At 43.3% G+C, this 288,358-nt stretch overlaps 1 protein-coding gene and 1 pseudogene across 4 annotated transcripts; one reads left to right on the top strand and one right to left on the bottom strand.

Moving 5' to 3' along the window:
• Positions 1-470: 470 nt before the first annotated feature.
• On the top strand, positions 471-222,019 carry LOC139355401 (transducin beta like 1 Y-linked). Of its 4 annotated transcripts, XR_011618579.1 has the most exons (17): positions 471-981; positions 141,979-142,053; positions 146,791-146,898; positions 161,528-161,673; positions 182,350-182,590; positions 188,385-188,517; positions 188,899-189,040; positions 189,708-189,771; positions 189,881-189,978; positions 193,080-193,140; positions 200,276-200,397; positions 205,349-205,423; positions 205,750-205,877; positions 206,516-206,681; positions 209,399-209,500; positions 210,754-211,376; positions 216,399-216,502. XR_011618579.1 is itself a non-coding variant. In XM_071089493.1 (16 exons), exons 3-16 carry the CDS (start codon positions 146,841-146,843, stop codon positions 216,546-216,548), a joined length of 1,686 nt encoding a protein of 561 aa, XP_070945594.1. In that variant the 5' UTR covers positions 471-981; positions 141,979-142,053; positions 146,791-146,840; the 3' UTR covers positions 216,549-222,019. The 4 variants fall into 4 exon arrangements, 3 of the variants coding, with proteins under 3 accessions (XP_070945594.1, XP_070945596.1, XP_070945595.1); XM_071089493.1 differs by lacking the exon at positions 210,754-211,376 and having other exon boundaries at positions 216,399-222,019; XM_071089495.1 differs by lacking the exon at positions 216,399-216,502 and having other exon boundaries at positions 210,754-212,443.
• Positions 75,260-76,580, bottom strand: LOC139360956 (protein FAM199X-like; annotated as a pseudogene).
• Positions 222,020-288,358: the final 66,339 nt, after the last annotated feature.

The following is a 288,358-nucleotide window of genomic DNA, read 5'->3' on the forward strand; positions in this document are numbered from 1 at the left end:
AAGGCCAGGCCATGTAAACATTGGCAACATAACGCACTTTGCAAATGCTCGAGGGCTGAAGCCTGAGGGTGACGGTGGAGGTGAGCCTCTTAGCCTCCTCTCTAATTCCCATACCCGAGCTCCTGGCTTTTACGCCAGTTTGTCCCTAAGCATTTCTGGTTCTTTGTGGGAGGTGTTTTGCAAAGAGGGGACTGTCCCTTTTTTCGAGGTGGGGAAATGACAACTGGGGCTGTCTTCTAAGACAACGATTTTGAGGGAGGTACACCCTCGGTCAGGTGCCAGGGGGCGGCCGGGCGGCTTCCTTTTTCAGCTGGGGGAGGGCAACAGTTTAGCAGTGGTCCAGGTTCCCCTCACCCACCCTCGGCATAGGGGAGGGGCAGGTTCGCAGTTCCCGATCCTCCTTGGAGGAGGGGCTGTTTCCCGATCTAAACCACTAGGGCGCCGGAGCTGGGGCGGGGGCTGGTGGGACGCGGGTATCCCACGGCCGGCCGTTGAGGAGTGGCCGGCCGTGGCTAGCGGGGGCCGTCGCGCTCACAGTCCTCCCGGCCAGCATTTGCGTGCTAGCCGCCCCTCCCAGCGGTGGTCACTGCCAGTGTCAGTCCCTCCCGCCGCCGTGCAGTGCCGCCCTATTTCGCTGCAGCCACCGCGCCGGCTCCAGCGCCCGCAGCTTGCGCTCTAGAGCGAGGAGCGGCCAACGTCCCCGCCCCGCTGCCGCCATCGTCACCGCAGTGCTCTCCGGTCGCCATTTGCTACCGAAACTTTCCAGCAACCGCGAAGTTCCCCGGACTCCGCGGCGGGGGGGCGGAGGCGGCCCAGGGGCGGCGCGCTGCTGCTCCGGGGCGCCGGGCTCTACCCGGCCGGTGCGACGGGCTCTTTTCGGCAGCCGCACTGCTGGGCCTCGAAAGCTGACCGCCTGAGGGAGATATATAGTGCGACCAGGTACCCGCCGCCGCCGCCACAAGTTGCCGTGCTAGCGACAAGGTGAGTGCTCTGCGTTCCGTGGACCGGGCGCAGGTCGCAAACTTCTGCGTACTGCCCTGACTCCTTGGGGTCCAGCAGGCGGCTTGGGCCGTCCAGAGGGTCCGCTTGCCCGAATTCCTGGAGACGCAGGTCCCCAACTGTTACGGCGGCGCTCGGACTGGGGTGCGGAGCGCTGCCTGGACTCAACAATACTCGGAGGTGGCCGCTCCCCCAAAGTGCTTGCGCGCCGTGTGGGGAGGGGATGGAGGTTGGCGGGAGAGACTCCTTTGTCTGGGGAAGGGGAGGGGGCTGGTAAGTTTACGAAAATGGAAGTACTCGGTTTTTTTCCCGGTGCCCCTTCGTCTGCCGCTCTTGGGGTTTGCTGGGCCCAGCGCTACCGCTGGTGGGCGGAAGGGGCAGGTGGTGGGATTTTTCTCGCCGTGGTGAAGGGGAGTCCCTTTCATCCACCGGACTCGGGCCGGCCTGCCCGGACCTGGGAGGAAGGCGCAGTTGCGCAGAGCTGGGCGACCGGCGGGCTGGGCGGCTAGGGCCCCACGGCGCCTGCTAGGTTTCTGAGCAGATTCCCCACCTCCAAAAAGGGGATAGGCAGACGCTCCCCCTTTGCAAAACACCTCCCACAAAGAGCCAGAAATGCTTAGGAACAGACTGGTGTAAAAGCCAGGAGCTTGGGTGTGGGAACTGGAGAGGAGGCTGGGAGGCTCACCTCCACCGCCACCCCCAGACAAAAACTGTCAAAGAGGTCGGGAGTTCCCCTCCTAGTCCGGCCCCACCGCTCTGTCGGGCCTGGGGGCACCCCCCGCCCCATCCCGCTCTGTCTGGCTCTGCAAAGCGCCCCCACGGGAGAGCGCAGACTTGTTAAACCTCGGCTCTGGCGAGTCGCCGTCTAGCAGATCCTGGGCCCGGTCTTGCTTCCCAGGGGGACCTTTCCTCACGGAGTGGGCGAGGCGTGTGCCTTCGGGAGTCAGTGATGTCCGGATATGTGACAACTCTGGGTCGTTGGAGTCCCGCCGGCGCTGGACTAGGGCTGGACTTCACGTGCGTCGTCTATGCGCGGTCATGCCAGAGGCTAGGGCTCACTCACTGCACGGCCTCATGTTCCTGCAGCCAGCTACGTGAGTCTAAAATTCCACACAGGTAGGGACCGATGTGATTATTTTCGAGTCGGTGGTGATCTGGAGTAAAACTTAGTGAGAAACAAAATCCCAGCCTGTTTTATTTGCAACTGTTTTGCATGGTCAAGAATGGCTTGACCTGCTTTCTGGGTGTTTTCCTCTGCTGACAGGCAAGAATCCCCGGTTCAGCCTGTAAGGCGAGGGGCAGGACTCCACACTAGGAGGCGGAGAGGAGGCCAGCCACCTCACTGCTAATGTCCCAGACGGTGGCCTCAGTATAGGAAGTGGTTTTTATGGAAAGTTTAGAAGTCCTTCCTAGAAAAGGGGCAGTTAGGAAAAATAAAATATGGAAAAATGTTGAGTATGACTCATTTATTTTAAAGAGTAGTCATGTCTCACATATGCCACAGATTTTTGTGGAACGCCGCCGAGCTGGGTAACTGACACAACAAAAGTTGTTCATCACTGGATCCGTTTATTAAAAGGGGCCCTTAAGGCGATTGCAGGCCGTAGTAGAACACACACCTGTAGGTCAAAAATGGAAATTTGTGGTGTAGTTCTGCCACCCTTGCTGCCTCACCACCTGCCCCAAGGCATTTGGCCCCTTTACTGGGCTCAGAGGAGTTCTCTCCTCTGCTGGCAGTTTTAAAGAGGAAACTGGACCAGGCGCGGTGGCGAAGGCCTGTAATCCCAGCACTTTGGCAGTGCTAGTGAGTGATCACTTGAGATCAGGTGTTCAAGACCAGAATGGCCAACATGCTGAAACTCCATCTCTACTGAAAATACAAGAATTAGCCGGGGTGATGGCAGATGCCTGTAATCCCAGCTACTCGGGAGGCCCAGAGGGGAGAGTCTCTTGAACCCAAGAGGCGGAGGTTGCAGTGAGCTGAGATCATGCCATTGCACTGTAGCCTGGGCTACAAAGTGAGACTCCACCTCCAAAAAAAAAAAAAAAAAAAAAAAAAAAAGAGGAACCTGTGTGCAAAAATAACTTTACTGTAGACACAGTTAGAAGTGAATGATGGCCGGTCGCGGTGGCTCAAGCCTGTAATCCCAGCACTTTGGGAGGCCGAGACGGGCGGATCATGAGGTCAGGAGATCGAGACCACCCTGGCTAACACAGTGAAACCCCGTCTCTACTAAAAATACAAAAACTTAGCCGGGCGAGGTGGCAGGCGCCTGTAGTCCCAGCTACTCGGGAGGCTGAGGCAGGAGAATGGGGTAAACCCGGGAGGCGGAGCTTGCAGTGAGCTGAGATCCGGCCACTGCACTCCAGCCTGGGTGACAGAGCGAGACTCCGTCTCAAAAAAAAAAAAAAAAAAAAAAAAAAGAAGTGAATGATTACAATTTTGCAGTACCATTGGTTCTGTACAACATAATCTTGAATTTTAGTAGATATTTTTTTGCCTTTTAAGGTAACAGTTCATTAAAAAATACATCAGCCTACTGCTAGGTGCTAGGTACTGTGCTGGGCCCAGGGCACACCATGAACAAAGCAAAGCCCTGTTTGGGGACTTTGGATTGGGGGTAGGCTAGGGTATGCCCTGGTCCCCAACTACAGAGTGTGTGCTACTAGGATCCTTCGTGGGAACAGTTTTTAGCTGTTAGTCTTCTTTCACCCAAGGCTGATCAGTCCAGTAATTATAACTGTCTCCCTTTACATTTCACATGTAGATACACAAATCTTCTAACTGCTCTGGAAAGTTTGGGCGTTTTAATGGACTGCATAGAGATATATTATGGTGTGGGACTTTGGAATGTATTTGGTTTCGAATCTGTTTTGTCTAGTGGAGGCTTGGTTTTCTCATCTGTGAGATGGCACCATGAGTCTCTCTCACAGAGCTTTTTAAGAGGCTGTGTACCACTCTCAGGAGCTGACAATGTGGTGATTAGAGCCCCTGAGTTAATCTCCACAATGGCAAGTTCCATTGACCTAGGTATGTTTGGCTAGAAAAGCTACCTTTGTCTCCATTTGTCCTTAAGTTGTGAAAGTGCCCACCATGTTTGCTTTACCCTTGAGCAGTTATGTAACTTTGAACTCCCACAACTTTTCTAAGCATATTTTTCATGTGTAAATTTAAAAAACAGAACTAGAATTCCTCAAAGTCCAGCTCTTAAGCTTGGTGTTTATTATGCCTTTCTGTCTAGTGTGGATCTTCCCACTGGGAAACAAAAATCTATAAATTATACACACACTCACAGGAGACTCTACATTATGATTATGGAAATACGTGTGTGTGTGTGTGTGTGTATATATGTAGATGTATCAACAGACTCCCAGAAAGTCAGTGAATCAGGTGGTTTCTTCTGTAGCTTTGTCATTGCATATAGTAGCCAGTTGCCACATGTGACTATTCAGACTTAATTGAAAGCAACAATTCTGTTTTATCAGTAGCACTAGCCGTACGTACTTCATGTACTCTGAGGCTGCATAAGGTTAGGTGGCCACCATACTGGAGAGTCATGCGCAGTCATATTGGATAGCAGGAAATTGCAGAAAGTTCTGTTGGAGTATGTTATTCTGTAGTTACTGCAGTGAAACCTTAATAAGGAAAACTGTTGGCCAGGTATGGTGGTTCATGCCCGTAATATTAGCACTTTGGGACGCCAAGCAGGGAAGAAGCCTTGAGGCCAGGAGTTTGAGACCTCATCTCTACTAAGAATATTTTAAAAATTAACAGGGCATTGTAGTGTGAGTCTATAATCCCAGCTGCTCAAGAGGCTGAAGTTGAAAGATTTCTTGATCCCAGGAGTTCTGGGCTGTGGTGAGCACACATCTGCACTCCATCCTGAATAACAGAGGAAGAATCTGTTTCAAAAACAAAATAAAACAAAACCCAAAACAGTAGTCATACCTAGGTGAGGTGGTTCATGCCTGTAATCCAGCATTTTGGGAGGCTGAGGTGGAAAGTTCAAGACCAGCCTGGCCAACATGGTGAAAACATGTTCTCTATTAAAAAAATACAAACATTAGCTGGGTGTGGTGGCGCATTCCAGCTACTTGGAAGGCTGAGGTGTGAGAACTGCTTGAACCCAGGAGGTGGAGAGGTTGCATTGAGCCGAGATGGTGCCAGTGTACTCCAGCTTGGGGCACAAGGTGAGACTCTGTCTCAAAAAACAAAACAAAACAAAACAAAAACCCCAAAACAACAACAACCAAAAAACAGCAGTCAAGAGAGTTGTGCTTTTTGTGGAGGAAGGTGTGAAGTCAATAAAATTTAACTCACAGGTGGGCTTGTCTTTTTAAAAAAATGACTCATTTCAGCCAGTGATTTGGCCAGGAAAACAATTTCAGCAAATGGGTTCTTAACGTGAAGCTGACGACCTCTAGTTTTAAACTGAGGCGGTTTGGTCCAATTTTGATTTAAAAAACAGAACTCCAAGCCTGAGTCCCTCACTGAGTGTAGAATTTTGGGCAATACATTTAGCTGCTCTGCGTCTCACTTTCCCCATCTTAAAAAATGACACTGCCAATCGCCATGTTGCCAACCTAAGCAGATTGTGGTAAATATTCCTCAGGATGGTGTGGGTGGAAGGCATAAGTAAAATCAAAGGTGCTTCTGTCAGTAACAGTCCTATGCTAGGGTACTGTAGTGCCATATCTGTTATTTTGAGATCCTCACATACTCTGGATACCTTAGGCTTTCCCTTCCCCTTCGTTAAGTTTAAGGCCTAAGTATTGAGGTTAAGTCTTTTGAGATGAAAGTCTTTTGTATTAAAAAGCTAATAAATGCTTCCAACAAGATGAGACTTTCCAGTAGTCCAGTATTTTAAAAACGTCGAATCACGACTGTTAGCTGTTTTCTGCACAGCAGTCTTGAGTCAGGATGTTATTTTTCTTACTTGGTAGATATGTCATTTGTCTGGTTCTTTGTATTTTTTATGGCAATGAATGAGAAATTTTATTTGTAAATGAGGATGGGGAGAAAGTGAATTCTATGTTTTTTAGAGAGGTGAATTCCCAGATTAACTCCCCTGCCATTTGTTCTTTTTTTGGTGTCTCTCTTGTCAGGACTCTGGTGTCACCTCCTGTCAGCCTTTGGTTGAAAGCACTTGGAAACCTGGGTGGCTGATGTTCTCCAGAGGCAGAAAAATGTTCCCGGCCAAGGGAGGTCATCTCCAGCAGATCCTGAGTGTCAGGAATTCAGATTCTCTGCTCCACTCCTGCTGGATAGGAGAACACTTCCACTAGAACCTGGACCTGGCCCCTTTCCAGTTTTCTGCTGGGAGTCCAGATTCTGGTGTTTTGCCCTGAATCTCCCCGCCTGGCTCATCATCACAGCTTCTCTGCGCAGTGAGGCAAGACCATCATTGTGCTGCTTTCCTGATGCCTTCCATTTGCCTTTTTCTCCACTTGGGAAAAACAAAAAATCCTGGTATGTTACATCCTGAGAAGTTGTTAATCTTTCACCGCTGCATACATTGAAAAAAATCAGTTCCAGCCAGGAAGCACCACTAAAAGGCATATGGTAAACTTTTTTCCAATTGGAAAGGAAAACTTTTTTCCCCCATAACTATTTTTTAGTGTGAAGGAAGTAATTGATGTCTTGAGCTAGAGATGGGACTCAAGTTTTTCCCCTTAGGTCTTGCCTGCTACACTCCTGGCCACCCTTTCTGTGGGACTTGACCAAAGGGATCACACTGGCCAGCCTGGCAAACCCACCAGAACCAAAAGAAAAGCTGGATGTGGGAAAGAGCTGAAGAACTCCACGTGTGTCTGAAGGGCAAAGAGAGCCTAGGTTGATAAAAGGAGGTTCAGATTTCCAGTGGAGAAATGCAGCCGTTAAAGAATGCGCCCCTTTGCAGTCATCACCATCAAATATTTATGGAGAATCCACTGCATGCCTGAATGTTGCAGTAGTGACTTGGAAGCTGTTACAGATGCAATTGGGAGCAAAGCAGATGGAACTGGAGGAAATTTAAAGTAAAGATGATGGAAGAAAGAGTATACTGAGTTTTCACAAGAAGATGGGTACTGTTTCCTTTTGCCTATGTCTGTTCTTGGCTGATGGAATGAGAGAGTTCAACTTGGGGCATGCTACACTATGTGTTCAGAAAAAAGGGAAGACTTAGAAATGAAAGTAGAGGCTGGGTGTGGTGACTTATGCCCATAATCTCAGCACTTTGAGAGGCTGATAAGGGCAAATCACTTGAGGCCAGGAGTTCGAGACCAGCCTTACCAACATAGAGAAGTCGTGTCTCTACTAAAAATACAAAAATTAATGGGTTGTGGTCGCGGATGCCTGTAATCTCAGCTGCTTGGCAGACTGAGACATGAGAATTGCTTGAGCCTACTGAGGAGAGGCAGAGATTGCAGTAAGCCGAGATCACACCAATGCACTCCAGCCTGGTGACAGTGAGACCCTATCTCCCTCACCCAAAAAAACTCACCCCACTTTGGGAGGGTGAGTAGTTGGGTAGATCATGTGAAGTCAGAAGTTTGAGACCAGTCTGGCCAACATGGTGAAATCCCACCTTTACTAAAAATACAAAAATTAGCTGGGCATGGTGACACATGCCCATAATCCTAGTTAGGAGGCTGAGGTAAAATCAATCACTTGGGAGGTGGAGGTTGCAGTGACCTGAGGTCATGGCATTGCACTCCAGCATGGGCAATGAGAGTGAAATGCTTTCTCAAAAATATATAAACGAATGAATGAATGAATAAATGAATAAATAAATGGAAGAAGAAAAATGAAGGTAGACAACATGCTTGCTTATTGGAATGATGTTTTCACACTGAGTTCTGGAATGTAGCAGCCAACCAGTGGCTCTTATTTGGCATGCTTTGGTCCTTTGCTTTTGAAGGGGGCATTTGCTAAAGTCTGGAGATATTTTTGGGCTCCCACAGCTGGAAAAGGTAGGGGGAGCTCCTGGTATCTTGTGGGTGCACCCCTGGGATGCTGCACAGTACCCTGTGTGCACAGGACAGCTCCACCGCAGAGAATGGTCTGGCCCTGAGTGCCAACAGTGCCAAGGAGAAACCCTGAATTGTATAGTCAACTTTAGCAACAGTCCCCAGCCTTGGGCCTCAGACCAGTACAGGTCTGTGTCCTCTTAGGAACCTGCAGGAGGTGAGTGGCAGGTGAGTGAGCATTGCCATTTGAGATTTACTTCCTGTCAGATCAACAGTAGCATTGGATTCTGATAGGAGTGAGAACCATGTTGTGAACTGCACATGCAGGGGATTTAGGCATTGTGCTCCTTATGAAAACCTAATTCCTGATGATCTGAGGTGGAACAGTTTCATCCTGAAATCATCCTCCATCCCCACCCCATGGAAAAGTGTCTTTCATGAAAGTGGTCCTTTGTGCTAAAAAGGCTGGGGAGCACTGAACTGTTTAATCCTGTTTTGGTCAAGGCCTGTTGGGGAGATGGGAAGGTGGATGCCAAGGAAAAATTAACTTCAATTTCTGTAGTTGTCAAGACACACAAATTTTAGGGCGATATATTAGGAAATAAATCACAGCTGCTGATCAGTACAGTAAGAGTTTCAGATGCTTACAGGAGAAAGGGAAGGAGGAGGTAGGAAGTGGGTTTTGCAGAATGATCACAAATGAGGTCAGAGGGTTTTGCAGTGGGCGGTGGGGCAGGAGTGGGGGTCATTGCTAGCTGTCCAAGCTCTGTTTCAGCACAGGTCTCCTGGAGCCCTACATTCAAGTACTCCCTTAGTGCATGTTTCTCAGCCCCTTCCTTTTGGTTGTATTGATGTCATCACAGATGTACTAGGTCTTACTTACAAGGAGGGTGAACTCCTTGGTACTTTGGAGTTGGTTACGAACAAGTGGCACAAGGTTTCTCTGCTCAGTGAATTGTGAGTGGTGTAGGATCACTAGAAATCTCAGAAGGAGTCGACTTAGTGTGCCGCCTTCATCTCATTCTCTTCCTACAAATGTTGAAGTGAGACAGGGTGGGGCAGCTGGGTATGGACCTGTATTATACTTTGTGAAGGCCCTCTTCCAGGTGTCTATAGGAAAAAGGGGTCTAAAGTGAGGTTCTGCTGTGGCATGTTTCATCCTGAGCCAGCCCCTGGTCCCCATGTCCAAGTGAGCTCCAGAGCTGCCCTGAGTCATGCCTGTTTTCAGGAATTCTGTGTTCCAGCTGGACCTGGGGGCTGGGGACAGCCATGTTGGAAACCTCATTTGCAGCCACAGTGCCATGCACTGTGTGCATCTTTGAGCACATCAGTGAGCTTCTGTAGCATTAGTATTCTCGTTGAGACAGAAGGTGTGTGGAGTGGGGGATGTGGGGAGAAAGATTTCCCAGGCTTCTTGTATTAAATGAGCTAGAACTGTATTTTCATGTATTTTGAATTTTTACTTATCCTTTCTTGAGATGGTCTCACTCTATTGCACAGGTTGAAGTGCAGTGGTGCGATCTCAGCTTAGTGCAGCCTTGGCCTCCTGGGCTCAAACAGGTCCCCCACCTCAGCCTCTGGAGCAGCTGGTACTACAGGTCTGTACCTCCATACTTGCGTTTTTTTATTTTTGTTTTTTAATTTTTGGTAGAGAAGGAGTTGTCTACATTGCCAGGGTGGTCTCAAAATCCTGGACTCAAGTGATCCATCCTCTTTGCTTGACCACCCAAAGTGCTAAGACTACAGGTGTGAGGAACGATACTCCGCTGAAGCAGATAGAATTATAATGCTTGGAGCCCAATATGCTTATATTTTCCTGTTTTCCGAAGTTTTGAATTGGGTCTGGAAAGGTATCTTTATCATTTAGGATGTCTAGTAACTTGCTTGCTTTTTTTTTTTTCTGTTATGTTATCTTTTCCCTCTTTTTTTTTTTTTTAAAGACAGAGTCTCGCTCTGTGGCTCAGGCTGGAGTGCAGTGGCACGCTGCAACCTCCACCTCCTGGATTCAAGCAGTTCTCCTGCCTCAGCCTCCTGTGTAGCTGGGATTACAGACATGTGCCACCACGCCTGGCTAATTTTTGTATTTTCAGTAGAGACGGGGTTTCACCATGTTGATCAGGCTGGTTTCTAACTCCTGACCTCGTGATCCACCTGCCTCTGCCTCCCAAAGTGCTGGGATTACAGGCGTGAGCTACCGTGGCTGACCTTCCCTCCCTCATAAATTTTAGGACTATATCTGTATACTGTTATTTTTTAAATTACTGTATGGTAAAATTGGCTCTTTGGTTGTATAGCTTTACGTGTTTTAACACATGCATCAGATAGGTGTCATAATCAGGAGAGAGAACACTCCCCTCAGCCCAGAGATGCCCATGGTGCTATCCTCCACAGCATGTTTCTCTGCAGTCTCTCCGGCCCCAGCCCCAAACATGGGGCATCTGCCCATAGGTCTTACAGAGACAACCTTATGGCCTGTTAAATACAGTAAGACATTCTTCTTCAAAGGGTTAACTTGTTTAACTTTCCTTGTCCTTTGTTACCTGCTTTCAAGGCCAGACTCCTTTACTCTTTATGTTCCCTTGCCCTGGGAAACAACCTTCCTCTGGTCTTTTGTTTATAGAATCTACATTCCATATCTGCTGCTCACTCTGTAAAGCAGCCCTCCCGTCAAAACACCGTTGCTGTAATTACTTGTTCTGCAAGTCTTAGGGATCCCATGTTCTGTAACACATGGTAGAATGCCTTAGGTGAATCTCTCCAGTCTTCAGTACCATCCTTGACTCCTCTTTCTGATGACACATGAACTTTATGCCTTTGCACACCTCAGGCAATATCAAAAGAAAGGAAAAGAACAGCTTAGGTTCTTAATGTGTGTAAGAAACCACAGTGAAAAAAGTCAGGTATGTTGTTGAGGCTGTTAAAGCTTTGCTTTTTTTCTGTACCAGTTCTTGCTTTCTCATTGGTTGACATGGAGGATCTTTTTTGATGTCCCCTTTAGAAAGTGTTATCCTCACCTTTTTGCACAGTCTTACCAAAATACATCTCACAAGCAAAATGTATCAGAAGCTTGTAGTCATGACTGTAGTTTCAAAAACAAGACGTATGTTCATGAAGAACCTTTGCTGTTTTCCCAGTGCGTTAATCATATGAATATAAAATAGACTACAAATATCAAGTTGTTTTTGCCTTTGTTTATTTTAGAAATAAAATGGATTGCTACCTCTGAGCTGTGAAGCTGCTAACCTGTATTTTACTTTGGGCCGTAATGTTGCTTTCTGTGATCTCATATGAAGTGACGTTTTCTAGAATAATCCTTGTTCTGGTATTTCGGTGTCTTTTGTCCTGCCTGAAATGGTGGTGTGAAGTCACAGAATATGTGCCTGTCTTCCCATGTAGAGTTAAAGGGCTGAAAGAGTGGCCTCAAGCCTCCCTCTCCCTCCCAGGTGTGAAAATTTGGATTTCAAGGTCTGGGAGGCCGTGTGTTTTTCAGACTGGTTAAGGACGATGATTTTATGTTAACTAAACATTGGGATAAACTTACAGTTGTTTATGTCCTTTGCTTAGAGGAGCAGTTTTACATGATTAAAATAAGCAGTATTTTGGTAAACATTGGTAAGTTAGTTATGCATTTTAGTTGAGGAATGCACAGCAAGTCAGAAGGCGCTTTGTGCTGCAGGGTGCCTCTGAGTGATTCTTGGGAGTGTGGCAATTTTCCAGTCCTAGGAGATCCTGTGAAAGAAGCACAAGCAATGCTTACAGCAAAACTCACACTGTTTTGCCGTGGACATTGCTGGACTGTAACAAAGGGGGATGCGGGAATAAAGACAAAGACAGAAGAGTATATTTGGAAGAAGGGGTCGGGGCTCCTGGCTTCTACTGAACAAGGGTACTGACTTTCTAGAGCCCTTCATATTTATTGAGTAAAGGAGATACAGAGAAGGGGGTGGTTGTGATCAGCTGCTTGACTTAGTGCAGGCCTGCATGACTACATTCTCTGAACAGTAGTCTCCAGATGTTCCAGTAGATAACTTCAGCGAGCCTGGTGCCAGGGAGTGACTGTCCTCAGCAAACCTTCTGGTGGCAGGTGCAGATACGAGTTTGCTCACATCCTGCATTCATGATAAACAGTTTGCTGTTTGATCATACAGCCTCCAGTAGAATGCTGAGTTCGTCACAACCCTCAGACTTTTGGCTTCCAACAGTGTTTATTCTTGACCTGGGTGTCTGCCTTAAATTCCTGTCATTTTTCCTATCATGGTGGCCGTAGCCAGAATGCTTTAAAGAAAGTATGAGAGTTTTTCTGCTTGTTTCCTTTGAGCCTGGAACTGAGATTATGACCCCAGATAGCCTGCACAGGGCTCTTTCCTTTCAGGAACACCTGCTTAGGCTAGAATACCAGAGGAGGGAGAAGGTGAGGCTCTCCCTGGCTTGGTAACTTTCCTAGCCAGCTCTTTAAGATGCTGAAACCTTCCTTCATGTCTGTTGGGAACTGTATCCCTAGCACCATCATGTTGGAGCAAGAAGGATACATGTTCCCTTTTGGGTAGCTTCACTGATTCCAATTAGGGATCTGCCTGTTGTTAGAGTCTGTGTGAATGTGCAGTATTCTTTTTTTGAGATGGAGTCTCACTCTGTCACTTGGAGGGCAATGGTGTGATCTCAGCTCACTGCAGCCTCCACCTTCTGGGTTCAAGCAATTCTCCTGTCTCAGCCTCCTGAGTAGCTGAGATTACAGGCATGTGCCACCATGCCTGGGTAATTTTTATATTTTTAGTAGAGGTGGGGTTTCACCATGCTGGCTAGTCTCGTCTCGAACATCTGACCTCAGGTGATCTGCCTGCCTTGGCCTCCTGGAGTACTAGATTACAGGTGTGAGTCACTATGCCCATCTGTGAACGTGCAGTATTGTTCAATGCTGCAAGCATTTTTGCTTGGCTGAATTGCCTGATAGATGGAAATTTGGAGAAGAAGAAGTTTACATATATATGTGGTGGCATTTTATTTCTTACATCCGTAATGACAAACCGTTTATTTATTTTTATTGTTTATTTATTTTTTTTTTGAGACAGAGTGTAGCTCTGTCGCCCAGGCTGGACCGCAGTGGCGTGATCTCGGATCTCAGCTCACTGTAAGTTTTCCTGTCCAGGTTCATGCCATTCTCCTGCCTCAGCCTCCTGAGTAGCTGGGACTACAGGCGCCCACCACAACATCTGGCTAATCTTTTGTGTTTTTAGTAGAGACAGGGCTTCACTGTGTTAGCCAGGATGGTCTCAATCTCTTGACCTCATGATTCACCCACCTCAGCCTCCCAGAGTACTGGGATTACAGGCATGAGCCACTGCGCTGGGCCTATAACAGACCATTTACTTATCTAGTTTTAGAGACAGGCCCTGTCACTCAGGCTGAAGTGCAGTGGGGTAATCACAGTTCATTGTGGCCTCAACTTCCAGGGCTCAGCTGATCCACTCCTTCAGCCTCCCAAGTAGCTGAGACCACATATGAATGCCACTATGCCCTGCTTTAAAAAAAAAAAAATTCTCAATTTTTGTAGAGAGAGGTCTTGCTGTATTGCCTAGGTTAGACTTGAACCCCTGAACTCAAACAGGCCTCCTGCTTTGGCCTCCTGAAGTGCTGACATTACAAGTGTGAGCTGCCACACTTGGCCAACAAATCCTTTAATATAGTGGTACCATCTAAACTCATTTTAAGAACTGAAGAAAAATTCAGCAGAACTGAGCTGTGATTTCCATTTCTGGTGCACTGTAGGTGATACTCAGTGTGAACCTGGACACTTATGCTCCTTTAGTTGTTCCTATATCTTGTCATCCATGGGAAGATGAGAAGTGAAGTTGGGTCAGGTGCAGTGGCTCATGCCTGTAATCCCAGCAATTTTTGGGAGGCTGAGGTGGGTGTATCACAAGGTCAGGAGATCAAGACCATCCTGGCTAACATGGTGAACCCTCGTCTCTACTAAAATTACAAAAGATTAGCTGGTTGTGGTGGCCAGCTACTCACAAGGCTGAGGCAGGAGAGTGGCGTGAACCCAGGAGGCGAGGCTTGCAGTGAGCCAAGGTCGTGCCACTGTGCTCCAGCCTTGGCGATAGAGATTCTGTCTCAAAAAAAAAAAAAGAAAAAAAAAAAGAAAAAAAAAAAGAAAAGAAAGTTAAGTGTAGATCTGTCACCAAAATCTGCCTTGCAAAAATTGGTAGTGCCAGTATGCAAACGTAATTCCCAGCTGCCATAAAAGTCCAGGTGACTTCACAGTTTTTGATTGTATTTTCTAAAAGCAGGTGAATAGGGAATTGAAGTCCCTGCCATTTAGTTCCTTTGGGGGTTGGAATAATTTTGGTTCCTTGCCTTCAGATCTTCTTTCAACAGAATCTTTTTTTTTTTTTTTTTGGAGACGGAGTCTTGTTCTGCCCCCAGGCTGGAGTGCAGTGGTGCAATCTCAGCTCACTGCAACCTCCGCCTCCCGGGTTCACGCCATTCTCCCGCCTCAGCCTCCTGAGTAGCTGGGACTACAGGCACCCACCACAGCGCCTGGCTAGTTTTTTTTGTATTTTTAGTAGAGATGGGTTTTCACTGTGGTCTCGATCACCTGACCTTGTGATCCGCGCGCCTCGGCCTCCCAAAGTGCTGGGATTACAGGTGTGATCTACCGCGCCCGGCCTTTCAACAGAATCTTATCATGCATTCTCATCCTATACAACTGTAGTGCTAGCTCCATGTGGATAAAAACTCAGGGATTCAAAATTATAAACTTGAAAATGGCAATTGCCAAGTTCTGTCAGTTGCACATCAGTCTGGGAGACATGATTTGGTTTAATTCCCATTTTGATTTTGGAAAAAAAGTCACATTCGGCTTGCTTTGTTTCACCAAAACACACTGGTGATTGTATGCCAATTTCAGCTACTTCCGGTGATGTTTATTAGGATACTTCAAAAATCCTAACTAGAAGAGGCAACCTTTGAGGTGCACCTAGCTCAGAAGCTGGTGAAAATGAGAATGATTAATCTCTTTTGTCCATTACATGACAGAAATTATCATAGACCATATGACAACAGGTAGAGAAACTTGTGGGTATTTTTGTTGTGGTTGTTGAGAAAATTGTCATTTGGTTGCTGCTACCTTACTGTTGTTACAGAGTGAATAAATGTAGAAATTATACACAGGACTCAGACCACATTATGGGTTGTGGAGGTGACTTAAGGTCTTTTGGCTGAGTTCATTTGCTGAGAATAGCTGAAGATTTGGTTTTCATCAGGCTAAATGCCAACCAACTTCAAGTAGTTCTAGGTTTCCATATCAGATTTTTAGTTTGTTTAACTTTTAGTTTAACTGAGAGGATTGACATATCAGTTTTTGTTTTTATGTATTCTTTTTGGGGTTTGCATCTATTTTCTTCTTTGTGAATAATGAATTTTCAGTATAACTTTGTTATATGAAATGATGCTGATACACTGGTGCAGTGCATTAAAAAGCCTACAGGGAACAATACTTGTGGATTTGTATGTATTGATGTCACAGGTTCCTTGGGGTGTTGCTTTGCCAGAGGGAAACCTTTGTGTCGGGTGGTGTTTTCTGCCTTAGTTTTGCTCAGGCCTGCTGGGTTCATTCCACCCACTTGGCCCGGCAGGCTGGTAGCACAAGCCAAGCATAGAGCACTACAGTGTCTTTGTGAATGTGGGGTGCTGGCTCCGTGTGAGGCTGTGGCTAGACCAGATGTACCACATGTGGCTTTTGTTGTGGGCACCTGCATCTGGATAAGGGGAATGTGGTGGCACCCAGAAGATTGGAGACATGAGGAACTGCAGAGAGCCAAAGAGGGTATCACAGCCCTGGCTTGGGGAGCCCATCTTGAAAGTCGACAACTTGTCTGTCCTCATTGCCTGCAACATGGTAAGCAGGGAGGGAGGGCTGTGTTTTAGCCCTGTTTGTGTTACAGCTCTTTCAGTCCCACCATTTGGTGCGTCCTGAGTTCTTGTTCTACATCCAGGAACATTGTGGTACACAGACAATTGGTAGGAGAGCAAGGTGGAGAGAAGCTTCACTGAACGACAGAACAGCTCTCAGTAGACCTAAAGTGGGAACTCCTTTCCACAGGCAGGTCATCCTGAAGTCTAGCTGAGTCTGGCTGAGTCTGGAGTTTTCATGGTATCAGAAGGGAGGAAATGTGTGCTCACTGATCCATGGGGTCCATGGGTGGGCCTAAAGAAAGCACCATAAGCTCTTGCTTCTGGCTACAGACTCCACACTGAACTAGCAGCCTGGTCCCCAGGCTTCAGGCCATCTCTGGCTTGAAGGTGAGGTTTCACTAGGGACCCACCCCTTCCTGCCTAGGAACGTGTCTGCCTCCCATGGCCATAAACATGCTGTCCATGGTGCCTAGGCTGTCCAAGCTGAGGGGTACCTGCAGGCATGCACTGAGATACTCTTGGCCTTCCAGCCTCCTTCTTGTGCTCATCAGTGCCCAAAGTCTGGAGGGGGCCAAGGTGGCAGGGACTAGGCATGTCAGTGTTGCCTCAAGCATGTACACACCCAGCTGGGTCACAACAGCACTCAGGCTTGGCCTCAACTTTGCTCTGAAATTGGAGCAGGTGCTGGGATTGGGGAGAGGCCAGGCGGCATGACCAGGCACTTCTGAGCCTGGAGGGGCAAGGCCTTCCTGGGACCCTGAGAGTACAGGTATGCCTGGGTACACAGCTGTGGCTGGGTGGTTGCAGCTGCGCCTAGAAGGGCAGGCCTCGCTGTTCGCAGCTCCTGATGACTCTACAGAGTGTGCGACCCCAGCCAGGCCTACTCTGAGTCAGTCAGCATTTTCCAAACCGCTGCTCCAGATGGGTTGCCGCTACTATCACCAACAGGATAACTCATAGCTGAGCATGATTAGTGCTCATCCTTTACTAAAGTGAAATATTCATGTCTACTTTTTTTTTTAAACCTGTTACTTCTCTTTATAGTAATACTTACGTGTTCACTGTAAAGAGAAAGTAGAATTTTTAACTATCTCAATTCATGCACCTGTCTCCACTCTCCAGAGACCAGTGCATTTAGGCCCTCATAAGACAGTTATAATAAAGTGTAAGTAAAGCAAATGCAGAGTATATTTGGGGATATATTTTGCATGCCCCCATAGCCTCACCCTTGTAAGAGACGAGATGGCACAATGTATTTTGCGTGTACACAGGTGACTTCATATTGGAAGCAGGTGAGTGAAAAACCACTGATTGCTTCAGCTGTGAACTAGAATCCTCTCATCTTTTGTTGTTGTCTGACAACACTTGTAATTATTCATTTGCTTATTTGCCGGCCAAATCACCATCCGTAGTATCTCAGAAGTGTACCTCAGATAATGACCCTAAGCAGGTTGACCTCTGAAGCCAGAGTTGACTTTATTTCCTAAGTGTTGACTTTATTTCCTGTGCTTGTTGTGAAGGGCAGCTGTCTAGGTAGAGTTTCTGGGTGTTTGAGGTGCAAGAGGTATTTAAGGGAATAAATAGTAAGGCCAAATGATAGCTCCAGGGACATGAAATCTCTGAATATGCTAACTTCTAGAGAGACTATGAAAACAAATTAGTTTGCTGGATTACATGCCTGTAATCCCAGTGAGAGGTGAAGCCAGTTAGGCTTCTGGGTTGGGTGGAGACTTGGAGAACTTTTCTGTCTAGCTAGAGGATTATAAACACACCAATCAGCAATCTGTAAAAATGCATCAATCAGTGCTCTGTGTCTAACTAAAGGATTGTAAATGCAGCAATCAGCACTCTCTAAAATGGACCAATGGGCACTTTGTAAAATGGACCAATCAGCAGGATGTGGATGGGGCCAAATAAGGGAATAAAAGCTGGCTACCAGAGCCAGCAGCAGCAACCCAATGGGTCCCTTTCCGTGCTGCCTAAGCTTTGTTCCTTCGCTATTCACAATAAATCTTGCTGCTGCTCACTTTTTGGGTCTGTACCACCTTTAAGAGCTGTAACCCTCACTGCATGAAGGTCTGTGGCTTCACTCAAGTCAGCAGGACCACGAACCCACTAGAAGGAAGAAACACTGGATACATCTGAACATCTGAAGGAACAAACTCTGGATGCTTCAAGAGGTGTAACACTCACCATGAAGGTCCGCGGCTTCATTCTTGAAGTCAGTGAGACCAAAAAGCCTCTGGAAGCAATAAATCCCTGACACACCAGCACTTAGAGGGGCCAAGGTGGACTGATCACCTGAGGTGGGGACTTTGAGACCAGCCTGACCAACATGGAGAAACCCCATCTCTACTAAAAATACAAGATAGCTGGGTGTGGTGTGGTGCATGTCTATAACCCCAGCTACTCCCACCCTGGGGAGGCTGAGGCAGGAGAATCACTTGAACCTGGGAGGCAGAGGTTGTCCTGAGCTAAGATCGCGTGATTGCACTCCAGGCTGGGCTACAGGAGCGAAAGTCATTTCAAAACAAACAAACAAACAAACCAAATAGTTTATAGCATTGGTGAAGTAGTAGCTGTATAATTTATATCAATGACGGCAGTAACTTCTCATTAGGAAAGTAGGCTTGTTAAAATGAGCAGCTTTCATCTTTCTGCAGAAATAAATCAATTTTAGCTGGAATAATTGTATGTGAAGCTTTATAATTGGAAACTTGAAGTCAGCAAAATTATTAACTTTAGTTACATTAGTGTACTGAAACTAAATGTAGAATAAGATTAGCTCATGGGAACATTTCATTTTTATCTCAATACCTACCCAGCAGTGAGTTTCTAGTTACATTTTGTAATTTTTTGAACATCCTGAACATGTATTACAAAATTAGAAACAGTAGTTGCAACAAGAGGTCGTATGTTTTAATTATTTATCAGTTCACCTTTTTTTTTTTTGTTTGAGACAGAGTCTTGATCGATGGCCCAGGCTGGAGCGCAGTGGCACGATCGCGGCTCACTGCAAGCTCCGCCTCCCGGGTTCACGCCATTCTCCTGCCTCAGCCTCCCGAGTAGCTGGGACCACAGGCGCCCGCCACCTCGCCCGGCTAATTGTTTGTATTTTTAGTAGCGACGGGGTTTCACCGTGTTAGCCAGGATGGTCTCCATCTCCTGACCTCGTGATCCGCCTACCTCTTATCCACGAAGTGCTGGGATTACAGGTGTGAGCCACCGCGCCCGGCTCCCAGTTCATCTTTAACTGCAATGAAAACAGAGTAAATTGTCCTTTTTGAATTTTATGTTCTTTATGTGTCTGGCACAACAGAGGACCAAGTCTGGGGATCATTAATCTGCTTTTTCTGCGTGGTGTTTGTTGTAAGGGAAGTTTGGGCTAGATTCATGGTTTGCTGTCTAAAAGTAAATGTTCAGCCTTCTCTAGTTTCCTGTTTTATTTACATTTCCATTCAATGTTCTGTATTTGGACAACAAATAAATTTGTCTCTATGGGTTTCTGTTGGCCCAGATGTTCATCCCATTGGAAATTCTTTCTCTCCATGCCACTGAGTTGGGCAGTGTTTGCTGTTATTTGGCTTTCTGTATTTCCTGGAGTTGTCTTAGATACATTGTATATTCAGGTTGGGCAGTCATTCCCTTTGCAAGCTCTGTGTTACTTGTTTCTTTTGGCTTTGCCATAAATGTTTGCCTTCTGCTTGCCCCGATGTCAGCTTGTGATGTTTCATTTAACTTAGAAGTATTCAGCCTGACCTAAAATTAAATGTTTTTTAAAATATTGTTAATAGAGATATAAGTGACATAGAAGTCACCTCTTTGAGGTGTATCATTCCGTGCGTTTTAGTAAATTTACTTGGTTGCGTAGACATCACCATAATCCAGTTTTAGAACTCCTGCCTTCCTGCCTTCCTGCCTTTCTGCCTTCCTGCCTTCCTGCCTTCCCTCCTTCCTTCCTTCCTTCCCTTCTTCTTTCCTTCCCTCCCTTCTCCCTTCCTTCCTCCCTCCCTCCCTGTTTTGAGACAGAGTTTTACTTTGTTCCCAGATTGGAGAGCAGTGATGTGATCTCGGCTCACGGCAACCTCCACCTCCTGGGTTCAAGCGATTCTCCTGTCTCAGCCTCCTGAGTAGCTGGGATTATGGTCGTGTGCCACCACACCTGGCTAATTTTTGTATATTTAGTCAAGGTGGGATTTCACCATGTTGGCCAGGCTGGTCTTGAACTTCTGATCTCTGGTGATCTGCCTGCCTCGGCCACCCAAAGTGCTGGGCTTACAGGCCTGAGCCACTGTGCAGGCCAGTTTCAGAACAGTTTCAATATACAATGAGAGCACTCCTGCACAGCTGTCACCCATTTCTGCTCCCACCTCCCAGCCACGGGCCACCACAAATCTTGTTCCTGTCTCTATAGACTCTCTTTTCTGAACCTTTTTTTTTTTCTTTCTTTCTCTTAGATGGAGTTTTGCTCTTGTCTTCCAGGCTGGAATGCATGGCGCGATTTCAGCTCACTGCAACCTCTGCCTCCTGGGTTCAAGGGATTCTCCTGCCTCAGCCTCCCAAGTAGTTGGGACTGCAGGCATGCCCCACTATGCTGGGCTAATTTTGTATTTTTAGTAGAGGTGGGGTTTCACCATATTGGCCAGGCTAGTCTTGAATTCCTGACCTCAGGTGATCCGCCCGCCTCGGCCTCCCAAAGTGCTGAGATTACAAGTGTGAACCACTGCACCTGGCCCTTTTCTGGATATTTTAGAGTCATGTTTCCATGAATGAGTATCTCTCTGTGCTTGGTTGAACTTCCCAGATGGTGAGACCTGACTTAGTCACTTTGCCCCCCGCTGCCCTCCCCAGGAAGGGTAGGTGGGGAAAGGGAAAAGAAGGCAACTTTAACAGAGTAATGGGCATTCCACCTCAGTTTCTTATCTGTAAAATCAGGATAATGATGGACTTGTTGCAGTCTCTAAATGTGAAATCCCATAGGAATTAATTAGCTGGAAATGTGGCATACTGGAAGAGCTCATTGTTTTTGTGTTAACAGTGGGAATTACTGCGTAAAGGAGGTGGGAAAAGGGCTACCTGTAGAAAGGTGTGGCCTAAGTCCCTGGAGAGCTGAGGGCACACACCCCTTATGCCTTCTCTGTCTTTCGTCTTGAAAGAACCTGCCTGTGAACCTCATGCTTGGAGGGAAGCTGGATGTTGGCCCAGGATATACCTTTGCTGTGTTGTCCTCAATCCAGGGCAAAAAGCTCCCAACATACAGGTTGATTTTTTTTTTTTTTTTTTTTTTTTTTTTTTGAGACGGAGTCTCGCTCTGCCGCCCAGGCTGGAGTGCAGTGGCCGGATCTCAGCTCACTGCAAGCTCCGCCTCCCGGGTTCACGCCATTCTCCTGCCTCAGCCTCCTGAGTAGCTAGGACTACAGGCGCCCGCCACCTCGCCCGGCTAGTTTTTTGTATTTTTTAGTAGAGACGGGGTTTCACCGTGTCAGCCAGGATTGTCTCCTGACCTCGTGATCCGCCCGCCTCGGCCTCCCAAAGTGCTGGGATTACAGGCTTGAGCCACCGTGCCCGGCCCAGGTTGATTATTACAAAGGAAGAAGGTGTGTTTTTGGAATGTAATGGGTAGAGGCCAGGGATAGCCTCCTGCAATACAGTGGATGGTCCCCTCCTCTGCCAACAAAGAGTTATCCAGCTCCAAAAGGTGAGCACTGGGGAGGTTAAGATATCTGACCTTAGAAGTTTTGCACCTGCTGATAGCTGTAAATGAGGTACTTACATCCTCCATGAAGATGTAATGAAGTAGAAGGAATAAAAATCCCATGGAACCTATGAAAGAAATGCAAGTGTCTTTTAGTTTGCATATATTCCATGGAAATAGGGATTTCCCTCTAAAGCAAAAATGATAAAGAAAACTTTGAAGCTGAGTTTTGAAGAGGAAAAAAAGACTTTCTAACCCTTTGGAAGTATTAATTTACCAGTGAAAAGTAAAATGCTGTGTAGGCAGAGAAACCATGACTGCTTGTTGGCTTCAGTCTGGTGATCATGTTCATCTGTGTTTGTTCCCTGAATAACGAGTGTCCACACATGCCCCTCTTCTCTACTTAACGCTCATTAGTGAGTGCCAACCTTCCTCCTTTCCTGCCTGGCTGGGCCTTTTCCTCCTTCTGCGCTGAAGCTTGCCTGCATCTGTTTTCCTCCCTCTAATTAGCTTTGATATGTGCCCCTAGGTATCTTTTTGCCTGCCCCAAGCTCATTTTCCCCTCCCACACCCCACTCCCAGGTAACAGGTAATTGTACTAATTTCAGAGAATCCAAGCATTGTGGAGTTCTTTTCCTCCTTGTCTAGCAGAATCACCACTTCTCAGTCTAGGGTGCAACATTACAGATCTTTCTCTACCACTTTCAACTGTCCTTACACAAATATGTAGTCTGCTTTTTTTATCTAAATGGGCAGTTATTAGTTTCACTCTGCTTTCCATATTTTTATATCTTGATAGAGGTATATTGAAGTACAGTAAGCTAGACATTAATGTACAGTTTAGTCCATCTTTTCTTTCTTTTTTTATATAGTCTTTGTAGAGATGGGGCTCACTCTGTTGTCCAGGTTGGTGTCAGACTCCTGGGCTCAAGCAGTGCTCCCACCTTGGCCTCCTAGAGTGCTGGAATTACTGGTGTAAGCCACCACACCTAGTCTTTTTTTTTTTTTTTTACCTTTTTATATCAAGAACTTGCTTTGTTACCAGACTGGAGCCCAGTGGCACAGTCCCAGCTCACTGCACCCTTGGCCTCAGCCTTGTGATCGAGTAATCCTACCACCTCAGCCTGTCAAGTAGCTGGGACTAAATGCATGCCACTACACTTGGCTAATTTTCAATTTTCTTTGGAAGAGATAGGGTTTTGCCAAATTGCCCAGGCTGCTGGTCTTGGACTCATGGACTTAAGGGAAAATCCTCCTGCCTCTAAGTGCCTCCCAAAGTGTTAGGATTATAGGTGTCACGTGTTTTTTCATACATACATAGACACAAATATTTGTGAAACCAGCACCACAATCAAAGAATATTTCCATCACTCTGCAAAGTTTACTTGTGCCTTTTTGTAATGTTGCTCCCTATCTCTATACCTCTTTCCCTAGACAGCCATTGGTGAGTGTTCTGTGACTATAGAATAGTTTGCATTTTCTACAACTTGGTATTACTGAAATTGTACTCATTATTTTGCCTGGCATCTTTCTCTCAGCATCATGATTTTGGGGCTGCATGTTGTTGCACGTGTCACCAACACATTCCTCTGTATTACTGGATAGGATTCCATCCTTTATGAATGCACCTTGGTTTGTTTATCATTGGATGTTTGGGTTGTTTCCTTGTTTTTTATTGTGACTATTGTGAATAATGCTGCTGTAAATGTTTATGTGGCTGTCCAGTGGTTCTTACCTTCATTATGCATCGGACCCACTTGCAGAACTTGTTAAAACAGAGAGTCCAGTGCAGTGCCATGGTTCATGTCTGGAATCCTGTCAGTTTGGGAGGCTGAAGGTATATTGCTCAAGACCAGCCTTCACAACATAGGGATACCTCAGCTCTTAAAACAACAACAACAACAACAACAAAAAACAACAAAAAAAGTGCTGAGTGTGGAGGTGTATGAGCCTGTAGTCCTAGCTATTTGGAGGCTAAGACAAGAGGTCCTTGAGCCCAGGAGGTTGAGACTACAGTGTGCCATGATTGTGCCACTGCAGTCTTACTACCAGGGTGACAGAGCGAGATTCTGTCTCAGAACAAAAAATAAATAAAACACCAACTAAAACACTGAATCCCAATTCCCAATCCCCAATCCCAGTTTGTGATTCAGTGAATGAGGGGCATGGCTACGACACTGCCTTTCTAAGGAGCTCCCAGTTGACACCCATGGTGATGGTCCAAGGACCACACAGACTTTGAGGGCTGATGTTGCAAAGGAAGTCTTTATAAATTATGGTAGTTTTTCCTTTGCTGGTTGTTCCAGATATTTCTCTCCTACACTGTTCCAAGAATAACTCAGGGTTGGTGGCTTGGGTGCTGATGTGTGTGACACACAAGCCATGACATTCCCCCAAATAGGAGTCAGCCATCATTGGGCCAAATTGTACCCTCTCTCTGCTGTGGATGCTGGAAATGGCATTCTGATGATATGGTCAGGTTGTATGGTCACACACACCCTTGCAGCATGAGCTTGTAGTTGTGGCTGGTACCAGGGGATCTGAGGTGCTGCTCTGCCCCCCCTAGAACTTTTGGGCCAAGTACAGCTACTTACTGAGCTTGCCTTTCACAGGCAAATAAAATCCATTTTCTTCTTCATCTCCTTGTCCTGTGAAAAAGAAGCAGTTCCAAGTCAGTGCACCAAAGGGGGCAATTTTGCCTTTCAGGCTTCTGATCTAACAAGGCTTGGAGCAGCTAGAATGTTAACCAGAAAATGTGTAATAATCAGTGTGTTTGTTCTCATTGTTTTGTTGTTCTTTTATTTTGGGGACAGATAATACTTTTGGTTCAGAGAGCAGCTTTAAATTAGTGTGGACCCTTTTTCACAAAAGCATTTCCTTGAATTTGGTGATAAAGCCCTGTTCTTCCACTTTGCCTTCTAGCTCATTCTGCAGTTACCTCTGGTCACTGCTTCTCATCTTTGCTGTTGACCTCAGTTCATTTATTTCAGGTTCTTCACTCATGAGATGTGGTGTGGAACGGATTCCTGGAGCATTTCAGGCGCTGTAAAGAGGCTTATCTTTTTAGGATGGTTAAATTTTAGATTTGCAGTGACTTGTAATCATTGGCTAATATCCTAGTTTTTTCTCCTTTTTACTGACAGTTTTACGGAGCATACACCCAACTCACTTCCCTAAAGTGTATAATTCAGGAATTTCCTAGTATATTTACAAAGTTGTGCAACAATCACTATCTAATTTTCCAACATTTTCATCACTCCCCAAAGAGACCCTATACCCGTTAAGACATTACAGCCACTTTCCCTTCTCCTCAGCTCTCTGGTAACCCTGAATCTACTTTCTGCCTTCGTGGATTTACTTCTTTGGATATTTCACAGATACCGTGACCTTTTGTTGTATAATGTATGAAATTCTACTTTTGTGTAGGACTTTCTGTCAAAACCCTGGATGAGCTGGGCACTGTGGCTTCTGCTTGTAATCCCAGCACTTTGGGAAGCCAAGTTGGGTTTATCACTTGAAGTCAGAAGTTTGAGACCAGGTTGGCAAACATGATGAAACTCTTGTTTCTACTAAAATAGAGAAGTTTCTACTAAAATAGAGAAATTAGCCGGGCGTGGTGGCAGATGCCTGTAATTTCAGTCTCAGAAGACTGAGGCAGGAGAATCACTTGAACATGGGTTGTGGAAGTTGCATTGAGCCAAGATCATACAGTTGTACTCCAGCCCAGGTGACAGAGCGAGACTCCATTTCATAAGGAAACAAACAAGGCTGGGTGTGGTGGCTCACGCTTGTAATCCCAGCACTTTGGGAGGCCGAGAGGGGCAGATCACGAGGTCAGGAGATCGAAGCCATCCTAGCTAACATGGTGAAACCCCATCTCCACTAAAAATACAAAAAATTAGCTGGGTATGGTGACGGGCACGTGTAGTCCCGGCTACTTGGGAGGCTGAGGCAGGAGAATGGCGTGAACCCGGGAGGCGGAGCTTGCAGTGAGCCGAGATCTGGCCACTGCACTCCAGCCTGGGCGACAGAGCGAGACTCCGTCTCAAAAAAAAAAAAAAAAAAAAAAAAAAAAGGCAAACCAACCAATTTTGGGTAATTAAGGAAGGTAGGAGAATATTCTGAGATAAGTCAGCTGGAGACACAGGCTCCCCTTCCTTCCAATTACATTAAAATGGAAAATCATTCACAAATGGAGTATTGCTCACAAAATTGTTTATAGTTCAGCTTCCGTTCTAGCATGAACTAATTTTCTCTGTTCCCGTTTTCTGTATCTCCTCCACATTTCTCCCACTTTCCTGTACCTAAAGGTCATTGTAGAAAACAGTTTTGGTCAGGTAAAACTGGCCCTTCAGGTCTCTCTTGTGCTGCATCTTTTGGATGGAATCAGAAGGTCCTTTGAGAGTTAGGAAGCTTGCATTTCCCAAGGGGCTTGTGTGACTTTCCCGCCAGAGCTGAGGTCATGGGATTCCAAGCAGCAAGAGTTAGGCTGTCTTCTGTGGTCTCCCCAAAGTCACAACCCTGAATGACCCACAAACAGAATCATAGGTTATTTTTTACAAAATTTATCAACCTTTTGTGTCTGTATGACCAAAATTATTGTTCCTAGGTTGGGTTGGAGAATGCAGAGGTTGATTTGCTCAAACCTTTCATGGGACATGACTTTCTGTGGCATCTATACCTTCAATGCAAGGCTCATTGATAGGCCGTTGTACTTTCCTGGTTGGCATTGTAATTGATCATGTTAGTTTCCGGTCACTACTGTGAGAAATGTCCACACACTCACTGGCTTAAACACCTATTTATTAAGGTTTGGAAGGCCAGAGGTCTGAAACGGGTCTTGCTCTGCTAAAATCGAGGTTTCATCAGGGCCATGACTTTTCTGGAAGTTCTAGGGGAGAATTGGCATCTTTGCCTTTTCCAGGTTCTGGAGACTGGCAATATCCCCTGGGCTTGTGGCCCCTTCTTTCATCTGCAGAGCAGCTGCATAGCACCTCTTCAACCGTTTTTCCGTAGGCAAATCTGACTCAGACTGTAGCTGGGAAGGCTGTCTACTTTTACGGACTCCGGTGATTACATTGGGCCCACCTGGAAGATCCATAATGTGGATCTACCTTAGTTCTTCCTGGTGGGTTCTTGGTCTCACTGACTTCAAGAATGCAGCCACGGACCCTTGCATGAGTGTTACAGTTCTTAAAGATGGTGTGTCTGGAGTTTGTTCCTTCAGCTGTTCAGCTGTGTCCAGAGTTTCTTCCTTCTGGTGGGTTTGTGGTCTTGCTGACTTGAGGAGTGAAGCCAGAGACCGTCAAAGTGAGTGTTACAACTCCTAAAGGTGGCGCATCTGGAATTGTTTGTACCTTCTGGTGGTACCTTCTGGTGGGTTCTTGGTCTCGCTGAGTTTAGGAGTGAAGCTGCAGACCTTCATGGTGAGTGTTACAGCTCATAAAGGTAGTGAAGACCCAGAGAGTGAGCAGCAGCAAGGTTTATTGGGGAGAGCGAAAGAACAAAGCTGCCACGGTGTGGAAGGGGACCCGATCACATTGCCACTGTGGCTTAGGTGGCCAGCTTTTATTCTCTTATTTGGCCCTGCCCACATCCTGCTGATTGGTCCGTTTACAGTGTGCTGATTAGTCTGCTTTACAGAGCGCTGACTAGTCTGTTTTTACACAGTGCTGATTGGTGCATTTACAAACCTTTAGCTAGACACAGAGTGCTGATTGGTGGATTTTTACAGAGTGCTGATTGGTGAGTTTACAAACCTTTAACTAGACCCAGAGTGCTCATTGGTGAGTTTACAATCCTCTAGCTGGACAGAAAAGTTCTCTTAAGTCCCCACCCAACCCAGAAGCCCAGCTGGCTTCACCTCTCAAAAATAACTCTCACATCTACAGATCCTTAATTTAATCACACCTGTGAAGTCCCTTTTAGACATATAAGGAAATACATTAACGGATCCCGGAGTTTTGGGCCTGGAGATCTTTGGGGGCCATAATTCTGCCTATTACATTGTCCCTCTTTAAGGAGAGACTTACTTTGCCTGCAAGATTTATAGGTTTATTTAATTTTTTTGTCCCCCCTTTTTTTTTCTTTTTTCTTGAGACAGTTTTGCTCTTGTTGCCCAGGCAGGAGTGCAGTGGTGCACGACCTCGGCTCACCATAACCTCTGCCTTCCTGCTTCAAGTGATTCTCGTGTCTCAGCCACCCCAGTAGCTGGGATTGCAGGCATGTGCCACCACACCTGTCTGATTTTTTGTATTTATAGTAGAAATGGGGTTTCTCCATATTGGTCAGGCTGATCTTCAACTCCCAACCTCAGGTGATCTGCCCACTTCGGCCTCCCAGTGTTTTTTTGTCTCTTTAATTCAGAGATCTGGCCAGGCGCGGTGGCTCACACCTGTAATTCTGGCACTTTGGGAGGCTGAGCGGGGCGGATCACCAGGTCAGGAGATTGAGACCATCCTGGCTAACATGGTGAAACCCCATCTATACTAAAAATACAAACAAAAAAAAGCCGGGTGTAGTGGCATGTGCCTGTAGTCCCAGCTACTCATGAGGGTGAGGCGGAAGAACAGCCTGAACCAGGAAGGTGGAGATTGCAGTAAGCCAAGATCGCACCACTGCCCTCCAGCTGGGTGACAGACTCCGTCTTGAAAAATGATAATAATAATTCAAAAATCCAGTACTGTTGAACCATTTGGTTTGTATGCCTGCTTACTCACTGAGTCTTCATTTGATTGATTGATTGATTGATTGAGACACACTTCGTTGATAGAGTCTCACTTTGTTTTCAAGGCTAGTCTTGAACTCTAGGGCTCAAGCAATCCTCCCTCCTTGGCCTCCCAAAGTGCTGGGATTACAGGCATGAGCCACCATGCCTGCCCTCTGAGTCTTGACTTGCCTCTGAGTGAGCCAGGGTTTGCTTTCCATTTTGGAAAGCTCCAAGATTGCTGAGCAGCTCAGAGACACACTTGTGTGTCTAGGTCCTCATTGCTTTCCAAGTACCTCTGGGTCTGGGCCCTGCCACCCTTGGTTTGGGACTTTACTGGGGACTCTGCCAGAGCCACTTTTCTGGACTTGGAGTCTCAGAGTCTGTGTCAGCTGTGGATAAGGAATGAGACCACCATGATGCACGCAGAGGTGGCATGTGGGGCCTGGCTCCCAGGACTTTTCCTTATGCATGTTTGCATTTCTGTGGCCTGAATCAAGAGCCTCTGGGGCTTGTGGCTTCACACAATGGTGGAAGAAGACTGGTGGAGTTAGAGACAGAAGACTCAACAATAATAATCAGCTTGTTAATCAGCATTTTGGTTCAAAAATAGTTTGGGGGAGTGTATTGGTTGGCTTTCTGCCATGCTAATGTTGCACAACAAATGGCCCCCAAATTTAGAGGCTTATATTATTTCTTTCTTGCTCCCTACTCAGTGTTAAGCTGTGTCTCTCGTGGGCTCATTTGGGAATAGGAAGGCCTACTCAGGTTCTGCGCTAGGTTTAAGGTTAAAATGGTTTACCTCCGCATTCTGGGATCAGGGGACCCTGGGGCATATTTTTGTCTGTGTTTCTCCTGTCAGGTATAGGAAGCCAAAATAAATCATGCAGGTACATGTAAAGCGTCTGTCCGCCAGGTGCAGTGACTCAGCCTGTAATCCTGGCACTTTGGGAGGCTGGGGCAGGCAGATCACAATGTTTGAAAGTGACTAACTCCGTTGCCTAGACTGGAGACGATCCTGGCTAACACGGTGAAACCCTGTCTTTACTAAAAATACACACACACACACACACACACACACACAAATTAGCTGGGCGTGGTGGTGGGTCCCTATAGCCCCCGCTACTTGGGAGGTGGAGCTTGCAGTGACCCGTGATTGTGCCACTGCACTCCAGCCTGGATAGAACAAGACTCTGTCTCAAAAAAAAAAAAAAAAAAAAAGAAACAAAAAAGGCTCTGTTTGTCACTACCCCTAACATCCCGTTTGACCAAAACAAGTCTCATGGTGAGGTCCAGTCTGCACTGGGTGGGGAGGGCTATTCTAGTCTAAAGGCACTGAAAAGTCACATGGCAAAGGGGGCAGACATAGACTTCCATTACAGGAGGATGGAATAGTTAGCATTGCACAGCCTCTGCCGTATTTGTGGGTGGAGGGGAACATGATCCCTGTGGCTATGGATACATCCTGTCATACCCTGGAAAGTCAGCTCTGTTAATAAGAATTCCCACATTCTCACTCTTGGACTACAGTTTGCAACTGGAATAAAATGCCAGCACAGACACCTCCCATCTGATTTTTGAACCCCTGCAGTACATTCAGTGTACACAGTCTTTTTCTCCTGGACTCAAGTGACCCTGTCACCCTAGTCTTCCAAGTATCTGGAACTACAGGCATGTACCACCATACTTGGTTACTTAAAAAAAATTTTTTTTACAGAGAGGAGGTCTCATATTCTCAAGGCTGGTCTCCAACTCCTGGGCTCAAGTAGTCCTCTTGCTTTGTCTATCCAAAGTGCTAGGATTACAGGTGTGAGCCACCTCACCTGGCTAGGTGCTTATTAAATATGTAGCTTTCTTGAATCCATCCTAGATTCCAGTTCTCACTTGAGGAGAGGGGATTTTATCCCTCAGGGGATATTCAGCCATGTATGTGAACATTGTTGCCTTTCACAACTGGGTGGTGGGCAGAGGGTGCTCCTGACATCTAGTGGATAGAGGGATTCTAAACATCTTAAGAGTGTGCAGGATAGCCCCCTTAAATTATCTGGCATAACAAATGTCACTTGTGCTGAGGCTGATAAACCCTGCATAAACAGACAATTTTCAGTTGATTTTAATGTACTTTGCAGTTTGAGAATCATGTCTTGCAAGACTGTATTACTTAACAAAGGGGAATTGTGATTCTTCCTTTTTTTTTTAATTTATTTATTATTATTATACTTTTAAGTTGTAGGGTACATGTGCATAACGTGCAGGTTTGTTACATATGTATACTTGTGCCATGTTGCTGTGCTGCACCCATCAACTCGTCATTTACATCAGGTATAATTGAGACAGTGTCTTGCTCTGTTGCCCAGGCTGGAGTGCAGTGGCGTAATCTCAGCTCACTGCAACCTCCACCACCTAGTTGGAGATGAGAGTTTCACTATGTTGATCAAAGCTGGTCTTTGAACTCCAGGCCTCAAGTGATTCCCCCCGCCTTGGCCTCCCAAAGTGCTAGGATTATAGGTGTGAGACACTGTGCCTGGGTTGTGGTGATTCTTTTCATATAAGTAGATTCAGACCTACCTAGAAAGAAAAGTTTAATATCTCACAGATAGCTGTGTAGAGAGGCAAATTAAAATCCAAGGGTCTTGGCTAGATCTGTTATTTTTGTAATTTAAAAATAGTTTCTGCCATGTATTGTATTGTTTTATTAATTATTTATTATTGCTTTTTATTAGTACCTTAATAAATGGAACCATTTATTAGGTGTGGAAAAATGTGTTTCATTAGGAGATTTTTTTTTTCTTTGCTGTCTATAAGAAACCTACCATATGAGGCTTTAAGTGGTTTTATTTTTTAATTAATTTTTATTTCAAATAGTTTTTAGGGTACAGGTGTTTTTGGCTACATAAATAAGTTCCTTATTGGTAATTTCTGAGATTTTAGTGCACCCATGCACTAAAGGCTGAAGGAAAAAAAAAGAAAAAAAGCCTCCATTGCCTAGTTTCCCTGTGAACTGTTCTAGTGTGGTAAGTTCTGCAATCTAGAGAAGCACGAATTCCCGCATTCTCACCCTTGGACTACAGTTTGCAACTGGAATAAAATGCCAGCGCAGACACCTCCCATCTGATTTTGCTACTATAAACATGCATGTGCAATTGTCTTTTTCATATAATGACTTCTTTTCTTTTGGGTAGATACCCAATAGTAGGATTATTAGATTGAATAGTAGTTCTACTTTTAGTTCTTTAAGGAAATCTCCATGCTGTTTTCCACAATGGATGTGCTAGTTTGCGATCCCCCCCAGCAGTGTAAAAGTGTTCCCTTTTCACCACATTCACACCAACATCTATTGTTTTTTGATTTTTAAATTATAGCCATTCTTGCAAGAGTAAGGTGGTGTCTTGTTGTGGTTTTAATTTATATGTCTCTGATAATTAGAGATATTGAACAGTTTCTCTTGTTTGTTGGCTGTGTGTGTGTGTATATAACATATATAAAACATACAACATATATAAAACATATAAAACAAAACAACATATATAAAACATAACATAAAATATATAACATATAAAACATAACATATATAAAACAACATATAAAACATATAACATATACAAAACATATATAACATATAAAACATATATATATAACATATATATATATATTTTTTAAGTAGAGATGGGGTTTTGCTATGTTGTCCAGACTGGTCTCTAACTTCTGAGCTCGGGTGTTCCACCCACCTCGGCCTCCTAAAGTGCTGGGGTTACAGGTTTGAGCTACCATGCCTGGCTTGTATATTTTCCTTTGAGAATTATCTATTCATGTTCTTTGTCCACTTTCTGATGGGATTATTTTTTTGTTTGTTTGTTTCTTGCTGATATGAGTACCTTGTAGAGTCTGAATGTTTACTTGTTTGTCAGATGCATAGTTTGAGAGTATTGTGTCTCACTCTATGGGTTGTTTGTTTACTATCCTGATTATTTCTTTTGCTGTGCAGAAGGTTTTTAATTAAGTCCCATTTATTTATTTCTGTTTTTGTTGTATTTGCTTTTGGGTTTCTGGTCATGAAGTCTTTGCCTAAGCCAATGTCTACAAAAATTTTTCTGATGTTATCGTCTAGAGTTTTTTATGGTTTTTGTATTTAAGTCTTTGATTCATCTTGAGTTGATTTTTGTACAAGGTGAGAGATGAATATCCAGTTTCATTTTTCTACATGTGGTTTGCCTGGTTTCTCACCCTATTCCCTATTGAATGGGGCGATGTTTCCCCACTTTGTGTTTTTGTATGCTTTGTCAAAGTTCAGTTGGCTGTAAGCATTTGGGCTTCACTTCTGGGTTCTCTATTCTGTTCCATTGGTCTACATGCCTTTTAAAAACACCAGTACTGGCTGGGTGCAGTGGCTCGCACCTGTAATCTCAGCACTTTGGGAGGCCGAGGTGCGTGGATCACAAGGTCAGGAGATCAAGACCATCCTGGCTAACACGGTGAAACCCTGTCTCTCCTAAAAATAGCAAAAATTAGCTGGGCATAGGGGCACATGCTTGTAGTCCCAGCTATTCAGGAGGCTGAGGCAGGAGAATCGCTTCAGCTATTCAGGAGGCAGAGGTTGCAGTGAGCCGAGATCGTGCTACTGCACTCTAGCCTGGGCAACAGAGCGAGACTCTTGTCTCAAAACATACAAACAAACAAACAAAAATAAAAACAAAAATACCGAAACCAGTACCATGCTGTTTTGGTTAACTGTAGTCTTGTAGTGTAATTTGAAGTTGATAATGTGGGCCTCCAGATATACTCTTTTTGCTTATTCTTGCTTTGGCTATGAGGGCTCTTTTTTGGTTCCATATAAATTTTAGGATTTGTTCTTCCTAGTTCTGTGAAGAATGATGGTGGCATTTTGATAGAAATTGCATGCATTGAAGCTTCAGATTGCTTTGGGAAGTATGTGCATTTTCAGAATATTGATTCCTTCTACTCATGAGCATGGGATGTATTGCCATTTTTTGTGTGTCATCCATGGTTTTTTTTTTTTTCTTTGAGATGGAGTCTCGCTCTGTCGTCCAGGCTGGAGTGCAGTAGCGTGATCTTGGCTCACTGCAACCCCTGCCTCCTGGGTTCAAGCAATTGTGCCTCAGCCTCCTTAGTAGCTGGGATCACAGGCACCCACCAGCATGGCCAGCTAATTTTGGTATTTTTAGTAGAGATGGGGTTTCCACCCTCTTGGTTAGGCTGGTGGTGAACTCCTGACCTCATGATCCATCCGCCTCTGCCTCCCTAAGTTCTGGGATTACAGGCGTTGAGCCACTGTGCCTGGCCTATGATTTCTTTCAGCAGTGTTTTGTAGAGATCTTTTACCTCCATGGTAAGTGTATTCCTAAATGAATAAATAAATGTGTGTGTGTGTGTATGTGTGTATATATTATATGTGTATATATAAAACGTGTCTTTCACTGTGGTTGTAAAAAGAATTGAGTTCTTGATTTGATTCTCACCTTGGTTTCTGTTGGTGTATAGCAGTGCTAATGATTTGTGTACATTGATCTTGTATCTTGAGATTTTACTGAATTTGTTTATTAGATCTAGGAGCCTTTTGGGTAAGTGTTTAGGGTTTTCTTTTTTTATTGTAGGTTTTTAAAATTATACTTTAAGTTCTGGGATACATGTGCAGAATGTGCAGGTTTGTTACATAGGTATACATGTGCCATGGTGGTTTGCTGCACCCATCAACCTGTATCTACATTAGGTATTTCTCCTAATGCTCTCCCTTCCTAAGCCCCTACACCCTGCAACAGGCTGGTGTTTTATATTCCCCTCCCTGTGTCCGTGTATTCTTATTGTTCAGCTCCTACTTATGAATGAGAATGTGCAGTATTAGGTTTTTTATTTGGTGTTAGTTTGCTGAGAATGATGGTTTCCAGCTTCATTCATGTCCCTGTAAAAGACATGAACTCATCTGTTTTTATGGCTGCTTAGTATTCCATGGCATATGTATGTCACATTTTCTTTATCCAGTCTTTGCTGTTGTGAATAGTGCCTCAATAAACATATGTGTGCATGTGTCTTTATAGCAGAATGATTTATAATCCTTTGGCTATATACCCAGTAATGAGATTGCTGGGTCTAATGGTATTTCTGGCTCTAGATTCCTGAGGAATTGCCACACTGTCTTCCACAATGGTTGAACTAATTTACACTCCCACCAACAGTGTAAAAGTGTTTCTATTGGCTGGGCGCGGTGGCTCACGCCTGTACTCCCAGCACTTTGGGAGGCTGAGGCAGGCGGATCACAAGGTCAGGAGATTGAGACCACGGTGAAACCCCGTCTCTACTAAAACTACAAAAAATTAGCCGGGCGCGGTGGCGGGCGCCTGTAGTCCCAGCTACTCAGGAGGCTGAGGCAGGAGAATGGCGTGAACCCGGGAGTTGGAGCTTGCAGTGAGCCGAGATCACGCCACTTCACTCCAGCCTGGGCGACAGAGCAAAAAAAAAAAAAAAAAGTCTCAAAAAAAAAAAAAAAAAGTGTTTCTATTTCTCCACATCCTCTGCAGCATCTGTTGTTTCCTGACATTTTAATGATTGCCATTGTAACTAATGTGAGATGGCATCTCATTGTGGTTTTGATTTGCATTTTTCTAATGACCGGTGACGATGAGCTTTTTTTCATGTTTATTGGCTGCATCAGTGTTTTCTTTTGAGAAGTGTCTGTTCATATCCTTTACCTCTTTTTGATGGGTTGTTTTTTTCTTGCAAATTTAAGTTCTTTGTAAAAAACCGGCACAAGACCAGGATGTCCTCTCTCACCACTGCTATTCAGTATTTAGGGTTTTCTAGTTATACGATCATATTATCAGTGAATAATGAAAATTTCACTCCTCTTTTCCAATTTGATTGCCCTTTGTTCCATTCTGTGCCTGATTTCTGTGGCTAGAACTTATACTACTACGTTGAATAGAAGTGATGAATGTGGGTATCTTTGTCTTGTTCCAGTTCTCAGGGGGAATGATTTCAGCTATTCCCCATTCAGTCTGATGTTGCCTGTGGGTTTGTCATACATGGCTTTTATTACCTTGAGATCAGTCTTTTCTCTGCCTATTTTGCTGAGGGTTTTTATTACAAAGGGATGCTGGATTTTATCAAATGCTTTTTCTGTGTCTCTTGAGAATATTTTTTGTTTTTAATTCTGTGTATGTGTTGTATCACATTCATTGACTGGCATATGTTAAATTATCACTGCATCCCTGGCATGATACCCACTTGATCATGATGTATTATCTTTCTATTGGATTTGGTTAGCTTGTATTTTGTTGAGGATTTTTGCATCTGTATTCCTCAGGGATTATGGTTTCATGTAATTTTCTCTTTTGTTATATCCTTTCCTGGGTTTGGTATAAGGCTGGTATTGGATTCATAGAATGATTTAGGGAGGATTCTTTCTCTCTCCTGGAATAGTTTCAGTAGGATTGGTACCAATTCCTCTTTGAATGTCTAATAGAACTCAACTGTGGATTCATTGGGTCTTGGACTTCTTCTTCTTTGCAGTTTTAAAATTACTGATTTATTCTTGCTGCTTGTTGGTGGTCTGTTTATGGTCTCTATTTTTTCTTGATTTAATCTCAGAGCATTGCATTTTTTCCCCAGGAATTTAGCCATCTTTTCTAGATTTTCTAGTTTGTGCACTTACTAGCAGGTTTCTATTACTAGTTTATTTTTTGCCTATCCTAGTGGTCTTTTGCCACCTGTTTCTTCTATGCTTTTTTCCCCCTTACCAGAAAGACTGTAAATTCTTAAAAATTTATGGGATTTATTTTATTTTATTTTTTGAGATGGAGTCTTACTCTGTCGCCAGACTGGAGGGCAGTGGTGGGATGTCGGCTCACTGCAACCTCTACCTCCTGGGTTCAAGCAGTTCCTTTGCTTCAGCTTCCTGAGTAGCTGGGATTACTGGTGTGTGTCACCACACCCAGCTGATTTTTTGTATCTTAGTAGAGATGGGGTTTCATGAAACGTGTTGGCCAGGATGGTCTCAATCTCCTGAACTCATAATCTGCCCGCCTCGGCCTCCCAAATTATTGGGATTACAAGTGTGAGCCACTGTGCCCAGCCTCTTTTTATTTTTTATTTTTTAAAGAGAGAGATGGTCGTACTCTGTCATCCAGGCTGGAGAGATGTGGCACAATCGCAGCTCATTGCAGCCTTAAATTTCTAGGCTAAAGCAGTCCTTTCCCTCAGCCTACTGAGTAGCTTGGGACTATAGGTGCTCATCACTACACTCTGCTGATTTAAAATGTTTATGTATTTTTTTGTAGAGATGGAGTCCCACTGTATTTCCCAGGCTGGTGTTGAACTCCTGGGCTCAAGTGATTCTTCCACTTAGGCCTCCCAAAATCCTGGGATGGCATGAACCACTGCACCTGGTCAGAAAATTTGTGATAGCAATGATCATTATTTACATTCTGTTTCTATTCTGCACAGTACTCAGCATACAGTAATGATCACTCAGTAGCTAATGGATCAATTGCAATGTGAACCATGTTCTGTGGTTAAGACTCGGTTATCAGTATCCACGGACCAGCCTTTTATACTTTGCTGTAAATCCTGTTTCCAGGCTTCTAGGGCTCAGTGGTTGGCATGTTGAATGCTCGGTTTCAGTTAGGAGAAGCAAGCGTTGTCATTGGCATGCCGACTCAGCCTCCTTACTTTTCCTAACCTCAAGCTGTTTTGTTTTGATGATTGAAATGTTCTAGGTGTAAGAAAGATCTGGCTGGGTGTAGTGCCTCACAGGCCTGTAATCCCAGCACTTTGGGAGGCTAAGGCAGGTGGATCACCTGAGGTCAGGAGCATGAGACCAACCTGGCCAACATGGTGAAACCCCATCTCTACTAAAACTACAAAAATTATCTGGGTGTGATAGCGCGTGTCTGTAATCCCAGCTACTTGGGAGGCTGAGACAGGAGAATCACTTAAATGTGGGAGGTGGAGTTTGCAATAAACTGAGAGTGTGCCACTGAGCTCCAGCCTAAGTGACAGAGCAAGATTCCATCTCAAAAGAAAAAGAAAAAAACAGGAATTGCTTGCTCATACGACAATAAAAGTACAATTCAGGGAGTTAAAGCTTTTCCATTCCCCACCTCCATTGTACACAGCAAACATGGACAAATTTCCTTTTAGAAAACACTAGGGAAGTCCACGTGTGTTGGCTCATGCCTGTAATCCCAGCACTTTCGGAGACTGAGGCAGGTGGATCACGAGGTCAAGAGATCAAGACCATCCTGTCCAACATGGTGAAACCTGTCTCTACTAAAAAGACAAAAATTAGCTGGGTGTGGTGACACATGCCTCTAATCCCTGGTACTTTGGTGACTATGGCAGGAGAATCATGTGAACCCAGAAGGTTGAAGTTCCAGTGAGCCATCATGCCACAGCACTCCAGTATCTGGGTGACAGAGCCAGACTCTGTCTCAAAAAAAAAAAAAAAAAAAAAAAAAAGCGTTGGGAAGCATTTCTGTAGGGATGTGTTGTGTCACATGGAATTTCCTATGCTCAGAGCAGCCAACTATTGCCTTTGGGGGCTACCAGCAAGTTAAATAAATAACTTCATGGCTGGGCGCGGTGGCTCAAGCCTGTAATCCCAGCACTTTGGGAGGCCGAGGCGGGTGGATCACGAGGTCAGGAGATCGAGACTATCCTGGCTAACATGGTGAAACCCCGTCTCTACTAAAAATACAAAAAACTAGCCGGGCGTGGTGGCGGGCGCCTGTAGTCCCAGCTACTCGGGAGGCTGAGGCAGGAGAATGGCGTGAACCCGGGAGGCGGAGCTTGCAGTGAGCTGAGATCCAGCCACTGCACTCCAGCCTGGGAGACACAGTGAGACTCCGTCTCAAAAAAAAAAAAAAAAAAAAAAAAGAAATAACTTTATGAAATAAAATTAAAATGAACAAATAAAATAGATTATAAAATAAGAAAATATAAAATAAAAGTTGTAAAATACCTTTTTGAGGGGAATTAGTGTTGATTCACTGAAGTGGTTCTCTTTATGTATATCTATGGCAGAGTAGTTGCTAGTGCAAAGCTCTTGTTTTTCCTGGTTGTCCAGGTGGAAAGGACACTTAGTGGTTTGTGGGATGGAGCGAGAGGAATAGGGTCCATCCTTCAGTTGCTCTTTTTACTGATTTATTAACTTGCCGCTCATGCCCTTGGTTGTTAAAACAGAAAGCCCACCCTGTGTCTGACAAGCAGGTGACCTAGAAATTCATGCGCAGTAAAAGAGAAGATGAAAGTAGAAGTACGTGAACTAAATGAAGAGGAGAACTTGGCCTTATTAAAAAAGAAAGCCATGTTGTGCTTTATGTTTTTGTTTTTGTTTTGAGACAGAATCTCGCTGTGTCGCCCAGGCTGGAGTGCAGTGGCGCGATCTCGCCTCACTGCAAGCTCCGCCTTCCGGGTTCACGCCTTTGTTCTGCCTCAGCCTCTGGAGTAACTGGGACTCTACAGGCGCCGCCACCACGCCTGGCTAATTTTTTGTATTTTTTGTAGAGACGGGCTTTCACTGTGTTAGCCAGGATGGTCTCCATCTCCTGACCTTGTGGTCTGCCCGCATCGGCCTGCCAGAGTGCTGAGATTACAGGTATGTCATTGTGCCTGGCCATGCTGTGGTTTTTTTTAACCACCACTTTTCCAAGTGCAGGACTAGCAGTTTCAGATACCATTATGCTACCAGTCTTGGTAATTTCTAATCATGTTTTGTCTAAAGAAAACTTATATTAAAACGAGCCAGCCTCTTTAAAGTCAAATTTTAGTAGTGAGAAAACCAATGTCAGTTTTTGGAAAGGGAACCCTCTTCTCAGCTCGTGTGAATGTTTTGTGGAGGCCTGCAGTGTTTGTGAGTTGTGCTTGAGCACTTGCGCTGCAAGCAACATAGGAAGAGATCAAACTGCTCTTTCTGTTCTGTATGTACCAAGACATTTTGTTGATTGATTGGTGGCATGGTGATACAAGGTGCATATCAGGTGCATGGAGTGGAATATTGTTGAGATTGGGAGTAGAGGGAGTGTGTATGATCGAGAGTGTGTGTGTGTGAGAGAGAGAGAGAGAGAAGGGGAGGATGGAATGGAAGGATGAAACCGTTTGGAATGTGCTAGAGGACATGCATTTGAGGATAAGCAACATGATTTTGGCACTGGCTGGTTTTCTGAGCGAGTGATAAATGTGTAGTGCATTTCCCTGTGGCTGGGAGTATGATGGAGAGAGACTCTGCTGGTCATTTCCCTCCACCTTCTTCTTATCAGGGCTATGTAACAGAGTCTCAATTCTGCTTGCCAGAATGCTTTCTAGAAACTCTTTATGCTCAATGGAGGTGATGTTTTCCTACTTGCTTTTCTGTGCTTTAAGGGGCTAGGAACTGGCATTATCACATAAGCAATCGCTAAGCCCCTTGGAAGATTGTCTCATTCATCAAGAGGGAAAGAGGATTCTGATTTTCCTGCCTGGTTTCCCCAGAAGTCTTAACTTCTTGCAGGGACCTGTTCTCACAGTCCACTTGTGCAGCATGTATAAAAGGGAATGAAGACTTCTGGGGATTAGTTGATTCACTTGTTGGGAAACTGGTGTTGTTTGAGCCGAATTTGAGTTCTGTAACTCATCCATGACTGCTTGGATTAAATCAAAGACCTGTGTATTTGTAGATTTTTGTTGTTATTGTCATTTGACATGCAGACTGGTATTGTATAACAGCCCTGTCTTTGGACAGAAATGTTGATCAAAGTTCTGATGCTGTACCTCATCATGCTGTGACACTGCTCCAGGAAAATACAGGAATTGTGTCTTTTTTTCTGTCACTGGAGGGCCTTGGCCAAAAACACTCTATACAGTTGTTTTAGCACCATTCTCTGATTCATCTTTGACACTGTTCACAGCCCCTAATCTGAATTTGTAGAATTATGGGGAATCACACTGCCACAGCCAGTGCTGAAAGCTGCATATGGTGCAGTCCAGTGGCTTCAAGTCTGTCTTTGGGATCTTCACTGGGCACCACAGGGGATTTGTATCATTATTATGTTGACTGGAACTTGGAGTGACTCAGCTGCCTTGGACAGGAACCAAGAAAGAAAAGAACCCAATTCCAGAAGAAAATTTGCTGGAACCTTCCAATATACTCTGTAATCGAGGGTTATCTTATAGGGCTGTCTGAGGGCCTTTCTTGGCTGTCTACTCATGTGCATCTGTGTGAAGGAAAAGTTAAATATTAACTTTGAACTCAATTGAACATGGGCACAAACAATGGTCACCAAATCCTGGAACAGGTCATAGTCATCCAGCGCTGTTTGGGAGAAATCTCTATTTCAATCTATCCCTATATGTTAGTTACTGAAAAACAACAGACAATCACAAAAACCAGTTGACCTTTTTGTGTTCTTTGAGCCCAGTAACGAAGGGCCTCATGCCAAACAACTCGCTACAAAAAGACCTAGGATCCTATTCCTGATCTGGTGATGAATCCTCCGTAGTCTGGTGAGTGTAACCTTCCCCTTAATAGACTGATGGCCCTTGAGCCCATCCCACACAGGAGGCCCCAACAGCTCCCCAACCGCTTCAGTTGCTATGACTCAGCATATCAGGAGCAGCTCTAGTATTTGTCTTCATGTTGTACTGGGAAATGGATGGAAAAAATGTATCCAGGGTCAGAAGCAAGACTCAGTTTCAAAACAGGTAAACTGTTCTTTCTTGTTTTACAACTCCTCTAAGACATGATCTGGAAATGTTTCCAAGCAAGCAAATGACCAAATATGAGACTCAAGACGGAAATTTCTCGTGTAATGTGAGTGATCTTCACAAACCAAATACTTTTAAACATACTTGCCTTCATGGAGAATTGTTCTAGCCCAGATTCTAAAAGGACCAAATATGTCAAGCAGGAACGAAACAAATCTTTTAAAAAGATACCAAAGCCTACGTAAGCAAATTCACAGAAGATTACCAATTTTCAATGAATATTCTCAAGTTAAATATTTTAAAAATTAAAAAAAAAATAATTTTGTGCCAAGCATGATGGCTCATGCTTGTAATTCCAGCAGTGTGGGCAGATCACTTGAGGTCCAATAGTTAGAGACCAGCCTAACCAACATGGTGAAACCCTGTCTGTACTAAAAATACAAAAATTAGCTGGGTATTGTGCCACACGCCTCTAATCCCAGCCACTCAGGAGGCTGAGACAAAGGCTGCCCTTCATTGCTGGCAGTTTCTCTTTGGCCCTGGCTTTTTCCATTCACAGCTGCCATTGGTGTTCATTTTAATCTAATTTCATCTTTATAAAAAGTCTATGGGGAGAGAGGTTTCTCTGTGATGGAGCGCTGCTGTCCTACAACTCTGTAACCCTTATTTAGTAGAGAAGAGGCAGGAACCGTTGAAGGCAGAGGAGCAGGAGAACAGGTGCATAAGGGAGAAGGGATAGTGATGGGTCATTCAGAGATGTGTATGGAGTATGAAGATGCAGCAAGACGGGTTTAGGTCTCTTTTTTTTTTTTTTTTTTTTTTTAGGTCTAACAGATATTACTAGGATAGCTACATCTTCATGTTGTACACGTGTATAGTTGATTCCCATTATTCACGGGAGCTATGTTCTATAAGTCACTGAGATTTTATAGAAATCGTTGTCCCTAGTGAGAGGCAAAGCCAGCTGGATTTCCTGGGTGGAGTGGGGACTTGAAGAACTTTTCTTACAAGAGGATTGTAAAATGCACCAATCTGTGCTCTGTAAAAATGCACCAATGGGTGCTGTGCAGCTAGCTAGAGGTTTGTAAAATGCACCAATCAGTACTCTGTAAAATGTATGAATCAGTGCTCTGTGGCTACCTAGAGGTTTATAAAATGGACCAATCAGCACCCTGTAAAATGGATCAATCTGCAGTCTGTAAAATGGATCAATTAGCAGGACTGGATGGGGACAAATAAGGGAATAAAAGCTGGCCACTGCCCACCCAGCAGCATAAACTGCTCGGCCCCCCTTCCACACTGTGGAAGCTTTGTTCTTTCACTCTTCACGATAAATCTTGTTGCTGCTCACTCTTTGGGTCCGGGCCACCTTTAAGAGCTGTAACGCTCCCTGTGAAGTCTGCAGCTTCATTCTTGAAGTCAGCAGATACCACAAACCCACCAGAAGGAACCAACTCCTGACACAGTAGGGGAAATACATGGTTTCTGCAAGCCTCTGGCCACAAATGTTGTTTCCAGGTAATCAGTACATAAGTTCGTTTTATCTATTTCCATTTAATTTGTGTGTTTCTGTTGGTTCCCTCACATTGCATTCACGGCCAGCAGCACTGTGACTCACACCTAGAGGAACCTCTAATGCATCTTTTATTTTTAAAAAAAGTCAAGTGAAACACATTTAGATACACACTTGTATTTACCTGCTCACTCTCCTAGGTGTGGCCTATGCCCTGCAACCAGGCACACACCCATCTATAGTTGGAGGAAGGTGGGTCTGTTTGTTGACTTGCACTGAAGGAGAATGGATACCAGGGAAGTGTGGACAACTCAGTACGTGTAACTTTGTAAAAACCAGGTGTGTTGTGGTGTCCTGTATGGTCTCTGTGATACAAGCAGGTGGCCACCCTGTTTCATGTAGACCCGTGTTTACTGGGGAGGCAGAGTCAGATTCAGGATTGTGGAAGTCTCAGGCTGAGTGGTGCTTGAGTTATAATAATGCCACTTTCTTGTGGTCTGTATTTTAAAGCATTGAATTTATTCTTTTTGATGCTCTTGTGAATGGTATTTTCAGATTGTCCATGGCTAGTGCATAGAACTGCTATTTTTCTCCTTTCAAATAGAGTTTATTTTTTAGAGCAATTTTAGGTTCACAGCAAAATGGAGCAGAAAGTACAGAATTCCTGTGCATCCGCTGCACATGCACATTGTCTCCCACTATCAGCATCCCCCATGAAAGCAGTGCAGTGTATTTGATACAATCCATAAGCCTACATGGACACATCAGCATCATCCAAAGTTCATGGTTTCACTAGGGTTGAGTCTTAATGTGATCTCTTTTATACATTCAACTCTTAACTTCTCTGTGCGCTGCCTTTCTTTGGCCTGTATGTTATGCTTAGACATAAGATATTTCCTTTATTTTACTATGAGAAAATTGGAGCTTGCCTAGTCAGGTCAAGTGATTTGTTGAAGGGTGAAGTGGTTTATTGACGGTTTCCCAGCCACAGTCTCCAGGAAGTACCAACCAGGATCATTTCTAAATTCAGGCCTCTGTCTAGATGGCTGCAGCTGACTTTCACTTTACTTTTTTAAAAACAGGAGATGGGATCTTGCTATTGTTGCTCAGTATACTCTTGACTTTTGGGCTTAAGCAATTCCCCTACCTTAGCCTCCGGAAATGCTGGCATTACAAGTGTGAGCCACTGTCCCTGACACATTTTTCCCTTTCCGGCTCTCCCCTCCTAGCCAATGCACTTTTAAAATTTGGTGAAAATTAATTTTTCTTTTTCTTTTATTCAAACGGCGATTTTATTTCTTTTCTCTGTATGGGTTGTTTCAATAACATGGACACCCACACATAGTTTTATCAGGAGTGGTCGTTTACTTATAATCAGTGTGTTATGAGAACAAAGGTAGGTCCTCATTTAAGCTGCCCCATCACTTATTTTATGATAAGGCCAAGAAGGAAGAGGACAGCATGCTGTATTTTCAGATGGCTGTTGAGTAAGTCAGAGTGGGGGTGAGCAGCATGCATTGAATTCTATCTGGAAAGAGGATTTTTAGGCCGACCTTTAAGCTTGCATTGAATGAATAAGGCTGGAAGCCTACAGGCCTTGGAGAAGAGAAGTCAGGAACCTACTCTCCTTGACAGCTGCTTAATGAAGGAAGTGACATATATGCAGTCCAGCAGCCTAAGCAAAGGTATGGCAGCTCTATGACTGAGCCCTGGAAGGCTGAACTGGGCCGGGGCTCCCAGCAGTTTGTTCAGGAACACTGAGAGAGCCACAGCTGGAGCTGATTTAGCCCTTGCTTCTTCATGGGTTCCTGATGAGTCTGTGGGGCTGCAGGCACCTGGCTGCCCCTTGTGCTCACTTGTCTTGTAGTGAGCCTGGGGGGAACCCCATCCCATGCCCTCTGACTCTCGTGCCCATAGAGAATGCAGAGGATGGACTTTTCCCTATTCACAGTTAGGGTTTGTGTGTTTTCTGTCAGCTTGGTTTCCTCTTTGGGTTGCACAGCACTGAGATCTGAGCCCAAGGCAGTTGGGAAATTGAAGATGAAATAGAGGTGACTTTGCTGTGCTCCTCATCTGTCAGGCAGCTTTGCCCAGGAACACAGCTTCCTTTTTTGGGGTCTTGGGCTTGGGTGGGGGTTCTGGAATGTCTGCCCTCCCACAGGTTCTACCTCCTTGGCTCCCTTGATGCAGAGAGCAGCCCATGCTTTGTTGAGCAGAGGTGCTCATGGGTGACAGGCTGCATCTGATTGGTGAACAGCCCTAGTCTCCAAAGTTAGCATGGTGCAGTAGAGCCTTCTTACATGTTCCTTCGTTCCTACTGCCATTTCTCATGGTTGGGTGTCCTGATGGTCTGTGTCTAGACTATGCCAGTGTGATCAATATCCTTCCCAGAACCCCTGAAAGAGGGTCATATATTGAGATGTTTGTCACCACTTCTGTCCATTGCAGAGTCACATACATGCCACTGACCAGCTCACCCTTGATGCTACCTGAGGACTTTACCTGCTAGTCATTACCAGGAGGGGAAGGATAATAAAAAGATGAAAGGAAGTATTGTCCTTGGTATATTCATCATTGTGCCAGTGGACAGCCACATAGGGACAGTTAGAGGAAAAAGGCAAAAGTGAATAAAAAACACTGATACCTGTGAGGCTAAGAGAGGAACAGAACTGTTACCATTGTTCAAGGTGGCCATCTAGTTAAAATCTTTGCATTGTGTTTCAGCCATGAGCTGGCCATTATCAGGTAAAGGGACAAACATTGGTCCCAGAAAGAGGACATGGTTATCCTGAGTCAGGTTCATCTCATTTGATATCAGAATTATTAACTGCTACTCTTGATCATACCTGTGATCCCAGTGCTTTGGGAGGCCAAGCTGGGAGCATTGCTTGAGCCTAAGAGTTTGAGACTAGCCTAGGAAGCATAGTGAGACCCCATCTCTACAAAAAATAAAAAAAATTACTTAGGCATTGTTGTTGAGTGCCTGTGATCCCAGCTCCTACGGAGACTGTATAGGAGGATCACATGAGCCCGGAAGGATGAGGCTATAGTGAGCCATGAAGGCGCTAGTGCACTCCAGCCTGGGTAATGGAGAAGACCCTGTGTCTTAAAATAAAAAGAGGTATGCTCCACCCTCTGGTGGGTGCCCCTCATGTGGCTCTTGTAGTAGTAGCGCTGTGGGAATTGAGTATCGTTCCAAGTGCAGTGAGGAAGCTGTGATGCTGAGTGTGGCAGAGCTCTGTGCCCAGGGCATGCACCACCCGTCCTAACATCTGGTGGGGAAGTTTGGGATGTCTATGCATTGCTTTTCAACCAGGAAGGTGATTATCGTTTCCCAGGGGACACTTGGCAATGCCTGGAAACAGTTTTGGTTGAGACACCTGGGATAAGGGGTGTACTGTCATCTTGTGGGTGGAGAGTAGGGATGTGCACAGGATGGCCTCACAACAACCGAGATGTTGCAGCCTCAAATGTCAGTAGTGCCAGTGTCCAGAAACTGTGAGTCAGTGGGAAGCCCTAGATGCCCAAACCACGTTTCCTTTTTTCCTCACCATGTGCAACAGTTTAGGTGGACAGTACAGGCTGTCTTTCAGGGGCTCATGAGAGGACTCCATAGCATAAGAGTCAAGTACAAGGACTTTGCAGTCAGACTGACCTGGGTTTCAGTCCCCACTCATCCTGGTGGTGTGACTGAGAGCAAGTTTTGAATTCTCAATGTCCTGCAGAGTGGGCGTAGTAACCCCTGTCTTGATTGATTGTAGGAGTTTGACAGGCAATACATGCAAAGCCGTCCATTCCTGTGTCACTCAGAGTGACTGTACAAAATATACCATTGTTGGCATTAGTCATCATAACATTAAGAGTTACTGTGAACATAGAGGAGCTCAGCACCTTGTGGCAGTGGGCTGTAGTGAGAAACTCACATAGCTTGATGATTGAGTTTTGGCCCCAGCAAGATGGCAAAGCTGTGCTTCTCTTGTTCCTTGGGCCATGGTGACCTGTAAGGACCTCTGGGGGCTGCTTACCTATGAGGACCCTTGGAGGATGCCTTCTCCACAGGAACTAATATCAAGGACCACTTTGATGTGGACTCTGGAGTCCCCATGCTGTTAAGGAAGGGAACTTGGGCTTTGCAATGTCCTGCGTTGAGCGTTGCCACTTGCGGGTTTATTATCTTCATCATGCTATTTTTCTTTTTTTTTTTCATAGTCTTGGTCTGTTGCCCAGGCTGGAGTGCAGTTGTGCAATCGGGGCTCACTGCAACCTCCGCCTCCTGGGTTCAAGTGATTCTCATGCTTCAGCCTCCAGAGTAGTTGGGATTACAGATGTGCCCACCATATCTGCCTGATTTTTGTATTTTTAGTAGAGATGGGGTTTCATCTTGTCAGCCAGGATGGTGCTGGGATTACAGGTATGCGTCACCACACCTGGCCCATTATGTTTTATATTTTTTAGCACAGCAAAAATGGGATGGTACTGACTTTATTATTGACATATTGTTATGCTGTGTCACATATGTGACCCTGCTGCTGTTTTTCTGATTCTTCCAGATTTCTATGGGGGTGGAAAGAAAGAGTATATATCAAATGCCTAGCAGAGCATCAGGCGTACTGTGAAAGATACAGCAAACTTTACTTCCCTCTTCTTGCCCTGTTGGAAATTCTTTCCTGTGAGTTCTTCCCTATGCCCTGGACCCATTCTCCTGTATCCTTGATTCTCCTCCCATAGCCTACAGCCTCCTGCAGTGGCTCCTTGGGTAATTTTGTTGCCTTATAGCTTTGCAGTGTCCAATATGGACTGACTTGAAATGAGGCCAGTCTAGATTGAGATGTCTTGAGAAGTATAAAATACACATTGGATTTGAAAAACTTAGTGCAAAAAGAGAGAATGCAAGATATCTTTATTGATAATGTAATGTGGTTTACATGTTGAAATAATCACTGAAACTTCTGCCTCCCAGGTTCAGGCAATTCTCCTGCCTCAGCCTCCTGAGCAGCTGTGACTACAGGTGTGTGCCGCATGCCCACCTAATTTTTGTATTTTTAGCAGAGACAGGGTTTCACCATATTGGCCAGGCTTGTCTCAAACTCCTGACCTCATGATCCATCCACCTCCGCCTCCCAAAGTGCTGGGATTACAGGCATGAGCCAGCATGTCTGGCCTAGGTGATGGTATTCAGATATTTGGTTACGTACTTTGGAATGCTGCTGAAGGCATTTTTTAGATGAAGCAAAAACTTAACATCAGTAGACATTTAGTAAAGCACATGACCTGTGTAATGTGGGTGGGACCTCATCCAATCAGTTGAAGGCCTTAAGAAAAAGACTGAGGTCCCCCAAAGAGGAGAGAATTCTATCAGTGGCCTGCCCTAGGATTAGAGACTGTAACATCTACACTTCCCTGGGTCTTTGGCCTGCCCTGTAAAGTCTGGACTTGCCAGCCTCCACAATTTTGTGAGCCAGTTCCTTAAAATCTGTCCGTCCATCCGTCCATCCATCCATCCATCCATCCACCCACCCACCCACCCACAAACCCACCCACCCACCCACACACCCACCCATCTGTCCATCCATGCACACGTGCACAAACCCTATTGGCACTGTTTCTCTGGACAGCCCTGACTAACATTGTTGCTTTCTTGCCACAGCAGCCAAGTTGAATACATACCTGTATATAGAGAAAAAGGCCAGGCATTGGATTTGATAAATGAAGTCCTTCCATGGAAATGAGGAGTGCTTAGTGCTTCTTGGAGTTAAACAGAGAAACCATAAAAGCTCAGAGGGCTCAGGATGGTGATATCATCGTCTTTCATTCTTTTGTCTTCTGCAAATTTGGCCCATTGGCAGGCAGATTTAATGACTCCAATCCAGATTGTGTTTTAGGGAATGGCTTGCCTGGCTTGTGGGTTGAAATGTTCTCTCCTCCAGTGTAGCTCCTCCAGTATCATCTCACCCGATGATGACAATAAGTGGAAGCCATGTGATGTGACCATCTGAGACGCAAGTTAATTAGGTTTTATCAGAAAAGGCAACCTTGGCTGGGTGTGATGGCCCATGCCTGTAATTCTAGCACTTTGGGAGGACGAGGCTGGTGGATCACCTGATCTCAGGAGTTCGTGACCAGCCTGGTCAACATGGCAAAACCCCATCTCTACTAAAAATAGAATAATTAGCTAGTCATGGTGGCATGTGCCTGCAGTCCCAGCTACTCGGGAGGCTGAGGTGGGAGAATTGCTTGAACCTGTGAGGCAGGGGTTGCATGAGCTGAGATGAGACCAGGCTAACATGCAGAGCTGAGATCCACTGCATGTTAGCCTGGGTTGCACAGTGAGACTGTGCACTCCCCCACCACCAAAAAAAAAACAAAAACAAAAAAGGCAACGTTAACCCTTGTGGGATGTGTTGTGGGTGAAGAGAAGACACTAGTATCCTGTGATTTTAAATAGGAGATTAAAAAATTCTGCCTGTGGAGGATGGGTTGTCATTTGTCAGCCAAATGTAGGTTAAATATGTTTTATTTCTGACCCTTTTGTACACATTTTAATCAGTTTTCAGCTTGCAGTTACAGTTGGTACTTCTCAGTTCTCAGTGAATGGTGTAGAGAAATTGTTTGCAATGTCATACTTTTTTTTTTTTTTTTTTTTTTTTTTGAGACAGAGTCTTGCTCTGTCGTGCAGTGGCGCGATCTCAGCTAACTGCAAGCTCCACCTCCTGGATTCACACCATTCTTCTGCCTCAGCCTCCCGAGTCGCTGGGACTACAGTTGCCTGCCACTGTCACGCGCATCCCTGTGAAGAGACCACCAAACAGTCTTTGTATGAGAAGTAAAGCTTTTTAATCACCTGGTTGCAGGTGGGCTGAGTCTGAAAAGAGAGTCAGCGAAGGGAGATAGGGGTGGGGCCATTTTGTAGGATTTGGGTAGTCAGTGGAAAATTACGGTCAAAGGGGTTGTTCTCTTGCAGGCAGGGGCAGGGGTCACAAGGTGCTCAGTAGGGGATCTTCTGAGCCAGGAGAAGGAATTTCCCAAGATAATGTCATCAGTTAAGGCGGGAACTGACCATTTTCACTTCTTTTGTGATTCTTTACTTACTTCGGGCCATCTGGATGTATACGTGCAGGTCACAGGTGATATGATGGCTTAGCTTGGGCTCAGAGGCCTGACATTCTTGTCTTCTTATATTAATAAGAAAAGCAAAATGAAATAGTGGTAAAGTGTTTGGGCTGTGAAAATTTTGGGGGGTGGTATGGAGAGATAATAGGTGACGTTTCTCAGGGCTGCTTCAAGTGGGATTGGGGTGACGTGGGAACCTAGAGTGGAAGAGATTAACCTGACAGTAGATTTTTTGGTAAGAGGTGATATTGTGGGGTTGTTAGAAGGAGCATTTCTCATATAGAATGATTGGTGATGGTCTGGATGTGGTTTTATATGAATTGAGACACTAAATGGAGGACACAAGGTCTGAGTAAGAGAAGGAGAAGAACAGGTATTAAAGGACTAAGAATTGGGAGGACGCAGAACATCCAATTAGAGAGCGCCCAATGGGATTCAACGTAATTACTTGCTTGGTTGGGTGAGTTTTGGGCTCTATCCTTGACAGAGTCCTTCTTTTTAGAGGCTTAGTTAGAGGCTGAGCTTGGTGAGGTGTGTTTTTAAAAGACTGTTAGTCCGTTCTACCTTTCCTGAAGATTGAGGATGGTAAGGGTTATGAAGATTTTACTGAATACCAAGAACCTAAGAAACTGCTTGGGTGATTTGACTAATAAAGGCCAATCTGTTATTGGACTGTATAGAGGTGGGAAGAACAAACCGAGGAATTATGTCTGACACAAGGGGAGAAACGACTGTGGTGGCCTTCTCAGACCCTGTGGGAAAGGCCTGTAGCCATCCAGTGAAAGTGTCTACCCAGACCAAAAGGTATTTTAGTTTCCTGACTCGGGAAATGTGAGTAAAGTCAACTTGCAAGTCCTGGGTGGGGGCAAATCCCCAAGCTTGATGTGTAGGGAAGGGAGGGGGCCTGAACAGTCCCTGAGGAGGTGTAGAATAGCAGATGGAACACTGAGAAGTTACTTCCTCGAGGATAGATTTCCATGATGGAAAGGAAATGAGAGATTCTAAGAGGTGGGCTAGCGGCTTGTAACCTGCATGGAAGAGGTTATGAAATGACGACAGAACAGAATGGGACTGTGAGGCTGGAAGGAGATATTTTCCTTGGTCTAAGAACCACTCCTTGTGTGGGAAGAGATTGACAGGTGGAAATTTTAATGGAGGAGTAGGTGGGAGTGACTGATGAGAAGGAGGAAAACTGGTGGTGAAGGACAGAAGTTGGAAGCTAGCTGCTGCTTTAGCTACCTTATCAGCATAAGTGTTGCCTTGAGTGATGGGATATGATGCCTGTTGATGGCCCTTGCAATGAGAGATGGGTTTTTTTTGTAGAGATAGGGTTTTATTATGTTTCCCAGGCTGGTCTTGAACACCTGGGCTCAAGTAATCTGCCCACCTTGGCCTCTCAAAGTGCTAGGACTAGGGGTACGAGCCACTGTGTCTGGTCTAGAATTGCTTTTATTGGGTGATTTTTTGCTGTCACTGTTATGGTGTGCATTTGACTCCAGCTTCCTTTGGAAGTAAAGTGGCTTTGAGAAGAGTTTTTATTAAAGAGGCATTAATGATGGAAGACCCTTGCAAAGTGAGGAAATCTCTTTCAGCCCATATAACAGCATGGTGGTGCAGGATATGGAAGTCATATTTAGAATCAGTATAAATATTGATGTGTAGTCCTTTTGCAAGAGTGACGGCTCAAGTTAAGGCAATGAGTTCAGCTTGCTGAGAGGTAGTGGAAGGGGCAGAGCGGTAGCCTCAATGATAGATGTGGAAGATACTATAGCATAGCCTGCCTTTGCTGATGAGTGGCAATTAGGCCTGGTGGAACTGCAGTCAATAAACCAAGTCTGATCAGGGTGAGGAACAGGAAAGAAGGAAATACGGGGAAATGGAGTGAATGTCAGGTGGATCAGAGAGATACAGTCATGGGGGTCAGGTGTGGTATCAGGAATAATGTGGGAGGCTGGATTGAAGTCCAGGCTAGGAAAAGTGGTAATTGTGGGAGACTCAACAAAGAGTGAATATAGCGGAAGGAGCTGGGGACCGGAAAGTATATGTGTCAGGTGTGAGGAAGGCAATAGATTTTATAAGTTATGAGAACTGTAGGGAGTCTGAAGTGAGCATAGTTTGTGATTTTCAGGGCCTCTAACATGATGGCCAGCCTAAAACAGTAAGATCAAGTTGTTTGGACAAAAAGGCTACAGGGCATGGTCCTGGTTCTTGTGTAAGAATTCCGACTGCACAGCCCTGCACTTGGGCTGTGTGTAATGGAAAGGATTGGGATGAGTCAGGGAGAGCTAGTGTGGGAGCTGTTTTTTAAGGAATGGAAAGGGGAGTGGGGAAAGGATTTAGATCTACGAGGTCAGATATGTTTATCTGAAACAGAATCATTTGGGTTGTGGAGGGAGGTATTGAGGATAGGAGAGTATGTGGGTTTGGCACCACAGGGTGGATAGGCAAAACAATTTGGTTGATAAGGTGCAGATCCTGAACTAACCTGCAAGGCTTGTGTGGTTTTTGGACAGGTAAAATGAGGGAATTGTAAGGAGAATTTGTAGGCTTTAAAAGGCCATGATGTAACAGGTGAGTGGTAACAGGCTTTAATCCTTTTAAAGCTTGTTGTGGGATGGGATATTGGTGTTGAGCAGGGTAAGGGTGATTAGGTTTTAACAGGATGGTAAGGGGTGCATGATAGGTCACCAAGGAGGGAGTAGTGGTGTCCTATACTTGTGGATTAAGATGGGGAGATACAAGGGGAGAATGTGAAGGAGGCTTTGAACTGGAGAAAAAGGTGGCAGTGAGGTGTGGCTGTAGCCTAGGAGTAGTCAGGGAAGCAGATAATTTAGTTAAAATGTCTTGACCTAATAAGGGAACTGGGCAGGTCGGGATAACTAAAAAGGAGTGCATAAAAGAGTATTGTGCAGGTTGACCCCAGAGTTGGGGAGTTACAAGAGGTTTGGAAGCCTGGCCGTCAATACCCGCAACAGTTATGGAGGCAAGGGAAACAGGCACTTGAAAAGAAGGTAATGTGGAATGGGTAGCCTCCGTATTGATTACGAAGGGGATGGACTTACTCTCTACTGTGAGAGTTATCCAAAGTGTCTGTGATGGTCCAGGAGGCTTCTGAGGCAATCTGGCAGCGTCAGTCTTCAGCTGCTAAGCCAAGAAGATCTGAAAGGGAGTCAGTCAGAGCCTTGGGCCAGTTAGACAGTCCAATTTCCAGTGGGGTTTCGTACAGGTGGGACATAGCTTAGGAGGAATCCTGGGCTGTGGGCATTCCTCCGCCCAGTGGCCAGATTTCTGGCACTTGAAGCAAGATCCTCAGGAAGGATATCCTGAAGGAATGCCTGACTGCTGTGGCTTAGGTGTTTTGAAGTTCTTGTGTGCTGGAGATGTGGCTGGGGTTTCTCTCACCGTGGAAACAAGGAATTGCAACTCAGAAATATGTTGCTCCTTGGCTGCCTGTACTCTATTATTGTACACCTTGAAGATGAGGTTAATTAGGCCCCATTGTGAGGTTTGAGGGCTGGAATCTAATTTTTGGAGCTTTATTTAATGTTGGGAGCAGATTGGGTTGTAAAATGCATATTGACAATAAGACGGCCTTCTGACCTTTCAGGATCTAGGGCTGTGAAGAGTCTCAGGGTTGTGCCAAACGAGCCATGAACTGGGTTGAGTTTTATATTTGATGAAAAAGAGCCTAAATGCTGACTGATCTGAGGGAAGTCTGATAGAGAAAAAGGCACATGTACCCTGACTATGCCTTTAGCTCCAGCCACTTCTCTAAGAGGAAATTGTTGGGCAGGTGAGGAAGAGCAAGTCATGGAACCAAACTGTAAGCCAAACCTGGTGTGAGGAGACAAGGTGATAGAAGGATTGTAGGGTGGAGGAGCGGAGGCTGAGGAAGAATTGGGACCTGGCTCAGCCTGACGAGGAGCAGCCTGTGGGGGAGAGGGAGAGGTCAGATGGGTCTGTAGAAAAGGAGGATTGGAAAGACTCAGCAACACTTGGGGTTGGGACTGAGGGGACAGGCGGGAGGGAAAGAAAGAGGATTTGGGATGAGTTGCCTTGGAAACAGAGACTAGGGAGGGACTGATGTGTAAAAGAATGCCGGGACATCAGGCACCCCAGACCGTTTGCCCATTTTATGACAAGAATTATCTAGATCTTGTAGAATGAAAAAATCGAAAGTGCCGTTTTCTGGCTATTTGGAATGGAACAATTGTTGAGTTTGTATTGGGGTTAACTGGCATTGCAGAAGAAAGGCGTTTAGGTTTTAGGTCAGATGTGAATTGAAGAGGTTTTAAGTTCTTGAGAACACAGGCTAAGGGAGAAGGAGGAATGGAGGGTGGAAGGTTGACTATAGTGAAGGAGACAAGCCCAGAGAAAAGAGAGGGTAGAGACATGGAGAGAAGGGGTGGGGGGTACTTGCCCCCCAGGAAAGTGGTGCTTGCCACTAAGGGTGAAGGATCAAGGCAGGTATCCCTGTGGTGATCAGACACCTCTGAAACATGGGTGAGTAATCAAGCAGGTGTCCCCGCAGTGATTAAACACCAAAGGAAGACTGTCTTCCCGAGTTTGTGACCAGTGCCGGAGTTTTGGGTTCACGGATAAAACGCATCTCCTGTGTCTGCCAGAAAAGGAAAGGAACTGAAATCAAGAGAAGGGAGAGACTGAAGGATGGTGCCAAGATGGAAAGGAGAAAGGTTGAGGGATAGTGAGAGAGGCTGGAGAAGAGAGTAAAAAGACACTGCTTACCTGATTTAAAATTGGTGAGATGTTCCTTGGGCTGGTCAGTCTGACGACCTGAGGTCGTATGTGGATCTTTCTCATGGAGCAAAGAGCAGGAGGATAGAGGATTCATCTCCCAAGGGGGGTCCCCCTATCCAAGTCACGGCACCAAATGTCACAAGCATCCGTGTAAAGAGACCACCAAACAGGCTTTGTGTGAGCAACGAGGCTGTTTATTTCACCTGGGTGCAGGCGGGCTGAGTCTAAAGAGAGTCAGCGAAGGGAGATAGGGGTGGGGCCGTTTTATAGGCTTTGGGTAGTAAAGGAAAATTACAGTCAAAGGTGATTGTTCTCTGGGCGGCAGGGGTGGGGGTCCCAAGGTGCTCAGTGGGGGAGCTTCTGAGTTAGGAGAAGGAATTTCACAAGGTAGTGTCATCAATTAAGGCAGGAACTGGCCATTTTCACTTCTTTTGTCATTGTCATTCTTCAGTTACTTCAGGCCGTCTGGATGTATATGTGCAGGCTTGGGCCTAGAGGCCTGACAGCCACCACTACTGGCTACTTTTGTGTGTGTGTGTGTGTGTTTTTTTTTTTTTTTTTTTAGTGGAGACAGGGTTTCACCGTGTTAGCTAGGATGGTCTCGATCTCCTGACTTCGTGATCCGCCTTCCTTGGCCTACCAGTGTGCTGGGATTACAGGCGTGAGCCACCGTGCCTGGCCTTTACTTTTGAAATGATGTTGTCGATTAAAGTTTTAGTCAGAGTTTGATAATGAAGACTTTGAAAGGCAATGGATGCTTTTGACATGAAATAGACACTGAGAAGAAAATGAGGTTTGGTTGTCCACTTCTTAACATTTATCTTTTTCATTGTTGTTGCCCAGGCTGGTGTGCAGTGTCACAATCTCAGCTCACTGCAGCCTCGACCTCTGGGACTCAAGTGATTCTCTTACCTCAGACTCCCAAGTAGGTAGACTACAGGTGTGTGTCATCATACCTGGCTTATTTTTTTATGGAGGTGGCGTCTTCCTATGTTGCCCAGGTTTGTCACAAACTCCTGGTCTCAAGTGATCCTCCCACATCAGCTTCCCAAAGTGTTGTGATTACAGGCATGTGCCACCGTGCCTGGCCTTAACATTTATGTTAATGACAGTGAAATTGTTGATGTGCGTCAAGAGTGTCCCTTTTTCTAAATGGAAGCAGAATGTTTCGGGTTGTCATGAATCCATCATGAATGTGAAGAGAAAGTTTGAAATGTCCGTTAGCTGTCTGTGGTAACACCTATATTTGTATATTCATGGCCAATGTAGCTTTCAAGTTTATGACACATGGCACCCCCTGAGTTCACTTACCTGGTTGCTAACATCTTTAGACATCACCATATTTGTTATGTGAGGGTTCCTTTTGCTAATTGCTCTTGTGGGCTCTCAGGCTTTCTCTGTTTACTTTGGTTAAGATTCTTAAAAGTCTTCTGAAATGCAGACACCTAGTGTCTCCTGTGAGTCTTTCAGGGAAAGACTGAGTTCCACGTCAGGTTGGAGTTTCTGTTCAAGTGACTGGACTGCTTCCTAGCCCCCTTTATTTGAAAAAATGCTATGGTCCTCACTTTTCTTCTGAGCCTACAACGGGCCGGTTCATGTGTTTCTAGGACTTTGTACAGCATTTTTGGTCTGCTTATTTTGAAAACTGAGCCCTGGGACTGTGCATTTGAATACAAATGAAAGCACCTAGAGAAGGTCCCCACACGGTCACACAGAGTTGAGGAGACAAACAAAGCGTGCTACATGTGCAGAAAGATTCCTCATTAATTCTTGTAATGACCTCTCTTTGCTTTTTATTTTCAATTTAAAAGGAATCAGTGCTTTCAGTTTTGTTAGACTGGACAAGGTAGCAAGTCATATTTAATGAATCCAGGTTGTTGCTTGAGTTTTCACTGAACTTAGGCTCCACTAACAAGTACAGTCAAGCAGAAATTCCCCTCACAGTGTGCTCTGATGGTGCATTAGGTATCAGTGCACCTGTGCACCCTACACTCTAGTGTGGGGTTGCCGAAGGTTTGGAGGGATCTGCTTCTCGACTGGGGCAAGTTAACCTCTTTCTGCCTTAGTAACCTTTTTGTATACCCTAAGAGAACGTACTTAACAGATCCTTGTGAGAATTCACTCAATTAGTTTAAAAAAACCTGATAAAACAATTAAAAAAAAAACAGATAAAACACTTTTTCTTCTTTAATCTTGTGTTTTATATTTATTAATCCCAATAGACCTCCCTTTGGTCTTCCTTCTTCTGATCTGTTTGGCCTGTTTGCCAGTTAGTCACCTTATTAGGAAAATCAAAATGTAAACTCGTAGTAGACAGGAACCCTGCATCATTAGCACAGGATGTGGCGTAATGATTTTTCTTTCCCACCTCTCACTGCAAAGGTGATGAAATTGGAAATGATGTAACATCCCAGACTTATGCAACTCTGAGTGTGGAGGAGAAGGTGGCAGCCCTTGACTTCAGCAGTGGAGCCACATTGTTGAATATCCCGGGTCAAGAATTCAGTACTGTTGCTTTTGGTCTGGGGATCAAGAGGCTTTTCTTGTGAGTGTGGCATGGAATGAAATTGCAGGAAGCCTGTGTGACTTCTAAAGACTGAACAGGCTTGTTTACTGCCTTGCACAGGGAGGTATAGTAAGACTGGGAATTTGTTAGTATCATTCATGCCAGGGAACCTGCCCAATATTTATAGAGGCTTTTGGACTAAATGAAAAAGGGTTTGGTCTGTCTGTGGAGACAAGAAGTATGTGAGTGGTTGCCCAGGACTGGGGGTTTAGGCAGGTAAGAGGTTGTGACTGCTAAAGGATACAGGGTTAATGGAAATTCTTGAAGTTAATTGTTCTGATAGTGGCTGTACAACTCTGCAGGTACTAAAAGCTGTTGTTGTACTCAAAATGTCATGGCATGTGGTTTATATTATGGCATGTGGTTTGTGGCATGGCTTGTGGTTCATATGTCAATAAATCTGTCCAAAAAGGGTTCAGGACCAGTGGTTTTGTACATGCCTTTAAAATACCTTCTGTGATCTAGCATGGTCACAACTGGTTCATGCAGATGGGCATAGTTTCAGTGTCACTGTGGAGATAGCAGTTTCAGATTGTTGGTTCCAGAAAATGTGTCCCTGTCTGTTATCTCCATGTTGGCACAGTTAGGAACCAAGGGTCCCTAACAAGCAGTGAAAGTGATTGATATCAAAGGAAGTGTGGCAGCATCATCTCTTTTGTGTTTTTCTCTCTTCTCTCCCCGGCTGACTTAGCCTCCTTCCTTCTTCAAAATAAAACTGAAGAAAGCAAGAAACAAGTGGCTGAGCTGAATGTGCTCCAGCCCTTTAGAAGTGGAGAGAACACATACTGGAGGGAAGAGAAGCAAAAATGCAGCCTTTCTCAAGGGCCAGCATGGATAGAGATAAGGAGAGAACCACAGGCACACTGGGCAAGTGTCAGCTCCTCAAGCATCCATCTCACTATTCAGGGTTGGGAAAATATCTGATACCCTAAGTCCTCTTTATCATCACTGATGAGACTGACATAGGTGATTTCCTTTTGGAGCATTTAGGGAGAATGCAAGAGAAATTGACAACACATGATGCAATTGGGTGACCAGTCTTTGTGTTGCCCTCTAATGACTCTTGCTTGGAAATGATTGGACTTCCATCATTTTAAGTCATTGGAATGACTGTCCCCTTCATAAAGCATGATATAGCAAATGAAAAGTATACTTGTGGTGAAAAATGTTTTTCAAAAAAAACTTATGACATTCAGGAGGTCATTTTATATTTCTTGAGACCCAGCAATTTTGCGTGAACTTTGTAGAATTGGCCTGGTGCTTAGTTCAAATAAGAAAAGGAATTACTGGAATTGCATATCAAGTTAAAAATTATCAGGGTTTGACAAAAAATTGGCCAGGTGTGGTGGCAGGCGCCTGTGGTCCCATTTACTTAGGAGGCTGATGCAGGAGAATGGCATGATCCTGAGAGGTGGAGCTTGCAGTAAACCGAGATAGTGCCACTGCACTCCAGCCTAGGCGACAGAGCAAGACTCCGTCTCATAAATAAATAAAATAAATAAATAAATACAAACAACCATCGGGGTTTGTTGCTTACACTTCTGTCTTGCTATTTTGCTACAGCATGAGGTAGAGATTGTAAATAAAGCATCTTTGTTATAAACTGAGTACTACTCAGGCACTGGGAGAGCAGAAAGAAGAGCAGAAGAAATGCATAGGAGGGAACCACTCAGGGTGGGTAATAACAGAGAAGAGATAGATAGGGCCCAAGACAAGGCCAAGAAAGGTGGAAGGAAGAGCTTGCAGAAGCCAGTTTCTTGTACTTTTCAGAGCTGAATCTTCCAATGAAGGGAAGGCCAATATCTTTGTGTGTTCTTTGAGGAGACCAAAGTAGCCTGCCCTGCCTTTGACCTCTGTTCTTTGAACATGGATTCCTTCCCATGTACCTGTGTGTTCTCAGTGCTGTGGTCAGATCGTGAAACAGACACCAAACCCTGACCTCTGAGGCACAGGTGGAAATGTAACCCAGCCGTAAGGAGAGATAAGGACAGAAATAATCAATATTCTAGCTGGGACCTATTTTGGGAATCTGCCTTCTGCAGGGCAATGCTCTAGGTGCATTCAAGCCAGCATAGCAAATCTGCATCACTAGAAAGACTCTTCTCATTTTACATCTTGGGAAACTGAGGACAGGGCACTGACAAGTAAGTGCTAAGTCCCACAATTCTGAACTGTGGATCAGCTCACAGTTGCATGGTGGCAGGTGGGCCAGTGTGATTTTCAAGTTGTGTGCTTTTTAGGGCACCCTGGTTCCTCAAATGCAGGAAAGCTTTCCCCAGTAATTCATAGCTCTGTTTAGTGAGGATTCTGCAGGACAGTGCCCTGGGAAGTGCAAGACCGTGGTCCCGTGTTTAGAAGCCTTGAGCTGAAGATGGTTTTACATGTTTAAAGAGTCAAAAAAGAGGCTGGGAGTGTGGCTGACTCCTGTAATCTCAGCACTCTGGGAGGCCGAAGTGGGAGGATTACTTGAGCACAAGTTGTTCAAGACCAGTCTGGGGAACACAGTAAGACCTCATGTCTACCAAAAGAGGAAAAAAAAAAAAAATTCGCAAAGTGTGGTGGTAGTGCATCTGTGGTCCCAGCTACTTGGGAGTCTGAGGTGGGAGGATTGCTTGAGCCCAGGTTAAGCAAACATGGCTGCATTGAGCCATGTTTGTGCCACTGCAGGTGAGTCTAGGAGAGAGAAAAAGACCTTGTCTCAAAAAGAGAAAAAGAAAAAGAGCAAAACTTTGTTGACATATGGAAATGATGTGACATTCAAATAAAGTTTTACTGGAGCTCAGCCATGCCCATTCATGGAAATACTGTCTGTGTTTGCTTTCTCACTATAGAAGGTGTTGCAACAGAGACAGTCTGTCTAGTGACGCCTAGATGCTTGCTGTCTTGTCCTCTGCAGAACTACATGTAGTCCTGAGTGCTTAAGGCATGTACTACCTCCATGGTGTGACTTGGACTTTCGCTTTTCCTGATCCCTTCTTTTCCACCCTATTCCCATCTTGCCTTGCTTGTGAAAGCCTGGCATTTCACAAACAGTCATTTGCCTGATGTGAGACCTTGTCCCAGTAAAGTGCCAACAGTCCTGGGAGAGGTAATACATTAAACTTTATCAGTTATTTATACCTTAGGATTGGAAGGGATTGTTGCTGGCTTGCCTTACAAGCTGCAACCAGAGGACAGAGCCCAAGTGCTGTTGCATGAAATGAAGGAGGTGTGGGTCACTTCTGTGCAGGGTGGGAGAAGAGAGGAGTCTCGGTCATCTGAAAGATGACCTTTGTTTATGGCATCCCGATGTTCTCCAGGCACCAAGAAGGTGGGATTGTTGATAACAGAGGCTGCGGCCGACCTGCTCTCTTGAGAATTGGTGTTGGTTTTGGAGAGCCCCTACCTTGAAGACCCTCCTTATGTAACCCTGTTATCATAAAACCAGAGTGGTGGCCACATGTGCATTCTGTCCATGCTGATGTGTAAGGCAGGGCTTCTAGGTAGATGTTGGACCTGGGATTTTACATGGACAGCCTTCTGCTTCCCTGGTTCTTAGCTACATTATAATGCCTTCTGAGCAATGCCAGCTTAACATACATGTGAAGGGTGCTGACCCATTTCGTGCCTTTTGCGTTCACTCTTTTAGGGGCCTGGTTTAGGGAGATAACGTGAAGGAGATGCCACATGATTTCTGTCTTGTCCCTGGTACACAGAACACATTTCCCTCAGTAAAAACATGATGGTTGAGACATGTAATGCCACAATGTACCTTTGCCACCATATGGTATACTACTGTATATATGTGTGTGTATATATCATATATATATACTAGTATAGCATATGGTGGCAAATGTACATAAATTATACACACACACACACACACACACACACGTTTATTTGTTTTAATTTTGTTAGAGAGTCTTCGTCTGGTGCCTAGGCTGGAGTACAATGGTGCTGATACCGCTCCAATGAGTGGAGGAATACCAGGACTCTTGTCTCGAGTAGAATTAGATAAAACAACCCAGACAGAGATGGGGTGATTTTTAAGGAGCGGGGAATTTATAGGCAAGAAAGAAGGAAGAAACTCCCTTATATAGAGACAGAGGGAAGGGGCTCCAAAGCTGAGAGAGGAGACCCCAAGTATCATGGATACCAGTCATTTTTATGAGTAGGCTGGAGGAGGCAGTGTTTGATTTGCATAGGGTTCAGCTGATTGGTTTGACCAGGCGTGTCATTCATGTAGCCTGCGAAAAAAGGTGGCCCTCCCACCCTAGTCTCTTAATATGCAAATGCAGGGCACCAGCCTGTTCTGCACACGCGGGGATATGTGGGGGTGGCTATGTTGCCAGGATCATGTGGGGAAGGGCAAGAAGAAGAGGGAGGAATCACAATGTTTGGGTGGCTTTCTAATGGTCTGCATTTGCATATCAAAGATTGCCAGTCTGATTTTACTAGAAACATTTCTGGAGCAGCTTTAAAAACAAAAACTTCCCAAGGACCCCTTTTCCTCTCTATGCCAAAAATAATTTATTAATAACTCTTACAAAAGTGCAGTCATAGCTCACTGCAGCCTCCAACTCTTGGGCTCAAGTGATCTTCCCACCAAATCCCAAAGCTCTGGGATTATAGGTGTGAGCCAGTGGGCCTGGCCTACTTGTATATTTTTTATGGCAAGTAAAGATTTCAATTACATTATGGGCTTTAAAAAGCCTTTCTAGGATGGCTGGGAATTTGACTATTTTTTATGGCATAGTTATTAGGAGAAAAACATTTTTGAGGAAGAAACAAAAGAAGAGTTGAGCTGTATCGCATTTGTAATTTAGAGAGTACTCTCATTTCAAAATTTCTTTCAACTTCTTTTTGTTTTGACTTGTGAAGTAGGCAGGCGGGTTTTTTTGCTTGTTTGTTTTTTACCGTGGCTTTGGTGTCTTTGGGAAGCTTTCCTTCCTTTGCCTTTCTGCATTTTCTTTCTTGACTTCTCCAAGCATTTGGCTGCAGGCATATACATCTTCTCTTGGGGGAGTGGCAAAGAGAGGTGTCTGGAGGAGCAGAGATAAAAATTAGCTAGAATTAAAAAACAGCAGTGAAAGCTGGGCGCAGTGGCTCACACCTGTAATCCCAGCACTTTGAGAGGCCGAAGCGGGCAGATCACCTGAGGTCAGGAGTTTGAGACCAGCCTAACCAACATGGAGAAACCCCTTCTCTACTAAAACTAGAAAAATTAGCCAGGTGTGGTGGCAGGCGCCTGTAGTCCCAGCTATTGGGGAGGCTGAGGCAGGAGAATTGCTTGAATTTGGGAGGCGGAGGTTTCAGTGAGCGAGATTGCGCCACTGCACTCCTGTCTGGGCAACAGGAGGGAAACTCCATCTCAAAAAAAAAAAAGCAGGAGTGATAGTCCAGGTGATTTTTCATGCTAACCTACTTTAAAAGCTGCCAGAACAATTGTGGAGTGAGAAGTCTCTCATTTCTCCTGTCCAACTCTGACAAGATCTAAAAATAACTTTGAGGAGATGGACATGTGGCTCTTTGATCTCCTTCGCCTGAAGTATTTCTTGGTAAGAGCAGAGCTTATGGGAAGGTACTCTTCAATGAGTGTTGCCATTGTGGGTTGGGCAGTTAGTGTTGTGAGAGGGGCTGATTATGGTAATCTTCCTTCACCATTGAAGGATTTGATCTTCCCTGGTTTCCATTACTTGCTGCTCTGAATACTTTTCTCTCCTTCACATGGTGGCTCATGCTGTAATCCTAGCACTTTGGGAGGCTGAGGCTGGCAGATCACCTGAGATCAGTAGTTCGAGACTAATCTGACCAAACATGGTGAAATCCCTTCTCTACTAAAAATAAAAAATTAGCCTGGCATGGTGGCGTGTGCCTATAATCTCAGCTACTCGGGAGGCAGAGGCAGGAGAATCGCTGGAACCCAGGAGGCGGAGGCTGTGGTGAGCCGAGATAGTGCCATTGCACTCCCTCCTTGGTGCAGAGCAAGACTCAATGTTAAATAAATAAATAAATAAATAATCCTGTCCGCCTGCCTGCCTTTTATGTAAACGTAAACTGGAATATGAGCATGGAAGACTCAAAGGAGGCAAATCATACTTGAAGTCAAGAATCTTGATGCTGGATTTAGCAGCTGTTTATAAAGCATCAGGGGACTGTATTGTACTTGGAAGACAGAAGGCAAAAGTGTAAAAAGGAAGCTCTGGACGTAGGAATTGAAATGAGGCTAAGAGCTGGTGAGATGGCCTGGGACTAGAGGCCAGGGAGATGGGAGGAGTACGAGTTCCTTGGCAGGGAACTCCTGAGAGATCCCGAAGAGTGAGCAGAGATTGACAAGAGAGGCGAGGGGAGACCTAGAGTTAACAGGGCTGCAGAGGTGTCCTTGGCACATAGAGGTCATGGTATTCATGTTGGCTTCTAAGGTAGGGGCATTGCATCTGTGGCTGGCTGAAGATGGAATAAATGGGATAGTGGCTAAAAAGATGAGGGTACCGTCGACACTCTTCTCCTTGGAGAGGTTCGTGCAGATAAGGGGAGAAGTAGAACAGCGCTTGACGGGAAAGCCGGTGTTGGGGAAGGATTTTTTATACTGGGGGAGACTGGTTGAATAAAACAGCTTTGAGAGGACCAGGGACAGTGGCTCACATCTGTAATCTCAGTGCTTTCGAAGGCTGAGGTTAGTAGGATTGCTTCAGTCCAGGAAGTTGAGGCTGCAGTGAGCTTTTATCTTGCCACTGCTCTCCACCCTGGACAACAGAGCGAGACACTGTCTCTTGGGCAGGGGAGGGAAAGAGATTCAAGAGATAAGATAAAGAATGGAGGGACAGGATGTATTTTTTGCAGGAGGGAGATTTTTGAGGGTTTAGCCTTGGAAAAGGAGCAGTAGAGACAGATGGGAAGGTCATAAATGTGAAAAATTTGGAAGCAAAAAGGAAGATGATTTCTCTTAAAAGTTTTGCTTAGAGATGACTAATGTGAAGGTCTTGGTGTTCTAAGGGAGAGAGGAAGACGGAGGTGGTGGGTCCAGTGGATGCAATTTCAGATTATATAGCTGGGGAGCAGAGAGTATGTGCTTGCCATTGGGGAGGCTGCTGGCCAAGACTGACCTTCCTCCTCTGATGACCCCTACCGAGAATTAGAACAGCCTCATTTAGTATACTTGATTCAAGGCCTTTTGTTTAAGAGCGTGTTTGTACTCATTACCGTCATTGCTTAGTATCTTTGGGGAATCAGTTCCAGGACCACCTCCAGATACCCAAATGCATGCACACTCAAATCCTGCAGTGTACCTTGCAAAACCTGCTGGTAGGAAAAGTCAGTACTCTGTATCTGGGGTTTTGCATCCCAAGGATACTGTATTTTCCTTCCGAATTTTGTTGTGAATGCAGAACCCAGCCATAGGGATGCCAATTGTATTTACTGAAAAAAAGTCATGTTGTTTGATTGCTGTTTGAACTACAGAAACCAAGCAACCAACCAAAGCCCCCAAAACCAAAGCTTTAAAAACCAATGTCTGGAGCATAAACCAAAACCAACTAAAAGGACTGCATGAAGATGGTCTAACTCAGAATGCCCAATAGAACTTTCTACCATATGGAACTAGTTTTTATCTGTATAGCCTCATTGCCACAGCTGGCTAAGGGCACATTGGGCCAAGTCACCCCCACTAGTCAGTGTCACCCACACTGGGCCATTCTAGGCCACGCCACTCACATTGTGTTGTGTCACCCACCCCATGCCATGCTGGGCCACATCACTCAAACTTTCCTTGCTGGGACCCCCTTTATCCTGATGCTGAAGACTCAAACACCAGTGGCTCAGCAGTCAGTGTGGGGGCAGAAACTTCAGTGAGGCCCCAACGTGTGCCCCTGTGGGGCAGTAAGTACAAACTCCTTCTTTTGAGCCTCAGACTCAAAGGGTCTGGAGCCTTTATTGGCCCCTTTGTTTTACACCAGTGTCTGTAACTTGTGTGTGCGCATGACTTTCTTTAGTTATTTAGGTCACTGAGTGAAGCCACAGAGGTCTCAGAATCACTTTCTAAAATTAAAAAAAAAAATAGAATCACAAGTAATGTTATTAACAGTACAGTTGTCAAAATATCAAAAAATTTGTTGAATAAGTATTTTTTATTGTTAAAATATATATAAAATGTATCATTTTAACCATTTTTATGTGTACAGTTCAGTAACTACATTCACAGTGTTGTGCAGCCAACCTTCAGAACTCTTTCTGTCTTGTAGTCCTGAAACTCCATACCTACTACCCACTAATTCCGCTACTTCCCCAGTCCCTGACACCCACCATCGACTTTGTGTTTCCATGTGCTTCACAACTGTGGGACCTCAGAGAATTGGAATCCTGCAGTATTTACATTTTTGTGACTGGCTTATTTCACTCAGTATGGAGTCCTCCAGGTTCATCCACATGGTAGCATGTGTCAGAATGTGTTTCGTTTTTAATGCTCAGTACTATTCCGTTGTATGGATAGGTCACTATTCCTCTGCGGATGGTTACCTAAGTTGCTTCCACCATTTGACTGTAATGAATAATGCTCCTGTGAACTTCTCTGCACAAATATTTCTTTGAGATTTTGTTTTAGTTACTTCTTTTTTCATTTTCTTTTTTCCCTGTCTTTTCCCCTTTCCTTTTTACCCTTTTCTTTTTACTTTCCCTTTTTTGTCCTTTTCTTTGCCCTTTACCATTTTCCCCTTCCCTCCTTTTTCCTCCGCTCTTGTTTTTTTCTTTTTCCTTTCCTTTCTGTTGCCTTGTCCTTTCCTTTCCTTTACTCTCCTCTCTCTTTTGCCCTTCCCTCTCCTCTCTTCTCCTTACCTCCCCTCCTTGCCTTTCTTCTCATCTGCTCCACTTTCCTCTCCTCTTCTCTTCCCTTTCCGCTTCCTTTCCCATTCTCCTTCCCTTTCCCCTTCCATCTTCCCTCCCCTCCACTCCTCTCTTTACTTTCTTGCCTCACCATTGCCCTTGCCCCTCCTCTCTATCCCTTTGACCCCCCACCCTTTTCCCTGCCCTCATCTGCATGCCCCGCTCTTATGTTTTCTTACCTTACCTTTCCTTTTTCCTTTTATAACAGAGGATCTCACTGTCCCAGACTGCCGTGCAGTAGCCTGATCATGTCTCACTGTAACCGTTGTCAATCTCCCAGGCTCAAGCTATCCTCCCACCTCACTCTCCCAATAGCTTGGACTACAGGCACAAACCATTCTGCCCAGCTAATTTTTGAATTTTTAGTAGATATGAGGTCTTAGTATGTTACCCAGGCAGGTCTTGAACTCTTGGGCTCAAGCGATCCTCTGACCTTGGAGCGAATCAGCAACAGGTGGTTTGGCTATTGGAGGCCAGCAGAATATTCCACAGGGATGATGGTTCCTTGGACCAAGCTGTGGCCCAGGAGCTTGAGATATGGCATCAATTACAGACATGATAGTGGGATTTATTGGGATTCTTGATTTTCTTCAATTGTGAGAAATTCCTGTTTCCGCTTACCTTCCATGGAAACCCAGAACACCATCGGTCCCCCTTAGGCGGTCTTAAGAGTATATCTGCTTTTGTTCTCTTTCCAAATCCCATTAGACTTGATGTCAGTCTCACTTTACTTGTTTTCAATATTTAAAGCATTATACCTAACAGCTGAATGGACTGTATGCCTTTAATCCTGCATTCCTAGGTATTTGGACAAATTTCTCCATAAGAGAAGTGAACACATAACTCTAACTTGTAATAGCAAATAACGCAGGAACACTGGGAGCCATATATTAAGATGTTAATAGACCTTCCCTGGAGTGTCCAAGTGGTCTGTAATTGTTTAATAAGGAGATGTTTTTGCTGCAACTTGTATCACAAAATTTTGCTTTTTAAAAAGAAATTATCCAAATGTCAATGGAAAAATTGCCTAGTCTCCTAAATGGTGATTTGCGTTTGACTCTGGACTGTTTAAGGCGGAGAAAATAACTCACTTGAGCCAAAATATAAATGTAAAAAAAGAAAATCTGGTACAGGTCTCAGTTTATTCAGAAAGTTTATTTTGTCAAGGTTGAGGACGACCCACGACACACAGCCTCAGGAAGTCCTAAAGACATGTGCCCAAGGTTGTTGGGGCACAGCTTGGGTGTTTTGTGTTTTGTTTTGTTTTTGAGCCAGAGTCTCGCTCTGTCGCCCAACTGGAGTGCAATGGCACAATCTTGGCTCACTTCAACCTTCCCCTCCTGGGTTCAAGCAATTCTGCCTCAGCCTCTCGAGTAGCTGGGATTACAGACGCCCATCACCACACCTGGCTAATTTTTGTATTTGTAGTAGAGACAGAGTTTCACCATGTTGGCCAGGCTGGTCTCGAACTCCTGACCTCAAATGATCCACCTGCCTCAGCCTCTCAAAGTGCTAGGATACAGGCGTGAGCCACCACCCCTGGCCACAGCTTGGTTTTATACATTTAGAGAGAGATACAAGACATCAATCAATATACGTAAGAAGTACATTGGTTTGGTCTAGAAAGGCTGGGATAACTTGAAGCAAAGTAGGAAGACTGGGACGAGGGACGGAGCTTCCAGGTCACAGATAGGTGAGATACAAATAGTTACATTAGTTTTAATTTCTAATTAGCCTTTCCAAGGGAGGCGAATGAGATATACATCTATCTCAGTGAGCTGAGGAGTTATTTTGAATAGAATGGGGCAGGTTTGCCCTAAGCAGTTCCCAGCTTGAGTTTTCCTTAGTGATTTTGGGGGCCCAAGATGTTTTCCTTTCACATTTTCACCCTTTTAAAAAATCTTTCAGAGAAAGCGTTTTACAAGAAAATGAGTCTCTGGGCTCAGGTTTCGTCTGATCTCTCATGGCTAAGAGGATTTATTCCTAGATGGGTAGGTCGGAAAGCTCGTTTTTAGCAGCTTGTGAAGTCTCATGTCCTGTGAAGAGAAACTAGACGGAGGAAGGGAGAAAAAACAACAACAAACAAAACAACAATCCTGGAAAATCACGATAGGTCATATTACTCTACAGTGCATGGATGAAAGTGGTTTATTTATGTAAATAGGTTGCTGTTATTTTCTTTTGAACTTTAAGTTGTCTGGCTTCAGTTCTCAGGGCTTTTTTTTGAAAACACAGCTTAGTTTTCAGTGACTACAAACTTCGAAGAAAGGAAAAAAGAAGGAAGAAAATTGAAAGTATTATTCTGAATACTTGCAACTAAGAAAAATTAGAATTGGTCCAAACTGTAGACAATAGTTAAAATTGAGGAAAAAATTAGGCAAGGCTAGAATTAACAACAGGTCTACTGTAGTTTTGAAACATAATTTTTCTCTCTCCAGTTTCCCATTTTTACTAAAGACATATCCTGGTGGGACTGGTTTGCTTTATTTATTTTTTCAACTAACTCACATTTATTAAAAATAGAAGATTACAGAAAAGCATAAGATTGACACCATTAAACAAGCTTAATTAACTTACCTTTGACTAATAAATGAAAGTATTTAATAACACTCAAGGAATTTTGAGAATAAAGTCTATTCCAACTTTAGAAATTAAATACGAAAGCAAAGCAGCAATTCTCCAAAGGAGAAAGCAACCACGGATCTCCCTCTAGTGGCAAAAGATAGTTACTGCTGAAAAGCTGAATTGCTCTTCTGTACATAAAACTGTTCAGACATTTCTTTTATAAAATTCTAACTTAAGATTAAGGAAAATAGCTCTATTTTTTGTCAACAAAAATTATACCTACTTCCCAATAATAGCATGGATTTTAAAAATTAGACATAATTTTCACTTACCATGAATGCTAGTCTCTCTAGAAATCTGATCTCTCTGGAAAAAAATATTTTGCCAATGACATTTGGGTATCTGGGACTTTCACCAAATAAAGTTATGAAGCCATAACCAAACTGTGAGCAAAAGAAAAGAGAGCAGTTCTTCTCTGTTGGTAAACATTCTGGGATAGAGCATGAAAGGAGCTGACTCAGAAGTATAAACTGAGTGGGGTTTGTAATAACTTGGTACATCAAAGGAAACAATATGGTATTATAAGAGTTCTTGGCCCGGCCCCATGGCTCATGCCTGTAATCCCAGAACTTTGGGAGGTCGAGGCGGGCGGGTCATGAAGTCAGGAGATCGAGACCATCCTGGCTAACACGGTGAAACCCCATCTCTACTTGAAAACAAACAAACAAAAAATTAGCTGGGCATGGTGGCGGGCACCTGTAGTCCCAGCTACTCGGGAGGCTGAGGCAGGAGAATGACACGAACCTGGGAGGCAGAGCTTGCAGTGAGCGGAGATCAAGTGAATGCACTTTAGCCTGGGCGAAAGTGCATGACTCAGTCTCAAAAAAAAAAAAAAAAAAGAAAAAAAAGAAAAAATTCTTAAGCAAAACAACACTTTTCATTCTGGTATTCAGTTTTAAAAGGCAGCTTTCCCATACAGCCAGTTTTAATTACAACTATACGCACTCATTTAGATTTCATTATTGAAGTACTTTTGAATACAAGAAGGAACTCAAAATAGAAACGACTTATGATACAGCTATTGTTATTCCCTCACAGCTTCAGGGAAAACAGGCTTAATAAGTACAGAATGTACAGAAGACACAAAAGTGCATTAATATAGTAATACCTTTAGCAGTAATACAGGAAAAAAAATCCTGGTTAACAATCTGATAAATTATAGTATTTAAGATTACTTGAAGATTCTCCAAACCAGCCAACTTCCTAGTTGCTTTGGTTATAATATTGCTACTACATAACTAATCCTTGAAATGAAAAAGCAAAACCAAAAACCCACAATTTGACATTTTTACCCATCTGTGAATTGTTTTGCATATACTTCTGTTTATCATTAATAGTTTTTGATGAGAGTCTTTAAATTCCCAACACAGAGATTCAAAATAGAAAATACTTGTTAAGTGAGAGTACGCAAATTAGGAAATTAAATGGATCCACTACAGGAACAGACATTATCTGTTCCATTGTGAAAAGCCTTATCTAGATAACCACAAATCTCAATTTCAGTCTCAGTTTAAATCCAGTAGGTCAGCTACTGTTAAAGAGACAGCAGCTCCACAAAGCAAGTCATGGCTTCCGGCCACTGTTCCTTAGAACAATTTGTTATGCCCAGACCGTTTGTTCCCCAAAGAAGACCACAGAGTCCAGAGTCAAAGCCAAGCGGCAAGGATCTTTACTACAAGTTCGAACTTGGTCCCTCCATTCCACAGCATACAAGAGGGCCTCGAACAATGCGAGTGCTTGCCCTTTATAGCCCAATGTAAACAGGATATGCAAAGTTACAGGGAACAAGGTAATTCTCTCGGTTACAGCATTACAATTGGTTAACATTATACATTTAGCATTCCTTATCGGAGATCTCCCAGGTGATGTTTTTCTGAAGTTTGAAAGAAATATGGAGGAATGTGATTGTGCTGGGCTTAGGAAGTTGGGAGATATATGGGAGATGTGCCTCATTCCTTTCAAATTCCAAATAGTAAGTGTTAACTTGTTATTTATACAGACAGTCTACAACTACCTTGACGTAGTCAAAATGTATAATTAGAGCAAGTCTCCCCTTTTTCTCCTCCATCCCTCACCACAAAATTTATAACACAGATTTCCACAGGTTTTCTTGGCCACAAAGATGTAACAAAGAAATTTGACCAAAAAAAAAATGCTACATGTTGAATTTTGAGCCCAAACAAGTTGTTCTTAGTTCAAAATGAGGGTCAAAGTAAAATTTAATTTCTCATTATATGTTCCTAGGTTAAAATACTAATTATCTTAATTTAAAAAATAACTGGAGGGAGAGCCAAAAATAATTTTAATGTTAAAAAAATAAAATTAAGTTTTAGTTAGTCAGCTCAGATCTTCAGCTGTACCGGGCAACTTCCTTACTTTTAATGGCCAGTTAGAAGAATTTTCAGAGTTCCTTCTGAGCCTTTTGGAATAAGTAAGTTATTTTCCAAAGAAATAAGACCTAACCATTGTAAGTAGTTATGTTCTGGATACTATGCTAACAAAGATGCCCAACTTAAAATATCTCAGATAGTTTCTATTCATTTAGCATAATTTTATTTTTAAGACAAGGTTTATCTTACTTTATCAGACTTAAAATGAATACCACAGTATATGTGTATATAAATACTTGTTTCCTAACTAATAGTCCTTTTCAGAATTAAATTTACTTCTAGTTCAGACATGTTGAATGAGTCAGTGCACTCAACATCAACACTATCATTTGAATGCAAGAAGAGATTTTCCTATTAGTTGTCCCAAACTATAAACGGACTGTGGAGGCAGGGCATTTGCACTTCCTTTGCGATTCTTCAGTTACTTCAAGCCATCTGGGTGTATACGTGCAAGTCTCAGGGGATGCGATGGCTTGGCTTGGGCTCAGAGGCCTGACAAATTCCAAACAAATGTTTTTCTTGAAGATAGATGAGCTAAAAGATCATTTGTTAAAGGAAAGACGAGGAATGTTTTCCAGCTATTACCCAAATGAATTCAAAGAATTTCTAGAAAATCAACTTGCTATATAATCTCTGTCCTTGAAGTGCTTTTGCCTGTACCTTGAGAGATATCTAATTAATCCAAGGGACAGATGAACTGGACAAAACATCCATAGCCTAACAAAAATGAGGTAAGTCTCATGAAAAAAAGTTTTTTATTCTAACTTCTTGTTGGGACACAATGAACGAGCCTTTTATACCTCACTATGCATTATAATACACTACCTTCCTTTAATTTAGGTTCAAAACAATAGAAAAATATATATGTTGTTTTGTGAAATGCAAGTCTTATCCTTTAAAAAGCTGTAGTAGGAACTGAGATACTACTATAAGATCTCTAATAAAATGTTTCTTGATAAATCTGTGGGAAATTTATTATGCCCTTAGTTAACAAGGTTTATTTTCAAAGGGGAGACATAAAATTTGCTCCAATGTCAGTTTTCTACAGGTGAGAACCAATACTACAGTAACTAAGTCTTGCCTTTTTATCGATTGGTTAGGATTTATATTTAAAAAGAAATACTAGTGAGTTGGATGTTTTAATTTGAACTCTCAGAGATACACCATATTGAATAAATTCTTACTTATTCCAAGAAAGAAATAGTACAGACTTTGAATTATCTACACAAGACATTAAAATGGAAAAAAAGTACAGCACAAGAACAGAGACCAAAGAGCTTTTTATGTCTTTTTTGCTAGTTTCTTTTCTGGGGAGATAGAGGACTATTTAATATACCTCTTGGATCATAAGCAAGCCCAAGTTTTAAAATTATTTTATTTTGGTCAAAGAAAATACTTTCAATCTCCTTCAACCCAACTTTATGGACTATCTCTGATTTATAGTACTATAATGACAGTTCATCTGGATTTATGCAAAATTTCATGATGCCCTTATATAAACATTCAAACCTTTACAGACTTTAAAAATCAACTCTGTGGCCCTTTGGTAAACTTGTTTAATAGTGAGTCAAGTTAAATTGAAAGTAATAAGACTGTGATTATTAGGATTTTCTTTTACTGGTCACTGACCGTCACTGTTAAATAAATAGTTTCCAAGTGTTTGACAGATAAATGCCACTCTGTGGTCTCCAGAAGTGGCCTGTTTTCTTTGAAGAATAGGTAAAGACAGCAGGCAGTCATTCTGTGGGATTTTGCTTTTGCTAAGAGCAGGTAAAGAATTTAGATACAGTTACTCTGCTATCCATTTGCTCTTCCCATACTTGGAAGCGAAAACAATGAGGTGAAGTCGTTCTATCTCCACAAAGTATTCTGGTGTCTATCGCCAGTCTCTCTTTGGGTCCTCTAAGCTGGTTAGGAGAACCAAAGAGGAGGAGGGAGAAAAGTAAGAAGGACTACTCCAATTGAAAACCATAGATACATATATGTTTTATTTTAGTAAAAATTTCAAATTATGACTTTAATAGTCTTTAAAAGGTTACAACTGTCATGCATGTCCATGTGAAGAGACCAACAAATAGGCTTTGTGTGAGCAATAAAGCTTTTTAATCACCTGGGTGCAGGCTGGCTGAGTCCAAAAAGAGAGTCAGCGAAGGGAGATAAGGGTGGGGCTGTTGTATCGTATTTGGATAGGTAAAGGAAAATTACAGTCAAAGGGGGGTTGTTCTCTGGTGGGCAGGAGTGGGGGTCACAGAGTGCTCAGTGGGGGAGCTTTTTGACCCAGGATGAGCCAGGAAAAGGAATTTCACAAGATAATGTCATCCCTTATGGCAAGGACTGGCCATTTGCACTTCTTTTGTGGTGGAATGTCATCAGTTAAGGCGGGGAAGGACCTTTTTCACTTCTTTTGTGATTCTTCAGTTACTTCAGGCCATCTGGGTGTATATGTGCAAGTCATGTCATCAGCTAAGGTGGGGCAGGGCATTTTCACTTCTTTTGTGATTCTTCAGTTACTTCAGGCCATCTGGGCATACAGTGCAAGTCACAGGGGATGCGATGGCTTGGCTTGGGCTCAGAGGCCTGACAACAACCATATACCACAGACCTTGGCGAAGCTGCAATGTATTAATTTTTATCATCAGTTTCCATTATTTAATCTACAGAGAACCAACATGAAATCAAAATTTTAAAACACATGATTGTAAGCCTTTGTATCAACTGAGAATTAAGAATTTGAGTCATGAATCTTTTTCTTAATAACCTACTGGACATAACAAAAAGTAAAAAAAAGTAGAAATCTTATTAACCTCTGTACTCTAGAGTTTGAAAAATATTAACTCTCTTCCTACAGAATCATGATCACCTTTAAAATGCTATCCACAATATCAAAATTATAAAAGTCAGAAAGCAGCTTGATTGTCAGTAGTATTGGTTTCCATCTTCTTTAACCCATGTGTATGTTAAAGATGTGGTAGAAGAAAAGGAATCATGCTATTTCTAGTGTTCATGATAACAAACTCTATGAAAACATTTAAAGAAACTCCATGATTTCACAGTTACAATTAGAGCTCTATTAATAACCAACGAGCTAAGGTGTTTTCTATATCTCATTGCTCTGTATATTTCTAGCAATTTTTAGACAAGTTTAGCAGAACTATAAGGGTTTTCATCAGATAATTTTCAACATTATTAACTAGGTCATGTGCCAGAAGCTGTTATACCAAATATTTAAAAATTAGAACTGTGCTGAAAAAAAAAAAGACATACAATAAGAACTTCCAAGAGAGATAGACTGATGTCCTGCCTGAAACAATTTTACAGCCTAAAAATTCTGAAAGCAACAGAAAAGCAGAATTGCTTATTTTGCCTAATTACTTTCACCATTTAAATATTAATCAACCTAGCATTGTCTTAAATTCAGCTACTAGTAACAGTATTTCATCAGTAGTCATCACTTAACAAAAAAGGATTCTGAACTTACATAAAGTAAAAAACAATAAATCTAATAGGAAAAAAGATTAGGGCCTCTTCTTATACCCGTGAGTCAATAATGAATGAAAACAGAACTAAATCTAACGAAGGCACTATCATTAACAGCAATCCACACCTTGCCCACCCCCACACCTCAGAATAGATTTCCACCAGGAATCAAGAATTATGTCATGGTGCTTCAGGAAAAATAAACTAAGAAATCGTAACATTAAGAAGGGAACTAAATTATGATCTCTGCACATGTATATTGACATCGTAAACTACTGTAAGCAGTACCTTGAAATCTTCTAAACTGTATAAGTACCAGTCTTTGAAGAAGCTCACTTCACCATCATAAAGTTTAAACAGTCAAAACATTTACCCAAAGTAGTGGTTCTTAAACTAGACTGTGCATCAGAATAACCCGGCATTTATTAAGAAACAATGCTTAGGCACCTCCCTGCTGGTTTCTGATTCACTATGTCTGGGGACAGGGCCCACCAGTATGCATTCCTAACAACTTCTCAGGTGATGCTGAAGCTGTAGGTCCTGGGACTACCTGCCAAGAACCACTGGCCTAAATAATAATAATAATTATTATTATTAGAAGTAGTTTTGTTCTTTGTTGCCCAGGCTGGAGAGCAATGGCACAATCTTGCCTCACTGCAACCTCTGCCTCTGGGTTCAAGTGATTCTCCTGCCTCCACCTACCTAGTAACTGGGATTACAGGAGTGCGCTACCACACCTGGCTAATTTTGTATTTTTAGTAGAGATGGGGGTTTCTCCATGTTGGTCAGGCTGGTCTCAAACTCTTGACCTCAAGGAATCTGCTAACCTTGGTCTCCCAAGTGCTGGGATTACAGACCTGAGCCACCATGCCTGGCCCCCACTGGCCTAAATTGTTAACGGTACATCAGCACAGACCTAATCAAAATTTTGATCAAGATGCATGTAAACCAATAAGGTAGAGTATTTTAATGCTCACGAAGAATGCTGATAAATTCACCCTTATTACATCAAAACATCAACATCTGCTTCATGGTCTTCCTCAGTGAATTTTAAAGACAGCACCTCTTCATTAAGGAAAAGCCTACTGAGCCTCTCCTTCCGGGCCTGACTCTGCTCCTTCAGTTGCCTCTTGTGCTCTTGTGTAAGGCCTTCTGGTGTAACTTCCCACTGTTCAGATTGTTTTTTTGAATCCCGAATCTGCTCTGCTGCACTTGCAGACAGGTTGCTGTCACTGTGTGCTCAACTCATGTTGGCACTGGAGTTTGAAGCAGAGTTTCCAACACTGGACTCACTACTGCTTGCAGAACTGACCATGGTGGCACTGCTGCTGCTAGCACTGGCACTGGCACTGGCACTGGCACTGCTTACTCCACTGGGTGTTTACACAACTAAAAGTTGCTTCTCTTCCAGGCCTCTCTTGCAGGCCATTGGCGAAGCGTGTGCTCCTTGATACAGTTTCTCACCTGCATCAGTTTTTCATCTCTGAGACAGTTAAGTTCAATAATAAACTCACTGCCTGTAGGGGAGATTTGAACAGAAGGATCAGTGATCTTAATAATATCAAGTTACTCCCGAAGACTCATCACAGTACTCACTTTCTGACTCAGATGCTCAGTACATTCCACCTGCTCATCATTTGTCATTGCACACCAAGGGAGTTCATCTAAATTCTGATGCTTGTTTTTCTTTTTAGGAAGCATGCAGGGTGAACTTGGAATACTGGGTATGACATCAGAAGGTACATCGCTCCCACTGGCAATGTCACTGCCTGGTAACTGCCATTCAAACTCGCTATCTGACCAATCCCAGTTAGTGTTTATAGAAGAAGAGACATCATTGCAGACACTCCCCTCAGGAAATAAATGGAAAGAAGTGAAGTCCTGATAATCTAACAGGGAATAGCAGTCATCTTGATCTCCAACAGACATAGATGAAAACACCTCCTCACTGCCTTCTGAGCTGGCAACACTTGTTCCATGAGAAGTTAGGTTCCACCTGTTGGTATGGAAACCGTGGAGTGGGTCAGAGCAATGGCAGGAGGACAGCTGGCAGCTGAAGTCACTGATGTCCAGGCAGCTCAGCTCCTCGCCCGGGCAGGTGCCCACCCCACAAGGGGGTCCCAGGAGCAGGAAGGGTTGCTCAGGGATTAGAAACTTCTTTAGGAAATGATGGCTGAGGCCTCATCGGACATGGCTGGAGATGGCCCGGCTTGGGCTCCCTCTCTGGCCCTGGGCTGCTGCCTTGCTTGCCCCTGCACTCACTCCAACCTGTACGTAGAATTTGCAAACTATTCTGTGAATATTTTTAATTCACAGCAATACAGTTATCTGTGTTGGATACTGTACGCAGTCACCATCACTCCAGGTTGTGCCTGCTGCAGCTCACTGGCACACTGGGCGTCATGGCCCGCTGCTGCTTGGGGTGTGCATGGCTGCACGAAGAGGCTGCTTGAGGCCACAGCAGCCCACTGGCCACCCAGTTAGCACCTCAGTGGCCTCTGCAGCCACCTACACCACCTGGCTCAGCCTGTCAGTGCAGTGCAGCTGCCCGGCCCGGCCAGGTCTGCCCTGCCCTGCCCTGCCCTGCCCCGATTTGCTTTATTACACTTGGCCTAATTATTTGTGTACACTGCAGCAAGAGTTTTTACATAGGCTTTTACATTTGCTTTGATGAAATTGTTTTCCGTAGGAGGAATCTTAGATAAGGCTTTTTAAAAGCTGAGCCCAGCCATAGATTGCCATCAAATATATATGAGTCAAGTGAATTTCCTCTCTTCTTGAGGTTCCAGGATAAACCTGGAGCTTCTGTGCCTGTCACTAAGTGACATTCTTTGCTTACCATAGATCACAACTCCTGTACAGGGACTGTGTATACGAAATATGAGGACAGTTTTCCAAAGGCTTTCTTGGATCTGTAAGTCAAGTTTGATTCCTTAAAGAAAAGCACATCATTCCAGTCAAAGCCTTAGAAAAATAACCAGTTTGTCCAATTGTTTGCTGTTACAAATGAAAACAGGTTCCTGTTGCACTTATGCAAATGTTATAAATTTTCGATGCTGTAAGAAAGTGGCACTGCAACATAAATTTAATTTTCTCAGCAAGGCAATTTTTATTTCAATAGCAGGTGCAACTCGTGAATGAAGCAATGATGAGAACAAGAGAGGGGAAGAGGTTCTTATCCCTGTTGCAGGTAGCCCCTACTGCTGTGTTGTTCCTCTGTTGGCTAGGTTGTACCGTGCTATCTAAGCTAATTCCAATTGGCTATTTTTAAGAGAGCAGGAGTATGAGGCAGGGTGGCAGGGGGATCAGTCTGGCAGGAAAGACGGTTATGAAACAGGTAACTAAAGATGATTTAGGTCAGAGCAGGTGACCAGGGATGATTCAGATCAAAGGAGGTAACCAGGATGAGTCAGGACAGAGCTCGTGACCAGGGAAACAGATGTGAACTAATTAAAACTGGTGGAAAAGTTGTTTACTGAAACTACGAGGAAGTTATATGTTAAAATGGAGGACAAAGAACTGAACATACTGACATATTCATTCTTTGAAGAGAAATTTAGAACTCATTGTATCCAACACAGATAACTCTATTGCTGTGAATTAAAAATATTCACAGAATAGTTTGCAAATTCTGGGGAAATCAGGTAGGAGAGAAACAAATACGCTCTAAATTTTGTTCACAGGGGTATACTTTACTCAGTTGTTAAAAGCTGTAAATAAATAGCTTAAAAGAAAAGTTTTAACTCTGGAAAACAAAACAAAGGATTAGCAACGTTTTAAGCAAAAAGTCAAAAAGGTTACTTGAGTTTTCTGTTTTTCAGGCAGCTCCTGTTCTGTTTGATAGTTATCATGAACACTTCAGTTCTCCATGAGAGTTCTGACAGTTTTTACTTCTGTTTCAGTGTCACAGTTTCCAAATTATCAGAAAACAAGCATTTAAGTGCACTTATTAACAAGTTCTGTTGTTGATTTTAAGCCCATCTTTTAAAGAGGATTTAAAACAAGACAAGACAGCTGTCTGTAGATGAAAAAAACAATTTTTAAGGCAGCCATATGTAAAAGACACAATTGATGAGAAAATTTGCTACCTCTGTGGCACACAGTTAATTTTAACACAACAATTATGATTATTACTGATAATATCAGAATTACAGGAGTTTCCCATAATTTTGGAACACATAATAATAACATATTTATACAAGTACAGCCAAAAGAAAACCAAACACTATTTCATATTTGACAATGCTTTTCAAATGCTTTCCATGTAATTTTTATACCAAATCGGACTAATTAAGTCATTTTTGGACTTCAGGGAAACTAACGTATTAAAGGATTAATTAGATTACAAAAAAGACATAATTTATCATTTGATTTTGCAAAGTTTGTCAAATATCAAACATGTAAAACACATGATATTAAAAACAGGATTACAGGTCATTGTAAAGTCATTTAGTTAACCAAGGTGATAATTCAGACATTTCAAAGAAAAGCAAAAACCTTCATTCTTTGAAACGAGAAAATTTTCTACACAGGAAGCCCTAATAAAAACAGCATGAAACCAGTTACACTTGTTCTTCAGAATTACTTAATTAACCTTGTTAATCTGACACAGGAGTCCATATGCTGGTCACAAGGTTTATAAACAAGTTATCTTTAAAATTATTGGTAAAGTACTATTAGAAATGTCCTAAAAATTTCCCAGTTCAGTTTTTCTATAATTATTAATATCAAAGGCACAAGATTTTACTCAAGTTACATAAACTTGAAAAAGCATTTGACTAGTCGTTTGTTTATTAGTATCCAATTTAAGTGCTTTTACTTTTTAAAGGCAAGATCAAATTTTACATTGTTTACAAAATTAAGTAAAAGGCAATTAATTAGAGCTCTTACATATTTTAGTAGTAAAACATCTGTACACAACACATAAATACTTACAAAACGTATTAAGTATGCCCATTGAAGTACATTTTATAGATTTACACCACTCCCCCACTTTTTTTTGTAGTTCCTGTCTTAAACTTTCAGATGCTTGATAACTGGTTTCACAACCCTAGGCAGTTGTCAGCTAAATAACCTTAACTTTACATATGAAACAACTCAAGTGAAAATCAAATAGCAAAATTTGCATCATAAAGTGCAAAGAGAAAAGTCGGTGATGCTAGGAGAGACTTTTATTTTTCTTTGAGCCAAATTAAACATAAAATTAAACTGCACTCTTCCTTAAAAACCCAAGAGTAGCTTCTGTTGCAATAACTCTTCTAGTAAAAAAGAAAAAAATCAGGTGAAAATAATTCAGTCAACTGAGGAGAGAGAAAAAAAAACTTGCTCAAAAAAAAAAAAAAAAAAAGAACAGGTCTTAGGACAGAAAAACAAACAGAAAACCAAAAACATGAAGGGCTATCAGATACAAACTTGCACACATAGACACATAACGTCTTGGATGTTGGTGACTTTTTAACCATGGAGCTCCTTTAAAAACAGTTTTTAAAAAATCTTATTACTGTATTTCAGCTAGGACAAAATGCTGCTAAACTATCAATGATCACACAAATTACACACTTTCTGAGTGTTCTAAGTGTAAGCAGAAATTAACACCAGTTGGTTGTTAAATGCTAACTTTAGTAATTTAAAAGGAATTTGGAGAATCCCAAACCAGTTTCTTACCTACTGATGGGTCTCAGGCTGTAGACTGCTCTTTACCATCATAGAAGTGGGAAAAAAAAAAATTCTTCCCTTTTGGAAGCAAGTTCAAACTCCATAAAGGAGTCACCTGCCTTCCATTGTCATGGAAGCAGGAAAACTTGGGTTTCTGTTGGAAGCAAATAAAACTCCAAAAAAAAGAGGAGTTGTACAGCAAAATAAACTTTAGATCTCAACCAAGTTTGAGGAGAGCAGGGATTGCCTGGAGAGGGTGCACTTAGACCTCAGCAAATTTCCCTATTGGTTTGAGCCATAAAGTCAGCTCATGCTAGTACCAACCACCAATAGGAGATTTGTTAAAGATCAGGGGCATCACTACTCAATTCCCTCCATGCTTACCAAAAACGTGAACCTAGAAAATCTGAGACAGGTCTCAGTTAATTTAGAAAATTTGTTTTGTCGAGGTTGAGGACACACCTGTAACACAGACTCAGGATGTCCTGATGATATGTGCCCAGGGTGGTCAGGGCATGGCTTGGTTTCTTACATGTAAGGAAACATGAGACATCAATCTGTATATATAAGAAGTAAATTGGTGTGGTCGGGACATACTAAGGCAAGAAAAGCCATGGGGGTGGTGAAATATTCCTTGGTGGGGTATCCTGGAGGTTAAAAAGAGGTGAGGAATCCCCATTGGTGGGTATTGAGTCTCACACAAATCTGCGGTAGTGGAGAATGTCAGAAATTTCCAGTAGGAGAAATTGAGCCTTACCTCAAAAGGCAAATTTCCAGTAGCGGAAATTGAGTCTCAACCCAAAAGGTGAGAAATTTACCTTTGAACCTCACCCCAAAACCATCACGATGGGAAATACCCCTAGTAAAGTAAGAGATAAAAAGGATAAAGCTAGCAACACATTTCCCCTGATAGTCCCCTAGGCCTAATGTTAAAATACTAGAAAGATAATGAAAAGAACCTATAAAATTCCTAGAAAAACTCAGAACAAATGAGGAAATATGTAGTTCTAGAATTAGAAGACTCCTCTGAAATGCGGGATGTTAAAGCTTCATTTTGTAACTAATAGTTGGTCACATATTAACAAGAAATTACAAAGGCAGAGAAATGGAAAGATACACCTATAGAAGAGCTTCTAAGACAAGCCCAAAAAGCATATGTAAAAGAGACAGAAAAATAAAAGCAGAAGGCAAAAATTCCTCTGTCCACTGTACAACAAAGTACCCAGTAGGCCAGAACCCATAATGAACCTAGACCCCCACTCTCCAGGCAGTATTAAGGGTATGAAAGAGTAAAGCCAGGAGGCTCAAAGATAGAAGGAAAAAACAAAATAAAAAAGAAAAAAAAACTCTTAGAGGAGACAGAAGTGTAAAAACCCATCAGCTAGTTTCAAATTTCTGTTAATTCCAGAAACGGACAAATCTATTAGGAGAGATTTAATGCTAAAAATAGGCTTAGGCCTCCAAATGAATCATGGAAAATTCCTCCCTTCCCTAAACTTGCTCACCACCACAGACAGAGAACACATTCATCCCCAGGTATGGTCAAAAGACAGGAATTGAGGAAAGTTACAGATTCCTCTGATTCAGGTTAAATTAAAAAACCCCTGGGGAAGTAATAAAGAGAAAGCAATGTGTCCTATTCCCTCAGAAGCCAGGGTAAAATTAAAATCTATAATTGACATTCTTCTCTGTGATTAACTTCTTAAGCCCTGTATGTCTCCCTATAACACTCCAATACTGTCTGTAAAGAAGCCAGGTGAGTCATACCGGTTAGTGCAGCACCTCTAGGCTGTTAATCAAATAGTCCAAACTACACACCCTGTTGTTCCCAATCCTTATACGTTATCAGTAGGATCCCATACAGGCACCAGTGGTTTACAGTAATATATTTGAAAGATGCCTTCTGGGCTTGTCCATTAGCAGAGGATAGCCAGTACCTATTTGCCTTTGAGTGAGAAGACCCTCACTCTGGTTGACCCAGCAATACTGATGGACAGTCTTATTCCAAGGGTTTACGGAGTCTGCAAATTTGTTTAGTCAAATACTAGAACAAGTCATTTAATTGGCAAAGGTAAATAAAAAATTGAGCTTGAGTGGATTGAAGGTGTCATATCCTTGCCTCTGCCAGGGACTAAACAAGAAGTTAGAAAATTTTAGGATTAGTAGGATACTGTTGTCTGTGAATGGACTCTTATGCCCCCCAAACAAAACCCTTGTACAAAAAGCTCACACAAGATGGGCCAGACCCCATCATTTGGCAATTACCAGAAATCCAACAGGTCGAAGGGTTAAAACATCTATTAGTAACTGCCTGTGTTTCTAGTTTTACTCTCTTTAAGCAGCCATACCACCTTGTTGTCAGTGTAAACAAGGGCGTAACCTTAGAAATACCCAAAGCAAGGAGGCCACTGACAACCCATAGCCTTCCTATCAAAAATCCTTAACCCAGTAACCCACAGATGGCCCAAATGAATTCTGTCTATAGCCGCAACTGCTTTGCTAACAGAAGAAACTAGAAAAATAACTTTTGGAGGAAACCTCATTGTGAGCACACCTCATCAGGTCTGAACTATCCTAAGTCAAAAACCAAAATGGTAGCTTACTGACTCAGGAATCTTAAAGTATGAAGCCATTCTGTTAGAAAAAGATGATTTAACATTAACCACTGATAGTTTGCTTAAATTCGCTTAACCCAGCAGGTTTCCTAACAGGGGATCCAAATCTAAAGAGAGAGCACACATGTTTAGATTTATTACCATACAAAACTCTGGCCAGACCTAGGAGAAACTCCCTTCAGGACAGGACAACACTTATTTATAGGTGGTTCTGTTGTGGGATTGTTAAGGAATTAGACCGATGGGGTTCACGAGGATTTTTACTATTTAGATATACTGGCCCAGTTGGATTAACATCCAATAGACTGAGCGCTGAACAAACAGTTAAGTTACCTTTTAAGCATTTCTGGGGATGGGGAGAGATCTGTGCACTCTCACTTCTACAGAAGTGAGAAACAGCCAGTTATTCAATTAATTGAGACATGAATTACACATTCCTTGCTTTTCAAGGAAAAATATGTTATACAACTTAAGATTATCTGTCTAGTGACCTTGCAGCTGCACAGCTAGAAAACCAGGGTCTTAACCATGCCTGGAAAGGAAGAGACAAGGCTCACTAGCCATAGAAAAACAGACAGTTTTTAAAGGACTGCAGCTCTTTCTGTTTCTCAGGGGGAATTGGGTTTTCTTACATACAACTGAGTTTCTGCTTACACACTTCTTAATTTCTTTTAATTCCTGTTCCAGTTCCTCTTGGGTGATTAAGGGGAAAAGGACACAATGAGTATTCAGTAATTGACAGAGAAACCTTTGTAGAAGTAGAGTCAGGAAAATTGCTTAATAATTGGTCTGCTCATTGTGTGAGCTGTTTGCACTCAGCCAAGCCTTGAAGTACTTACAAAACCAGGAAGGAGCCATCTATATGGATTATAATTATGCCTTGGAGTGGCTCATACATTTGGAAAAATTTGCCCTGAATGAGGTCTCATTAATAGTAAATGTCAAGACCTTGTTCACAAGGAGCTAGTCACCCAAGCATTGAATAACCTTCAGTCAGCAGAAGAAATAGCTGTTGTCCATGTTCCTGGACACCAGAAAAGCCTTTCTTTTGAAAGTCAAGGAAATAACCTAGCAGATCAGATAGCCAAACAGGCTGCCCTTTTCTCAAAAATGCCTATTTTCCAATTCACCCCTATCTTCCACCTCCTACCATAATCCCCATTTTCCACCGAAAAAAAAATTAATAAAGATAGGTCCTAACGAGAATTTAGAAGGAAAATAAATGGGTATTGCTAGACCAGAGAGAAATGTTGTCTAAACCCCATATGAGGGAAATCTTGTCACACCTACATCAAGGGACCCATTGCGGCCCCAGGTCATGTGTGACGCAGGTCTCAGAGTTTATGGGTGTATAGGAATTTATGCCTTGGCCAAACAGGTTACAGATAGTTGCTTAGCATATTAAACAAAACAACTAAAAAACTATAAAAAGATTACCACTTGGGGGAAGGAGTCCAGGCTTAAGGCCATTCTGAAGTATCTAAGTTGATTACACAGAAATGCCTCCAATAGTTTATCATTTACTAGTAATAGTAGACCACCTCACTTACTGAGTTCAAGCTATCCCCTTTTTGAGTACAACTGCTGATAATGTAGTCAAGGCGTTAGTTGAAAACATACCCAAGTTTTGACCAGGCACAGTTGCTCACGCCTGTAATCCCAACACTTTGGGAGGCCAAGGCAGGTGGATCACAAGGTCAGGAGATCGAGACCATCCTGGCTAACACAGTGAAACCGCATCTGTATTAAAAATACAAAAAAATTAGCCAGGTGTGGTGGCAGGCGCCTGTAGTCCCAGCTACTAGGGAGGCTGAGGCAGCAGAATGGCGTGAACCCAGGAGGCGGAGCTTGCAGTGAACTGAGATTGCGGCACTGCACTTCAGTCTGGGCAACAGAGTGAGACTCTGTCTCAGAAAAAAAAAGAAAATATACCCAGGTTTGGATTAATAGAAAACACTGATTCAGCTAATGGGGCTCATTTTACTGCACATGTCATTAAAAATTAGTCCAGGTAATGGATATAACATGGGAATATCATACTCCCTGGCACCCACCTTCATCAGGAAGAGTGGAAAGACTGAACCAAACTCTAAAAAACCACTAAGCTAAATTGGTTCTGGAGACTTAGTTACCACGGACCAAATGCCTTCTTATTGTCCCGCTGAGAATCTGAACTTCCCCTGCAGAAAAAGACTGGTCTTTCTCCTTATGAGATGGCTGTACAGATTGCATTATTTACACACCACTGCTGACCTTCCTACCTTTGAAACAAAAGATCAGTTTCTTAAAAACTATAATCTTGGTCTGTCTGCTACTTTCTCTTCCATAAAACTAAAGGTCTCAGTACAGGCACCACCCCTGGAGTTCTCAGGTAATCAACATCAACCTGAGGATCATGTCCTCATCAAAAGCTGGAAGGACAAAAAGCTCAAACTGGCCTGGAAAGGACCTTATCTAATGCTCCTAACTACTGATACTGCATTTCGAAGAGCAGAAAGAGGCTGGACCCATTACACGCGTCCAGAGAGCATTGTCCCCTCTGGAGTCATGGGCCATAGTCCGAGGGTGAAATTCTACCAAACTAAAGCTAAGCAAAGTTTAACCTTTCATTTATTTTGTTACTCTTTCTTTCCTTACTCTACTGCTGAGCACCTTGTTATTAATATAACCAGGTCAGCTTTTCCTCAGACAATTATATTTGATGCCTGCTAGCCATACCTTGCCAGGATCTCCAAAACTAAAGGCAGTTGGCCTCCTCAGAAAAATATGCATCTCTCCAAAGGCACATCTGACCTCTGTAACTCTTGCTTCATAGAGACCAAGTCCCTCACATTTCTCACTTTTTGGGAACTAAACAAGGATGAGTTTCTAGGGTGGCACTGTCCCTTCTGTGGACCACTGAGGAACAAGGGTGGACTTCCTCAAAAGGCTGCACCTCTCTAACACCATTACTTCGTTTCACCAAAGAAAGTGTTCCCTCTAATTGTCAACAGTATCAATGCAATCCAATGCAACTTTCTATTTTTACCTCTACCGATCCTGATCCCACTTTATGTCACTTCTATGGCATGAGAGCTAACTTGGCTTGCACAAAGCTCATAGAGTCTTTGAAATGCGTTTTATTAATCCCTCAGCCTAACCCGTCTTCTCCATTTGGACCTTCTTCTGATCAAACTGTCATCCCTTCCATACCCAATGATAGGACCAAAGTAGATATTGTAGCAGTAAATGATTTATAACAAACTTTAGCAATAGAGATAGTATATCAAGATGCAAATGCCTGGTTGGAATGGATCAAATATTCTGTCCACACATTAAACAAAAGCAATTGTTTTGTCTGCGCATGGCAGACCAGAGGCCTAGATGGTCCCTTTTCCACTAGGATGGTCCTCCAGTTGACCAGGCATGGGCTATATGGTACCTCTTTTCTAGGATTCCACAGTCTCGGGTAACAAGTCATGCCAAGCTCTCTCTGCTAATCCCGAAGTACAACACCCTCCAGGCCAGCCCCCGAGGGCCATCCAGCCTCCATCTCCTGACACTAAGTTCACTTTGTGTGCTCACAACAAAGAGGAAATTTAGCGTTCCTTGAAGACCTAAAGGGACGCCATGAGCATAAGAATTTTCAAGAGCTTATCAATCAGGCAGCCCTTGTTTATCTCCTAGCAGATGTGTGGTAGTATTGTGATGGATCTTTACTGGACACTCTTTCAAGTAACTGGAGCAGCACTTGTGCTCTAATCCAATTGGCTGTCCCTTTCACACTGACATTTTATCAACCAGAGGGGAAAAAAATACAATATCATAAAACAAGAGAAGCCCCTTATGGGTCTTTTGACCCACACATCTATCTAGATGCAATTAGAGTCCCACAAGGAGTACCAGATAAATTTAAAGCCAGAGATCAAATAGCTGCAGGATTTTAGTCAACATTTTGGTGGGTGATAATTAATAAGAATGTATTGGATAAATTATACAACCAACAGTGGTTTATTAACTACATTAGAGAAGCTGTTAAAGGAATACCTGAGCAATTAGGGGCTGCTTGCCAGATGGCTTGAGAAAATAGAATAGCCTTAGACATGATATTAGCAGAAAGAGGAGGAGTTTGCATAATGATTAAAACTTAACATACTACCTTCATCCCAAAGAATACTGCCCCTGATCGAAGTACAACAAAGGCATTGCAAGGTCTAATCGCTCTGTTCAATGAGTTAGCCAAAAACTCAGGGGTAAATGACCCCTTCACAGGGTGGCTAGAAAAATGGTTTGGTAAATGGAAAGGAATCACAACCTCAATTCTTAACTTCTCTCGCAGCCATGGTAGGTGTACTTACTCTTCTAGGGTGTTGTGTCATACCATACATCATGGGCTGGTGCAGAGACTCATGGAGACAGCACTTACTAAAACCTCACTTAACTCTCCTCCACCTTATTCAGAGAAGCTTCTTACAGAGAATCAAAAAGAACAACTCAACCAAGACGTGTTAAGGAAGTTTGAAGAGCAAGAACTGTAAAATTCAGCAGGGGGATGTTGTTAAAAACAGTGAGTTCTAAGTTTCTCTTCAAAGAATCAGTATGTCAGTATGTTCAGTTTCTTTGTCCTTTGTTCTCCATTTTAAAGTTTAACTTCGTCGTTCTTTTTGTCTCCTTGGTCCTAGTTTCAGCAAACAACCTTCCTACCAGCTCTAATCAGTAGTTGACATCTGTTCCCCTGGTCACTTGCACCTATTCCTGTAGCAAAACTGCATGTCCCCCTCGTGCATCCCCCTCCTCACCCACATATTTAGAGTCCCAACTCATCCTAGTCACCTGCTGTGACCTGAGTCACCTTTAGTCACCTGTTCCATAAATATCTTTCCTGCCAAAACTGCTCACCCCACCACTCGGGGTTCTAGCCCTGCTGTCTTTAAAATAGCCAATAAGAATTAGCTTAGACTGTGTGATGCAACCCTAGCCAATTGGGGAATGACACAGCAGTAGGGGCTACCAGCGTCAGGAATAGGAACCCCTTCCGCTCCCTTGCTCAGGTGTGTTCTCACCATTGGTCCATCTGCAAGTCACATGCTTCTATAAAGGTAAAATTGCCATGCTGAGAAAATTTATGTTTGATTGCTATTTCTTTTGTGGCATTGAAAGTTTATTTCTAACAGTCTGGAAAGGTGCTCCTCCCAATCAATACTGCCCCTGATGGAAGTATAATAAAGGCATTGCAAGGTCTAACTGCTCTGTCCAATGACTTAGCCAAAAACTCAGGGGTAAATGACCCCTTCACAGTGTGTCTAGAAAATGGGTAGGTAAATGGAAAGGAATCATATCCTCAATTCTTTTTTCTCTCGCAGACTTTGCTTTGAAGCAAAGGCAGGAAGACTGGAAGCGGGAGGGAACTTCCAGGTTACAGATAGGTGAGACACCAGTGGTTACATTATTTTGAGTTTGCAGTTCTTAGCTTGAGTTTTTGGGGGCCCAAGATGTTTTTCTTTTATGTAAATGTGCATTGGTATTTAAGCATACGTGACATATAAAACAATACCATTATAGCCAGTGTTTACATGTTTATGTAAATTGAGTTTATGGACAGACACGTTGCATATTTCTCTTTTCTTTTTTTCTTTTTGAGACAGAGTCTCACTCTGTTGCCTAGGCTGGAGTGCAGTGGCGTGATTTCAGCTCACTGTAAGTCAAGGGATTCTCCTGCCTCAGCCTCCTGAATAACTGGGATTACAGGCATATGCCACCATGCCTGACTAATTTTTGCATTTTTAATAGAGGTGGGTTTTGCCATGTTGGACAGGCTGGTCTTGAACTCCTGATGTCAGGTGATCCACCTTCCTCAGCCTCCCAAAGTGCTGGGATTACAAGCGTGAGCCACAGTGCCTCGCTTGCATGTTTTTCTTGATTTGTTGATGTAGAAAATAGTTTCTTCCTAAAGAGATGTTGTGTTAAAAACAATCCCTGATACTGTTGAAAGTTTTAGATGCCTTAGATTTAGTTTTCCTCTTTTTGCCTGAAGGGGTTGAATGCTGAAGCCTCTAGTGTTCCTGCGTATGGGAATATTCCCACATAATTTTTGTTTCTAGTTCTGTTTCTTCCTGTGTTAGAAATAAGACTAAGGTGTGTAGCTGCATCTATAGTTCAAGATGAAGGGGTCTGTGTGAGAAATACAGTGTTTGCACATGTGCATGCATGTGTGTGTATGTGTGTGAGAGAGAGATGACATACAGAGTACACAACCTCTTTGTAATACCCCATTGACAGTGAAATCTGGCGCCTCTGGGCATAGCTTGCCCTTCGCAGTTTTAGATCTTATTGGTTGTGTAGTTTTTCAGCACTCAGATGTTTAGAGCTATGTATTTCTCAGAGCAGTCTCCCTTCTTTTTTTTTTTTAAATGTGCATAGAGCGCACATAAAAATTGTATGTCTTGTTTAGATGAGATCAGGGTATTCAGGGTAGTATGACTGTAGACCCTATCTCTTTTCAAAGATGACAGATTTATTGCTAGGCATGTTCTGGAAGGAGATTTTTGTTTTGTTTCTTTGGGATTCCCTTTTTGCTCAGTGAATGCATTGTGTAATTGAATGCATTGGTTATTTATTCTGTAAGCACAGGTTGGTGGCTTCTGCGGAGGCCCATGCTTGGAGGTGGTTGCACTAGGGACAGTTGCTTTCTTCCCTCCTGGAGCTGATAGACTTGAGGGGAGGCAGATACTGGAAAGCAGCCACAAGCACACCAAAGTGTGCGGTGGACTGAGAGAGGCCAGGATGTGAGGAGTTACTGTAGCTGCAGTACAGACCAGTGCCACGAGACTTTATTTTCACTGTAGGAGAGGGACTATTGAGGGAAAAGAACAAAAGACACATTTGCCCTACAGATTGAGGAAAATTACTATAGGGGTTTCTTCTCTGTTATACTCACAGTTGTGTGACTTTTTTTTTTTTTTTTTAGATGGACTTTCGCTCTTGTTGTCTAGGCTGTAGTGCAGTGATCTTGACTCACTACAAACTCTGCCTCCTGGGTTCAAGTGATTCTCTTACCTCAGCCTTCTGAGTAGCTAGGATCAGAGGTGCACGCCACCATGACTGGCTAATTTTTATATTTTTACTAGAGGTGGGGTTTTACCATGTTGGCCAGGCTAGTCTTGAACTCCTGACCTCAAGAGATCTGCCCACCTTGGCCTCCCATAGTGTTGAGATAACAGGAGTGAGCCACCACGCCCAGCCTATGGTGTGACTTTTTTTGTTTGTTTGTTTCTTTTGAGACGGAGTTTCATTTTTGTTGCCCAGGCTGGAGTTCAGGGTTTAGGGGGCAGGCCCATGATCCTCACTCCTTCTGCTCCCTCCAGGAATTGGAAAGGGAATCCTTTTGCTCAGCATTTCCATGCCTCCCACAAGCCTGGCATGGAACCTGCATGGTTGCCTTAGTCTCCTGGGCTGCCCTAACAGGGCACCACGGGCCTGGTGGCTTAAAGTGCAGCTGGTCATTCTCCCATAGCCCTGAAGGCTCGAAGTCCCAGGTTACATGGTCGGCAGGGGTGGTTCCTCCTGAGGCCTCTCTCCTGAGCTTGTAGACACTGTTTTCTCCCTGGCTCCTAACAAGGTCATTCTTCTGTCCGTGTCCTCATCTCCTGTTCTTTTGAGGGCACCAGGTTGGATAGGGGACTAAACCTAATGACCTTGGTTAATCACCTCTTTCAAGACCCTAACTCCAAATAAACAGACAACATTCTGAGGTCCTCAGGGTTAGGACTTCAGCATATGAGTTGGGATTGGGGATATAACATGCTGAGTATCCAGAACAAGCAAACCTATACAGGCAGAAAGTGGGTTCCTGCTTGCTAGGGCTGGGGATGGAGAACATGGGGTGACTGATAGCCAGCACAGGGTTTCTTTTAGAGGTGGTGAAGGTGTTCTGGAATTAGAGGTTGCACAACTTGGTGAACATTTTAAAAACCACTAGATTGTACACTCCAAAAGGTTGAATTTCATGGTATGTGAATTATATGTTAGTAAAGCTGTTAGAAACAAAAACTGAGGGCAACAGGTAAAAAGAGGAAGGGAGTTGAAAGCAGCATCAGGTGTGAACGGTCCATAATTCAGCTCATAAAAAAGCATGAACTTTTAGCATAACTGTGCAGCTGTGTGTTGAAGACATGAGTGAATGCTTGCTTTCTGCACCCTTTGGCCTGGTTTTCTCTACTTTCTAATTTCATCATTATACCTTCTCTTTCTTCCTCCCACTCCCCACTTTTTCAAAACTTTTTTTTTTTTTTTTTTGAGACGGAGTCTTGCTCTGTCGCCCAGGCTGGAGTGCAGTGGCCGGATCTCAGCTCACTGCAATCTCCGCCTCCCAGGTTCCCGCCATTCTCCTGCCTCAGCCTCCTGAGTAGCTGGGACTACACACGCCCGCCACCGCGCCCGGCTAATTTTTTGTATTTTTAGTAGAGACGGGTTTTCACCATGTTAGCCTGGATGGTCTCGATCTTCTGACCTCGTGATCCGCCCGCCTTGGCCTCCCAAACTGCTGGGATTACAGGCATGAGCCACCGCGCTGGGCCTCAAAACATTTCTTCTAGTCTTTACCTGTGTCTACACAAAATTCCATAAACATAATACTGCAGTTCAAGGAAGTCTTCTGATATTAGGGCGAAAACTTAGGAAAACATCTTTGGAGAAGTTTTGGTTTCCCTCTGAATGACAACCCTCTGTGAAAGAGACACTTAAATACAGTTTTGAAATGCTCCTGAGACATTCCCAGATGTTCTTTGGGGAGAAGTGAAGGCAGGACAGTTTCCAAGGCAAACACAGACGTATTGCAGACAGAACCCAAGTAAAGAAAGGCACAGTGATGGTGGGTATTTATGCACCAGCATAAAAGGTCAGGGATGCTAGCTTACCAGGCCAGCATGATTGAGTTATAAGAGCTGGCGACCAGGACACTGCCTCTTCTGGGTGTCCTGCTCCAAGCGCCTTTGAAAAAGGAAGCAACTGGTGGACTTCCCTGGACTATGGTTAAATTGGATTCATGTTTGTGCCATGAAGACTCCTCAGAGCCAGGGATGCTGGCACCCTGGAGAGACCTTGCTCCAGGAGCTCAGGAGTGGGTAGAGACAGTGACAATAAAACACTGGCTTGTTGTGCCCAGTGCCTGGGCAGTGCTGAGCTCAGAGTGAGGAACCCAGAACCATGTGGGAGCAAGGCAGACGAGGAGAAGGGTTGCCCAGCAGCCTGTGAACTGGGTCAGTGTTCTATCATACTGCCTTTCTGCTTTGCTGTCTGATCCCACTAAAGACTAGCCAGAGAGATGTGGAGATAAAAAATGGTGGGTTACCATTTCTCTTACTTTCACAGTGTCTACAATGTCTGTTTCACATCAACAGCCAGATCTGTGCAGGCATCCTAATAAGTATAAATAAGGTCCTCAAAAAAACTGGGTTGTGAGCCTCCTGTCATCTTAGTTTCTTTCATCATTTAAGTGATTATTTTTTACTTATTGACATACAGTTGTTACTTAGTGGCCACCTACTATTTTTGTAGAGTTCTTTATGTGCTTTCTGTGTACAAACATTTGTTTTCATGCTCATCCTTTTTCGGTGCAGCTTACATATAATAAGATGCACCCATTCTTGATTACTGTGGATTTAAAAAAAAAAAAAAGGCTTATGGAGATGTGATTCACATATCAGACACCCATTTTAGGTGTATAATTCAACCATTCTTAATACTCTAATTAAAAAAAATACAGTGTTGAGTATTCCCCTTTTCTCCTTTTTCCGTAAAATGGACTCAGGATTGTGGGTAACTGCCATTAGTCCCTTGGTTTGATTCCTGGCTGTCAGTGTTTGCTGGGGACGTTCGTACCTCCCTTTATAGGATATTCTGAGAGCATTTAAAAAATTCTAGTAAAAAGCATATCTGAAATGAGATCTCCTCTCTTAACCTTTCCCTGTTTCTCCTGCCTCCATCTCCCAGCAACCACCATTCCACTCTCTGCTTCTTTGATTTTCACTTCTTTAGGTAGCTTGTATAGGTGGAATCACTTTAAAAGCTGGTTCATGTAAGCATCTGGTCAACATTGAGTACATTTATTTATTTAATTTATTTATTTAAATGAGGTCTTGCTCTTTTGCCCATGCTGGAGTGCAGTGGTATGATGTTGGCTCACTGCAACCTCCACCTCCTATGTTCAAGCAATTCTCCTGCCTCAGCCTCCTGAGTAGGTGGGATTACAGGTGCCTGCCTCCAGGGCTGGCTAATTTTTGTGTTTTTAGTAGAGACGGGGTCCACTATGTTGGCCAGGTTCGTTTCAAAGGCCTGACCTCAGGTGATCTACCTGTCTTGGCTTTCCAAAGTGCTAGGATTACAGGAGTGAGCTACTGTGCCCAGCCTAAGTACTGTTGTTGTTATTTTTAAGAAGCAAGGCACATGGACTTTTGTCTTTTCACTGTGTGGAAGACTCCTGTCTTTTCACTGCACTGGTCCCGTGCAGACCCAGGCTTCCAGAAACCATCCCAGTTGAATTCTTACCCAACTTTTCCCCTAAAAAGGAGCTAGGAAACCTTCATTGTCAAGAATGCTTTGCCTGGTATGCATGTGTGAGTGATCTTATGTTTGTCATTGTTTGACAGAGGGGGAGGAATCTTCCAGTCTTGTATAAGGAAATGAAGTCATCACACACAGATGTGGTTTGGTTTATAGAGGGAAGGGATTGGAGGTGTAATATGTGTATGGCAAGAAGCCAGGCTTTCAAGTGTGCAGAGGAATAAACATTTTTGCCTCCAGAATTTTAACTTAACTGGAAAGAAGCCTGAATTCCACCTCTTGGGCACACTAGCCTGAGGTCTTCTCTGCATACCTCATCATTAAAGTCTTCAGGTGTGTGTTTAACAGTCTTCAGGGCTATATCTCTCACAGCCCCCTTTATGTGAGAGTCAGCACAAACTCATAAAGATGTTATGATGAATTCTATCAGAGAAATCTTTCTGGTTTTTTGAAAATAAACCATGCATTCTTTCATATCCAAATGATGGAACCTGGCTCACATTTCTTGTCAATATTAAAAGACAATGTCCTTTGTATTTTATATATAAACATCCTACTTCAGTGTGTAGGACTACCTCTCTTCTTGATTCTGAAAAGAGTGTATAGAGTGAGATTTTAAAAATGGAATTAGTGGGCATACAAGGATCAGAGTGACATTTAAGAAACCAGCAATAGATAGTGTTGGTATGAGGACTGGTAAAACTAGGGGTGGGAAATGAGCATTTTTGGTCCTGTATCATATTCTCAAGACATTTTCTAGTAATTCACTCTTTTCACATCAGAATGGTTTGAAATTGATCAGACTGAAGCCACTAATGTGCGCTGTGGCACATGGATTTTAACACTAAAAACACAATTGTGCTTTGTTTTTGATGAACTCTGGCCATTTGAAGTGAGTAGGCATAGGCAGTCTTCTGTCCTATGATAACCTCAGTATATATCCTTTATGTACTTTACAAGCTGCTGCATGACAATAGTTACTATGGGGCCATTACATAAAGCTATCCAATTTTAAATGTATTGGATAATTTTTGCTTGCCCCAGCATCAGAATTGACCACTTTTGTCATGTAATACTCACGTCTTACTGGCAATGCCCTGTAAAGTTACGTTAAGTTCTGTCTGTTGTGCACAGGTAATAATTATGAGATAATTTCCATAGAATTAAGGTGCTTCTTTGACTTACCTATAAAATCAAAACAGAGCTTAAAAGAGTAGACACACATTACTCTTAAAATGAGCTGTCTCCCAACCACTATCATGACTTTAATCTTGCCAGGAGGGAGCTGGACTACAGAGTAACATTTCTTAGAGATCAAAGTCTACTAATTTAACTTTTGCCATAGAGGAAAGAGATTTTCTTCCATTTCATCAAGGCAGTGGCTTCAGCTCCACTTTTAATGATGAGACAAGAAACTGGAGAGCAATTCTGATCTAACCGCTTAATTTAAATCTGTTCCTGATGAAAGACCTAATTTTTTGTCAACTGTTCATATAAAACATTTTGCTCAACACATATTTGAAGGAAAGATCAACGATTGCCTTTGGCATCATTTCCCTTTGTTGCTCCAGCTCTGCATTAACAAGCTCAGTTTTTAACCTAAGCCCCATGTGAAATGGTTCACTTTATGAGGTTCCTGGCAGGTGCACAATATTCACTGTAGCAGGAAGAGCTGGATACCATGGCCTAGATAGCATCTCAGGTGCAAAAGATACTTAAGTCTGTCCTGGTGGCTGGGGGAGGCGGGGAAAGGGGGTGGGGAGGGGGGGGAGGGAGGGAAGGAGAGGGAGAGAGACAGAGAGAGATAGAAAAAAGAGAGAGGGAGAGACTTGCTCTGTTACTCAGGCTGCAGTGCAGTGGTGCAATCTCAGTCCACTGCAACCTCCGCCTCCCATGTTCAAGCAATTCTCCTGCCTCAGCCTCCCAAGTAGCTGGGATTACAAGTGTGTGCCACCATACCTGGCTCATTTTTATAGTTTTTGTAGAGATGGGGTTTCACCATGTTGGCCAGTTTCATCTTGTATTTCTGACCTCAGGTGATCTGTCTGCCTTGGCCTCCAAAAGCACTGGGATTACAGGCGTGAGCCACTGAGCCTAGCAAAAGCTGTATGTTCTTAGATTGTGTTCTCTTAGATTGCAGATGACAGTGGTTTTGCAATAGCATTTTCAGGCGAGGAAGGAGAAAGATAGTTTAGGGTTTCTTGCAATGTGGGGACCAGTTTTGTCATTGCTGTTGGTGGTGGTGGCTCTAATGGTACCGTGAACTTTTTGGCTGATTAAAATTTGCTGCTGGTAGTATGAATTTTGACTGGTTAAAATTTGGAAACTTGCCTGTAATTTTATTTGATAGATGACAAAAATTGATAAATGACTTAATAAGTGATAAGCATTCTGAATGGACTGGTTTCAGGCTTTGATCCTGCTTTGATCCTTTCCAACTGTGCTCCCCCTACCCTCAGGCCGTCCCTATCATGCTTTGCTTGTCTGGCACCACTCACCCTGTCCTGACACTGGATGATTTATTTCTGAATGAATTGCTCCTGGAAGCTTTTCTAACATCATTACAGTTGGCAGCAACAGAACTGTCTTGGGATGCTCCTGGAGCATATAGATAGATGTAAACACAGCATTTTGGTAGCTCTACTTCCCCAGCATTTTCTTTTAGAATGGGGGTGTCAGAAGGTGGGGCCATGATGAAGACTGTTGGTACTGTGTGTTTCTTTGTGCATTTTCATCATGATCTGAGCTTGTGAAAACTCTCCTGTGGCCCTTCCTCCCACTTTGGAAGAAATTGGAGCAAGAGTGGACAGCAATTGGGTTCATAGCGTGATATGAATCACATGACAGCTCAGTCCTTCGATTCCTGGGTACTGCAGAGAGGGAAGAATAGGCCTCGCAGGGGGTGTGACTGGTAGCCCATGTGGCCTGTCTCCTGCTACATGTCACCATACTGAACATTTGTGTGTGCTCTGTGTGTTTTCAAAACACCTTCATCTCACCCGCCCTGGACTCATCCCTGTGAACAAGGCAGGGTGAGCATTACCATCTCTCTGGACCAACAAGGAGACTGCAGCTTGTAATGCATGAGGTTGCTTCCCCATTGCTCTGGAGGCATAGAAAGTGGGTCCCTGGGACGCAAATCCATGTGTTGGATTCTGGCCACCCATGCCTGCTGGTCACCCTCAGTTCTTCCCTGGCTTTGATTCTGTGGCTCTTCTGGATGTCTGTGTGAGTGTGTTATGGGTAAGTCTATTGTTGTTGAGGGGAGTGAAGGGGAAATTAGCTGGCCAGAAATCTCTGTGCAGTGGCTTTCATGAGGTTGGCTATATCCAAGCCCTGTGTGATTGTCACTTTTCAAGGCAGCAGGGTGACTTTGAAATCAGATGGGTATTTTCCTTATTCACAGAGACTTTGTTCCTACCACTGCCCCTCCTCGTCATCTTCCCCCACTCCCTCCCCTCATTATTCCTCTTGCTGGCTCACATACTGAGTGGGGCATTCCAGCCTGTGCACGGAAGGTCAGGAGAAAGAGGAGGCAGAGCTGTCAGAGTGTGACCCGTCATTTTGGGGGGTGTGCAAGTGACTGCTCCTGCACTTGAATGGCTCTCATTCAATGGATCCATGGGTATAAGGGACATTGTCCAAGCTCTATGCTCTCTGTTGATGCTTGTTTTTAAATAACCTGTTTGATTGAGCTTGTCTAAAGTCTTCTTTGTGCCAGGTGTCAGGACAGGTGATAGAAAATTCTGACCGAAGCCAAAAATTCCAATATCAAAAATGACAGTGATATATCCTTGCCCCTAACTCAGCTAACAAACAAGGGTAAAGGATTATCTTCCACATACGGAGAGGCCATAAGCCTTGAGTGACAGTAGCTGAACACAGAACATTTTTTGCAGATGTCGCTGAGTCTTAAACTCATTATGCTCATAAGGATAATCTGCTGTTCTTAAGAGGGCAAAAACAACCACAAGTCTACCTGCCCTGTCTACCTCTGCCTCCATTTAGATCCTGGTAGGGCCTGGCAGGGGGAGTTTTACAAGAAGTTGGGGCAAATTACTCCAACAGATACTTCCACCCAGCATCGTGTGTAAATGCTGTTGTGAATTTTTTAACAGTATTCCAAACTGCTACTAATTATTAGGTGTTTGCTTAAGTCAGGAGCAGGAGAAATACAGGCCTTGTTATCACAGGGTCTGTGAAACTCTGTTAAGGTGTCATAGTCAAAGAACTTGGGGCTGGAAAGTGGGCTTCGCTGGAGATTCTTGCTCCGTTCCGGCTTGTTGCACATAGGAGATGCACTGGAGAATGCAAGGCCGGAGTCTGGAGAGGTGAGGGGTCCTCATGCCTGCCCAGCATGTGGTGGCAAGACTCCAGAGACACATACGAAAGCATGCTGTTAAGTAGACAGTGTGGCATAAATACAAAGTGAGTGAGGTTTTTTATATATTTTTAAACATCACAGTGAACATTTAATATTTATTCTACTTATTTCAATATTTTATTCAATATTATTTCATTATGAAGACTGAATTGATCCTGGCTGTGTCTGTGAGGATGTTGCCAAAGGAGATTAACATTGAGGGAAAGGCACTAATAATCAGCGGCCAGCGCAGTTATAATATAAGCAGGCAGAAAGGAGAGACTGGCCTAGCCTGTGACCCTACATCTTTCTCCCATGCTGGATGTTTCCTGCCCTCAAACATGGGACTCCAAGTTCTTCAGGTTTGGAACTTGGACTGGCCGTCTTGCTCCTCACCCTGCAAATGGCTTCTTGTGGGACCTTGTGATCATGTGAGTTAATACTTAATAAACTCCCCTTTATATATATGTCTATTCTATTAGTTCTGTCCCTGTAGAGAACCCTAATACACTGTTAACATTTTTGCCAGTTTGCTTTCTTTCTCACTTCCGTAAGTTTGTTTCCTTTCCTCCTTCACTCTTCTCCTCTTTTCCTTTCCTTCAGTCCATGGATGTTTAGAACATTGTCCTACAAAACCACAGTACTTACATTCTCAGAATTGTCATGCCTCATAATTAAATATATGATGGTATTATTAAACATGCTGTCATATGTAAATTTCTCCAGTTGTTTAGTTCACGTTGTAATCATGGGTATTGTATTGTATTTAGTTTTATGTCTCTTTAGTCCTCCAACCTTTTATGACATAGTAGTTTTAGGATTTGTCCATTTTCCTCTATGATTACTGTGATGTTGAACAGTTTTGTTGGGACAGTGCACAGGTGATAATTATACTTCTCATTGCATCCCCTCAGGACCTCAGAATCTCCTTGTTCCTTGATAAAGGTGTATCCACCAGATGGCTTCCTATCAAAGCTCCCTTCTCTCCTTAACCAATGAGTAATCTGCATTATGATACTGAGAGATAGTGTGATTATTCTGTTCCTCACAATAGTTTTTCTTTGGTGGTTTTAGCATCCATTGATTACCATAAATTAGTAAAGCTTATATGGCTGGCCTTAAACCAAACTCCACCAAGTTTGCTAACTTATGTATTGTCTGATGAGCTTTTGCACTACCGCAACAGAGTTGAGTTGGGACAGAGACCAGTGAAAAATACTATTTAGCTGAATGCTGAACTAGTACATTTTAGTTAAAAAAAGAGATGTGTTTCTAGTTCTTCCATTCAGATACATTTATTAGTTTGTATTCTTAAAGAAGAGTTTTCTGTTTTGATCTTAAAAAATAAGTATGGACTCATTTATTCTTAATTTTAAAAAAGGTGTCATTTATCATTATTCTTTTACATTCATATGTTGCTCTAAAGTCAGCCAATGGGAGCTCCTTCAGGATGGGTGCTGAGTTCTTCTGCCATATTTCCCTTCAGGATGGTCCCTGGTGGGCGCGGTGGCTCATGGCTGTAATCCCAACACTTGGGGAGGCCAAGGTGTGTCTGGAATTTATCCCTTCTGGTGAATTCTTGGTCTCGTTGACTTCAAGAATACAGCTGCGGATCTTGCGGTAAGAGTTACAGCTCTCAAAGGTGGCATGTCTGAAGCTGTTTGTTCCTCCCAGTGGGTTCATGGTCTTGCTGACTTCAGGAATGAAGCTGCAGATCCTCTCAGTGAGTGTTACAGCTCTTAAAGGTGGTGCGGACCCAAAGAGTGAGCAGCAGCAAGATTTGTTATGAAGATGGAAAGAACAAAGCTTTCAGGCTGCTGGCTGGGGTGGCCAGCTTTTATTCCCTTATTTGTCCCCATCCATGTTCTGCTGATTGGTCTATTTTACAGAGTGCTGATTGGTCCATTTTACAGAATGCTGATTGGTGCATTTCCAATCCTTTAGCTAGACACAGAGCACTGATTGGTCTATTTTTACAGAGTGCTGATTGGTGCATGTACAATTCTTCAGCTACACACAGAGTGCTGATTGGTGCGTTTTTACAGAGTGCTGATTGGTCCATTTACAATCCTTGAACTAGACACAAAAGTTCTCCAAGTCCCCACTTGACCCAGGAATTCCAGCTGGCTTCACCTCTCAAATGGAGGTAGTTCACCTGAGGTCAGGAGTTTGAGACCAGCTTGGTTAACATGGAAAAACCCCATCTCTATTAAAAACACAAAAATTAGCTGAGTGTGGTGGCTTGCACCTGTAATCCCAGTTACTTGGGGAACTGAAGCAGCAGAATCCCTTGAACTGGGGAGGCAAAGGTTGCAGTGAGCTGAAATTGCTCCACCGCACTCTGACCTGGGCCACAGTGCCAGACTGCATCCCCACCCCCCATTCCCCCCAAAAAAGATGGGTCCTGGCTTCTTCTGTCATATTCCTCTTCAGGATGGGCCTTGGATTCCGTTCATGTTCTTCTTGAGGATTGGTCCTCACTTCTTCTGTTATGCTCCCCTTTAGAGTGGACCGTGGGTTCCTCTGTCATTTTTTTTTTTTTTTTTAGGATGGGCCCTGGGTTCTTCTGTCATGTTTCCCTTCAGAATGGCTGCTGGATTTTTCTGTTATTCTCTGCTTCATCTTGAGCTCTGGGTGTTTCTGTATTGTTCAGCTTCAGGATGGGCCCTGGGTCCTTCTCTCATATTTTCCTCAGGATAGGCCCTAGGTTGTTTTTTTCCACTTCTCTAAGGCCCTTTATCTCTTTCGTTGACCCGAAGAGGTTCCAGGTTCACAGTGGAGATTTTCTGCTGCTCACCTTGAATAAGCCCTTTGGCCTAAGAGCCTTGGAGAATGATATTTAATGTTTAGAAACCAAGAACTGATAACTGAATATGTTCATTTCTATTTGGGTATTATTGCTCCAACGCTTCTTGTGTGGAGAGATCCAGGAAGTAGATATTGTTTCTGTGTATGCTTTCCCACTGTCCCTCTCTCTCAAGCCCACAGGATGCTTCTTTTCCTATCTCTTACCACTTAGGTCATGCTTCTATAGTGAGAATTTGCTGCATACAGCATCAACATATTGACACATTTGTTCTCTTTTATGAGACAAAAAGTTTCAGAAATGCTTACATTGATGCTGCCACTACCATTGCTACCATCGCCACTACCACCACCACCACTACCAAAACAATGAAATAAAGTTCAAGATTTCTTGCATTTTATTGTCTTTAGAATATGTCTCACTATTGGTGTATAGACTGTACAAAATTTACTTAATTTAATATTTTCTCTAGTGTGTCTGTTACCAATACCCACAAGTAGGTTAAACTCTTCATTTTCTTGTTGAATTTAAGATACACATGTTTTCTTCTTTTTCAGTTGTCTTATTTGAATGCATGAAACATTTCATGGTCCAGAAGTCAAAATTCTATTAATAGGTTTACTCAAAGTTCTCTACTCCCATTCTTATCCAACTACCTTGTTTTTGTGTCTCCTTAATGTCAACACCTAACACATGGGTGCATCCAGTTTCAGTCTCAATTTTTGTTTATTTTTTTGATTTTGAGATGGAGTCTCTCATTGTCACCTGGGCTGGAGTATAGTGGGGCAATCTTGGCTTCCTGCACCCTCTGCCTTCTGGGTTCACACTATTCTTCTGCCTCAGCCTCCCGAGTAGCTGGGATTATAGGTGCACACCACCACACCCAGCTAATTTTTTTACATTTTTAGTAGAGATGAGAGTTCACTGTGTTGGCCAGGCTGGTCTCAAACTTCTGACCTCATGATCTGCCTACCTTGGCCTCCCAAAGTACTGGGCCTCCCATACGCATGAGCACCGCACTTGGCCCTGAAAGGTTTTGAGATTTATTTAGCTGAGTTTGTAGGAGTTTAGTGCTCTTGTAATTAGAAGAGTTTCTCCAGTGACATAGTGAGAAGAGACGATCCTGGGACCTTTTGGGTTTTCTTGATATTCACATATATTTTGTGTGTGACATAGGAATTGTCAGGATCCTGCAGTGCAATATTTCTTGATCTCCATTCGTGCAAACTGTGGAATAAAAAGAAAGGTGAATTTTAATTCATGTAAACTTTATATGCTTTTTCTCAACCTCAAAAGAAAGTACGTTGCACTAATGAAGCCCTTTTCATGACACAAAGGGCAAATTCTGAATTTCCCTCCCTTTCTCTGTGGTCTCCCCTGTTGCTCCCTGGATCCCAGCCTGTCTCCCCAGGCCTGGAGCTGGGCCAGCTGGGTCTGTGGCCAGGAGGTGGGGTGTAGGTCCTCCTGTGCTCCTCAGCCACAGGTTCTGCAAATTGCAGTCTGTGGGGCAGACTCAATTTCCAGCCTGAGTAAGGACCTCCAGCTAAGAATGGCTTTGACATTTTAAAATAGCCAGGGTGAAAAAACTAAGAGGATTATGTCATGACACATAAAATGATATAAAATGGAAGTTTCAACATTCATACATTTTGATTTTGTCAATAAAAGTTTCTGAGAAATTTATTTTCTTTTTGTATTTAATGTTAACTACATAATATACTTGATTTTGCCTTCCTGCTCACTGAAGCTAAAATATTTACTGTCTGGCCCTTTCCAGAATGTCGCTGATGCCTGCTTGGTGGAATGACAGCTTCCACACAGGTGTAGAAGACCATACATCCCAAGCAGTTATAAATGCCACTCACATTCTCAGCTTTAATGACTTAAAAGAAAGGGTGCTGTTCCCTCCCTTTTGTCCCAGGCAGGCCTCCTTGTTTGTTACACAGTGTTATCACTGCAGAACTCAACAATGCCGTTGCCTGATGGCCATTTCTTTGGGGATGGGAGGGTTGGGGGTCAGTATCTGATCCGACTTGAATGGCTAAAAGTCCGGACTTAGTACCACAGAGCAGGTCACTGATGGTAGGATATTTAGGGTACTGAGTTGCTGGCACCCTCTGCTCAGCTCCTGACAGCAGCATGAAGGATGCTTTCGTGACACCCAGCCTTCAGCGTGGGAGATGGTGGCAGAGGAAACAGGGAGATGTGCAGATGGGTGTGCTGCAACTGTACACATTTGGTACCCACCCGGGGGCACTGGTCTCATTTCCCAGAGTCCCTACATACCTGATCTTGGCTGCTTTTAAATGGAGGTGTGGGTCTGCGATCCCAGAAATATTCCTCTCTGGTTCTGCACCATGCTCTTTACCATAATTGAGGGTATAGGAGCAGGGAAGAAAGATGCAGACAGATGAAAGCAGGAAAATCATTTTTAGAGTCATAGTTAAAAAGATAAAATTAGAGCTTTAATGTAGACTCTATTTCCAGCAATCCATTGTATTCTTTGTTCACAAGCTAAATGAAAATAGTCATTCAAAAATGATAATTATGTAACCTGCAAAAATTTCAGTCAAGGAAGGGAAAAACGGAATGGGGGTTAATACATGACTGTCTCCCAAGTTCCCTCCGTGATTGCAGGGTTTTGGTGTAAAGCTGACAAAACAGGGCCGGGCGCGGTGGCTCAAGCCTGTAATCCCAGCACTTTGGGAGGCCGAGACGGGCGGATCACGAGGTCAGGAGATCGAGACCATCCTGGCTAACACCATGAAACCCCGTCTCTACTAAAAAAATACAAAAAAAAAAAAAAAACTAGCTGGGCGAGGTGGCGGGCGCCTGTAGTCCCAGCTACTCGGGAGGCTGAGGCAGGAGAATGGCGTGAACCTGGGAGGCGGAGCTTGCAGTGAGCTGAGATCCGGCCACTGTACTCCAGCCTGGGCGACAGAGCAAGACTCCGTCTCAAAAAAAAAAAAAAAAAAAAAAAAGCTGACAAAACAAAGGAACTTGTCTTTATTTTTATTTTTGTGAGACAGTCTGACTGTGTCATCCAGGCTGGAGTGTGGTGGTACAATATTGGTTCACTGCAACCTCTGCCTCCTGGATTCAAGTGATTCTCCTTGAGTTATTGTTGTGATTGTTGTTGTTACTGGAAAGCCAAGGGGCTGTAGAGAAATGGTTGCACCATCTATCATATGTCCCTAGAAATTGCACATAGTTAAGTTAAAACCTCACAGAACCCTTTTGCATGAGGCCCAGTGCTATAGTTATTCATAAACAATTTCAGTTTACTTTTCTGAAGGGCAGTTCAATTAAACTTCCATGCTTGCATATCTATACACGGTTTTCATGTGGTCTGTTTGTGGATGACTTGTTTTACCATTTCTTACTCATCAGCTTGAATAGTAGTGGGAAAGGGTTCACACTTTGCTCCCTGTATTGCAGAACAGTGCACGGTCTGGGCATGGCTCTCCAGTAAGGAGCCTTCTAGGGCTCTGATGCTCATCAGTTGTGGTGGTGGTGATGGGGCAGGGGCAGGAGGTTCCTTCCCACTCTGCACCCACCAGAGGACACTTGACAATGTGTGGATACATTTTGAATTGTTGCAGTGGAGGTGGGGTGGGAGAAACATCCTCCCATGTACAAGGCCACCCCTACAACAAAGAGTGATGACCCCGAAATGTAGTGCTGACATAACAAACCCTGTCCTAGAGTACATTTCTTTTCTTTTTTCTTTTTCTTTTTTTCACAGACACATTCTTGCTCTGTCTCCCAGACTGGAACGCAGTGGTGTCATCATAGCTCACAGCAGACTTGAACTCCTGGGCTAAACCCATCCTCCTACCTTAGCCTTCTGAGTTAGCTGGAACTATAGGTGTATGCCACCATGCCCAGCTAATTAAAAAAAGTTTTTTTGTTCACGTATAGTGGCTCATGCATGTAATCCCAGCACTTTGGGAGGCCGAGGTAGGCAGATCACTTGAGGCCAAGAGTTTGAGACCAGTCTGGCCAACATGGCAAAACCCCATTTCTAGTAACAATACAAAAATTAGCTGAGTGTGGTGGTAAGACACCTATAACCTCAGCCACTCAGGAGGCTAAGGAACAGCAATCACTTGAGCCAGGGAAATGGAATTTACAGTGTAAGCAATAGCGCGAGACTCTGTCACACACACAACATTCCTTTTTCTGTTGTTGTTTTTTTGGGGGCTGGGGGATGGTGAGATGGTAGAGATGAGATCTTGCAGTGTTGTGTTGTACAGGCTGATCTGGAACTACTGGCCTCAAACAAAACTCCTACCTTTGCATCACAAAGTTCAAGGATTTATAAACATGAGCCAGTGTACCTGACCATGTTCTAGGTTACCTTTCATTTTGGTAAGTGCCGGGGGAAGTTTGATCTGCCAAAAGATCATCTTCCTGGAGACGACCAAGTTCCTGCACTGCCCAGATATGCAGGCATTTAAATTCTGAAAGGCTCTTGGAAACATGAGGCTTAGATCCCAGAAGCCTCCTGGATGTAGAGCAAATGAGAGCTGGGGGCCTGCTGCCCAGCCCAGCCCAGCCCAGCTAAGTCTTGACTGTTTCTCATATTGATTTTCATTCAGATTCCATCAAGGACTCTCTTGAAGGATGCTGACTCAGGCTGTCTGTCTTACTTCATTTTTTTGCAGGGCAGTAAAGCTGGAACAGAATGTTCCCGGAGGAGGCATTATGAGAATCAGGTCCTGCCTTTGCTAGATGCATCAAGAACCTTCAATTTCTTTTTTTTTTTTTGAGACGGAGTATCGCTTTGTCGCCCAGGCTGGAGTGCAGTGGCCGATCTCAGCTCACTGCAAGCTCCGCCTCCCGGGTTTACCCGATTCTCCTGCCTCAGCCTCGCGAGTAGCTGGCACTACAGGAGCCCGCCACCACGCCCGGCTAGTTTTTTGTATTTTTTAGTAGAGACAGGGTTTCACCGGGTTAGCCAGGATGGTCTCGATTTTCTGACCTCGTGATCCGCCCGTCTCGGCCTCCCAAAGTGCTGGGATTACAGGCTTGAGCCACCGCGCCTGGCCGAACCTTCAATATCTTTACAAGAAGCAGGATAACCAGTTTGTAGAGTACTGTGCTTGTAGCAGAGTATGGCTTCTGTTAACACAGCTTCAGTGTTGCAAAGATCCCCAGCCAGCACGGTCTCGCCTTAATTACTGCTTCAGAACCACAAGTTAACAGTTTAAAGAGTTTTCACAGTAGCTTGAAGTGTGATCTGTGGTATTATGGTCATATCCTTGGACTTGGCCCATGTTACATAAATTAAATTTTTATAAGCAGAATGCCTCTTTCCAAGCCATGTGCTTGCTATTGGGAATCTGATTCCACAGAAAATAGTAGTGTATTAAACATGTTGATTCCAGTACTTACAGTTCTATTCATGTGCTACCGGTATAGTGCATCTAATAAGAAAGAACCGCTTTTTTTTTTTAATCCAAATGTACGTATGTGATCTTAGCTTGAGATATCATTTCTCTGATCAAGAATATTGGCAGATGAAGTTAAGAATTAAAATTTATTTCAATTAACTCAGTTGCAGGATTGCTGTGCATAAGCCATATGCAGTTTCAGCAATAATGAATGAGGTTCCAGTGTGTTTCTTATTGTTTTCAAAAAGGTAGTGAGTAAAATTAGATATTAAAGTGAATTGCATTGTGTGAAGATTGGGACAGATGCCACACATATAGTTCAGATGGTTGCCTGACAGTCCCTGACATATCCTCCTGGCTTGTTAATTTGGAAATTGTTGAACATATTCAGAAGTATACAACACTTGGTATATTTCTGCCTACTCTTCACTCACCTCCAGCTATTGTCAGCTTGTCACAAGTTTGTTTCATCATCTGCTCAGTGTTTTCTGTTTAGAGTAAGTTAAAGCAAATCCCAGACAGCACGTGATTTCACCCATAAATATTTCAGGTTTTATCCCTAATATAGAAGGATTTTTTAAATGATACTGTTATCATTCTGTAATTGTTCCCTGTTTGCCATAACGAATGGCCACAGACTAGGTGGCTTAAAATAGCAGAGATGTATTGTGTCATTATCGAGAAGGTCAGCAGGGTGGTCAGGTGGCAGCAGGGCGGCTTCCTTTTGGAAGCTCCAAGGGAGAGCCCCTTCTATGTCTGTCCTCCAGGTTCTGGTGCCTGCAGGTGCCCCTTGACCTGTGGCTGCATAATTCCCATCTCTGTCTGATAGGAGGACACTGCATTTAGAGCTCACTCAGGCAATAATCCAGAATGTCCCATTTCAGGATTCTTAATTTAATGACATCTGCAGTGGACCTTTTTTCCAGATGAGGTCACATTCAGTCTTTTACTATATAAGGGCATACTCATGGATTCCAGGGATCAGGTTGTGGACTTAATCCTGTTTCTTTGATGCTCCTTAATCCTGTTTCTTTGACGCTCATGGGAATGTGTGAGTTAGGGTCATACAGATTATCTTTGTGCTGTATGGGTTTTTTTTTTTTAATTTTATAATGATTTATTGAGAAAGAAGGTTGATAGCATATACAGGAAAGTGTTATTGATAAATATGAAAAGAAATGCATGTTTTTAGGCCAAGCAGAATGCTTGTAGGAACCAGTGTTCTACATTAAAATTATATATGAACCCCAAGTGTTAATCATCTATAAACTGTATATAGCCATGAATTACCTCTTTGATTGTTGTGAAGATAAGAATGAATACACTATTAACACAGTATATAAATGTTAAGCATTTAGTAACTATAGTTGGCCTCTTTTTTTCTGGAGGCTCAAAGTTGGTTGTAACTGTCAAACCAAGAAAATAATACTAACTACTAGCAACACATAATGCAAAGGAATAATTCCTGTGATACCTGAAGAACTCCCATAAAGTGCTGAGGAAGATGACTGGAGAAAAATGAGAAAAATGAACAAAAGACATAAAAAGTTTTTTTTTTTAATTATACTTTAAGTTCTAGGGTACATGTGCACAACGTGCAGATTTGTTACATACGTATACATGTGCCATGTTGGTGTGCTGCACCCATTAACTCATCATTTACATTAGGTATTTCTCCTAATGCTATCCCTCCACTATCCCTCCACGCAGTCTCCCACGCACCAACAGGCCCTGGTGTGTGATATTCCTCCCTGTGTCCATTTGTTCTCATTGTTCAGCTCCCACCTATGAGTGAGAACATGTGGTGTTTGGTTTTCTGTCCTTGTGATAGTTTGCTGAGAATGATGGTTTCTAGCTTCATCCATATCCCTGCAAAGGACATGAACTCATCCTTTTTATGTGGTTGCATAGTATTCCATGGTGTTTGTCTGCCACATTTTCTTTAACAGGGTCTTGTTCTGTGGCTCAGGCTGTAGTACAGTGGCACCTTCACGGCTCACTGCAGCCTCCACCTCCATAGAAATTTGTAACTGTGTGTTTTATTTTTTTTTCCTGTTTAGACTTTATCACATTATACTGCTTACCTGGCCTAAACAAAATAAATAATTTTGTAGATAAAACCACAAGACAATTGTTTAGCTTACCTATGAGACCAAACGGTTGCATTAGCCAGCATGGGAGAATATTGTGGACAAACATGTGGCTTCATCAGTGAAGATTAGATGTGAAGTCTTTTAAAAATACATTAAAATTTTGGACTAACGATGGTTTGGATGGGACTAATCTCAAGTTGCTTGAGTCTAGAAGGCAAGATAAGAAGTGTTTGTAATTGTTACATAGGGCAGCCCTCCTAAGAAAACTAGGGGTCAGCAAAATTGGCTATTTGTCTAGACTGGTAAGTTGATGGGTCTGAAATAAAGACAGTCTCTTTCCCCAGGGGACATTTGGCAACATCTGGAGACATTTTTGGTATCACCTTGGGGGAAGGATAGTACTGGCATCTGGTGGGTAGAGATCAGGGCTGCCATGCCACATACTGCAATGCAGAGGTCAGTCTGCTCCCACCCCCCACCACTGCAGCCAAGAATGATCCACTCAATGGAAGCACCTCCCCCCTTTCACTGATGTCGCCAGACATTGCCTAATGCCTCTTGCAGGGCGTAATCACCCCTACTTGAAAACCACTGCCCAAAACTATGAGGCTTTGCAATCAGTCACTTAAGCTCCTTCCCTCTGAACTCAGGGAAGGTTCATGACTCCCTCGAGCTGCCTTGGCTTTCTGTAGGAGCACAGATAAAAGCCATCTCTGACACAGGGCCCTAGGTTCTGTGGTTTCTGAGAACCACCATGAGTGAGGATCCCAGGGAAGCCTTTCTGGGTCAGGCTGCTTTAATATTATTTTAGATGCTGATTGAAAGTCAAAAAGGGGGAGGACTAGCACTATGCTGGAGGACCCTGAAGCCTGGATGGCTCATGGTTTCCTATAATGCTAACCATGCCTGGAGTATCTAGTTATAAATAATTGTGCTGATGCCATAAATGTTTTACATTGGTTCTCAGGTATGCATACAAAAAAAGTCATGAATGCACCTGTTGGCAAAGGAAGAGAGCTGAGACCTAAGTGGAAAGAAGACTCAGGAAGAAACAAGTTAGAAACAAATTTCAACATTGACAGAAAAAGAGAAAATGAGTCCAAAAGACTTCAGCTTTAGGAATATCTGTCTAAGGACAAAAGTACAGAAAAACTTGAGCCATAGGGAGAAGTAGGGGCAGGGCGTTGAAGTACCTGCTGTTCACCCTAAACCCAGCATGCTGTTCACTGCTTTCTTTTAGGGAGTGGTTATAGTGGTCTGTTTCAGAAGATTCAAGTCTACACCGCCTCTGCCACTGAAGTTCCTTTTGACCATGCAGATATCTTTGCCTTTCATCTCCTTCCTAAAATGCTGTGAGCAGTTTTCCTCCTGGAGGCATTAATTGGGAGTGGCAATGAATGCCCAGTTCTTCACAGTCCTTTGGCCCACACGCATTTCTAGCTGCCCACAGGCCAAACTGGATTCTAAACGCCAAAAGCTACAGACACTGACAGAGTGTTTTTGAAAAGAAATAAATGCATGAAATACTCCAAATGTATGGGGAATATTTATACCCAGAAGTCCTTGAGCCAAGTGTGTCCTTAAGGAACAGTGCTGCCAGACAGCCATTAGCATGGTTCACTCCTGGTGGTGCAAGGATGTTCTCCTTAGATGTGAGCTCTGATGTTCTACTGACATGTGTGACCAAGAAAGCAATGATTAGGCAGCCCATAACCCTGGCTCCAGTATTGTTAAGGATGGCCACTGATTGGGCTACATGCATTAGTCAGTGTCATTATTTGTTACGGACTGAGTTGTGTCTACTTCAAAAGAGAAGTATTTAAGTCCCAGTCTCTTGTATCTCAGACTATGAGCTTATTTGGAGGTGGGATCTTAACCAGCTTAAAGGGAGGGTGACTGGCATCCTTAGAAAAAGAGAAAATTTGGACACACTCATATAGGGAAATGGCCATGTGAATAGCCACCTCTAAGCCAAGGAGACAGGCTCAGAACAGATTTTCTGTCACTGTCCTCGGAAGGAACTAACCCTCCCAAAGCCTTGATCTCTGAATTCTGCATTCCAGAACTGTGAGAGAGTAAGTTTTGATTGAGCCACCCCACTTTTGGTACTTTGTTATGGTGGGCCTATGAAACTCATCTAGTGTTACTAGTCTTTCACACATATTTCAGTCCATGAAATGCAGCCAGCACAGGAATGCTTCAACTTACGAAAATGGAGAAGAGAAAGAATATTGTGCTTCAGCTAGTTTTCTCATTATCCAGAAAAGAAAAAACTCTGACCTCTGAAACCTTGGAGAATGTCTTCTTAAGATGCCAGAGCCCGTATGTCTGCCTGGTCCATGCAGAGCCTATACTTTTGCCTGGTCCAGGTGCATGCCACACTGGGCATCACCTCTTTCTGCCCAAGTGGCACTGGATGATGTCGAAGACTGGCTAGATCTGAATGGTTTCCATAAATAACTCATGCTGTTTCTGGTCACTGAAGAAAGAGGAAGCCAAAGCCATGTGCGTAAGTTTGCTGTGGCTGCCATAACAAAGTTCCACTAAGGCAGCTAAAACAATAGACATTTATCGTATCCCAGTTCTGGAGGCCAAAAGTCCAGAATCAAAGTGTTAGCAGGGCTGCTTCCTCCTGAGGGCTACAAGGCAAGATCTGTTCCATGCCCGTCTCCCAGCTTCTGGCGGTTGCTGGCAGGCTTTGGTGTCCCTTGGCTTGTAACTGAATGACCCATATCTCTGCCTTCATTTCCACATGGCCTTTTCCCTGTATTCGCCTCTGTGTCCAAATTTCCCTTTTTGTAAGGACAGCAGTCTGACGTAAGCCTATCTTAGGTCAGACCTGTCATAACCAGTTTACATCTGCAAAGACCCTATTTCCCAATAAGGATTCAGTCTCAGGTGCCAGGGGTTAGGACTTCAGTATACCCCTTGGGAGGGGTACTCTTGAACTCATAACACCATCAATTAAAATGTTCTGCCTTCTCCCTGTAAACATTGCCACCAGCTTAGGAAAAGCTGCTGGGGTGCACTTGGTGGAGGAGGGTCTCTTTCATCAGGGCAAGGTCATTGCAGTGAAAATGAGAGAGAAACAGAGGCACACAAAAGCATATGGATTTCCTTGGCAGAGGTGACCAGCCTGGAGTTAGTGTTTTATTTTGCCCTTGGCTGTTTTCCATCCCTCTGGCCCCCAGGTGGGCAGTAAGAAATCCCAGTAAATGAGATCCTTGAAACTGCAACTTGACTTGGAACCACGTGTTTATTTTAGATAGAAATATTGACAATTTTTGTTTATGAAAACTCAAAGGCATCATCACAATATGATTTTTTTTCTTTTTCTCATTATTTCATGCAGATGCTGTCTTCGAGAGAAGTGATTATGAGCACAGTGATATTCTATACTGTGTACAGCTGTCAGGTATAGAACTGTCTAGAATGGCTCATGTTACCATTAAACTTCAGTTATGTGAACTCAAGGTTTTGAAATGTAAAATGAATGATGATTAGATAGAAATCCTGGCTGTGTCCTCCAAGTTCCTTTCCTTTTCCTTCCTTCTCTTCTCTTCTCTTTTCTCTTCTCTTCTTGTAGATAGGGAATATCTGCATTTCAGCTTAACTTGCCACCAGTGTTCTGGTATCTTGACCATGCTGAATAATTTTCAGCCACACCTTGTTATCTCTTAGAAGCCCTTCTTTTTTAAATTTTAATTATTTTAATCTTATTTTATTTTAAATCCCACAATGAGCAGGATATTCAGGCTTGTTACATAGGTAAATGTATACCATGGTCATTTGCTACATCTATCAGCCCGTCACCTAGGTATTAAGCCCAGCATGCATTAGCTATTTGTCCTGATGCTCTGCCTCCCCCCACACCCCTACACCCAGCCCCCAATATGTGATGTTCCCCTCCCTGTGTCTGTGTTCTCATTCTTCAGCTCCTACTTATGAGTGAGAACATGCAGTGTTTGTTTTTCTGTTCTTGTGTTAGTTTGCTGAGGATGATGATTTCCAGAGAAGCCCTTCTTGATTCTCAGATATGGGGCTCAGAAAGCTTTGTCATGGGAGGTTATGAATTAGGCAACATGAAAATCAGATCATAACAGTGGCTGGTCCTGGCTGCAGGGTTCATCTGCCCGGAGTAGCTTGAAGTTGAATGTTAATATATGTATTTAAATGGCAGTTGCTTAATTAGGTAAAGTGAACAGGTGATTTTCTTACACTAAATGGATGATGAGTATTGGGTAGAGTTGTCTAAAATTTCTCTACCTTTTGCCCATATACAAATATATTAGATTTTACTTCTTATGCTATATATGCTATTTTAATAAATGATGATGGACTGAGTTTTCTCCCTTTTGGAAATGTAAGGAAAGTCTCAATGATTTTAAGTATCTTACATTTTATAATAGTGATAGAATGTAGAATTCCTAAAATCAAACTGAGTTCTTGATTAAATATTGAAAGGCTTGTCTTCATCCACCTGGGAGCAGTCATTGTGAACAAGCCCCAGTGCATAAATCATTGAATGATACATTGAAGTCTCCAAGTAAAGGAAGATTTGTTTGTTTTTCAGACATCTGGAAGGTGAGCATCAAAGCAGGTGAATGGCTGACTCTTGGATTCAGGCTTCCCTGAAGTATATCTTTCTCCTTTAAAAGAAACTGTGGCATAGTTTTTAATTAATTCTTCAGGAGGACTCATTACTGGGAATGGAGAAAAAGCTCATTATACTAATGGTTTCACATCTGTTCTGTGGTTTAGTGCCACAGGCCCCTCAGGTCCAGGCTAAACCGTTGTTCCAGGATCTGTTTTATTGATCTGAAACCTACCCACCACCTTTTTAAAGAATAATTTGTTTTAGAATAATTATCTAATGATGTCATACAGAATAACAATTGTACTGTTTTAAAAGATCTGTAAATGCATGTATGCTCATGTGTATAGATAAAACAGTTGCATATACAAATGTGCTTTTTTATGTGTGTGCATTTGTGGACAATAGTTTGTCATCACTGAAATATCAAGTCCATGATTTTTGATCTTGTACACTCTCACAGCATACAGAGGGAGATGGTGAAGGCACGCTCGACCTGGGCTGAGCCTGGTAACCATCTGGAGGGGACTGCAGAGGTTGACACACAGAGCCAGAGCTCAGCAGAGGGACCTTTTCCTACCTGCAGTTTCTTTGGAAGAGTAGGGTTCAAGCTTACAGTGTTGGTGGTGGTTTGTTTTCTGAGGCTGCTATAGCAACGTTGCCACCAACTGGATGGCCTAAAACATGAATGGTCTGCCAGTTTTGGTGGCCAGAAATGCAGAATCAACACAGGGCCAAGTTCCCTCCAAGGAAGATCCTTCCTGCATGCTCTTGCAGGTCCTGGTGTTGCTGGTGATCCTTGGCTTGAGGGCCATCTCTGGCCTCGGTGGCCATGTGACCTCCCTGAGTATCCCTGTCTTCTTTCAAGGACAGCGGTTGTGGTAGATTATGGCACCACCCTACTGCAGTTTGTCCTCCTCTTACTTTAACTAACTGCATCTGCAGTGGTCCTTTCTGCAAATGAGGTTCTGAGGTGCTGCAGATTAGGACCCCAGCATGTCGTTTTGCAGACTCAGGTCACCCCATAACAGTAGCTACGTCCCACCCCATCGCATACCACCCTTCTCCTGATTCCGCTCGTGTACTCCAAGGTGATTACGTAACCATACATGACCCAGGCCCACTGGCCATTAGACACTTTGGCAGGGTGGCTGAAGAAATTCTTTGTGCTGAGTAAAATGAATGTGTAATAAGGCAGTACTCTGAGGGCAGGGTTGCGTGAAAGGGCAATAGAATCATGGGTCCTGATAAACAGAAGCCTGTTTAGCAGCAAGGTCAAAAGCCAGATGCAGAAGTAGAAATTATCTGGGTAGACTTAAAATTTATTTGTTTATTTTTTATTTTGAGACTGTGTTTCGCTCTTGTTACCCAGGCTGGAGTACAGTGGCGCAATCTCAGCTCACTGCAACCTCTGCCTCCCAGGTTCAAGTGATTCTCCTGCCTCAGCATCCCAAGTAGCTAGGATTACAGCCATGTGCCACCGCTCCGGGCTAATTCGGGGTAGATTTTTTATTTCACTTTTTTTTTTTGTTTGCCGGGGGAATGCCAGCTGTTCTCTTAACAGAAGGGCAGTTTTTGAAGAAATTAAGCAGCACTTGATGTGGATTGTCATAAGCTGTCTCTCCCTCAAGAGGTAACTTCTCATGTTTGCTGGCTCAGAGGTGCAGGGAGATGTCTCTGATGTGTAGATGTCTGAGTTTGCAGCTCAGGTTAGCTTTGGGTCTGGGACCCTGCTTTTGACCACTTGGTGTATGTGGGCTGTTTTTCCATGTGATGGGACAGGGGAATGCTGTGAACATGGCTGCTGTTCCACTTGGGATGTTGGCTGAGCACTGCTGGCCTGTGTGCCTGGAATCCTCTCTGATTCAACTATCTAACATTAACTGAGAGGTCACAGTCACCAACAGAGCTTCTGAGACCGGCACTGTTCTGGCCAGAGAGTCAGGAAGAGAAGACATTTTGCTCTTGTGTCTGGAATCAAAGGTCTTTTCCACTGAGTCTTGTGTGGTTTTCTCAGATAGAAATACTCTCTTAGGAGAGTCTTGGGTGCCAAGTGAAACATCTTTCAAGATGCCAAGTGAAATATCTTTCTTTTCAGGGAAATGTTAAACCAAGCAAACATCTGCTAAGAAATGTACTGTATTTGAAAGTTCTTGCTGGGCATTGTGGCTCACGCCTGTAGTCCCAGCACTTTGGGAGGCCGAGACGGGTGGATCACCTGAGGTCAGGAGTTCGAGACCAACCTGACCAACATGGAAAAGCCCCATCTCTACTAAAAATACAAAATTAGCTGGGCGTTGTGGTGTGCACCTGTAGTCACAGCTACTTGGGAGGCTGAGGGAGGAGAATCTCTTGAACCCGAGAGGTGGAGTTTACCGTGAACTGAGATCATGCCTTTGCACTCCACCCTGAGCAACAAGAGGGAAACTCCATCTCAGAAACAAAAAAGAAAATTCTCAGTGTTAGGTGAAGCCTTGACCCTGGAATTTTCTCTTTTGGTGGTGGTGGCATCATATGGTAAACAAGTGACATGACTCAGGGCCCTGCAGGATCAGCTTCCAGTGGCACTTGTGAAGGTAGGGAATATGATTTCACATTCTCATTAGAACCCACACACGAGATTCAGTTTGTTTTAGAGTATCTGTCAGTTCCACCCATCTTGGGGAAGATGTCACAGTCATAAACAAGCTAACCACACAGAAACTGGAATTTCACTTTGGAGGAAGAACATCTAAATTCTGTTACATGAGGTAAATACCGGTAGTTTAAAGCCACAAAGGATCTCTTTCTTTCACGTAAAGCTGCTCTTCTGTGCTCATGCAATATGCTAGAACAGCTGCTTACATTTTTATGTCAAGAATTTCAGACCAGGTGTGGTGGCTTACATCTGGAATCCCAACACTTTGGGAGGCCAGGGCAGGTGGATCACTTGAGGCCAGGAGTTTGAGACCATCCTGGCCAACATGGTGAAACCACATGTCTACTAAAAATACCATAATTATCTGGTTGTGGTGGCAGGTGCCTGTAATCTCAGCTACTTGGGAGGTTGAGGCAGGAGGATCACTTGAACCTGGGAGGCAGAGGTTGAAGTGAGCCAAGATTTTGCCACTGCACTCCAGCCTGGGTGACAGAGCAAGACGCTATCACCAAAACAAACAAACAAAAAAACAAACAAAAAAGAAATTTGCTAAAATAAATTAGAGATTTATTTTATTTAGGATTTACTTTATTTAGGATTTATTTAGGATTTACCTCATCGTAAATCAAGAACTTCAGGCAGGGGCTTTTCTTCTAATAAAAAATGTCATTTATTCCATTTAGACATGTAAATGCTTAGGTGAGCAGAACAAATTATTCTCTGGAGATATAGGGGGAAAAATCAGTGTGGTGGTTTCTATGGCTGCATGAATCTGGAAGGTAAATTATTAACCTACTAGACTAAAATTTCACTGAAGACTCCTTTATGTGGCAGTCTGTTCAATAGTGGTTTTGTTTGCATGCTTGCATGAAGGCAGACAAGGCAAATTAAACAATTATTGGCTTGGATGGGGGGCAAATGCATTGGATTAGTTTCTATGACACGTACTCTCATTACCACCAGTGCACTCCAGTTTCAGCCTCTGTATCAGGTATCTATTGATTGCTCTGTAACAAATGACCCCAAAACTCAGCAGGTGAAAACTACAAACACCGATGATCTCACACAGGTTCTGAGAATCAGGAATCCAGGCGCAGCTTAGCCAAATGGTTCTGGCTCAGGGTCTCTCACAAGATTGCAGCCTGTGCTGCAGCCTTTGAGACCTCATGTGGGCTAGAGGATCAATTCCAAGCTCAGTAAGGATATCACAGCAGCAGAAGTGATGCAGCATCATGTGTAGCAATTCTGTTGGTCCCATGGACCAACCTGGTAAATGTGGGACAGGCTGGTACTGGAGTATAAATTCCAGAAGCCTGGGCTCTTGCATGCCGTCCAGGAAGCTGCCTGTCACATTCCTGTTTGTCTTTTGCATGCATAAATTGGGACCTTGGTTAGAGAATAGCTCCTGTTGAGTCCGTAATCATCTGTTAGAAAATGCTAGGAAAAGTACTATCCCCCCCCGCCAAAAAAAAAGAATTAATGAATCACATACCTATTTTTTACTCTTAATTGTATTCTTTTTTTTTTTGAGACGGAGTCTCGCTCTGTCGCCCGGGCTGGAGTGCTGTGGCCGGATCTCAGCTCACTGCAAGCTCTGCCTCCCGGGTTCACGCCATTCTCCTGCCTCAGCCTCCCGAGTAGCTGGGACTACAGGCGCCGCCACCTCGCCCGGCTAGTTTTTTTTTTTTTTTGTATTTTTTTTAGTAGAGACGGGGTTTCACCGTGTTAGCCAGGATGGTCTGGATCTCCTGACCTCGTAGTTTTCCCTCCAATCAAATCTAGACAGTTACTGAGCCCCCTAGTGGTCGAGCCTCCTCAGCGCCCACCTGCACCGTAAATTAGTGTTCATCTTGCTAGTTAATTTCACAACCACTGCTGCATCTCTTTGCTCCTTCTGCCTCAAGACATGTAGGAAATGTTGGCATTTCCCTTTCAAAAGGACGAAACAATTGAATAACCTTCTTTACAGTCTTTTGTGCACAGTTAACAAGTTAATGATAATATTTTTATCCAAACAAATGTTCACCAAGTTTACATTTTCCCTTTTACTGATGATTTCAGTCCCTTTGTTGGTCTTGACTGTCACAGCACTAAGATCATTCATCCATTTGTTTGTTGGGTAGATGTTTTTTGAATACCTGTGGGTGTGAGGCACTGGTCCCGGAAGACGGGGTCATGAAGACAGAGCACAGTCCAAAGGGCAAACAATTTTCTCAACAGTGATTTGAGGCCCATGAGATTTGAACAAATGAGCCTCATGAGAGCAAGTTCTGGACACTCGGCCTGCCTTACTGGACATATTGCAGGTTCCTAAGATTTTAGAGTTGGCAGGGAATCTTTGAGATTCACTTGTAGCTCTTACATGTTATAGACAAGGCAGATGTCCACTGAGGCATGGCTTCTTCTAGTGGAGAGCTGAAGGTGGGATGAGGCAGTGGTGGCACGGGTACCACCTCACCTGGGCACTTGTGTTACCTGGAAACAAGGCAGAGCCTTGCTTTGGCATGCAGCTTCGTGGTAGCAACATGTTTTTGTCTTCACAGTGACATGGCCCTGGCTCTGAGACTCAAGGCTTAGATGGCAGCCCCACTTCTGGCTTTCATTTTTCCCTGGAGAGTTCTCACCTTCCATGCTTTCCAAGTCTACCTGAGATAGGCAACCAAAATTTCCTAAGGCAGGAAATAGTTGAAAATAGAAGTAGAATGTGAAAGACAATGACTTCCTTTTGTTTTCATTTTTTTTCTTTTCTTCTCTCTCTGACTGTGTTTTTTTCTTTCCTCATCACCCACAAATAGCATCTACTCATTTAAGCCTTTCCTTCCCTTATTCTCTTCCTTCCTCCTTACCTTCTTTCCTTTCTTCCTTTCTGCCTCCCCGCTCCCTTCCCCTCCCCTCCCCTCCCCTTCCCTCCTTCCTTACTACCATCTTCTTTTTTCCCTGCCTCCCTTCGTGAATCATTTTCCTGGCCATAGACTTCAGAAAATCCTTGGAGAAATGGCTATATATCACTACACTGGGTTCCTTTCAGGGCTCAAGATTCCAATTTTTTTTCAGTATTTTGCTCCTACAGACTAGGAGTCCTCTTCATGCTACAATGTGCACTGTGTACAAAACAGCTGTTCTTCTCCACATAGATGTCTTTCACTCTGAACTCGGTGTCATGGGGCATGTGTGTGCCCACACGTTGCCAGTTTCAGCTGTGGGCAAACAACCAATATTCTCTTACCAAGATAAACATACAAGGAAAGCACTCTGTCTTTGTGCAGCATCATTTGCATCCTATAAAATAATGGCTTCTCCTTAATGCTGACCTGTCTTATGGGTAGTTTTTAATTAGTTTCAAACAGAACCTAATGTGGCCACTAATATTCCACTTGCTAAAACAAGGACAGTCAAGTTCGATCTGCCATCATTGGTTACATGCATGCAGTCATCCAGTGCTGTTTGCCTAAGCATATGTAGGCATAGATTGCCCAATGCTGATTCCCCAATGCTTCTAAGGGGCAAGACTTAATTAAATCTTAAAGTGACTGCTGAAAATTTAAGGATCAGGAAGTCATGTCTAAAACAGGAGTGATTATAATAATAATAATAGCAGTGACTAAGACTAATCCTGGTTCAGGCTATTTACTTATTTTTTTTTGAGACTGTCACTTTGCCACCCAGGTTGGAGTGCAGTGGCATGATCTCAGCTCACTGCAGACTGTGCCATCTAAGTTCAAGCGATTCTCCTGTCTCAGCCTTCTGAGTAGCTGGGATTAGAGGTGCCCAGTACCACACCCGCCTAATTATTGTATTTTCAGTAGAGATGGGGTTTCACTATGTTGGCCAGGCTGGTCTCAAACTCCTGACCTCAAGTGTTCCACCCACCTCAGCCTCCCAAAGTTCTGAGATTACAAGCGTGAGCCATCATACCCAGCCTCTGGCTCAGACATTTTCTTTGGGGTCACTTGGTTTTAATTAGTAGCACTCTGGGATTTGAATGGTGCTGTGCTGTTGCCCACAAAGCCCATCAGTGGCACCATTGTCTGTGTCCTTCAGGACAGGCTGTTACAGAGGGTGGCTCAGGTGTTGGCATAGTCATCCCTATTTTATTATAAGTGAGGGAAACTCAGCCCAGATCCTCTGGGGAACCCTGTGAGCTTGTAACTCCACATGCAGCCCACCATGTCATTGGCCCCCAAATTCAGAGATACAGAGGGCACCGAGGTGTAAGGCTGTTGGCTAGTGATGTGAGCCACTTGTCAATCACGTGGGCATTCTGAGGCTCACAAACATTAACCTGGACCTTGGTCAGGTATCTCACAGAACCTACAGTAATTGAATCTGTTAAAAATAACTTCAGGCCGGGCATAGTGGCTCACATCTGTAATCCCAGCACTTTGCGGGGATGAGGTAAGTGAATCACGAGGTCAGGAGATGGAGACCATGCTGGCTAACACGGTGAAACCCTGTCTCTACTAAAAATACAAAAAATTAGCCGGGCGTGGTGGCGGGTGCCTGTAGTCCCAGCTACTCGGGAGGCTGAGGCAGGAGAATGGCGTGAACCCGGGAAGTGGAGCTTGCAGTGAGCCGAGGTTGCACCACTGCACTCCAGCCTGGGCGACAGAGCAAGACTCTGTCTCAAAAAAAAACAAAAAAAAAACAAAAAAAAAACTTCAAAGACAGAAAATTGGTTTTTGTTCACTAGATATGGCTAGTCTTCACCTACAATGATTGGGGTTTTTAATTTGTTTCACACTGGTCAAGGGGAAAAAATAAAATATGTTACAGGTAAATAATTAAAAATTTTCATACAAGATGAATCATGTGGCCCCCCAAAATGGAAACTCTCCATATATTCATCTTGCCATCTACAATTCACAAATTGTAAAGCCTGCTAGATTTGCAGTGTCCATTAGCAAGAGAATGGGAGCTACACATGGAACTTACACTTTCCTAGCAGACACAGGAAAAGAGTAAAAAGAAGCAGGTGAAATTTACATCACAATATCTATTCGGCTAGGCATGGTGGCTCACACCTGTAATCCCAGCACTTTGGGAGGCTGAGGTGGTGGATCATGACCATCCTGGCTAACATGGTGAAACTCTGTCTGTACTAAAAATACAAAAAATTAGCCTAGCGTGGTGCTAGGAACCTGTAGTCCCAGCTACTTGGGAGGCTGAGGCAGGAGAATCACTTGAACCTGGGAGGCAGATGTTGCAGTGAGCCAAGATCACATGACTGCACTCCAGCCTGGTCGACAGAGCGAGACTCTGTCTCAAAAAAATAAAAAAATAAATAAATAATCAATTGTACTGTGTATTAAACGCATATTGCAACACCTATATTAATATATAATAATGTCATAATATGTTTAACCCAATATGTCCAAAATAGTATGATTGCTTCAAGCAATTCCTATTTTAAAAATTATCCATAAGATAGTTTATGTTCTTTCTTTTTTGTACAAAGTTTGCAAAATCCGTTGTGTTCCTTGGTCAGTGCAGTCTGAGATCTCAAAACTCCAGCACCTGTTTGATATTATGCTAATATAATTAGCCTGGGGTGTTAGATGTATGCTTGGAATTCCAGCTACTCAGTAGGCTGAGGCCAGAGGATCACTTCAGCCCAGGAGTTAGGGGCTGCAGCAAGCTATGATCACACCATCGCATGTGACAGAGCAGGACGTTGTCTCATGAAATAAACAAAAAATGAATTGGCCAAGAGAAGTCAAGGTCATCTATCTTGTAAGGGACTCAGGTTCTCAGTCTGTATTGTTTTTCTCTTCCTCACAGCATCCCTTAAGATAACAATTATGCCAGGAGTGGTGGCTCACGCCTGTAATCCCAGCACTTTGGGAGGCCGAGGTGGGTGGATCTTGAGGTCAGGAGATCCAGACCATCCTGGCTAACACAGTGAAACCTCGTCTCTACTAAGAATACAAACAAAAATTAGCTGGGCATGGTGGTGCGTGCCTGTAGTCCAGCTGCTTGGGAGGCTGAGGCAGGAGAATCACTTGAACCCAGGAGGTGGAGGTTGCAGTGAGCCGATATCTTGCCACTGCACTTCAGCCTGAGTGACAGAGTCAGACTCTGTCCAAAAAAAAAAAAAAAAGATAAAAATGATTATTCCTATTATTACTTAAGGTAAAAGGTCTCAAACAGATGAAATAATTGGACCAGGACTATAGAAACTAGTAAGAATTGGAGCCTGGTATTTGGCCCAGGACTGCCTTCTTTGACACTGGCCAAAAAGCTGCAATCTCCTTTGATATAGAAGCTTACTTCAAGCTTTGTTTATGTGGTAAAAACACCCCAGGGCTCCAGAAACTGAACATTTGGTTCTACCTCCAGCAAAGTACATTTACAAAGTGGTACTGCAGGTGATGATCCTCGTTTGCCTGTTTCTGGGATTGCTAAGGCATAAGCACTCTCTGGGTTTCTGACTAGGAAATCATTCCTAGCTATGGATAGTGATCCTCATTCACCTGGAATCTGGGATTGCTAGCCATAAGCACTCTGCGAATACCTCGGTTTCACAAACTCATTTGTAGCTGTAGATCGAATGCTTCACTTCTTTTCCCATGTGTTATATGAGGCCTTTTCTTTTCTTTTTTTTTCTTGAGACAGAATCTCTTGCTGCCACCCAGGTTGGAGGGCAATAACGTGTTTTATGGGTTCTGAGTATTCCTGTTGGCTGGTGAGGTGAATTTCCATTTGGTGAAGATGATACTATTAAGTGGAGGCGTCTACTTCATAGAAGTTGAGAAGAGATAAATGCAGACATATCCAGCCCTTGGGAACTCTGCTGTATGATGAATTATTTCCTTACACTTGTGGTGAACATTTGTACCTGTGATGTGCACAGGAGCGCAGAACCATATGTGACAAGTGCTTCCATGTGGACTGTATCTGTATGATACAGTGGTCACCAATTGGAGCCTTAGAAATCCAGTGGGAATGGTGCAGTGGTGGAGATGGGATGAACAGCTTCAAGGCATCATGTTTTTAATGTAACCAATTTGTTTCTGGCTGAAAATGCTACTTGTTGATGTGATGGGCATTATGATAAGATGGTGTTAATGGTTAGACCACAGCATTTCAAACAGATGCCTTGTGAGTCCTGAGGCTATTGTACATCTCTGATTATTTTGGTCTTTGTTGCTTCTCCTTCCCCTCTATGCCTCCACAAAGCATTCTCTGGAAGTGCTGAGGGAGCAAAACAGGGCAGCCCCATGTGGAAGATGCCCTCTCCAGGGCAGAAAGTCAGATTTGCTGAGATCTCTGACTCAGGTCACCTGCACTCATGCTTTTCATTGTGATTAAGAAGTCGCTTTTGTATATAAATGCACATTTGTGTAGTAATTATTTCTTATTGATAGCAGTGTTACCACACCTGTAAATTAGCATAACCAAATGGCGCAGCTACAGTGCTTTAGTCTAGTAAAATTTAGAGGGCATGTTTATTCTCAATAGGAATTGATCTAGGGAGACCCAGAGACTGGGGGCATAAAGGCTATTTGTAGAGGGGACAACACAGTAGCTTCAAGATACAGCAACATTAATGCATTAGGCTGCTGGCCTGTAGGGGATCATGCTTCCTGCAGTGATGCCCATAAGACCCTTGGAGTGCCAGAAAGTATAAGCAACACAGTGTTCCTGCCAGTATCACAAACGTGTCTTTGAGACAAGAGGGGCAGCAGAAAGATTAAATTTGTGTAGAATGTGAAAACTTGAGTTTGAGGTAACAGACACATTTACAGGTTAAGAAGGTAGATAGGCTGCACTGTGGTCAGTTGCTGCTAGATAATAGTTGTAGTGGGCCTGTGTTGTGGACTGTGAGAGGTTTAGTAGCATCCCAGGGCCCAGGAGATACCTGTAGCACTCCCTCCCTCAGTTGTAGCAACTGCAAATGTCTCCAGATATTGCCAGATGTACCAGGAGACCATGGTGGGAGCATGCAGTATCACTGCCTGTTGAGAACCTCTGGAATAAATAGGTAAATGCATACGAACACAAGGATCTCAGTCCTTCATTGAGAGAAGGTACCCAAAATGTAGACACCAGCAGAGCACATTGAAATAGGTTCTTTCACAGCATTGCGCACATGATAACCTGGAGATACCGTGGGAGCCTGAGGAGACAATGATCAGGCTGTGCCTGCTGGAATCAAGAAGGCTCAACTTCAAGATCTGGAGGAGACAAGTTTTAAATTGATCCTTGAAGGTAGAAGTAGGTAAGGAACTAGAATGGAAGGATCAGCATTAGGTGGGCTTTTAAATTTTTTCTGAGTAATGTGTATGCTATTTAAAAATTTGTCATTTTTCACAGATATATCTCACTTTGTTTCTAAGTAACAAGTATGTGCAAAAATGAATTTTTATTAGCTAGTTAATATAGTCAGTGGAGTATTATTTCCAGATTTCTACTTTTTATTCCTTTGTAGTAAGACGACAGTGGTTGCAGTGAAAATACTCTTAATTAAGCCATATTGTAGTTTCTGAGTTTAGTTGCCTGAATTTCATAAAGGATCTTCAGTGCACTGGGGGTGTTTGGTGGATAGTAGTGCTTTTCTTGCATTCATTTGACATTTTAAGGTGGTTGCCATTTAACATTTCGTGTTCTCAGGACTCTAAAGTATGAGTGATCACTGTAGCTATTTAGAAACTCAAGATATAAGCACATATGACTTAAGGATTTATGCACGTTCTGAAGAGATGCATATCACACAAATATAACTTGAGTTTTCTATGAAAGGACGGTGAGACTCCTGCCCCCCAAATCTGGCCTGAGCATGATGTCAGTTGAAAAGTCGGTAAAAGCTGACTGGGAATCATAGATGCCTACATGTCTGTCTTTATTTAAGTGGAAGCATGTGAATATGCAGTCATCTGCCAATAGTTTGCAGTCCAGCCCAGCCTTTGCTCTAAGGATGGCCCCAAGCCTGGAATCCCCCGGTGATCCCGGCACCATCCACACCCTGGGTGTACCCCTCCTGGCTTCCATTTTCCAGTTAACAAGGAAAGCTGCACAGACATCTGGCTGTGCATCTCTGTAGATTTATACCTCCCTTCTCTACCTTCCCAGTCTTGCTCCCCACACCTATCCTCAAGGCATTTGTAAAAAGTGATTCACACTTACCCTGTCTCTCATACATTCAGTGTTATTTTCGTTTTGAAAAAAGGCTGTGATGCTGTGTGCACTCGTACGTCATCTATCTGTAATTTATTTAAAGTTTTAGTTATAATAGTGAGGACAGTAACTGAAATGGGGCTGGGAGCAGACTTGGATCAACTTTGGGAGATGGTGTAGGCAGTGATGGGGACAGAGGTGCAGGTGAGGCTTAAAGTGCCACCTTCCAGCTGTGAGCTTACGTCCTTGTGCTTGGGTGTTTGTCCTTCAGTTTCTTCTCCAGTGCCACGTCATCCATCTGAGCTGCCTCAGGTTTGCTCCCTGATGCTGTGCACACACAAATCAGTGCCTGGAGAGAAACAGGCAGAAGCCTTTATAAGAACTAGTTGCCATTTGTCTTTTTATTGTTAGGCCTTCCGGTAATGTGAAGTCTACTAATTGCATGTGTGTCAGATTAACTTAGTTGTAAACTCTGCATTATGATGCTGTTAATCTCTTCAATGTAGGCAAAATGGGGATGATGGCTTTTGCTGCAAGCCCATCTTCTCTACCTATGTAAGTTGGCAGGGATATGGTACCATGTGACTTCTACTTCTCTGTCCACTTTACGTTTGGTATTCCTGCTCATTAAAAAGCCCAAAAAGACCCAGAGATATCATAGGAGTCCTCAAGAAGGAAAGTACACTATTCCAGGGAGTTATGGTGTCCATTACAGGCTCTGAACTTTCTTAAGTTCATTTATTTTATCCAGGAACTCATACTTACCAAGCTGTTTTTTAAGTTTCTTTCGTGAGTCACACACACTCCAAGCTAAGAGTCATGGCTGCAGAGGCCCCTGCCCTGATGGAGCTTGCCTGGTATTTGGGACACTGATAGCAAACAGAGGAACAAAAAAACAAAATACTTTGATGACAGTAACATATCCTGTGATAGAGATGAACAGGGTAACATGGGTTGGAGGAGATTCCACATTAGATGTGTGAAGAAGAGATGAATGAACTGAGGTTTGTAGAATGCGGCTGGAAGAGCCAGGAGAAGAGAGTTTCAGGTGGAGAGGCCAGCACATGCGAAGGCCCGGCACCCAGGAGCCTCAGGGAAAACACAGAGGCCAGGCCAGCATGGTAGACTGAGAGACCAACAGGGAGCTGAGGTCAGAGGTGTGTGTGGTGAGCACAGCCCGCAGTGCCTTGTAGGCCATTATGTTGTGGGAAATTAAGGAATCAGAGAGACCAAGCGGAGTGCAGGAAAGTGTTTATTTAAGGTGTCCATTGGCTTAACGGACATGTGTCCTGAAAGTCTGAGCCGAGAACAAAGAAAATTAGTTCCCTTTAAGCATCTTGAGGTGAGCACTATGTGAAGCAGAAAGCAGGCTTACAGAAGCGAGAACAAAGGCTGCTGTGACACTTTTGCAACATTTCTTACATCTCTGGGAAATCTTGGTTTGCAGCTTATGCTTACCTGTCTTGTGACCTTCCATCTGTGCACGGAAGAAAGAAACAGGATTTTACAGAGCCTATGAAATATGAGGAGGGTAGATATGGTTAATGTTTCTTCGGACAGGCAGTTAATGTTCTTTAACTTGGGGGGGTGCTACTTAAATTCGTTTTAGCCTTGGTTAATACAGCAGTTAATTCTATGAGCTATTATTATTTCTGTTACTAATACTATAATCTTTATTATTACTACTTATGCTACTATTCTGTTGTTTTCTTAGAAATTTCCTACTTCAGTAATACAAAGACAATGAGTATGAACTTGAAACCCTGCAGCAGCTTCCTACCACACGTTCCAGTGGCTGGATGCCAGGTGCAGGATAGACTGTGATCACTCCCATTTCCCAGGTGGGGAAATAACCTCACCTTCCATTAGCATAGCTCAGTGGAGTCAACAAGGGAAGAGGACAGATTCAGGACACTCTAAAGTGCAAAATATTATTGGACCTATATCCTGGCTACGGTAATGAAGGTGTGGCGTGTGACCATGGAGATGTGACTTATGGAGACCACAGGGTAGAAGAGGGATGAGGTGCCATGGATGGGTGGGTGGAGATCTCCACTGTGGGCATGCCACATTTAAGATGCTGGTTGAACCTCCAAGTGGCCAAGTCATGCAGGCCATGCAGGAATGAGTAAGGAGGTCTAGAGGTCAGGAGCTGGAGACATCTGGAATATAGTGCTGGGGAGTGGATGCGTTCACTGGGGAGACAGATGGTGGTGCAGTCAGCCAGGGCATTCAGAGGTCTGAAAGAAACCTTTTAGAACAAGCTCTCCAAAGTATTTCCAGAGTCATTTAATACCTCCTTGCATTTTTCATAGGCATTCAGAAGCTCTTAGGAGATAACAATATGGGGAACCTGGCCATCCAGAGACTTATGCAGAGAATATGCATTAATAACACCATCTTATTCTCACTGACTCCACCCTTTTTTAAAATAAGGGAGATGGGGCTTAGACTAAGAAGTGTTCTTAAATTCCATCCCCCCTCCTTTTTTTCTGACTTTGTAGTTTTCAAAGTACAGAGGTACTTTGAAATGGTAGAGAGAAATGATGTATACAGCTAAATTAGACCTGATTATCTGTTGTTTTTCTTAGACTTTTGAAGTTTTTGCTAACAATCACAGCATAGTTTTGAACATTATATAACAGTATAATGTGTTAATTTTTAAAGTGCATCTTATGGTTAACCTTGACTTAAGAATACCCAGCTCATTTCCCAACCACATAGATTAATACAAATTTAATGAACTGAAATGTGCCCTTCTGCTGCCACGTAGTTCAGTTGTTCCAGGGATGGAAGCTGGCTTGAGAATTTCTAAGTTTGATGAACATTCAGATGTTCCAGAAACTATCATGATTCTGAAACTTTTTGTTAGAAATGCCTTGACTGTACCAGGAAGTATATCATAACAACACTTTTGAATCTGAAAATAACTGAATCCTGTACATTTTTTATTTAAGAGTTTGAATCCAGCTTATAAGGAAAAAAAAGAAAGTGGATGCTATATATTTTTGGCTTGCCAGTTTGAAAACAAACTGGTTGATGCCCATTTTTGCTGTCATAATCATTTTGATCTTTGTAATTTTTTTTTTAACCAACAGAGGGGTCTTTGCAAGACATAGTGCCATTGAAGTGGCAAAGTACACATAACATAAAATTTACCATTTTAAGTATACAGTTTAGCGGCATTAAGAACAATTACCATCCACCACGAGAACTTCTTTATCTTTCCACAATGATTCTCCATTCCCTCTCTCCATGGCCTCCAGAAACCACCATTTTACTTTCTGTCTCTAGTTTTGACTAGTCTGGTGACTTCATATAAGTGTAATCATACATAAATTGTCCTTTTGTTTTGGGCTTATTTCACTTAGCGTAGTGTCCTTTAGGTTTACACACACTGTAGCCTTTGTCAGAATTTCATTCTTTTTAAAGACTGAATAATATGTCATTGTTTGTATCAGCAGCATTTTCTTTATCCACTTATTCGTTCACAGACGTGTGGGTTGCTTCCTCTTTTTGGCTATTGTGAATAATGGAGCTATGTACATTGAAGTGCAAGTGTCTGTTTGAGTCTCTGCTTCCAGTTCGTTTGGGTGTACCTAGCAGTGGACTTGCTGGGTCAGATGGTAATTCTGTTCACTTTTTGATGGCCTGCCATTTTGTTTTTCTGAAGGTTTAATTCTTTGTGAGATGTGATAAAAGTCGGGTTCAACCATGACTCCTGTGATCTGATGAAAAGGTTAACCTGCTGCAGCCTGCAGGCCAAATTTAGCCCTTGCTATTTCTGCACAGTTGGCATGCTAAGGATACTTCTAATATTTTTGGGTGGCTGAAAAAAACTGAGGGATAGTATGTCATGATCCATGAAAATAAAGTGAAATTTAGATTTTACTGTACATAGTTGAAATTTCATTGGAACATGGCTACACCCGTTGTCTATTCTTTATAGAATAGAAGTTGTATGGCCATGTATCAGGATTTGCTGTGACCCTTCAAGAACAAGTTTGTGGGGGTTGGCGTGGTGGCTTCATGCCTGTAATCCTAGCACTTTCAGAGGTCAAGGTGGGAGGATTGTTTTAGCTCTGGAGGTGAAGACCAGCCTGGGCAACATGATGAAATCCTATCTCTACTCACTTAAAAAAATTAGCCAGGTGTGGTTGTGTATGCCTGTAGTTCCAGCTACTCAAGAAGCTGAGGTGGGAGGATTGCTTGAGCTTGGCAGGTTAATGCTATAGTGAGCTGAAATTGTACCACTACATTTCACCCTGGGTAATGAAGTGAGATCATGTCTCAAAAAAAATCATTTGAGACACACCACATGTGTCAAATAAATAAATAAATAAATAATAAAAAAGCTTACTTATATATGTTGACTGCACTACCCAGCTGCATGGGTGTTTCCAAGGTTCTGAGTACATGCATCAAGCTGTCCACCTAGTTAATCACACAGTCCTACACATTACTTCTGTCGCTTTTTTGTATGTAAGCACCAACCCATTGCTTAAGCCCCCAGGAGGACGTTCTTCAGCAGGAGATGCAGAATGTAAAAACTCCAACCAAGTCTTTCATCTTGCCCATTTCAGGTACATTTTCTTCTCTATTTGCATTCCAAAACATAGCTTCCTATCATACCTTTTAAGGAACTGCCTATTCCCATTGACTAGGAGGTAAATATCTTTATAGTAAAGGAAACAAACTGACGAAAACTGTCAAAATCCCGTTACTTTTTTCAGACACTGTTTTTGGACAAGGTTTGTACCCAGTTAGAAGGCACAGTCTTCTATTTTTAATTTGTGATATTTCCATAAAATCATGTAGATCTTACACATCTAAGTGTCAGGTATTTTCAATTTTTATTTTTTTTTTCAAAGAGCTGTTCTCTGCACTGAGGGCTGATTGTGACTTGTTAAAAGTTAAATTCACATAGCATCCGTCTCCTCCATTAGCTTCTTTCATTAAAACAACATCTTCTTCAACATATCATTTAAGGGCAACAGTTTGTTCAGTATTTAATTTGTTGTCAGGAATATCAGCCCCAGAACTTCTTAATATATGTACCTAATGCTATTGCACATACCTATAATTTACATTTAACTTATTATTTTATTGAATTCATGCGTGTGATCTTAGGACCTGTGATAAATTTGAACAGGCACAATACAAATCAGGCTAAGTTTAAACCAGGAAGCTGACTTTAAGACTGTTTTTGTAGGAAATTGGGAATCGTGTTTTCTCTTTTGAAATTGTGTTTTAATTGTATTTGCATGAAGAAGAAGCTTGTTTCCTATTAAACTGGTAACGTGGGAACAGTAAAAAAGAGAAAGGTGGGATTTGGGAAATATGACATGAAGATGATGTTAAAAAAAGGATGCATGTAATTAAATATGGCAAGAACAGTGCTACTTAAATGTGAAAGCTGCTAACATATTTTAATGTTCTGTTTACAAACACAGGAAACTAAGAATTTTAACATATGCTAGAGCTCAGTCTAATCTGAATTCTTTTTTTCATCTGACCTTTTTATTTTTTCTTTCTCAAACACACTAACTGATTTAAAAAAATCTGTTTAAGAACCAAGTAATCTGTTTCCATTTAACAAGGCTACAGATAAATGTTATATTCCATTTGAAATGACAGCTTCACTCACTTTATAGTTTTTGATATATGACTATTTTAGTTTCCTGTTAAAGAAACAGGTTAAATTCGTCCTTTTGGGAGCCACTGATTAAAATGTTTGCAAGTTCATTATGGTTTTAAAATTTGTATTTGTTTAGTTGTGGTAGAAATTCACAAAAATATGTTTCTGTGTGTATGTGTCTGTAGGGTCTCACTTTGTCACCCTGGCTGGAGTGCTGTGGTGTAATGTCAGCTCCCTGTAACCTCTGCCTTCCAGATTCAAGTGACCTTCCCGCCTCAGTCTCCGAAGTAGCTGGGGACCACAGGCCCACACCACCATGCCTAATTTTTTGGATTTTTTGTAGAGATGGGGTTTTGCTGTGTTTTGCAGGCTGGCTTCGAACTCCTGGGCTCAAGTGATCCATCTGCCTCAGCGTCCCAGGGTGCTGGAATTATATGCGTGAGCCACCATTCCTGGCCTATGTTTGCGTTTAAGTTCTGAGAATATTAATAGAGCAAAGGAAACATACCAATATTCCAGTGACCAGTGTGTGCAGCTATTCCCACTGTGTGATTATACTGTTTTTGACAAGCCTACATGTATGGCTTTACCTATATTTGAATATGTGAATTCATACAGTGTAACTGTACAGCACTGTGCTCGCTTTAGTGACACAGAGAGGTTAAGTTATTGACTAGGGGACCCATAATCCTCAGCAAGAAATCCTGAGATTTAGCCAAGGACAGCCTCACTCCAGGATCATGCTGCTGCTTAGAGTTTGCTTGGATTGTTAGAGTGTAATTTCTGGAAAACAAGGCCATGCTGGAATCTAGAGGAGAGAAAAATGACTCACATTGGGTGTGAGTACAGTGTGGTTGAGATGTGCAAACAAGATATAGGTAAGATAAAAGAAAATGCAAACTAGTAGAAGAATGAATTGGGCTTTTGTTTGTTCTTATTTTTTTGTTTTAAGATAGGTCATGTGGTATAACAGTAAGCTGATGGAACTTAGGGTCACACCACCTGGGATCATTCTTGGATTCTGACCTCCCTCACCATGTATCCAGAGGCCAGCTTGTCTTTGAGGTATCTAGGGACAGTGATGCAATGGAGTTCAGGGTGTTAGTGAACACTAAACTTACGTAACGTGAAGCAAGACACACATGCTGCATGTGTGTCTTTGTACCATGACATACTTGGACATACATATTCCTGATCTGGTAAGAATTGATTCTGTATGTTTTTTGTGACCTCTGCATTCCATGCCCAGACTCTGAAGTCAAAGGGGACAATCAGAGCCCTTAGTAGGTGGGAAATTCTGATCACCAGTCAGCACAAATATTTGACTGTTGGAAATTTTTTAAATGGTGAGCTCTCTTTTTCTCTTTTGAGATTTGGTAGCCCTTTCTGATAGTAGACACAGAAGTCTTTTTGACAGATTGACAGAGGTGATGCGAGGCCCTGCACTGGCTGTCACTTCATGCAGTGCACTGTCCTTCCATGGCCTGTTCTGTTAGTTTACAGAGGTCAGTAATACCTGCCCATCTCAGAGGGTTTACATCCAAGCGTTTCATTGTGGTAGAAGTGGTTTTTAATGAAACAGTAGATTTCTTGGTTTTGCTTCAAGTGAAATGTCTGAAGTGTTTGCTTTCCCAGTGATTTTATGCTATAAACTGCTTTTTTGTGGCCATGGCCCACGAGCATAAAGCAGTGTCATTGCTGTTCAGGCAAATAAAAGCCAGGTAAAAGAAAACATCACTGTTTAGCCATCTTACCAGAGAGAGCCAAACTGCCTATCTTCCTGGGCTCTGGTTTTTAGGGGATCACATGTCACCCACACCTGAAATCTAGTTATCAGTGTTGCGTAACAAGAAAGGCCACTGAGGAATCAGAATTCTTACAAGGGTGGCAATGCTTATTTTATAAATTGAAAAATACTCCTAATCAGCAGTTGTGGTTACATGAAATTAGGCCTGATGTAAGTCTCAACGCTTTAAAAAAGCACTGTATGTATTTAACTATGATTTACAGTCATTTATATTAAGAATAGTTGCTAGTTTCCAGTAGTTGTAATGCAATTAGGGAAGCTTTTACATATCAAAGGCAGGAGCCACCAATACAGAACAGATTTTAATAAGAATTAGGGTATCTGGGAATTACATGGGAGGAAAATTAACTGAATTCCACAGGTAAAAACTGAAATTCATTTATTCCTCCAACCATGCACTCTGTTGCTTTCTTGGTGAGAGGAATGACTGACCTGTTTGGTCTTCATGGAGCTTGGTCTTCTCATCTATAAATAAGATAGTAAGTGTTGATCTAAGAATATATGAGTCTAAATTTTACATAGTGGGAAACATGCATACATGAGCAAAAAGCAGAACCCTGTGATGACTCACTCTTGTTCCAGCTACAATTTTGTAGACACCATGGACTTACTGTAGGAAAGGAAGTATCTTAGAAAATCCTAAAATTGGCTGGGCGTGGTGGCTCATGCCTGTAATCCCAGCACTTTGAGAGGCCGAGGTGGGCAGATCACCTGAGGTTAGGAGTTTGAGGCCAACCTGACTGACATGTAGAAACCCTGTTTCTACTGAAAATACAGAATTAGTCAGGCATGGTGGTGCATGCCTGTAATCCTAGGTACTCGAGAGACTGAGGCAGGAGAATGGCTTGAACCCAGGAGGTGGAGGTTGCAGTGAGCTGCGATTGCGCTATTGTACTCTAGCCTGGGCAACAAGAGCAAAACACCAGTCTCAAAAAAAAACCAACAACAGAAAGAAAATCCTAAAATTAATGGAGCATGGTGGTTTGAAGGTACAGTCCAAGTGACTCCATAAATTTCAGACCATCTAAAAGGGCTAAAGATTAATAAAACGAAGGGCTTAGAGTGATTTGTGATGGGTACTTTCTGTATGTGCAATTTATGTTCAGATGTCCATTATGTCCATATATGTCAATTATATTAATTGCGTTGTGTAATTGCAAATTACATCCATGTTTCAAAGACTTCCCCAATAATTGTGTTTCAGTTTCCCAATTACTTTTTATTCTTGTTGTCCTGCTTCAATCTAAATTAGTTTGAACTGAATTGCTTTGGTCTAAAATGATGAAAGCACTCAAGATGAAGGCAGACCTTGGAGTTCAGATTCTACTACTTGTTAGCTGTGAAACCAGTCTACACTGTTCACTTACACTCTTAAGAAAGCAGCCTTTTATCTACAAAATGAAAACAAATGGGACTGATGTGATGGTTAAGTTATTTAATGGACATAATAAACACTTTCTTGAAAAAATGAGAATGTGAAAAAATTATTGAGTATAGATGAGGCATAACCATCTAGCTGTTCAAGAATTATAGCATTAAAACAGTTGATATGGCTGGGCATGGTGACTCATGCTTACAATCCCAGCACTTTGGGAAGCTGAGGCAGGTGAATCAATTGAGGTCAGGAATTCAAGACCAGCCTGGCCAGCATGGTGAAACCCTGTCTTTGCTAATAATACAAAAATTAACTGGGAGTGGTAGTGGGTGCCTGTAATCCCAGCTACTCCGGAGACTGGAGCAGGAGACTCACTTGAGCCCAGATGGTGGAGGTTGCAGTGAGCAGAGATCGCGCCACTGCACACTCCAGCCTGGGTCATAGAGTAACACTGTGTCTCAAAAAAAAAAAAAAAGAATCACTATGTAGTTCTCACGACTTAATTAAAATATTATAGTTAGGATGTTTTGTTTGTGTTAAAACTAAGAATGCACCTGTACAGAACTTGTGGAAGAAGCTTGGAACAGAGGCTGCATGTGCATTAAGACTGAGAGGACTTGGAAAGAGTTAGAAGACTTTTTTTACTTTTACATCAAGGTTTCTTAACTGTGGCACTGTAGACATGTAGGGCTGGAGAACTCTTTGTGGTGGGGCCGTTTTGTGCACCAGGGGAGGTCCAGCAGCATCTCTGGGCATTCCTTCCTGGATGCCAGCAACACCCTCACCATATGATGACCACCAAAAGTGTCTCCAGACATTGTCCACTGTCCCCTTGGAGGGCAGCATGACGCCAATTGAGAACCACATAAAGTTTCCGCAGTGAAAATGCATTACTTCTCTAATTTTAATAGCCACTTAAAAAATTACAGATGTCATTTTTAAACCAACAAGATTAGTCTGTCCAGTTTTACATATTGAAGAGTTGGATGTTTTTATGAGGCCTTTTGTACTTGGTGTTCTGAAAGCTTAACAAAAAGTGATGTTACATGACTGTCCCAATGACTCCTGGCAGCAGCTATGAAAGCATCCCAGGAACCAAAAGCCAGCCTGATGTTGCCCTCATGTACCTGTGACTCTTTCAGTGTGGCCATTCTAAGTAACCAAGCACTTTTGTGTGGTGCTTCTGGGATAAAGCACTCTGCATGTTAGTTGATGATATCAGTAGGTTATGTATTCTGATTTAGTAATGTATTATGAGTGCACAGCTTAATCAGTTGAATATGTTTTAGCTCCAAGGCAGGGATCAGCAAACTACTGCACATAAGCCAACTGGCCTGCAGGTTGTTTTTGTAGATAGTTTTATTACAACACACACACATCTGTTTACAGATTGCCAGTGGTTTCCAGGTGGAGTTAAATATGACGACATAGACAGTGAGGGTTAAGGCTGAGGAGGTTGCAGATGGAGATGAGGAACTTACTGGGACCTGGAGCAAAGGTCAGTTTTGTTATGCATCAGCAAGGAGGTTGGAGGCCTTGTGCTTCTGTCCTAGGGATCTGTGGAACTTTGAACTTAAGAGTGATGATTTTAGAGTATCAGGTGGAAAAAATTTGTCAGTAGCAAAGCATACAAGATGTGGTCTGTCTGCTTCTAAAAGGCTATGCTCATATGCATAAGCAAAAAACTACTTGAAACTGGAACGTATATTTTGAAAGGAAGGAGAATGTAAAAAGTTTGAAAATTTGCAGCCATGCCATGTGGTAAAAAAGAAAAGACTATTTTCTAGGGAGGAATTCAGGCATGCTGCAGAAATTTGAATAACTAAAAGGAAGAGAAGGGCTGATAACCAAGACAATGGGGAAAATTCTATTAATAGGTACAGTCCAAGTAACTGCATAAATTTCAGATGAATTAAAAGTTTTAAAGATTAATAAAATGAAGAGCTTGCAATGATTTGTGATGGGTACATTGTGTATAGCATATTGTTTATAAGACTTTCTCAATAATTGTGTTTCAGTTGCCTAATTTCTGTTTATTCTCATTGTGCAGAAGTAAGTTACTACCGGCTCCAATACAAATTAGTGTAAATTGTGAATTGCTTTGATCTAACATGAAAAGAGCACTCGACATGAAGCTCCTCAAAGCATTTCAGATACCCTCATGACAGCCCCTCCTATTATATACCTAATCCTAGGAGGGAAAAATGATCTCCTGGGCCAGGCCCAAGGCCTTGCTGCCCTGCACAACCTCAGGACGCTGCTTCATGCATGCCAGCTGCTCTGGTTTTGACTCCAGCTGGACCCTTGGCTCAGAAGACCCTGGTACAGCTCAGGACACTGCTTCAGAAGCTTCAGGCTGTAAGCCTGTGGCTTCTACATGATGTTAAGCCTGCAGGTGCATTGAGCATAAGAGTTGAAGCTTGGTAGCCTCTGCCTAGATTCAGAGGATATACAGAAAAAGCCTGGATGTCCAGACATAAGCCTGCTGCAGGACCAGAACCGTCGTGGAGAACTTCTGCTAGGGCATTGCAAAGAGCAAATGTGGGATTGGAGCCCTGACACAGAGTCCTCACTGGAGCACTGCCTAGTGGAGCTGTGTTAGATACAGTTGGGTTCCCTCTTCAAACAGCTTATCCAGTTTCCCCGTTCTCTGTCCTATAATTCCAAATAACCCCTTTCCTGTGCCCCAGTTTGTCTGAATATGCCTAGGTATGCCTGAACTTGCTGCAACCCCAGCCTGCATTCCTTTCCTTATTAGGGAATAGGTTACCTTCCTAGTTCCTCCGTAATTGACCTTCCTTCTCTCTCTCCTCACCTCCCTTCTCTCTCATCTCACCTCCCTTACCTTATCTAAGAAAGTTTAAATGTTTAGCCAGTTGGGACTAGTTTAGACTGTGTGGTCCAACCCTGGCCAACAGGGGGAAAGACACAGAAGCACAAGCTGCATTAGAGATAATAAAACCCTTGCTTTCCTTTGTTCTGTGTGCTTCTGCCATTGCTCCATATGCGAGATGCACACTTCTGCAGAAGTGAATTTTCTTTGTTGACACATTTTGTCTGAGTGCTTGTTTTCTTTGCGTTTCCAAGCTCTTATTTCCAACAAGCTATGAGAAGAGGTACGCCATCCTCCAGACCCCAGAATGGCAGGCATTCAACACCAGCTGGTGAGAGCAACTGCAGGGTCTTTACCTTGCAGAGACAGGAGTGGAGCTGCCCATGGCCTTGGTAACCTGCTCCTTGTGCCACTGCACCCAGGATATGAGACAGGGAGTCAAAGGAGATTCTTGGAGAATCTCCTTAAAATCTAATGATTCCTTACTGGGTTTTGGACTCACATGGGGCCTGTAGGCCCTTTCTTTTGGCCAATTTCTCCCTTTTGGAAGAGGGATGCCTATATTCACCTAATGCCTATTTTCCCATTTTATCCGGGAAGTAACTAATTTGGTTTTGATTTTCCAGGCTCATAGGCAGAGGGACTTGCCTTGTGTCAGATGACACTTTGGATCTTTGAGTTAATGCTGGAATGAGTTGACTTTGGAAGACTATTGGGAAGCCATAATTGTATGTTACAGTGTGAAAAGGGAGGGGCCAGGTGTGGAATGATAGAATTTGAATGTGTGTCCCTGTCCAAATCTTGCATTGAATTGTAATCCCCAATTTTGGAGGTGGGGCCTGGTGGGTAATGATTGGATCATGGGGGTAACTTCTCATAGTTTAACAACATCTCTGGTGGTACTGTATACTGAGTGAATTCTGATGTGATCTGATTGTTTGAAAGTGTGTAGCACTTTCCATGCTCTCTTTCTCCCTCCTGCTTTTCCCATGTGATATGTGCCTGGTTCCACTTCACCTTCCACCATGGTTGTCAAGTTTTGTGAGTCCTCCCCAGAAGCAGAAGCTGTTATGCTTCCTTACAGCCTACAGAGCCTTCAGCCAATTAATTTTTTTTTTTAATAAATTACCCAGTCTCAGGTGTTTCCTTATAGCAATGCTCCTTAGAATGGAAAAGTAAAACATAGGACTACAATTTTTATCATTTAACAAGGCAGACTGTTTTTGAAGGAAAAATATTTTAGGTTGTTTCTTGCTTTTAATTTATAGTTTTCTAGTTCACTTATGGAAGATATGCTTATTTTTAAAGAACATTAAAGTTTAGGCCTTTAGAATTTGTTCGTTAAATAGTTACTGATTATTAAAAAAATACAAAACATGTTTTATTTGTCATGGTTGTAACAGGCAAAGGGAAGGGGTGGGCAACTCTCAGGAGCACATAGAAACAGTGGCAAAAAATTACTCTTCTAGATAAAGCATATTCCAGAAGTGAATGTAAGAAAAAGCTGAAATGGTAACATACGAGGAAATAATGAAAGCATTATGACTTGGTAACATACAAGGAAATAATGAATGCATTGTGACTTTTTACCTCCGCATACCCATTTTCTTATAGTTCGTTGAGGAGAAAGAGAAATGAGGATGCTGACCTGATTTTCATTCCCAGTGGAAAAGGCTCCTGCAGAACTGCCCTGCCTTTTGACACTATTATGGTATTAAAAGTTCCCTGAAATTTTATAAGTCTTTACTATCTTGGCACACTTGCATTCATTTTAGTCAAGTACTGTCACCTTTAGATTTCAGGCTTGCAGAGTCTTTTAAAAACACACATTGGAGAACACATAGTCTTCTAACAGTAAAATCTTGGCTTATTAGAATGTTTAGTGACTGGGGTATTCAGAGTCAGTTAGAAAAGTGTCTTTAGAATTTCAGCATATGGAGATGTCTTTCATAGAGAAACTTGGGGGAGTCAGGCAAACCCTGGCATGTTGAGCATGGAGTGTCCTCATCTGCATGGGCACTTAGACACCTGGACAAATCAATCAGCAGTGAGGCAGGATGGAGGAGTTCACAGAATACATGCTGCCCACTACCCAGAGCTGTGAGCAAATCATGAGTACTGACTGAGCATTTATTGTGCGGATGTGCACATGGTTTCTGTGCCCTGGGATGTGGCAGTGAAGATGAGGTGGGAGGTTGAAGGGGTGGCCTGCCCCTCCACACCTGTGTACGTTTCTCGTTAGGTTCAATGAGAGACTTGAGAAAAGAAATGAGACACAGAGACAAAGTATAGAGAAAGAAAAAGTGGGCCCAGGGGAGCCGCGCTCAGCGTATAGAGGACCCACGCTGGCACCGGTCTCTGAGTTCCCTCAGTATTTACTGATCATTATCTTTACCATCTTAGAAAAAGGGAAGTGGCAGGATAATGGAATTATTGTAGTGAGAAGGTCAGCAGTAACACATATGAATAAAGATCTATGTGACATGAATAAGTTTAAGGAAAAGTGCTGTGCCTTGATATGCATATGCAAACATCTCCATAAACGTTTTTAGTGCATAAAGAGCAGCATTACTGCTAGCACGTCCCGCCTTTCACCCTAAGGCGGTTTTCTCCCAACTTAGTACATGGAAGATAGTCTGGTTTTACACCGAGATGTTCCATTGCCCAGGGACACGCAGGAGACAGATGCTTTTCTCTATCTCCACTGCCACGAGGCCTTCTTTCCTCCTATACTAGTCCTCCTCAGCACAGACCCTTCACAGGTGTCAGGCTGGGGGACGATCCGCTCTTTCTCTTCCTACGAGGCCATAGTTCAGACTATCACATGGGGAGAAACCTTGGACATTACCTAGCTTTCCTAGGCAGAGGTCCCTGCGACCTTTGGCAGTGTGCGACCTTTGGCAGTGTGCGTGTACCTGGGTACTTGAGATTAAGAGAATGGTGATGACTTCACCAGCATACTGCCTTCAGGCACTTGTTTAACAAAGCACACCCTGCACAGCCCAAAATCCGTTAAACCCTGAGTCACCACAGCACATGTCTCTTGCAAGGAGAAGGTTGGGGTTAGGGTCACAGATTAACAGCATCTCAAATACGGAACAAAATGGAGTCTCTTATGTCTACTTATTTCTATATAGACACAGTAACAGTCTGATCTCTCTTTCTTTTCCCCACAACTGAAGCTTCAGTTTCCTGGGCTCAAACAATCATCCCACCTCAGCCTCCAGAATAGCTGGGACCACAGACATCTGCTACCACATGTGGAATTTATTATTATTATTATTATTATTATTTATTTTGTAGAGAAAGGGTTTTGCTTAGAGAGCCCCTTCAGAACCTTTCCACGTTCAATGTGGAGGAACTGTCACTATGCATGTGTGGTGGCACGTCACGCCAAGAGGGGAGGACCACTGGAAAATTAGAATCCCTTTTGTATTTGTCACATAAGCAGCATTTGGTTGTAAAAATAAAGGGCATATAGCATTTCTTAAAATCATTTGCATTTCACCCAAATATTTGGCCATATGTAAACTTTCTTGCCATGGCTGTTTTTTGATAATGTTTCTAATTGTGTACTAATAATTTCTAATAATAATAATGGGAAAATCAGTAATGAACAGGTGTTGGAAGGTCTGATTTCTCATTTTAATTTATTGTTTCTAGCAATGAATTATTGTTGACATGTTGCATAACCAGAAGAATGTTATTAAATAAGTCATAATTCTCCTTTTTGGTGTTGATGACACCCAGATGATAATTACACTTAATGAGTTTAACAACACATATAAAAGATAATCTAAAATTTCAGGACCCTATTACATGGGTTACCATCTGTTTTGGACCAAAGATTAAGAATTGGATTCCAAGCTTTTTTCTGAACAGCTTGTAATAAAACCTGTTTGTGAATTAATTAATTCTTGAACTATTGTGGGTTTTAATGTTTTAATTTACAAGCAATTTGGAATTTATGACATCTGCTAATATTTTGATACTTCATGCTATTTACCAATGTTGTCATGAGGCTGTTTTTCCCCCTGGTAATTTACAACCTAATTTTGAAAATAGTAAGTTGGTCTCTACCAGTTCACTCTAAGGAGAATTGCCCTGTTTCATCTCCACTGCAGATTTTTTTTTCCATAATTAAAAGTATCTTTGTTTTATAAACAAAATTAAGCGCCTTTGTGCCTGCTTCCCTGGTGCCCTTTCATTTCTTTTCACAGAGTTACAGATGAATTTACTTTCACTCTCATTATTTTACCTAAGCGGTTGGTTTTTTTTTTTTGAGATGGAGTCTTGCTCTGTCGCCCAGGCTGGAGTGCGGTGGCCGGATCTCAGCTCACTGCAAGCTCCGCCTCCTGGATTCACCCCATTCTGCCTCAGCCTCTCCAGTAGCTGGGACTACAGGTGCCCGCCACCAGGCCCGGCTAGTTTCTCGTATTTTTTTGTAGAGATGAGGTTTCACCGTGTTAGCCAGGATAGAAGTGGTTGGTTTTTTACTAATTGTCCTGGTTATTATTTTTGGTTGGTTTTTGTTTTTGTTTTTCAGTGTACTGTAATGCAATTGAGGGTCCTCTGAACTTGATTGTAGAACTTTTAAAAAAATCTCCTTTATTTAAACATCATAACTATAAACATGACCCAGTGGGAATAATTTACTTGCAGTTCCTGAAAGTACTTCATGAGGTTCCATGTAAGTCCACTAATAACAAAAATCACTCATAGCGTCACTGGTGGATTCAAGTATATTAAACCTGGCACCTTTTTATTATCACTTAAGACTATTTAGAGAAAATGGTGAGCATATTTAATTGTCTTAGTTCTTGATTTTGTAGATGATAGAGGGTAATTTAAACTACCTAGGAGGCTGACTGGGCAAGGTGGCTCATGGCTGTAATCCCAGCACTTTGGGAGGCTGACGTGGGTGGATCACTTGAGCCTGGGATTTTGAGGCCCTGGCTAACACGGTGAAACCCCATCTCTACCAGAAATAGAAAAATTAGCCAGGCGTGGTGGTGGTGCCTGTAATCCCAGCTACTCAGGAAGCTGAGGCAGGAGAATCGCTTGAACCTGGGAGGTGGAGGTTGCAGTGAGACATCACCACTGCTGTCCAGCCTGGTTGACAGAGTAAGACTGTCTCAAGGAAAAAAAACAAAAAAGAAAAACTCTCTAGGAGGCTGGATTCATTCACAATCAAATAAATTTTATAAAAATTAGGTCAGTATCATTAAATAGTTGATGGGTATTTATAGTGACTGAAAAATAAAAACAATTTTTGATACAAAGGATTATCGTTTTATGAGATATAAATCTGGCTTACTGCCAGGCGCGGTGGCTCATGCCTGTAATCCCAGCACTTTGGGAGGCCCAGGCGGGCAGATCACAAGGTCAGGAGATCGAGACCATCCTGGCTAACAGGATGAAACACCGTCTCTACTAAAAATACAAAAAATTAGCTGGGCGTGGTGGCGGGCGCCTGTAGTCCCAGCTACTCGGGAGGCTGAGGCAGGAGAATGGCGGGAACCCGGGAGGCGGAGCTTGCAGTGAACCGAGAGCATGCCACTGCACTCCAGCCTGGGCAGCAGAGCAAGACTCCATCTCAAAGGAAAAAAAAAAAAAAATCTGGCTTACTGAAAAATCAGTGCAAATGGAACCCTTGTGAAATACAAATGTATAAGAACAGTAAATGAGAAGTTGAGATGTCAGTTGGTGCCTTTGTTTTCCTTTATTTTAGAAGAGCTGAAAGACAAAGATTCTGTTACTGGAAAGCTAGGCTGAACAGTGGGGAACATTTCGCAACAGCATGGTATCTTCTCCTAGTGGTGTGTACAGTTTCATGTATCAGTTGCATAATGCAGTGTTTCAAACACAGCAATAAGGGAATAAGGTTCAAGGAATCTTAATTTATCTTTAAACTTTATTTAATTTAAAATTAATTTAAATATTTATATAATAGCAGTAGCAATAGCTGAGCTAATGTTATCTATTTTGAGACTTTTCTTTCAGAACTTCTGCAGGCATAATAATGCCTGACTGTTCATTTTAATTTCTTCTTTTTTTTTTACTTTGCAAATAAAACCCTACAATCTGTGCTATGGACTAACACAGGAATTAAGAACTGATAACGTGTTAAGTATGAATTAGGATGAAAAATAAACCTAAAGGAATGGGAAGGGTGGGTGAGAGGTAAAAACACCCTAAGGATTTTTAAGTCTTTTGTTTTAAACCTTTCCCTTTCTCCCTGGGCTGGTCCCCACAGACGGCGTGCCATTTCTATGACTGGACGCTGAGAAGCCTGCTGGTCCACAGGTTTACATATGAAGTTACCATAAAGGTAAGCAGCCCAGCATGCCATTGGATCCTTGTCCTTGTACCTGAAATGTATTTCAGGAACAGAACTGCATTTTGCCAAAACAGAATCCCTTCTGTTTTAAATGATGTTTTCCGGGAAAGTGGCACATCTTTCTCCTTCCTGAAATTGAAGGCATTAGAGAGAACATTATTAAATCCTTATGAGCTGCAAAGTCAATTCCAAATGAGGAATTTGCCTTTTTACTGCCTTCCAAGAGTTTTGGATCCTAAATGATCAATACCAAACTTTTCTGGGTCTTACCAGTTAAGGATAACTATACCTTCTAAAATCAATCTCTCTTGTGAACATTGTAATTATGCAGACTAGTTCATTGTAATTGGGCACACGAGTGCAGATTTTATGTGGCTCCTTTATCTTCATTTTATGCCCTATTAGTTTTTTAATATGATTTGCGTCTGTCTGCATTGATTTGCTAGTTAACTGCGAAACTTACCAGAAAATCATGCAGATTACTGTGTGTAAATCTGGTGAGATGCTGAGGTTTCCTGACTAGCAAACCAAACAGTTATATATGCCCAAGTGTCAAAAGTTGAAACCAATACCCAAGCTAAAACTAAGACCTGCACCCCAAAAGTTCTGTAAAAGTTTTCCTATTACCTTTTGGTACATGGGATTAGAGTTTTATTTTATTTAGTTGCTACTTAATTTTCTGGTTCTTTCTCTGATGCGTTTTTAGTTAAAAAAAAAAAAAAACTATAGAAATTTGGTAACTTTAAAGCATAGGGATGGAATTGTGAGGGAGATTTTTGCTTTACTGTTTTGAGGAACCAACTAGAACTAAAATGTAGACTTAAATGTAACTAAAATAGGAAGCTTACTTTGAGGTACTTTTGTTTAAAGCCAGATGTACATGTAACAAGTTAAACATGTACAGATATTTCAGTGTTATTTGACTTAAATATTTGAAAGGTGTCATTTGTTAATAAAAACAAAACTTGTAATGTATTAGTGAATTTGAATTTTCTGATTGGCTCTTTCACTCAGTATAATGTTTTCGAGGTTCATGTGCATTGTGGCCTGCATCATTCCTTTTTATATTAGAATAATATCTTGTTGTTTGCATAGATCATGAACAGAACATATTTTATCCATGCATCATTTGATGGAAATTGGGGTTGTATTTCCCTTTGGGCTATTGTGAAAAAGATGTCATGAATACACATATACGAGTTTTTTGTGGACTTATGTTTCATTTCTCTGTGGCATTTACTTAGAAGTGGGTCATTTGGTACCTCTGTTGAACATTTTGAGGAACTATTGTTATGTTCCTCAAAACATAAAGTCGTCAAAGTGGCTGTTATGTCAGTCAGTATGTTTTGAAACGCCATTGAACCATATTCTAAATGTCAGAGGGATGATGGGAGAGGGGACCTTTCTCTCATCAGTGTTTTGAGTAGGTATTATTTTAGTCTTTGGGAACATAAGCTTCAGTTTAATTGAGTCTAGCATACATTGAATTTCTCCTGTGTGTGAGGGATCTGTGTTTGGCCTTATAAATGACTAAGTGTTTTTGTGGCCTTTGATACCTTAGGCGGTTTATAAATGCAGGTGGTAATTTGGGATTATCCTGAAAAAGGGCACTCTGTTGCTATTGTTCATCACTAAGGCTGGGAGTAACCTGTCTAACATACTGTTTCTGCCGGTGTTAGGTACTGCAGCTCAGAAAGTGAAGGCTCATAATTGTTTCCTTGAGGGGGTGTGTGGTTTCAACACATGTCCTCCTTTCAAAGGCATCCATAACAGACATTGGTAATTATGTTTGCTTGAATCTTGATGAGATTATGAGGAATGTTCACATTAGGGGGCGTTCAATGTTGAGGTTCTTGTAAAGGTAAACTGAGGCTGGAGCCGAACCGGGAACGAAGACACAAGGCAAATGGCAGTGAGAATAGCCTTTATTAGGACTCGCCGGTGAGGGTCCTCGGTCCAAAGGCGTGGGCTGAGGAAGTCGCGCTGAGGGAGGAGGGTAGGGGCTTCTTATAGCCTGAGAGGTAGGGAAGCTGGTTGTGCAAACAGGGCCTGGGGGGTCTTGAAACTACTAGGGCAGGAGTTGAGTATGGGTCATGAGGAAGAGGTCTTTGGAAACTGTTAACCAAAACTGCTGTTTACGAACTTGTGGAATGCAGGTGAGCTGCAGGTCATGGGGGAGTGTGGTTGCCCAGCCGGAACCTCTAACGTATGCAAGTCTGCGGGTGTGTACAAGGGTGAAGGGAGTCTTTAACAAAAGGCCTGCTATGCCGGGTAACGCCGCCATGTTGGGTCTAGATTCCTGCCTAACAGTTTTTAGGCAGGAAGATTCCATACTGAGAAGGGACTAGGCAGTTGTTCTCTGATGTAGAGGTGGGAAAATCTGTCCTACAGCAGTAAGGACTGAGACCAGCTTAGCAAATGTGGTCTGTGATGGGCCTGAGAGTAAGGGGCTTACGGTTCATGGGCCAGGTAGTTGTAGCTGCTTTACTCTGCCATTGCATTACAAAGGCCCTACGGAGGTGAATGAATGTGGCTGAGTTCCAAGAAAACTTTTATTTATAGATGTTGATACTGGGTTGCAGTTTGCTGACCTTGACCTAGAGCAACACACTGGTTTATTTTCTTTTTATGGCTTTTTATTTTATTTATTTATTTTTTATTTTGTTTTTTATTTTTTATTTAAATTCTAGGGTACATGTGCACAACGTGCAGGTTTGTTACATAGGTATACATGTGCCATGTTGGTGTGCTGCACACATTAACTCATCATTTACATTAGGTATTTCTCCTAATGCTATCCCTCCCCCATCCCCACAATAGGACCTGATGTGTGATGATCCCCTTCCTGTGTCCAGGGGTTCTCATTGTTCGATTCCCACCTATGAGTGAGAACATGCGGTGCTTGGCTTTCTGTTCTTGCGATAGTTTGCTGAGAATGATGGTTTCCGGCTGCATCCATGTCCCTACAAAGGACACAAACTCATCCTTTTTTATGGCTGCATAGTATTCCATGGTGTATATGTGCCACATTTTCTTAATCCAGTCTGTCACTGATAGACATTTGGGTTGATTCTAAGTCTTTGCTATTGTGAATAGTGCCACAATGAACATACACGTGCATGTGTCTTTATAGCAGCATGACTTATAATCCTTTGGGTATATCCCCAGTAATGGGATGGCTGGGTCTTTATTTTTATTTTAAGTACTTGAGTACATGTGCAGGATGTGCAGATTTGTTACACAGGTAAACAAGTGCCATGGTGGTTTGCTGTACCTGTCACCCCATCACTTTGGTATTAAGCGCAGCATGCATTAGCTCTTTTTCCTAATATTTTCCCTCCCCACTCCCTGACCCCCCAGTGCCAACATGTGATGTTCCCTACCCTGTGTTCATGTGTTCTCATTGATCACCTCCCACTTATGAGTGAGAACATGTGGTGTTTGGTTTTCTGTTCTCATGTTAGTTTGCTGAGAATGATGGTTTCCAGCTTCATCCATATCCCTGCAAAGGACATGAACTCCTCCTTTTTTATGGCTGCATAGTATTCCACAGTTTATATGTGCCACATTTTCTTTATCCGGTGTATCATTGGTGGGAATTTGTGGTGGTTCCAAGTCTTTGCTATTGTGGACAATGCCACAATAAAATACGTGTGCCTGTGTCTTTATAGTAGAATGATTTGTAATCCTTTGGGTATATGCCCAGTAATGGGATTGCTAGGTCAAATGGTATTTCTGGTTCTAGATCCTTGAGGAATTGCCACACTGCCTTCCACATGGTTGAACTAATTTACACTCCTACCAACAGTGTAAAAGTGTTCCTATTTCTCCAGATCCTTTCGAGCATCTGTTTCCTGACTTTTTTTTTTTTTTTTGAGACGGAGTCTCGCTCTGTCGCCCAGGCTGGAGTGCAGTGGCCAGATCTCAGCTCACTGCAAGCTCCGCCTCCCGGGTTCCCGCCATTCTCCTGCCTCAGCTTCCCGAGTAGCTGGGACCACAGGCGCCGCCACCTCGCCCGGCTAATTTTTTGTGTTTTTAGTAGAGACGGGGTTTCGCCATGTTAGCCAGGATGGTCTCGATCTCCTGACCTAGTGATCCACCCATCTTGGCCTCCCAAAGTGCTGGGATTACAGGCTTGAGCCACCGCGCCCGGCCTGTTTCCTGACTTTTTAATGATTGCCATTCTAACTGGTGTGAGATGGTATCTCACTGTGGTTTTCATTTACATTTCTCTAATGACCAGTGATCGTGAGCTTTTTTTCATATTTGTTGGCCGCATAAATATCTTGTCCATATCCTTCACCCACTTTTTGATGGGGTTGTTTTTTTCTTGTAAATTTGTTTAAGTTCTTTGTAGATTCTGGATATTAGCCCTATGTCAGATGGATAGATGGCAAAATTTTTTTCCCATTCTGTAGGTTGCCTGTTCACTTCTTTTGCTATGCAGAAGCTCTTCAGTTTCATTAGGTTTCTACTTGAGTCTTCCCTGGCCTTAGGAAATAGGCCAACTCTTGTTTTTTTGGAAAACATTTCACCTGGTCTTTTTATTTTTATGCATAATTATGGAATGTTTATGTAATTACATAATTACAAAATATAACACAAATCATACATTAATTACCTTCATATATGTAATAGCATAGATATTATTTTCTTTAATCATCTCACACACACACAAAAGAGAAATACACAGGTAGTGTTTCAAAACTGTCTTCTTTTTTCAAACAGAGTGTGGCTTCTGCTTCATCAACACCTCATTGCTGCGAGGTGAGGCTACAATGAGCATAACCAGTGACGAGGTGAACTTCCTGGTGTATCGGTATCTCCAGGAGTCCGGTAAGAGGCTTGGTTTTCTGTCGGGAGGAAATTCATCTTGAGCGTCTTATAAGCAGAATGATCAACCCTTGATTCAAAACCAAACGTACAAGAAGCAGCACTAAGAAGGTTCTTAGTGCTAATGGGGAGAAGAGAAGGTTCTGGAGCCATGTCATCCCACCTTCCTCAATGATAACGACCCTAGTGGACTTTGTTTGTCATCTCTACATGTTTACTACACGCAGCTCTTTTCCTCACCAACATACAGTGCTGGTGGATTTGTTTCCTAGGGCTGCCATAACACAGTAGGGCAAACTGGGGTGGCTTAAAAAGAAATACGTTGTCTCCTAGGTCCTGAGAACAGAAGTACAAAATCAAGATGTGGGAAGGTCGGTTCTTTCTGAGGGTGAGTCTCTCCTGTGCCCCATCCTGGCTCCTGGGGCCTTGCTGCAGTCTTTGGATTCCTTGGCTTATAGGTGCATCACCCTCATCTCTGTGTTCAGATATGTCCACATTTCCCTGTGATAAAGACAGTCAGATTGGATTAGAAATTTACTGTACTCCAAGATAACCTAATGTTAGTAATTGATGCTGAATCCAGTGATAATTACATCTGCACTGACCCTGTTTCCAAATAGCATCACATTCTGAGGTGCACTGTTGGTGAGCACTTCAACCTGTGAATTTCTGGAGGTGGGGGCACACTTCAACCACCAACAGTTGATTTGGAGTCTTTTTAAGCTTTGTGCCCTTAATACCATATTGAATATACAGTATAGAACTTAATTATTTGAAAAGGAATCCCCAGTTCCTAGGCACCCTTTCCCGGAGATGTATGTGTTCAGTTTGAGGGAAACCAGTCTGTGGTCCCTTGGGCATGGATTCGCTCACTGCTGGGTAGGGTACAATGTAGGCATTGGAGCCACCCAGCATGACTTGAGCTGTGGTGGTTAAACAAGTCTGAGTGAGGCCTATTCATTTGAGCCTCAGTTTTCTTGCCCAGGCAAATGTGATTAAGTATGTGAGGCATGTAACATATTGTAAATAAGTGCCCTTCCCATCCAAGCCTGGGTCTCTGTCCCTTGTGCTCCCAGCTACTGCTATTCATGGGAAGTGGGGTGCTTTCTGCTTATATATCAGATGCCTTGGATTGGCTATTGTCATATATAGAATAAGCAATTGGTATACAAAACAAAATAGGTACCTTCTCACCCCTGGGAATCAGGGAAATAATAACCCTTGTGCTAATATCTCAACCTTGGCTCTTAGATGAGCACAGGTGGTCTCCTGTCTCAGAGCTCAAAGCTTCCCAGAGGTGGCTGCAAATGGAAATCACATGTGCCAAAACCTGCCTCCCTCTTCACTCGTGTCGTAGAATGTAGCATTTAGCAACACTTCTGCACAAGGACATGGTGAAGGCCAAAGAGACTTACAGCATGCCTCCAACTTGCTTCCAACTAAGGCGGAGGCAAGACACATCTTAAATATGAATGGTTTTACAGAGATGTGTTCTGTTGCAGAGCTTTTCTGCCTGTTGCCCAAGGCATATTGGAAAGTATGTAAAAAGACATTAGCCTTGGTGTATATGTCTGCAGGACATTTATGAAATTTGATTCTTTTTTTGAGGGTTTGCAGTTAGCTTTCTGGGCTAAATTCATGAACCTGTCAGGGTCACAGTTTCCGTGGGCAGATATGAATGTAGCCCAGGTCTGCTGAGTGACAGAGCATCCTTGTTTGCATACCTTCTCCTCCTTCAGCAGTGCTGTTGGTGTAACTTTCTGCATAGAAACAGAAAACTCTACAGTCTGGTCAGCCCTCTAGTGGATAGACTCCAGAATCTGCACAGGACAGAAGCCTGTCTGTTCTGCCTTCCAGAAAACAGGGTTCCTACCAGTTGGACCCTGTGGCAGCCAGGAAAGATCTCTGTGCATTTGCCCACATACCCATGCTGTCCAAGTCATGAAAAATCCAGTGAAGTATTTTCCCCACCTTATATATTTAACTTCTAAATGTATTTATCAGATAGATAGATAGATAGATAGATAGATAGATAGATAGATAGATAGAGACAGGTTAGATAGATTAGACAGGTTAGATAGACTAGATTGGTAGATAGATAAATATTAATAGATTCATTAGGTAGATAGTTTAGATACAGTAGATGTTGAAAGATTAGACAGATGATAGATATAGATACATAGGCAGATAGATTGATAGATTAGACAGAGTAGATATTAATAAATAGATTAGACAGGGTAGATATTAATAGATAGATTAAATAGATGGATTAGACAGAGTAGATGTTAGCATATTTGATAGATTAAGATGATGGATAGATACACAGATAAGATTGATCGATAATAATAGATTAGAAGAATAGATATTAATAGATAAATTAGATAGGATAGATTGATTAGATTAGGTAGATACATGGATTTCCTGGCCATGTGACCTACATCACCTGCAGTACTTCTCTCTGGTGATGATGTCATTCATATGAGTTAGTGAAAGAGGAGTGAGTATGCAGAAGAGTGACTGAGATCTCGGCGACCACCTGTTCCACAGCAAGCCCAAGCACAGAGAGATAAAAGGCTACAGTGAGCACTCAACACACAGTGAGGTTGGGCTCTCCATAAAGAGTATGTGGTAGATGACCCAGCAACTTCCCAACGGGTGCGGGTCTTGGTTAGAGTGAGGTAAGGTGAAGGCGAAGCACTTCGCTGAGGTGTCCCTGTGTTCCTGTGCCCTTCATATCCTAGGCTGCTGTTAGTTGAGTGGGTGGTTCTTGTCACCGCCTGCTGGCCTGAAGTTTCATCATTTTGGAGTTTCTGCCCGAGTGGAGACCAAGCTGTGTTCTGTGCCAGTCTCCTCCTGTCGCATCTGTAAGCTGCTGTTGTGAGCATGGTGGTGTCAGGGTCAGCTAAACAGAAAGACATGCCCCCTCCTTCTAAGACTGACCTCACACTTTAGGGGAGTAGTACAGTATGCTTTAAAAAACCTCAGCAGAAACAACCCAGATATCCACTGACAAAGGAAATTCCATCAAAAGAATGTTTGCATCCATTCAGTGGTATGTCATGACTGATCTTTGAAAAGGAAGGAAATTCTGACACAGGCTACAGCATGGATGACCTTCAAAGACACTATGCCACGTGAAATTAGCCAGTCACAAATGGCAAATACCACAGGATTCCGCTTGTAAGGGATACCTTGAGGAGTCTATGGCAAATACCACAGGATTCTGCTTGTAAGGGATACCTTGAGGAGTCTAGTCCAAAGAGACAGTGGAAGGGTAGTTGCTGGGGGATGGGAAGAAGCAGAGGGCATGGAGTTCGTATTTGAGGGTATAGATTCAGTTTTGCGAAATTAATAAAATTCTCGACACATTTGCTGGCGAAAGTTGCACAACAGTGTGAATGCACCTAATGTCTCTAAACTGTGCACTTAAAAATGGTTAAGATGGAGGCCAAGGTGGGAGGATGACTGGAGGCCAGAATTTCAAGCAAGCTTGGGCAACATAGCAACACCCTGTCTCCACAAAAAAAATTTCAAAAATTAGCCAGGCATGGAGGCGCACATCTGTAATCCCAGCACTTTGGGAGGCTGAGATGGGAGGATCGCTTGAGCCCAGGAGTTCAAGGCTGCAGTGAATGGGGATCATGCCAGTATACTGCAGCCTGGGCAACAGTGAGACCCTGTCACTACAAAATAAATGTATATTTTTTACCATGGTTTTGGGCAACAGGTTCATGTGTAGATGCATTAAGTTTAGAAAATTAGTCTCAGAAGAAAGAGGGAACCCGAGTAATATTATTACATTTTAATATAACTTAGAGGGAATTATAATTAGGGTGAATTCCCAGTAATTATTACATGATAAGGGCTTTTTCATAGTTCTGTTCAGTGTTTGAGGCAAGTCCCTGGCACAGATAGTGTTATTTGTTAGCTACATTGGTGTCTGACAAAATTTGGTTATTAAAAAAATTAAGCAAAAAATGTGGCTTTAGTCATAATAGTCATAATAGCAATATTCTGGCAAAAAGGCCATTATACCTCATTGGGTTTAGGTGAAGCCAGCTGTGTTGTCTCTGTGCCATGGAGCACTGCTCAGCTGTGAAAAGGAAGGAGCTGTGAATAGGTGCAGCAAACTAAAGAAACCTCTAGAGGAATGTGCTAAGTAGAACAATCTATCTCACAACATGCCAGAATCTCTGGGACAAATTTAAAGAAGTGCATAGAGGGAAATTTATAGCACTAAATGCCAATAAGAGAAAGCAGGAAAGATCTAAAATTGACACTCTAATATCACAATTTAAAGAACTAGAAAAACAAGAGCAAACAAAAGCTAGCAGAAGACAAGCAATATCTAAAGTCAGCGCAGAACTGACAGAAATAGAGACACAAAACACCCTTCAAAAAATCAGTGAACCCAGGAACTGATTTTTGAAAAGATCAACAAAACAGGTAGATCACTAGCCAGACTAATAAAGAAGAAAAGACAGACGAATCAAATAGAAACAATAAAAAATGATAAAGGGGATATCACCACCAATCCCACAGAAATACAAACTACCATCAGAGAATACTATAAACACCTCTATGCAAATCAACTAGAAAATCTAGAAGAAATGGATACATTCCTGGACACGTACACCCTCCCAAGACTAAACCAAGAAGAATTTGAATCCCTGAATAGACCAATAACAGGCTCCGAAATTGAGGCAATAATTAATAGCCTACCTACCAAAAAAAGTCCAGGACCAGACAGATTCACAGCCGAATTCTACTAGAGGTACAAGGAGGAGCTGGTACCATTCCTTTTGAAACTATTCCAATCAATAGAAAAAGAGGGAATCCTCCCCAACTCATTTTATGAGGCCAGCATCATCCTGATACCAAAGCCTGGCAGAGACACAATAAAAAAAGAAAATTTCAGGCCAATATCCTGATCAACATTGATGCAAAAATCCTCAATAAAATACTGACAAAAAATCCAGCAGTACATCAAAAAGCTTATCCACCACAATCAAATTGCCATCATTCCTGGGATGCAAGGCTGGTTCAACGCATGCAAATCAATAAACATAATTAATCACATAAACAGAACCAATGGCAAAAAACACATGATTATCTCAGTAGATGCAGAAAAGGCCTTTGACAAGAATTCAACAGCCTTCATGCTAAAAACTCTCAATAAACTAGGTATTGATGAAATGTATCTCAAAATAAAAGGAGCTATTTATCACAAACCCTCAACAAGTATCATATTGAATGGGCAAAAACTGGAAACATTCCCTTTGAAAACTGGCACGAGACAAGGATGCCCTCTCTCACCACTCCTATTCAACATAGTATTGGAAGTTCTGGCCAGGGCAATCAGGCAAGAGAAAGAAAGAAAGGGTATTCAATCAGGAAAAGAGGAAGTCAAATTGTCTCTGTTGCAGATGACATAATTGTATATTTAGAAAACCCCATCGTCTCAGCCCAAAATCTCCTCAAACTGGTAAACAACTTCAGTAAAGTCTTAGGATACAAAATCAATGTGCAAAAATCACAAGCATTCCTATACACCAATAACAGAGAGCCAAATCATTAGTGAACTCCCATTCACAACTGCTACAAAGAGAATAAAATACGTAGGAATCCAACTTACAAGGGATGTGAAGGACCTCTTCAAGGAGAACTACAAACCACTGCTCAGTGAAATAAAAGAGGACACAAACAAATGGAAGAACATACCATGCTCATGGATAGGAAGAATCAATATCGTGAAAATGGCCATACTGCCCAAAGTAATTTATAGATTCAATATGATCCCCATCAAGCTACCAATGACTTTCTTCACAGAATTGGAAAAAAACTACTTTAAATCTCATATGGAACCAAAATATCCCACATTACCAAGACAATCCTAAGCAAAAAGAACAAAGCTGAGGGCATCGTGCTACCTGAGTTCAAAATACACTAGAAGGCTACAGTAACCAAAACAGAATGGTACTGGTACCAAAGCAGAGATATAGACCAGTGGAACAGAACAGAGGCCTCAGAAATCACACCACACATCTACAACCATTTGATTTTCGACACACCTGACTAAAACAAGCAATGGGGAAAAGATTCGCTATTTAGTAAATGGCGTTGGAAAACCTGGCTAGCCATAGGCAGAAGGCTGAAACTGATCACTTCCTTACATCTTATACAAAAATTAACATAAGGTGGATTAAAGACTTAAACATAAGACCTAAAATGACAAAAACCCTAGAAGAAAACTTAGGCAATATCATTCAGGATATAGGCATCGGCAAAGACGTCATGACTAAAACACCAAAAGCAATGGCAACAAAAGCCCAAATAGACAAATAGGATCTAATTAGACTGAAGAGCTTCTGCATAGCAAAAGAAACTACCATCAGAGTGAACAGGCATCCTACAGAATGGTAGAAAATTTTTGCAATCTACCTATCTGACACAGGGCTAGTATCTAGAATCTACAAAGAACTTAAACAAATTTACAAGAAAAAAAAATCAAAAAGTGGGTTAAGGATATAAACAGACACTTCTCAAAAGAAGACATTTATGTAGCCAACAAATATGAAACAAAGGTAATCATCACTGATCTTTAGAGAAATGCAAATCAAAACCACAATGAGATACCATCTCACACCTGTTAGAATGGTGATCATTAAAAAGTCAGGAAACAACAGATGCTGGAGAGGATGTGGAGAAATCTGAATGCTTTTATACTGTTGGTGGGAGTGTAAGTTAGTTCAACCATTGTGGAAGACAGTGTGGTGATTCCTCAAGGATCTAGAACCGGAAATACCATATGACCCAGCCATCCCATTACTGGGTATATACCCAAAGGATTATAAATCATGCTGCTATAAAGACACATGCACACGTATGTTTATTGCAGCACTGTTCACATTAGCAAAGACTTGGAACCAACCCAAATGTCCATCAGTGACAGACTAGATTAAGAAAATGTGGCACATTTGTAAACCATGGAATACTATGCAGCCATAAAAAAGGGTTCATGTCCTTTGCAGGGACATGAATGATGCTGGAAACCATCATTCTCAGCAAACTAACACAAGAACAGAAAACCAAACACTTCATGTTCTTACTCCTAAGTGGGAGTTGAACAATGAGAGCACATGGACACAGGGAGGGGAACATCCTACACCAGGGCCTGTTGGAGGTTGGGGGATAGGGGAGTGATAGCATTAAGAGAAATACCTAATGTAGATGACAGCTTGATGAGTGCAGCAAACCACCATGGCACGTGGATACCTATGTAACAAAACTGCACTGGTTGTACATGTACCCCAGAACTTAAAGTATAATACTAAGAAAAAAGAAAAGAAAAGCTGTGTCAGAAGATTGTAGGCTATATGATTCCATCTGTAGGACATGCTTAAGGTGCTGAAAATAATACAGGTGGACACCAGATCAGTGGCTGCCAGGAGTCCAGTGTAGGGATGGGAGTGTGTGCATACAAAGGATGGTTATGGGGGAGTCATTTATTCTGAAAATATTGAGGAGTCAGTTTTATTCAATTTCTTATCACCCTTCATTGACATCGGCTCACCAGTTTGTCTGAGCTATTCATCATGAGTCTTTTCAGCACGTTCATCTTGAGCACCAGCTGCTGTAGTGAGGAAGGTCACTGTGTGTTATAGTCACTTAAATGGATTCCTTGCCTTCAAAGGGCGTCAGCCTTCTCAGAAGCCAGGAAACACATGGGAAACATGGGATGTAGCACATGATACCATGATAAGACACAAGGTGGTGAGGAGCACTAGGGGAGCTGGGAGAAGAGGACAGTCACATCTATCAAGAGCATGAGGAAGACTACGGTGAAGGAGGGGGTGCTGGTTGTAGCCATAATCACTAGCAAGGTGGGCAAGGGGTGACAAGGGAATTCTAAAGCAGTGTTTCTTACCCTTGCACTTCTAAATTTGGGGCTGGATCATTTTTTGATATTGTAGATATCATTTGTTGATATTGTAGATATGTAGCTGCCAGCCTGTGGATGGCAGGATGTTTAACCATATTCTTGGCCTGTACCTTCCAGATGTCTGTAGCACATAGACATCCACTCGTCCAGATGTTGCCAGATGTCTTCCCTTTGGGGACAAAACCAGCCTCACTTGAGAGTTAGTGGCCCAGACCTAGAAGTCAAAATGAAATTTCTTGGGAAGAAATCTCATGGGAAGGCAGGCATATGCTTGAAGCATGGTGAGAGTTGGCATGGCTTTAGAATGGGCTTGGAAGGCCATACCAAGGTGAGGAAGCTCTCCCAGGCCTGCCAAACCTCAACTGCTTTGGAAAAGGAGAGCAGTAGGCAGTTCATGGTGATCAGGAAGGTTACTGCAGTGGGTTTGTGTTGCATTGGGCAGCATATGCGAAGTTCACACGCTATTGCCTGATGCCGAGAATGCACTCATTAGACACCAGCTGTCAATGTTATTGCTGTTATTGTCAGGCATATCAGAAGAGAAGAGATGAACAAAGGGCTTGGTGACAGTAAGGGCCCAGGACCAGATGGGAAGCAAAGAGAAAAGAAAGGCAGATAGCAGAGATATGGAGAGGACAGAGGCAGGGCATCTGGGAGGCCATGACATTTGTTTACTACTATTTGTGTACAGTCATCCCTGGTATCCACGGGGGATGGGTTCCCAGACCCCCTTTAATACCAAAATCCATAGATACTCAAGTCCTTGATATGATATGGCTTAGTAGTTAACAGATAACTATTTTTATCTTCAGCTGAAATGAATACCAAAGGTACATCCTCCTGTTAAGTTTAAATTAGCTCTGCATAACTTACAATACCTAATACAATGTAAATGCTGCATTTGTTATATTGCATTGGTTTTTTATTTGTATTATTATCATATTGTTTCTCTTTTTTTCTAGTTTTTTTTTTTGTTTTTTTTTTTTGAGACGGAGTCTCGCTCTGTCGCCCAGGCTGGAGTGCAGTGGCCGGATCTCAGCTCACTGCAAGCTCCGCCTCCCGGGTTCATGCCATTCTCCTGCCTCAGCCTCCTGAGTAGCTGGGACTACAGGCGCCTGCCACCTCGCCTGGCTAGTTTTTTGTATTTTTTAGTAGAGATGGGGTTTCACCGTGTTAGCCAGGATGGTCTCGATCTCCTGACCTCGTGATCCACCCATCTCAGCCTCCCAAAGTGCTGGGATTACAGGCTTGAGCCACCGCGCCCGGCCACTAGTTTTTGTTTTTATGTATGGTTGGTTGAATCAGTGTATGTGGAACAATTGGATATGGAGATATGGATATGGAGAGTCGACTGTGTATAAAAGCAGGTCGGCACACTTTTCCTCACCTTAGTGGGCCTTGTGGTCTCTGTTGCACCTACTTAACTCTCCCCATGTAGTGTGAAAACAGCCATAGAAAACCATCAACTTATGGGTGTGGCGGTATCTCAGTAAAATTTTATTTACACAGTCACTGGGCCAGACTTGGCCTGCGGGCCTCAGTTTGCAAACCCATAATGTAGACAATTTAGGAATGGCATACAGTGCTCACTGGCTGTGTTACCTATCAAGACTCCAATTATATGTATCTGTTAAAGACTAAATGAAAATTCCAGATTTAATGCCACAAATTGGTGCCCTTAGTATTTGTTTCAGCTGAAGATGGAAAACCAGCAACACAGCTGCCTGAGCACTAGATGTCTGCTTTTCTCTGCCAAATAAGCAGTATTGCTAAAAAGTAGTGACTGGTAATTTAGCAGATTTTGCTGATGAATCAAACCAAAATTAACTGGGTATGGTGGCATACTATTCAACTGAAACGGTTTGTGATGTCATTTCTTGGTTGTGCAGTGTCATCATTGCAAGAAATAAAGCTTGTACTTGGTTTGTTTTAAATCTATTTTTGTTGCCTCGTTAGATGAGACAAATTTTGTAAAGACCATTTCCTCTCTTGTGAGACTATTGCATCTTTCATTCTGAATGGAGAGGGCTTTATGTGAAGGATCCTTCCATCCTTTCTGTGGTTCTTATTTTAAGCCTTTCTCAGTTTATTTTGATTATACTCTTTTTTTCTCTTTGGGAATAATCTTACCTCCTCTGATTGTCCTATTACTCTAAGGTTTGTGCACAATCGCATGGAAAGAGTGGGTTACTTTTCAGTAGCAACAACCTAGAATCAAGATGAAATGTAAGGAGAGTAGAGCTGGGAGTAGTGGCCTTTTAGATGTCACTTCCCCCACCATGGTGGGGTTGATGAAAACATTTTTGGTTGTCACAATGGGAGTGGATGCCATTGGCTTCTAGTAGGTAGAGGCCAGGGGTGCTGCTCAACATCCTATAATGTATGGGACTGTGTGCACACAGCAAAGAATGATCCTGCCTAAAAGTCAGCCATGCTGTGGTTGAGAAACCTTGCTGAGAAGAGATTCATCAGGAATATGCCTTCCAAGTGGGTGGCAAGGCTGCTGGCTTCAGAAATGTCTCCAGCCTAGCCTATAGATGACACTAAGAAACCCAACCCATCACTGTCACACTATCTTTCATTGAGGTACTACCAAGCTCTTTATTTTCCTGCCCTTTAAGTATCCTCCTGCCCTTTAACTACTTCTGCACCTGCTGCTGGGGCAGTCCTGGGTGCTTTGTTTGTCACTGATATTCTCATCTTTCTTCCTGTGTCTGTCTTGTTGGGCAGAAGAGATGTGTTAATTGTTGCGGGAAAGCTGAGGAGGCACAAGGCAGAAAAGTCTCACCACTCTGGCAGATGGTAAATTAATGTGTTCATTAATTCTGGACTCCAAGTTGGAGGGGGTGAGACGTTGGCAGGAGTGCAGGCAGGGCTGGCCCTGGAAGAGAAGCATCTTCCGTGGAGGTGCTGTGCTTCCAAGTGCCTTCCACAGCACCCTGGCAGTTGGCCCCAGCAACCATAGCCTAAGATGCTGATGAATCAAGTCTAAGAGGAAGTGGTCAGCCTTCCTCTATTACCTCATCCTGGGGCATTGTCTTAGTTTGTATGGACTGTAACCAACACCTTAGACTGGGTAGTTTATATACAACAGAAATGTATTGCCCACAGTTCTGGAGGCATCATGATCAAGGTGCTAAGTATTTGCTTTCTGGTGAGGTCCTTTTCCTCATGGATGGCTCCTTCTGTGTCTTCACATGGTGGAAGGGGCAGGGGAGCTTGCCCAGACCTCTTTGACATCCTCATTGTACCAACAAGGAACCTGGGAAAGTGACATTTCTATTTGCTGTGGTCTTCTCTCTTGATTGACTGTGTCTGGGGAGTGGCTGTTGTCCCTTGTGTGTGCCTCATCAGCACCTTGAGGTACTTTTTATCCCCACACTGCAGAGGAGAAAATGCAGACGCAGCCAAATGAGGCAATGTGGACCAGGCACCCAGCCGTAGAGCAAGGACAGAACTCAGCCATCCTGCCTGCTCCTGACATTTTCTCCATCCAGCTTGCCTGCTTGCCTTCATGAGATCACAAGGCCAGAAATTAGTAAGAAAGTCTTACAAGCAAATGGACTGAAAAAATCACTGATTTAGAACCCATATAGAGATGCATTCCAAGAAATGCAACTAGTAAAGATTTCAGCAGATAAGAGGACTTCTGATAACGGTACGTTCCCTAGGTCTTTATGATCATAAAGTGCCTAATTTCCAGTCATGACAACCTGCCCTATCCAAAAGAGGACCCAAACTGATGAAAGATGTTCAAAGTAATATTACCCCTGTATAACTTTATGCTGCACAGATGTCATTGTGTATCTGCACAAGAAATTCCTTCCAGCAGACAACTTTCAGCTCTCTCTGCATCAGTCTCAGCCTCCCCACCCTTGGTCTGTCTTTGCTGTTTCATCTCCTTGTTTCAATAAGCTTTAGTTGAATGTGAATACCGTTGTCCACACAGTCTGGAAATGAAATTTGCATTGGATAACATAGTCGTTTAGAGAGATAAAGTTATGCAGCAAACTATGCACTCAACATTAAAAATCCAGGTGAGACAGAAATCAGGGGCACCCTCCCGGCTTGGGTTAGAGTGAGCATTGCACACCATACTTTACTAGTTGCCTGAGTTGCATCCAGACTGACTGCTGTTCAGAGCTGCTGGTAGTCTAGCTGGACAGCCAGATGGCAATGGAGTCTGTCCATGCAGGGAATTCAAGAATTTTGGTTCCTGTTCCTGTGGGTCTTGAAGTGTGAGGTAAAAAGTGGAATCTCAGAGTCACATAGCCTATGGTTCACATTTTGTTTCATCCTCTTATCATGTGAACCTTGACCTGATGTCTCCAGTGTTTGTCTTTCTATGTGAAACAAAAACAGTACCAACTCCGAACAGTTACTGCAAAGACTGAGGTAGTTTACAGAGTGCCCAGGTTTGGATGAAGCTGGTAATGTGGTCAGACTCGGCTCTGTTTCACAGGGCATGTGATTGCAGGTGTCAGTTCTGTGGCCCAGTGCTGGTTGCAGGAATGAATGAGTGAGACTGGATGAATAAAATATGCCAGAAGCATGAGAGTTTCTTTCCACAGTTGATCTGTCAGCAATGAGGTTTGTTTTTCAGGAGGCATCATCAGCACCTAATGCTGTATTCTGCTGCATTCAGTAGGCGTTTCTTGATGCTGTTTCATGGTGGCTGAGAGTGTTTATTGGCTACCCAGCCTTGAATCTCAGGCCCAGCCCTACAAATTAAGCAGTAGGAGACTGCTATTATTCTCAAAAGATCTTGAAGTGTAAGGTAAAAAGTGGAATCTCGGAGTCACATAGCCTATGGTTCACATTTTGTTTCATCCTCTTATCACATGAACCTTGACCTGATGTCTCCAGTGTTTGTCTTTCTATGTGAAAGAGACCTGATTTATCAAGGGGTAAGGGGCAGCATCAGAATGATGCTGAGAGGCTTAAAGCCATTCAGTAAGAGCCACGTGAGTGGCCCCCATCAGCCATGAGAGTCATGATGTCTATGAGAGAGGAATCACTGCAGCCCAGAGTAGATAAGGAAGATTTCATGCAGTGGAGCCTTGGGCCAATAATGCAGTGAGGTCCTGCTTTACCAATTGACTGGAGTTTTTGTATTCTGCACTTTACTGAACACCTCAATGATAAAAGCTTGCAGGTGAAACTTGGTATATATAGCATAGCAGAGAATAGAGTCATTGATGAATACAAGGGTGGGTTGCTTCATTTGGTAGGAATGGGTAGAGGAAAAGGAAAGTGAATATATAGAGAGCAACAAGTAAGAAGGTAAAGATTAGGTTCTTGTAAAGAAACGTGGCTTATATCCTCCAAAAACACAGTGAGGAATTTCAGGATCCAGTGCACCCCCAGGCTGCCTCTGCACCAGACAAAGTGACCCAGCCCCGCCAGGCAAGGTTGCCTCTATTAGGAAACTCCCTGCAGCACCCGAGACTTGCTGGCAGTAGGATGCCACCTCCCTCTCCTTGATGAAGGGCTGTCACAGCTTCCCTATCACCTCCAGACTTCCACAGATGCTCGGTGACCTTGCCTTCTTTCCTTGAAGCAGACATCATCCGCAAGAGCAAGGCATGGCTTTCTGTGTATTCAGTACTGATCCTCTGCCCCCCTTTATTTATTATTTAAATAAAGGCTCTTTAAATAAGAGCCTTTATTCAAAGCTGATCTGAAAATACCTTTAAATGGCCAAGCGTCATTGATCAACAGCTTCCTACAGAGGCAATGAAAGAGATGATGCACTGGGAGAGAAAAGGAAAAGAGCCAGTATCTGTTAGAAAACATAAAACTCCTGGTATTTTGAGAAAATAATTCAGCGCCACAACAATCAGTGCAGAACAGGCTCGTTTCCGTCTTTGGACTTCAGGTTGTAATGCAATTGCCCCCAGTGCACTTGGGTTCAGTGTTTGCTGTTTCCTTATCTTGGGCTGAAGAAAGGTACACTATGTTCTTGCAGCGGGTGACACAGAGTAGCTTCAGCATGAGCTTCTGCAGAGTATTGTGAACCATGGAGTTGGGGGGATCCTGGAGTCAAATCTGTGTAACAGGAATGTCCAACTGGGGCATGCAGGGGAAACTCTTTATTTATTTATTTATTTATTATTTATGTTTGAAATGAAATCTTGCTCTGTCGCCCAGACTGGAGTGCAGTGGCATAATCTTGGCTCAATGCAACCTCCGTCTCCTGGGTTGAAGTGATTCTCCTGCCTCAGCTTCCTGAGTAGCTGGGACTACAGGTGTACACTACCACATCCAGCTAATTTTTCTAGTTTTAGTAGAGACAGGATTTCACCATGTTGGCCAGGCTGGTCTCCAACTCCTGACTTCAGGTGACCCACCTGCCTCGGTCTCCCAAAGTGCTGGGATTACAGTTGTGAGCCACCATGCCCACCCTGTTCTCTGCCTTATTAACAATACTGAAATGGTTCTACCATTTAAAGGGCCTTGTTCCAAGATACTAATTTTGGTTTTCCTGGGACTGAAATCTCTCCCTCTCCCCCTGCCCTTTTTCACCTTACTGAACCCAAATCAGAAGGGCCCCTGGGCGTCCTATGGTGCTGTCTTAGCCCACAAATTAAATATGTTTGAAATTTGCAGACCACCTTCAGATCTCAATGACTGCGCCTCCTTCCTTCAATTTGGGTCTCACTCAATGTCACCTTTCCCGTCTTGCTGCAGGTTTTTCCCACTCGGCTTTCACATTTGGGATCGAGAGCCACATCAGCCAGTCCAACATTAATGGGACGCTAGTGCCACCAGCTGCCCTCATCTCCATTCTGCAGAAGGGACTGCAGTATGTGGAGGCTGAGATCAGCATCAACAAGGTATGTAGCTGCTAGGCCTGGCCCCCGAACAGCGGAGCCTTGGGAAGGTGCAAGAGCTTGGAACACACTGGAAGCTAACATATATTTCCCTCTGGCATTTGGGATTAATTCAGTGGCAGGGTGCACTGGCTCATGCTCATAATCCCAGGATTTTGGGAGGCTGAGGCAGAAGGATCACTTGAGCCAGGAGTCTGAGACCAGCTGGACAACCTGGCAGAAAACACCTTTTCTACAAAAAAATGTAAAGATTTGCTGGGTGTGCTGGTACACACCTGTTGTCCCAGCTCCTGAGGATGATACTGTCTAAGTCCACAAGGTCAAGGCTGCAGTGAGCTGTGATCACCTGAGGGCACTCCAGCCTGGGCAACACTGTGAGACTGCATATCTGAAAGAAAGAAAGAGAGAAAGAGAGAAAGAGAGAAAGAGAGAAAGAGAGAGAGAGAGAGAGGGAGAGAGGGAGAGAGGGAGGGAGGGAGGGAGGGAGGGAAGGAGGGAAGGAAGGAGGGAAGGAAGGAAGGAAGGAAGGGAAGGAAAGACGACCGCATATCTAAAAGAAAGAAAGAGAGAGAGAGAGAAAGAAAGAACACTGGTTTCCCACCCCACTTTAACATCTTACTGATTGGTTGTGTGTATACACAGTAGCAAGTTTCCAGTGCCCCTCTGACATGGGTCTGTATATTTTACTTACACGCAGACTCACTGGCTGCTGACTCATGTTAACAATTACACTGCCACAGTTGAAAAAGATGCAGCAGACCTTCAACTGCTCTGGGCTTCGGAGTGGACTTTTGCCTTGCTCGCACTATGACTTGTTCTGTCTTCTTGATTTCTTGGAGTAGGTTGAAACTATGTTTCCTGAGAACCTGACAGGGCATCACCAGAGGCTGCATCAGGGCAGAGAGGTGATAGCTCTTGTGTTAAAGAGAATCTCAAGGGATGTTTTCATTATCAGCATAGTTGTAGAGCTGATGGGGTGGGAGGATGGAATCATAAATACACATTAAAATTATGCACTTGGCTGGTATCCCATCCCACTTTTTAGATTGTACCACAATAAGGTGTTGTGCCAGTTTTATACCAATTTTGGTTTTAAACAACACCCCTTTCCCTCTCTTGCCCCATTCTGCTGTGGTCTCGGGAATCTATAGTGAAGATCTTCTCAACTTCTGGGAACTTCTGGAATCCACAACCTTTCTTGCCACCTTCACCTGTTTCTATTTTGTTTTTAAATTAAATTAATTTTTTTTGAAGCAGGGTCTTCCTCTGCAACCAGGCTTGAGTGCAGAGGCACTATCAGAGTTCACTGCAGTCTCAACTTCCAAAGCTCAAATGATCCTCCTTCCTCAGCCTCCAGAGTGCTGGGGCCACAAGCATGCGCCACTGTGCCTGCAGTCCCTGTTGTTGATTCCTCAGTCTCCAGCTCCCTCTTTCTGTTCCTGTTTCTCCTACTCTGACCAAAGTACATGATTCTGCCCAACTTCTCCGTTTTCTACCTGGTAGTTGGATTTTTCCAGGATTCCCTCTATCCTGTCTTCCTAGGAACCGGTCTCACCCTTAAAAACCTTTCTTCTTTGCAGCATGTTATGTTGCTTTCTTTTCATGGTTTAAAAACCTCTTCTAGAAAATCACAAAGTAATATATCCTGTTCTCTTTTCTCCTTTTTTTGGGGGGGTGTGTGTGTGTGGGGTGGACAGGGTCTCACTCTTTTACCCAAGCTGGAGTGCAGTGGCACAATCATAGCTCACCGCCGTCTCCACCTCCTGGGCTCACATGATCCTCCTGCCTCCGCCTCTCAACTAGCTGTGAGTACAGGTGCATGCCAGCACACCCAACTGATTTTTGTATTTTGTATGGTGATGGTGTTTTGCCATGTTGCCCATGCTGGTCTGAAATTGCTGGGTTCAACTGATCCTCCAACTTCTGCCTCCCAAAGTGCTGGGACTACCAATGTGAGCCCCTGTACCTGCCTCCTTTTTTCTTGTATTTTTGCCCACCATTTTGCACAAAGCCATAGCTGTAAAAACTCTGGTGTCTGTGCCTCTCTCATGCTCTTTCTTCCCTGGCAACCGTCCATCTTTTTCCCTTCTTCATTTTGGACCCCTGGGGTCTTCAGGTTGCCCTGTCCAGCACCATGCAGTGTCGTTATCCTAGTGTTACCAGCAGAGGGTGTCCAGGTTCTTGGTGTCTTGAACAAATAATTAGACAAAACACACAAACAATCAAGGATAGAATAAAGGGATTTATTGAAAATGAAAGTACATTCCACAGCAGGGGAGCCCAAGCCCAAGCATTCGGGCTCAAGGATCCCATTACAGAATTTTTCAGAGTTTAAATACTCTCTAGAGGATACCATTGGTTCCTTGGTGTACACTGGAGAGGATGAAGTAAAGTTACAAAGTCGCTTACTCGGCATACGCTTTATGGAGAGGATATTTCCTGTCATAACTGATGTGCAAATCGACCTTATGTTCCCTGCCTCATTCCCCACTAAGAGATGTGATCCTCATAAATATTTATGGGAGGCAGAGGGACCAATGGTCTTTTTTCTGTAACTGCTTCATGCTGGCTTGGGGCATAGTCCCTACCTATTGGGGATCATGGAACTCTCCACCCTGCCGTATCTAGTGGAGGCAGGATAGCTCCTTGATGGCCAGGGTAGTTGTCTTCACCTGGAAGTGATGGGAGCTGTTGTTGCATGATTATCTGAAGCTTGATGGTCTCCAGGAGAGAGGAAATGCATTTGGTTAAAAGATTGAATGGGAACTTCAGCAGGTGGATACTTACACTGTCAGGAATGTTATAGAGATTTGCAGGAGGAAAGCAAAACCTGGCTTGTGGTGTGTTCTAGGATCTGCGTTTCCTTAAAGTCTTAGCATAAATGACTGCATTTTGGTTTGGTTTTGTCTGTTGGGGTTTATTGCATGAGCTTAGTCCAAAACAATGATCTCCCAGAATTTTGTTTTAAAATTTGCCTTTTTTGATCAGGTTCTCACTTAGGTAAGAGTGTGACCAAAACGTAGGACCTTACTTCTACTCTGAGTTACAGTCATTTTGGGTTACCGGTCTCAGCATGTCATTCATAGGTTACACTTTCCTCAGGGTCGCACATTACTTTCAGCTCTTGTCATTCACTTGAAAAGTGACCATTTGATGTTCTAGAGATGGCTGCAGGAAAGCATTTAAAACCCTTGAGAGAGTATAGCACACTAGGGAGACTATTATTATGATTATCGGGAGGATAATACCAAGAGTTTGGAGTATGTTCTTTACATAAAGTCCCCATAAGCCAAACCTTCTAAAATCAAATAGATCAAAGAATGAGTTAAATAGTCAGTTCATTTTCTAAGCAGTCCGTTCATCATTCACCTACCCCTGAATCTCTGTAATCTTCATTTGATGTATTTCTCCATAGGCCTCAAGTGTCAGCAGCTGTACAGGTACTTATCTGTTCAGCCAATTCTATTATTTAGCATAACTTTCACAAGATAATTTAAAGTCTCTTGTATAACTGTGCCATAGAATGTGCCACAGAGCCTATTATAGGAACTAGATTTTTAGTCATTGCCTGTTTTACTTTAAACCACTGAAAAAGGACCTAACAAATGATTCCCTTCTAGAAGAGTGAAGGCCTCCTAGCAGTGTTCTCTTTAAGCCATGATGTGCATTAAGAGAAGTGAACCAGTGTTTTGTTTTTGACTGATTACTAGGCAACGTATGTATCATTGAAGTTTCTTACCTGCATTAGGCCTTTATCCTTTATCTATCAAAGAATAAACTTATCCATATATAAGGCTGGCTACAAACTCTTTCAAAAATAAATGTAAGTGCACATAAGAGACCCCTTTTCCACTCCTGTTGTTCACAGAGGTATAAGCAAAAGAAAATATTCAAAGATAAGAGTTTCTTGACAGTAGAAGTCTTAATCTGTGAACTTGGGAAAAGCTGTTCACATCAAGGATACCATCTTCTTCTTGTGAGAAATTTCCCTGTTAGTTTTACCTTAAGAGTTCCAGTGGGTGTACAGTTCCAAGAGCATGGAGGGACCCTTCTCAGTTGTAAGACCATAAGCCCAAAGCCCCAAGTCCCTAACACAACAGTGTAGAAGTGTTCTTTAAGTATACTTTAAGTTCTAGGGTGTTCTTTAAGTGTACTTTTAGTTTTGCATGTGCAAAACGTACATTGTAGTGTGGATGGCAAAAACAGTCTTTCTTTGATGTTCTCAGAAGATCCAAACCATAAAAAGCTTTCTTTACCTGCTGAAAATACGCTGTAGCATAATAATTTGCTGTTGTAACATCAGCCCAATTGCATGGGAAAACTTTTATTCAACCAGAACGTGCACTGAAAATAATAATTGAATGAAATCCCTTTATAAAATGGCCCACAAGCTGACCAAATGTACCTGAAGAATTTGTAAGTTACCACACCAATGTATTCAATTTGGGTTATTTTATCTTTTCCATGCTGAGTCATGGCATGCAGAACTTTTAGTAATAAGAACTTTAAGGACTCAGGAAGGACAAGGTGGCCATCCTCTTGGTTCTTCATGAGTCCATGCCTAATTAACATTAGATGTGTCCTCTTGAATACCAGTTGTTTTTCCAAATTAGGTGCATAGCACTGATTTATGATAACCTGGGTTATCATAGGTAATGCAACTGAGACTGTGGCATTTATTCAAATTGTGTATTTAAAAAATTTCAGTATCAGCTGCTTTAACATGAAAATCTGACAAAGTATTTTCCTGATATTTGATTAATTTTTTTATTTTTTTAATTTTTTGAAACAGAGTCTTGCTCTGTCGCCCAGGCTGGAGTGCAGTGGCACGCTCTCAGCTCACTGCAAGCTCCGCCTCCCGAGTTCACGTCATTCTCCTGCCTCAGCCTCCTGAGTAGCAGGGACTACAGGTGTCCACCACCACACCCGGCTAGTTTTTTGTATTTTTAGTAGAGTCGAGGTTTCACCATGTTAGCCAGGATGGTTTTGACCTCCTGACCTCATGATCCGCCTGTCTCAGCCTCCCAAAGTGCTGAGATTACAGGTGTGAGCCACTGCTCCCAGCCGATATTTGATAAATTTTTTGTTTTACTTCAGTTAGCTGCTTTATACAAGGAAATCTGGGTATTTCTGTGGTTTACAACAACAGCATAATAAACATACTTAGACATTAAAATTTTAGAAACCCAGTACAATTTTGGAACATATGTTAGTGTTATTCACAAAAGTATAATGTAAAAAAGACTGAACATCATGTTTGCAATCCCATGTACCTAACATGTCAAATAATCCCATTTATCTCTTTTCTGGATGTTTTCAGGGGCCTTCTGATCCATCCAAAAAGCCGTGCATTAGGAAAGACATTGAAACTGAAGTTAGATTTTTGAATTCAGATTACCATAAATTATGTATTTTGCCAGAATTATGACTCAGAAATTTTAAAGAAGTTCTTATGTTCTTACACACCTTACATGTAAAACTGTTTCTGGTAGTCTTAATTGCATGTTGCAATGTTGATTCTTAGCAATTTAATTATAACATAAAACCTGTTAAGTTATATTAATTATGTACTAGGTGTTGATAAGGTCTGATTGTTTCCAGCATAGCTAGGGGTGTGGCCAACTCCACATGTTCCCAGGACTTACCTAGCTGGAAAGCAGACAAGTTAAACAATTCTCAAAAGCAAAAGAAGCAGCTTATAACCTTAAAGCATTCAGCAAACCTAATATTTGGACATAATTTACACCACATATTTATTTACATTTTGAAGAGAATTATATTTTACCAATAACTTTTAAAATCATCTTTATTTCCCAAAGATTACTCAAGTCATATGAATTAAATAAAATGCACTGCACTTTTTTTTTTTTAATCATACTTTAAGTTCTAGGGAACATGTGCACAATGTGCAAGTTTGTGACATACGTATACATGTGCCATGGTAGTGTGCTGGACCTATTAACTCGTCATTTACATTAGGTATTTCTCTTAATGCTATCCGTCCCCTAACCCCCCATCCCCACGACAGGCCCTGGTGTGTGATGTTCCCCGCCCTGTGTCTAAGTGTTCTTGTTGTTTAAGTCCCACTTATGACTAAGAACATGTGGTATTTGGTTTTCTGTCCTTGGGATAGTTTGCTCAGAATGATGGTTTCCAGCTTCATCCGTGTCCCTACAGATGACATGAACTCATCCTTTTTTATGGCTGCATAGTATTCCACAGTGTATAATTTGCCACATTTTCTTAATCCATTGTATCATTGATTGACATATGGGTTGGTTCCAGGTCTTTGCTCTTGTGAATAGTGCCACAATAAATATATGTTTGCATGTGTCTTTATAGCAGCATGATTTATAATTCTCTGGGAATATATCCAGTAATGGGATGGCTGGGTCAAATGGTATTTCTAGTTCTAGATCCTTGAGGAATTGCCACACTGTCTTCCATGATGGTTGAACTAGTTTACAGTCCCACCAACAGTGTAAAAGTGTTCCTATTTCTCCACATCCTCTCCAGCACCTGTTGTTTCCTGACTTTTTAATGATTGCCATTCTAACTGGTGTGAGATAGTATCTCATTGTGGTTTTGATTTGCATTTCTCTGATGACGAGTGATGATGAATATTTTTTCATGTGTCTGTTGGCTGCATAAATGTCTTCTTTTGAAAAGTGTCTGTTCATATCCTTTGACCATTTTTTGATGGGGTTGTTTCATTTTTTCTTGTAAATTTGTTTAAGTTCTTTGTAGATTCTGCATATTAGCCCTTTGTCAGATGGCTGGATTGCAAAAATTTTCTCCCATTCTGTAAGTTGCCTGTTCACTCTGATGGTAGTTTCTTTTGCTATGCAGAAACTCTTTAGTTTAATTAGATCCCATTTGTCTATTTTGGCTTTTGTTGACATTTCTTTTGGTGTTTTAGTCATGAAGTCCTTGCCCAAGGCATTGCACTTTTTAACTTTTCTGACAAAATATTTGATTTAAGCTTTTATTATTATTAAACCAATTAATTAAACTTTTTTATTAATTAAAACTTCCAGAGGAGATAAACAGTGACTATTACCTTTTATTTAACCAGTTAATCCTGCCTGTAATCCCAGCTACTCAGGAGGCTGAGGCAGGAGAATTGCTTGAACCCAGGAGGCAGAGGTTGCAGTTAGTTGAGATCACACCATTGCACTGAGCCTGGGCAAAAAGCATGAGACTCTGTCTCAAACAAAATAAAATAAAAATAAAAAAGAATATTCCCAAATAGTTTCAAAATTTTGGAGAAATTAGGCAGAGAGAAAAACATGTAACTTACATTCCATTGTTGAGAGTATTCTCAACCCACTTAAAGTAGCAGGAAGCCTAAAATCCAAAAAGTTAGTTTAAGGATTGAAAGCTGGTGTGCTCCATTAATTTCTGCAGGCCCAATAAAGGTAGCTTGGAAATTCAAGGTAAATGGAACAAATGATGACTTGCCAGAAATGCATAGAAAATAAAATATTCACAGAACCAAAAAAAAAAAGCTTTCCACTAGGAACTAAAAAATATCATGGAGATATATATATATATATACACGTACATATACACATACACTCAAGCAAAGCCAGTGAATAGACAGCAAGTGAATGAAAACTAGAAGCAAAAACAAACAGGAAACCAAACCTAAATGTTCCTACTCAATTTACCCTGGAGACTACAGTGTTATCTAGGCTTTTAAAAAACCCATATATTGAATATTTTATTCCTGACACACAATTTAATATCTTTAAGTTCACTAATATTATGCATCCTGTGCAACTGATAAATTCACTTTAATTACGTGACCAGTAATCAAGACTGAAAGGTTTAATTATGAAAGTATTAATTAACCAAATGTCTCTAAGAATGTCTTAAAGATTATTTGATTGTTTAAACCTTTTCCAGCCAGGCGTGGTGGCTATTACCTGTAATCCCAACACTGGGGGTGGCTGAGGCAGGTGGATCACCTGAGGTCAGGAGTTCTAACCTGGCCAACATGGTTAAACTCTGTCTCTGCTAAAATGCAAAAAATTAGCTGGGCAGGGTGGCAGGCACCTGTAATCCTAGCTATTTTCAAGCAGAAAAATTGGTGGAACCTGGCAGGCAGAAGTTGCAGTGAGCCAAGATTGCGCCATTGCACACCAGCCTGGACAAGAAGAGCGAAATTGCGTCTCAAAAAAACCCCAAAATACCCAACCTTTTCCACATTTTTCTGCCTTACTTAATGATTACTTACTACATTGTTTCATAAGTAACCTTTTCAAATCTGTAATTTGAACTTAACTTTTAGATAACTTCTGAATTAGACAAAACGATTATTTTTTCTACCAGTAACATAACCCTTTCTGGCACGTTTTGTATACAGAATTACATGTTAATTAGAGTTTTTATCCTTAGTAACCTAAAACTTTAGTGAAACCCTAAAAAGCAAGAAATCCTGAACTATCACCTATGAGCATTTATGGATAAGAACAGTTCCACATTTTATGACCCTATCTTAACTGGAAATGACTCAGATATTAAAGGAACATCAATAATAACTTTAAGATTTTAATGTACATTTAAAGTTTACCTAAAACAATTATCCTATTCACTGTACATAATTTTTATTAAACAAGGGAGACGTGAGACATTAATCAACATATGTAAAATGAACATTGGTTTGGTCCACAAAGGCAAGATGACACCTTGAAGCAGGGAGAGGGCTTGGGTCTTCCAGGTCACAGGTTGCAAAGACAACATAAAATTTGGACAAAATGTATGCTGACAATTCTGAAGGCATTTCTCTTTTTATTCCACCAATAATTTTAAAGCTAGTTACACTTGTAAGTCACATGAACTTAAAAATTGACTAGACTTAATTTATGAGTTTTCTTTTACTTACAAATCAATTTGGTAAACACTACATATAACAATGAGTGCACATACAAATAAAGACATCTAGATATGGATACACACACATAAACAAAGATCCAATCCCTTAGAACCTTGGCCATGAGATAGCAATAGAAGCTTGCTGGTTTTTCTTTGCCCCAATAGATGTTTGTAATGCTTGTTCCCCACTGCCATAAAGAAACAGCACTTAAACATAAATTTGATTTCCTCAGTAAGGCCCATTTTTTAACTTTCTGCAGAAAGGGTACATTTGCCAGCAGTTTTGCCACGAGAGTACACTGAACAAAGGAAACAGGGTCATTTATCACCTGATGCGTCCACCTTACTGCCGTGTCTGGTTTCCACTGCCTGGAATGGGACCTCACATTCTGTATTTGACCTGATTGGCTAGCAACTTAGAACTTTTTAAAAGAGGCAAAGGTAGAGGAGAACAAAGGAAGGAGGAAGTAACTAGTGGAATGTTGAGAAAGGTAAAAACACTTTTAAGTAGGGAAGAGGAACAGGCTATGACCTAATGCTTGCTTGGACCAGTATAAGCATGCCAGGAAAAATATTTAGGCTAAACTGCGTGAGCTAAGAACATAAAGTACAGCCGGGCGCGGTGGCTCAAGCCTGTAATCCCAGCACTTTGGGAGGCCGAGACGGGCGGATCACGAGGTCAGGAGATCGAGACCATCCTGGCGAACATGGTGAAACCCCGTCTCTACTAAAGAAATACAAAAAACTAGCCGGGCGAGGTGGCGGGCGCCTGTAGTCCCAGCAACTCCGGAGGCTGAGGCCGGAGAATGGCGTGAACCCGGGAGGCGGAGCTTGCAGTGAGCTGAGATCCGGCCACTGCACTCCAGCCTGGGCGACAGAGCGAGACTCCGTCTCAAAAAAAAAAAAAAAAAAAAAAAAAAAAAAGAACATAAAGTACATTGATTTCTTTATCACAGCTAGCAGATAGTTAAGAACAATGTTAGCACATGTCTTTGAATAAATTTTGCTTCTAAGAGAAGTTACTATTTATTCCTAGTTAGATGGGGAGGAGAGTGTTTGAAGAGGAGCCTCTACTTTACTTTTAACATAGATAATCCAGTGAAGGCTGTGCACCAAAATTTCTGGTAAAGCAGTCTCTGTGGCAGTTTGATTTTTAAAGTCCAAACCTCCCAGATTCCAAAGAGCACTGGGTCCAAAGAATACCAAAGGAGGCATCACATGTTAACCAGCCCCCCTGCTTACAACAGCAGCACAAAAGCCTGGATACATGCAACACCATCCTGCTTTCTCACTTGACACCAAAATTCAGATTCTGAATAATTTTCTAAACAAGCAGCATTGCAACTGTGAGAGAAAATTCTAAGGAGGGCTTATGACTAGACCTTAGAACCTCTGCCAAGAGTGTCCCCTTTGGACAGGTTAAGGTCTGCAGGATATCCTGCAGTGTCTTCGTGTGGGGCCCAGTCTTAAGAGTGTGAGATTTCTCTGACCTTAGGTGGGTACCAGTGCCACTTTGTTTGCTTTCCCTCCAGAGCCTACTATGAGCATTCCTTTGGTACCTAGGTGTAATCCACACCTTTTAACATCCTTATTACACTTTCCCATGCTTGCCATTCCATGAACTTTAATGATAGGAACTGAAGATTGGGTGGGTTTATTTTGTCCTTAGCCAGTTGAATAGGGGAAGAAAAGAATTTAGCATAAGAAAAGAAAGTTTAAGTCACCAGAAACACATGTGAGTTCTCTCTGAGCCATGCGGAAGGTAGGGATCAGGGACCACACCCAGAAAATATTTTTTAAAAAAAGTCCATCTCCCTTCTGGGCAGGGCAGTTATAACTTCCCTTTCGTTCTGCGGGTCACTATCAGGGAGTGACCCCAGCCAGTTGCCCTCAGTCTTCAAGGAGCTACTAGGAAACAGCCACTGAAAGACCAAAAAGGAAAGAGGGGGAAGAAAACAAAAAAGACCCTGGTTTCTTAAGCAAATCAGCAGTGACAGTCAGGCTTCTTCACATGGAAACCCTTTAGTTTCACTGGCAGAGCCAGAAACCTGCATTTGCTTCCATGTTTAGGCACTGCTGCCCAAGGGTTCAGAGTTGGAAGGGAAAAGAGAGAGAGAAATATTCTCCTGTATGGAGCAGAAAGGAAAAGGAGAAACATAAATCCCAAACTTTGGGGCTACCTTCTCCTGGCATTTCTCCTGGCTGGCTCACCAAAATATATTATTGATGGAGTGTGTCCAGGTTCTTGGCATCTTGAAGAAAAAATTGGATAAGATGCACAAACAAAGCAAGGAAGGAATGAAGGGATTTATTGAAAATGAAATTACACTCCACAGTTTGGGAGAGGCCCTGAGAGCATAAGGTCTGAAGGCCCCCATTACAGAATTTTTGACAGTTTAAATACCCCCTAGAGGATTCCATTGGTGTACACCCTGTGTTAATGGAGAGGATGAAGTAAAGTTACAAAGTCATTTACTTGGTATACACCCTATGGAGAGGAAATTTCTTGTCATAGCTGAAGTGTCAATCAACCTTATGTTCTCTGCATGCACACCCTATTTTCCTACCTCTCTAGGAGGACACATGCTTGAGGCCAGCAAGATCTCAGGTCTCAGGGTGCTGTGACTCCATTTTCCTCTGCTCATTGAGAAGCCTTCATAGCTTCCTTTCCTTGGCACTCCAGATTCCAGCACTCTGAGGGCCAATGAAACACCATCCCATTTGTCACAATGGTTTCTAGTCATTAAAAAAATGTGTCAGGCCAGGGGAGGTGACTCATATTTATAATCCCTACACTTTAGGAGGCCAAGGTGGGAGGATTGCTTCAGGCCAGGAGTTTGAGGTTGCAGTGAGCTGTGATCATGCCACTGCACAGCAACTTGGGTGACAGAGCAAGACCCTGCCTCTAAAGAAAGAGAGAGAGAAAGAGAGAGAGAGAGAGAGAGAGACAGTGTGCTCTTGGAGTTTAAAAACAGGACGTGTTTTTACTGTCTTGGACAGTTACGGAATTTTGTGATGTGCTTTTTCATTTGAGTGAGCACATATGAAGGAGGAGGGGGATATGAAAGTGTCTTGACCAGTCACCATTGTCCACTCCATGGTCAGAATCAGGGGCCAAGGTTGCCTGAAGAGGTGATGCTGCTAGTTGTTTATATAGGTTGTATTGCTTCCCTTATTTCAAATAGTGTCTTGTAATCAGAAATCATCTGGGGTGATGTTTTGCTTAGTTCTTAAGCTGAAATACGAGCCTTTCAATTTTTCCTCGTTTCCGAGGTTGTTCAACTTTAGGGTGTATAAAAACATCTTCGCGTATGCACCAGACACTACCCCAAGGCATATTGAGTTTCATGTGATTTGAATATTTGGCATGCTTCACAAGGAAAGAACTTCCTCCTGTATTTTTAAATGTGTGTGGAAAGTTTTTTCCAGTAGATGGAAATCAGAGAATCAAAGAATGTTAAAAAAAAAAAAAAAATGAATCAGAACAAAATAATGTTGTTAATTGTGTCAGGACTCTAGTTAGTCTAACCCTGAACCCAATTAGTCATTTCAAGTAGCAGCAGGTGCCTATTTTATTAAATCTCATGGACAGATGGACTTCCAATCCAGGCCTGAATGGTGTGGGCATCTCATTTGGGCTCTGCTTCTGAAGCATTAGCCTCCTGTATTAATGGATGGTCATTTGCAGAGATTTTGCACACTCACGATAGCACCTGGACAGGGCTTCTCCACTGCAGCACTCCACTGCAGCACTCAGTATTCTCCACGGCAGCACTCAGGACTGGTTGAGTCTCTGTAGTGGGGCTGTCCTGGGCACTGTAGGTGTTCAGCAGCATCCCCGGGCTCCACCCACCAGGTTCCAGAAGCATTCCTCCTCTCTTAGTTGTGACAACCAAAAGTGTCTCCAGACATTGCCTAATGTCTCCTAAGGAGGCAGAGTCACCCCCCATTGAGAATCACTGCATCAGGGATACCACAGTTTGTCAAGAATAAATGGCCTTTTTGTCCAGAATGCTGCCACTGGGTTTGACACCCAAAAAAGTGGTCACACGTGGTTCTTAACAACAGTTTGCCATGTTCCCTGCCCCTTGCCCACCATGGAATTGTTCACCCCAGGTTCTTGGGCTCCAGGTTGTTATGTATAAAGTTTCAGTGCCACAAAAGAAATAACACTCAAATTTAAAATTTTCTTTTTAATTCTCAGAAAGACAACTTACTTCTATAGAAGGGTGTACCCTTACACCCAAGTTACATCCAAATTACAGATGGAGTAATAGTGAGTGCACACCCGACAAGGAAGGGGAAGGGGTTTTTATCCCTGACTCATGTGGCCCCTCCTGCTGTGTGGTTCCTCTATTAGCTAGGGTTAGACCACAGAGGTGAGAATGACAGGTAAGTGATTTGGCGGGGAAAATGATTATGACAGAGCAGGTAATCAGAATGAGTCAGGGTGGAGCAGGTGATTGAAATGAGTCAGGATAGAGCAGGTAATTGAAAAAGATTGCTTTATGAGGAAGTTAAGTTTAAAAGTAGAAGGTAAAGAATTGAACCTACTGACATGTTGATTCTTTGAAAAGAAATTTAGAACTCAACGTCTAACAACCCCTCCCCTTGTATTTCCTTACAGCTCTTTCTTCTCTGACTTTTTCTTTAAACATGTCTTGGCTTAGTTGTTTTGCTTAATTTTCCAAAAGAAGAAGCTTCTCTGGGTAAGGTGGAGGATAGTTAAGGGAGGTTTTAGTAAGTGCTGTTTCTGTGAGCCTCTGCACCAACCCATGGATGCATGGTATGACACAACACCTGACAAGAATAAGTACACCCATTTCAGCTGTGAGGGAATTGCCGTAAGAATTGAGGCTATTACTCCTTTACATTTACCAAACCACTTTTCTAGCCATCCTGTAAACAGGTCATTTACCCCTGAGTTGCTGGCTAATTCATTGGATAGAGCAGTCAGACCTTGCAATGCCTTTGTTTTTTTTTGTTTTTTTTTTTTTTTTGAGACGGAGTCTCGCTCTGCTGCCCAGGCTGGAGTGCAGTGGCCGGATCCCAGCTCACTGCAAGCTCCGCCTCCCGGGTTCACGCCATTCTCCTGCCTCAGCCTCCCGAGTAGCTGGGACTACAGGCGCCCGCCACCTCGCCCGGCTAGTTTTTTGTATTTTTTAGTAGAGACAGGGTTTCACCGGGTTAGCCAGGATGGTCTCGATCTCCTGACCTCGTGATCCGCCCGTCTCGGCCTCCCAAAGTGCTGGGATTACAGGCTTGAGCCACCGCGCCCGGCCTAATGCCTTTGTTATACTTCCATCAGGGGTAGTGTTGTTTGAGATGAAGGTGCAACATTGAGTTTTAAACATGATGCAAACTCCTCCTCTTTCTGTTAATACCATGTCGAAGGCTATTCTATTTTCCCAAGCCATCTGGCACGTAGCCCCAAATTGCTCAGCTAATCATTTAACAGTATCTCTAGCATAGTTAATAAATCGCTGTTGGTTGTAGTAGATGTAGTATATCCAGTTTTCATTTTTATTAATTGTCACTTACCAAAATGTTGACTCAAATCCTGCAGCTATTTGATTTTGGGCTTTAAATTGACTGGTATTCCTTGTGGGACTCAATAAATTGTGTCTAAATATACGTGAGAGTTGAAGGATGCATAAGGGTGTTCTCTCACTTTACAATGTCTTATTTTTCCTTCCTCTGGTTGATGAAATGCCAGGGTGAAAGGGATAGCCAGCTGGACTAAAGCACAAGTGCCATTCCAGTTACTCAGCAGAGTATCCAGTAAAGGTCCACCACAATACCACCACACATAAAAGTCCACCACAATACCACCATGCATCTACTTGGGTATGAACAAGGGCTGACTGATTGGTAAGCTCTTGAAAATTCTTAAGCTCACTGCATCCCTTCAGGTCTCCAAGGAACAATAAGTTTTCTCCCTGTTTGAGAGACATGAAGTAACTTAGTGTTGGGAGATGGAGGCTGGATGGCCCTTGGGGGCTGACCCACAGGGTGCCAAACTTCAGGATATAGCAGAGACTGAGCTTGGTATGACTTGTTACCCCAGGCTGTAGAATCCTGGAAAAGAGCTACTATACAGCCCATGCCTGGTCGACTGAAGGACCATCCTAGTGGAAAGGGGACAGTCTGGGCCCCTGGCCTGCCGTGCACACAGGCATAACATCTGCTTTCTTTTAATGTGTGGACGGAATATTTGATCCATTCCAACCAGACACTTGCATCTTGATATCCTGTCTTAATTGTCAAAGTTTGTTTTAAGTCTTTAAATTTTATGATAGCCATCTTGGTCTTGTCATTAGATGGAGGAGGAACAATTCTTCCATTGTGAGAGGTTTTGGAAGAAGGCTTAGAAGAAGGTACAGGCGGTGGGGGATCAAAGAAATTCATTTCAAAGAATCTAACAGGGTTTGTCCTTGAAATCACAGCCCCTATACCATAAAACCAACTTAAAGAAGGGAACAGGCTTAGGAATGGGGAAGAACTTTGAGGGTTTGAGATAATAACCTGTATAGAATTACACTGGTTTACCTGCCAGTTAGCAGGGAGTGCTGTCCCTCTAGTAAAATGCATGTATGGTTTTTAGGAAATTTCAAAAACCAGTTGGGGCAGTCCATTCTTGCTCTTTAGCGGTCCACAGAATATTGGACCAACTATGGCATAAAGGCTCTGCACTGGGGAGCAAGACCCCTGGTTGACACTGGAGTCTTTATCAAAATCTCCCTGGATTAAATGGTCCTAGTTTACTAATGCCTAGTCTGAGGAGAGTCAGGAGGGACGGAGGTACTTTCCTGAAGTAGAGAGCTGTCTTTGACTTGGCAAATCCCCAAGGGCATAACAAGGCAAGCATTAAATGCAGTGGTTTGAGGTGAAATTGACTAGGTTGTGTTAATAACTAGATGGTCAGCAATAGAGCAAGGAAAGAAGAAAGAGAAATAGAATAGATGAAAAGAGTTAAATTTTTCTTAGCTTTAGTTTGGTAGAGTTTTCCCCTGGGACTATCGCTTACGACTCTGGAGGGGGTGGTGCTGTCTTGGTGGTGATGAGTCCCTCCCCCTTCCGCTGTATGAACTCGGTGGTTAGCAGCACAAGGTAGGGTCCTTCCTAGGCTGGCTCGAGTTTCCTTTCTTGTCACCCTTTGTTGAGAAGGTGATCCTCAGGCTGATGCTGGTTTACCGGAAATTTTAGGAGTGGTACCTGTGCTAAAAGACTTTAGTTTTCAGGGAAAGGAAAGTGGAAGATAAACCAAGTATGTAATTTTGAAGAAACTGACCTTTTGTTTTAAATCTGGGGACATCAGCAGTGGGCTTTGTAGTTCTTGGTGCCATCTTATTGAGAAATTTCCTTTAGCACCTATTTTTATTCGTTTTTAGACCAAAGAAAGCAAGCATCATATTTGACAATGCTTCCTGTATGATTTTTATACCAGATAAGCTAAATTTCACCTTTATATTAGTGTGTTATTAATGTTAAACTTAGTTTTAATAAGACCTTGTAGGCATATTCAATTTTTAATGTCTGACCATAAGGTAAGATTTTTATAGAGTCTTTTTAACCCTTCATAATTTTTCTTAAAGAGCAGGTTGATGCTTTAAGAAAAACCTGTTGTGCTTTTATTTTAATGTCCATTTCACAGAAACACTGGATGACACCCCTTTAACTTTATCCAATATCTTTACACACATAATTTTCTGTACAATTAACGTTTCAAAACTTTTAAACCTTTAAAACAAAATATGTATTTTTTAACCTTTCAATGTAGGTAAAAATCCACATTCTTGTGCATCCTTATAATCCTTTTACAAAGGTATATTTTACTTTCCTTATACACTTTGCACATAAACTGCTTCTTCTATAGTTTCACATTTAGGAGGCCTAATTGCTTTTAAATTATATAACATTTCCTGCATAAATTCCCTTTTATAACTTTTTTCCCCCCACAATTTTCACAGACAATTGTTTGACATGCCTCAACTTTCTGACTTGTTGCAAACATTCCTTTCTTTAAACAACCAGTTAAAATTTATTTTAGGACAAGAATTTGCTATGTAACATTCCAGTTTACATAAATTCTCCCATTCTCCCCCCACCCTTTTTTTTTTTTTTCCCCCCTCTCTCAAAGATGATAACCATTCTTTTCCAAAGCGAACTTTCCTCATGTCTGTGGACTAGACTGCCCCAGGTCACAAGATTAGAAGTTAGCATAATACATGTTACACTGCTAACTTTTAGCAAAATTTACTTTCATTGAAAACCTTGTAAGCTTGCGATTTCAATTATCCTTTGCTATTAATAAGAGATTTAGTCCAAATTAACTTAGAATTGGCATAGATGGTTTCTTCCTAGTTCTGTAACTACTTTAAGGCTTGCCTGAGTGCAAACAGCTCATGTTTGAGGGGACCTATTAGGCAGTTTTCCTAACTCTGCTTCTACAAGAGTTACATGGCCGGGCACAGTGGCTCAAGCCTGTAATCCCAGCACTTTGGGAGGCCGAGACAGGCGGATCATGAGGTCAGAAGATTGAGACCATCCTGACGAACACGGTGAAACCCCATCTCTACTAAAAAAATACAAAAAACTAGCCAGGTGAGGTGGTGGGTGCCTGTAGTGCCAGCTACTCAGGAGGCTGAGGCAGGAGAATGGCGTAAACCCGGGAGGTGGAGCTTGCAGTGAGCTGAGATCTGGCCGCTGCACTCCAGCCTGGGCCACAGAGCGAGACTCCGTCTCAAAAAAAAAAAAAAAGTTTCCTTATCACTTAGTGAATACCCATCGTGTCTTTTTCCTTCTATCACCTGGGAGGAACCATCTATTATCCTGACTTTGAAGGGAGTTCCTCCTAGGTCTGGTTGGACCTTTCTATGGTAATTAATTAAGATTTAGATAACCTGTTAGGAAACCTGCTGGGTTAAAGGAATTATCAGTGGTTAATGTTAAATGATCTTTTTCTAACAGAATAGCCCCATACTTTAAGATTTTTGAGTTAGTAAGCTACCTTTTGCTTTTTTTTTTTTTTTTTTTTTTTTGAACTTAGGATAGTTCTGAACTGGTAAGGTGTGCTCACAATGAGGTTTCCTCTAAAAGTTATTTTTCTACCTTCTTGTATTAGCAAAGCACTGTGCCACTACAGATTGAATGCATTTGGGCCATTCGGGGTTTACTGGGTTAAGGATTTTTGATTAGGAAAGCTATGGGTTTTCAGTGGCCTGAGTGCTTTTGGGCTATGCCCTTGTTTATACTGACAACAAAATCGGGTTAGAGTGTTACAGGGTCACAGAGAATACCTTCAATTATCAATTACCGGTTTTAAATTTACCCTGACTTTTAAAAGTATAGGGTTCACTGTTTTCTCTTTACTACTTCTGTCTCTTTCTCTCTTTGACTTTCTCTCTTTCTCTCTCTTTGACTCCCTCTTTCTCTCTCTCTTTCTCTCTCTGTCTCTCTCTCTCTCTCTTTCTGTGTTTGCTGTTCTTTCTGTGCCTCTACCAGCTGCTTATGCTGCTGTTCTCCCCTCTCCTCCTTCCTCTAGGGGAGGGACCGGGGGGAATGGAGCTACTCTTTCTCCCCTGAAAGGAGAATGCCCAAGATGGATATTAACTGGACCCAAATGTATAACTGAGGTTCTAAGAATTGTTCAATTTGGTCTGCCACTCCGTAAGGCTCATCTAGTAGCAGTTTAAGCTCCTTTTTAAAATTCTGAACTTCTGAACTTATTAGGGAAGCATTTACGAAGGCAGTGCCCCCCGCTCCTTGTGATACCTCTTTCAAAGGGAAGAGGGTCCAAGCTGACCTCTTAGGTATGGAGGGAAATGGAAAATTCTGAATATCTTTTTTACATTGTTCTACCTCATACTGGAGTCATTTTAGAGAGGGGTATTTAGGTTGGGAGAGAACAGTGTGGTGGGATGGTAATTCCCAAGAGTCAGGGTTATAAAGAGGAGGGCTAACATGAGTAGAGGGGGAATTTGGAATGGGATCTGAGGAGGCAGTGGCTGTGTGAGGGGAAAGATTGGGGACACTGAATGGGAGAACATAGACTAGGGGATCCCATGCGCTGGAATCTTTAGGCATGAGAGCCGGCTCCTCTGACTTTCATTTTGAGGTGCCAGATTAGGTTCTTCCCTACTTCTTGTTAAGGGAAACAGGAGGGCAAGTCCTTGCCTCCAACAAAGGGCATAGCCTGCTTCTTGAAACACAATGGACTTTTAGCTTTAACATATCAGATTAGAAACTGACACATTACATCCTCGTTTGACTCAGACTTTGGCCAGAAAATTGAGGCATTGAGGATGGGTCACTGAGTCCAAATAAAAGAGCCATGTTTTATCATTTGTTGCTTTTTCTATGTTTAGTTCTTTCATCATCTTTTCAGTGTTTTAGCATGAGACCTAGGGAGCTATCTGGGGGGGATATCTTTGTTACCATCTTTATCTTTCTTGCTCCCTGTCTTGCTTGGGGTATTTCCCATCTTGATGATTTTGGGGTCAGGTTTAAGGTTCAATGTCCATTACTGGAAAATTCTCACTTTTTGGGGTGAGGCTCAATTTCCATCACTGGAAATTTCTTGCCTTTTGGGGTGAGGCTCAGTTTCCTCCACTGGAAATTTCTTGGGTTTGGGATGAGGCTCAGTTTCCCCACTGGAAATTTCTTGCGTTTTGGGCAGAGGCTTAGTTTCCCCACTGGAAATGTCTTGCGTTTTCTACTACTGGAGATGTGTGTGAGGTTCAGTCTGCCACAGTGGGGATGTCTCACCTCTTTTTAACCTCTAAGCCACCCCGACCAAGGAGTACTTCACTGAACCTCCTGTGGCTTCCTTATCATGGTCCCCACCACCAAAGAAATACTTCGCTGGCTCCCCAGCTTTTCCTTCCCTGGTCTGTGCACAGAGTCATCACCACAGAATGTGAGGATCCTTTAAGCTAGGTTGCTGTCCATTTTTTTATTTTTTATTTTTCCCCTGTGTTGCTAAGAGCTCGTCGGGTTATTCCTCACACTGGGTGGGTTCTGATTTTTCACCCCTGAGGACAAGTGGCGGGGTGTGCCTTCTCACAAGAGAGAACCAGAGACAGTCCCTGGTGGGGAATGTAATCCTGGACGAGCCCCCAAATTGTTATATATAAAGTTTCAGTGCCACAAAGGAAATAGCATTCGAATATAAAATATTCTTTTTAATTATCAGCAAGGCAAGTTACTTCCATAGAAGGGTGAGCCCTTACAGATGGAGCAATGGTGAGCGCACACTTGGACAAGGGAGGGGAAGGGGTTCTTATCCCTGACGCACGTGGCCCCTCCTGCTGTGTCATTCCCCTATTGGCTAGGGTTAGACCACACAGGCTAAACTAACTCTGATTGGTTAATTTCAAGAGAGTGACGGGGTGAGTGGTTTGGCAGGAAAAATGGTTATGGCAGAGCAGGTAAGCGGAATGAGTCAGAGTGGAGTAGGTAATCAGAATGAGTCAGGGTGGAGCAGGTAACCAGAATGAGTCAGGGTGGAGTAGGTAATTGTAATGAGTTTGGGTGGAGCAGGTAATTGAAAAAGGTTGCTTTATGAGGAAGTTAAGTTTAAAAGTGAAGGTAAAGAATTGAATATACTGACATTGATTCTTTGAAAAAAAATTTAGAACTTATAGCTAACAGGGTCTATGCTACTTCCCCCTCACCCCTGGCTGCTGGGAGCCAGCTATTTATGCTCCACTTCCCTGTATCTCTCCTGCCCAGAGAGTAGAGACCATTCCCAGAGCCCTCACCCGTGTAAATTGATGGCTGTTGCTTGGCTTGCTTCCCCAGGATGGAACAGTGTTCGACAGCCGCCCTATAGAGTCCCTGTCCCTGATAGATGCTGTGATTCCTGATGTGGTGCAGATGCGGCAGCAGGCGTTTGGGGAGAAGCTCACCCAGCAGCAAGCAAGTGCAGCAGCCACAGAGGCATCAGCAATGGCAAAGGTGGCAACTGTAACCCCAGCTACTGTTTCCCAGCAAAATCCTCCAAAGAACCAAGAGGCCATAGTGAATGGAGCACATGCAATCAGTGAGTGCGCGGGCTCTGGAGGTTTGGTGGGCCTCTCTGGTTTCATTGTTTTCTTTTAAATCTGGGCCAATCCAAATGCCTTCTTAAAAACCTACCTGCCATAAATTTCTTAGTAGCTGCTTTTTATTGTTTGCTTTTGATCTAGCCAGAAGAGCTTCCTGTTCGAGTTTTCCATCACAACCCTTCAACCTGATTTTCTTTATTTTCATCTTCAATGTCAGGAAATTGTGTGCACTGCCAATCTGAGAACTCTGCTATAACACATGGTTATTGCCCATCATAAAAAACTGTTTAATTCATGGACACATTTAGTCTCAGCCTCCAGCACTCCATGTTGAGTGTTTTTGGCCAAATTGTGGTATAATCATTGAGCTCAGTGTTCCTGCTGAGGGCATTGGGCCCCAAAAAACTGAGCATGAGCTTATTTGGCCTTTGCAAAAGCCCAGGACATCATTCCCTATTAGGTGATTGCCAGCGAGTACATGGCAAGTCAGTCAGTGAGTCTGAATTTCTACCCAGAGAACCTGCTCCACTTGGAAATACTACTGCTCTATAACCCTGTAGAGAAGCCACTTCAGCATGCATGTAAGTTCAGAGCATGCATATGTTGCATGCATGGTGCACTCGTGGGTGGGGGTGTGTGTGTACACATGTGTGCCCCAGTGAACAAATTCTTAAAGTGCCTCTCTGACTGGAGAATCAGATCTAGCATTTAATGAAAGCTCTCCTAGACTATTAATATCTCTTCTATTGAACAGTGTGACATAAAAGCCGTCTGTTTGGGTAAAATGAAAAGATCTTCTGGTTTTTTATTTATAAGGTCCATGATTGTGGGGTACGAAAAGGAGAGTAAGAGAATACTCAGCTTGTATTTACAGGTCATTTATTAACTATCCAGTGACATGGGGCACAACCCTCAGATTTTCAAAATTAAGAAAATGGCTGTAGTTGTTTTCGTAATGGATATGGTTGTTTGACTGCATCCCAACCCAAATCTCACCTTGAATTGGCTGCATCCCCACCCAAATCTCTAGTTCCCATGTGTCAAGGGCACGACCAGGTGTAGATGATTGAATCATGGGGGGCAGCTCCCCCCTACTATTCTTGTAGTAGTGAAAAAGTCTCATGAGATCTGAAAGTTTTATAAATGAGAGTTCCCCTGCACAAGCTCTCTTGCCTGCCACCATGTAAGGCATACCTTTGCTCATTCTTTGCCTTCCACCATGACTATGACTCCCCAGCCATGTAGAACCATGAGTCCATTAAACGTCTTTCCTTTATAAATTACTCAGTCTTGGCTATGTTTTTATTAGCAGTGTGAGAATGGACCAATACAACAGTCTTACATCACAGAAAGTAATTTGTATTCATGAACTTTCTGAAGTTGGTGTCTATTAAGGAAGAAAGTTTTAATACAGCGAGGCAGCCTGTCCTCTCCATCATTGTTAAGTCTGAGGCCAGACCTGATGTTCAGTTTTATTCTGCACCAATTTTTAAAAAAACTTAAGAAACTCCAGTATGGAGTCCATGTTAACCCTGGCTGTGGACAGAGTAGAGACACATACATGTCTTCAACCAAGTTGGCCAGTTGCAGGCAGATGGCTTTTGTTTCGTTAGGACCTGCATGTGGTTCTTCACACTGACAGGGATATCACCTGGGGCCCACCACTGGCGCTCCTCCTCCAATGGACACCTTCCTGCATGATAGGCCTTCTGCTCTATTTCCTGGGCCTGGGGCTACCTGTAGCGTTTCTACTGTTCCCTTGGCAGAGTGCCCTTGTATTGCAGCAAGGCAACCTGTGCTCTCTACCACTGTCGTGTCTCAGCAGTCTGAGGCCAGACCTGAAGTCCAGTTTTACTTTAATCCTCAAGAACTGTTGTTGTTGTTGTTGTTGAGATAGAGTCTTACTCTGTTACCCAGGCTGGAGTGCAGTGGTGTGATCTCTGCTCACTGCAGCCTCCGCCTTTCAGGATTGAGTGATTCTCCTGCTTCAACTTCCCTGAGTAGCGGGGGCTACAGGCACGCAGCACCACACCCAGCTAATTGTGTATTTTTAGTAGAGACAGGGTTTCACCATTTTGGTCAGGCTGGTCTTGAACTCCTGACCTCAGGTGATATGCCTGCCTCGGCCTCCCAAACTGCTGAAATTACTGGTGTCAGCCACCACGCCCAGCTAATAACTGTTGTTTTGGCCAGATGTGGTGGCTCTTGCCTATAATCCCAGCACTTTGGCTCTTGCCAAAGGAGGAGGACTGATTGAATCTAGGAGTTCAAGAGCAGACTGGGCAAGAGAGCAAGACCTCGACTTTACAGAAAATACAGAAATCAGTCAGGTGGGGTGGCACATGCATGTAGTCACAGCTACTCAGGAGGCTGAGCAAGGAGGATCACTTAAGCTCAGGAGGTGGAGGCTACAGTGAACTGAGTTAGCACCACTGCACTCCAGCCTGTCCAACAGAGCAAGACACTGTCTCAAAAAATTAAAAGTAAAAAGAACTGTTTTTTTCCTGCTGCTTGTGAGAAAAGTGGCCACTTTACAGGATGGTTTTCCTGACTGTGGCATTTAAGGTTGTCTCCATCATAAATGAACCTACCCAGGAGCCCAAAACTATTACCCTATGGCACTCCCAGGGCTGGCTTCTTCAATTTGAAGGCCTGGTGGTTCTGCTTGGACTGAGAATTATGATATGGGACAGGAGCTGTGGCTCATGCGTGTTATCGCACAGCTTTGGGAGGCTCAAGTACAAAAAATTTTTTAAATTACCTGGGTGTAGCAGCATATGTCTGTAGTCCCAACTACTCAGGAGGCTTACGCAGGAGGATTACTTTAGCTGGGGAGGTTAAGGCTGGAGTGAGCCATCAAGGCATGACACTGCATTGTAGCCTGGGCAACAGAGCACAGACCCTGTCTCTAAAAAGAAAATTTTCAAAGGACTGTTATGAAAGTGGCTCCAGTAAGAAAACAGCACTTGAACCCATGGACTAGGGGTTTGAAGACAGGGGACATTTGGAAAGAACGATGGCATTTACCAGTGGGAACTTCCTACATGCACAAATGATGCCACGGAAACATACATTCTAATGAAATGTCTTGTCTTATCAAAAATGCAGGAAACTTCCAGCTGGTACTGGTCATCCCCAGCCACCCTTGTACACATGGTTATTAGATGGTATTTGTCTGATTCCTGTAGACGAGGAGGTGTGATTCGTGAGCCTCTGTAGAAACCACTGTACGTAAGATCAAAGAAAGGCAGTGTTCAGTTGAGCATTCCTGGTCAGTTTATAGACCAGTGTCCACTCAGCCTTCTTAGCAGCAGCCCCTCAGAGATGCTTGGCATCCTATGAAGGCAGGTATTGGAATTTTAATTTCTTTTTTAGCAGTTGAATAGTCATAGCATAAAAATTGCTCAGACATGCTGCACCTTCTATCAGCTAACTCTCAGAAAAACTATTTAAAAGTAGAGCAGACCAGGTGCAGTGGCTCATGCCTGTAATCCCAGCACTTTGGGAGGCCGAGGCGGGCAGATCACCTGAGGTTGGGAGTTCGAGACCAGCCTGAGCAACATGGAGAAACCGCGTCTCTACTAAAAATACAAAAACCAGCTGGGTGTGGTGTTGCATACCTGTAATCCCAGCTACTCAGGAGGCTGAGGCAGGAGAATCGCTTAAACCCGGGAGGTGGAGGTTGCAATGAGCTGAGATCGTGCCCTTGCACTCCAGCCTGGGCAGCAAGATCGAAACTCCATGTCAAAAAAAAAAAACAACTAGAGCCGAGAAAAAGGAGGCCCTGTTTCTGGGATCCATGCTTGGAATCCACAGTGCTGAGACATAAATGTGCCCTGCCCAGAACATGAGCCGTCCCACTGACCCCTGCTCCAGATGGGCTGCTTACCTGGTCTATACCTCCAGAGGTCAACTCCCAACTATAGGCATTGGAGAAGTGCTCACTGCTTCTGCCTGCAACCTTCTCTCTAGACTGTGTCAGTGCACTAAGCGAGAGCACTAAATCAGTGCACTAAACTGAGAGCCTGGCTTTGTTTCCCCTGTGCATGTGGCCAGTCCTGACTAGTCCACCCTGGCTGAAATTCTAGAATATCCACCATGACCACCTTATGAGACCTTGCACCCTGTGTGTGAGCCACAGCCTGGCCTATTGAGGCAGGAGTTTTTGAAGACTGCATTTTGATAAGAGTGCAACCTCTGACAGCTGTGCCCGCCCTGAGTTCAGGACGCCAACTACTGCATAGCTACCTAGTACACCAATTGCCCTCTTGTCATTGCCATGGACAATTATATGGGGAAAGATATTTTTCCTCTCTTCCTGCCAGGTGCCACCTTCAGAGCATGAAGGAGTCACCAACACTGAAGAGTTTCACTGTTATATAACATTTTTTTTTATTACGGTTCTTGAGCCAAGCAGAATGGCAAGAGATTTTTTTATTTTTTCAATGTAGAAAATACCCCTTCCTCAGTGGGAGGTAACCAACCTAAGATCACATTGCGTCTTCCCGAGTTTTCAGTCAAAATGCCTTGATGAAGACATAACAAAGCATGATTAATTCCTTGCCATATCGGGAAACTGTTAACCATTGCTAATTGTTTGATCATCAGGCTATATTGCTGCTTTCTCATGAACATAAACTGGGGGTAGCAAACTCTCTGTACAGGGACAGACAGTAAATGTCTCAGGCTTTGAGGGTCATGCAGTCTGTCACAGCTGCTGAATTCTGTCATAGTACAAAAGCAGCTGTGAGAGTCATCTCAGGCTGCCTTAACAAAAGGCTACAGACCAGGCAGTTTAAGAATTTGCTGTCATGATTTTGGAGGCTGGAGGTCTGAGATCAAGGTGAAGGCGGGGATGGTTCCTTTCTCAGGGCTCTCTCCTTGGCTTATGGATGATGTCTTCTCCCTATGTCTGCACGTGGTCATACCTCTGTGGGTGTCTGTATCCTAATCCTCTCTTTTCATGAGAATAGCAGTTGCATTGCATTTGGGTTGACTGTAGTGACCTCATTTTACTCTACTTAACCTTTCTGAAGGCCCTATCTCCAAATATAGCTTTATTCTAAGGTCCTAGAAATTAGGGCTTCAAGATACAAATTGCTTCAAGATATAAATTTTACAGAGACACAATTTAACTCTTAACAGTATCCACAGGCAATATCACAACATGCAGAGTGACTATGTGCCAGTCACACTTTATTTATGCAAAAGCAGCTGGTGGCTAGATTTTGTCCATGAGCTAAAATTTGCTAGCCTCACTTACAAAGAGTAACTAATTGTTTTGGGGAGGCGGTTTAGAGACAGGGTCTTGCTCTATCTCCTAGGCTGAGTTCCATGGCATAATTATACCTCACTGTAGCCTCTAACTCCTGGGCTCAATCAGTCCTCCCATGTCAGCCTCCTGAGTAGCTGGGGCTACAGGCCTATGCCACTGTGCCTGGGTAATCTTGCAATTTTTTTGTAGAAATGTGGTCCCGCAAAATTGCCTGTGTTGGTGTTGAACTCCTGGCCTCAAGCAGTTTACCATCGTTGACCTTCCAAAGCATTGGGATTATGGGTGTGAGCTACCACACCTGGTCAAATTCTCTGTTTTTATTTCTCAATGAGGTTTAGAGACTGTGAAATTATAAAGAAACCTTATATAATTGCTAAATTGCACAAAAGCCACAATTTAGACTCGTTAGAGGTAGTGTTACTTAGTAACAAGGTGTTTCTGGAAACAAAAGTGCCCTTTAAATGCATTCCTCTTTTATTGGTAAGCCACATGTCTCTTTGTGTTTCCTATGACAGATAATCATTCAAAGCCAATGGAAATAGACGGGGATGTTGAAATTCCACCCAACAAAGCCACAGTCCTTCGGGGCCACGAGTCCGAGGTGTTCATTTGTGCCTGGAACCCTGTCAGTGATTTGCTAGCTTCTGGGTAAGGAAGTCAGGATGGGGATGCTCTGGGGTCAGGGAGATGCAAGCTGCTTGCCTTTCCCGGAGTTCTGCCTTAGGAACATGCACTACCCTTCTTACCCCAGTGTGGGCAGACCAAGGAATGGGCGGCTCTTTCAACCACTGCTGTACGTGTCTCGTATTGTGAAGAAGCCTTAGTTCCAAGTCATTTTCTCGGTGGGGTGAAGTTAGGCAGTTAAATTTACCAAATGCAAAGATGACAAGGAGGGAAACAGGGATCCACTGGTATGAAAAAGACAGAAGAGCACATGCCAACGATATCACCTGGCTAGAGAGTAAGCGGCAGTGAGTTCTCATCCCATTTGAACCAAATGCCAGAGGCTCCTGTGTTTTTATTCTGCAGATCAGGAGACTCAACTGCAAGGATATGGAACCTGAATGAGAATGGCAGCAGGGCCTCCACCCAGCTCGTGTTACGGCACTGTATACGAGAAGGGGGCCACGATGTCCCGAGTAACAAAGATGTCACCTCACTGGACTGGAACGTAAGCATCTTCCACCCCCTGGGCACTTTGAAATCAGTAAAATCTGCCAGCCAGGCATGGGCTGCAGTGATGGAACGTGTGCAGACTTAAGAGGCAGGTGGTTCCATGTACTCAGGCCCAACTTGGGGGGCTAGCCATAGAGGTGGTCTTGGCTTCTAAGAGCTCTTAATAAGGCCATGTCAGGCAGACAGTGAGCTGGTTGTTTGGTAGCCATATCTTTGCATTGTGAACGTGTCTTAGCAAAATGAGCCTGTGGTCTCATGGTGGGGAAATAGGCTGGGAGCTACAAGGTAGTTCTCCTGGAGAGACATGAGGTGCTTGGGATTTCAGCAACAGGTGTTATATGCATTGACACGTGGGATGCCCACAGTTACTGCTTTTTATTTTCTGCAAAGTCTTATGATAACTTTCATCATGGTGTTTTTAGTTCTGTCACTCGATAGAGAACACAAAGTGGTGAATGGTTTCATTGTGTTTTCATTGCTCCTTCGTCTCCTTGGTCTTCATGCCGCATTTTTGATTTAAGAGCAGTGTGCACTAACACTGCATGGCACTGATTATTGCCTGAAGAACTTTCTGGACTTGGGACCCTGAGAGAGGCTGAGCTTCTTCGGTGCTCCCACTCCTAAGCTGTTTTTGTGGGTTTGTGTCTCTTTCTGGCCCTCAGAGTGATGGAACACTATTGGCGACGGGTTCATATGATGGTTTTGCAAGAATATGGACAGAAAACGGTAAGTCCTGCACCCCTCGTGCAGGGGTCAGGTAAGAGGAGCTGCCATATATAACCCTTGAGTGAACAGACCATGGCAACAAAATCAACATGTTTGTTTTTACTAACAGGTAACTTGGCCAGCACCTTAGGCCAACATAAAGGACCCATCTTTGCTTTGAAATGGAATAAAAAGGGGAATTACATTTTGAGTGCTGGTGTAGACAAAGTGAGTATTAGCTTAAAATATGCCCCTTTATCTATAGGTGTTTGTTTATTTACTTGCTTTTCTTTTTCTTTTTGGGGGGATTGGGAGTGGGGGAACATGGTCACTCTGTCACCCAGGCTGGAGTGCAGTGGCACCATCTCAGCTCAATGCAGCCTCTGCCTCAGCAGGGTTCAAGCAATCCTCCTGCCTCAGCCTCCTGAGTAGCTGGGATTACAGGCACCTGCCACCATGCACAGCAAATTTTTGTATTTTCAGTAGAAACAGGATTTTGCCATATTGGGCAGGCTGGTCTTGAAACTCCTAGGCTCAAGTGACTCTCCTGCCTCGGTCTCCCAAAGTTATGGGATTTACAGGTATGAACCACTTTGCCTGGCCACTGATTTTTTTAAATCTCAAAATCCTGGCTTCTTGGAACTCTTAGGCTTTGTGCTTCCCTTTAAGAAATGAAAAGGATTTGTTTAGGCTTTATTTCTGTGATTTTGATCTTTCTGTTAATTTGTACCACATCATCTCTTAATATATTTTGCTGTTCTGTAGACCCTTGTGCAGTTTCCTTTAATGGGAGGTACATGGTTCAGTGATAGAAGAAAATCTCCACATTGCATTTGTCAGTTGCTAGAAGGAGTCATGTGATGTGGGGAGTGTACTGCCTGAACTTTCACCCACTGAGAAACTTGAGTAGCACAGGCTGTGTGTGTTTCTCAGGCTTCAGGTATCCTCAATTGATTAACTGCTGCTTCCCAATGTAGATGGTAGATTTCTCTGAACAGGAGTCAAGCAACCTGGGCACAAGGGTACACTCCCCAGATGGCCCACAAAGTCATTTCAGAATTGACTTGCTGTGCCCCTGGGCAGGTCTACAGGGAGCTACAGTGGCATTAACTCCAGGTGCATCTAAAAGCCATCAGTAGGGTGGAAACCCAGGGCAAAGAGGAAGGGGATGCAGACTTCATCCCAGCCCTGCATCTGAGTCATCCAGAAGTCTTGGCCTGTCTGGATTTTACTTTCCTCATGTGTCCAGTGGCAGGGCTCATTGGAATCATGACCCCAAACAGCCTTCCTGGAAGAGTTATGCATTCCCAAGACTCAGCAGGAATTCCAAGCCATGGCTTTGGAAAAGAACCGTTATCTAGAATTGAGAGAGAGAGAAAAAAAAGATGTGTTTTTACATGAATTTGTGTCTCTACAACTGGAAACCATGCTTGAATAATGGACAATGCTCAGGCTTCCACGAGACTTTGCATTTTCTGATGATTTCAGGATAATTTGAAAACCTTAAGTAACAGCTTTCTGTTTGAAGTTGTTATAAAATGATAGTCTTGACCTCGAAATATTATCCCACTCTTAGAGAAGTCATAATTGCATTTGGCAAACTGTGGCCCACATAGGTCAATCTGGCCCTTCATCGGTTTCTTTAAGTGAAGTTTTATTGGCACACAGTCACACTTCTTTGTTGACGCTTGTCCGTGGTTGCTTTCATGCTACAACAGCAGAGATGAGTAGTTTATAAGGGAGACCAGATGGCCCTCAAAGCCTGAAATTCCTACTACCTGGCCCTTGACAGAAAAAGCCTGTAGACCCCTGCACTAGGACATAACTAGGTTAACAGATCATTCATTCATAAGGTCTCTCTCTCTCTCCCCCATATTAACTCATCCAGTACTGCCCAGATGCGAGACAGGCACAAGTATGATGAGTTTATATATTCTCTGCAGTGTTAGATTTGCTTTGACATGGCAAAATTAAAGTTACGTGCCAAACAAATAATGAAATGCTAATTGGTTGAGGACTGATCCAAGACCCAAGATTAGCAAGTTTCAAAGACACTTCTCAGTTTCCTTTAAAAATGCTCACAGTCAACATAAAATAGGACTCAGTCTTTTTTTTTTTTTTTTTTTGAGATGGAATCTCACGGGTCGCCTAGGCTGGAATGCAGTGGTGCAAATTTGAGTCACTCTAAGCTCCACCTCCCGGGTTCACGCCATTCTCCTGCCTCAGCCTCCCGAGTAGCTGGGACTACAGGTGCCCACCATCATGCCTGGCTAATTTTTTTTGTATTTTTTAGTAGAGACAGGGTTTCACTGTGTTAGCCAGGATGCTCTCGATCTCCTGATCTCATGATCTCATGATCCACCCACCTCAGCCTCCCAAAGTGCTGGGATTACAGGCGTGAGCCACCATGCCCAACCAGGACTCAATCTTAAAGCAAAATCTTGACTGACAGAGAGGTGTAAAGTTTATAATTAAGTTGGAAATTCCAGCTGATGAAGACAAAATTCTAATGCTGTTCAATGAACTGCTTCTTTAAATAATATTCCAAGCACCAGTATTCATGATCTACTTTGAAGTAGATGAAGATGATTCTATCATAAGAATTCATGATCTGCTTTGTTTTTTGAGGTGGAAATCACCTTTTCTCCTTATTGACAGACATGTACATTGATGCCTGGCCCCAGTGCAAGCCAGTGGCTGTGTCCCCATTTCTAGTGCCCCCAGTTCATGGAATCACAGGCAGGGGCATTTTTAGAAATGACCTTTTCTGCAGCCCTGCACTTGTAAAAGTGCCAAAAGATCTTTAAAGATGCTTTGTTCTAGGTTTTTCAACAGTTTTCTGCACTTGGGGATGAGGAAGAATCTCCAACAATTTTGGTATTTTTGCAAGTATTGGTTAGACTTGCTCTGACCTTAAAATAGACACCAGCATCAGACAACCCAGAAGGCTCATGGACTCATCAAATATGGCTGTCCAGATTGTTAAGTGTGAAACATGATGTACTTCAAAGACTTAGGATGGGAGAAAAAGACTGCAGATAGCGCAGTAAGATTTTGATACTGATTACATATTGAGATGGTATTATTTTGGGTATATGAGAGTGAAATAAAAGATTGTTAATGAATTTTACCAGTTTTTTGTTTTTTTTTTTTACTTTTAATGTGGATCCTAGAGAATTAAAACTAGCCCATGAGGCTTGCTTTCTGTCTGTATTGGACAGTGCTGGTTTTAAGGAGAAAGGCTCACTGTCTTTTCTTGTACAACACATGTTACCAGAGTAAACTTTGTGGGAGTAATTACTAACTTTTCCTTTGTTTGCGGCACACAGACAACAATAATTTGGGATGCTCACACAGGAGAAGCAAAACAGCAGTTTCCTTTTCATTCAGGTGAGTCTTTATGTTTGTATTTTGTAATTTGGAAATAATTCAAAATTAAGCCAGGTGCAGTGACTCACATCTATAATCCAAGCACTTTTGAAAGCTGAGACGTGAGGCTCCCTTGAGTCCAGGACTTCAAGATCAGCCTGGGCAATATAGCAAGACCCTCTCTCTACAAAACATGAGATGGGATGGGACAGGATAGGATGGGACAGGACGATGGGTAGCTGGACATGGTGCCACACACCTGTAGTCCCAGCTACCCAGAAGGCTGAGGCAGGAGGATTGCTTGAGCTCAAGAGATCAAGGTTGTAGTGAGCTATGATTGCACCATTGCATTGCAGCCTGGATGACAGAGGGACATCCTGTCTCTAATAAATACAAATGATAATAACATAATTTAGACTTTATGAAATGTCCATTAAAGTAACTAAATACACAGAACACAGAGCCCAGAGAGCCTATATGGTCAGAAGGAGACCCATTTTGTGGCAAGCATTGCTCTTAAGGTTTGCAAGATACAGATGACCTTGGCACCTATCTACTCACAACTCTGAAACACAGCAGTGAACCAGCCACAGAATCAATGCAGGCTCTTTTCTCTTGTAATTCCAGGAAGGATGCTGTTTTGGGAGCTCCCCAAAACCACACCCAGGATTGGCAGTTTGCTGCAAGGACTCCCAGGACTCAGCATATTCACAGCTAAGGTTCCTAACAGCACAATAATTTAGTGCAACATGAGCAAAGGGAAACAGTGCACATGGCCAAATCCAGAGCTCAAAGGCTCCACTCCCAGTGGACTCTCACAGGCCATGCTGAATTCTTCCAGAAATAAGTTGTAACTACACCTGTGAAGTGTTTTGTAGCAGGCAAGCTCCATAGAGCCTCAGTGCCTAGGGTTTTTATTGGGAGTTGCTTACATGGGCACCCACTGCCCAGCGCAAGCCAAAACTGCAAACCTGTGAAGGAAAGCGGGTGTGTGACAAACACACTGTTTGCGCCCGTGTTGGCAGAGTGAGCCACTCACATCTGTTAGTGAAGGGCAGGAACTCTTTAGAAAACTACATTCTCAGTCACTATCCAGGGGCTGGCCTTGCAAGCAAGGTAGGTCTGTAGGGAGACCAACCTTGCACCTGCGGTATCAGTGCCTTCTTGCACAGGTGTGAGGCTGCTGCTCTGGATATAACCACATCCCTTTGCATGCTGGGGCCAGGCCAGGCCACATGCAGCAGCCGGGGTCTAGAATCTGTAGAGATTCCAATTTACCAGATTCCCACTTGAGTCTGCATTTTCTTTCCCAATTCCATCCTCTGTGTAACTCAGTCTTTTTGTTTGATGTGGCCTCTTACATTACAACAAAGACTGGTGGTCACCCCCAGGGCTGATAGACTATTGGAAGACTTTAGACTGGTTTAAAATGGACAAAAGGGGGTAGGTGCCACTTCCATTAATGACGAATGTCTGATGCATCTTGAGGGAATCCCTCAATGTATGCGGCAAAAGTTGGTTGTTTTATCAGCTGTCCCTGGAGCGTTGTCCAGGAGGAGATGTCAGTGTCTTTCTTGTTGGACAGTTGGGGTGCTTAAATGATGTTCTGAATAGGAGGGTAACCTCAAGGACTGTCCAAGATGGCATAGCCCATCTCGGTGCCTGGGGAGGGCTACAAGCAGGGGACATGGGTCCTGTAGGAAACAAGATCATGAGCCAAAAGTCCTGTTGAGGCATGATGTGTAGGCATCCACATCTGTTATTCCACGCGGTACTGTAGCAGGGACTCAATGAGCTTCCTCATATGGGCAGCTCAGAGAGTGAGGGAGACCCAGGGAGGACACTGTTTCTGCTCTGCTGCCCTGGAGAGGGAGAGAATCTCTTCTGTGGCCAATCCTGCAGAGCTTTGGACATACACCAAATACAACTCTTAGGGCTGCTGGTGAAATTCTTTACTGGTGTGGCTTTAATTAACACCATTGATGAGGTAGAAGGTGCTGAGCATACTGGAGACAAACGGCTCCAAATGCAGGCAGCACATGCATGACCTCATCCAGGAATGTTCTTCACCCCAAAACAGAAACCCCCTTCCTATTCAGTCTTTCCCCTGCCCCCGGCCACCCCATGTACAGCTCATGATCTGTGTGTCGTTTCCACGCCAGACACTTGCTACTCTGTGTTCTAGACTGTGCAAATCAAAGCAGCTGTCTAGTAAGAATGCCATTCCCGATGGTGTTCCATCACATGGCTTAAATGCGAAAACCTACCTTTTTGGCAGGAAGGATTCCGTAACAAGTTCAGATCCCTAGAATACCAGACATGTAGACCTGGGGAGTAAGGAGGGATGTCTACTGCAGAAAGCTCCAACTTCTGTTTTTCAGAGAAAAATATGCCAAGGTAAACATCAGTGAGGTTCTTCTAATTTTTTTTCTTTTTTGAGACTGAGTCTCGCTCCATCACCCAGGCTACAGTAGAGGGCTTGATCTCGGCTCAGTGCAGCCACCTCCTGGATTCGAGCAATTCTCCCGCCTCAGCCTCCCAAGTAGTGCAATTATAGACACCTGCCACCACGCCCAGCTAATTTTGGTATTTTGAGTAGAGACGGGGTTTTGCCATGTTGGCCAGGCTGGTCACGAACTCCTGACCTTTGGTGATCTGCCTGCCTTGGCCCCCATAGTGCTGGCATTGGAGGAGTGAGGTACTGGCCAGCTTCCTCTAAATTCTTCTATCTTAGGAATTTGTGTTGTCTTTCAGCAGAAAATAATCTTTCCCAAAGTGACCCCAGAGACTGATGGAAGGATTTTCTACCTAGCTGGCCCAACAAGAGCACAAACTGCATGTTCTGAATTGCATAAGCTTCTTACCTGTAATCTGGTTGGCCACGAGGTAGATCCAGTTCCCATCAGTAGGTCAGATATGTCTAGGCATTTGTTGCTTGCTGTTTGGTGTCAGGCAGTTGGAAGAGACAGTTCAAGATGAAGAGAAAGCAGCTCACTCTTCCAGGAGAAACACAGCTGCAAAGAGCTGTGAGGAGTGCCTTCTGTGGCTGTGGCAGGCTTGTGTTTTCCCCATGTTTCCATTTATGTAATATTCCCACTATGATAAAATGATAGAGGCTGGGTGCAGTGGCTCATGCCTGTAATCTCAAGACTTTGCGAGGCTGAGGCAAGTGGATCATCTGAGGTTAGAGACCAGCCTGACCAACATGGTGAAACCCTGTCTGTATTAAAAATATAAAAAATTAGCCTACCTGGTGGTGGGCACTTGCAATCCCAACTTCTCAGGAGGCTAAAGCAGGAGAATTGCCTGAATCAAGGAAGAAAAGGTTCAAGAACTGAGATTGTGCCACTGCACTTCAGTGTGGGCAACAAGAGCAAGACTCCATCTCAAAAAAAAAAAAAAAAAAAAAAAAAAAAAGATAAAAACCAGGGACTGATCAGCAGTGCAGGAGTTTAGGAAGGGTGTGAGGAACAGTGGCCTGCTGATACAGTAGCCTGAGGGAGATGTTAGTGAGAACGGAACACTCTGGGTCTCAATTGCAGCCATACACTTCTACCCATGTGATAAAACAACACAGAGCACTCTATAGGCAAATTGCATCAACGTCAACTTTCCAGTCTTGATACAATGCTACAGCTACACAAAAAGTAATTCTTACAGGAACCTGGGTGAAGGAGACAGAGGACCTGTCTGTGTTACCTTTGCAGCTTCCTGTAAATCTCGTAGTATTTCCAAAGGAAATACAGGAAGCTGCAAAGGGAGTAATTCCCAGCATAGCTCAGCCCTCTTACTGGCCATTCACCCATTTGGCTCCAAGCATCCTGGCTGCAGGAGCTGACTCAGAGTGGGAGCAACTGCCTGAGGTCAAGGGACCCTCCTTTTAGATGGAAGAGTCATCAGGTGCTGGTCACCATCTCCTGGACTACTCACCACATTGTCACATTTCCAGCTATATTAATTGCATGCCTGAAGCAGAGGCTGGACCAGGAATTTGCCATTTAGCTCAGGCAATGTTGTAAACAAGAAGTAGGAAAATGGGTCAAGAACTGTCAATGAAACACGCTACTGGGGAAGCAATGAAAGAGATGATCTCGGCTGTGGAAAAGACTACTGTTGACACCTGCATCCTCCCACGCACACCTTCTGCCTAGGGATGGAGCTGGATGGGGAAGCGAATGGGGTCCCTGCACTAATGGACAATAAACTCATGGACCAGGGTTGTACCTCTTATTTAGTAAGAGACCAAGGAAGCACCGGGGCAGTCGATATTTAGCATATTCAGAGAAAGCTGGATTCTTCTCAGTTCAGTGTTGACTGCCTTTAAGAAATGCACACAGCTGGGCACAGTGGCTCACTCCTGTAATCTCAGCATTTTAGGACATCAACATGGGGGAGTTGCTTGAGGCCAGTCATTTGAGACCAGCCTGCGCAACATAGCAAGACCCTGTCTCTGCCAAAAACCATTGTTTTTAAATGAGCCGGGCATGGTGGCTCACGCTAATAGCCCAGTTACTCTAGAAGCTGAGGTGGGAGGACCAGTTGAACCCAAGAGTTCAAGGCTCTAGTGGGCTATGATTGTGCCACTGCATTACAGCCTGGATGACAGAGCAAGACCACATCTGCAAAGGAAAAAAATAAAAAAAGAAAGACACGTAAGATGAGCTTCTATAGTATTGGTCAGTTGGTGAGGACATTGTGGGCAGAGTGTGGCAGAAGCTAACCCTCTATTTTCCCTCGAAGCAATGCTTCAGTGTTGGCTAATTCAGTGTTTGCAGCTACCTTGGGCAACATAACTTGGGAAATAACAGAATGGACCATAGTATTTAGGAAAACCAATGAGAGTTCTTGGCTGGGCAGACTTGTGGAGTTGCCATAACCCCACCTCCTCTCCTGGTACATCATGGTGCTCACTCAGTAGCTAAAAGTAATTTCCACTGGCTTGTGTGGGAAGCATAGGGAAAGAAGAGCTGTTCAGATATTGGTGGCTAGCCCTCAAAACCCAGAGCTCCCTGCTCCTTAACGCATTACCTTTTTAAATTAGCAGGAACCCTAGGAAGGGTTTCTTTCTCTGCATTTTACATGTAATTGAGCATGTACTTTTCACATCCCTAAGTAACTCCCTTTGATAATCAGGGTTCTATGCACACAGCTGGGTTCAGAGGTCCTCTACATACAAGAAGCCTCATGACAATCCTTAACAAGAGGGTGGGTTTCCTGATGAATTTCCTCAGAGCCTTCAGGGTAAGGGAGGAGTTTGTCTGAGAAGGCACCTCTTTCCCTGTGTCCTCCCATCTTGGCATCCCATGGCCTTTCCTCCTGCTCCTCAGTTCTCTGTCATGAGGTGGGAGTGAGTCTAGGGAGTGCTTCGCTGGCAAGGCCCCTGCAGTGGAGAGAGGCCAAGGACCTAAACACAGCATGCCTGCTGTCCTCCAGTAATGCCAGTGATCGCTGCTGCCAGTGGGCATCTGAGAGGAAGGGAAATAGCCACTCATACCCACAGCTCCTCACCCCCACCACTCTGCTAGAGGACAGGAGTGAGCAGTTGAAGTCACACTTCCCTAGACTCAAAGGATGAGAGTGCAGGGTTGTATCTGCCATGGGAACTTCCACACCTCCAGTTTATTCCATGTGTTGGAGGCACTTTGCTGATCTCCTGAGATGGCTCATCTTGCTCATTTTCCCCCTTGTCAGGGGCAACTTGCAACATCAGCATCTGCAGCTGATACTCCAGGAAGCCATTGACCTGCAGCTGCATGTCAGCAAAGGAGCAGAATGAGGAATGAGGCCCAGTTGCTAGGACTTAAGTGCCCTTGCTGTCACCTATACTTTCAGTGCCTCTCAGGGATGGTCCAGCCCTGAGGACAAAACCAGAGCCTGGCTTTTAACTAGGGCCCTGGGCATTTTGGTGCATTGGAAAGTTGACAGATTTCTAGCTGCCATCCTAGGAAAGAAACCAGAAGGGAGAGAACAAGACCCATAGCTGTAATTAAGTACAGGGGGAGTTCAGCTTTATGTTGTTCTGAACCACTTGAACCTGAGAAAGGCACAAAGTCAGGGAGGGTGTTGGTCACAGGCCATGAGGCGTATGTCCTATTGCATCCCCAAAAGGGTTCTTATTTACTATAATTATCTCCCAGTCAGTAGGATGCATTAATGTGTTTCAGGAGGCTCTTTTTATTATTACATATATTGAGGTATCTTGAAAATATAGCATGAAATTCTTCCTCTCCTTTTTTCTCCTTTCTTTCTGAAGTAGAATCAAATTAGCTCATTGTAGTGATCCTGCTGGAAGCAGCCAAGTGCAGAGTAGGCAGGGCAGCCCTCTCACCTGCCCTTCTTATATGTGCCATGGGAGCAGGAGATTCTGGCAGGCTATGGGGCACAGGAAATGTCATGAAGCCTTTCTTCTAGGACATCTTATCATCCCTCCCAACATGGCAGGAGAGGGTCTTTAAGGTCTTGAAAGGAAGGAGATAGTGATCACACACAGGACTTTTTGTTTGTTTGTTTGTTTTTGAGACAGGATTCTCACTTTGTGACCAGGCTGGGGTGCAGTGGCCTGATATTGGCTTACTGCAACCTCCACCTCCTGGGTTCAAGCCATTCCCCTGCCTCAGTCTCCCGAGTAACTGAGACTACAGGCATGTGCCACCACACCTGGCTAATTTTTGTATTTTTCAGTAGAAATTGGATTTCACCATGTTGGCCAGGATGGTCTTGACCTTGACCTCATGATCTGTCTGCCTTGGCTTCCCAAAATGCTGGAATTACAGGAGTGAGAGGCCAAGGCCAGAGGATTGCTTGAGTTCAACACTAGCTTGGACCATGTACGGAGACCCCATCTCTGCGGAAAATTTTAAAATTAGCTCAGTGTGGTGGCATACATCTGTAGTCCGAGCTACTGAGGAGGCTCAGGTGGGAGGATCCCTTGGGCCTTGGGACACTGAGGTGGGAGGACACTTTGAGCCCAGGAATTTGAGGCTGCTATGAGCTGTTGAGCCACTGCACTCCAGCCTGGGTGACAGAGCAGGCCCTGTCTCTAGAATAAATAAATAAGTAAACTAAAGAGGCTTCTTGACTGTGCTGTTCATTGTTGTAAATCCATGGACCTGTGCACACAGTGAATAACTGCAGATGTCCTCCCTCCCTGCTGCAGCCCCTGCCCTTGATGTGGACTGGCAGAACAACACGACCTTCGCCTCCTGTAGCACAGACATGTGTATCCACGTGTGCAGGCTCGGCTGTGACCGCCCAGTCAAAACCTTCCAGGGACACACAGTAAGTGAGAGCTCATGTCACTGGTCTCGAGTTTGTGAGAATGTGATGTGGGAGCCGATTCTTGTATGCCTAGAATTAAAAGATACTGCAGCAGCAGACCATTTCTTCTGCAGTCCTTGACTGCTTGAGCTATTCTGGCCAACTCAGGTGGATGGATTCACCCAGTTTGGGGTGAGCAGTGAGAACAATTGATGTGGAAATGACGTAGTTGGTGGATTTGGCATCAAAGCCTTTAAGGTAGCTATGAGAAAAACATATGGAACATAAAAGAAGGGATGCTCACAATAAATGAATAGATGGGACACGTCTGCAATGAATGGGAAAAAAATGCCATTGAAAAACAAACAGAGTCTGGGAACAGTGGCTCACACCTGTAATCCCAGTACTTTGGGAGGCTGAGACCAGATAATTGCATCAGGGTAGAAGTTCAAGTCCAGCCTGGGCAATATAGCAAAACTCTGTCTCTACAAAACAAATTTTAAAAATAAGCTAGGTGTGGTGGTGTGCATCTGTAGTCTCAGCCCAGGAGGTTGAGGCTGCAGTGACTATGATCACACCACTGCACTCCAGCCTAGCCAACAGAGTGAGATCTGTTTAAATTAATTTTTTAAAAAAATTGACAACTGAGAAGTATAATGTCGCAATTGAAAATCTTAGTAGGTGGGTGTTTTGGGCTGTTCTTGTATTGCTATAAAGACATAACTGTGACTGGCTAATTTATAAGAGATTTAATTGACCTAAAGTTTTGCAGCTGTATAGAAAGCATCTGCTTCTGGGGAGGACTCAGGGAGCTTGCAACCATGACAAGAGGTGAAAGGTGAGCAGGTGTCTCACATGGCTAGAGCAGGAGCAAAACAGGGGTTGTGGAGTATTACACACATTTAAACCACCGTATCTCACAAGAACTCACTACCATGAAGACAGCACCAAGCCATGAGGGATCTGCCCTCTTGATCCAAACACCTCCCATCAGGGACCACCTCCAGCATTGGGGGTTACAATTCAACCTGAGATTTGGGTGTGGAAAAATATCCAACTTCATCAGTGGGTTTAATAGCAGATTGAAGATTGCAGAAGTAAGATTAGAGATCATAGAAATTTGCCAGTTTGAAGAACACATAAAAGACTGAAAAATGAATAGAGGCTTACTGGCCTATGGGACAATATCAGGCAGCCTAAAGGTATGTGCATAATGGCGAAAGAAGAAAGAATGAAACAGGAAAATCATTTGAGGCAATAATGGCTAATATTTTCTAAATTTGTTGGAAAACATCATCATTTAATTTGAGAAGTTCAGGAAATCTCAAGCAGAATAAATATAAACAGAACCACACCTACCCACCTAGGTATATGGTTATCAAACATCAAAATCAATGACAAAGAAAATCCTAAAAGCAAGCAGAGACTGAGAAAGGTTCTGTTGTATACCAGGGAACAACAATATGAAGGGCAGCCAACTTAACAAATTCCTTCATGTCGGCTCTGAGGCTCTCTCTGGTCTTTCATCAAATCTCTCTCAAATTCTCTGATTTCTGTGATCTCTACCGTACTTCTGCAATTGGTGGTATACTGTTAAACACATTATTAGCCTTGACCTCCTGGGCTAGTGTCAAAAAACACCCTGTGCCTCTGTCCTCCTAAAGACATGTGCAGCCAAGGACCTGTGCTAAGCCCTTCCTGGAAGACTCCCCGACGTAGTCTCCACAGCAGTCCTCAGTCTGACACAGACTCTTCTCCACCCTCCAGGCCCATTTACGTGTCCTCTCCACATCCTTGGGAGGATTTATGGCACCTCCTGAACTCCCACTGCCCATGTGAATACCACAGCTCTGACACTGGCTGCTAGTCTGTGTGCCTGTCTCTCCCAGAAAATGCAGAGCACATCAACCGTGATCCCAGGAGGGCCCATGGTGTCTTGCCTTTCTCTCACCAGCACCCAGAATATCTTTCCCTGGTGGGAGCCAGGGGATCCCCTGTTAAAGCAGGAGAGGATGATCACATTTCTGGAGATTTTCCATCATATCACTAACTTGACTGATATAGATTCCATTTTTTCATTCCCCTAGTGCCCATCTCACCCCACCCCTGGTCCAAGGGTCCCCACCCCAAAGGAAGGCACTTTTAGAGCACAGGCAGCTATTATCGTGTTTACGTCTCCTGGCTACAAAATGCCCCTTTTTCTGATCTAAACTTATTTCCCCTCTAACCCTGGACTATCCTCAAATTTTTGATAGAGCTGCACACACTGTTTCTGGTTGCCAACTGTCCTGCTCCAGACCTTGCCACCAGCACTGGAGTTGGCCTTTTAAGTGACCTTTTAAGATGGCCTTCCTACTGTGGCTGATAGCCCTGAACAAAGCTCCAAGTCAGTGGGGTTGAGTGTAGACCAATGAGCCAGCTCTGGAGGCCACCCACACACTGGGACTTGGATTGGAGGCTGTAGGATCCATTCTCAGGAAAAAATTTGTTCCTTTGTATGGTTTTGGATGCAGACAGGCCAAGGTGAGGGGCTCCACATGCTGGGCCTGTGGGTTTTCCTTTCCACAGTTGCAGTTAGAGCCACCTTGCTAGCCTAGGACCCACATTCACACTCACACATACTTAAGTATGCTCATACTCTCTCAGTCCTCTCTTCAGTGGTCCCTCCACCATCCCTGGTCTCTCCCAGCAGTCTGCTCATGGCACAAACATCCATGCTCACAGACACCCAAGCAAGTTCTCATCTCCCTCTTCAGCAGGCCCCTTCTGCCCTCCCTGGGCTCTTCTAGCAGGCTGCTCCTGGGTCATATATCCCTGTTCACAGACACCTAAGCCTGCTCACACTCTCAACCTCCTCTCCAACCGGTCCACTCCACCCTTTCCAGATTCTCCCAGCAGCCTTCTGGAACACATATCCATGCTCATAGACACAAAGCATGCTCATAGCCCCGTCTCCAACAGGCCTTGTCTGCCCTCCTGGCCACCCCCGCAGCCTACTCCTGGAACACATATCCATTCTCATAGACACCTTTGCAGGCTCACACTCTGTCAGCCCCTCTCTAGCCAGCCCCCTCCACCGTCCCTGGGATTTCACAGCAGCCTGTTCCTTGGCCATCACACTTCTTCCCCTCCATTTCCTGGGCCACCAATACCACACAGAGCACACAGGTGGCTTGTCACTGTCCCATTCACACCCTTCAAAACTCCGTGTCCTTAGAAAGCAGCATGACCATACAGTTTATCATCCAAACTGGAGCCCTCAGGAGTTTGAAAATGTTTAGAAAATTAATTTTCAGTGTGAAATCAGTTAATTGGTAGGCCAGGACAATAGGCATCAGATAGTGGGACTGTCTGGGGCATATGGGACTGTACTGTCACCCCGCAGAAAGGATCCTGCCCCATTTCTCCTGGGCAGGCTGTTTCCCAGCTGAGCCTTTGCTGCAAGTGGTTGTGTCTGTCTCAGTGTGTCCTTTTCTGCCTTGGTCCCTGGGTACTTTGAACTTTATCCTCCAGGGTTTCTCCTCAGGGTCCCCAGGTGTCCAGACCTGCAGGTTCCAGCGCTAACCCTGTGCTTTTAGATACCTGGCTGTTTGCAGTGGATCAGGAGCCCCTGGCCAGAATTTTGCCTGTGTTGTTTGTGTTCCTGCTGCTCAGCACTTGGCTCTCATTTCCCTTGCATGTGTGTATCTGTCTGTGTGTGCATTTTGGTCACCCATCTTCCATCTAAGTCAGTCATTACCCAGCTTGAACTCCATAACAGCTGAGGCTTCACCTCTTGTGTTTATCCCTCCCTCCACCTCCACTCACCTGCAGGAGAGGAATGCCTTGTAATGGGTGTAGATATGGGAAGGAACTGTTGGATTAAAGTACGTAGGAGACCTGGCATGGTGACACATGCCTATAATCCCAGCACTTTGGGAGGCTGAGACTAGAGGGCTGGTTGAGCCCAGGATTTCAAGATCAGCTTGGACAACCCCGTCTCTATAAAAATACAAAAAAAGAAAAAAACAAAAAACCAAGCTGGGTGTGCTGGTAACCTGCCTGTCATCCCAGCTACCTACCTTGGAGGCCAAGGTGGGAAGATCACTTAAGCCCAGGAATTCAAGATCAGCTTCAGCAACCCATCTCCATCAAGAGAGAAAAAAATAAAATAGCTGGGTGTGGTAGTGCCTGCCTTTAGTCCTAGCTACTTGGGAGGTTGAGGCAGGAGGATCACTTGAGTTCAGGAGGTCAAGGCTGCAGTGAGCTAGAATTGGGCCACTGAACTCAAGTCTGGACAACAGTGAGAGCTTGCCTCAAAAGTTTAAAAAAAAAAGTGCATACAAAAGTAATTTTCAAAGCCCAGGTTTTAAAATAACTGGTTTTATTTACTGCATTTTATGGTATGTGAATTCTTCACTTGCAGAGAAGGTTTTTTTCCTAATGAAATATCGATGAGGATGGCTGGTGATGTGTGGTATAGGGCTGTGGTTTTATATAAATGAAAAGGCAAAGTGAGAAAAAGAGGAAACTAGATGGCTAGTTGGGCTGTTTTTTTTTTTTTTTTTTTTTTTTTTTTGAGACGGAGTCTCGCTCTGTCGCCCAGGCTGGAGTGCAGTGGCCGGATCTCAGCTCACTGCAAGCTCCGCCTCCCGGGTTCACACCATTCTCCTGCCTCAGCCTCCCGGGTAGCTGGGACTACAGGTGCCCGCCACCTTGCCCGGCTAGTTTTTTGTCTTTTTTGGTAGAGATGGGGTTTCACCGTGTTAGCCAGGCTGGTCTTGATCTCCTGACCTCGTGATCCGCCCGTCTCGGCCTCCCAAAGTGCTGGGATTACAGGCTTGAGCCACCACAGCCGGCCTGTGCTCTTTCATGTCCCCTGAAGCCAAAGACCTTCTGCAGTGACGGTGACGCACTGCTGCCCCCTGCTGGAAGGCGACCTCATCTGCTCACAGGCCCTGATGTCTTTTTCAGACTTTCTGCTCTCTTTCAGAATGAGGTCAATGCCATCAAATGGGATCCTTCTGGAATGTTGCTGGCCTCCTGCTCGGATGACATGACGTTGAAGGTAGAGTCGGCATGGCAAGGGGTGGGCTGTTTAATCCCAGACAACCCTGGGCACTCAGCGCCAGTCTCACAGTCACTCTTCCGTGTGAAGTATTTATTACTGACTGGGTTGCCTTCCTCTGTCATCCAGTGAACTCCAGTTTCTCAATCAGCATCCTACTGAGAATCCCAGCCTCCCTGCTGAGAACCCCTCCTTTCTCACCACTGCACACCCCATATCCCGCTGTGGGCCAGCAACCTCACGCGTGCACCCAAGAGGAATGATGCCACATCATTCCTGGGTGCAGGAACGGCTTTTGCTTATGTTGTGGCTCCTGTGTCCTCTAGATCTGGAGTATGAAGCAGGATGCATGCGTTCACAATCTTCAGGCTCACAGGAAAGAGATCTACACCATCAAGTGGAGCCCCACTGGGCCCGCCACCAGCAACCCAAACTCCAGCATCATGTTAGCAAGGTAAGGGCAGGCACCACAACTGGCACAGCTCTGTTCTACACAGTGACAACGAGAAATTTTGCTAAAGTGTGTCTATGCACCTGTGTTGAAGCCCTTCAGAGGAAACGAAGTGGTAGCTCACTTTGAAGAGGCCAAAATCATCCTACCTTTGAGGTAGCAGGTTTTGGCCCAGGTGCTGTGGCTCACACCTGTAATCCCAGCACTTTCAGGCGCCGAGGTGGGCGGATCACAAGGTCAGGAGTTGTAGACTAGACTGGCCAACATGGCAAAATGCTGTCTCTATTTAAAAATACAAAAATTAGCTGGGCATGGTGGCGCATACCTGTAATACCAGCTACTCAGGAGGCTGAGGCATCTCTTGAACCCAGGAGATGGAGACTGCAGTGAGCTGAGACCACCCTACTGCACTCCAGCCTGGACAACAAGAGTGAAACTCCATCCCCAAAACCACAAAAATTCCTGTTTCTTGAAATATATATCTCGAAGCACTAGGAGGGTGTATATATATATGTGTGTGTGTATATACATATATACATGTGTGTATATGTGTGTGTGTGTGTATATATATGAAGAGAGATGGGGTCTCATTATGTTGCCCAGCCTGGTCTTCAACTTCTGGCTTTCTCCCACCCTCCTAGTGCTTCATTTGATTCTACAGTGCGACTATGGGATATGGAGCAAGGTGTCTGCACCCATACACTCATGAAGCATCAGGAGCCTGTCTACAGTGTAGCTTTCAGCCCCGATGGGAAGTACTTGGCCAGTGGATCCTTTGACAAGTGTGTTCATATCTGGAATACTCAGGTAAGCTCCTGACCCATAGGAATCCTTTTAGTAAGGGATGCCTGAACAGCCACGATTCCGGTGTCTCTGGTTCAGAGCAGTGCCCTTGAGGGAGTTGAGCAAGCCCAGGCTTCCTGGGCAGACCCAAGTGGATGCTGTCCACCGTGCACCCCACATGGGTTGTGAACTCTTCCCCCACCAGACACCTCCAGCAGCTCCCCTCCCTGAGGAAGAGTGTCATGTCTGCTGTCCTCAGGGCTCTTGGCCATTTGATTCCAAACCCTCACCTTGGCACATGTTCTTCCTTGAAGGAGCCACTGTCTTCTGTTCACTTTTCTGAGTCCATGGCATGAAACCTTCCACCTGCCTCTTCCTCTTTTTAGCAGTTATCACCGAAATGCTGCTCTCTAGATATGGAGGTTGGAGGTTGGGAGTAGAGGACCAGCTAACGGGGACAAAGCCAACTCCAGATCCTCCACCCACACCAGCTGCTGCAGCTCTGCCATAGAGAAGATCAGGGAGTAGAAAGGAATGTGCATTTGCTATTGTCATGCCACTTACATTTTTCGAATGAAAGTAGTTTCTGTTTGAATAATGTAAGGTGTGTAGATACTGGGTTGTTCTTTTACCATGGACTGAAAGGACATAGGATTTGAGTAAAGGTGGCTGGCTGCTGTGGGTATCTTGGGCCACACCTGAGGGTAGGAGAATCCCACTAAAAAGAGTAGAAATGGATAGGAACTAGTACTGCACTGCATAAAGGATTGTATAGGACGGTTTGAAAAGGACTGTACAGCACTTCATTCTATTCTAAGGGAAGAGAGAAGTGACTATACTCTAGGAGCTGTTGAAAATAACCAAGGGGTCCCTTTAATTTTAAGAGGAATGACATGGCCTTCCCCCTCCCCCATTCACCTGCATTTTCATTCTGGGTGTTTTTGGCTTCGTTGACATTCAGGTAGATTTACATCCTCAAGGTTCATTCTCCCTGTGGACTCATGGGTGATGAGCCCTGTTCACTGGCAAGGGGTCCACTGAGATCACAGGCTTCCCAGGGACCTCATGTGAACCACATCCTCTCAGAGAAGGAAAGGAAATGGTGGACCCTGCATAGAGCCAACCTGATGCCAAGCCCAGCCCCACAGCCCTAGATAGCCCTCCGGGAAGCACACATCTCAGGACTAGTGTGCAAGAGTCTGTGTTCGTGAAATCCTTGCTAGAAATAGTAATGGGTGGATTAATAAAAATACCTAAATCATCAAAAAAAATGACACCATCAGTTAGGAAGAGCTTATTGTCAAGAACTCATTGGATCGTTTCAGCCATTTCTTGTAAATCAAAGAAATGCTTAGCATTTTTCTTAAGAGAAATATTAAAACCCACTTTAATGTTCTGTAAGTATAAAAATACCTATCTATAATACTGTTGGCATGCACCTTTCTTAGTTCATATGACACTACCTTTAAAGAGACCAGTTGAGCAGAGGTTTTGAGACAGCTCTCCTGGTCTCGGTCTTCAGATTTATCCTGCTTGTCACCATTAGTGAATCATGAGTGATGGCTTATTTGACCTTTTCTTCTTTTCTATAAAAACTTTTAAAAATAATTTTTATATAGACCAGTCTCACCGTGCTACCCAGGCTGGTCTAGAACTCCTGGGCTCAAGCAATTCTCCTGTCTCAGTCTCCCAAAGGGCTTGGGATTACAGGCATAAGCCACCACACCTGTTCTTATTTGACTCTTTCAAAGCCCTCTACTTCCCTCTCCTCTTAAATATGTCAAGTTAATGCTGTTTTAAACCAGAAACCAAAGGTCTGGAATGTTTTCCATTAACGTATGTTATACATTTTTCTTTCAAACATAAAAAATACTACATTTTAATTTCCAACATGTTAATACATTTAATGATGAATTACAGTCAATTCCCTTGCTAGTAGGTGAATTGTATTCATTCAGGTCAATTGTATTCATTCAGACACCAAGACAGGATTAGATGGGCAAGATATTTATTGGGAGAAACAGCTGTGATGGAAACAGTCAAAGAGCTAGAGGAGAAGGGAGAACTCAGACCATAAAGTCAGTCTGACACCTGGGAAGGAGACTGGAAGGGTAGGAAGTCAGGGATGGCCTTATATGTCTGTAGAAAGTCCATGAGCTGGCCAAGCATGGTGTCTCACACCTATAATCCCAGCACTTTGGGAGGCCGAGGTGGGCGGATGGATCACCTGAGGTCAGGAGTTTGAGACCAGTCTGACCAACATGGTGAAGCCCCGTCTATATTAAAAATACAAAATTAGCTGGGCATGGTCGCACATACCTGTAATCCCAGCTACTGGGGAGGCTGAGGCAGGAGAATCACTTGAACCCGGGAGGTTGAAGTTGCAGTTAGCTTCTGATGGCGCCATTGCACTCCAGCCTGGGCGACAGTTGAGTCCCAGATGCCTGTTGAGTTCTCCCACCTCCATTAGTCCTCAGCTGGGCACAGTCTCAGAATCTGTCCAAATATCTGAATATGGTGGTGGATTCTGTGGGCAGCAGTAATCAGTTTCACTCCCTGTGGTGGGAAGTCCAAGAGTCACATTTCTGCATCCCCCAGAGCACTTAATATAAACCCTTAAATTTCACCATGCTTGAAAATGTTCATGATCAAATATTAGGGGCAGGAGGAGTGCACATTCCACACCTGCATCTGTTATAGGAGCCCCTGTCAATGTAAGTAACAGTTACCTTGCCTTGCAGAGTGGAAGTCTTGTCCACAGCTACCAAGGCACCGGCGGTATCTTCGAGGTGTGCTGGAACGCCCAAGGAGACAAAGTGGGTGCCAGCGCATCTGATGGCTCTGTAAGCAACACCTCTTGTTTACCAGGGAGTGGGGTGCTGGGGAGGGGGATAAGAGAAATTGGGCAGCTGATGCCTAAGTGAGGGGTGTGTGTGGTGTTTATGTCCTGAAGGGTCTAACCAGTGCTGAAGGAAGCTTTTGGGATGGATCCCATCTGGGAATGGCCTTCTCTTTGTCCCTTCTAGAATGTCATTCTAATTAACATTTTCTCAGTTAAATCGGTGTTTCTCAACAAGGATGATTCTGCACCTCTGAGGACATATAGACATTTGTGGAGGAATTTTAGGTTATTACTGTAGTCATGTGTCACATAATCATGGGAGTGTGTTTTGAGAATTGCATCGTTAGGCGCTTTTATCTATCTGAACATCATAGAGTAAACTGACACAAACCTAAATGATAAGACCTATATACACCTAGGTTTTCGGTAAAGCCTATTGCTCCCAGGTTACATACCTGAACAGTAGGTGACTGTACTGAATTCTGTAGGCAAGCTGTAATACAGTGGTAAGCATTTGTGCATCTAGACCTATCTAAACAGAAAACATTCAGCAGAAATATGATATAATAATCTTGTGGGACTACCATGGTCTGTGAGGTATGTTGTTGATGGAATGGTCATTATGTGGTACATGACTGTGCTTAGGTAGGGATGCCACTGGCATCCCGTGGGCAGAGCTCAGTGATGCTGCTAAAACTCCTGCCGTGCACAGGGCAGTCCCAGTTTTCATCCATGCTAAGCCTGAGAAGTCTGGGCTTCTGGTGGCTATCCTGCAGGTCTCCTGGGCACTCTTTTCCTCCCATGGCACATCTGGATTTTTTATTTGCCTCTGGACTTGAGATTGCCTTTACCTCTGAGGCGACAGCAGTGTGGCTGACCATCGAAGCATCAGTGTAGCCCCCAAATAGTGTCAGAGGTCATGTATTTTGGACTTCTGTTGCCATCTGCCCCACAGTTGCAGGTGTCCATTTTGGGACCCCTGCCAATGGTCTCTCCCACTGTGTTAATTCCTAGAGTTGTTCTTAACCTTGCCTTTCTGCTGTGTGCTGTTTGCTTGGATTTGGTTGGTCCGATGTCCATATGCCAGTCTGAGAGGTTCTCTGATCCTTCATGACAATGTTCCAATAAAACTTGACTTAGAAAAATTGGTAGAGACCTAGATTGCGCATGAGGGCCATAATTTGCTGACCTCTCACTCTAAAGACATCTTTGGGTTGTCTCTGAAGATGACAAGTACTTTGTCTTTCCTTCTAGGTGTGTGTTCTGGATCTGCGAAAGTAAACACAAAATATAGAAAAAAAGAAAAGAATTCTAATGACCAGCCATGAATGTGTGGGGTTGCAGCTGTGTTCAAATACAATTTATCAGCTCCAAAACTGTATGAACTTGACTTGTATTAGAGTATACTGTGAAACCAACTTGTTCCAGGCCACAGGAGTGTATATTTTTTCATAATCTTTATCAAGAATTTTTTTTTTTTTTTGGCGGGGGAATGGAGTTTTACTGTTGTTGCCCATACTGGAGTGCAGTGCTGTGATCTCGGCTGACTGCATCTTCTGCCTCCAGGGTTCAAGCGATTCTCCTGTCTCAGCCACCCAAGTAGCTGGGATTTCAGGCATGCGGCCATGACACACAGCTAATTTTGTATTTTTACTAGAGAAAGGGTTTCATGATGTTGGTTAGGCTGGTCTCCAACTCCTGACCTCAGGTGGTCCACCAACCTTGGCCTCCCAAAGTGCTGGGATTACAGATGTGAGCCACCGCCCTTAGCCTCAAGAAGTTTTAAAAAGGCAAACAAAAACAGAAGCAAATGAACAGTCCTGTCAAAGGGGTAAAGAATGGTTGCCATCGAAGACATTTAGCCCAGGAAGCAGCAGGTCAGCAGCTCCAGGTGACGGAACAGGCTCTGTGATGGCCCGTCAGAAAGAAATCTTAAAAGCTGGGCCAAAAAGAAGCAAATGCTTCTGATCAAACAGGGAATTAAAAAAAAAAACATCTTTGGGATGTTTTCTGATTTGTTTTCTTTAACAATGTGGACAGTGCCATTGCTCTTACAAAGGATGTGCAAAGACCAGTTTATATACCAATAAGATGCGCAAGTTTGTAATCCCAACACTTTGTTTTCCAGAATCTTCTTTGTTGGGTGGTTTTTCTATCAGTTGGAATTCTGTCATCTGAGGCCTTCTTATGTCTGAGATGGAAACTGTTTTGCATTTTCTGTCTTTTTCCTCTTTTGCTCCCTGCCCACCTTCTACCTTCCAATGAGGTCTGGTTTTTCAGTGCACCCTGAAGAGATGCAGCCACATGGACATGAAGACAAAATCTCTGAGGGACAGCTTTCTCCCTTCTACCCTCTCCCACCCTGCCCTCCCCTTGCTCTCTCATGCTCCCTCTCTCTTTCTCTCCCTTCCTCTCTCCCCCTTCCCTCCTTCCCTCTGTGCCTTTCTCATGGTTGCTTCAGATCTTGAGTCTCAAGGGCACATTGGTGCATAATAAGTGCTTTATGCACAAGGTAGGGCAGGGGGACTTTTTAACAGAAGAAAAAGAATGACTTAGAAAAGAGCCTGGAATATTTTTGGGAAAAAATATTTTTATGTTAAAATGATTTTAGAATCCTAAAATGACCAACAGATGGAGAGAGCTTTGTTTGATTTATGTTTTAAAAAGAACTGAAGAAGCCACAGGTGGGGCTTGAAGGAGTCCCTGGCTTTCTCCTCACCCTCAGAAAAGGTGGTTAGAGAACTCCAGTGGACAAGGGTTACCCCTAGGGGTCAGTAGTGAGATTGCTCTGCAGCCAGTGAGGGAGGTCCTAGCCATGCTGGTTGGAAGAAGAACCTTGCGTCTTTCAATGTGTGCATACCCTGGAAGCTGGCAGGAAAGCAGTGAAGGACCACATGCCCTCTAGCTTCAAGGGAGCATTGGCAGAACAAAAAGGTACTGCAGAAGTTCTTTGCACAGCCATGTTAAGTGATGGTCATTTCTCCAAGAGCTGGCTTGGTGAGTCATTGCAGAGGCTCCTGCACGTCACTTGGTCTAACAATGCCAAAAATGCATGTGGAAGGAAGATTTTAGTCCTGGAGGGGAAATATTGACTTAGAATGTCACTAATAATTTCTGTTGTCTTTATAATTTCTTTCTCTCTTGAAGATTAGGACAAATATATATTTTTATATATATAAAATTTTACATATATATAATATATATATTTTAATGAATCTTCTATTTTTTTAAGAAAATTAAACAAGGCTTTGTGTTTCTTGAAGTGCTTCATTTCATTGGATCAGGTGACATTCATCCTCATTTTCATAACCCAACACTGACTGACTTTTTTATTTAGCAAGGGGGAAAAGGTGTCAAATACAAGGGCCTCTTCTCCCATTTTTTTTCCTGTGGGCAGAAGAAGGGCTAAGGAAGTTGGCCTGGCCTGTGGGGGCTGCTGTTTCACTGGCAGTGTTGCAGTCTGCTTTGTGTGTTCCAGAAGTGAGACACAGGGTGTTGTTATTGTGAGGGTGACATTCATCTGCAGAGCCAAAAATCAGACATCAGGCAAGGGCCAGGGCTTCCTATGGAATTTGGAATGCACCACAACTCCTACAAAAGCCAGAGTCCATTGTTCATTCTATATCATTGATTGGCCTTTGCTTGGATATGTGAATTATTCAAGCCTGAGAAGACGAAAATGTCTCATTCCGAGATGAGTATCTTATTTGGGCTCTGTTCCAAAACAGTTAGCAAAGCAGGCCATAGTGATGTAGTGGGTTCACCACACCCATCTTTGATGAAGCTAGTATCCCCAGATGAGGTGACGATTTCCCCTCCCAGGGACTCACTAATTGTTAGGGTATGGTTTGTTAAGGACCAAATGACACCATTTTTACGCCTCCCAAATAAAGATACATCCATCTCTGCAGAGCATCAGCTGTCAGAGGTCAGCCTGTCATCAGGACATGACTTAAACCCTTGACAAACCGGAAACAACTGTGGGACAGTAATGGTGGGATGTGTTGTAAGCGATTCACTAGACAATCTTCACATGAAGGTCAGTAGCCAGGGTCTCTCCCAAGGGTTGGCTTTAGTCTGGATGAATTGTTAGGTAGAAGCCTGGTCTGGGAGGCCTAGAACCCCAGGCTGTATTACTGGCTTCTCTAGCTTAAGCCTGGAGAGGTCCTTCCTGTGGCTGCATGCAGGACCAAGCATGAGAATGCAGCTAGCACCACCTCCACCCCCACCCCGCCACATCTACCCCAGTTCTCAACAGAACACCACCATGGATAGCTGTTTCCAGAGCCTTCAGCGTTTATACAAAACTGCTCACCCTGTGTGCTGCTGGAATGTTAGTAGAGCCATCCCTGTAACCAAGGAATGGCCTGAGTGGAATGTTATTGTTCAATGTTGTTTACAGCTCTTAAAACACAGTGAGGAATGCCTAAGTCATACTGACCAAACTTGACCTTGAAGGCAGACATGACCTTATCGAAGGAGGACCAGAAGGGTAGAACATTACAGGGTGAAACTCTCTGACCCCCTCACGACACTGTAGAACATGACTTTTTTGTCTTCTTAAGAAATAGGTCATTGAGCCAAGTGAAGTGCACTTTGTCAAATGTAAGGGTCCGCTTGTTCCTTATTTTCTGTTTGTTAACCTTATTTTCCATCATTTAAAAAAAAAAACAACTTGTATTTCTTGTCAAATGCAGAAATGGTCCTTCTGGCAATCACTGAAGTTTTGCATTCTGGCTTGTGCAGTTTTTATTGTGTGTCAGATGTACAGCCGGACATGTTCTCTGTCCACACTTTGCAGATTCTGTTCAAATGACATCAACCCATTTCATTCCCCCCACCACCTCACCCTCATGCCCTTTGAAAAAAAAAAAACATCACTTTGTGTGCTGTAGCTCATTTGTTTCAAGACAGAATCAACAGATCATATTTGGCATCATGAATACATTGCTCTATTTTGATATTGAAGAACTTGGTGGGTGTGCTTTCTTCCTGTCACTCTGGAGCTCTTGGGCCCAGGTTGACACCAGTGACTGAAGACCGAGTTCTGTATTTTCTCGAGAAGGAAATACCTTGCATGCCTCTATCCAGGATTGCTGTGTGAGATAGGGAGCAGGGGGCAGAATGCAGTGATGTGGTGTTCACAGCAGCCTCTGGCTGAAAGGTAGGCTTTTTAGTGTGTTTCCTTTTCATTATTTTATTTCAGACTGCCTACTGGGAAAAGTCAAAGCAAATGAAAGTTCTCTCATCAGCAGGTTGGTTGGTTGGGTTCCCAAATTAGCCATGAGTAATTTGAAGAACCTAAAGTTACAGGATGGGGCAATTTAGGGCATGGATGTCTGCACACTGCAGACTTAACATGTGGCAAACATTTACTGACATTTGCTCTGTACGTTATACTGTTAAATAATGTAATTAGTTAATGGATGTTGATTTCCATCTGCATTCTATGAAGGAGGCAGTAGATTCTGGGAGGCAAAGACATGGCTTACTCTTAGTCTAAGGTTTCACTGTGCAGGTGAGTCACAGTCATTTCCCTCTAATCTTGCTTGTTCCACACTAGGGCAAAGCAAATGGCTAGGGGTGCAGAGGCTTTTATGGGTGATTCCCTCGAAGGATCTGAGAGCCCGAATATCTGAGACAGGCCTCAATCTCAGTTAATTCAGAAGGTTTATTTTGCCAAGGCTGAGGATGCACGCCCATGGCAGCCTCAGGAGGTCCTGATGACATTTGTCCAAGGTGGTCAGAGCACACTTTGGTTTTATACATCCTAGGGAGACAGGAGACATCAACCGATGTGTAAGATAAACACTGGTTCAGTCCAGAAAAGGTGAGACAACCTGAAGCACAGGTAAAGCAGGGAAGGGGCTTCCAGGTCATAGGTAGCTTAGAAACAAATCGTTTGCTTAACACACACTCTTTCCAGTCTTTGTCTCTGGAGTGTCTCATCCAAGGCATGTTAAGCAAAGCAAGAACAGGTTATCGTTACCTTCTGGAGAACACAAAGGGAAAATCAGGGACAGAAATGGAGGATATTTATAGGAGCAACCTTCAGGTAGAATGTGAGGTGAATGTTCTGCAGAACAGTGCCTTTGTTAGGAAGAGTTATACCCTCATGTAAAAGATACTTATTTAGAGATACTCTGCAGGAAGTAAACAGATGGGAGTATGTACTCTTCTGTAATATCTGCACATGTTGATGATAATCTCACTTTGAAATGGGGTGAAATGAGTAGACTATAAAAAAGTTTTTTAGCCTAGGCAACATAGTGAGACCACATCTCTACAAAAAAATTAGTCAGGCATGGTGTCGAGTGCCTGTGATCTCAGCAGCTTGGGAGGCTGAGGCGAGAGGATCATTAAGCCCAGGAGGTTGAGGCTGCCTGCAATGACCCATGGCAAGAGCACCACTTTCCTTAATCCTACGTGACAGAGTGAGATCTTGCCAAACAAAGCAAAACACTTTTTTCTTATGGTTAGGCAGTAAACTAAAATCAAATACAATCCATCTGATGGAATAGTCATCTTTCCACCCAGTCTTCACTCCAAACTACACCTCCGTTGTCACCTCCTTCTCACAGGCCAACACACTTCTGGCTGTTCTCTCATACCTATTCAAGAACTTTCCTGCCATCATCGCCATTACTTTCTTTCCACTCCATCATTCCTGTAGCACCCCCAATGTACTCAAGCACCTGCCATCTTCAAAACAGTGACTCGAGCACTTGCCATCTGCAAAACATTGATAACAAAACAAGCCAAATTCTCTGCAGCAACCAGCCTTATAGGGAAGTCACTTAGAACCAAGGCTGGCCATCATCTCTTCATGTGTTTGCCCAATTGTCCCATTTCCTATGTTGCCCTAATACACATCCTGATGATCATTTTTCTGTCCCCAGTACCTAGGCCTGGCCCAGTTCCTGTCAAGTCACCATGAGAAGGCATCCAGTCACCCTCTCACTTGGCTGTGCTCATCAGGACAAAGCCATATGCATGAGTATCAGCTGGTGATGCTTGGTGTCTCAACTGGGAGTCGTCATCTTGGCTGAAGAGTCGGTTCTCAGTGTTCCTGTTTGACAGCATCAAAATCCAACTCTGGCTAATGTAAGCCCAAAGGAATAAATGGGCCTGATACTGGCAAGCTTTGAGAAATCGGAGAATGAGGCTCAGAGGCCACGCAGACAGGAACTGCGAAAAGTAGGCTGCAACACTTGGCTCATGAAGATGACAGATGTGGCAGTGGGTGTTGCCCACACCCTGAAGGCTGGACTGACTCTGGAGGAACACTCAACACTGCCTCCCAAAGTGGGCTTGCCTGCTGCCATGGCCTCTCCAGAAGTGCCTCTCTGCAACTCATTACCTTGAGCGTGAGCTGGTAACTTGAGAGAGATGCCTAATTGGCTCTACCAGGTCACATGCCTTGCTCTAGCTGCAAGGGAGACTATAAAAATATCCTCTTTGCTTTTGAAATGGGGAGTGCAGCTGTGCCTTATCAGGTAGGAAGATATCCCCAAATAGAGGAAGGGCTTCTGATATTGGGAGCTCAGGGGAGTATAGACAGAATACCACTACTGAGATGAAGGATGCACATTTCCCTAGAAAATCTAAAACTTGTTCATGTTTCCTTGATACCTTTGATCAAGGTGTGTGAGGTCTAGCCCAGGCTAATCCTAAGGAGGGTGAAGGAAGAGTTATCCAGAGAGTTGGGGCAGGCCTGGGCAGGCACTACCTTATGGTGTGCTCAGAATCCATCTGCAACCCTGTGACTCCAGGCAGAACCTTCCTGAATTCAATATTCCTGATATAAAGGGAGGTGTCACATGGCAGAGCTGTTCACAGTATCCTGAGAAAATATTGTGTCTTGCTTTTCTGTATACATACTGGTGGTTTGTAATCCCAGTGCATACTGCAACATTTTTGTTAAATGTAAAACGATAATAATATACATACACACAAGGGAGCTTCAAAAAGTTCAAAAAATACATATTATGGAAAAGCAGTGGATTTCACAAGACTTTCTGCATCAAAATAAGCTCATCCTAACTTGTTACAATATGTTTGAATAGTATCTAGTTTGTAGCACTAAAAAGTGTGAGACATCAGTTTGATTAAAGCAGAGCAACATGTTGTTAAAATTGAAATAATAACGTCAAATTTTATGGTGAGGTCTGGGGGAAGGAATTGTGAAATCATTGATGTTTTACAAAAAGTTTATGAGCACTGTGTCCCAAAGAGATAAGCAGTTTACAAATGTGTAAGTTGTTTTAAGAAGAAATGAGATGATACTGAAGACGAAGCCCTCAGTGGCAGACCATGCACATAAATTTGTGAGAAACAAATCCTTGTTCATGCCCTAACTGATGAAGACCAGTGATTAACAGCAGAAACAACAGCCAGCACCACAGACATCTCAACTGGTTCAACTTACACAATCTGACCGAAACATTCAACTTAAGCAAACTTTACACTCAGGTTCCAAAACTGTTGTGCCCACATTAGCTGCAGACAAGAGTTAAGCTTTCAGTGGAAATTTTAAACGAGTGGGATGAAGATCCTGAGGCCCTTCTACAGAATTATTATAACAGGAGACCAAACACAGCTTTATCAATACAATCCTCAAGGCAAAGCACAATGAAAGCAATGACTACCAAGTGAAAGCAGAAGCAGACTGCTCAGTAGGTCATGATAACAGGTGTTTTTTTGGTTTGTTTGTTTGTTTTTTTATGCGTAAAGCATTATTGTTGCTGATTTTCTGGAGGGCCAAAGAATGATAGCATCTGCTTATTACGAAAATGGTTTTGAGAAAGTCAAAGCCTTATTAGAAAAAATGCCCAGGAAAAGTGTCACCAAAGGGTCCTTTTCCAGCACACCAATGTTCCTGCTCATTAACCTCATCAAACAATGGCAATTTTGCAAAAGTTTCCATGGGAAATCATTAGGCATCCACCTTACAGTCCTGATTTGGCTCCTTCTGACTTCTTTTGTTTCTTAATCTTTAAGGGGCATCCTTGTTGTATTTTTTTTTCCTCCAGTTGTTACTGTAAAAAAAGACTGCATTGATATGGTTAAGTGCCCAGGACCTTCAGTTCTTTAGGGTTGGATTAAATGGCTGCTGTCATTGTTTACAAAGTGTGTTGAACTTGATGAGCTTATGTTGAGAAATGAAGTTTCTATTCTTTATTTCCGTTTTTTTATTCCATTTTTTTTCATGGACTTTTTGAAGTCCTCTCATATATCTTAACTGATGGAAAGTTGGGAACACAGGCAATTTTCTGGGCATTAATCAGGTTCCAAGTATTCCTTAGACTATGTTGTTATTCAGGACAGCTTTGGGACCAAAAGGCTAAATTTGTGATGAAAGATGCTCCCAGCTGAGCATGGTGGCTCACATGTGTAATCCCAGCACTTTGGGAGGTTAAGGTGGGCAGATCTCCTGAGATCAGGAGTTTGAGACCAGCCTGACCAACATGGCAAAACCTCTTTTGTACTAAAAATATGAAAAGTAGCCAGGCATGGTGGTGCACGACTGTAGTCCCAGCTACTTGGGAGGTTGAGGCAGGTGAACAGCTTGAAACTGGGAGGCAGAAGTTGCAGTGAGCCGAGATCTCACCACTGCACTCCAGCCTTGTCTCAAAAACAAACAAACAAAAACCAAAAAAAAAAAAAAACAAAACACGTCACACTCCCTTCTTTGCCGTCTACTGGGTGTTAGCAGGCCAGGCTGTGCCATTGCTCCACTGGCACCCTGGTTCCCCGTTTATCCTGCTGCTTCTCTACCTTGCTGCTCTTTGGTGATGTCAGTAAGGTTAGTGGAGGGCATTTGCTCTAGAAAACACGTTTACTGCACCTTTTCTATGTTTAGATATACAAATACCATTGTGTTACAGTTGCTGACAGTATTCAGTATAGTCACGTTTCATTCATTACAGTCTGGTTTGCAGCCTAGGAGCAATAGGCTCTACCATCTAGCCTAGTTGTGCTGTAGACTGTGCCATCTAGGTTTGTGTAAGTACGCCGTATGGTATTTACACAACGTTATATATTACAGAACGACACACTTCTCAAAACTCATGCTTTTCATTAAGCTATGCATATATTTTCTTTGGATAGAAGTGTTGTTAAGACAGCATCCAAGTGAGGCCAAGAGCTCAGTCACAATTACCTTATTTTATTTATTTTCCCAAGGACATAGATCTTGCACTTAGCTTTATAGCCAGCCTCAGAAAACTTCCTAGTGACAATAGGCTAGAGAAGCAGCAGAGTGGTCTGGAGGGGGCTCTTCCATTGCCACATGCATGTGCATGAATCATTTCTCTTACCCTAAAAAACCTCTAACTAGTGATGAGGACAAGGTCAAGGGCCTTCTGCACTTTGGCAGTGCAGTGATGAAAAAGTGAGAACAAAGTTCCAAAGGATGACAATAGAAGAGTCAGGAATATGGGAGCTGGGCCCTTGGCACATCCACTTTACAGGTCTCTATGGGTTTGGCACGCAGGGTCACCCTTTTTTTTTTTTTTTTTTGAGACAGAGTCTTGCTCTGTCGCCCAAGCTGGAGTGCAGTGGCCGGATCTCAGCTCACTGCAAGCTCCGCCACCCGAGTTTACGCCATTCTCCTGCCTCAGCCTCCCGAGTAGCTGGCACTACAGGCGCCTGCCACCTCGCCCGGCTAGTTTTTTGTATTTTTTAGTAGAGACGGGGTTTCACCGTGTTAGCCAGGATTGTCTTGATCTCCTGACCTCGTGATCCGCCCATCTCGGCCTCCCAAAGTGCTGGGATTACCGGCTTGAGCCACCACACCCGGCCGGGTCACCCTTATTTTTATTGCAGGATTCGCTTGCAGTATGGATTTCAAATGTGCTGGCATCAGAACCTGAAGGAGAAAAGACAAAAATTGTGTGTCCATATCCTTGCCGGGTGGTCCTCAGCTTTAGAAAATGTGCTCAACACTCACTGCGCTGACTTTCATATGCCAACTTTGGTCAAAATCCCACCATTTCATTTCATCTATGAAAAAAAAAAAACCACAAAAACCTACACCATCTTTCCATCTACATTTTATTACATCATTATGATGGACAAAACAAGTCCTACAGTATTGTCTAGGCCAGTTAATGGCTGGTCGTGGCACAGATGTGCAGGCAACAAAACTGTTGGTTTTCAGAGACCCAGGACATGTGCTCTCTAATTTAGAAGCAGACAGCACTCTTGTGACAGCTGGTGCAGCTTCTACTAGGGATGGCAACTCAGGCAACAAGGACCCTATGGTTGGCTGGCTACCTACACTGAACTCCAGGAAGCGCTGGAAGGGAGAGACCACACGTGAAAAACTACACTTCCCAATTGTGTTTTCAGGGGCAATGTCACATGTTTATAGCAAGCAGCTCCTCCCCATCAGCATCTAAGTCTACTTATGGAAAACTCTGTCTCAAGGCCCAATATAAATACACATCCAGCCCAAATTAAATACGCACTACTACATTCCTGGTAACCCTTTGTCAAATTAAGCTTATTCTGATCATGACCCTACATAAGATGATAAAGTGACAAATAATATTTTTATAAATACAAGAATGTATTTGTCCAAATGTGCTCAGTATTTCCTTCATGAGACATTTTTATCAAGTGTGGATTTCAGGATGGTTTTGCTCCCGCATGCAGTATTTTCTTGAAAATAATTAAGAATCATGTAACTGGTCACATTTTTCTCTTTACCCCCCAGCTAGGAAGCTCAAAGCCAAACTACCAATCCATTTTCAGTAGTTATCTGGGGCTAATTCTAGCTGGCTTTCTATTTCGTTATCATTTTCCTTCAGTCTTGTTTTGGTTATTAATCAATTCCCCCATGTTGTTCTTCCAGAATATGACATGGTTTAAAAAGGACACAGAACAAAGGGGGAAAAAATGTGAGCATCAGTCAGCAGTGTGAGAGTTAATGGGAATCCCGTCAAAAGAATAATCTTGGGCATTGGTCATTATTCCAGCAATACATCATCTTTCTTTGAGACCCTTTGAAACCACTGTCAGAATTATTCTTCCAATCCCCAAATATACTAGAATACTTGCTCCATCCCAGGTTGCAAGCTGTGTGTGGGGAATACAGAGGTGGAAGACATCATGAAGGGTGGCTTTTCCAACCACAGATGGGGCAAATGACTCCAAAAAGCCCACAAAAAGCCTCCAAAGCCCCTCCACCCATGGGCTTTGGTGACAATCACAGCTTCCTCTGAGTCCCTCTCTTTTTCCTTACACACTTAGGCATACTGCTTCTCTCCCTCCCACTCCAGGCTTGGTCCTGCCACTGTGCCTTTGTAACTCTATTTTTCTGTCTGTAAGGCTCCTCTGATTTTCTTGTGGTTCCTACACTTCATTCAGGTCTCAATTCTAATGTTACCTCATGCTCAGGGAGACTCTGGGATACCCTCTCTAAAACCATGCTCCCAATCCTCGCTGATTTTTCATTATGGCACTTCCCGCTACCTGGATGGAGTATCGTATCATTATTTGTGTTTTTCATTCTCTGTCTCTGCCACTACTGTGGAGAGTCTCAGTGGACAGGGAATGTGTTGTAGTCACCATACTGTACCCGATGTCCCAGATAACACCTGGCACATAGAGGGTGCTCAGTCAACATGGGGAATGAATGGGCAGTACAGTCATGTTAAGTGCTTGACAGCAATGGGATGCAGCATGTAGTACTACCTTGGAGTTCACACCACTGCACTCCACTCTGGGCAACAGCGAGATCCTTCCTCAAAAAAAGGCAACTGCAATACTGTTGTGTCTTTCTGACACATGCACTATGGGCTGTGGGAGAACATGACACTCAGATCTTCCTCCCAGAGTTGGATTAAGGTGAACCTGGGGGAATCTCGGTCTGACTTACTCAGAGCAAGTGTGCTGAGCTGCTCAAACAGTGGGTAAAGGGATTGAAGGATGGGGGAGGACTGGCCATGGATCACCCAGCCAGATTTTGAGGAGAGTCTGGGTGGCTGACAAGGATGGTGGAGAGCTGGTTTTGTTAGTGTAGTGAACCTGCCTTTCCTGGAGCCAAGACACCAGCTGGGAAAACTTCTAAAGAAGGCTTGCAGTTCTGGAACAGCATTCCTGCTAAAGGAGCTGGTGGCACTTCAAAAAGACTTGCTTCTGGCTGGGCACGGTGGCTGATGCCTGTAACCCCAGCACTTTGGGAGGCCGAGGCGGGCAGATCACAAGGTCAGGAGTTTGAGAACAGCCTGGCCAATACAGTGAAACCCCATCTCCATTAAAAATACAAAAAATGAGCCAGGCGTTGTGGCAGGCGCCTGTAGTACCAGCTACTCGGGAGGCTGAGGCAGGAGAATGGCATGAACCTGGGAGTTGGAGCTTGCGGTGAACCTAGATCGCGCCAGTGCACTCCAGCCTGGGTGACAGAGCGAGACTCCATCTCAAAAAAAAAGAAAAGACTTGATTCTAAACAGGTCACCCACTGTTTATGAGGATGTCCTGGATTCAAGCGAACTTCTATGTGATTTCTGTGGTAATTTTCAAACAGACTCTGAGCTGGGGTGTCATATGGTGGCTCTTTTTATTATTTTTAAAAATTATTTATTATTTGAATTTTCTAGTCCAGAAATTATATTGTTAAAGGTTCATTTTGTCTATTATAAAAATAAGTCATACCTGTTAAAATGTGGAAAATAATTTTGCCTTATAGAAAAGTTAGGAAATATATTTAGAGAAGTATGAATAACTCATGATCCCTCCACCCAGAGACAACCACTGTTAATAGCATATATAAGTGATTTCATTTTATTTGATGATTTTGAATAACTGAGATTTTGCGGGGAAAAAAAAGCTATATTTAGCATACTATATTTAAATGTACGTATAAGGAGGTTTGTCCAAAGAAACAGTAATTTTTATGACTAGTGATAGGGTACTATAACAATTTTTTTTTTTTTTTTTTTTTTTTTACACAGGGTCTCACTCTGTTGCCCAGGCTGAAGTGCAGTGGCACAATCTTGGCTTCTTTACTCACTGCAAATTCTGCCTCTAGGGTTCAAGCGATTATTGTGAGTCAGCTTCCCAAGTAGCTGGGATTACAAACATGCACCTTCAGGCCTGGCTAATTTTTGTGTTTTTAGTAGAGACAGCATTTTACCATGTTGTCCAGGGTGGTTTCAAACTCCTAGCCTCATGTGATCCACCCACCTCGGCCTCCCAAAAGTGCTGGGATTAGAGGCATGAGCCATGGCACCTGACTAAAATAATGTTTTTAAAACCTTGTACAATCAGGCCTGGCACAGTGACACAAACCTGTAATCTCTGCACTTTGCGAGATAAAGGGGGGAGGCTCGCTTGAGCCCAGGAGTTTGAAACTAGCCTAAGCAACATGGTAAGAGCCTATCTCTGAAAAAAAAAAAAAAAAAAAAAAAAAAAGGATATACAAAAATTAGCCAGGTGTGGTGATGCATGCCTGTAATCTCAGCTACTTAGGAGGCTGAGGTGGCAGAATCAACTGGGCCCAGGAGGTGGAAGTTGCAATAAGCTATGACTGTGCCACTGCATTCCAGCCTGAGCAACAGAATGAGATGCTGTTTTGAAAAGAAAAAAACAAAAAAGTTCTACAGTCAACAGATGATACTCAAAGGACCTTACAGTTAAAGCAAACTTTCTTCTTCCAAATCCAATACCCTTGAGAGATTTCTGGCATCTCTTGATTGTTACAGTAGGTTGTCAGACACATATGAATACGGCAGGAAAAGGTCTCTGTCCCCAGGAATGTGAGGCAACAGGTGGTTGGTAACTGTCTCTCTAAAATAATTATTGGTTGCAGCTGGTACCAGCAGAAGGCAGTCTCCAAATAGAAACACTGGAAAGTGTTGATCAGCAGCTTCCCCATAAAATCTCAGGGGCTGGGAAAGTGGGCTCAAGCACGCACAGTATGAGGCAAGATGGAAGAGTCTAACTGGCATATGACCTTCCTCTAGGGACACTTTCGCTGGTGAGCATGCACACAACTCCAGGAAACACTGCACATGTGGCCCCTCCCAAATGGTAGCAGGCCACTGTGCATGGAGACAGCCTGCTCCAAGAAAATAATCATGGAAGAAGGGATACAAGACCCCAGAAACCATGGCAACATATAAGACCCCACATCAAAGGCTAAACAGTGCACTTGACTCTCTCAAGTTACCTGCTTGGCCATCTTCCAAGTGTACTTTACTCCCTTTCATTCCTCTTCTAAAGCTTTTTAATAAACTTTCCCTCTTGCTCTGAAACATGCCTCAGTCTGTCACTCTCCCTTATGCCTCTCAGTGGAATTCTTTCCTCTGACGATGCAAGAAGTGAGGATCCTTCAGACCTGTGTGGATTCACCATTGCTAACATCAGGAGGTGGGCGGCTCACTCCAGGACACATTTCCTAGAGGAGGAAGTAGGGGCTGGACTGATGGTCCCCCGCTGCAGCCCAGAAGCCTTTTCCAAGTATGTTGTCAAGGACTCCATTCCTCTTATCCTTTTCTAACCATTGCCATTGACTCATTTCCTATGCTCCACTTCCTGTTTTCTTTCCTGAGAAAAGACATCAGCTAAGTGCATTATGGGACTACAGCCTCCTCAGTCTTCACTCAAGTCCCTTCCCTCTTTCCTCTCCTGTTCCTCACGCACCTCCACAGAGCTTCAATGGCAGTCCTGCAGCAAACCCAGGAGGGTCCCAGCATTGAAATGAAAAGTCATTAGTCCTGGTGCTGAGCTAACAAACAATGGCACAGACCTTGTGCTGGCAGAGGGCTGCACATTTACGTTTCATTTATTGAACCTGCTCGCTTTTTGTGGCTGCGTTCTGTTGATGTCTCTGAAGGACAATGAATGAAGTCAACTATTTCCGATAATTCCAGGAAGAAATGTGTCACTGTCTGAGCCCAAGGTGTAGGGCCACTCCCAGTGGCTGTGTACCCAGAGAGCTTCCCTACTATTTACCTGCAGTCACTGTCTTTCTGAATAGAATGGGGTTGACCATGAGGACCAGCAGCAGGGGCAGGTACATGGTGACACAGTGGTGGATGGCGTGGTCCAGGCCCAGCTTACACCTAAGAGAGAAAAACCAAATCATTCTTCTCAAAAACAAAGCTTTGGCAACTAACCTGGAATCCAAGATAAGAGGATGAAAACAGAAAGAGAAATGCATAAATCTGCTGCTGACTGCTCAAAGAAAATGTGAGTCATTTGTCATGTATGGAACAAACAGTTAATTGCAGGGGAGTAAGGGAGATCAACTCTGTTTCTGTCTCAGAAATGGGATGTCTTCTAAGACGTTCCACTGGAGGAAGCTTTTAAAGGTTCCTGCTGGGAAAAGGTGGAAAAGGAAATGACACTCTGAAATGGTAGATTCCCTCCACTGGGTCTCAATGAAAAAACAAAGGCACTTAATGTAAAGACAAAGGCACTCCATTAACTTTTGAGTGCTTACTACACGGCTTTGGGCAATAACATGAATAAGATACAGTCCCTGGTCTTGAACAATTCAAAATATGCCAGCTACATATTTCAGAGAAAATGTGTTCTCATGGATAACGATAGTTTCAGAGGTTCTTGTCAGGGAAAAGACAATGATTTCTACTGATGGGTCACAGGAGTCACTGGTCACCTCAGAATGTGCTGGAGGGCCTCACAAGCATGTTACTGTTATAAATAAAGTTTCAGTGCTGCAAAAGAAATAGCACTTGAATATAAAATCTTCTTTTTAATTCTCAGCAAGGCAAGGTACTTCTATAGAAGGGTGTGCCCTCACAAGGAGCAATGGTGTGCATACACCTGGACAAGGGAGGGAAAGGGGTTCTTATTCCTGAAATTTGCCTGTGGCTACTCCTGCTGTGTCATTCCCCTATTAGCTACAATTAGACTACACAGGCTAAACTAATTCCGACTGACTAATTTAAAGAGAATGATGGGATAAGTGGTTTGGCAGGAAAAATGGCTGTGAAATGAGTCAAGGTGGAGAATGAATTGGAATGAGTAAGGGTGGAGTAGGTAATCTTAATGAGTCAAGGTGGAGAATGAGTCAGGGTGGAGCAGGTAATCGGAATGAGTAAGAATGGAGAATGAGGGTGGAGGAGGTAATCAGAAAAGGTTGCTTTACGAGGAAGTATAAAAGTAGAAGGCAAAGAATTGAACACATTGACATATTAAATCTTTGATGAGAAATTTAGAATTCCTACTTAACGTTACCAAGGTAATAACTATTAGCTGTGAAATGCTTAATGTAGGACAGAAACAAAATGGCACAGAGGAAGAGAGAACTGAAGGTAAAGGGGTAGAAGGGGTGCTCCAGCCTAACCAAAGAGGAAGGCAGAAAAGCAGCTGACCAAACAGCCTCGTAACCACAGAAGAGGGGATGAGAAAAATAAATAAAAGCACTCTTAATATTCATAGAGTGGTCAAATCAGAAGAGGGAAAGTAGTGAAAGTGAAAAAAAAAAGGTTAAAAAAATGCAATATGTGTCTCCTCTTACTATAGGAAGGATTACTACACCACTTCTCAATGCTGCTACCTTCTTTTTAGAGGTGGTCTTATCTTCAGCTGTGGAGGCTAAAATTCAGTCTGGAAAGCCTTGAGAGGAGAAAGGGAAACAAGAAAAGGAAGAGAAGTGACTCCAATGCAAAGACAGAAAGGAAATGACACATAGGAGAGTGAGGCTGTTTGTGTGAAGTATGCTGAGGGCCCTGGGTCATGCAATGTGAGGATGAAGACATCATTAAAGATAAGATACTTAAAAGGAGCAACTCCATAGGACCCTGGGAGCATCTCAGGGTTCCCTATGAGCCTACAGTAATGGCACCCTCAGATGCAACTTTGCCAGGAGTCTCCAGGGTCCCATAAGCAAGAGAGCATGACAGATACTCCCTTTCTAACTAGTTATATTCTAACAGCTGCTGACACTGCATCTGTCCTCTTGAAGTTCGCCAGGAAAACAGACCATACAGATGGATCTACACTGAGCTCCCTGCTTGTATTCATGGCTAACAAGACAACACCCATTTGGCGACATCTAATAGAATAGCTGCAAGAAGTCAGAAAGGGGAGAAATGATCTACATTGTGAGATATAAGTTCTAAATTTTTTTCAAAGAATCAGTATGTCAGTATGTTCAATTCTTTGCCTTCAACTTTTAAACTTCCTTGTAAAGCAACCTTTTTCGATTACCTGCTCCACCCTCACTCATTCTGATTATCTACTCTACCCTGACTCATTCCGATTACCTGCTCCACCCTGACTCATTCTGATTATCTACTCCACCGTGACTCATTCTGATTACCTGCTCCACCCTGATTCATTCTGATTACCTACTCTGTCATAACCATTTTTCCCACCACACCACTCACCCCATCCCTCTCTTGAAATTAGCTAATTGGAATTAGTTTATCATGTACAGTCTAATCCTAGCCAATAGAGGAATGACACAGCAGCAGGGGCCATGTGTGTCAGGGATAAGGACCCCTTCTCCTCCCTTGTCAAAGTGTATGCTCACCATTCTTCCATCTGTAAGGGCGCACCCTTCTATAGAAGTAACTTGCTTTGCTGAGAATTAAAAAGAAAAGTTTATATTTGAGTGCTATTTATTTTAAACAAAAGCATTAAACAAAAGCAACTGTTATGCTTGTGTACATGGCAGGCCAGAGGCCAGATTGTCCCCTTTCCACTAGGGTGGTCCTCCAGTCCACTGGGTGTGGGCCGCATGGTAGCTCTTTTCCTGGATTCTACAGCCTGGAGTAATAAGTTGTGTCAAGCTCTGTCTCTCTCTGCAATATCCCGAAGTCCAGCACCCTGTGGGTCAGTCACCGAGGGCCATCCAGTTTCCGTCTCCCAACACTAAGTTCATTTTGTGTCTCTCACGACAGGGAGGAAACCTCACGTTACTTGGAGACCCGAAGAGATGCAGTGAGCTTAAGAATTTTCAAGAGCTTCTCAATCAGTCAGCCCTTGTTCATCCCAGAGCTAATGTGTGGTGGTATTGTGGTGGACCTTTACTGGGCACTCTGCCGAATAACTGGAGTGGCACTTGTGCTTTAGTCCAGTTGGCTATCCCTTTCACCCTGGCATTTCATCAACCAGAGAAAGGAAAAATAAGACACTGTAAAGTGAGATAAGTGCCTTATAGGTCCCTTGACTCTCACATCTATTTAGTCACAAGTGGAGTCCCACGAGGAATATCAGATTAATTTAAAGCCTGAAATCAAATAGCTGCAGGATTTGAGTCAATATTTTGGTAAGTGACAATAAATAAAAATGTAGATTGGATAGACTATGTCTACCACAACCAACAGCAATTTATTAGCCACGCTAGAGATGCTGTTAAAGAAATAGCTGAGCAATTAAGGGCTACTAGCCAGATGGCTTGAGAAAACAGAATAGCCTTAGACATGACATTAGCAGAAAGAGGAGGAGTTTGCTTCATGATTAAAACTCAATGTTGTATCTTCATCCCAAACAACACTGCCTTTGATGGAAGTATAACAAAGGCATTGCAAAGTCTAACTGCTCTGTCCAATGTGTTTGCCAAAAACTCAGGGGTAAACGACCCCTTTACAGAATGACTAGAAAGTGGTTTCGTACATGTAAAAAGATAATAGCCTTAATTTTTACCTCCCTCACAACTGTAATGGGTATACTTATTCTTGTTGGGTGCTGTGTCATACCATGCAACTGTGGGTTGGTACAGAGGCTCATAAAAACAGCACTTACTAAAATCTCCCTTAACTATCCTCCACCTTATCCAGAGAAGCTTCTTCTTTTGGAAAACCAAGCAAAACAACTAAGCCAAGACATGTTAAAAAGTCTGAAAAGAAAGAACTGTAAGGAAATGCAACAGGAGGGATTCTTAGATATTAAGTTCTAAATTTCTTTTCAAAGAATCAGTATGTCAGTGGGTTCAATTCTTTGTCTCCTACTTTTAAACTTAACTTCCTCATAAAGCAACGTTTTTCAATCACCTGCTCCACCCTGACTCATTTCACCTGCTTTCCCCTGACTCATTCCAATTACCTGCTCCACCCTGACTCATCCCGATTACCTGGTCCACACTGACTCATTCTAATTACCTGCTCCATCCTGAATCATTCCGATTACCTGCTCCACTCTGATTCAGTCAGATTACCTGCTCTGTTATAACCATTTTTCCCATCAAAACGCTCACCTCGTTATAGTCTTGAAATTAGCCAATCAGGATTAGTTTAGCCTGTGTGGTCTAACCCTAGCCAATAGGGGAATGACACAGCAGCAGGGGTCAGGGCTCTCAGGGATAAGAACTCCTTCCTCTCCCTTGTCCAAGTGTGTGCTCACCGTTGCTCCATCTGTAAGGGGACACCCTTCTACAGAAGTAAATAGCCTTGCTGAGAATTAAAGAGAAAATTTTATATTCGAGTGCTATTTCTTTTGCAGCACTGAAACTTTATTTAAAACATACACCACGGGTCAGCAAACTTTTTCTGTAAAGGAACACATAGTAAATATTTTTAGCATCCTGGGCCACACTGTGGTCTCTGTTGCAACTACCACTCAACTCTAATGTAGTGCAAAAGCAGCCACAGGCAGTACATAAAGAAATGGGTGTGGCTGTAATCCAATAAAACTTTATCTACAAAAACAGATGTGGCCTAGGTTTGTCCTGAGGGCTGCCATGTGCTGATCCCTGTTATAAAATCACGGATAAAGACACTGTTCATTTCTCTTTTCCAGTTCTCCACTGGAAGTTAGAGTATACATCCCTAGAAAGACCTTAGCTTTGCAACTGAAGGTTGCACAAACAGGAACGTAAACTTGAGAAAATGCCTGAAAGAGTTTCAGCAGCTACATCTCCCTGTATATGTTGTTTGGGACAGTTTTAGTGGCCACATCTCCCTCTGTGTGCACTATGGGAGAGAATTAAGAAAGCATAGGAAGCAGATCTGGAGAAGGATCTCTTCCCAGGGCTCCCTCTGGCTTCTTCCACATTATCCTACACTCAATCTTAGAATGTTAAGCTCACCTGATCATTCAGAGGAAGCTTGAAGAACAAAAATTTAAAAGTGCACCAATATGGGTGTTGGGAATACACCAAAAATTCTGCATGCAGACTTACATGGAGGTAAGATATGCTGAAAGCTTCGCATGCATGCTTGTGTGCATGAATGAGAAAAGCAGAAGCAGGGAGAATGACTACAGAGTGCAAGCTATTGGAGTCAGCCCTCCAGGACTGGGCTGTGAGTGTGGCTTCATGTGGTCATGAAACAATGGCCTGACCTTCAAAGCACCCACTCTGTGGGTCAGGGTCCCTGCGTTCCCTGCAAGAGAACACATGAGGGGCCAGGGATGGAGCTGCCTAGGGCGCTGGAGTCCTTCTGGCTTCCCTGGACATGAAAGGGTAGTAGAGCATGGTGGCTCCCTGCACCCCAGAGCAGGGTAGTCAGGCCTCATGCCATGGTGTGGTACAGCAGGATGGTGCTAGGGGGTAGCACAAGGACCATCGCTGGCAACCACAGCACAGTGGGGCAGAGACCCCTGCCTGGAATGGCAAGGGTCACCTCCTGTACTCTGGATAGGTCAGGAAAATGTACGCAAAGGAAAACACCTCAGCAAAGAGTTTCCTCATGCTGCTGAGGTTGGTTGGTGGTTTTCTTTGAGGTGAAAATTACATCATAGAAAATTCACTATTTTAAAGTGAACATTTCAGTGCAATTAGTACATTCACAATACTGTGCAGCCATCATCACTGAAAACACCAAAATGGTTGTTTTGTGTTTGCGTTTTTGTAGAGATGGGATGTCGCCACATTGCCCAGGCTGGTCTCAACCTCCTGGCCTCAAGCGATCCTCCTGCCTCGGCCTGCCAAAGTGCTGGGATTATAGGCATGAGCCACCATGCCCAGCCAACCAAAATGTTTTCATCATCCAAAAAGGAGATATCATATCAATTAAGTGGTCACTGCCTGCTTTTTTTCTCTTGCCTGCTTTTATATATCTGTGGATTTGCCTGTTCTGGACATTTCATGTAAATGGTAGCAGGTCCGTGTGCCCTTTTGCGTCTGGCGTCCTTCACTCACCATAACAGGTTGTATTATGGATCAGTACATTATTCCTTTTTGTCACTAAATATTATTCCATTGTATGTGTAGACCACACTCATCCTTCAGTGGATATTTAGGTTGTTTCCCCCTTTTGCCTACTGTAAGTAGTGCTGCTATGAATATGTCTCATGTACAAGCACTTTGGGAGGCCAAGGTGGAAGGATCATTTCAGCTCAGGAGTTTGAGACAAGCCTGATCAACATAACCAGACCCCATCTCTGCAAAATATTAAAAAGTTAGCTGAGCATGGTGGTGTGTGCATGTAGTCCCAGCTACTCAGGAAGCTGAGACAGGAGATTGCTTGAACCTGGGAGGTTGAGGCTGCCGTGCGCTATGATTGCACCACTGCACTCCAGCCTGCATGACAGAGTAGGACCCTTTCTCAAAAAAAAAAAAAAAAAAAAGTATCTGAGTTTCTGTTTTCAATTCTTTGGGTGTATAGGTAGGAGTGGAATTGCTGGGTCAGATGATATTTCTATGTTCATGTTTTTGAGGAACCACTGAACTGTCTTCCACAGCAGCTGTACCATTTTACATTTTACCAGCATTGTGTGGTGGTGTGCACTTGTAGTCCCAGCCCAGGAGGTCAAGGCTGAAGTGAACAACAATGCCAACCTGGACAACAGAATGAGACCCTGTCTTTAAAAAAAAAAAAAAATAAATAAAGGAGAAAAAGTAAGATGTAAAATAATTCTTAGCTTGTGGACCCCAGAATACTGTCAGGATTTGCATCATAGGTTGCAGTTTGTGCACTTGTGGAAAAACCAAACCCAAAAAGCCTGGAAAGGGAAGATTTAAGGTCACAAAACATGGTGGAGGAGAATATATGGTGCAAAATACACAAGAATCCATATGCCTGTGCACCCAGAGCGACACTCCATCTCCAAACAAACAAACAACCAACCAACCAAAAAACAAACAAACAAAATCCTGCCCAAAATTCTTAGGAAGTCTTTCTTTCCAGAAGAACATCAACATCCCTCCCCACCAACCCACATATTAAAAGCACACATACTTAACTGAGTTTTTAAAAGGACCCTCAGTCTAATTTGATTAATACTTGAAACAATTTTTTCACTGTTTCCAACAGTGACACAGTTTCCAGTTTCTGGAAGAGTCAGAAACAGTTGGAAACTAGACGATGAATTAACTGGCATGTGTCTACTCCAAGCCCTAGGAGTGGCAATAGTAGACTCCCTCTGCTCGTTGGCTCTCCAACACCCATAACCAAGAATGTATACCCTTCTGGAGGGCATCCATATTAGCCTATACAATCATGCCAGGGGTGCGTTTGCTACCCCATGGCCATCATACGGGCTTAGAGAAATACAACTTACATGAATCATCAAATACAATCATCAAGTTGTTCAACTACCTTCAGCTACAAGTGGTTCTGTGAAGTGTGACTCTGTTAACCATCTGCCCTGAATGCCAGACTCCAATGAGGCATAACCATGCAATAAGGCATAACTATGCAAAGGTATTCCAGTGGTAGAGACATTGTTTTCATTACTAGTGATAAGTTACACAGTTTTGTTACTAAAGGGCAGACCACACCTACCCACTTTCACTTGTAATGCGATTTGTATGAGGAGGTAAGAAAGCCAAAATCCAGTGTGCTTCTCTTAACATCTAGTAATAGGTCAGGACAGTGGCTCATGCCTGTAATCCCAACACTTGGAGAGACTGAGGTGGGAGGATCACCTGCACCTGGGAGGCAGAGGCTGCAGTGAGCTGATATCACACCACTGCATTCCAGCTTGTGCAACAGAGTGAGACCCTGTCTCAAAAATAAAAACAAACAAAAAAACCGAACTGCAAATTAAAATGCCAAAACACACAGATTAGTGGATTAAAGCACCATGCTAAATGCACTGTATAAAATGTCAAAAAGGAGAGGACTTCTGGTGGCTTGGATTCCTCAGCATCATGTGACCAAGCACAGTGAAGTGCTGGATCTCACTGGATTTGTCATCAGACATTTACTCAATTTTCTTCAATTTTTAACTCTACTGCACAACATATGAACATGAGTTAAGCAATTCTAACCATGCAGACAATGTGTAGGTCTTTCATCAGTGGATGGGCACCACAAAGTAAGCTTTACCAAGTCAAAAGTAGGACTGGTGTCAGCTGAACCATGCAATGCCTCTTCCTCTCTCTCTTTTCTCTTGAGAGCCAACAGTTCACCCTGACCTTTACTGTACTGTGTGTTGAATCTCTCTCTGTTAGGACCACAGCTCTGAGGCTGCCAGCACCTGTTAAACATGAATTCCAAGCTCACTATCCCATGGGTGACAAGCAACATTGTGACCCACCTCCCATGTCAGCTGGTGCCATTATCTCAATGACCCTTACACACCAGAACTACCATGTCAGTCTGCCACTCAGGAGCCCCAGGGGCCACCAAAATGGCCATCCCAGAATACTGGCCTATCAGGATCCCAGGGCATGGCCCCAAGCACCCAGCTTCAGTACCTCTGCAGCCCGCTCAGATCATTGCCCATGCTTTTCCAAAAACAGGTTTATAGGGGCGCTGACAAATACTGACTACCTGCAAAATTCAAACACTGGTTTGAAAAAGGCATGTCTGTAGTGGAAATCCTGTACTCCATACACACTGTTTAAAAAAAAAAAGTAGGGCTGGGCGTGGTGGCTCACACCTGTAATCCCAGCATTTTGAGAGGCCAAGGCAGATGGATCACCTAAGGTCAGGAATTTAAGACCAGCCTGACCAATATGGTGAAATCTTGTCTCTACTAAAAACAAAAATTAGCCAGGTGTGGTGGTGGGCACCTGTAGTTCCAGCTACTCAGGAGGCTGAGACAGGAGAATCGCTTGAACTTGGGAGGTGGACATTGCAGTAAGCCGAGATCGTGCTACTCCACTTCAGCCTGGGCGACACAGCAAGAAATAGAAGAGCTTTTGCAGAAACAGGTTAAAGAAAAAAATTTCTATTCTTCATTTAGAGAATCAGCCAAGCAAAACAACAGTTGCCCTCTCTTTTTTTTTTTTTTTTTTTTTTTTTTGAGACGGAGTCTCACGCTGTTGCCCAGGCTGGAGTGCAGTGGCGCGATCTCGGCTCACTGCAAGCTCCGCCTCCCGGGTTCCCGCCATTCTCCTGCCTCAGCCTCCTGAGTAGCTGGGACTACAGGCGCCCGCCACCGCGCCCGGCTAATTTTTTGTATTTTTAGTAGAGACGGGGTTTCACTGTGGTCTCGATCTCCTGACCTTGTGATCCGCCCGCCTCGGCCTCCCAAAGTGCTGGGATTACAGGCTTGAGCCACCGCGCCCGGCCTGTTGCCCTCTCTTAACAGAAAGGTTTGTCAAGTGAATACTTGGAGCAAAATAAGCCTAATTAGTAACAGCTAACTCACCCATATGTAAACCCACAATGAAAGCATATGGGAACCTCCTTTCCCCTCAAAGTCACCAACCATGGCCTCATTGGACTTAAAACCAGGGTTGAAATGATGTTTCCATATGCTCCTAACATAACCCTCTAAACCAGGTGGACAGACGTCCTGGGTAACTGCGGACGGGTAGGCACTGCACCCCCAGGATTTCTGTAACTACAGGTTTGCAAGAACAACAGGACCAGAACCCACATCCCATCTAGAAACTTCTTTCTCTCTGATGCCTGCCAAAGGTTCACTTTTCAGTTCATCATCATAATGAAGGCGGAATTTTTGCTAATTAGGTCAAAATCGTTCATTAGGCAATAAAAGGACCAAGAGATGTATGACTTCCTCCTTGGTACAACCAAACGAGTAAGAAGAGCCCTGTTTTGCTTGAAGGCTTACACTAGCAAAATTAAAACAAAAACAAAAACAAAAAAAACCCTGAAAACTGGGAATGCTGGTTTGCAGTACCACATGGGTCAGACCTGAAAGTCCTATGGTTGGAGAAACCCATCCTGCCCTGAGTGCACTCAGCGTCTGTGAGAGCTGATGTCTTTGGAGGTAACGTAGTGTACAGTTCCTGCCATAACTTTTCCCTCCAAGTTGTACTTTGGGATTTATCTCTGCAGATACAGGCAGTTCAACTGTATTTGTGACAACTGCAGTATGCTCCTCATTGTCTGAAAAATCCATCCTCCTGTTGAATGACATTTATTTTTTCCAACTTTTTGTGAATAGAACACTAACATGTGTATTTGTCTGTTTCTTTACATATCCATATCTAAAGTTTACAAATAGATATGGAATTGCAAGAAACTGTAAATGCTTTGTAAAAAATCTGATGAAGTGTCATACCGTATGGTCATTCACAAACATGTCCTCTTTCACTTCTTATTAGGCCAGCTGTCTTATGTTACAAAATTTTTATCAAGAGATCTTGGTTGGAAAAGGGGAAACAGTACTTTGCATTTTCTTTTTTTCTGTAGCAAGTTTACATTCTACAAAAAGAGAAAATATAGTTAACAAATTTCATTTAAATAAAAACTATAAACTCAGGTGATAACAGGAGGCTCTCCATTGGCAAAACAACAGCTCAGAAGAGGCACAAGGACCCAGAGAGTTTTGAAACCCCAGGAATCACACAGAAAATGTATAAGTATATGTGTTTTCTTGGGGAGAGGATCATAGCTTTTACCCAATTATCTGAGAGTCCAGACCCAAAAAAAACATTTAGTAAGGCACTTTTTCAGTTTCTAGACATGGGCAGTGATGTGGGAATGAACATCAGCCAACAGCCGACAGAGCCCTGGGTGGACATTCTACCTTCCCAAGCAGACAAAAGACATCAACATACCTGGAAATAACATTTTTAAAATATAAATGATTTCAGAATCCTTTAACATATACTCAGGAAAAATAATGATTCATAACTCAAGTAATGTGGACTGCTGTTTATATGCAATATTAGAAAATAACCTAGGTTTCCACTGAGAAAAGCCTCAAGTCCACAGCTTTTTTCTCATGTCAATGAGTTAGTTAAGACTGGCTGTGAACACTGAACTGCCATTTCAGTCATGGAAAGGAGACACAGTTAATGCTGTGGGACTATTTCTCTCTATATTAAATATTCCACATAATTTTTCTTTTTTAATTATTAGGTAATCAGGCAATCAAAACAAAAGGAAGCAGACAATTTAAGTTGGAACAGGAGATTTACACAGATTGGAGGGATGGGGCTCCAATGTGAACAGACCCCACCATGCAGCTTCCCAGCCTTCCAGAAGCCCTTTGTGGACTGCTGGGCTCGTCACCTTAGCAACAACTCTAAACATATGTACAGTGACACCAGCTGATTTCTGAAAGGTGTAAAAATGGAATAATGACATAAATAAATTACAGATTCAAGTAAGGACCACCCATCACCCCCTCTTCCACCCCATCCAACCCCTAAATCCCACTAACACTGGAGGCAATGCCATGTACGCATTAAACATAGCTTTAATCCCTCACACACCGATTTATCTGCATAATCACATGCTACAAAAACAAAATAAGGTCCTTGAATTAACTCTCTCTGCACAAACATACGCACAGACAATAAATGGCCGAAAGACGGCAGAATCTGGCAAGGGCAGACCAGCCCACAGCAGCCACAGCCCACCTATGGGAGTGCTGCATAGTCGCCAGCCACAGCTCTGCTTCCCACTCTGCTTCATGCCACTATGGGCTCTTGGTCCTCTCTCTCAAGACCTTTCCAGATTTTGGCATCTGGGGCTCTGGGCCTCAAAGTGTAATGCAGGTACTGACAGGTAGATCTCCACCAGAAGAGCAAAAAAGATGAGGTTAACTGCTGGGTAAAGGTTCCAGGCACAATATTAAGCATGTCTGGTAAAGTAGAGTGACAGTCCAGGCTCAGACCTCAGAAAGAGTTTCTATCTTTGAAGAACGCAGTCCCTTTCATCTGAGAGTTGGAAAACATGGAATTTTCCAGAGATGTTGAGTTCTTGGGAAGACAGCATTTAGTTCAGGATAAACCAGCAATACTCTGGACCAAGTTTGCAAAAACTGATGGCCCAACAGTATCAAGGCGAAGGCTGAGGAGAGATGAAGCAGGGAGAAGCCAGCATGAGCTGCTTGCCACCTCCATTCAGATCTTCCAGTACTCCAGGTGTTAAGCAGCATATGCCTTTTCCTTACTTCTTCACTATCATCTTTTGAAGGATTATATGGAAAACTAGGCAAATAAATCCCCAAGTATGAGCTGACATTCTCAATAGAAAAAACAAACTTGATGCTTCATAGTGTAAAAATCTATTCATGGGCCCTACAGATATAGTTCTCATTATAGTCCTCATTATAATTAAATATTAAATACTCCAAGGAAACACACAATTGCATCTTAAAACATGAAAAAATTATTGCAGAATAACCAAACTTTTGTTCCCTCAGAGAACCTTTCTGCAATAATTTACATCCAGCTGACAAAGGAGTGGCCAGAGGGAGAACAGAAAGGAGAATGGAAAGAGGTGAAAGAAAAGAAGGTTCATATCACAGATCTGAGAATAGGCATCATTTACATGCTTCACAATTCTGTACTCAGGATACCAAACCCATAAAAATTATTTACTCATGTCTGTTTACAAATCTAAGTGCTTTTTTTTTTTTTTTTTTTTTTTTTTTTTTTTTTTTTTTTTGAGACGGAGTCTTGTCCTGTCACCTCAGCTGGTGCGCAGTTGCACAATCTCAATTCACTGCAGCCTCCGCCTCCCAGTTTCAAGTGATTTTCTTGCCTCAGTCTCCCAAGTAGCTGGGATTCCAGGTGTGTGCCACCACACCTCGTTGTTTTGTATTTTTAGTAGAGACAGGGTTTCACCATATTGGTCAGGCTGGTGGTCTCCAAATCCTGACTTTAACTGATCCGCTGGCCTCCCAGTGCTGGGATTACAGGTGTGAGCTAGCATGTCTGGCCTAATTCCTTTTGTTTTGTTTGTTTGTTTGTTTGTTGAGACAGAGTCTTGCTCTGTTGCCCAGGTTGGAGTGCAGTGGTGCGATCTCAGCTTACTGCAACCTCCACCTCCTGGATTCAAGTGATTCTCCTGCCTCAGTCTCCCAATTAGCTGGGATTTAAGGTGTCTGCCACCACGCCTGGCTAATTTTTGTATTTTTAGTAGAGAGACAGGATTTCACCATGTTGGCCAGGCTAGTCTCGAACTGCTGACCTTATGTGATCCACCAGCCTCGGCCTCCCAAAGTTCTGGGATTACAGGCACGAGCCACCATGCCTGGCCCAAAATCCTTTTTTTTAAAAGCAGTACCTATGTTCCCAAAAAGACAGGAAAATCAATATTTAAGTATAAGCTCCAACACTTAATTGCTTAAACTGAATATGTTGCAAACTATTTCTAAGTAAAAATCAGCTCAGATTTGTGTTTTTCTGTATAATCAGATTTGTGTTTTTCTGTGTAATTTGCTAAAAGCCAGGGCACAGAGGCATTCCTAACACATAGTGAGCAAATGAGACAGAGCCTGAGGGTGACTGGAGGGATGGTGAGGGTGTCACACAGAACACAGTGCCTACTCTTGGATTTGACAGAGAATTATACTAGTTTAGAACCTCACCCCAGTCAGAAAACACAAAGCAGCAATGGGCCTGAACTTGGTCAGTCACTTCCTGAAGACAGGCATCCATAAACTACCACTTACCTTCAGAGAAAGACTAACGATTTATTACAAACGATTCACAGCTCACGGTTTCCAAGGAAGGGCTTCCAACTAAGATGTCACAGGGCAGCCTGAGTCATGGCATGCCTCCCTCCAGCTGTCCCTGTAACGTCAGTGTCATACACAGTTTATGCTTCACAGATCATGAGGCTCTGCTCTTTGCTCCTATGGACCAACACAGTAGGGGAAACTAAGGATCACAAGCTGTTTGGAGTGCAGGGAATCCACCTATCCATGCAGGGCCAGCTCTGACTCTCTGAACCAAGGTTCACATTATGGACACAAAAAAGTTGGTGCAGGCAGCCAGCTGCTCCTCAAGACCAGCCCCCACACCTGCTCCCAACTGAAGTTATAAGTCCAGGACTTCCTGGGCCTCAATCTCCTCATCTGCACACTGGGAACAATCACCGGGGTCAGTGCTGTGCTCTGGAAGGAGCATGCAGCACAGTGTGTGCTGAGCACACGGGAGCAATCCTGACTTAGGACAGTTTCCCAGCCCTAAGTCATGACTAAGGCTTAATCATACATTTCAAATTACATCTGCACAATGCTTTACTTTCATATGTTATTTGATTTGGAGCCTCTAACTAACCTCAGCTAACAGATGGTATTATTTCCACATTGCAAACAAACAGATGGTAGCTGCACCATCCAAGACACGCCCTTGCTGTGAATGCCGGGTCAGCCCTCCAGGCAAGATCAACAACTCCAGACCCCATCAGAGCCAACACAGGCCACTGCTGTCTGCACACTCCTGGAAAATATCTGTTTGTCTGAACTGACCGACACAGATTTCACCCTCTTGAGGATACAATAATCCCTTCTGTCAAAATGAACCACAAATAAAGCCTCCTCCTGAATGCTGCCTCAGCATCGGGAAAATAAGCCCACAATGAGAAATGCAAGCACGCAAGAAGACCCACTCCGTACCAAGGACCCCAGGAATAAAGAGGGTCAGAAATGAAGACGCCCCCACACATGCTGGGAGCTGCCAACACCTTCAGACTGGGAAGAACAAAGAGTTCCCAAGCACGAGGGCATGGCAACACAGTAGAGGGACAGGCCCCGAGGCTGGAGGTAGCTGGAGCAGCAGCACTCACCAAAAGACTCAATGCCATGCTCCCCCTCAGTACCCTGCTTAGGGGGCTCTGCCCTGTGAGTAGATCAGCACTGCTACGAAGGGCTGGACCTGGGAGGCAGTCACCTTCCACTCCTCTGTCCCTGCAGCCATGGGAGGACACAGCACCAAGCACCACAAGTAGGCAGAGACCAGGCCCTCCAGTGGCACCAGATTCTCCAACTTCCAGCTTCCAGAACTGTGAGAAATAAATTTCTGTTCTGTATAAATGACCCAGTCTCAGACATTTTGTTACAGCAGCATAAATGGGCTAAGGAAAAACAGTAAATGCACTAAGAATCCACTTAAAAGACAAAGTTTGTCAGAATGGAATAGAAAAACTAATCCAGCTAGCTCAGCATGAGTTAAACGATACCTAAACCATGAAAATCAGCAAACATTTCAGAAAAGACACACTGGGCACACATTGCACACATCAGGCTGGGTTTGCTCTATCAATGCTGGGTAAAGACTTGAGGCCAGAATGCATTTCAGGACATAAAGTGAGCCACTATAATATGGCAGAAAGTTTCTTTCCTAAGATAACTAAGACGGTCCAAACATTTATGCAAATAAGAGAGCCTCTGAGTAAAAGGCAAGAATCAATAGAACAGGCCAGACACTGTAGCGTATAATCCCGGCACTTTGGGAGGCCAAGGCGGGCAGATCACTTGGGGTCAGGAGTTGTAGACCAGCCTGGACAACATAATGAAACCCCATCTCTGCTACCACCACAAACAAACAAACAAAGAAACAAACAAACAAAAAAACAAAGAAAATTAGCCAGGAATGGTGATGGGTGCTTGTAATCCCAGTTACTTGTCAGGCTGAGGCGGGAGAATCCCTTGAACCCAGGAGGCAGAGGTTGCAATGAGCTGAAATTGCACTCTAGCCTAGGTGACAGAACAAATCTGTCTCAAAATAAAAATTAAAAAATCAACAGAACGGAGAAAATGAGCCTCAGCCACAGAGCATATATTAAAGTACCTTTCAGTAAAGAACAGACCAAGGAAGTAACCCCATCAAATCAGGAAGACAGAAAATCTGAAAGCAATTCCAAGCTTGAGCTACCAAGCACATATAAAATAATCCAATAATCATGCCATCACCATTTTTCAGTGTTACAGGGAACAGTCATCAAAACTTGACCACACGCAGAACTATAGAGTAAGCCTAAAAACTGTTAGAGTCACCTTCTGAAATGACAATGGAATTCAGATGGGAGGAAGGGTACCCAGAAAACATGACCACAAATCTGGGAATTAGAAATGCATTTCTAAGTACAAGGGACAAGAGGAGACCAGGGTGGGAATTAAAAATATTAAAATTGGAAATGACAGAGATGCTACATAGCAAATTGGGAGATCCAGGTGAAGCAGTTCTTAGAGGGAAATGTATTTATACTTATTCCTAGAAAGCATACTAATAAAGAAGTTCTAAAAATTAGAACATAACAATAGAAAGAAAACATGAGAAATATAAGAACATAAACAAAAAGCAACTATAACAGAGGTTAAAAAAAGTCAAAGATGAGTTTTATTTTAAATTATCAATAAAATAAAGAGAACAAGCTAAATAACACAACAGGAAAGTAACAAGACAAAACAGGAAGGAGAAAACTTTCTTTAAAGCAAATGACCCAATCTCCACAGCTGTTCAGTAGGAGGAAGAGAAGGCTCTGCTGGGTGAAAGGCCACCTACAGGGGGTGACTGAGCACACAAGAGTGGGCTCAGGCTGGAGTGAAGCACTGGGCCCATGGGGTGTCTCTCCTTGGTCTGGACTTTAGAGGAAACAGAAAGAAGCTTGCTGAAATTGAAAGGTGAATGAAAAAAGAGATTTAAAAAATAAATATATATATTATAACATATTTGTATCAGTCAGGTTTCATGGATTAAGTAGGTGGCACATGTTGACAGATTTACTGTGAGGAACTGGCCCACATGACTGTGGGGATGCTGGGCAGGCTCTCAGGTAGGAGCCTTATTTCTAAATCCAAGGCCTCTCAGCAGCCTGAGTCAGGCCCATTACACTACCTGGGACATCTGGCCTGACTCAGTACAACACGCTGCAGATTAGAGCAGCATCCACCAAACAATGCCACAGGAGCACCTGTGTGCATGCTTCTTTGAGTCATCCAGCCATGTAGCCTCAAAAAGCTGACACATAAACCTGACCATATATTTGTGCACATAAATATGCACACATAAAAAAAGGTCTGTTCTTCAGGTAGTGAAAATGTGATTATTTTACATTCTATTTTTCCTTATTGGTTTTTCCTAATTTTCTAAAATGTTGAGTACTGCTTCAGTAATAAAGGTTACTTTTTTTTTTAAGACAGAGTCTCACTCTGCTGCCAGGCTGGAGTGCAGTGGTGCGATCTCGGCTCTCTGCAACCTCTGCCTCCCAGGTTCAAGTGATTCTCCTGCCTCAGCCTCCTAAATAACTGGGACTACAGCTGTGAGCCACCACACCCGGCTAAGTTTTTGTATTTTAGTAGAGACGGGTTTTTGCCAGGTTCACCAGGATGGTCTCGATCTCCTGACCTCGTGATCTGCCCGCCTTGCCTCCCCAAGTGCTGGGATTACAGGTGTGAGTCACTGTGCCTGGCCAATAAAGGTTACTTTAAAAAAAAAAATGCCGGGCGCGGTGGCTCAAGCCTGTAATCCCAGCATTTTGGGAGGCCGAGACGGGCGGATCACGAGGTCAGGAGATCGAGACCATCCTGGCTAACACGGTGAAACTCCGTCTCTACTAAAAAATACAAAAAACTAGCCGGGCGAGGTGGCGGGCGCCTGTAGTCCCAGCTACTTGGGAGGCTGAGGCAGGAGAATGGCGTGAACCCAGGAGGTGGAGCTTGCAGTGAGCTGAGATCCGGCCACTGCACTCCAGCCCGGGCGAAAGATCGAGACTCTGTCTCAAAAAAAAAAAAAAAAAAAAGAAGAAGTGACTGCAAACATCTTCAACAATAGAAAAATATTGTTTTTCACCAGTAAGGACAGTATCAGTCACCTATAGGTGTTTCTCAGAATGTTCTCCATCAGACTGAGGAATTCCCTTCTCTTCTTACTTTGCAGAGAACTTTCCTTGTAAATGGGTACAGAATTTAAAAACAAATTTTTTTTTCTTTTTTGAGACAGTATCTCACTCTATTGCCCAGGCTGGAGTGCAGATGTGATCTTGGCTCACTGCAGCCTCCGCCTCCTGGGCTCAATGACCCTCTTGACTCAGCCTCCAGAGTAGGTGGGACTACAGGCACACCACCATGCCCAGCTACTTTTTGTATTTTTTTTAGACATGGGGTTTCACCATGTTGCTCAGCCTGGTCTGTAACTCCTAGACTAAAACAATCCTCCCATCAAAGTCTCCCAAAGCAGTGGGATTACAGGCATGAGCCACCATGTCTGGCCCCAAATACCATTTTTAAAAAAAACCTTCTTACATGATCTATGGCACTTCTTTTTATCATGTGAGCATGGTATATTATATTGATTTTTAAAGGCTAACCCAAATTTAAACTTCTGAGATAAACTGTTGCTCATGAGCTATTGTTATCTCTTTATCTGCTACAATTTAATTTGCATCTATATTAATGTGGGTATTTCTCTTAATTTTGGCATCAACGTGTCCCTGATTCATAGTAACAGTGGAATGCATACCCTTCTCTGCTGTTAAAGGACTTTTATATATACTAATTTTATTTATTCTTTAAACATATAGTACAAAAGACCAGGTACGTTACCTGGGACTGATGGTTTCTTTCTTATTTATTTTATTATACTTTAAGTTCTAGGGTACATGTGGACAATGTGCAGGTTTGTTACATACGTATACATGTGCCATGTTGGTGTGCTGCACCTGTTGACATTTACATTGGGTGTATCTCCTAATGCTATCCTTCCCCCCTCCCCCAACTCCACGACAAGCCCCAGTGTGTGATGTTCCCCACCCTGCATCCAAGTGTTCTCATTGTTCAATTCCCACTTATGAGTGAGAACCTGCAGTGTTTGGTTTCCTATCTTTGCAATAGTTTGCTCAGAATGATGGTTTCCAGCTTCATCCATGTCCCTACAAAGGACATGAACTCATTCTTTGTTATGGCTGTATAGTATTCCATAGTCGTTGATGGACATTTGGGTTGGTTACAGGTCTTTGCTATTGTGAATAGTGCCACAATAAACATAGGTGTGCATGTGTCTTTATAGGAGCATGATTTATAATCCTTCAGATTATACAAATCCATCAGTAACGGGATGGCTGGGTCAAATGGTATTTCTAGTTCTAGATCCTTGAGGAACCGCCACACTGTCTTCCACAATGGCTGAACTATTTTACAGTCCCACCAACAGTGTAAAAGTGTTCCTATTTCTCCACATCCTCTCCAACACCTGTTGTTTTGTGACTTTTTAATGACTGCCATTATAACTGGTGTGAGATGGTATCTCACTGTGGTTTTGATTTGCATTTCTCTGATGGCCAGTAATAATGAGGATTTTTTCATATGTCTCCTGGCTGCATAACTGTCTTCTTTTGAGAGGTGTCTGTTCATATCCTTTGCCCACTTTTTGATGGGGTTGTTTGACTTTTTCTTATAAATTCGTTTAAGTTCTTTGTAGATTCTGGATATTAGCCCTTTGTCAGATGGGTAGATTGTAAAAATTTTCTCCCATTTTGTAGGTTGCCTGTTCTCTCTGATGCTAGTTTCTTTTGTTGTGCAGAAGCTCTTTAGTTTAATTACATCCCATTTGTCAATTTTGGCTTTTGTTGCCATTGCTTTTGATGTTTTAGTCATGAAATCCTTGCCCATGCCTATAGTCTGAATGGTATTACCTAGGTTTTCTTCTAGAGTTTTCATGGTTTTAGGTCTAACATTTAAGTCTTTAATCTATCTTGAATTAATTTTCATATAAGATGTAAGGAAGAGATCCAGTTTCAGCTTCCTACATATGGCTAGCCAGTTTTCCCAGCACAATTTGTTAAATAGGGAGTCCTTTCCCCATTTCTTGTTTTTAACAGGTATATCAAAGATCAGACGGTTGTAGACATGTGGTATTATTTCTGAGGGCTCTGTTCTGTTCCATTGGTCTATATCTCTGTTTTGATACCAGTACCATGCTGTTTTGGTTACCATCGTCTCGTAGTATAGTTTGAAGTCAGCTAGTGTGATGCCTCCAGCTTTGTTCTATTGGCTTAGGATTGTCTTGGCAACGCAGGCTCTTGTTTTGGTTCCATATGAACTTTAAAGTAGTTCATTCCAATTCTGTGAAGAAAGTCATTGGTAGCTTGATGGGGATGGCATTGAATCTATAAATTACCTTGCACAGTATGGTCATTTTCATATTGATTCTTCCTATCCATGAGCATGGAAATGGTCTTCCATTTGTTTCTGTCCTCTTTTATTTCACTGAGCAGGGCTTTGTAGTTCTCCTTGAAGAGGTCCTTCACATCCCTTGTAATTTGGATTCCTAGGTATTTTATTCTCCTTGAAGCAATTGTGAATGTGAGTTCACAATTCACAAACGTGATGAGATTTTGGGCTGAGAGGTTTCTCAGAGATTTGGCTGAGATTTCTAAATATACCATCATGTCATCTGCAACAGGGACAATTTGACTTCCTCTTTTCCTAACTGAATACCCTTTATTTCTTTCTCTTGCCTGATTGCCTTGGCCAGAACTTCCAATACTATGTTGAATAGGAGTGGTGAGAGAGGCCTTCCCTGTCTTCTGCCCAGTTTTCAAAGGGAATGCTTCCGGTTTTTGCCCATTCAGTACGATATTGGCTGTGGGTCTGTCATAAATAGCTCTGATTATTTTGAGATATGTTCCGTCAATACATAGTTTATTGAGAGTTTTTAGCAAGAAGGGCTGTTGAATTTTGTCAGTCTTTTCTGCATCTAGTAAGATAATCATGTGGTTTTTGTCATTGGTTCTGTTTATGTGATGGATCATGTTTATTGATTTGCGTATGTTGAACCAGTCTTGCATCCCAGGGATGAAGCCAACTTGATCGTGGTGGATAAGGTTTTTGATGTGCTGCTGGATTCAGTTTGCTAGTATTTTATTGAGAATTTTCACATCGATGTTCATCAGGGATAGAGGTCTCAAATTCCCTTTTTTGTGTGTGTCTCTGCCAGGCATTGGTATCAGGATGATGCTGGCATCATGAAATGAGTTAGAGAAAATTCCCTCTTTTTCTATTCATTGGAATAGTTTCAGAAGGAATGGTATAATTTCCTCCTTGTACCTCTGGTAGAATTCGCCTGTGAATCCATCTGTTCTGGTACTGTTTTTTGATTGGTAGGCTATTAATTATTGCCTCAATTTCAGAGCCTGTTATTGGATTATTCAGGGATTCAACTTCTTCCTGGTTTAGTCTTAGGAGGGTATATGTGTCCAGGAATTTATCCATTTCTTTCAGATTTTCTAATTTATTTACATAGAGATATTTATAGTATTCTCTGATAGTAGTTTGCATTTCTGTGGGATCAGTGGTTATATCCCCTTTATCAATTTTTATTGCATCTATTTTGATTCTTCTCTCTTTTCTTCTTTATTAGTCGTGCTATCAGTCTATCAATGTTGTTGATCTTTTCAAAAAATCAGCTCCTATATTCATTGATTTTTTTTTTTGAAGGGGTTTTTGTGTCTCTATCTCTTTCAGTTCTGCTGTAATCTTAGTTATTTCTTGCCTTCTGCTAGCTTTTGAGTGTGTTTGCTCTTGCTTCTCTAGTTCTTTTAATTGTGATATTAGAGTGTCAATTTTAGATCTTTCCTGCTTTCTCTTGTGGGCATTTAGTGCTATACATTTCCCTCTACACACTGCTTTAAATGTGTCCCAGAGATTCTGGTATGTTGTGTATTTTTTCTCACTGGTTTCTGCCTTCATTTCGTTATTTACCCAGTAGTCATTCAGGAGCAAGTTGTTCCGTTTCCATGTAGTTGTGCAGTTTTGAGTGAGTTTCTTAGTCCTGAGTTCTAATTTGATTGCCCTGTGGTCTGAGCAACAGTTTGTTGTGATTTTTGTTCTTTTTACATTTGCTGAGAAGTGCTTTACTTCCAACTATGTGGTTAGTTTTAGAGTAAGAGATGTGGTGCTGAGAAGAGTGTACATTCTGTTTGCTTGGGGTGGACAGTTCTGTACATGTCTATTAAGTCTCCTTGGTGCAGAGCTAAGTTGAAGTCCTGGATATCCTTGTTAACCTTCTGTTTTGTTGATCTCTCTAATATTGACAGTGGGATGTTAAAGTATCCCATTATTATTGTGTAGGAGTCTAAATCTCTTTGTGGGTCACTAAGGACTTGATGTATGAATCTGGGTGCTCCTGTATTGGGTGCATATATATTTAGGATAGTTAGCTCTTCTTGTTGAATTGATCCCTTTACCATTATGTAATGGCCTTCTTTGTTTCTTTTGATCTTTGTTGGTTTAAAGTCTGTTTTATCAGAGACTATGATTGCAACCCCTGCTTCTTTTTGCTTTCCATTTTCTTGTTAGATCTTCCTCCATCCCTCCATTTTGAGCCTATGTGTGTCTCTGCGCATGAGATGGGTCTACTGAATACAGCAAACTGATGGGTCTTGACTCTTCATCCAATTAGCCAGTCTATGTCTTTTAATTGGGGCATTTAGCCCATTTACATTTAAGGTTAATATTATGTGTGAATTTGATCCTGTCATTATGCTGTCAGCTGGTTATTTTGCCCGTTAGTTAATGCGGTTTCTTTGTAGCATCGTTGGTCTTTACAATTTGACATGTTTGTGGTTCCTTTCAATGCTTAGTGCTGCCTTCAGGAACTCTTGTAAGGCAGGCCTAGTGGTGACAGAATCTCTCAGCATTTGCTTGTCTGTACACTTTCAGGTACACCAATCAAACATAGAGTTGGTCTTTTCACATAGTCTCATATTTCTTGGAGGCTTTGTTCATTTCTTTTTACTCTTTTTTCTCTAAACTTGTTTTCTCACTTCATTTCATTAATTTCATCTTCACTCACGGATACCTTTTCTTCCACTTGGTCAAATTGGATACTGAAGTTTGTGCATGTGTCATGAAGTTCTCATGCCATGGTTTCAGCTCTATGTGGATTGTGGTTTTAATTTCCAGTGCCCTAATGAAAATGAAAAATGATGTGTCTTGTCTTTTCATGTGGCTTTTTTTGGAGAGATGAAGGGACTATTCATGTATCTGCTTTGCTGAGGCATCTGTCTTTACCTGCATGTCTGCCATTTGTTCATTTCTGAAAACTGGTTTGTCTGTTGATTTTTGAGAATTCTTTGTAGATTCTAGACACAAATTCTTTACCTGGTATATGTTGTTTGAATTGCTTTTTTAAACCAGTACTTGGTGTGTATTTTTCTTTTCTCTTTTAAATTATTATTCTTTGTTTTTGGTGGAGACTTACTCTGTTGCCCAGGCTGGAGCATAATGGCATGATCTCAGCTCACTGCAGCCTCTGCCTCCTGAGTTCAAGTGAGTCTCCAGCCTCAGCCTTTTGAGTAGCTGGTATTACAGGTGCAAGCCACTGTGTCTGGCCTTTTATTTTCTTAATAGTGTCTTTTGAACAGGTAAAGTTTTTGGTTTGAAGTCCAACTTAATAGTTTTCTCTTAGGTACTTTGTGCTTTTTATGTCTTCTAGCACCATCTGTTGAAAAGATTATTTCCTCATTCCATTGCTTTACCTTAGTTAAGAAATCAGTTGACTGTATTTGTGTGAGTCTATTTCTGGTCTTTTTTGTTCCATCATTCCATTTATATATTCTTTTTGTAATGTCACACTGACTTAATTACTATAGTCTTTTCTTTTCTTTTTTTGACACACTCTGTCCCCCAGGTTGCAGTGCAGTGGTGCGATCTCGGCTCACTGCAACCTCTTCCTCCCAGGTTCAAGCAGTTCTCCTGTCTCAGCCTCCTGAGCAGCTAGGAATACAGGCATGCACCACCACACTCAGCTAATTTTTATATTTTTAGTACAGATAGGGTTTCATCCTGTTGGTCAGGCTGGTCTCGAACTCCTGACCCAGCTGATCCACCTACCTTGGCCTCCAAAGTGCTAGAATTACAGGTGTAAGCCACTACACTTGGCAATGATTACTGTGGTTTTATATTAAGTCTTGAAATCATTAATGTTCATCTTTCCACTTGATTCTTTTCCTGCAGTGCTTGAGCTCTACTAGGTCCTTTGTATTTCCATATGCATTTCAGAATCAGCTTGTCAATTTTTATATGTAAACAAGTCCGCTGCGGCTGGGTGCAGTGGCTCATGCCTGTAATCCCAGCACTTTGGGGTGCCAAGGAGGTTGGATCACCGGAGGTCAGGAGTTTGAGAGTAGCCTGACCAACATGGTGAAACCCCGTCTGTATTAAAAATACAAAAATTAGCCAGGCATGGTGACAAGTGCCTGTAATCCCAGCTTATTAGGATGACTGAGACAGAAGGATTGCTTGAACCTGGGAGCTGGAGGTCGCTGTGAGCCGAGATCATGCTACTGCACTTCAGCCTGGGCAAGAGAACGAGAACCTGTCTCAAAAAAAAAAAAAAAAAAAAATCAGGTAGGATTTTGATTTGAGAATCTTTTGAATCTGTAGATCAATTTGGAGAGAACTGGAGAGAATTATGCCAATAAATTAGACAACTTACATAAAATAGACAAATTCCTTAAAACACACAAACAACGTTAGTTTATTCAAGAAGAAATAGTTTAAATAGTCCCATATCTATTGCAGAAACTGAATTTTTAGTTAACACACTTCCCACAAGGAAACCATCAGTTCCAGGGAGGTTCCAAGATGGCTGAATAGGAACAACTCCAGTCTACAGCTACCAGTGTGAGCAACGCAGAACACGGGAGATTTCTGCATTTCCAACTGAGGTACTGAATTCATCTCACTGGGGCTTGTCAGAAAGTGGATGCAGCCCACGGAGCAGGGTGGGGCATTGCCTCACCCTGGAAGTGCAAGGGGTCGGGGAATTCCCTTTCCTAGCCAAGGGATGCCATGACAGATGGTACCTGAAAAATCACGACACTCCCACCCTAATACTGTGCTTTTCCAATGGTCTTAGCAAACAGCACACCGGGAGATTATATCCCACACGTGGCTCGGAGGGTCCCATGCTCACAGAGCCTCACTCACTGCTAGCACAGCAGTCTGAGATTGAGCTGCAAGATAGTAGTGAGGCTGGGGGAGGGGCGCCCACCATTGCTAAGACTTGGTTAGGTAAACAAAGCGGCCAGGAAGCTCGAACTGGGTGGACCCCACTGCAGCTCAAGGAGGCCTGCCTGCCTCTGTAGACTGCACCTCTGAGGGCAGGGCATAGTTGAACAAAAGGTAGCAGAAACTTCTGCAGACTTAAACATCCCCGTCTGACAGCTTTGAAGAGAATAGTGGTTCTCCCAGCATGGAGTTTGAGATCTGAGAACTGACAGACTGCCTCCTCAAGTGGGTCGCTGACCCCTGAGTAGCCTAACTGGGAGATACCTCCCAGTAAGGGCCGCCTGACACCTCATACAGCTGTGTGCCTCTCTGAGATGAAGCTTACAGAGGAAGGATCAGGCAGCAACATTAGCTGTTCTGCAGTATTTGCTGTTCTGTAGCCTCCGCTGGTGATACCCAGGCAAACAGGTCTGGAGTGGATCTCCTGCAAACTCCAGCAGACCTGCAGCTGAGGGTCCTGACTGCTAGAAGGAAAACTAGCAAACAGAAAGGACATCCACACTAAAACCCCATCTGTACATCACCATCATCAAAGACCAAAGGTAGATAAAACTACAAAGATAGGGAGAAACCAGAGCAGAAATGCTGAACATTCTAAAAATCAGAGTGCCTCTTCTCTTCCAAAGGAATGCAGCTCCTCACCAGCAATGGAACAAAGCTGGATGGAGAATGACTTTGATGAGCTGAGAGAAGAAGACTTTAGACCATCAGTAATAACGAGCTTCTCTGAACTAAAAGAGGATGTTCGAACCTATCTCAAAGAAGCTAAAAACCTTGAAAAAAGATTAGGTGAATGGCAAACTAGAATAAACAGCATAGAAAAGACCTTAAATGACCTGAAAACCATGGCACGAGGACTATGTGACACATTCACAATCTTCAGTAGCCGATTTAATCAAGTGGAAGAAAGGGTATTAGTGATTAAAAATCAAATGAATGAAATGAAGCGAGAAGTTTAGAGAAAAAAAAGAATAAAAAGAAAGGAACAGAGCCTCCAGGAAATATGGGACTATGTGAATTGACCAAATCTGCATCTGATTGGTGTACCTGAAAGTGAAGACATCTAACGTTAAAGCATTAGGTGTACCTGAAAAGACATCTAACTTTAAAGCATTGGTGTACCTGAAAGTAAAGACATCTAACTTTAAAGCATTAGGTCTGCTTTAAAGTCCATATGGAACCAAAAAAGACCCCGCATTGCCAAGACAATCCTAAGCCAAAGGAACAAATCTATTCTTTTGTTCAGAACAAAGCATCATGCTACCTGACTTCAAACTATACTATAAGACTACAGTAACCAAAACAGCATGGTACTGGTACCAAAACAGAGATATAGACCAATGGAACAGAACAGAGCCCTCAGAAATAATACCACACATCTACAGCCATCTGATCTTTGACAAACCTGACAAAAACCAGAAATGGGGAAAGGATTCCCTATTTAAAAACGATGCTGGGAAAATTGGCTAGCCATAAGTAGAAAGCTGAAACTGGATCCTTTCTTTACTCCTTATATGAAAATTAATTCAAGATGGATTAGAGACTTAATTGTTAGACCTAAAACAAAAAAAAACCTACAAGAAAACCTAGGTAATACCATTCAGGACATAGGCATGGGCAAAGACTTCATGTCTAAAACACCAAAAGCAACAAAAGCCAAAATTGACAAATGGGATCTCATTAAACTAAAGAGCTGCTGCACAGCAAAAGAAACTACCATCAGAGTGAACAGGCAACCTACAGAATGGGAGAAAATTTTTCCAATCTACTCACCTGACAAAGGGCTAATATCCAGAACCTATAAAAAAACTCAATCGAATTTACAAGAAGAAAACAAACAACTCCATCAAAAAGTGGGCAAAGGATATGAACAGACACTTCTCAAAAGAAGACATTCATACAGTCAACAGACACATGAAAAAATGCTCATCATCACTCGTCATCAGAGACATGCAAATCAAAACCACGAGATACCATCTCACACCAGTTAGAATGGCAATCATTTAAAAAATCAGGAAACAATAGGTGCTGGAGAGGATCTGGAGAAATAGGAACAGTTTTACACTGTTGGTGGGACTGTAAACTAGTTCAACCATTGTGGAAAACAGTGTGGAGATTCCTCAGGGGTCTAGAACTAGAAATGCCATTTGACCCAGCCATCCCATTACTGGATATATGCCCAAAGGATTATAAGTCATGCTGCTATAAAGACCCATGCACATGTATGTTTATTGCGGAACTATTCACAATAGCAAAGACTTGGAATCAACCCAAATGTCCATCAGTGAGAGACTGGATTAAGAAAATGTGGCACATATACACCTTGGAATACTATGCAGCCAAAAAAAGGATGAGTTTGTGTCCTTTGTAGGGACATGGATGCAGCTGGAAACCATCATTCTCAGCAAACTATCGCAAGAACAGAAAACCAAATACTGCCTGTTCTCACTCATAGGTGGGAATTGAACAATGAGATCACTTGGGACACAGGAAGGGGAACATCACACACCGGGTCCTTTGTGGGGAGGGAGGGAAGGGAGAGGGATAGTATTAGGAGATACACCTAATGTAAATGATGAGTTGATGGGTGCAGCACACCAACATGGCACATGTATACATATGTAACAAACCTGCATGTTGTGCACATGTGCCCTAGAACTTAAAAGTATATATATATATAAAAGAATAAGTTCCAGGAGAATTAGTGGCAAAAAATAGATCAACTAATAATAAGAAAAATAAAATTTTATATTTTACCTTTAAAAAGAGAAAAAAAGAAAATACTATAAATACCTCTGTACGCATATAAACTGGAAAATCTAGAAGAAATGGATAAACTCCTGGACACATACACCATCCCAAGACTAAACCAGGAAGAAGTTGAATCTCTGAATAGACCAATAACAAGCTCTGAAGTTGAGGCAATAATTAATAGCCTACTAACCAAAAAAAGTCCAGGACCTGATGGATTCACAGCTGAATTCTACCAGAGGTAAAAAGAGGAACTGGGACCATTCCTTCTGAAACTATTCCAATCAACAGAAAAAGAGATAATCCTCCATAACTCATTTATGAGGACAGCATCATCCTGATACCAAAGCCTGGCAGATACACACACACACAAAAGAGAATTTAGACCAATATCCCTGATGAACATCAATGCAAAAATCCTCAGTAAAATACTGGCAAGCCAAATCCAGCAGCACACGAAAAAGCTTATCTACCACGATCAAGTCAGCTTCATCTCTGGGATGCAATACTGGTTCAATATATGCAAATCAATGAACATAATCCAACACATAAAAAGAACCAATGACAAAAAGCACATGATTATCTCAATAGATGCAGAAAAGGCGTTTGACAAAATTCAACTGCACTTCATGCTAAAAACTCAATATACTAGGTATTGATGAAATGTTATCTCAAAATAATCAGAGCCATTTATGACAAACCCACAGCCAACATCATACTGAATGGGCAAAAACTGGAAGCAGTCCTTTTGAAAACTGGCAGAAGACAGGGATGCCCTCTCTCACCACTCCTATTCAACATAGTGTTGGAAGTTCTGGCCAGGGTAATCAGGCAGATTGCTGCACTAGCAGTGAGAAAGGCTCTGTGGGCATGGGACCTGCCGAGCCATGTGCAGGATATAATCTCCTGGTATGCCATTTACTGACTGTTGGGACAGTGCAGTATTTGGGCAGGAGTATCCTGATTTTCCAGGTACAGTCTGTCATGGCTTTTCTTTGCTAGGAAAGGGAAATCCCCTGACCCTATATATGCTTCCCAGGTAGGGCAATGCTACACCCTGCTTTGGCTCGCTCTCTGTGGGCTGCACCCACTGCCCAACCAGTCCCAATGAGATGAACCACATGCCTCAGTTGGAAATGCTGAAATTAGTATCTTCTGCATGGATCACACTGGGAGCTGCAGACTGGAGCTGTTCCTATTTGGCCATCTTGGAATGGACCCCTGTTGAGTCCCTTTTTAACCTACTCTAGTCCTCAGTCATTTTAGATTCTCAGTTACATGTTGATCATGTCTACAATGTTTTGAAAAAAAAATAGATTAGTTAGATTAGATAGATAGATAGATAGATAGATAGATAGATAGATAGATAGATAGATAGATAGATACTGTTTCTACAGGGATAAATCTACTATAACATCATCTTCATTCTTTACCCCCAGGCAAAAAAACTTCCTGTTTTTGCTTTCTTACAGAGTTAACTCCTAACTCACCTCCATGCTATTCAAAAAAATAAAATTACTTCTCTCAGAAGGACAAACAAAATAGTTAAGTCAAAACATATTAAACAAGTTTAAACAGGAATTATGAAATAAAAAGAGAAGGAATATTGTAAAAAGTAAGGTAGAAGTTTCTCTTCAAAGACTTTTTTCCCCCTCTAATTAGGAATAAATAGTAACCTCTCCTAGAAGCGAAATTTATTCAAAGGCCTATGCTAACCTTCTTAAGTATCTGCTAGCTGTAATAAAGAAATCAATGTACTTTATGTTCTTAGCTCACACAGTTTAGCCTAAATATTTTTCCTGGCATGCTTATACTGGTCCAAGCAAGCATTAGGTCATACCCTGTTCCTCTTCCCTACTTAAAAGTGTTTTTACCTTTCTCAACATTCCACTAGTTACTTCCTCCTTCCTTTGTTCTCCTCTACCTTTGCCTCTTTTAAAAAGTTCTAAGTTGCTAGCCAATCAGGTCAAATACAGAATGTGAGGTCCCATTCCAGGCAGTGGAAACCAGACACGGCAGTAAGGTGGACCCATCAGTAATGTAGTTATAAATGACCCTGTGTCCTTTGTTCAGTGTCCTCTCCTTGGAAAACTGCTGGCAAGTGTACCCTTTCTACAGGAAGAGAAATTGGCCTTACTAAATAGTGGTCAAGTGCTATTTCTTTATGGCACCAGGGAACAAGCATTTCAAACAGTATCTTTGACATCTTAAAAGTGTAGGACAATAAAGATAGTCCTATGTCCCCTGAAGACATAGAATCAGAATTTTTTTTTTTTTTTTTTTTAAATCTGAGACAGTCTTACTCTGTTGCCCAGGCTGGAGTGCAGTGGCATGATCTCAGTTCACTGCAACCTCTGCCACCTGGATTCAAGCAGTTTTCCTGCCTCAGCATTCTGGGTAGCTGGGATGACAGGCACCTGGCAATGCACCAGCTAATTTTTGTATTTTTAATAGAGATGGGGTTTCACCATGTTGGCCAGGCTGGTCTTGAGTTCCTGACCTCGCAATCCACCCACCTCGACCTCCCAAAGTGCTGGGATTGTGGGTATGAGCCACCACACCCGGCCTAGAATTCTTAACTAGAAGAATGTTAAGATGTCCTATTGTGTCTGAAGTTGGTTCCTTCCAGTGGGTTCTTGGTCTCGCTGACTTCACAAATGGAGCTGCAGACCTTCGCAGAGAGTGTTACAGCTGTTAAAGGTGGCACGTCCGGAGTTGTTTGTTCCTCCTGGTGGGTTTGCAGTCTCACTGACTTCAGGAATGAAGCCACAGACCCTTGTGGTGAGTGTTACAGCTCATAAACGTAGTGTGGACCCAAAGAATGAGCAGCAGCAAGATTTATTATGAAGAGCAAAAGAACAAAGTTTCCACAGCATGGAAAGGGACTTGAGTGGCTTGCCGCTGCTGGCTGGGGTGGCCAGCTTTTATTCTCCTATTTGTCCCTGCTCAAGTTCTGCTGATTGATCCATTTTACAGAGCGCTGATTGGTCCATTTTACAAAGTGCTGATTGGTGCGTTTACATTCCTTTAGCTAGACACAGAGTGCTGACTGGTATATTTTTACAGAGTGCTGATTGGTGCATTTACAATCCGTTAGCTAGACACAAAAGTTCTCCAAGTTCCCGCACAACCCAGGAAATCCAGCTGGCTTCACCTCTCCATCTGGGACTTTCAGACACAAGAAAGGCATGTGAAAAGAGCAAAGTCTCCTAATTGCAACTGAGGAGGTGGGAGAATTACCTGGTTACAGGCTCTCCCAGGATTCATCGGATGGTAACAGACCTTGAAGACAGCTGTTTGGGGTAGGAGATTAACACTGAGAAAGCCACGCCAGTTTCCAGGAGGAAGTCAATTTCCTGGCCTTCAATGGTTAAATGTACCCGGGGCTCAGTGAGGTGATGACATGAGCTGGTGCTTGCCCCAGGAACCCTGAATCCTGTTGTTTGATCATCTGGCTGGGGGCTTCAGGCCCACAGAACTTTCGTCCTCTGGGCAGTGCACTTTCCAGTGACTGCCTCGGCATAGTGGACATGAGCAAGGGGGTGGCTTGTTTCTCACTGGAAAATCTTTTTTAAAGTGTCCTTGCAAACCACACTGAAAACAAGGCCTACCAAGTGATTGGCCTGCTCCATTTTCTGTCCTCTCTGAACCATCAAGGTTTGTTTGTCTGAGGGCCATGACTAAGGCTGCGGCCTTTCTCTCATCTCACTTTTCCTTTTAGGCCCTGTTCCTCTTGGTCCCTATTATAGAACACCGAGGTTGCCAGGTTTAATAATGCCTCCAGATTTTTTTCAGGGCGCAGGGCTCGCTTTTGGAGCTTTCTCCTGATATCTGTAGATGATTGGGTAATAAACTTATCTTTTAGGATCAATTGACCCTTCAGGGAGTCGGGTGACAGAAGTATATTTCCTTAAGCCATCCTCTAGCTGCTCAAGAAAGGTGAAGGATTTTCTTCCATTCCCTGAATTATGGTGGACAACACTGAATAAATTCATGGGCTTTTTCCTAATTCTCCTTAGTCCTCCTAGGACACAGGTCAGCAGATGTTTATTACTCCAGTCTCCATGATCTGAGTCTAGGTCCCAGTGGGGATCCATACTGGGGACAGCTTGCTGACTGGTAGGGAATTTGTCCCTTTCCAGGTATTTCCAAACTCTTGGGCTGCATCTAAAACCACATTCTTTTCATTAAAGGTCAGGGTTTGATCTAACAATTGCATGATATCTCTCCAAGTGAGGTCAAAGGTTTGCCCTACACCCTGTAGAACATCTATATACCTATCGGAATCATCTGAAAACTTCCCCAGGCACCTTGATCTGCTTTAAATCAGAGAGGGAGAAGGGGACATGTACCTGGGTTGGGCCAAATTTCCCTCCCCTTACAGCCTGAAGGGGACATAATTGATAGCCAGAGGGTTTTTGTGGTCCCTTGGAGATTTCTTTGCTAGTTTCATTCTGGGTGGGGGAGTTTAGAGGAGGCTTATCATTAATAGGAAGAGGAGCTATACGGAGGCTAGGATATGCGTGTAAGCTGAAGGTCCCTTTGTGGGATGTAAATTGGAAGCTTTGATAGTTTACTATCAAAGCTTTGATAGTGGATTCCCCTTCAATGAAAATAAAGCTTGGACATAAGGCTATTATCCTCAGGTTCTTCAGTTCTTCATAGAATAGCAAAGCAACTACTTTGTAACAATACCATTTACATGTCAACATGAAGAATAAATACAAACCAAAACCTGCACAAACCAGGAGAGGTCCCTGGACCAGGACAGTCAGGCCCAACCCCTATGCTTGCCTCTAACCAGCCTCAGCAGGTGGGCAGGCTACAACACACTCCTCACTCAACTATATGGGGCTCTGCAGCCTGGCAGTTACAGACACTGAGACCTCAAACCATAGGGACTAGCTGGCTGAAAAAGACTCCTCCTCATTGGTCTTACAACCAACTATTTGGAAACATACCCTAGAGGTCACCACACTCCCTGCAAAGAGACAGGGGCCCACAACCTACCCCAAAGCACCCCATCCTCCCCTTACCACCCTTTGAATATGGTTCTTTCTTAGGCCTGAGATCTAGGGTGTAAAGGTGTAGAAAAAGATACAGTCCTGACTTCAGAGTCCCACTGGGCAGACTCATCTCATAGTATTGCGTAACACACAACATATGTTTATACACATAGGCACATACTGGAACACATGATCTGTTAACAATCTGTAACACCAGGAACTTGTTAAGCTCAGAGACGAAAGCAGAAATGAGTGGAAGACTTTCCCACAGCATCTATCAATGAAAGCAGACAGCTTAAGTAACACTGAGAAAAAAGGTCTCTCCTTTGCTCTTGTCTTGGTCTTGTATCTATCATTAAGAGGAAATTAGCTTAGCTCTTACATTTGTATCTCAGAAAACAGACATAATAGGCGAATAAGAGCATTACCTTTAAGTCAGTTCTCCGGTATTTTTATTACTAAAATGTTAAACACTGAAGAGGTGAACAACTAGTATAATGTATGTGTGTCAAACCTTTGCCTAGCCTCAAGTATTTAACTCTCATTTCTGTCTGTCGATTGTTGGAACACTTAAAACTAAATGGCTGTCATCATTTCCCTCACCACTGAATGCCTCAGGCAACACTTCCTATCTCCTACAAACATCATCACACCTAAGAAAATTGACAATAAATTACTAATATCATCAGATATCCAGTTCATATTTAGATATCCAAGGGTCCCCAAAACACTTTTTTTAATTGATCTTCTAGGATGCTAACCAAAACATTTTTAAAAGTCATTTTATTCCTTCCAAACAAGAATCCAATCAAGGTTTCCTTACTGCTCAGGGCCATGAACATGGGTTTTAAACATTTGGTAAGAATTTCTTACATTTGTTGTGAACCAGTACTAGTGATGCTTAGCTTTACTGCTTAATCAAAGTGGGCACCACCAATACATTCTACAACACGGACAAAATTGGAAAACACCATACATGAAAGAAGCCAGATGCAAAGGGATAGAGAGCATGCAATTCCATTTAAGTGAAACAGCACACCAGATGTAGTAGGTCCAGCCTGTAGACCCAGCAATTTGAGAGGCTGAGGAGGGACAGGAAGCAGAGGCTGCAGTGAGCTATGATGGTGCCACTGCACTGATTGATACAGCAAGATCCTGTTTAAAAAAAAAATTCAAAATACTCCCCTCAAAAAATGGATGGTTCTGCTGGTACTGACATGTACAGACTTTTTTTCTTGTTGTCATTCCCCAAACAATATAACAAATATTTATGGCATTTACATTATATGAGGTATTATAAATAATTTTGATTTTTTTTCTTTTTTTAAAACAGAGACAGGGTGTCACTTTGTTACCCAGGTTGGAGTGCAGTGGTGTGATCAAAGCCCACTGCAGGCTCAAACTCCTGGATCCACTCAATCCTCCCGCCTTGGTCTCCCAACGAGCTGGGAATGCAGGCACCCAGCTACTTATTTGTGGGGCTTTTTGTTGATTTTTGGTTTTCTAGTAGAGATACAGTCTCACTCGTTGAGTTCAAGACTGGTCTCGAACTGCTGGCCTCAGGTGAACCTCCCACCTTGGACTCAAAAAGTGCTGGTATTATAAATGTGAGCCACAGCATCTGGCTGACAGACAAATTTTAAGTATTAAAAAGTCACACCTAATATTTGTTTCCTGGTATATATTATTTCCATTCCAATTTATTATGGGCTTCAAAATAAGCCCCCCACTCTATTCCCCAAAAAATGGCTTAATGAGACAAACAATAAATTGAAATTCTGTTTAACACTTTCGGGAATAGTTCGTAACGTTGTTAGAACCCAGAGGACCTGGGCACAGCAACAGTGGTCCAGCTGCCTTGGCAGCAACACACGTAAGCCCTCAGGGCCAGCACAGACCACAGAAACACTCCCAGTGCCTTCAGTAACCCAATTTTTACAGCCAGGGTCCAAGAAACAGAAATGAACACAGGAACTATCATCCTAATGAATACCCAGCCTGCAACAAGGAAAAAGAAGGAAAGCCAAATTGAAGTTGGTTTTCTTTTAATGTTCTTCAAATCTATACAAGACATCCTATTCCACACAACTCATAGGAAAGAAAGATTCCTCTGTGGTTAAGCAACCCAGTATCTCCAAACCACACCTGAACATTCTCCCCTAGACCACCTATTAACTCACAATGTCCCAAACAGAATGAGTTTCAGGGTCTTAAGGACCCACTGTCACCCAAAAACAAACTGGACATCCCAGTGACTTAAGAAACTGAGTATGATATGGATGTGTTCCTTCTATCCCTCAACATTCACTCCCCGTACAAAGCTACCTCTGGTGGCCACATCCTCTCCTTCAGCATCTGGCTGCATCAAGCTTTTCTGCACAGGCATCACCTACACCACTGAAGCAGCTGGCAGCTTCTTCCTGTGACATTTCTCATTAGGACTTTCCACAGCTTTTGAGGCTTAATGTAACTTCCTTATTTCCATGGCTAACATCAAAGAACCACACCTCAACAGAATGAAACTCCGATTATTCCTAAATCTCTCAAGGAAGAGGTAATCTAGAGGTTAAACATGCCTGAACTGAGCTGTCCTCACTTGAGCTGGTCCTGTAGGTTCTGTAGGCCTTTCACTTGTTTGGGTGTGTAAATAATAACCCAACACCTTTTATTTTCTTTCTTTTTTAAATTTTGTTTAAGATGGTCTCACCAAGGATAGAGAGTGGTGGCACGAGCTCAGCTCACTGCAACCTCAACCTTCAGAGCTGAAGATCCCCACAAGACCCCCACACCTTTGGTAAGTGTGTGGGCAGTTAGTCCCCTTGTTCCCAGGGGCAGCAGTCCCATCAATAGCAAGTCATTCCAGCACTACCGCACAATTCAACCCAGTCCCTGAAGATTCAGGTGACAGATAACTGACTTCAAAAGTGCAGCATCACTAAAAAAATATAAATTACAAGGAAGCTTGGCCTCCTAGGTAAAACAAATGTGACCTGATATTAAAAATATTTCAAGGCCAGGTGCAGTGGCTCACACTTGTACTCTCAGCACTTTGGGAGGCTGAGGCAGGCTGATCACAAGGTCAGGAGTTCAAGACCAGCCTGAGCAATATGGTGAAACCTCATCTCTACTAAAAATAACAAAAATTAGCTGGTGTGGTAGTGTGCACCAATAGTCCCAGCTACTTGGAAGGCTGAGGCAGGAGAATCTCTTGAACCCGGGAGGCAGAAGTTGCAGTGAGCTAAGATAGTGCCACTGCACTCCAGCCTGGGCAAGAGAGACTCCGTCTCAAAAAAAAAAAAAAAAAAAAAGAAAAGAGAGACAGAGAAAGAGTCTGAGAATAAAAGAGGCACAGAGTAAACCCAACAGCCCAGAAGGGTTAATTTCAGCCTCAGCTATGAACACTTTTAAACCAAATAGCCTTTCTTAGCCCATTAATCTTAAGTTATTTATATTTAACCTGATTCACTAAAAGCAGAGTCTTCAAAAGCATCTCTGTCAGCAGGCTACACACAAAGTGAAAACAAACACAACCTTGGATGACAAAGAAAACAAGCCATCCTTACGTCAGGTAAGGAGAGGCGGCCAGGTGCAATGGCTGTACTCCAACCTGGGCAACAGACAGATTCAGTCTCAAAAAAAAAAAAGGGGGGGGGGGGGCGGAGCAAGATGGCTGAATAGGAACAGCTCCAGTCTCCAACTCCCAGTGTGAGTGACACAGAAGACTGGTGATTTCTGCATTTTCAACTGAGGTACTGGGTTCATCTCACTAGGTAGTGCCGAGCTGCGGCAGCCCGACCAGCGAGAGCTGAAGCAGGGCAAGGCATCGCCTCACCTGGGAAGCGCAAGGGGGAAGGGAATCCCTTTTCCTAGCCAGGGGAACTAGACACAAAACGCCTGGAAAATCGGGTAACTCCCACCCCAATATTGTGCTTTAAGCAAACGGGCACACCAGGAGATTGTATCCCACACCTGGCCGGGAGGGTCCCAAGCCCGCGGAGCCTCCCTCATTGCTAGCACAGCAGTCTGCGATCTAACCGCAAGGCAGCAGCAAGGCTGGGGGAGGGGCGCCCGCCATTGCTGAGGCTTAAGTAGGTAAACAAAGCCGCTGGGAAGCTCGAACTGGGTGGAGCTCACAGCAGCTCAAGGAAACCTGCCTGTCTCTGTAGACTCCACCTCTGGGGACAGGGCACAACTAAACAACAACAAAAGCAGCAGAAACTGCCGCAGACGCAAACGACTCTGTCTGACAGCTTTGAAGAGAGCAGTGGATCTCCCAACATGGAGGTTGAGATCTGAGAACGGACAGACTGCCTGCTCAAGTGGGTCCCTGACCCCTGAGTAGCCTAACTGGGAGACATCCCCCACTAGGGGCAGTCTGACACCCCACACCTCACAGGGTGGACCACACCCCTGAGAGGAAGCTTCCAAAGCAAGAATCAGACAGGTACACTCGCTGTTCAGCAATATTCTATCTTCTGCAGCCTCTGCTGCTGATACCCAGGCAAACGGGGTCTGGAGTGGACCTCAAGCAATCTCCAACAGACCTACAGCTGAGGGTCCTGACTGTTAGAAGGAAAACTATCAAACAGGAAGGACACCTACACCAAAACCCCATCAGTACATCACCATCATCAAAGACCAGAGGCAGATAAAACCACAAAGATGGGGAAAAAGCAGGGCAGAAAAGCTGGAAATTTAAAAAATAAGAGCGCATCTCCCCCGGCAAGGAGTGCAGCTCATCGCCGGCTATGGATCAAAGCTGGATGGAGAATGACTTTGACGAGATGAGAGAAGAAGGCTTCAGTCCATCAAACTTCTCAGAGCTAAAGGAGGAATTACGTACCCAGTGCAAAGAAACTAAAAATCTTGAAAAAAAAGTGGAAGAATTGATAGCCAGAGTAATTAATGCAGAGAAGGTCATAAACGAAATGAAAGAGATGAAAACCATGACACGAGAACTACATGACAAATGCACAAGCTTCAGTAACCAACTCGATCAACTGGAAGAAAGAGTATCAGCGATTGAGGATCAAATGAATGAAATGAAGCAAGAAGAGAAACCAAAAGAAAAAAGAAGAAAAAGAAATGAACAAAGCCTGCAAGAAGTATGGCATTATGTAAAAAGACCAAATCTATGTCTGCTTGGGGTGCCTGAAAGTGAGGGGGAAAATGGAAGCAAGTTGGAAAACACTCTTCAGGATATCATCCAGGAGAACTTCCCCAACCTAGTAGGGCAGGCCAACATTCAAATTCAGGAAATACAGAGAATGCCACAAAGATACTCCTCGAGAAGAGCAACTCCAAGACACATAATTGCCAGATTTACCAAAGTTGAAATGAAGGAAAAAATCTTAAGGGCAGCCAGAGAGAAAGGTCAGGTTACCCACAAAGGGAAGCCCATCAGACTAACAGCAGATCTCTTGGCAGAAACTCTACAAGCCAGAAGAGAGTGGGGGCCAATATTCAACATTCTTAAAGAAAAGAATTTTAAACCCAGAATTTCATATCCAGCCAAACTAAGTTTCATAAGTGAAGGAGAAAAAAAATCCTTCACAGACAAGCAAATGCTTAGAGATTTTGTCACCACTAGGCCTGCCTTACAAGAGACCCTGAAGGAAGCACTAAACACAGAAAGGAAAAACTGGTACCAGCCATTGCAAAAACATGCCAAAATGTAAAGACCATCGAGGCTAGGAAGAAACTGCATCAACTAACGAGCAAAATAACCAGTTAATATCATAATGGCAGGATCAAGTTCACACATAACAATATTAACCTTAAATGTAAATGGACTAAATGCTCTAATTAAAAGACACAGACTGGCAAACTGGATAAAGAGTCAAGACCCATCAGTCTGCTGTATTCAGGAGACCCATCTCACATGCAGAGACATACATAGGCTCAAAATAAAGGGATGGAGGAAGATTTACCAAGCAAATGGAGAACAAAAAAAAGCAGGGATGGTTGCAATACTAGTCTCTGATAAAATAGACTTTAAACCATCAAAGATCAAAAGAGACAAAGAAGGCCATTACATAATGGTAAAGGGATCAATTCAACGGGAAAAGCTAACTTTCCTAAATATATATGCACCCAATACAGGAGCACCCAGATTCATAAAGCAAGTCCTTAGAGACTTACAAAGAGACTTAGACTCCCATACAATAATAATGGTAGACTTCAACACTCCACTGTCAACATTAGACAGATCAACGAGACAGAAAGTTAACAAGAATATCCAGGAATTGAACTCATCTCTGCAGCAAGCAGACCTAATAGACATCTATAGAACTCTCCACCCCAAATCAACAGAATATACATTCTTCTCAGCACCACATCGCACTTACTCCAAAATGGACCATATAATTGGAAGTAAAGCACTCCTCAGCAAATGTACAAGAACAGAAATTATAACAAACTGTCTCTCAGACCACAGTGCAATCAAACTAGAACTCAGGATTAAGAAACTCAATCAAAACCGCTCAACTACATGGAAACTGAACAACTTGCTCCCGAATGACTACTGAGTACATAATGAAATGAAGGCAGAAATAAAGATGTTCTTTGAAACCAATGAGAACAAAGATACAACATACCACAATCTCTGGGACACATTTAAAGCAGTGTGTAGAGGGAAATTTATAGCACTAAATGCCCACAAGAGAAAGCAGGAAAGATCTAAAATTGACACTCTAACATCACAATTAAAAGAACTAGAGAAGCAAGAGCAAACATATTCGAAACCTAGCAGAAGGCAAGAAATAACTAAGATCAGAGCAGAACTGAAGGAGATAGAGACACAAAAAACCCTCCAAAAAATCAATGAATCCAGGAGTTGGTTTTTTGAAAAGATCAACAAAATTGACAGACCGCTAGCAAGACTAATAAAGAAGAAAAGAGAGAAGAATCAAATAGACGCAATAAAAAATGATAAAGGGGATATCACCACCGACCCCACAGAAATACAAACTACCATCAGAGAATACTATAAACACATCTACGCAAATAAACTAGAAAATCTAGACGAAACAGATAATTTCCTGGACACTTACACTCTTCCAAGACTAAACCAGGAAGAAGTTGAATCCCTGAATAGACCAATAGTAGGCTCTGAAATTGAGGCAATAATTAATAGCCTACCAACCAAAGAAAGTCCAGGACCAGATGGATTCACAGCTGAATTCTACCAGAGGTACAAGGAGGAGCTGGTACCATTCCTTCTAAAACTATTCCAATCAATAGAAAAAGAGGGAGTCCTCCCTAACTCATTTTATGAGGCCAACATCATCCTGATACCAAAGCCTGGCAGAGACACAACAAAAAAAGAGAAGTTTAGACCAATATCCCTGATGAACATCGATGCAAAAATCCTCAATAAAATACTGGCAAACCGGATTCAGCAGCATATCAAAAAGCTTATCCACCATGATCAAGTGGGCTTCATCCCTGGGATGCAAGGCTGGTTCAACATTCGCAAATCAATAAACATAATCCAGCATATAAACAGAACCAAAGACAAGAACCACATGATTATCTCAATAGATGCAGAAAAGGCTTTTGACAAAATTCAACAGCCCTTCATGCTAAAAATGCTCAATAAATTCGGTATTGATGGAACGTACCTCAAAATAGTAAGAGCTATTTATGACAAACCCACAGCCAATATCATACTGAATGGGCAAAAACTGGAAAAATTCCCTTTGAAAACTGGCACAAGACAAGGATGCCCTCTCTCACCACTCCTATTCAACATTCTGTTGGAAGTTCTGGCGAGGGCAATCAGGCAAGAGAAAGAAATCAAGGGTATTCAGTTAGGAAAAGAAGAAGTCAAATTGTCCTTCTTTGCAGATGACATGATTGTATATTTAGAAAACCCCATCATCTCAGCCCAAATTCTCCTTAAGCTGATAAGCAACTTCAGCAAAGTCTCAGGATACAAAATTAATGTGCAAAAATCATGAGCATTCTTATACACCAGTAACAGACAAACAGAGAGCCAAATCATGAATGAACTTCCACTCACAATTGCTTCAAAGAGAATAAAATATCTAGGAATCCAACTTACAAGGGATGTAAAGGACCTCTTCAAGGAGAACTACAAACCACTGCTCAGTGAAATCAAAGAGGACACAAACAAATGGAAGAACATACCATGCTCATGGATAGGAGGAATCAATATCGTGAAAATGGCCATACTGCCCAAGGTTATTTATAGATTCAATGCCATCCCCATCAAGCTACCAATGAGTTTCTTCACAGAATTGGAAAAAACTGCTTTAAAGTTCATATGGAACCAAAAAAGAGCCCGCATCTCCAAGACAATCCTACGTCAAAAGAACAAAGCTGGAGGCATCACGCTACCTGACTTCAAACTATACTACAAGGCTACAGTAACCAAAACAGCATGGTACTGCTACCAAAACAGAGATATAGACCAATGGAACAGAACAGAGTCCTCAGAAATAATACCACACATCTACAGCCATCTGATCTTTGACAAACCTGAGAGAAACAAGAAATGGAGAAAGGATTCCCTATTTAATAAATGGTGCTGGGAAAATTGGCTAGCCATAAGTAGAAAGCTGAAACTGGATCCTTTCTTTACTCCTTATACGAAAATTAATTCAAGATGGATTAAAGACTTAAATGTTAGACCTAATACCATAAAAATCCTAGAAGAAAACCTAGGTAGTACCATTTAGAACATAGGCATGGGCAAAGACTTCATGTCTAAAACACCAAAAGCAACGGCAGCAAAAGCCACAATTGACAAATGGGATGTAATTAAACTAAAGAGCTTCTGCACAGCAAAAGAAACTACCATCAGAGTGAACAGGCAACCTACAGAAAGGGAGAAAATTTTTCCAATCTACTCATCTGACAAAGGGCTAATACCCAGAACCTACAAAGAACTCAAACAAATTTACAAGAAAAAAACAAACAACCCCATCAAAAAGTGGGCAAAGGATATGAACAGACATTTCTCAAAAGAAGACATTCATACAGCCAACAGACACATGAAAAAATGCTCATCGTCACTGGCCATCGGAGAAATGCAAATCAAAACCACAATGAGATACCATCTCACACCAGTTAGAATGGCGATCATTAAAAAGTCAGGAAACAACAGGTGCTGGAGAGGCTGTGGAGAAATAGGAACACTTTTACACTGTTGGTGGGATTGTAAACTAGTTCAACCATTATGGAAAACAGTATGGTGATTCCTCAAAGATCTAGAACTAGATGTTCCATATGACCCAGCCATCCCATTACTGGGTATATACCCAAAGGATTATAAATCATGCTGCTATAAAGACACATGCACAAGTATGTTTATTGCGGCACTATTCGCAATAGCAAAGACTTGGAATCAACCCAAATGTCCATCAGTGACAGACTGGATTAAGAAAATGTGGCACATATATACCATGGAATACTATGCAGCCATAAAAAAGGATGAGTTTGTGTCCTTTGTAGGGACATGGATGCAGCTGGAAACCATCATTCTTAGCAAACTATCACAAGAACAGAAAACCAAACACCGCATGTTCTCACTCATAGGTGGGAACTGAACAATGAGATCACTTGGACTCGGGAAGGGGAACATCACACACCGGGGCCTATCATGGGGAGGGGGGCGGGGGGAGGGATTGCATTGGGAGTTATACCTGATGTAAATGACGAGTTGATGGGTGCTGACGAGTTGATGGGTGCAGCACACCAACATGGCATAAGTATACATACGTAACAAACCTGCACGTTATGCACACGTACCCTAGAACTTAAAGTATAATAATAATAATAATAAATTAATAAAAAAAAGAGGAGAGTCTGCGAATAAAGAGGCACACCTCCTTGTTTATTAATAAAAGGAGATTACACCTGTAATCCCAAGTAATCCCAACCCTTTGGGAGGCAGGAGAAGGAGTTGAGCCCAGGAGTTCAAGACCAGCCTAGGCAATACAGTAAGACCCAACTCTACCAAAAAAAAAAAAAAAAGAAAGAAAAAAAAATTGCCTGGTGTGGGGCACACAACTGTGGTCTCAGCTACCCAGTAGCATGAGGCAGGAGAGCTGCTTGAGCCTGGAAGGTTGAGGTATGCAATAAACAATGATCATGCTGATATACTCCAGCCTGGGCCACAAAGCAAGAACCTGTCTCAAAGAAAAGGAAGAAAAAAAGGAAAGAGATGCCAAGCTGACCTGTATGATGTCAGGCCCTAAGAGATACTTTCAACGAGCCCTTGGCTCCCACTGGCACAATCATTAGTGCATTAAAGAAATACCAGGGTGAAGGTCACCCAGGCCCTTCTGAATCTTCATGGCAAATTCAGTGCAGTCTAACAATTGAGAAGAAAATCGTGATTGAAGCAGCACTGTGGCAATGTCATGACTGTAGAACAAATTATCTCCCTCAGGATAACCCCTGAAAAAGTAAAATGCTCCCATGTGAGGGAAGGGCTAGTTAAGAAAAGGACTCAGCAGAACTGTGGTGGGCTTATGTAAAAATAGACACAAAGAAAGAAAGTGTGCCACACAGGGCCCTCCTGTACCAGGAAGCAACTCCCTTTAAGAGCAGCTGGATCTGAGCACACTGCAGGGCAATGAGTCATTCAAAACATTTACTTCTGCTCTCCATTCAAATCTGCATCTGCAATTAATCTAAAACGTAATTTAGGGCACTGATAGAAACACTGCCACCAGAGACAGCCACCCAACAAAAGGCTCCCTAAGCCAGAGGCCCAGTGCTGCTGCCCCACACACAGACCATAGAGGCTCACATCCAGAATGAAGACTGCATACTACTCAACTCTCCAACACTCACATTGGTTCATAAGGTTGGCACAGGTTTACTGCGTTAAATATTTCTTGTATAAGATATTAAGTATTTCCTGCCAGGTATTACTGCCTTCTCAGACCATAAACCTTTGTAAAAATCAGAACTTTTCAGACATTGAACCAAATTTTCAACCCAATATTAATTAGGTATCTATTAATATGTACACAAAAGTATTTAGAAGGTATAAAACAAAAACAAGTCCAAGATGAACCTAACCATGTATTTGGGCAAACAGAATCCATGTTCTTCCTTCTATACTGCTTCTATCAGCAGGGTTCATCCTCCAAAATCTCTAATTCCCTTCTATTTGGACCCCAAACTACTATCTTGGCCCATACTTTACACTGTCTTGACAAAAATATCTGAGAGCAAATACCAGTCTGTCTTGGACATTACAGCTATTTAGGCAATGCATCTGCTGTGAAGAGCCAGCAGGTACATATCTGACTAACACAAGGCTCCATTCTGGGCTCTGCCCATAAAACTTCCCAGATAACCATTTCCATTCTCCAACTGAGATGCCCACTTCCTCCTCCAGAATGTGGGCAAATAACACCAGTGACATCTAAGTCTGTCAGATATCCCCAGGGCAGAGAATGGAGTGTGACATACAGTAGGCACAAAATAAACAGCACCCAGTTTCTTCTCCACTGCCCTGTTCGCCATCCCTGCTTTATTTTCAGTCTCCTTTCCTCCATCCTTTCCCAGAGCCACTCTCCTAATGTTTGCCCAATTCCCTCCACTAGGAATCAATTCATCTTCTCTTTTTCCAAGTTATTTTTAATGAATACCTGTTAACAAACACCACTAAGTCTTCACAACTTGCTTACGCAGTCTGCTTTCCAAGTCCTCTCCTGTTTCAAGTTTCTCCAAATTGTATTATAAGGATCTTCTTAAGGTTGGACATGATGCCTTGTGCGTGTAATCCCAGCACTTTGGGAGGATGAGGTGGGAGGACCACTTGAGGTCAGGAGTTCAAGACCACCCTAAGAAACATAGTGAGACCTCATCTCCACAAAGTTTTTTTTTTTTAATTAGCCTGCTATGGTGGTGCATTCCTGTAGTCCTACCCACTCCGGAGGCTGAGGCAGGAGAATCACTTGAGTCCAGGAGCTTGAGGCTGCAGTGAGCTATGATCACACCACTGCACTTCAGCCTGGGCAACAGAGTAAGACCTTGTCTCAAAAAGAAGAACAGTTTAGGCACCAGGGTGCTGTAAAGTCAGTGCAACTTCATCTGGCCCATCTACCATCTTTAAACTCTGAGACATCATTTTCTGCCTCAAAAAAAGTCAGCAGACCAAATTCAGGTCTATCAATGCAAACTCTATACAACCCAACTGCAGCCATGTTTCCAGTTTCATCTGCTACCATCTTCTTGGATGCACTTTCATGTTCACACAGATTTGGCTAACATTCTCACATTACATGCCGCCTTTCCAGCCTTTGTCCAGAACCTTCCCACAGTCTAAGATGGCCTTATTCTGATTTCTGTAGTGACATTCCACTGATTTTTTTTTTTTAAAACAAATATAGCTTACAGTTAAAAAAAGAAAAAAAGCCACTTCTTCCATGAAATCTCCCAGGTCACAGAACCTTTCTCTCCTCTGATACATATCCTTTTTCATAGGAACTAGTACATACTACAAGTTTCAAGTAAACTGAATGCATCTTTCTCACAGATCTCAAAGGAGGGATCTGTACAATCTTTGTGTTTCCTAAAACAGAACTGCACAGTGAGCAACTAATAAACATCTGTTGACTAAATCAGTCAAACATCCTAAAGAGCTGAGTTTGTCTAGTTTTAGAAGTTCCTTCCATAAAACATGTAACTCATTCCAGTTGAAAAAAGACACAAAGCTGTTTTCCCACTATACAATGTGCCACATTTGGAAAAGTAGACAGGTGAGCTAGAAGTTAGCCATACTGTGCTTTACAAGCATGCCAAATGTGTGAATGGTCATAAAGACATAAAAAACAAAGATTGCCTTCATCAAAACTGTTAAGGATCTGCATGGCAGGCAGCAATAGATATGTCAAGGCTATGTCCAAAACTATGGCATATGGCCCAACTGAGGAAAGGAAAGGCCGATGCAGCAAGAATGATGTAGGATCTTACTGGAGGCCTGGGGCGGGATAAAGAATGGGGCATGTAATCAGAGTTAGGCCACAATCATCATACGGGATGTCATCATAAAAATAACATTTGAAGTTCTACCTTATACATACATGAAACACTAAGTGTAAGCTGAATCTGACTCTAATTTAACCAGAAATGCCATGAACAAAGTCTCTCAAACAAACAAAAGCCACTTAACAATACAAACATAGGGCCGGATGCAGTGGTTCATACCTGTAATCCCAGCACAATAGGAAGCTGAGGTGGGGAAATGGCTTTAGCCCAGGAGCTCAAGATCAGCCTGGGCAACATAGCAAGACAGTCTCTATATTGAGAAAAGTAAGAGGCAGTAGAATCGCTTGAACCCAGAAGGCAGAAGTTGCAGTGAGCCGAGATCGCGCCACTGTACTCCAGCCTGGGTGACAGAGCAAGACTGTCTCAAAAATTAATAGTATACAATAAAATAATAGAAATGCCTATCAAAATTAATGTAGTCATTAAAGTGGATCATTTCCTAAGCCTAAAAAGGCTTCGATGGCAATCATCTAACCACCTGAGTTCTAGAGCTAAGGATTGACACCTTCTTTCAAACAGCTTTACAATAAAAGCTAGAAAAGTTGAATTGCACAGACATTACATTTAAAATTCAAACTAAGAGAACACATACTAAAAACACTTCAAAATTCCAAGACAATAACTTTTAGTTATTTGAATTCATTTCATTTTTCTATAATGTTTATCAAATGTGCTACACTCAATTCCCACAAAGCACTAACTACACAGCAATAATAAACTGACACAACATGCCATCAGACAAGCAATGCATCATAATTTTCACTTATTCAGCAGCAAATACCTGCTATTAAGAGATGCTCATCCATTACAGATACCATTTGAGGGACGAAGGGACTTATACAGGGTGACGGACAGATCAGAACACTTATTTTGGCAACAAAATGCAGATTATTTTCCGAACCAGCATTCACTGATACTAATTATTTTATTTAATTGATGATAGGCTTATTGCTCAAATGAAAAAAAAAGTCTCATATTTGACGAAGCATAACCTTAGTATATCAAATCTACTTAAAAAGGCACAAAAAGCTTCTGGGAAAAAAAATCTCAAATAAATATAAATAGCATAGTTTCTTTAACTCTGTAGAGAGTTCTACTCATCACTGTATCAACATTGCAGTTACAGCTAACATGCCAGCCACTGGTCATCAGCAGGCCATCAGCCATCTGGGTAAGTATGATGAAAGGCATTGCTGGTGTGGGTGATCAGCATAGTACAGAGAAAAGCATCTGACAGTGGCAAGGCAAGTGAGAGCTGCAAAGAGGAACTGGAGTTTTAAAAGTGACAACTTTAAAAACAAACTTCTAGTAGATTTTGTTATGTATATTTTAGCAAAATAAAACAGAAGGAAAAAACTGCTAGAAGTTTGAAGTCTGGGACAAATTTAGCAATATCCTGTGGGGAACTTTTCAACACACAAAAGGCATGCACAAAGAACAGAGAAAACGTCATAGCAATATGGTCTTTGTTCCCTTCCATCCCGTTCCATTCAGATGGCCAGCCTATCAGATGAGATCCTGCTCTTACTGCAAGACCCAACATAAAGCTAGGACGACAGCAGTTGAATCGAGGATGGAGGAGGCCACACCAACTATAGGAGATCCAAAGCAAGGGTCACAATGAAAGCTGACCAAGACATCAGCCCACCCTAACCCAAACCCCCAACACTGCTTTTTTTCTGGTTTAACTACAGTTGCAAGTAATTCGAGAGTGATTGTGAAAGACATTAAGAGAACTAGAGGTCTTCCAGAGCAGCCAAACAGTGTCATTTAGTAAGAAAAATCAAGGTCTCAGAGGCACCAAACAGTGTCAGGGTCACTGATTTTGAACTATCCAAGTCATGCCACTGACTGGGTTTGCACACAACAAAAATAGTAACTGTTTCAATGACACTTTTTCCACAAGCAATTTCATCCTACATGTTTGGCTAAGTCTCATCCCCCCAAAAAGGATCAAAAGATTCTAAGTTTTGCAGTTCAACAACTGTGCATACTTTTTTTTCTCATTTCAAGTGTTAAGGATATTGCTCAAATCACTGCATAACTCTCCTCATATAAGAAAGCCTGAAATCTGATTTCTCTACCAAAAAAACCCTGTTCTGGCGAATGCATACAAAGCTACCCATAACCTGCAAAAACCATGAAACCTAAGCATGTTACATCTTAACTGTTAGAAGGAAAATAGTTCTAAACCACTAGGAGTAACTTGGAGCAGCTTCATCTTCCCAACCCTCTTCCAAAACTACTTAGAAGCTGATATACAATAATCGCCTTCCAAAAACACAACAGAAGCAGAAAATGTTAATGGAACACCAGGAAAAGAACAGGCCTGGAGAAAAATCAGGACTCCCCCACCAACTTTCCCAAAAATAGTACAATCCCTCTTTGAGAGGGGACTGAATCAATGTCGCAGGGACACCAACCCACCCACCTACCAACCACCCTGCCTGGTAATGATGAAATGAGGAACGGAAATTAACATTTTTGGCTACATCTCACATTGTTCCTTGAAGCCTGGGGTTGCTTGTTGCAGCCGCTGCTGCCACCGCTACCGCCACCGCCACCTCTTTCCTCCCAACCGCCCCCTTCCCACCTCCCGGGTCCGCCTACCCTCCCCTAACACCCACTGCACGCTGCCCCTCATTCCTGCACCTCTTCAGCCTACACTTGCCTCCTGCAACCCGGATGCCCCCAGATCCCCAGTTCGCCCGCCAGCTCTGGCAAGGAGCCCAAGAGCCGCCTGCTCCCTTTTCAAAACGATGGTAATAATAAGGAAACTGAGAATAACAACCACGTCCAGCAAACTCAAAGGCACCCTTCTAGCAGTGCAAAGGTCGACGCCCCGCCTCCCCAGCAACCAGCACCCTCTCAGAGATCCCTAGACTCCCCCCAACCCCGCCTCAGAGCCCCGGTCTGCCCCCAAACGCCCCAGGCCCGTCCCGGAACCCCCTACTGGCCCCTCACTGCCACCTCGGGCCGCTAAAACCCCCCAGCCGCCCCAAGCCCGGCTGGAGACCTGCAGGACGCCGCTCTGCGGACAGGGAAGGCCGGCAAGCCGCAACACCGCAAGAATGCCCCGCACGCGCCCCGAGCACTGTCCCCAGGCCAGAGGCGCCACTCACCGGGTTCCAAAGGCAGCGCGCAAGAGTTGCCCATGCAACCTGCAGCCGCCTTCCCCTGGCCCCTTGTCCCAGCGGGATGGCAGCGGGAGCCAGGGGAACCACCAGTGGTTCTGGGGAGAGAACTACCAGGCATCCACTGCGGGAGGTACTGACTGGCTGTCTGGCAGCCGGCTAGTCCGCCGCCCCTGGCAAGTTGGGGGCCTCCGTCCATCGCTTGCTCACTCAGGGAAACCTGTGGCTCCAGGATCCAGTAGGGGCTGAAGGGAGGCCAGCCTCATGAGATGCTCCTGCCCATTGGCCCGCTGTATCTGCCACCACCATTGGCATACCCGCTGGCAGTAGGCCTGGGCAAGTCACTGCCATGGGAGTGTGTCTGGAATTGGTTCCTTCCTGTGGGTTCCCGGTCTTGCTGACTTCAAGAATGAAGCCACCGACCCTCCAGATGAGTGTTACAGTTATTAAAGATGGTGTGTCCGAAGTTTGTTCTTTCAGATGTTCAGATGTATCCGGATTGTCTTCCTTCTGGTGTGTTCGTGGTCTTGCTGACTTCACAAGTGAAGCCACAGACTTTGGCAGTGAGTGTTACAGCTCTTAAAGGTCGGGGCCTTCGGAGTTGTTCCTTCCTACCGGTGGTTTGTGGTCTCATTGGCTTCAGGAGTGAAGCTGCAGACCTTCGTTGGCAGTAACTGTTACAGCTTATAAGTGTAGTGCAGACCCAAAGAGTGAGCAGCAGCATGGAAGAACATACGCTTCACAGCCGCAGCACCAGCCGACTCTGACTGCCAGTGCAGGTGGCCAGCTTTTATTCCCTTATTTGGCTCTACCTACATCCTGCTGATTGGCCCATTTTACAGAGAGCTGATGGGTCCATTTTAGAGTGAGCTGATTGGCCCATTTTACAGAGTGCTGATTGGTGTGTTTACAAACCTTTGGCTAGACACAGAACGCTAACTGCTGTGTTTTTACACAGTGCTGATTGCTGCATTTACAAACCTTTAGCTAGACAGCAAAGTTCTCCAATTCCCCATCCAACCCAGAAGCCCAGGCTGCTTCACCTCTCAGGAGGACTTTTCCTAATGAGGTGACAGGTCAAAGTGGGATTGACAGCTTCTGTGAGGGCCCTGAGACAGGACCAGAAGGACGTCCCCTTAACGATTGGGCAAGATCCTGCATAAGGGCACATGTGACACTGGAAGTAGCTAGCAACTGGATTGGCTATCTCCGTTACAAAGTGGGTGGGTGAGTCTTGCCTTGTTGGCTGGAAGATTTGTTTTTCCAAGCGCGGCAAGCGGCAGGGATATGGTCTGGAAACATAATCTAGTATTGAAACAAAATGTCCTTGACCATGAAAGAGCCCTGGGGCGGCGGCGAAGGGAAGGGATCAGGTTGTCTGGCCGGTCGCCTGGGGTGGGTACTGGCAGGACAGCCCCTCTCCCGTGTGCTGAGACTCGGTGGAAAGCGTGTTGGGGCGAGTCTCGTCCACTGCCAGAGCCTCAGCTGAATGAGGGAGGCCAAGCGCCTGTGAGCCGCAGCCCCTGCCTTGCTAGTTCTCCAACAAACGAAAAACGTAGATGAGAACTGGTGCCCTGATAGAAGGATTGGGTAGTGTTCACTTGGCACCACCCAATTTTCTTTTCTTTTCTTTTCTTTTCTTTTCTTTTCTTTTCTTTTTTCTTTTCTTTTCTTTTCTTTTTCTTTTTTGAGATGGAGTTTGGCTTTTGTTGTCCAGGTTGGAGTGCAATGGCGTGATCTTGGCTCACCACAAGCTCCGCATCCGGGGTTCAAGTGATTCTCCCTCAGCCCCCCGAGTAGCTGAAATTACAGCCACCACAGTCAGCTAATTTTTTTGTATATTTAGTAGAGATGGGGTTTTGCCATGTTGGCCAGGCTGGTCTTGAACTCCTGACCTCAGGCGATCCACCCACCTCATCCTCCCAAAGTGCTGGGATTACAGGCGTGAACCCCCGCGCCCTGCCCCAGTTTCTGAGTCAGCCATATTTTCTGAGTAGATCTACCAACAAAGGTCAAACTGGGGCCGAGTTCTGTAATCCCACACTTCCGGAGGCCCAGGGGAGAGGATATATTGAGGCCAAGAGTTCGAGACCAGCCTGGGAAACATAGCAAGACTCTTTGTCTCTATAAAAAGTTTTTGTCTGGTTTGGTTTTTTGAGAGGAAGTCTCTGTCTGTAGCCTAGGCCGGAAATCTGTGGTGTGATCTTGGCTCACTTCAACCTCCGCCTCCTGGGTTCAAGCAATTCTCCTGAGTAGCTGAGATTACAGGCTCCCTACACCACGGCCGGCTACTTTATTTTATTTTATTATTTTTAGTAGAGACAGGGTTTCACCATGTTGGCCAGGTTGGTCTTGAACTCCTGACCTCAAGTGATCCACCTGCCTCAGCCTCCCAAAGTGCTGCAATTACAGGCATGTGCCTCTGCACCCAGCCACAGAAGTTTTAAAATTACCTGAACGTGGTAGTGTGAGCTGGTAGTCCCAACTACTTGGGAGGCTGAGATGGGAGGATCACTTGAGGCCAGGAATTTGAGACTAGTCTGGGTGACATAGGGAGATTCCATGTCTAGAAAAAATATGTATATGTATTAGCTGGGTGCAGTGTTGCACACCTGTGGCCCCAGCCACTCAAGAGGCTGAGGTGGGAGGATCACTTGAGCCCAGCAGGTCAAGGCTGCAGTCAGCTATGATCACACCACTGCACTCTTTGCTGGGCCAGAGGAAAGGAGACAGACACGCACGGAGGGATGACCATGTGTGGACAGAGGAAGGATCGCTTGCGCCTGGGAAGTGGAGGCTGCACTGAGTTGTGATAATGCCATTGTACTTCCTAGGCTCAAGTGATCCTCCCACCTCAGCTTCCTGAGTAGGCAGGACCACAGGTTTCTGCCACTATTCCCGGCTAATTATTTATATATAGGAATGAAGTATTGCTGTGTTGCTCAGGCTGGTCTAAAACTCCTGGGCTCCAGTGATCCTCCTGTCTTGGCTTCCCAAAGTGCTGGTATTACAGGCATGATCCACTATGCCTGGACCAACTAATTCTTAATTGGTGATTTGGCTTATTAGTTAATCTCTCACTCAGCTTCCTTCAAATGCTGAGACTCCATCCTCTTGCTAAACTTTTTAAAGAAGGTTATGTACCTTCTCAGTCTGTTCTAAATATTTGAGGAAAGTAAGTTCTAGAAATCACTTCCCTGCTGACTTTCTTTTTTTCTTTAAAAATAATTTTTAGAGACAGCATCCTTGCTCTGTTGCCTGGGCTAGAGTGCCGTGGTGCAATCATAGCTCCCTGCAGCCTCGATCTCCCAGGCTCAGGTGATCCTCCTACCTCGGCCTCCCAAATAACTGGAATCACAAGTGTGCACGATCACACCCAGCTAATTTTTTTTTACTTTTTGTAGCAGTGAGGTCTTGACCTCCTGGCTTCACATGATCCTCTGGCCTCAGTCTCCCAAAGCACTGGTATAACAAGCATGAGCCACTGTGTGTGGCTGCCACTTAGTTTCTGAACCCCAGGTGTATGTTAGCCACCATAACAGACACTTTTTGTCTGACATATTCTATGGATCATATTCCTTTATTATATATAATTTTACCTTTTATTTTAGATTTGGATGGTACAGGTACAGTTTTGTTTCATGGGTATATCGTGTGACACCAGGGTTTGGAATACAGATGATCCCATCATCCAAGTACTGAGCATAGTACCCATCAGGTAGTGTTTCAGCCCTGGCCCCTCCATCTCTGCACCCTCGAGTATTCCCCAGTATCTACTGTTCCCAACTTTGTGTGCATGTATAGATTGTATTTCTTAGAGTTCTCTAAATAACAGGGCAGGGAAGGTAGTATGAATGATGCAAAGGTGTGTCAAATTGATTCTACAAAATTAACATTTTTGGAATAAAATACTCAATTTTCTTAAGTGAACAGGCCACTGTCTCAAGCAAAATTTCATTTGAATCCTCCACCCTGAGCCTGCAGAGAGAAAGAGAGGGAGGAAGAGAGACCTGTTAAGAGTTGTACTTGTTCTCTTGCAGTCATATGACTTACTTCTTAATGAAAACCCTTACTGTTTTTCTTTTCGGGAGCTGGAATCTCACTCTGTCACCAAGGCTGGGGTGCAGTAACTCAATAACAGCTCACTGGAACCTTTGCCTCCCGGGTTACAACAATTCTTCTGCCTCAGCCTCCTGAGTAGCTGGGACTACAGGCACCCACCACCATGCCTGGCTAATTTTTGTATATTTAGTAGGCAGGGTTTAGTCCAGACAGGGTCTGGAACACCTGACCTCATGATCCACCCGCCTCAACCTCCCAAAGTGCTAGGATTACAGGCGTGAGCCACTGAGCCCGGCCAACCCTTATTGTTTTGTAAGAAAAAAAAAAGGAAAATGAATGCAATGTTAGAAGTGGGATTATGTAGAATTTTTCAGAGCATAAAGAGAAATTGAAGAATTATAAAAACAAAGGCCTGGAAAGCAAACAGTGTTCTTCCTCTGCTTAGTAGCCAGATGGTGTTTTAGGCAAATACTCCGCAGACTGCACAGCCAGGTCCCCATCTCAAAGGGCTTTCCACAGAGCAAAAGCAGTTTTGATTGTATTGTCATCACTACAATCAACTTTTTTTTTCACTCATATGATGTGTGCCAATATCATTATCCTTGTTATTTGTATAACCACAGTCATCATCATTAATGTCTCATGAATTTTTGCATGTTATTTTTAACATAGCATGTAAACAGCACCTCCCCACAGAAAAAAACTAGCTCAGGATAAACATCTCTAAGAATATTTCATAGCAGCTGATAGTTTGACCAACAAAAAAATGTTTTCTTTTCCCAAAATAAAGTTCTGTGGCTTGTCTCAGGGAAAGTTTTCTGTGTGTTTATTTGTTGGATTTTTTGTTTTGTTTTGTTTTGTGGGTTTGGTGGTTGGTGGTTGAGTCTGTTTCTGGCTTAAAGGGCACCTTTGATGAATAAATGTTTATGTTTTCAGATAATGTAAGCTTTAGTAAACTATCTCACGCTGAGAAATCTAAAGTTTCAATTGCTCTGTGAACACCACTGAAAGAATCCACCTTCCTTCTCAAACCGCATTCTCAAGGGCAGACTTGATATTGCTGGAACCATTTTCTTTTCTTTTCTTTTTTTTCTTTTTGTGAGATGGAGTCTCATTCTGTCATCCAGGCTGGAGTGCAGTGGCGCAATCTCAGCCCACTGAAACCCCCACCTCCCAAGTTCAAATGATTCTCCCTTCCTCAGCTTCCTGAGTAGCTGGATTTATAGGCACCTGCCACCACTCCTGGCTAATTTTTGTATTTTTAGTAGAGACGGATTTCATCATATTGGCTAGGCTGGTCTCGAACTCCTGACCTAGTGATCTGCCCCCCCTCCCCAGCCTCCCAAAGTGTTGGAATTACAGGCATGAACCACCTCACCTAGCCTAGAACCACTTTAAACAACAATGGCTCACCACGTGCATGCTTCCATGGGACATGGCAAGTCACTTTGAGATTGTGCCTTTATTTACCTTTCATTATTCCTCAACATACACCCATCTTACTTTGTAGCATCTTCACAATAATGAACAGCTCAAGACTCATATGGTCAGAACTGAGATCTGAGACTGTCAGCCAGATCAGTGTCCCGATATTTATTTCTGCTTGGAATGTTATTCAGGATATCTAATATATTCAATAAATATTCAATATTCAACAAAATATTTAATGGTACTCAAAATATTCAATAAGAGATACAGGAACTGACCAAAGAGAAGGACCCTGCATCTCAATGCATCGCCAGCATGAGAAGATTGGGAGTCCCAATCTGGGGAGTGGCATCCAGAGACCTGAGGTCTGGGACAGAGGCTCTTTTATGTATCACTGCAGAGGTGTGGCAATATTTTAAACCCAAGAATATGCCAAGAAATATTGTAAAGCCATGAAATGTATACACATTGCCTGATCAACCTTGTTTCTGCTCAAAGCCATCTTATGAGTGTTTGGTGGTAGAATCTTCCATTCAAAGCAATCTAACCCAAAACAAATGGAGACATTGAGTGATTCCAGGTAAGCAACATGCTCTCAATTTTAGCAAAAAGAAATGGCCATATTTCAACTCATTCTGAGCATATCCTTTTAAGGTAGAGAAGGGGGCAGAAAAAAATAGTATGTACTTCCTGACAGAGCAATGCTCGTTCTTTCCATAGAATGTTGTAGCAGCCCCCTCAAGACTAATAATGACCTGCAGAATGAATACCAAGGACACTCACAAGATATATGAGTCTTCTTGAAGCTTCACAGTTCTAACCTGCCCCACCTCTGGCACATTGCCCCAGTGGGAGCAGGCTTTTTTGTGGAATACAAAAATGACCAGAAATTCCCCAGTTATACTAAATTGGCGCAAAAGTGATTGCGGTTTTCGCTGTGTGTGTCTCTGTGTGTGTGTGCGCGCGCGCGCGCGCGCACATGCCTGTAAAATGGAGTCTCGCTTTATTGCCCAGGCTGGAGTGCAGTGGCATGATCTTGGCTCACTGCAGCCTCTGCCTACTGGGCTCAAGCGATTCTCATGCCTCAGCCTCCCAAGTAGCTGGGACCACAGGCACATGCCACCATGCCCGGCTACTTTTTGTATTTTTAGTAGAGATGGGGTTTCACCATATTGGCCCGTCTGGTCTCAAACTCCTGACCTCAAGTCATCCACCCACCTTGGCCTCTCAAAGTGCTGAGATTACAGGCATGAGCCACCACACCCAGTCTGGCCATTTTAATGCGGCAAAAACTGCAATTATGTTTACACCAACCTAATATAAGCTTACATTTCAGTCTATGCAAATCCTCCAGCAACTATATTCCAGAATAACATGGAAAAAATGCAGCTTTTCAGGGAAGTAAAACCATTGGTGCCTGTAACTGTCTGTAAAAGCCTCTTTCTCCTCAGACATGGGATGCAGGAGGCATGTTCTTCCTGCTGGATCATGGGGATGTAGCCTCTGCCACATTCTGAGTTCAGTTCCAAGATTCATCTGGGGGTCCTCAGTCATCAAGTGTAAAACTCCAGCACCAGTGAACATGTTGGAAGTGGAAGAATCAGATATAGGCACCACTACTCCCAGGATAGAATCAAATCCAACATCTTCTGGCAAACTCAAAGCATGGATGCTAAACACAGACATATATTCTTGATGGCAATGTAAATTAATTCACCTGCAGTCAAAAGCCATTTGGAGAGTTCTCAAGGAACTTGGAACTACCATTCAACCCAGCAATCCCATTACTGCTTATATACCCAAGGAAAAATACATCCTTCTAACATAAAGACACGCGCACACACATGTTCATTGCAGCTCTGTTCACAATAGCAAAGACATGGAATCAATCCCGGTGCCCATCCATGTGGAGTGGATAAGGAAAATGTGTTACATATACACCATGGAATACTACATAGCCATAAACAAGAATAAAATCATGTACTCTGTAGCGACAGAGATGCAACTGGAGGCCATTATTCTAAGCAAATTAATGCAGGAATAGAAAACCAAAGATGGCATATTCTCATTTATAAAGTGGGAAGTAAATATCGGGTACTTATGGACATAAAGATATGAACAGTAGACACTGGGGACTACTACAATAGAGAAGAAGGGGGACAGGGCTGGGAAGGTACCTACTGGGTACTATGCTCACTACCTGGGGGATGGGATTCATACAGGAGCTAGAAAGAAGTTATTCAGACAGATAGTGAGGGTAAGAGTCCTTAGTGGAATTTCTCTTAAGAAAAAGCAGTTCCAAACTCATATCTCTTTTAACAAAGAGCAACCTGAAAAATCACTCTGCAGACCTAGATAAGCAAGCTGGAAGCCTGCACAGGTAAATGTCGGCAGCTGTGCCAATAGAAAAGGGCTACCTCGGGCCCAGGCACATTCAACATGGAGGCTCCATCTTCCCTGTTCTTTGTCACCACGTGTACCTTAAAGGAACAGGTAACATAGTGCCAACCAGGTAGAGAACCCATCTGCATGATAAAAGATTTAGGGTGAAGGTGGCCAGGTTTTGGTGCCATATGCAAATGGCATGCCTAGCCCTAACCAGTTTTTTTGTGCCCTATGCAAATGACACACCTGGTCCAACCAATCTCTTGTGTGCTATCTAAATCAGACACGGCCTCATCAAGCTCATCTATAAAACCCATTGCCTTTTGTCACAGGCCAGAAAACCCACTGAGGACCCCCTGTTTGCCAAAGAGAGCTCTTCTCATTCCTTTGCCTATTAAACTTCCTCCCTTAACTTCACTCCTTGTGTCCATTTTCTTGATTTCCTCAGCGTGAGACAAGGAAACTCAGTTGTCACCCTAGATGAATGACGCCGCTTCAGGATCATTCATACTCCAGACCGCAGCACCATGTATTATATCTACTTAACAAACCCACACATGCACCTCCTGAATCTATAATAAATGTTGAAATTTTTTAAAAAAGAAATGCATTCTAAAGGACATATATTGTATGATTTCCCATATATGAGTACTTCTATAATAGGCAAATTCACGAAGACAAAGTAGAATGGTGGTTACTAAGGGCTGGGGGAGTACAGAATGGGGAGTTAATGTTTAATGGGACAGAGTTTCAATTGGCTGTCTAGGTTTCAGAGGCTTGTCTTTGACCCCTGGTTTCCAGGCACCTGTCCCTGTGCTACTTGTGAACCACACAGCAATGCTCTGGAGGAAGAACATACAAACTCACTTTCTCTGGTGACTGGAAGAAGCCCTTTCATCAGAAACTGGGTTGAAAGTGTTGGATGAAAATGAAAACGCCGATCTCACTGGAGCTGGTGTGTGGCAGCTCCTGTGGTTAGTGAAGCCCCAGGGCTCTCTCCTCTGCAGGCTGATAGCGCATCAGTGGCTGGGGCTGATAATGAACCCTCTGGGGACTGCATCTCTCCCAGGAACTCTCTCATTGCAAGTGAGAAAGCAGAAACTGGTGTGGTTTTCCTTCATAATTCCTCAGGGCTTGCAGGCAGACCAAACAATTAGCCTACATGTGAAATAAGCATGAAGTTTCCCTATCAGGAACCAATCTAAATGCAGGGATATTTAAAAGATGTCAGCCCAATATAGCCCAAGGGTGATCAGAAACCCATCCCATCACAGGGAGCTTCAGAACATGACAAACCAGTACTTCAAGGGTGAATGATTAAAAGGTTTGAGAATGTATCCGAAGTTGGTGTAAGAAAAAAAGAGAAAGAGAGAGATGCAGAGACGGAGACAGGGTCTTGCTCTGTCATCCAGGCTGGAGTGCAGTGGTAGAGTCGCAGCTCACTGCAGCCTCAAACTCCTGAGATCAAGCAATCCACCTGCTTCAACGTCTCTAGTTACTGGGGCTACAGGTGTGCGCCACCATGCTCAGCTAATTTTTAATATTTTGTAGAGATGGGGGTCTCACAATATTCCCCAGGCTGGTGCTGAACTCCTCAGCCTCCTGAGTAGCTGAGACTACAGGTGTGTGCCGCCACAGGTAGCAATTTAAAAAAATTTTTATAGACGTGGGGTCTCAATGTGTTGCCCAGTCTGGTCTCAAACTCTTGGGCTCAATGATTGCCTCACCTCAGCATCCCAAGTGTCTGAGACTATAGGTGTGTGCAAACACACTCAGCTAATTTTTTATTTTTTGTAGACACGAAATCTCATTGTGTTGCCCAGGCTGCCATCAAACTCCCAGGCTCAAGTGATCCTACTGCATCAGCTTCCCAAGGTGCTGGGATTACAGGCATGAGTTACCGCACCAGGCTTCATTTTCTTTCTGTGCTTTTTGCAGAAAAAGGCAATTAGAATTATATTAGAAAAAAAGCCAAGGAAACCTGATCCACATGTACCATAGGGGAGAGACAGTTTTTTTTTTTTTTTCTTTTTCTTTTTGAGAGGGAGTCTCACTCTGTCACCTAGGCTGCAGTCCAGCGGTGTGATCTCGGCTCACTGCAAGCTCTGCCTCCCAGGTTCAAGTGATTTCCCTGCCTCAGGCTCCCAAGTAGCTGGGACTACAGGTGCCTGCCACCATGCCTAGCTAACTTTCATGTTTTAGTAGAGATGGATTTCACCATGTTGGCCACGCTGGTCTCAAACTCCTGACGTCAGGTAATCCACCTGACTGAACCTCCCAAAGTGCTGGGATTACAGGAATGAGCCACCGTGCTTGGCTGACACTTTTATTTCAAAAACAAACAATATAAAATTTGAGTTAGAAGGAATAAGTTCAAGGGATCCATTGTACAATATGGGGACTATAGTTCACAACAATGTATTGCATACTTGAAAATCAATGAGAGCAGATTTTAAATATTCTCATCACACACAGAAAAGATAAAAATATAAAGTGATACATGAGTTAATTAATTCAATTTAGCCACTCTGCAATGTGCATATATTTCAAAACATCGTGGCCAGGCACGGTGGCACATGTCTGTAATCCCAGCACTTTGGGAGGCCAAAGCGGGCACATCACATGAGGTTAGGAGTTCAAGACCAGCCTGACCAACATGGAGAAACCCCATCTCCGCTAAAAATACAAAATTAGCTGGGCATGGTTGCACATCCCTATAATTCCAGCTACTTGGAAGGCTGAGGCAGGAGAATCACCTGAACCCAGGAGGTGGAGTTTGCGGTGAGCTGAGATCGTGCCATTGCACTCCAGCCTAGGCAACAAGAGTGAAACTCTAGCTCAAAAAAAAAAAAAAAAAAAAAAAAAAAAAATTCATATTGCACACCATAAATATATGCAATTTTTATTTTTCAAATTTTAAAAATAAAAAAGAAAAGGCCGGGCATGGTGGCTCTTACCTATAATCCCAGCACTTTGGAAGGTAAGGTGGGTGGATCACCTGAGGTCAGGAGTTTGAGACCAGTCTGGCCAACATGATGAAACTCCATCTCTACTACAAATACAAAAATTAGCTGGGTGTGGTGGCATGCCCCTGTAATCCCAGCTACCCAGGAGGCTGAGGCAGGAGAATCGCTGGAATGCAGGAGGGAGAGGGTGCAGTGCACTGAAATCATGCCATTGCACTCCAGCCTGGGTGACGAAGTAAGACTGTCTCAAAACAAATAACAAAACAAACAAACAAACAAATCAAATGCTCTAAAACTGATAGTGGTGATGGCTGCACAATTCTGTGAATATACTATGAAACACTGAATTGCATGCATTAAATGCGTAAATGATATCATAGGTAAACTATGTAACAATAAAGTTGTTAAATTAAAAACAAATACCTGGTATCCATCCAAGGGAAAATAAATTTGAGTTAGAAGGAATAAGTTCAAGGGATCCATTGTATAATATGGGGACTATAGTTCACAACAATGTATTGCATACTTAAAAAAAACACACACACACAAATACATATGTTCATCACATCAATATTCACAATAGCAAAGACATGGAATCAATCCAGGTGCCCATCCATGGCAGACTGGATAAAGAAAATATGGTACATCTGCACCAAGGAATACTGCACAGCCATAAAAAGAACAAAGTCATGTCCTTTGCAGTAACATAGATGGAGCTAGAGGCCATCATCCTAAGGAAATTAAGACAGGCACAGAAAGTCAAGTAGCACATCTTCTCACTTACAATTGGGAGCTAAACATTGGGTACCGAAGGACATAAAGATGGGAATAACAGACTCTGGGGATTGCTAGAGGGAAGTGGAAGGGTGGGGGTCAGTGGCTAGAAAGTACTTACCAGTTACTGTGCTCACTATCAGGGTGACAGGTCCATTAGGAGCCCAACCTCAGTATCAAGCAATATACCCAGGCCAGAAACCTGCACATGTACCTTTGTGTCTAAAATAACCATTTAAAAAATTAAAAAGTAAATAATTTTAATTTAACTTAAATTTTAAAAAATTGGCCAGGCACAGTGGCTCATGCCTGTAATCCCAGCACTTTGGGAGGCTGAGGTGGGCAGATCACTTGAAGCCAGGAGTTTGAGACCAGCCTGGTTAACATGGTAAAACCCTGTCTCTACGAAAAATACAAAAATTAGCTGAACATGGCAGTATGTACCTATAATCCCAGCTACTCAGGTAGCTGAAGCAGGAGAATCTCTTGACCCCAAGAGGTGGAGGTTGCAGGGAGCCAAGATTGCAGATTACACTCCAGCCTGGGTGACAGTGTGACTCTATCTCAAAAAATAAAAATAAAAAATTAGCTAGACATGGTGATGTGTGCTTGTCATCCCAACTACTTGAGACCATGTCACTGCACTCTAGTCTGGGTGATACAGAGAGACCCTGTCTCAAAAAAAAAAATAAAATAAAAAAATTAGAAATACTCTAAGAGCATTACTCCACCAAAAACCAAAAATGCTTCCAATGAAAAATAGCAAATAAATTTATCTAATGTAAAAATACAATGATTTCAAATGCATTCAAGTTTTGTTTTAATAAAATAATGATGAAGTAGTGGGTTGAATATTGAAGTCCAGACTCACAGCTGCATACCTTCTCATCCTCTGAATGCAGTAAGAACATGTCCTCTCTGTTGTTCAGCACCTGTTATAATCCATTGCACACCAAAAACTTTATCATCATTTCCCTATTGCAGTTTCCATTTCTTTCCAGGTACTCTTCACAGCCCGTCTGTATCTTCTCTTCATTAAACTTCTTCTTCCTGTCTATAGATCTGTTTCACATAGAGCTAACAATGTGACCCAAATGGCACACTGCTATTTATTTAAATCTAAGATCACAGATCTGGAAGCAATCATGAATAATCTAGTTCAGGTGTCCTGAATCATAGGTTAAAAAACATCTCAAGTGGAATCAACCCAAATGACCATGAGTAGATGAAGACAAACACAACGTGGTCCATCCACACAAGGGCACATGATGCAGCCCTAGGGAGGAATGTGGCTTACACACAGGTTCCAGTGTGGGTGCACCTGAGTAACGCCACGCTCAGCGAAACAAGCCACACACAAAAGACCACATGCTAAATCACGCCATTTCTATAAAGTGTCCAAAATAGGCAAATCCACAGAGACAGAAAATACATGGTCATTAGAGGCTGGGGAGGCGGAATGGGAAGTGACTGCTAGTGCGTACAGGGTCTTGTTTTGGAACGATGAAAATGTTCTGGAACTAGATAGAGATGTGGTTGTGAACATACTACATCTCACTGAGTTATACACTTTAAAATGGTGAATTTCGCCAGGTGCAGTGACTCATGCCTGTAATCCCAGCACTTTGGAAAACTGAGGCAGGTGAATCACCTGAGGTCAAGAGTTAGAGAGACCACCAACATGGTGAAACCCCATCTCAACTAAAAATACAAAAATTAGCTGGGCATGGTGGTGGGTGCCTGTAATTCCAGGTACTCAGGAGGCTGAGGCAGGAGAATTGATTGAACCCAGGAAGCAGAGGTTGCAGTGAGCCAAGATTACACCATTGCACTCCAGCTTGGGTGACAGAGTGAGACTCTGTCTCAAAAATAAATAAATAAATAATAAAAATAACAAAATGGTGAGTTTCATGTTCTATAAATTTCCTCTCCATAGAGAAAAAATTAGTGTTCTCCTAACTCTCAAAGCCTGCAGTGGGCATCACTTCAGTCACTCCGAAAGTTAAGAGCCAGGGCCAGGCACAGTGCCTCATGCATGTAATCCTAGCATTTTGGGAGGCCAAGGGAAAGGATCACTAGAGCCCAGGAGCCCAAGACCACTGGGGCAACACAGCACCACCCCATCCTTACAAAAATTAAAAAACTGGGCATGGTGGAGCACACCTGTGGTCCCAGGAACTCAGGAGGCTAAGTTGGGAGGATTGCTTCAGCCCAGGAAGCCAAGGTTGCAGTGAACCATGATTGCACAACTGCACTCCAGCCTGGGCAAGAGAGAAAGACCTCATCTCCAGAA

This window comes from Macaca nemestrina, chromosome Y (genome assembly GCF_043159975.1).
Source record: "Macaca nemestrina isolate mMacNem1 chromosome Y, mMacNem.hap1, whole genome shotgun sequence".
In the NCBI taxonomy this organism is placed as follows: domain Eukaryota; kingdom Metazoa; phylum Chordata; class Mammalia; order Primates; family Cercopithecidae; genus Macaca; species Macaca nemestrina.

Coding starts and splice junctions, on each gene's coding strand:
- LOC139355401 (XM_071089493.1), top strand. CDS start 146,841: ATGAGCATAACCAGTGACGAGGTGAACTTCCTGGTGTATCGGTATCTC. Junction 189,772..189,880: donor AAGAATATGGACAGAAAACG/GTAAGTCCTGCA, acceptor TTTTACTAACAG/GTAACTTGGCCAGCACCTTA. Junction 205,424..205,749: donor CGGATGACATGACGTTGAAG/GTAGAGTCGGCA, acceptor TGTGTCCTCTAG/ATCTGGAGTATGAAGCAGGA.